At 37.7% G+C, this 267,187-nt stretch overlaps 4 protein-coding genes across 8 annotated transcripts; 1 reads left to right on the forward strand and 3 right to left on the reverse strand.

Annotated features, from left to right (window-relative positions):
- The first annotated feature begins 9,595 nt into the window (after positions 1-9,595).
- LOC149948568 (von Willebrand factor D and EGF domain-containing protein-like) lies at positions 9,596-205,845 on the forward strand. 3 transcript variants are annotated; one of them, XM_090173617.1, is made up of 31 exons: positions 9,596-9,747; positions 150,908-151,330; positions 190,447-190,565; positions 190,636-190,764; positions 190,846-190,935; positions 194,277-194,412; positions 195,802-196,013; positions 198,170-198,243; positions 198,312-198,375; positions 198,432-198,641; positions 198,736-198,950; positions 199,024-199,418; positions 199,555-199,890; positions 199,949-200,194; positions 200,259-200,398; positions 200,471-200,617; positions 200,675-200,779; positions 200,849-201,326; positions 201,393-201,503; positions 201,702-201,839; positions 201,894-202,022; positions 202,084-202,206; positions 202,714-202,809; positions 202,875-202,970; positions 203,030-203,125; positions 203,192-203,383; positions 203,456-203,551; positions 203,628-203,723; positions 204,055-204,150; positions 204,227-204,354; positions 205,161-205,845. In XM_090173617.1, the coding sequence occupies exons 1-31, from the start codon at positions 9,642-9,644 to the stop codon at positions 205,185-205,187; spliced, it is 5,049 nt and encodes a 1,682-aa protein (XP_090029743.1). In that variant the 5' UTR covers positions 9,596-9,641; the 3' UTR covers positions 205,188-205,845. The 3 variants fall into 3 exon arrangements, with proteins under 3 accessions (XP_090029743.1, XP_090029745.1, XP_090029746.1); XM_090173619.1 differs by having other exon boundaries at positions 199,024-199,397; XM_090173620.1 differs by having other exon boundaries at positions 199,024-199,340.
- Positions 205,846-209,138: 3,293 nt separating this feature from the next.
- Positions 209,139-214,449, reverse strand: LOC149948569 (uncharacterized). Of its 2 annotated transcripts, none has more exons than XM_090172199.1 (8): positions 214,327-214,449; positions 210,677-211,437; positions 210,487-210,613; positions 210,309-210,427; positions 210,095-210,250; positions 209,714-210,017; positions 209,508-209,654; positions 209,139-209,432 (listed from the first exon to the last, which is right to left on the reverse strand). In XM_090172199.1, exons 1-8 carry the CDS (start codon positions 214,370-214,372, stop codon positions 209,320-209,322), a joined length of 1,773 nt encoding a protein of 590 aa, XP_090028325.1. In that variant the 5' UTR covers positions 214,373-214,449; the 3' UTR covers positions 209,139-209,319. The 2 variants fall into 2 exon arrangements, with proteins under 2 accessions (XP_090028325.1, XP_090028326.1); XM_090172200.1 differs by having other exon boundaries at positions 209,287-209,432; positions 209,504-209,654.
- Positions 214,450-252,087: 37,638 nt separating this feature from the next.
- Positions 252,088-253,770, reverse strand: LOC149948570 (uncharacterized). 2 transcript variants are annotated; one of them, XM_090172314.1, is made up of 5 exons: positions 253,703-253,770; positions 253,503-253,621; positions 253,231-253,402; positions 252,882-253,165; positions 252,088-252,846 (listed from the first exon to the last, which is right to left on the reverse strand). In XM_090172314.1, exons 4-5 carry the CDS (start codon positions 253,047-253,049, stop codon positions 252,433-252,435), a joined length of 582 nt encoding a protein of 193 aa, XP_090028440.1. In that variant the 5' UTR covers positions 253,050-253,165; positions 253,231-253,402; positions 253,503-253,621; positions 253,703-253,770; the 3' UTR covers positions 252,088-252,432. The 2 variants fall into 2 exon arrangements, 1 of the variants encoding a protein (XP_090028440.1); XR_016480406.1 differs by having other exon boundaries at positions 252,088-252,881; positions 252,943-253,402.
- A 1,773-nt stretch (positions 253,771-255,543) lies between these two features.
- LOC149948571 (uncharacterized) lies at positions 255,544-259,267 on the reverse strand. Its single transcript, XM_090173624.1, has 5 exons — positions 259,217-259,267; positions 257,073-257,222; positions 256,836-257,007; positions 256,486-256,770; positions 255,544-256,419 (listed from the first exon to the last, which is right to left on the reverse strand). The coding sequence occupies exons 2-5, from the start codon at positions 257,210-257,212 to the stop codon at positions 256,075-256,077; spliced, it is 942 nt and encodes a 313-aa protein (XP_090029750.1). The 5' UTR covers positions 257,213-257,222; positions 259,217-259,267; the 3' UTR covers positions 255,544-256,074.
- Positions 259,268-267,187: the final 7,920 nt, after the last annotated feature.

Consider the following 267,187-nt stretch of genomic DNA (forward strand, 5'->3'; position numbering starts at 1 on the left):
TTTGTACCTACCCTAACTCGAAGATATGTAACAGAATGGCTACGCTGAAGATGTAATACAAGTGACAAGATTTCAAGCCAGTGGAGAATTCCCCGGAGACTGGGGTCGGCGTATTCGCGGATCAAAATTTCAAAATCTGAAAGTAGTTTTTTCTCTTTATTATTATTCAAAGGAAAAAAACGCGCGTTGATAAAATTTGAATAATAAAACCTGTCTACAATAGTTGAAATCAAATTTCGTCTTTTTGGTCCTAGCAGTTTATCATAGAGAGAGTTAGCAAACAACGAAGAAGCAGCTGTTGTGTTGATTTTGAGGGAGTCGGCAGGACGAATTATATTGTTTTCTCTCAAAAAAAACCCGTGAAGAAAAGATACATCCCCAGGTTTAGCTAGGAATCCACGATGCACACCATCGGAATGGATAAGATTCCCGAAGATGCTATTCTACATCCCAGATAGATTCGAGCCCATCCTAACCTGACAACAACGCCAACCCTGCTGTATATAACCCGTATACTAGACTAGTATTGTCAGGTTAGCATCGGGGTCTCCGTCTCGCTCTTGGTCCTCCGTTCTCTCCGGGGAAACCTTCCTCCTAACAAGCTTATCCTCGAAGGTGTACCGCTGGTACCTTCGACCGCATTCTGGTCTCCTCCCCCGCGTTTCTTCAATTTGTTTTTATAGGTAAGATGAGGGGGGGGGGGGGTGGAAACATCAAATGTAATTTGTTTTTCTTTTCTCACTCTTTGGCGCCAATTTTCGCCTTTGTCACGTTGGGAGCCCAAGATATTTATTTTTATTTACCCTTTAATACCAGACATAGCTATCAATTGGTGTTCTACTGGTAATTGCAGTTTTTTTTAAGCCAATCTTCAAAGAAAGATACTATAGCTAGTTGGGTAAACTATAATTAAACCAGTGTTGTTTTAACTTAGGTTTTTGGTTTAATCATGTTTCCTTCATTTACGAGGGGGTAGTCACTCGTTAAATCTTTGTACACCTGGTTACTGGTTTGGTGATTTCCATTAATTTTGCAGTTATTTCTACTGATTTTTATAGTAAATATCGGTGATTTCCACTGATTTATCATAATATATCGGTGATTTCCACAAATTTATCATAATATATCAGTGATTAACACTAATTTTACAGAGATTTCCACTGATTTATCATAATATATCGGTGATTTCCACTTATTTTACAGAGATTTCCACTGATTTAATAATAATCAGCTAGGCTAATACCCAAGGCACCACCCTAGGCCTAAGTCATCATGCGACTTTTGAAGCCCTTAATTCAGGTGGCCGGGTTACAATGCGTATGAGGGTGGTGGCAAGCCCCGCATGCCACGCGATCGAGCCAACAGCTCCCTACACTAACTATTATCGTAACGTCAACAAGTTTTTATGGAAGGGGAAACCGAAGACCTCGGGGGAAAACCCCTTAAACCAGTGGGGAGAGAACTTGCAAACTCAACGCAGGAGGAGTTGTTCTGAGTTTGCACCCAGTGCTACAAGCTGGGATCGAACCCGGCTCCTCTTGCGAAAGTGCTAACCACTCCGCCACCCCTCATAACATATCGGTGATTTCCACTAAATTTAGAGATATCCACTGATTTATCACAATATATCGGTGATGTCCACTAATTTTACAGTGATTTCCACTGATTTATCACAATATATCGGTGATTTCCACTAATTTTACAGTGATTTCCACTATTTTTACAGTGATTTCCACTGATTTCTCATAATATATCGGTGTTTTCCACTGATGTCTCATAATATATCGGTGATTTACACTAATTTATCATAATATATCAGTGAGTTCCACTTATTTATCACAATATATCGGTGATTTCCCCTAATTTTACAGAGATTTCCACTGATTTCTCATAATATATCGGTGATTTCCACTAAATTTAGAGATATCCACTGATTTATCACAATATATCGGTGATTTCCACTAAATTTAGAGATATTCACTGATTTATCACAATATATCGGTGATTTCCACTAATTTTACAGTTATTTCCACTGATTTATCACAATATATCGGTAATTTCCACTAATTTTACAGTGATTTCCTCTGATTTCTCATAATATATTAGTAATTTCAAGTGATTTTCTTGAGCGATTTCCAGTGATTACCTACGATTTGTACACCTTAATACTAAAGTTAATTTACCAGAAGTATATCACTATACGAACAGATATGTATGACAAGTATTAATCTCCCTATAGCGCTAATGTCATACGCTTGGAATAGGCATCTTCGCGGGTTCTGGTAGAAAAACTAGGGCGGGGAGAAATATTTTTATTGCTAAAAATACTTCGCATCACTTGGCGGCCTAATACAGCGGGAATATTTTAGGACCGTGATGCGGTTTGTCGAAAAAATATTCACCGAATGAAAATGCATTGAACCTACAAAGGTAAATGTTTAATTTTCATAGTCTAAATGGGTACATCTAGAGTATATTATACAGGGTGTTTCAAAAGGTTGTGCAAACATTTTAAAGGGGAACGGCCAAGCTTTTCCAAATATGGCCTTATTTCCGTATCAAAAGATTAACAAGACGATCAATATACTAACACGTACCTTTTTTTTGTCTTGAAAAAATAGCTTTTGGCCCAAAAAGTTGAACCAAAAATAACGCCAGGTGTTTGGGTTTGAACTTTCTCCGCCATCTTAGGGACTGCCCCTAGCCCCGTATGAGCGATTTGCGAACTATCCTAACTTTTAAAATTGCGCAATTTAGGCTTAAGTCTCTTATAACTGGAACGCGCCGCGCGTGCAAAACAAATTTTTTGCGTCTTCAGCAGCGCCCGTCTTTACGTTGTTTTTCTGTCTCACCGACTTCTCACCAGGTGTCGCGGCGGACCCGCGCTTTTCGATTTCCCGAAATTTCTTTATTTTATTAAAAATTAACCACTCAATATTTTTTTGACGCGGTTTTCGCCATCAATTTTAGTTTTTAATGGGCTATAGGGCTATCTAACTGGTTAAAGCTTGACCGTTTAGGTTTAAAGAGTTTTCCTACGATGAGTTAAAAGAGCGCCAGAGAGCTTCGAAGTGTGGCCTACTAGCTCCTGGAAGTAGGCTGCAACAAGCGCAAATCCAAGCAGCAGGGAAACGCGAACATTAAGGTTTGGGTTCGTGTGATAGGTGAAAAAGGACCTTGTGAACAAATCGAGGTAACCAGCGTGCAAAAGTAAACTGAAACAGTATTTAAAGTCGTGATGGACCGCGATTTCTCGTCACTTTCAAACTGCGACAATGGAGTTGACTTCGGAAGAACTGGCGGATATTCATTTCGTGTATGGACTAGCGGATGGCAATGCTTTGGCCGCTCAACGTCTCTACCAGGAAAGGTACCCGAACCGGCACATCCCCGTCTCACGGACTTTTACCAATGTCCATCGTCGATTACGTGAGACAGGCACATTCTGGGTACGTTACTTAATTTTTTACTTGAAATTCTCCGCGACTGGTTCGTTACAAACGCATTGTTCGTTTTATAGAACAGGATCGAAGTAGGTCGACCACGGGCTGACCGCAGTGTTCAGTAGGTTTTGCGCTTGTCGCAGCCGCCTACTTACCGGGGCTAGTAGGCCACACTTTGAAGCTCTCTAGCGCTCTTTTAACTCATCGTAGGAAAATGGGGGGAAAGACATACTTCTCAACTCACAACCTACAACTCCTTCAAATTTTTGCATAACCATTTGAAACACCCTGTATATCATAAACTTAAAGTATGATGTATTCAAGATTATTTGAAACATTTGTAAATGTTCTGATATTCAATTTAATTATTAACGGATAATTAAGTGGGTTTCTAAACCGTAATCAAAGAAAGTAGCTGGTCGTTAATTTTTCAGAAACTGTAATTAGCCAAATAGATGTGTAGGAACCAAAAGTAAAATTTCCCGTCTATGGCCAGCACCATAAGTAACATAATATCTATAAGTATGACAATTGGCCAATTCGCTACGACTGCGCAACATGTTCTTGAGATTGTGCAATGAAATCTATGGTCGAATTCTTTAGTGGGAGAGCTGTAGAAGCATGGACCAAGAATCTGTTCAGAATTTAAATTAAATTTTTTAAGTTTAGAAATGAAATGGATTATAATAAATTTGATTAAAAAACCTCAGCCATACGCGGCTTACTGGTTATTTTTACTTAACACAATGGTTAATTACTATTACTTAAACCTTTAAAGAACCAATTTCAAAAATAAAAGGCTTACAACTTACTAAGCCTAATCATTTAACCGACAACAACGGCGCCTTTTTGTCAAAATTGAACGTGAACGCTCCAGCTTCTCAGCGAAACTACGCCGGAATTCGACTGTAGCGACGCCAAGTTGGTCCACATTGAACTAAATTTAACCGTGATTTTCCTATTCCCAGTATTAACTAAACAGTGAGTCCCTTTAGATTCTTGGTCCATGTATACAACTCAGTTTAGTTGCGAGTCCAATTCGCAACTGGGCGAGAGTGCTTGCGTCGAACTGAGTTCGGTTACAAAAGTAGCATTAAAACAATAGAACGTGTCATACTTTTGGTGATGATGAAGTATGGGGTGGCGGAGTGGTTAGCACTTTCGCCTCGCAGCGAGAGGAGCCGGGTTCGATCCCAGCTTTTGGCAGTGGGTGAAAACTCGGAACAACTCCTTCCGCGTTGAGTTTGCAAGTTCTTTCCCCACTGATTAAAGGGGTTTTCCCCCGAGTTCTTTGGTTTCCCCTTCCATAAAAACTTGTTGAGTTTAACGGTAATAGTGAGTGTAGGGAGCTGTTGGCTCGCGTGGCATGCGGGTCTTGCCACCACCCTCCTACGCATTGTAACCCGGCCACCTGAATAAAAGGCTTCAAAAGTCACTTGATGACTTGGGCCTAAGGTGGTGCCTTGGGTATTAGCCTAGCTGATTATTAAAAATTACTTCAAATAGCATTAAAACAATAGAACGTGTCATACTTATGGTGATTACGTTACTTATGTCCACGCGAAGAATTGGTAATATATGAAAGCAAAGATAATTTAAACTTCGCACCCTAGATTCGAAATCACTCTCTCGCGCGTTGCCGATGGCGTTTACCCACTTCCCGCCGGAACTCAGAAAAAATTCGCTCCAATGGTGGCGCACTACTGCCATCTAGGGATAGAAACTAATTTTTTTTTGGAAGTTGCGGTGCGTAATTTGACGCGTTTTGCGTTCAACTCGAAGTTTTAAAACATGATGGACCACAATTATAGCACTAAAAAAGTTTCAAATCGAAAGGAAAAACCTAGACTTACTAAAGGTGAGTAATATAATCTTACAAGCGATTCAAGCATAATTTGACTAAACTTAATAGTTCATTCAATTTCATTTACCATTTTAATAGGGTTCGTGTTTAACATCGTCATTCTTAAGGAATATTTGCCCGAAATTTTAGCAAATTCTTCAAGATTGGCATCATTACCGAAAGATATTCAAGCACCAGAATTACCATTTGTTAAAGTAAGTTTTTATTGGAAATATATGATTTACAATTAAGCGTGTTTCTATAAATACTCTTGTTTTAAATAAAACAAATCTAGGCCTAAATATGGCGCCTTACCGCAACCGATGGAGCCGATTTTTCTGAGGTCACGTGCCGGAAGAGTGTAAACGCTTCGTAACAAAACCGTCAATGGGAAAGCTCTCAGTATTCGAATCTAGGGTACGAGTTTAAATTATCTTTGATGAAAGCTTTCAAATAAGCTAACTATAAGAAAAGCAACGTTTAAGAGTATGAGATATTTCGCCCAAACGCAGTACGCGATATTTTCAGTGAGGAGCTGGATGAGCTCGTTGTAAACAACCAGGACGAGACGGGACATTCTAATCCTCTTTATTAATATCGTAGATGGTCTGGCCATTTAATTATTCTAAAAGCTGGCAACGCGCTGAAAGGTTTTTGCCAGCGACGCCGAAACACGAACCTCGGCGTGGCGGGGCATCCAACGCGAAAAGCCGTTTCGGGCCTTGGCTCCGGGCCTCGGTTTGAACGCGATTGAAGTAGACGTTTTTCTAATCAATTCCTCTCTTGGCCCACTCTCACCGGGTGCTTCGGCTCTTTTTGGGAATGCAGCGCGTGTCAGGGAATTGGGATCTCGAGTCGGGTGTCCCTGACCATCAGCCCGAATTAGGCTGATTTCTCGAACCCGCCAAAAACACCAATTCCCCTTTTCTCCCGGGCCTAGACACGCGTCCTTTCGCAACTTTTCTCGGCCGTACTCCTGACGGTACAGACTTCACCGGCTTCTCGCGGGATGTCTTAAGTACTCGTTAAGGTTAGAGGGACGATTGGTTTTTATTTCGGCGAACCAACTGAGGATTTCTCCGTGAACTGGTTTTATCCTTCCGAGAAGGACTTATATTAGGTAAAAACAGGGGTAAAAATAAACTTTGGCACTGGTATCCGGTTGCCCGTTCTTGTAATTTCGCATTTGCTTTCGGAGAAGTAATTTGAATAAGCAAACGATGGTGAATATTTTTGACACGCCATTTTTTTATTATTAATTCACCCAAAAATTGCATTTTTAGGTTAATTTAAGGCTAATCTAAATGCTAAACTAATTTGTTTTTAAATTATTTTTTTCTTCCAAAATGGATTTTAACTCATCAATGCAATCGTAATTTAATTAAATATATCAATTATTCTAATTCAGATTTATTTTAAGTCCTTTTCTGTAGTCGTAACCATAAATATTTAAATGTGAGTGGTGGCTTAAGAATGGGCGGTAGCTTTCTACGCGTTTTTAGCCAATCAGGATTGAGGCGTCACGTGAAAGTGACGAACGCGTAGGTTGAAAAACATTTTTGCGTTCCATGAAAAGTTCCCGGAATTTGCGCTTAAACCGGTCAATAAAATTGGCTTGTAATTCTCAAAAAAATACCCGTACAAGTACGAGATAATCGAGATTTGTTAATTAGCAGCCACAAGGGTCTGTAATATTAATAATTTAACTTATTTTGGTTCAATCGAAAAGATGGCTTTTAAAATTTAACGGGATAAAATTTCGCCCTAAGCCTTGGTAATAAAAATTATCTAGTCGACGCGTTTCCATCGTTACAACAATAAGGCACCGCCCATGTTTGACACGGTGGTCAGACTACCTAATGCTGTTAAATATTTATGGTTATAATTAATACATTCATGGCTAGAGGTTACCCTTTTACAATATTAGTTATAATTGAAGTAGAATTTACATCTGTAACTCGTTTTATTGTTAATAGTTAACAACTTGGGGGATGAAAATTCAGATACTTTATAATAATAAGTAATAATAATAATAATAATCAGCTAGTCTAATACCCAAGGCACCCCCTTGAAGTAGAATGTTACTTCGATTGCACGTTATTGTAATAGAAAATATAGAAAAGGAATAGCAACTTACTCTTATGTGTTACTAACTTCCGGTAACGTTATTATTTAAACTCCACACATTGAGCGGTATTTCCATAGTAATATATAGAAAAGGAATAGCAACTCTTATCGGTTACTAACTTCCGGTAATGTTATTATTTAATCTCCACAGATTGAGCAGTATTGCAATAGAAAATATAGAAAACGAATAACAACTCTTATCGGTTACTAACTTCCGGTAATGTTATTATTTAAACTCCACACATTGAGCGGTATTTCCATAGTAATATATAGAAAAGGAATAGCAACTCTTATCGGTTACTAATTTCCGGTAATGTTATTATTTAATCTCCACACATTGAGCAGTATTGCAATAGAAAATATAGAAAAGGAATAGCAACTCTTATCCGTTACTAACTTCCGGTAACGTTATTATTTAAACCTCGTTCATTGAGCGGTATTTCCATAGTAATATATAGAAAAGGAATAGCAACTTTTATCGGTTACTAACTTCCGGTAAAGTTATTATTAAAGCCCCGTTGAAATATATATCAACCGGAAGTACTCCGCGAAAATCCCTAGCTTTAGAATTTCGAATTTTAAAGCCTTGTTAAAACTAGAGTTTCTATTCCTTTCCTACATTTCTGTGATACTGCTTCATCTCTACACTGTCCGACTTCGTTCGTTCAAATATCAGTGTGAGAAAAGTTTATGTCAGAAATATTTGTTCCAACTTTCGCCAGTTCCTTCTTACTCGTAAACTAGGGTCACGTTTTGCCAGATGAACTTTTATTGGCTAAAAATCGAAATTGGAGGGTTACACCAATATTTTTTTCATCATTTCTACCGCTTGTTAAATTGTTATCCAAGAACGCCACGGTCACCTTGTAGATTTCGAACATCCTGGAAACATTTTTTTTGGTAAGATGACATCGTTTTGGCGTTTTCCAAAACTAAAATTAAAGTTTAATATTCGGTATTAGATCCAGAACCACAAGGGTTAGGCACTTTGATAATAAGGTGGGCAAATCGAACGCAACCACGTAATCGATTAAGGAAATCACTATAAATTACGAATATATTATGATAAATCAGTTGAAATCACTGCGAAATTAGTGGAAACCACCGATATATTATGAGAAAATAGTGGAAACCACCGATATATTATGAGAAATTAGTGAAAATCATCGATATATTATGAGAAATTAGTGAAAATCATCGATATGTTATGAGAAAATAGTGGAAACCACCGATATATTATGAGAAATTAGTGAAAATCATCGATATGTTATGAGAAAATAGTGGAAACCACGACTAAATTATTGGAAACCACCGATATATTATGAGAAATCAGTGGAAATCACTGCGAAATTAGTGGACACAAACGATATATTATGAGAAATTAGGGGAAATCACTGCGAAATTATTCGAAACCACCGATATAATATGATAAATTAGTGGAAACCACCGATATGTTATAAGAAATTTGTGGAAACCACTGATATATTATGATAAATCATTGAAAACAACCGATATATTATGAGAAATCAATGGTAATAACTGCGGAATTAGTGGAAACCACCGATATATTATGATAAATCATTGAAAACAACCGATATATTATGAGAAATCAATGGTAATAACTGCGGAATTAGTGGAAACCACTGATTTATTATGATAAATCATTGAAAACAACCGATATATTATGAGAAATCAATGGTAATAACTGCGGAATTAGTGGAAACCACCGATATATTATGATAAATCTGTGGAAATAACAGAAAGTTTTTGGAAATCAGTAATGAGGCGAACAAAGATTGAACGAGCGAGAGCCCTCGCCAGAACCCAATCGAAAGTTGTTATCCGATTATCCAAAGACGTTGGGAGCTTTACGGACTCGATGGCACGAAATATCTGGACAGGTGATAATTTATCAAGATATATCCGTCCGTGAAAGTGGTCCGGTCGCGTTTAGGACATTCCCCAAAACGTAATCCGCTGACAAGGTGGATCGCTTCGGACAAATTTACGACGCCGACTAGTTCCCGGGTGCTCCGCCGGATGTCGCCGCGATCGATAACGAATGTTCGTCGCGTGTCGCGTCAAAGGAAGACGGGCGCGCTGGGTGGCGCTGCTGTCTGTCGGAACGGCGCGGTTTGGGAGGCGAGCGGAGAGACGCGCCACTTCAGTCGGTCCTCAGCGGCCGGCGGACAAGTGAGCGCGCCTTGAGACTCTTCGAATCCGGCGAGATGTCGACGCGCTCACCCAGCAGTCCACACTGGACGGTGTCCTTCCTCGTCTGCCTGATCGCCGCTTGCCCGCTTCTTCTGGTCAAGGCCGACGAACCGGAAACCGGTAGGACTTTTTATCTTCTCGCCTTGTCAATGTTGTGTCTGTTACCGTTGTCTTTTTGGTGGCGGTGTCATTATGGTTTAAATGCGGGGGTTCAATTCGCATCACGTGAAATTATATATTTTACTAATATCAAGAGTATATAATATCTATTACGACATAAGTATTGATTTCCATATTCTGATAATGCTATTGCGCTTGGAACATCTATCTTCGCGTGTCCCCCTATGATTTTTATAAAATATAATAAAATATGTATATCCGGAAGAATTATCGACTTTTTTTTATCAATATACGCAAGAAAAACGTTCTTCAATTTAATTAATAAAATGTGATTTATATATTTATAAATACCATATTCTGATAATGCTATTTTTTAAATATTTTTTTTATAAATATGATTTACATTTTAAGCCGTGATGCTTAAAGTCTATCTGCACTGTCTCCTATTTTCTCGGTGCATCTCCTTATAGCACTTTCTATAGAAATTAATTCCGTTTTTAAAAGTGAGCGTGACTTAATTTATAGCATCACTGAGGTCACAGATGCTAGTTAATTTGGCGGGCTCGAATCTAAATAAGATTTAATTCGTGTCGCTAATGTACTCATTTAGACTACAGCAGCGCCAACCGTTAAATAATTATTCCCTGGTAGAAATGTTTCTTTCATACAGATGGGGTAAAGATAGTTTCATCTACTGGTATTTAAAACCATGATACGGTAATCAGAGCCCTCTATTTCTTAATGTTTAGTATGTTTTCATCGTACAACGCGACATAACTTGTCCTGGAAATTTGGCTTTTTAATTTCTAGGGTGTAGCCAACGTTGCCATACGTAATCATGATCTAGCCAATTTGGCGGTTTGAGTAAAATATATTTTGTTTGGCTTCTTCTACGTCATACAGTTTATCTGCTAAAATTCACATTTTCTATTTGGAATAACTTATAAAATAATTAATATTTTAATATGAAATTTTGCCAGTGTTGACAACTATATATAATCTAAAAAATATTAAATTTTAATTTTTGAGTGCAGATAAATGGCCTAGATATTTACTTCCCTAGTAAAATAGATATTATTAGCTTCTGGTTATACGCATTGTTTTAAAAGTTTAACGGAGGGCGATTTGAAAGCTGACATTGGAAATAGGCGTTTCGCAAATAGACTTCGGTGCGCGTTCAATTTAGGGCAGGGGCAAAACGTTGGGTATTAGGAAAACGCATTAGTTTGTAGTAACTGCAAAATTATGTTTGCAAATATTGAATTGGTAAATATTTACGTTTAGCGAGCTAATTTTGCACGAAATGTATTAAGTGAAAAAGAGAAAGTTTTTCGTTTTCGTTTATGAATTATTTAACTGGTGTTTCATCATAATTTATACTATAAGTTTGATTAGAAATGTAATTTTTTAAACGTACTGTAGAAACTAGTACCGAAATTGACTTCAAATATTTTTATGGTATATTTCGTTAAATACTTGGAAACACTTTAATTGTAAGATCCCTTAAAACAATTTAAAGCATTCCCAAATTACTTAATTTTAAAAACGCCGTTTTTTCACCTTGAAAATTTCAATATTTTAAGCGAGTGTAAAATCTATTTTTAACGAGTTTTATTACGGTGCAAAATTTGTAATATTTTAATTGAGTGTAAAATCTATTTTTAACGAGTTTTATTACAGGGCAAAATTGGTAATATTTTAATTGAGTGTAAAATTAAAATCTATTTTTAACGAGTTTTATTACAGGGCAAAATTGGTAATATTTTAATTGAGTGTAAAATCTATTTTTAACGAGTTTTATTACGGTGCAAATTTTTTAATAATTTAATTGAGTGTAAAATCTATTTTTAACGAGTTTTATTACAGGATAAAATTATTAATATTTTAAATTGAGTGTAAAATCTATTTTTAACGAGTTTTATTACGGTGCAAAATTTTTAATAATTTAATTGAGTGTAAAATCTATTTATTCAACGGGATTTAAAGCAAGACCACTGCACGAAAAACAAAACAAATGCATATTAAATTGACGATTGTAAAAAAAAAGTGTTCGGTACTGAAAGAGATACGCGGAAGATTGTTTTAGTGGCTGACATTTCGCCCTCTTTGAAGCGAGCACTATAACGAACCGTGTGATTTAATTACTCAAGAATGCGTAACCTTGTCTAAAACTATTTAGGCACACTGCTTTCCTCTTGACTCGCACCCTAACACCGCAGCACCCTTCAAGTTCTATATTCTCCGGACAATCTCTCTTAAGAGCCGAGTTATTTTTTGGGTGGGCGAGGGAACTTGAACCCCTCTTTGGCATCCTCAATCCCGCTCTGGCTAATTAGTCCGTCTTAATGACCTAATTAAAGGGAAATGCTTCTAATTTCGTTTTACGAGTAAGGTTATTTTTAATAAATCCCAATCTCGGGCCTAATAATAGGAATTGTCTCCCGCTCAATTAAGGATATAAATGGTGAGGTCAGAAGACCCCGCAGCGAGTCGGACGGGGTTCCCGTCGTCATATTGACTTAGGCCCCCGCCTCCGGGCATTTTATCAGAACCTATTTGCTCGTATGGACATTGCGTTCTAGACTGTATATGTTTTGGGGTCAAATCACCTGCAAATAGGTTTGGTCAAATAGATGCTGTATTTGGGGGGGGGGGGAATTGCTGTAGGCTTGTTACTTGGCTAAACTTTAATTAAATATCAGAATTAATTTCGTATGTTTTGCTGAGGGTGGAATTTGGATTTAAATTAATTTTTGAGACATTTTTGAACTTTTAGTGTTTTTTTTTGCGTTAGATTAGTAATTATAACTAGAAAAGGACCCCAAAATGCGAGGGGTCGGACATTTACCAAAATCCCGTACACTTTGTCTAAAATAGCAAAATCTTTTAACTCTCTCTATGGTAAATTAACATTGAAATCCCAAAATCACTTCAAAAAGTAATGATAAAATCGCCAAAATCTCTACGAAATCCCGTACAAAATAATGGCAAGTGTCCGACCCCTCGCCAAAATGTCTTAGATTACAATTTATAACGGTTAGGCCTTTATATTAGCAGTTGATCTTCATCCTGATCAAAATTTTATTAAAAGTCGCTAAATGACTCGAGACTAAGGTGGTGCCTTGGGCACAAGCCTAGCTAACTGGGCCTTCCTCCATAGAAGACCGCTAATTATAGCTTGTGACTGTTCAAAGAAGATTGCCCTTAGGCCTTGGTCAATAGTCTTTCTTCTATCGCAATCATTGGGGTCTCTAGTATCACCCAGTTCCAACAGTCTTAACATGTTACTATATTTTTGTATAAAGGATGCCTCTCTTAGTAGACTCTGAAACCCCAAATATTATTCCCATCTAGATGGTAAGTGATGACAGCAAATTGCTTTTTGATGGTTTGTCTAATAAACCGATTAAATCACAGGTGCAAACCTTCACTTTCTCAGGGGACTGTATTCAATTCTCTAATTTCTATAGCCCCCCCCCCTCCACACGTAGCGTCGAAAATATAGAGCCATCTACATTCAATAAATAGAACTAAAATCTTCGAAATGGTCTGCGTGACTCATTTCCCGAGTTGAACATATCTTGTGTTGCCAACAGGACATCAAGTTTTACACTAAAAATTGGGCTGGTCGTTACCAACATTTCATTAAAAATTTGCTATGGCCTCAACTCAAGTTAGCCTACCCTGATAATAATTATGGTGGCAATACAACAGAAATACTCTGAAAACGCTCGAAAAATGCACTTGCCAAAAATTATGTAGGATATGCTTTGCTGCATTTTATATTATACGAAGACTTATTTGATATTGCGCTGAGATCATATTAGGCCTAGTGCAAAACGATTTTAATTTAAATAAAAGTGCTAATTTTGGGGGAAAGGAATTTCAAACGAAAAGTTTCATTCTGTAGTACTAAAATAGCGGATAGTAAGGTTGCTTACCAAATTGACGCGCCACTGACTGACTAATTGTTCATCTGAATTCTTACCAATCTTGCAAGAAAACCCAAACATTTCTTACCAAATTGAAGCTCCCCTCACTAAGTAATTGCGAGTAATTGTTCATCTGAATTCTTACCAATCTGGCAAAAAAAACAAAGATTTCTTACCAAATTGACGCGGCCATTCCAATACTGTTGGTGTTTGTTGGGTTAATGGGGACGCGAGAAGAAAATTTCACAGCTAGTGGCGCGACCGAGCTAGAGGTTCTCTAAGCAGACGGCGCGTTTTTATTTTATCGGTAGTCTTGGCAACGCGTATATATTATATTAGTAGTCTTTACTACGCCTATTTTAAAAACAAAAATAAGCGTCGTCTACTTAAGAGGACCTCTAGCCCGGTCACGCCACTAGCGGCGAAAGTTTTATTCGTATACCCCCATTGATCCGAAAATCGTTTTTCAACATATTTTACACTTTTTTTGGAAGATTATTGATAAGATAACAAATACTTTAATTTATTTACATGTGCAACCTTTTTTTACACATAGATATATAAATAAATATATATATAAAACAAATGCATTCATAATTACATAATTTTAATTAAAAACATAATATAACTGAAAAGCTGATTGTACCTTTTAAGTTTTAGGGTAGTTTAAGTGCCACATCGGATATTGAATTTGACTTGTTTCAATAGGATAGGTCGCATTTGCTTCCACGCAGTGGCGGACTGGCCATAGAGTGAACCTGGCCGATGGCAGGTGGGCCCCACGGACCGTTCATGAAGTGGGCCCCTCAAACATGATAGCGTTATAGTTGATAAAGCTGGGCCCCTTTGTCTTCTGGCAGCCCAAAATATTAGACCCAGTCCGCCACTGCTACCACGCGCTAAATTCGGACCGAATTTTTCACACGCCAGTGTAGCCCTTTAATGTGGACCCAATAATCTTATTTACTTTGTTTCAATTTTGCAATAAAATTATTAATATTTCTTGATTTGCATTAAGGATTGAATTGTGCGATAGAATGTGGTATTTTTTAAATATTTTTTTGTATAAACATTATAGAACATGGATTATAAAGTGTGCTTGAAAGAATTCAAATAACATCTAGTTATAGGGGTTCTGTTTATTAAATATGACTCAAATCAAATTGGTAACTTTTATTCGAGTAGTGTATTTAGTAAAATCATAAGCTTATAACACATACTCCTACAAATTTCGCAAAATATTTATCTTCTATTTACATTAGTAAACCTTCAATATTATCTGTATTGTTTGGTATATTTAATTATTTATAATTATTAAATTGCTTTGCCACAACAGTGGTTTTATTACGTCTATACACCGGATGATTAAAAAATAGTTAATCTTGGACAGGGTGATTGACAAAGTGGTTTCATGACGTCTATGTACCGGGTGATTGAAAAATAGTTCATCTTGGACAGGGTGATTAAGAGGTGGTTTCATGACGTCTATATACCGGATGATTGAAAAATAGTTAGTCTTGGACAGGGTGATTCAAAAAGTGGTTTCATGACGTCTATGTACTGGGTGATTGAAAAATAGTTAATCTTGGACAGGGTGATTGACAAAGTGGTTTCATGACGTCTTTGTACTGGGTGATTGAAAAATAGTTAATCTTGGACAGGGTGATTCAAAAAGTGGTTTCATGACGTCTATGTACTGGGTGATTTAAAAATAATTAATCTTGGACAGGGTGATTTACAAAGTGGTTTCATGACGTCTATGTACTGGGTGATTGAAAAATAGTTAATCTTGGACAGGGTGATTGACACAGTGGTTTCATGACGTCTATGTACTGGGTGATTGAAAAATAGTTAATCTTGGACAGGGTGATTGACAAAGTGATTTCATGACGTCTATGTACTGGGTGATTGAAAAATAGTTAATCTTGGACAGGGTGATTGACAAAGTGTTTTCATGACGTCTATGTATTGGGTGATTGAAAAATAGTTAATCTTGGACAGGGTGATTGAAAAATAGTTAATCTTGGACAGGGTGATTGAAAAAGCGCTCTCATTACCTTAATGAAACCGCGTGATTGACGTTCTTCCCTAAGATTGAGACATCTAGTGGTGGGTTTTGGAAGTTTCGAGCGGATAAACATTTATCAGCGACTGTAATGGTGTCCCCATAGATTAATAAATTAAAATTATTAATTTAAAAAGGTTGATAAAATTATTATTATTATTATTTTCAAATGATTACGTCACAAATCTTTCTCTAATATAACATACAAGAAAAGCATTGTCTTATTTACTTTAATTACCTCAAGTTAAATCATTACAGTCTCCGAAAAATTCGTCTTGAATTTTCCAAAACCCGCCACTAGAGGTCTCATTCTCAGGGAAGATCGTCAACTGTAAATTATTCAATATTTAAAATGGGGGTAGGGGGATTGTGTACCCAAACGTCTGCGACATCTTGTTTGTTTGTCAATTAGAATATTGGATTTATATTACGAATGCTTTAAGCCTTGACCTTTCATTAGAGCATCGGATATTTAAGATTCAAATTTATTATTAAAAATTCATCTAAGGATTTTAGCAATAAAAAAGAGTTGAGTTTAAATAAAATTGAAATAAAATAAGAAATGAACATAAATTTAATTCTAGCCTAAAATAACACTACATATAAAAACTCGGTTTCGAATTCTATTTGAAAAAAAATATGGTGCCTCTATGTAGCCGTGAAAATTCGATTTTATTTTGCAAGCTTAATCCCTCGACGTTTCGCTTCTCAAATTCTAATCATTATAAAATATTTCCAAACAGAAAAATAAGAAGAAAAAAAAGCTCAAGCAAGCCATGGCTATTTTCCGGGCTTCTTATCAATTTAAAACTACTTTCTTTTTTTAGTTCCTCTCTCCCCCAAAAGTCTCTTTCTGGTTCCCTTGGCAGGCCGGCTTCGTCATATCCGCCGTCTTTTGAATCTGAATTTCAAATATCGGCCAATCTTTCATAACAAGGGACAGCGTGTGCCTTGCCGAAATCCAGGTAGAATTTGCTTGTTAAAATGAAGGATAAATATCAGAAATATATAGCCTTTCTTGTATATTAGGATTCTAGATAAACAGCCCCGAAAAAAATTACTTTTTTTCACAAGGCTGTTGTAGAATTTCTCAGAAATAACTGTTTTTTTTCTATAGCTAGTTTTTTGGACGTTTGGCAATATTTATAGTTTTTTGGTCGGTTGAAATCGTAGAAATGAGAAACTGATTTCCGGAAGTATTTTTCTATTGTGTCCCGGGCAAAAAACATGGTTTTATTCAAACTATTGTGATTTTATGTTCGGAATGTTGAAGGATTTTTTTATATTCTTATTGGTTCAACGGGAGTTACGAAATTTAAATTGGTCATATGGTTAATCGGTAATAAATTGGAGGCGTAATAAGATTAAATAATTGTTGTATTTTAGTTAATTTGACGGAGAATAATTATTGCAATGTTGCTAATGAATAGCTTTTTCTATTCTTATTGGTTCAACTGGTGTTAACAAATTTAAATTGGTCATATGGTTAATCGGTAGTAAATTGGAGGCGTAATAAGATAAAATAATTGTTGTATTTTAGTTAATTTGACCTAGGAGCAACAAACACAACACCCCCACACAAGGAGAACGCAACCCGTCAAAAGTCGTGGATTTTCTTGCGTACGTTTTTCATTGGCTAGACGCTTTAGCGCCTGCTGCCGTCGGAAGGGGAAAATTTGGAAATTGTCTTCCCCCCGCCAGTAAAACGTTCAGCGTAAAGGCTCGTGATGCTCGTCCAATGAAATTCGTACACAACCCTTCGTTAGCGTGTTTAAAGGCTAGCTGCGTTCTCCTTGTGTTTGTTGCTCCTAGATTTGACGGAGAATAATTATTGCAATGTTGCTAATGAATAGCTTTTTCTATTCTTATTGGTTCAACTGGTGTTAACAAATTTAAATTGGTCATATGGTTAATCGGTAATAAATTGGAGGCGTAATAAGATTAAATAATTGTTGTATTTTAGTTAATTTGACGGAAAATAATTATTGCAATGGTGCTAATGAATAGCTTTTTCTATTCTTATTGGTTCAACTGGAGTTTTTAAATTTCAATTACGTCTATCGATAATAAGTTTTAATAATTGTTTTTTTAATTAATTTTACAAAAAATAATTATTTTATTGGTTCAACTGGGTTTGTAAATTTAGTCTAGACACACGTTAATTGGAGTCAATAAGATAATGGTAGTATTTTAGGTAATTTTACGAATACTAATTATTGCAATTGTAACGAAAACACAAAAAAGAAACAAAAAAAGGGCTAAAGATTTAATTTTACATAAAATTTATTCTTAAAAACGTAAAAATAACTAAAATTCGACGTAAAATTTGTGTTGAGCCTTTTAATACTGTACCATAAATAATCCGTTAATTTTTTTGGTTTTGTCATAAGTAACATAACGACAATAAGTATGTCAATTAGCAAACATTATCACCGAACTGATTTTCAGAGTTATTGCTCGATCCTGGTTTAGTTCTCAGCACAGAGCCCCCTAGTGTTTAAATATGCGTAAGGCGAAATATTCTTTTATACCAAGGATGATAATGTACTACTAGTGGGGCACCCGGGCGGGCCCCCCGAAGATATTTCTGGGTGTGCCACTGTATACTACTCAGTTCGGGTGCCAGTCCACGTTGGAGCTGGTCAAGAATGTGTGTCGAAAAAACGTTCGCTCAAGAAATTAGCAGTAAAATAACAGGAAGTGTCATACGTATTGTTATTACGTTAGTTATGGGCTTATTAAAGGGAATATAACCCGCAAACCAATATTTTTGAAAAACCCCTCCAATTTTACAAATTTCCCTGTACGGGGTAGGTACATTTGTTCGAATATCATTCGTCCGAACCGCCGAAATAAAAAATCTTTCAATTGTTTGAATTGGACAACTTGTTTGTTTCATTCGTCCGAATCGGTAGCGTCGCTTGTCCGAATTCTGTCGCTAAATTAGTATTTCTTATTTCTGTTTTTTTTTGGTCCAGATTTTTTTTAGTGCAAGAATAAAAAATAGAAAATTACATTGTAAATATCGTTGTTTGTTCAAGTTGTTTTTTTCTTAATTTCTGCTATATTTAAATATTGTATATTTTACTTCATATTAGGTTAGGTTAGGTTACTATTTTCTTATATTAACAATATTTAAAAAAAAAACAACCAATTCCTAATGTTCGAAAAAACGGACAAACGATTATTCGAACAAATGAAATTCGCCAGTAAAGTTAACATAAATTGAACGACTAAATCACCAACAAAAGATGTGATAAATGTTTCGGGCAAATGAAATACGTTTTGGGACATACGATCCTGTTTTCCGGCATTCGGACAAATGATCATTCGGACGTTTGTACCACCGTTCGGACGAATGAAATTCGAACAAATGTACCCAAATCTCCTGTACAGTGGCGCCAAACATTTCTAAAGCCAAAGGCAAGAGGTTATATCCCCTTTAATAAACCTTTTAACTGTTTTCCTATAATATATCAAAATTCAGGTAAATCTGCCTCAAAAGCAGCAACAAAACCCTTAAAATACCGCCTTAAAAATGGGCAAAACAGGCGAAACCACCTGTGCTTTGGGAATCGGCGGTGATTTACTTCTAATATAGAGCGTACAACAGAAATCGATAAAAACCATCGAAATCGGAAACGACTCTTTTAAATAAATTTAACCCCAACTATTATCCAATTCCCCTCTCTACGTGTCCAAAGTGCACCCCCCAAAAACCTCCCTCGCTTTATAACGCTACCAAAAGATACCGAAATTTCATTCGAGGCGCGGTATATGGTCCTCGAATCTATTTCGAACCTTCATCTTCAGTTGAACAACCCTTAGGCATTCTTTTGTAGCAAATTTTCCGCTTTGAATTTAGAAGTTCGCTCGCGTATCCGAACGATCCCCGAACGCGAAACTCATCTCCACGCGAGTCTATTTTGAACGTTACAAAATAGCGAGAATCCTCTAAGAAGCGACTAAGTAAATAGGTTAGCTTTCAATAATACGTAGCAATAAATTTTCGAAATTGCCTTCTTTATATTAGATCTTGGAGAAATTCTTGGCCGCTATATTTCTCTTTAAAGCAAGAATATAATACTTTTCCTTTCTCTCCCTTCGTATTAAGAAAAAGATAAATTTAGGATTTTTTTTTGATCTGACTGGCCGCTGCTAGCTCCATCTCACGTCTTCCCAAAGAATTTGTAATATTATTTTTTTTATCTTCTTTGAAATAGGCCTTGGCTTTATATTCGCAGTTTCGCTTCGTCGTCCCATTCATTGCTTTCGCTGGATGCGAGTGAGTTTACTAAACGCGGAGAGGCGGCTTCGCTTACTTTCACAGCAGCCGGCTAGTATTTATTTTATTTTTTCCACTCATTTTTATTTCTATATACATTTTTTTTAACGGATACTCTAATTTTTCATGGCAAGCTTTCTTTAAGCTTTTGCTTCTTCTTTGAGGGGTAGCGTCTCTACATTTTCTGGCAATTTTGAGATGCGGTAATTTGTTTCATCGAAAGTGGAATGGAACTTTCAAATTCTATGTACGCTTGTTATAGTTAATGCTTTCTTTGGTTTGTGTATGGGGTATTTCTTAAAATTTTATACTTTAAGTTCATTTTTCATAATAGTTGATTTATTAACTTTAACAATATTGAGAAAGTTCAGTCAGTACAATTACTACTCGGTAAATAATTTAATGTTAAGTTATTTCCTTAATTAAAGGTGAATAAGTGATGCATTTAGTTAATTAAAGGTGAATAAGTGATGCATTTCCTTAGTTAAAGGTGAATAAGTGATCTATTTCTTTAGTTAAAGGTGAATAAGTGATTTATTTCCTTAATTAACGGTGAATAAGTGATTTAATTCCTTAATTAACGGTGAATAAGTGATTTAATTCCTTAATTAACGGTGAATAAGTGATATATTTCCATAATTAAAGGTGAATAAGGGATTTATTTCTTTAGTTAAAGGTGAATAAGTGATTTATTTCCTTAATTAACGGTGAATAAGTGATTTATTTCCTTAGTTAAAGGTGAATAAGTGATTTATTTCCTTAATTAACTGTGAATAAGATATTTATTTCCTTATTTGTGGTTGATTAAACGGTTTATTTCCTCAATTGTGGGCTATTAAATGGTTTACTGTTTTAAATGCGGGCGATTAAATGGTTTACTGTCTTAAATGCGGGCGATTAAATGGTATACCCTCTTAAACGCGGGTGATTAAATGGTTTACTGTCTTAAATGCGGGTGATTAAATGGTTTACTGTCTTAAACGCGGGCGATTAAATGGTTTACTGTCTTAAACGCGGGCGATTAAATGGTTTACTGTCTTAAATGCGGGCGATTAAATGGTTTACTGTCTTAAATGCGGGCGATTAAATGGTTTACTGTCTTAAATGCGGGCGATTAAATGGTTTACTGTCTTAAATGCGGGCGATTAAATGGTTTACTGTCTTAAATGCGGGCGATTAAATGGTTTACCGTCTTAAACGCGGGCAATTAAATGGTTTACCCTCTTAAACGCGGGCGATTAAATGGTTTACTGTCTTAAACGCGGGCGATTAAATGGTTTACCCTCTTAAACGCGGGTGATTAAATGGTTTACCCTCTTAAACGCGGGCGATTAAATGGTTTACTGTCTTAAACGCGGGCGATTAAATGGTTTACTGTCTTAAACGCGGGCGATTAAATGGTTTACCGTCTTAAATGCGGGCGATTAAATGGTTTACCGTCTTAAACGCGGGCGATTAAATGGTTTACCGTCTTAAACGCGGGCGATTAAATGGTTTACCCTCTTAAACGCGGGCGATTAAATGGTTTACTGTCTTAAACGTGGGCGATTAAATGGTTTACTGTCTTAAATGCGGGCGATTAAATGGTTTACCCTCTTAAACGCGGGCGATTAAATGGTTTACCCTCTTAAACGCGGGCGATTAAATGGTTTACTGTCTTAAATGCGGGCGATTAAATGGTTTACCCTCTTAAACGCGGGCGATTAAATGGTTTACCCTCTTAAACGCGGGCGATTAAATGGTTTACGGTCTTAAACGCGGGCGATTAATTGGTTTACTGTCTTAAATGCAGGCGATTAAATGGTTTACCCTCTTAAACGCGGGCGATTAAATGGTTTACTGTCTTAAACGCGGGCGATTAAATGGTTTACTGTCTTAAATGCGGGCGATTAAATGGTTTACCCTCTTAAACGCGGGCGATTAAATGGTTTACTCTCTTAAACGCGGGCGATTAAATGGTTTACTGTCTTAAACGCGGGTGATTAAATGGTTTACTGTCTTAAACGCGGGCGATTAAATGGTTTACTGTCTTAAACGCGGGCGATTAAATGGTTTACTGTCTTAAATGCGGGCGATTAAATGGTTTACTGTCTTAAATGCGGGCGATTAAATGGTTTACTGTCTTAAATGCGGGCGATTAAATGGTTTACTGTCTTAAATGCGGGCGATTAAATGGTTTACTGTCTTAAATGCGGGCGATTAAATGGTTTACTATCTTAAATGCGGGCGATTAAATGGTTTACCCTCTTAAACGCGGGCGATTAAATGGTTTACTCTCGTAATTGTGCGCGACGCAATAATTTCCATAATTGTGGGCGATTAAGAGGACACGAACATAATTGAAACGTAGTTTCGAATCAGCCAGTCAACGCGGCTATCAGCCAATATTCCCCGAATCTGGGAAATTCTGGGAACGGGTATGACCCCATCAAAAATATCCTGCCACTTAATAAAGTGGACGTAACCACACAAGACGAGGGAAGAGTGGGAGTTGGCGAACTCGAAACCCCCCCCCCCCCCCTTTGCCTGGGGCCCGGTCCAGCGTGGCCCCTTAACTACGAACGTTTAATATTTGGCTTGAATAGAGAATTAATCAAGCGTGGGAGCAGCCCTCCCCGTTTTCGTTCCTTTTAAAATTTTAAAAGCCGGGTTTCGAAACGCGGTACAGCTGTTTAACTTTCCAAAGATTCTCATAGGAAGGCCATAATTTCCAGAGAGAAGGCGAATCAAACGACGTGAAAGTTTGGGAGCAAAACCTTGTATTATAACGCGTCCCATTTGCCCATCCGTCTAACAAACTGCCGCTAACACCCCCCCCCCCCCCGAGGGGCTTAGGCGTACCCCCATTCTTTAAAATTGTTTAAATTCTCAACAAAGAGTTTTAATATCGGAAATGAGGGGGGCTAGAAGAATCTTCTTTCCCAAAAGAGACGGGTTGTCATTCATTCTCTCACTAGGACCGCTCAATTATCCGCTCGTTAAGGTGTCTTTGTAACGCGTTACCATCCTTTCAAAAGGTTGGCCAGTTGGAGACTCGCGATTCGAACCGTAAGGAGTCCCGTCATTTTCCCAACTGATGCTCGGTTTCGGTTGAGAAAATTAGCCAGATTTTGATGGATAACCGCGGGGGTAAAAAAGCGACAGTGCTGTACGTTGGTACTTAAGTGATCTTAGACCGGTTGCGTTGACTCGCTCAATATCGCTTCGCTGGGTGCAGCCCCCGTTTGGGTTTACGTTTTTTATGACCTTTTCGAGGTCGAAGGTTACTTCGCGCGTAACTTCCTGGTTTGGTTTGTACGAAATGTTATAGTTTATTGACGTTTAAATCGAATAGTTTGCGAGTCTGTGGCGTTAGTTTTTAAGAAAATTGTGTCTTATTCGACCTTTGAACTTAAGCCAGTTCGTAGCTTGTGGTAGGGCTTTATAGTTAATAAGGCTATTCGTAAAATGTATCTTCGTTTTTCTAAACTCTTAAATTTCGTGATAATATTCGAGGAACAAATATAATAATAACAATAATAATAATCAGCTAGGCTAATACCCAAGGCACCAACTTAGGTCCAAGTCATCGAGCGACTTCTAATACCTTTAAACAGATGTCCGGGTTACAACGCGTAGGACGGTGGTGGCCAGCCCTTCGTGCCACGCGAGCCAACAGCTCGCTACACTAACTATTACCGTTAACCTCAGCAAGTTTTTATGGGCCGGGGAAACCCTTTAACCAGTGTTGGAGAGAACTTGCAAACTCAACGCGTTATGAGAAAGCGCGGTAAAGGTCAAAGTAAACCAAGTTCTTGGAATCCGAAAACGGATTTACCCGCGATGAACTTTTGGGAGATGCGTGTGGGATTTTAAATTTAAATTTTACTACCACTATAGTCCCGCGTAATTTATCGCGTTAGCTTTTACCGCCAGCGCAGTGCAAGGACTGTAACGTAGAAATACGCGCTTCTAAGGTATTTCCTTCTCTTAAGAATGTGGGAGACATCCCTCAGGCTCATTTCGCTTACAACGCGCGCGCGACTTTGCAAATATCCACACCGCATTTACGTCAGATTACTTACTTGTTTCTTAGAAAGGGCTGGTTCCTCGGGCGCGTGCCGCAAACACGTCTTCAGTCTGCGCATCCACCCGAGATTCGCCCCGAAGACGAAATGAACTATTTCAATATCGCTGCCAAACCGTAGACAAAACTTGGCCAACTCGGTACTCGGGTTTGTAGCTTCATGGAGTTATAAAGACGCGATGAATTCCGTTTCTGGGATTGTCGCGTGGGGGTAAATCTGCTCCTGACCTCGGTCATTCGTATGGTCGGAGGCTGATCGAAGTCATCGGCTTTGTGTAAGCTAGAACAGTAGCGGCGCTAAGGTTTTTTCACAGGTGGGCTAATTATTTTGTGGCCCCTAAGAATTTTGTGGCCCTTACAACCATGGAGTGTAGCTTCACTCCATATTACAAATTTAGTAACCCCTTATACATTTTTCAGGAAGCGAAAAGAGCAAGGTCGTTTTCTTGTTGCGGCTCTCGTCGGGTTTACTGGACCCCTATATGACCTTGTATCCGACCTGGAGGGGACACGTACTGCCCGGGGTATTTCCATAAATTTCCTTTCTTTTCTTTCTATTGTCCATTCAACTTTCTCTCAATTTCCGCTCCCGTCCTCCCGAATATATCTGTTTATGGTCTACTATCTTATTGAGTAAACAAATGGATTTTGAAAGGCAATAAAACAAATTTCTAGAGATAAAGAAAATTCATAAATTAAAATATGTGGCCTCTTAATTATAAATTTGTGGCCCCTTTAATATAAATATGTGGCCCCTCTCAGAAATGCAGGGGGGAGCCCACTTCAGCCCACCCTTAGCGCCGCTACTGAGCTAGAAGCAACAAACACAACACCCCACACAAGGAGAACGCAACCCGTCAAAAGTCGTGGATTTTCTTGCGTACGTTTTTCATTGGCTAGACGCTTTAGCGCCTGCTGCCGTCGGAAGGGGAAAATTCGGAAATTGTCTTCCCTCCGCCCGTAAAACGTTTAACGTAAAGGCTCGTGACGCTCGTCCAATGAAATTCGTACACAACCCTTCGTTAGCGTGTTTAAAGGCTAGCTGCGTTCTCCTTGTGTTTGTTGCTCCTAGGTGTAAGAGAATGTACTTAAAACCGAAGACATTTTTAATATTAAAATCAACTCGAAAAGATTATACATTTTATAGGGTAAGAAGGGTAAGGCTATGACGTCATTTTACTCATGGGCGGATTAACCCTTTCCGCGCCTTTAGGCACAGACAAATTTGGCGCCCCTTGGCATTGGGCAGTTAAGGAGGGGCGTATCGGTTTATAATAAATAAATAAATATATTTTAGTTTCCCCAAACCTTTTCGGCGTTATTTTGAGTAGGGGCAAGCCAAGTACATGGACCGTGGGGCTTTATCAGAGTTTTGGCGCCCCTAGAAAAATGGCGCCCTAGGCACGTGCCTACTTTCCCAAATGGCTAATACGCCCCTGATTTTACTCCGAATCTGTGGTGGCGAATAGTTTGAGTCTGAGTAAAAACGTTCTTCCATGGCTGCCTGTGGCCTTTTTAGCGGATAAATTCTGGCTAGCAGACGATAAAATCCGATTTCCTCCTTTACACCTCCTTTTCAGAAGGAGTAAAAAGAGTAGCCCTAATTCCCAAGCGAATAGCTTATGGGGTGGAGTAATTCCCATCCCCGGAGCAGGCGAATAAAACGTTTTAGGGTAAAAAAGAGTACACTTTTAGTCCGAGGACAGGCGAAAAGAAACCACCTATTACCAAAACAAATTGATGATAAATTTACCAATTTCGACAAAATTTCAATAGGCGATACTATAAAGTAAATTTGGTATTAACCAAATTGTTACAATGGGGAAATAAAATTACGTGACTACCTTTTCACAGCCAACTTCGATTCGGTGACTCGTATTCATAGTTGGCCGTGCGAGGTTAAAGAAAAACTTATTCCTTCCAGATACTGCAGACATCTAATTAAATAAAAATACATTACAAAAATGTTTATAAATAATAAAAATAAATAGATAATTTAGACGAATCGATCAAAATTTAAACCACCATTAGCAAAATAAAATGAATAATAGTTCGTATTTCTTAGGATAGATGGCGCCGCAGTTCTCCACAAAGTCTCGTGACTACCATCTTTTCAGCCCCCTTGGACTTAATAGTTTCGCCTATTTCCAAAATTTTTAAATCCGACGATTCTGCGAAATTGGATAAAAGATGGCATACCCAATCGCTCGCCACCGGTCTAGAACAATTAAGGAAGATTTAAAACCTCGCAACTCCCGGAAGAAAGGATTATAAATTTCATATTAGTCGAATATTTAATTCCAGTTTCTGGATTTGTATTCGTTCATCGACAAGGAGTGCCCCCAAGACCCAAATGTCTCTATTTGGAGCGGGAACTTTTAAATAAAGACTCCCCCCACCCCTGTCGGTAGTAAGTGTCCATTTCCGTTGTTAGGGCGGGGACCGGACGAAGCTGGTATAATTGGAATTTCGGCCGGACCTTGGCTGCCCAGCAGTCGCCAAAAACGCGAAAATGAACGGAATTTTCATTCCCGTACGTAAAATTTTCGGAGCCCGGGCCCGGCCTAATCGTCGTTGTTTTCGGAATTACTTTGATGACTTTTGGCTCGCAATCATTAGTGGACGGAAACCTCGCTCCCGCCAAATTCCGCATTAAGCCTTGGTGAAAATTTAATAAAAATCTCTCTCGTTCTCTGGCTAGCTGGCGAAGTTCTCTCTCGGCCGACCTTACATGTCTTAACTTCATAAATTGGACATTTTCCATCCAATCCGTAGTCTCCGTTAGATAATTTATTGTAATGCCCGATGCTACACCGTCCATTCCAAAACCTTTTCCCAGAGTTATTAGTCGAGTCCCGTTCGCATTGCTCAAGGATCTGATCGGTTTTCGCTTTTAATTCTGTTTTATCCACTGGCGTTTCGAAATGAAGGTGGGGTGGTGGAGTGATTAGCACTTTTTCCTCGCAGCGAGAGGAGCCAGGTTCGTTCCCAGCTTTCCGAGTTGAGTTTGCAAGTTCTCTACCCGCTGGTTAAAGGGGTTTTCCACCCTGCTCTTTGATTTCTCCATTCCATAAATACTTGCTGAAGTTAACGGTAATAGTTAGTGTATGGGAGCAGTCTGCTCGAAATTTAACCCGGCCACCTGAATTAATGGTCTAAGGGTATTAGCTTAGCTGATTATTATTATTATCAGAAGTAAATGAACCGAAGTTATCGAAATAGCGCTCAGAATCGGAGGTCGTTTTTCTTATGAAAATGATGAGAAAATCGAGTCAAATAAATTCAAATTTCCATCCCCGTCTTTTGAACCGATAAATTGCACTTGGGAATTGTGGGTATAGCTATTTCTATATATAAAAAATGGTTTCATAAAAACAAAACCTTTTTTTTTCGGCCTGAGAACGCGAAAAATTTCAAATTCGAGGTCAAAATGTAACTTCATAAGGAAAACGCCTCCAACATGGGGAGTATAGCAGTCTCATAACTGCGGTTCATTTACTTTTGTTATTATTAAATAGTTTTTTTTTTTATGGAAAGGGACGAAATGTCCAGTGCGAATACGACTCTGCTGGAGTTATTATAACTGTCCGAGCAATTCGGACTTGGCAGAGGGGGGGGGGGGTGGGGGGCTGGCATTTTCAATTTGATAATGGATCGAAACGATCGAATCGAAGCTAATTTTCGAGGTTTAATAAATCTTTAGTCAGCTATATTGATTGGAGTCTAAATCGAGCATTTCTGTAATTTCGCGATATGCTTTTGGACGGGGGGAAATGCGGTGATGCTGTTCGTTGGGTTATTTATGGCGTTATTATCGCTATCAGGTTATTTACCGCGGCATCGCGTCTTGCACTTACCATGCACTTACGAGAACGTTTTCGGGTTAGGGGTCAGTTCATAGTTGTTCAATTGGAATCTTGTCCTCAAACTTCAACTCGGTAAATGTTCATTTTTATTGATTTAAATTTAATAAATAGCAGGGTTATGCAAAATACTTTCTCCATAATTCAAATTGAAAAATGTAAAATGCATTTTCAAAATTGGTTTTTCTAAATGTAAAATTGTTTTTGCAGCTCAAAATAAAAATACAAAATGCATCTGGAAAATGTTTTTCAAGATGCAAAATGTTTTTACAAATTAATTAATAATTAATTAATTATTAATGATGAAAAATACTAATTATTATTAATTAGTAATTAATAATAATAACTTAGAGATTTCAAAACCATCCTCGCAGCCACCGTGGAACTGTACGAATGTTCGTCTGCTTCGTATAACTGAGTATCGCCATCTATGATTACTTGGGAGTGAATAGCAGACGAACTTTCTCTACAAGAGCCGCGATGATGGTAGCAGAGTAAAAACATTTTGAAAATGTTTTTTCACACATCAAACTCACAAAATGCAAAATAGTTTGGTAGAAACTCAAAATGTAAAATATTTGCATTTTCAAAATGCATTTTGAACAACCATGATAAGTAGATTTGAATTCCATATTTATGGTGAATAAACTAATTTTTAGTAAGAATTGACGTCATTCTTCGGCGATAGACTAGCTTCATTTTTTAAATTGCACCGCGTGTCAGCGCTCCCAGCGAGAGAATGGATACACGTTTCCACTCAAAAACAAAGCATGCTCGTAAAAACTAAAGATATTAGACCTAACGTTGTTCGCTTATATATTAAGACATTTGTGTGGAATTAATTCCATTATCGGACACCGTGGCGCTACAAGCTGCTCTTCTTTAAAGGAATCTAGATTCGGGTCCAATATAGCCGCGTTCACACTAGACACTTTGGAAACGTTGTAAAACGGTTTTGAAAGATGGAAAATTTAGTTCTTTAAATAAAAGATCATTCATAGCCGATTATAGAGTTTGTGCTGCTGCGACTGGATATACAACTGGTTTGTCTTTGGTTTCTCTTTATACTGCCAAAGCTGATAATTTTCTATTCGTAGATCTGGCAACATTTTTCAACAGGGGGGCAAGACAGTCAGAGAGGGGTTTATTTAAGCGCCTATTGTAAAATTTTGGTGTCGAATGTATTTATTGTATGCCTATTAATACAGTTGACACCGAAAATGTTTAATTCGATCTTTCGAAACCGTTTTAAAACGTCTCCAAAGTGTCTAGTGTGAACGCGGCTTTTATTATTAGTCCGAGCATCGAATTAAGAATGCAGAGGTTTTGGTAATTAATAGGGTCAGGAATGGAAGCTAGTCTAGTCTAATGGGAGAGACGCAGTGGCGGATTAACCAAGAAGTCGAGTAGGCTTAAGCTTAGTGGCCCAATGTCGAGCGAGGTAAATGGGCCCTTATAAAGCTTAAGCCTTGGGCCCCGCGTGTTAGTGAATCCGTCACTGGAGAAGAAATTATCACGATGAAAAACCAAAAATTTTTTAATTCACATTGCTCAACACATCAAGCGGAAATTTAAATAAAATTAGAACCACCTCTCCCACCCTTTAGTTTGGGTATAACTTTAGGAAGAATATTAATGTAAAATAATACATTTTAATAATAATATTATCATATCCCTCCAACCCTTTAGCTCAATGAGGAAGAATATTAATGTAAAATAATATATTATATTATAATAATAATATTATCATATAATAATCATCTAGGCTTATACCGAAGGCACCACCACCTTAGGAAACCCAGCGACTTATAATACCTTTAAACAGGTGGCCGGGTTAAAAAGCGTAGGAGGGTGGTGGCAAGCCCTTCATGCCACGTGAGCTAACTATAAGTAACACTACAACTACACTAACTATTACCGTTAATATCATTAGGAATAGAGGCTTGATATGAATTTAATATTATAATATCATTAGGAATAGAGGCTTGATATGAATTTAATATTATAATATCATTAGGAATAGAGGCTTGATATGAATTTAATATCATTAGGAATAGAGGCTTGATATGAATTTAATATCATTAGGAATAGAGGCTTGATATGAATTTAATATCATTAGAAATAGAGGCTTGATATGAATTTAGTGGCACAATTAAAATCTATTTATTTCCATTCACTTTTTAATATAAATATAATATAAATAAATAATAATAATATTATTATGATATAAAATTCTACTTAATTGGCAGTAGAGGCTTGATATGTACGAATTTTTGAATCGAAAATTTAAACCTATTTATTACCATTTTTCTCAAAAACGCGAAACAAAACTGAAAAATAACGAATATTAAATACTGGAAACTCAATTCAAAGAAAAAGCGTAGGTTCTACACTTTTATTCTTATGTTTCTTATTGATTCCCCCCCCTCCGTCCCCTTTAATTTAACTCGATAATGGGACGGAAGGAAATACCCCCCACGTCAAAAAAAAAATACTTTGTTAAAAAAGTGTTTCATGGAGCGTTTGGAACCTGAGCTGCCATTGACAAAAATCTGGCCATTTACCAATTTTTGCATCGATGGTGTCAGAATAAAGAATGTAAAAATGGCCGCACGGGGGAGGTATGGAGGTGGTATTAGAGCTTGGAGAGAGAGAGAGGAAAAATCCTCTTTAATGACGTCATTAAAAGACCGCCATATTGGATTATTTATAGGCAATGATCCTGATCACGAAGCGCGGGTTTGTTCTCCCCCTGGTGGTGGCTTAATGGACTATTTATGCTTGGCCAAATCTTCCTAAATAGTCTATTAGTGGAGGGATCAATGATGAAACATGACATTAGAGAAACTTCATTTCTTGGCCTTCTCCGAAAATAAACGGCCAAATGAACCGCGCCTCTCGAGAGCCCCCCGCGGGTCACCAACCAACGCCACCTTTAATCACCAACGCTGGCTTAGATGCTCCTGCCAGGGAACGATACGCCTACCTTCACGCGGCTTTTATGACCGCAATTTTTAGGGATGTTTTTAAGGTTGAATTACGATGAGTGAGGTGATTTTTTCTTAATAAGGTCTATGGGACTCTCTTAATTTAATTCCCCTTAATAATACCATAAGTAACATAATAACAATGAGTATGACACTTCCTATTGCTTTAATGCTAATTTTCTAACCGAATCCGTTTTCGGCACTGATACTCTCTTCAAGCTGTTACTTGGACTCGCGACTTACCGTTTTGGATGACTATGTTTTGATAAAAAATTTAAGCCTAATATCGGAGAGCACGTTCTGGAGTCGCGAGGGGCTTTGGCTTTGTTTCGAAGCCCGCGTGCGAATCACGCGTGATAAAAAAACAAGAGCTCGTGGCGCCGAGAAAAACTTTTTTAATTTTTATCATCTATCTATCGGAAACCAGATATTTCGGCTTAGCGGAAGTCTCCCGTATTTTAGACACTAGAGGGCTCTGTGCTGAGAAAACATCTTGATTACGGAATAACTATGAAAATCAGTTTGGTTGTAAATATCGTTAATTGTCATACTTATTGTTATTATGTTACTTATGATAATACTAATATATACTAAGTATATATCTATCTATCCTGCTAAGGTTATTCGCTTGAAACATTTGCGGGTTCCAGTTCATTTTTCCAATGGTACTTATATCTATATAATTTATCTATATAATTTATAGATTCTAGAAATATTACGTCGGATTTCAAATAAAATTAAAAAATTACATTAAATATTGTAATTTTTTAATTTTTATTCGCGATGCGGTGCAATTTCGCGTCATTATGATTTCTAAAAATATTACGTCGGAAATCAAATAAAATTAAAATTAAATAAATTATTTAATGTAATTTGCAATTTCACGATCATTAAGTTTCTAAAAATATTACGTCGGAAATCAAATAAAATTAAAATTAAATTAAAAAATAAATAAATAGGCCTAAATTATTTAATGTAATTTGCAATTTAGCGTCATTACGTTTCTAAAAATATTACGTTGGAAATCAAATAAAATTAAAATTAATTAAATTATTTTATGTAATTTGCAATTTCACGTCATTAAGTTTCTAAAAATATTACGTCGGAAATCAAATTAAATTAAATTAAATTAAATTGAAAAATTAATAAATAAATAAATTATTTAATGTAATTTGCAATTTCGCGTCGATATGTTTCGAAAAATATTACGACGGAAATCAAATAAAATTGAAATTAAATAACTAAATAATTAAATTATTTAATGTAATTTTCATATATTTATCTTTGATGCGGTGCAATTTCGCACCCGTAGAGGTACACGTTTCACTTTTTTATGGCCTAGTTAAGATACCCATCTCGTAATGGAAACTATAAACCAGCAAAATATCGCTAAAAGCGTAATTTTGCTAAAGAGCGCCATCTATGCACATGGCACGGTAGCAAAGCCTTTTTTAGAGACAATTTTTGGAAACAAAATATGGATGTCCGAAAAACGTTGAAAACTGCTCGAGAAAACATTAATTCTCCTTCAGGGCGCGCTATTTGATCAAACCCAGAACATTTCATACATCATTTAAATAGCGCTTTTAATAATATTAATTCTTTCCACGGGTTCCCTCGGTATATTTATTATTTACTTTATTTACCAAATGGATAACGCGTTGAGAATTCCAAGTTAAACGCTGATATTTCGCGCGATGTGTGGGCGTAAAAATAACTCAAAGCCTTGTTTAGACGGGGGCCTATTATACAGGGTGCTAACTAAAAACCAATACAGGGCCAATAACGCAAAATGTGTTTTAGCTAGGAATTTGAAACATTGAGGACCTATAGAACTTGACAATGGAAATTTCTATGACCTTGAACCATGTCTTCAAATTCATTCAAAAATTATCTCAAGGACCATTAGAGATACAAAGTTGGTTTCAATTAGAATCGTGTTCCCCGTCACATTGTAGGATTAAATAGCTTTGAGCCCACCTAATTTGACCAATAACAAGTCGAGGGGTTTTAAACAAAAACCGCTAGGTCATGATGATAATAATTTAATAGAGACCAGGTTGAAGGACTAATAACTTGAAAAGTGCTCCTGCTAGAGTATCAAAATTTGCTCGACAAACTCATTTTTAGAATTTTCAAACTCGCATGACCTTTAACACATGGTTCAAGGTCCTACAAAGGTTCATCTCGAAAACCATGGCAATGAATTTCAGGAAATGGTTTCAATTTCAAAGGATTTTGTTAGCATCGGGTTAAAGTCAATTAGACTAAAAAATTTCAATTCTCAAACTTTTAAAATTGGAACCATTTCTCTAAATCCATTGGTTTTCGATATAAACTTTAAATGACCTTGAACCATGAGTTAAAAGGTCATCCGAGTTTGAAAATTCTAAAGATCTCCCACCAGATGAGTATGTCTGGCAAATTTTGATACTCTAGCATGATAACTTTTCGAGTTATTAGCCCTTCAACCTGGTTTCTGATACATTATTTTCATCATTGGCCAAATTAGGTGGGCCCAAAGCTATTTAGTTGGAAACCAACTTTGTATCTCTAATGGTTCTCGAGATAATTTTTAAATTTTCATTACACATAGAACGTGCTGGGGTCGCTTGACAACAGAAATTTCTATGACCTTGAACCTTGACTTCAAGGTCATAGAAATTTCCGTTGTGTCCTGAAAATTTAAAAATTCCTAGCTTAAACACATTTTGAGTTATTGGCCCTGTATCGTTTTCAGTTAACACCCTGTATTAGAAATAACCGCTCATTTTGGGTCGGCCCATGCATAATTTAAACTTATTTGCATTCGCTTCGCGGAGGGAGGGGGGGGGGGTGCAATTTTTTGAAGGGGGTACCCGGAATTGGGGTCGGAGGCCACGTATTTTTACTTTTAGAGTGCATCGGTAGTAGTAGCCGGGGTCGGCCCTAGGTGGCGGGAGAAGCGTTTTCAAAGAGGCCTAACACTATAATAATTACGGCTATCCATCACGGCAGACATCTCTTAAATTAAGTCCAGCCGGATTTTTTCACGCGCCCATCGCGAGTCCGTGGGCACCCATAATCTTAATTGAATCCTCTCCCTCTGATCCCGAGAAAGAATATAGGATTAAGAGCAGGCCGCTTCTTAAGAGGCTACTTAAAGCTGTTTATCCTGAATTATCGATCGGACATTACTCCGATAATTGCTTAATTATACACTATTTGTTGTTAATTTGATTTCTAGCACTCTTTCCCGCGTTTGATTCTGAATTATCGCTTTATTTTTATTCCAATTTCTCCTTCCCGGAAAATTGTCCGCCTATAGGTTAGCCCAACCCCCGCGCCTAAAGTACTCTCCGAATCTCAATTTTAAATTCGATGCAAATTGCCTTAATTTGGTCGGCGTTGGATTTTAAAATATTAATCATGTTTAGCCATTGGCTTCGCTGGCGATAGCGCCTCTACAATTTGCAAGCAATTATTGGCCGCTCCATTGAAACGGCGGATCTGTGTGTGTTTGAGATTAGATCACCCCCGAATTCTCGCGTTTCTCGGATAATTTCTTGAATTGATCGGTGGAATTATGTTTCGCGATTGCTCAAATTAGATTTATTTAAAAATTTAACACGGCTTTTGTTGTGTAATAGTTTTAATGTTAATTTTATAATTATAATTTGATTAAATTTTGGCCGATTCTTTAATTATAATTTTAACGTTTTTTAATTTTAATTTTTACGTTTTTAATTTTAATTTTAACGTTTATTAATTATAATCTTGTTTTTTTAATTAAAATTTTAAGGTTTTTTAAATATAATTTAAAGGTTTTTTAAATATAATTTAAAGGTTTTTTTAAATATAATTTTAAGGTTTTTTAAATATAATTTTAAGGTTTTTTAAATATAATTTTAAGGTTTTTTAAATATAATTTTAAGATTTTTTAAATATAATTTTAAGGTTTTTTTTAAATATAATTTTAAGGTTTTTTAATATAATTTTAAGGTTATTTTTAATATAATTTTAAGGTTATTTTAAATATAATTTTAAGGTTTTTTTAATATAATTTTAAGGTTTTTTAAATATAATTTTAAGGTTTTTTTAAATATAATTTTAAGGTTTTTTTAAATATAATTTTAAGGTTTTTTTAAATATAATTTTGAGGTTTTTTTAATATAATTTTAAGTTTTTTTAAATATAATTTTAAGGTTTTTTAATGTTAATATTGTGGAATAAAAATAAGTAAGCCATTTCTGGTTTTAGGTATATTGAAAATTTACCTTTTTAGGTATTAATAATGAATAAATATGGAATAATAATGAAGGGGGTTAGTTGGACTTTTTCGACGTACGATGAGCTGTCCGCGTTTTAATATGTTGAAGCTGGAAATCATATTTGAAATTCCTTTCCAATTTTACGTTTTTTTTTCATTTGAAGAAATAATCTCGAAATTAAAAGTAAAAATAAATTTTAATTAAATTTCCATAACTAGGATTCTCCCTCCTTTCTTACCAACTGAACTCGATATCGCAGTGAGCAAATAGTTCTATTTAAACATTTCATCAAATTATATCAAATTAGTGAAAATTGGCAATTCGAATTGGGAATACAATTTGAAAAGATCGCGTTCCACGCGGACGAATGAAAATTCTCCGTAAATTAAATTAACCGTCATTGGTGATATTACCCCGTTATTAATTTCCCCTTCTCCGCGACCCCCGTCAGGTTTTATCTCGAGAAAAAGGGGTATTAAGACAAACTTCTATATTTTTTTAAAATCTTTATTGGATTCATTCCGTTAGTTAAACAATGGACGCTTCTAATAACTCTGAACTTCGTGAATTTAAAGAAAATAGGGAGCCCCGTAATGTATTCTATTACTTAGGTATGAAAGCCGATCAAGTGAATCGAGGAGCGCCATCTACGTGCCTTCGTCGAAACGAAGAAAAAAAGGGGGCGGCAAAAAATCCTTTTAAGCTCCATCTTCTAAATTGGTTTTCGCATTGGGCCCCGAGAATTTCCGCGCATCTGAAGAAGGGCGGGAGCAATTTATGTAAGGGTGAAGAATATTTCCCTAGTTACGACGCAAAAACGCGCTCTTTAAAGTTCCGCAAAAATGGACGGAAAGTTTGTTCCCCATTCGCTCACTTTTTACGCGTTTCGCCACCATCTTGTCGTTGGAACGAGTTATAATACGGCGATAGTTACCGATTATTGTCTCTAATATTGGAATTAAAAAAACGAGGAAGTTTTTTGTACTTAGATTACCCTGAAGATGGCGCTAAGCGACACTTAAGGGTTTTCCCGCTTCTGTTGGATAAAGGGGGCACGGCGCATCCTCCGTTCCGCGTCCCAATTGACACGTGACACCGAGCTTGCGTCGCGCGCCGTTATTATATAGATGCTACCATAAACTCCCCCGTCAAAGTCAAATAAAGAGTTGGTACTACCGTGACTGGACTTAAAACCGGTTTTTCAGTACACTTTAAGTAAGCTGTTGTCATAGTTCTGGCAGCAATGTTCGGCAGAGAAGCAAGGTAGTCGGGGATTATTTTATGGAAAGAATAGAAATATTTCTATGGAAATGTGGAAATTTAAAAATTTTCCCTGATTAGTGGTGGCACAATTTATAACCTATTACATTTTGATATTGTGAATAGAATTTACGAGTATTTTAATTAGACTTCCGACTTTAAAATGTCTAGAAAACGAGTCATTTTGGCCACTATTTGCGATAGAGGAACCAAGCGCCGAACTGGAATTTGGTAGTCGCTTGTCTTGTTCGCGTAATGTAAGAGGGCGACGGAGACATTGCTCAGTGAGAGCCGGACATATTGCGAGAAAGTAGTGAGAGGGGGCGCCACCCGCGTTCCAAATACAAACTGCCTTCATTCGTCGGCTCATAGGCGAGCTCCATTCGCGAAACGGTCACCCTCATTTTTTCGCGCTCTCTCTGGGGCTCTTACTGGCGGGGAAATACTATTTGGCACTAAAGGGGGCCCGAAATCTCAATCGATTCATCCGTCGCTGAACAAGTAGCGACGCCTCAGAAACCCAAGAAGGTTGTCTTCCCTGCATTTGTTTTTTTAAAGGTTTGAGTTTCAGTCGCGGATATTGAAGTTTCCGCTCTTCTGTCTTGTTGTTTTATTTCGCGCGTGTTTTCGTTTGGTTTCGTTCCTTTATTTCGATAGATGGTTTTGGTGCAGCGTTCTCCCTTTCGATTGTTTCACTGATGTATTGCTTTTGAGCGGTTTCTCGTTTCTTTTTATTCGAATCTTTATTCCTCGACGGGTTTTTTGTTGGGTTTGTTTTGAACACAAATGTTTGGGTTTGGCGGGTTTCTCTAATTTTTCTCAATGAGAACGTTTCGTTTCTTTACTGAAATTTGGGGTTTGTCTCGGACACTTTTTATTAATGAGACTTGGGTTTTCTCTATTTTTAAATTTCGTCAATTAGATTTATGAGATTTTAAGATTCTCTTTTTTAAATTTCAATAATTCTATTTTTTTTTAATTTAGTCAGCGACATTTTTTGGTTCTCTTTTTCTAAATTTTATCGGTGATCTTGGGGTTCTCTTTTCTGAATTTTATCAGTGAGATCTTGGGGTTCTCTTTTCTGAATTTTATCGGTGAGATCTTGGGGTTCTCTTTTCTGAATTTTATCGGTGATCTTGGGGTTCTCTTTTCTGAATTTTATCGGTGAGATCTTGGGGTTCCCTTTTTCCAAATTTTGTCGGTGATCTCGGGGTTCCCTTTTTCCAAATTTTGTCGGTGATCTCGGGGTTCTCTTTTCTAAATTTTATCGGTGAGATCTTGGGGTTCCCTTTTTCTAAATTTTATCGGTGAGATCTTGGGGTTCCCTTTTTCTAAATTTTATCGGTGAGATCTTGGGGTTCCCTTTTTCTAAATTTTATCGGTGAGATCTTGGGGTTCCCTTTTTCTAAATTTTATCGGTGAGATCTTGGGGTTCCCTTTTTCTAAATTTTATCGGTGATCTCGGGGTTCTCTTTTCTAAATTTTATCGGTGAGATCTTGGGGTTCCCTTTTTCTAAATTTTATCGGTGATCTCGGGGTTCTCTTTTCTAAATTTTATCGGTGAGATCTTGGGGTTCCCTTTTTCCAAATTTTGTCGGTGATCTCGGGGTTCTCTTTTCTAAATTTTATCGGTGAGATCTTGGGGTTCCCTTTTTCCAAATTTTGTCGGTGATCTCGGGGTTCCCTTTTTCCAAATTTTGTCGGTGATCTCGGGGTTCTCTTTTCTAAATTTTATCGGTGAGATCTTGGGGTTCCCTTTTTCTAAATTTTATCGGTGATCTCGGGGTTCTCTTTTCTAAATTTTATCGGTGAGATCTTGGGGTTCCCTTTTTCAAAATTTTATCGGTGAGATCTTGGGGTTCCCTTTTTCTAAATTTTATCGGTGATCTCGGGGTTCTCTTTTCTAAATTTTATCGGTGATCTCGGGGTTCTCTTTTCTAAATTTTATCGGTGAGATCTTGGGGTTCCCTTTTTCCAAATTTTGTCGGTGATCTCGGGGTTCTCTTTTCTAAATTTTATCGGTGAGATCTTGGGGTTCCCTTTTTCTAAATTTTATCGGTGAGATCTTGGGGTTCCCTTTTTCTAAATTTTATCGGTGATCTCGGGGTTCTCTTTTCTAAATTTTATCGGTGAGATCTCGGGGTTCTCTTTTCTAAATTTTATCGGTGATCTCGGGGTTCTCTTTTCTAAATTTTATCGGTGAGATCTTGGGGTTCCCTTTTTCTAAATTTTATCGGTGAGATCTTGGGGTTCCCTTTTTCTAAATTTTATCGGTGATCTCGGGGTTCTCTTTTCTAAATTTTATCGGTGAGATCTTGGGGTTCCCTTTTTCAAAATATTATCGGTGAGATCTTGGGGTTCCCTTTTTCTAAATTTTATCGGTGATCTCGGGGTTCTCTTTTCTAAATTTTGTCGGTGAGATCTTGGGGTTCCCTTTTTCCAAATTTTGTCGGTGATCTCGGGGTTCTCTTTTCTAAATTTTATCGGTGAGATCTTGGGGTTCCCTTTTTCTAAATTTTATCGGTGAGATCTTGGGGTTCCCTTTTTCTAAATTTTATCGGTGATCTCGGGGTTCTCTTTTCTAAATTTTATCGGTGAGATCTTGGGGTTCCCTTTTTCAAAATTTTATCGGTGAGATCTTGGGGTTCCCCTTTTCTAAATTTTATCGGTGATCTTGGGGTTCCCTTTTTCTAAATTTTATCGGTGATCTCGGGGTTCTCTTTTCTAAATTTTATCGGTGAGATCTTGGGGTTCCCTTTTTCAAAATTTTATCGGTGAGATCTTGGGGTTCCCTTTTTCTAAATTTTATCGGTGATCTCGGGGTTCTCTTTTCTGAATTTTATCGGTGAGATTTTGGGGTTCCCTTTTTCTAAATTTTATCGGTGAGATCTTGGGGTTCCCCTTTTCTAAATTTTATCGGTGATCTTGGGGTTCTCTTTTCTGAATTTTATCGGTGAGATTTTGGGGTTCCCTTTTTCCAAATTTTATCGGTGAGATCTTGGGGTTCCCTTTTTCTAAATTTTATCGGTGATCTTGGGGTTCTCTTTTCTGAATTTTATCGGTGAGATTTTGGGGTTCCCTTTTTCTAAATTTTATCGGTGAGATCTTGGGGTTCCCCTTTTCTAAATTTTATCAGTGATCTTGGGGTTCTCTTTTCTGAATTTTATCGGTGAGATCTTGGGGTTCCCTTTTTCCAAATTTTGTCGGTGATCTCTGGGTTCTCTTTTCTAAATTTTATCGGTGAGATCTTGGGGTTCCCTTTTTCTAAATTTTATCGGTGAGATCTTGGGGTTCCCTTTTTCTAAATTTTATCGGTGATCTCGGGGTTCTCTTTTCTAAATTTTATCGGTGAGATCTTGGGGTTCCCTTTTTCAAAATTTTATCGGTGAGATCTTGGGGTTCCCTTTTTCTAAATTTTATCGGTGATCTCGGGGTTCTCTTTTCTGAATTTTATCGGTGAGATTTTGGGGTTCCCTTTTTCTAAATTTTATCGGTGAGATCTTGGGGTTCCCCTTTTCTAAATTTTATCGGTGATCTTGGGGTTCTCTTTTCTGAATTTTATCGGTGAGATTTTGGGGTTCCCTTTTTCCAAATTTTATCGGTGAGATCTTGGGGTTCCCTTTTTCTAAATTTTATCGGTGATCTTGGGGTTCTCTTTTCTGAATTTTATCGGTGAGATTTTGGGGTTCCCTTTTTCTAAATTTTATCGGTGAGATCTTGGGGTTCCCCTTTTCTAAATTTTATCGGTGATCTTGGGGTTCTCTTTTCTGAATTTTATCGGTGAGATCTTGGGGTTCCCTTTTTCCAAATTTTGTCGGTGATCTCGGGGTTCTCTTTTCTAAATTTTATCGGTGAGATCTTGGGGTTCCCTTTTTCTAAATTTTATCGGTGAGATCTTGGGGTTCCCTTTTTCTAAATTTTATCGGTGATCTCGGGGTTTCTTTTCTAAATTTTATCGGTGAGATCTTGGGGTTCCCTTTTTCAAAATTTTATCGGTGAGATCTTGGGGTTCCCTTTTTCTAAATTTTATCGGTGATCTCGGGGTTCTCTTTTCTGAATTTTATCGGTGAGATTTTGGGGTTCCCTTTTTCTAAATTTTATCGGTGAGATCTTGGGGTTCCCCTTTTCTAAATTTTATCGGTGATCTTGGGGTTCTCTTTTCTGAATTTTATCGGTGAGATTTTGGGGTTCCCTTTTTCCAAATTTTATCGGTGAGATCTTGGGGTTCCCTTTTTCTAAATTTTATCGGTGATCTTGGGGTTCTCTTTTCTGAATTTTATCGGTGAGATTTTGGGGTTCCCTTTTTCTAAATTTTATCGGTGAGATCTTGGGGTTCCCCTTTTCTAAATTTTATCGCTGATCTTGGGGTTCTCTTTTCTGAATTTTATCGGTGAGATTTTGGGGTTCCCTTTTTCTAATTTTTATCGGTGAGATCTTGGGGTTCCCCTTTTCTAAATTTATCGGTGATCTTGGGGTTCTCTTTTCTGAATTTTATCGGTGAGATTTTGGGGTTCCCTTTTTCTAAATTTTATCGGTGAGATCTTGGGGTTCCCCTTTTCTAAATTTTATCGGTGATCTTGGGGTTCTCTTTTCTGAATTTTATCGGTGAGATCTTGGGGTTCCCTTTTTCCAAATTTTGTCGGTGATCTCTGGGTTCTCTTTTCTAAATTTTATCGGTGAGATCTTGGGGTTCCCTTTTTCTAAATTTTATCGGTGAGATCTTGGGGTTCCCTTTTTCTAAATTTTATCGGTGATCTCGGGGTTCTCTTTTCTAAATTTTATCGGTGAGATCTTGGGGTTCCCTTTTTCAAAATTTTATCGGTGAGATCTTGGGGTTCCCTTTTTCTAAATTTTATCGGTGATCTCGGGGTTCTCTTTTCTGAATTTTATCGGTGAGATTTTGGGGTTCCCTTTTTCTAAATTTTATCGGTGAGATCTTGGGGTTCCCCTTTTCTAAATTTTATCGGTGATCTTGGGGTTCTCTTTTCTGAATTTTATCGGTGAGATTTTGGGGTTCCCTTTTTCCAAATTTTATCGGTGAGATCTTGGGGTTCCCTTTTTCTAAATTTTATCGGTGATCTTGGGGTTCTCTTTTCTGAATTTTATCGGTGAGATTTTGGGGTTCCCTTTTTCTAAATTTTATCGGTGAGATCTTGGGGTTCCCCTTTTCTAAATTTTATCGGTGATCTTGGGGTTCTCTTTTCTGAATTTTATCGGTGAGATCTTGGGGTTCCCTTTTTCCAAATTTTGTCGGTGATCTCGGGGTTCTCTTTTCTAAATTTTATCGGTGAGATCTTGGGGTTCCCTTTTTCTAAATTTTATCGGTGAGATCTTGGGGTTCCCTTTTTCTAAATTTTATCGGTGATCTCGGGGTTCTCTTTTCTAAATTTTATCGGTGAGATCTTGGGGTTCCCTTTTTCAAAATTTTATCGGTGAGATCTTGGGGTTCCCTTTTTCTAAATTTTATCGGTGATCTCGGGGTTCTCTTTTCTGAATTTTATCGGTGAGATTTTGGGGTTCCCTTTTTCTAAATTTTATCGGTGAGATCTTGGGGTTCCCCTTTTCTAAATTTTATCGGTGATCTTGGGGTTCTCTTTTCTGAATTTTATCGGTGAGATTTTGGGGTTCCCTTTTTCCAAATTTTATCGGTGAGATCTTGGGGTTCCCTTTTTCTAAATTTTATCGGTGATCTTGGGGTTCTCTTTTCTGAATTTTATCGGTGAGATTTTGGGGTTCCCTTTTTCTAAATTTTATCGGTGAGATCTTGGGGTTCCCCTTTTCTAAATTTTATCGGTGATCTTGGGGTTCTCTTTTCTGAATTTTATCGGTGAGATTTTGGGGTTCCCTTTTTCTAATTTTTATCGGTGAGATCTTGGGGTTCCCCTTTTCTAAATTTATCGGTGATCTTGGGGTTCTCTTTTCTGAATTTTATCGGTGAGATCTTGGGGCATACTAATCCAAATTTCAGTCTTGGGCTTCTCTCTTAAATTTGATCAATGAAATCTTATTATTATCTTTTCTTTAAACTTGATCAATGAGATCTTAGGATTACATTTCCTAAATCTGATCCACGAGAGCTTAGGATTTCATTTCCTAAATCTGATCCATGAGATTTTAGGATTACATTTCCTAAATCTGATCCATGAGATTTTAGGATTACATTTCCTAAATTTGATCCATGATATATTAGGAGTAAATTTCCCAAATTTGATCCATGAGATATTAGGAGTACATTTCCCAAATTTGATCCATGAGATATTAGGAGTACATTTCCCAAATTTGATCCATGAGATATTAGGAGTACATTTCCCAAATTTGATCCATGAGATATTAGGAGTACATTTCCCAAATTTGATCCATGAGATCTGTATTTGAAATTCGATTAGTGATAGCCACGCAGTTCAGTTTTTTATTTTCAACTCTAATCAATTTCGAGTTTATCCGACTTCCTCCGCAATATATTTATCGCGTGCGCTTTCACGATGGTTATATTTAAGGTTTCTCCGCTTGGACGTAAAAAACCACTAGCTTATAATCATCGGCGGGGGGTACTAGAGCACCTTCAACTCCCGAATACGAATTTGATAGGAACATTTTTTTTCCCCTTTCATAACTTTTTTTCTTCTTTGGAAGGGACGCGATTTTCTTCGGAGCAGACTTTTGCGGAAACCCAGAGAGTTGAGTTTTTGGTTGGCGGAGGGAATTCCCCGTTGAAATTGCCCGAGAACCTTAGGACGGAAATATTTCCGGAATTGTTCTCACCCCTCCCCCCCCCCACTTCCTTTTATTTTATACGTCACATTCCACGCCCCCCCCCCCCATCCAACGCTCGTCGTTGAAATAAAAAAATAAAGTTCCCAAAAATTCTTTTCCATAATAATCGTAATATGCAAATTATCGTAAGGACATTATCGACGATACAAAACTCGGTGGCTTCGTCATTTCCTCGCTGTAAATCCGTCCTGCTGGTCCTCTTCCGCGAATTACGTATGCCAGATATGAGGTTACTCGGCGAGCCACCATCAAAACCGATCCTTCCAAATCTAAGGTTCATTATGAAGCCGCGTAATGGTGTGTCTGAAAGGGAACCTGACCTGACAGTTCCCGAGAAAGGCGGCTGACGGGGAAAAGACGCCGACATTGACTTCGGCCGTGGCCCCTCTTTCCGACGCGCTGTCGGATTACGATAATTCTAGGTTAAAGGTAGCCTTTCATGTCCGCCCTTTCGATTTACAACCCCCCCCCCTCCAGCGCCATAGCGGGCGTAATCCGATTCCTAAGCTAACATGATGTGAAAATGCCTTTACCGTGTTGGAGCGGGCGAGCGAGGGCGCCCTCGGGCCCGGGCTCTAGTTCAAACGGGCCCTCGCAACGCGTCTCTCTCTGTCTCTCTGGTTTTATGATTAGTAGAAACCTCAAACCTCAAAATGAAGCGACGGCCTCCGTTTCGAGTGTTCGAATCGATGCCAATCGGATCCGACTATAGCGCCATCTCCATTCCGCACCGATTTAGTTCCCTTTCCGAAACAGGCGCGGCGCTTAATGCGGCTCCATTTCCTTATTAGAGAGACAGAGTTTAAGCCACGCCGGGTTGGAACTTACGCGAGGAATTAACTTGAACTCTGTAAAGGTTTGCAACAGAACTTGGGACGCTTTGACCGCATTCTCAAGGTAACTCGACGCCAGCGAGACATTCGCTTCAACCTAGCTACGTTAATCGTTTCAAATATTAACCTATAGTTCAACCTACTATATTAGCCAGTTGGCTGTACCAGAAGTATATAAAATGTATTACGGGAGAAGCGTCCCTATATCTAATATATGCACTTTTTGATCTAGAGTAATTGATGCACTTTTTGATCTAGAGTAATTGATGCACTTTTTGCTCTAGAGTAGTTGATGCACTTTTTACTCTAGAGTAGTTGATGCGCTTTTTGCTCTAGAGTAGTTGATGCACTTTTTGATCTAGAGTAGTTGATGCGCTTTTTGATCTAGAGTAGTTGATGCGCTTTTTGATCTAGAGTAGTTGATGCGCTTTTTGATCTAGAGTAATTGATGCGCTTTTTGATCTAGAGTAATTGATGCGCTTTTTGATCTAGAGTAATTGATGCGCTTTTTGATCTAGAGTAATTGATGCGCTTTTTGATCTAGAGTAATTGATGCGCTTTTTGATCTAGAGTAATTGATGCGCTTTGTGATCTAGAGTAATTGAGGCGCTTTGTGATCTAGAGTAATTGAGGCGCTTTGTGATCTAGAGTAATTGAGGCGCTTTGTGATCTAGAGTAATTGAGGCGCTTTGTGATCTAGAGTAATTGAGGCGCTTTGTGATCTAGAGTAATTGATGCGCTTTGTGATCTAGAGTAATTGAGACGCTTTGTGATCTAGAGTAATTGAGACGCTTTGTGATCTAGAGTAATTGAGGCGCTTTTTTACTCTAGAGTAATTGAGGCGCTTTTTTACTCTAGAGTAATTGAGGCGCTTTTTACTCTAGAGTAATTGAGGCGCTTTTTACTCTAGAGTAATCGAGGCGCTTTTTTACTCTAGAGTAATAGATATAATATACTTCTGACGGAATGAAGTCTGAAAGTGTTTCGTAAATTTCGACATAATTCACAATTTACACGTACCCGCTAGTCGTAAATTGGCGCGTCTTAACTTCTTTTTATTCACGAGCCGCCGTTCCCAATTAATTACGTAACGTCATTACCTTCCACGTACCGATATTTTCGGTTTGAATTAACCGAAGATACCGCACACGACATAAGTATATATATATACCTTTAATTAACGTACTTTCTTTAATAAGAGTCGAAAGTGGGTTTAAAAAAAAGCGGATAGCTATCATTTATCAACGACGTTTCATCCTCCCCTCCTTGGCGTTCGTTGGTGACCCCCGGGGGAAGTTGGATCATCGAAGTCACGTACTGGGCTCCGGGTGAAGGAGAAGGCTCGCTCGGGAACTCTTGTTAATACGAGTACCAAACAGCGGAGAGGGTACTCCAGCCCGTCCTAATTACCGTCCCAGTCAGTGGCCGGGAAAGCATATTTCCAGGCCGCTTTTAAAAGCTGGCCCTTAGTGGCGCTGAGGGTGTTGCTATTAGCGGACCTTTTCCTTTAGAAGGCCCTGGCTCTGTGGTCCTGCTTAATAATTTATTCAGATGGCTGGCAGCCCGCGTGGTCCGATCCAATTAAAGCAGCGGCAGAGTCGCCGAGTCAGTTGGTTGGCACGAACGCGCTTCTCCAAAAGCGAACACTCATTTACCCGGAAGTTCGTTTGTTGCAATTCTCACGGAGCCTTTAATTTCGGTTTGTGTGTTGTAAGCGGCGAAGGGGGTGTCTTGATTGGGACGACTAACTACCTTCCGAACGCACCCTTAGCGCCGAGAGATGTAACTTCGTGGTAAAGTTTAACTTATACGTCGCTTTCTTTAAACAAGGAAACTTTTGGGTAACTTTCATTTTTCGATGATTCATCGTCTGTCTTTTATCAACGGTGATAATAGACAAGGTGTAGCCGTAATATTAAACTCCGTTGCCATAGTTACCGGAAGATATACTTTCCCCCTTACCAAAAGGAGAAAGATTACACGAGGAATGCCATGCAGGAATCACGTAAATTTGAAAATGTTGTATGATGATTTTTTTGCATTGCTGCCAATTCCGCGAGGGGTCCGTCACTTTAAGGAATCAAAGAATCATCCTCGGATCTGTAATCATAACCGAATCATGGAATCTTGCTTGGAAACAAATTCGAATCGTGGAATCTTGCGGGGAATCAAATTCGAATCATGGAATTTTACGGGGTATCAAATTCGAATCTTGGAATCTTACGGGGGTATCAAATCGAATCATGGAATCTTACGGGGTATCAAATTCGAATCATGGAATTTTACGGGGTATCTAATTCGAATCATGGAATCTCGCGGGGTATCAAATTCGAATCGTGGAATCTCACGGGGGTATCAAATCGAATCATGGAATCTTGCGGGGAATCAAATTCGAATCATGGAATTTTACGGGGTATCTAATTCGAATCATGGAATCTCACGGGGTATCAAATTCGAATCGTGGAATTTTACGGGGTATCTAATTCGAATCACGGAGTCATCTCAAGAATCTGGAATCGTACCAGAATTTTGGAATCACCTCGGGAATCAAACTCTAGTGATGGAATCTTTTTCGGTGAAGCATGGAGGATATTAATCAGAATCGCGCCACTCGATCGCACCACTGAATCTTTGCTTCTTCGTCCATTTTTTCTTTAGTTTGTTACGTAGTTTACAAATCCATAACGAGGTCGGTGTGGTGATAGGGCGTCAGCCTTCCAAGGCCGGGGGGGATGGGGGGGGGAGGGGGCTATCTCTTCCGAGAGAGGTGGAGTATGACCCCACGTTTTATTTTAGGTAGTAGTATCATTTTAAAGGTATGCGCAACATAATTTGCAGAAAAATGGTAAACGATAAGTGTAGTGGGAATACGTAGTGAAGCCTGATGCTGGTGGAGGGATACCAAACATCATTATCAGACTGATAATTTCAAATTCTGCAACGTAGGTTGCGGACCCCTTGAAATGCAAAATATAACATTTCCGGTTCCCTTTAAATATAGACAAAGAAATAACCTTAATCAGAATCAACTAAGAGTATGAGGGATCAATTAGTAAATACGTAAAATTGTGGTTATTTGGAATCGTAGCAGAATCTTGAAATCAAGCAAAATCAATGGTTTTTTGAAGGAATCCACGGAATCTAAGGTGAAATCAGAAAAATCAATTTGGATTACGAAAGAATCAGAATGGAATCACAGAATCAAGGCGTAAATCACCGAATCAAATGGAATAAAGTATTTTTTTAAATCAATTTGAATCAACTCTAAGATTCCTTGATTCCGAATCTTGTACGCATTTTTCTCAATCCCCCTCACGCTCTAAAGAGTATAAGCTATGAACAAATCGGCTGTTTAAGTATAAATGAATACATTCTGGGTCGATAATATAAGTTCAAAATCGCCTAGATCTTGAACTTAAGATTTCTTCGGACCTAGCTGTTGTTTAAATTTGTTGGTTTTGATCGATTTGTTGGCGGCTGTTTGTCGTTACGTTAAATGGTCCAATTCGGACGCGATGTTTTGGAAATTCGGCGCGTGTTGATTTTCCGCCATACCCAAAGGAAGATTCAAATTATGTAAATATTTTGGAAGGGAAATAAGGGAAAATGTCGGAATTTCGCGGTGACTCTTCCCAAGAGATGGCAGCCCAAGGCGCAAAGGATTAATTCGAAAGCCGTTTCGATAGCGGAGTTTACCTCGACCATTTTTATCATAATTTCCTTTACCGAATTTGAAACTTAATTTAAAACGAAATGTTTAACGAAAGGTTTTTATTTCGTAATTGTTGATGTTAACTTGAAATTACACTTATTTATAAATTATATTTTATGTATGTTATAGTGTTAAAATTCACCGTATGAAGTAGTTTGTGTTGCACTATTTTCTTTTTTGAAAAAATAGGCGGAAGCGTACTAAGGTACACGTTTCAAGCTAATAATATTAGCTGAAATAGTATCAATACTTCTCTAGTAAGAAGTTTCATATACTTCTGCTATTAATTATTTATATTATGGTATAGGGTATCCGGCGCTAGTTAGGTTACAAACTTATCGTAGTATATTCGATTTACCAAATTAGGAAATTTAGGAAAATAATTAAAAAAAAACTACGCTAGAGCCGTTTCGACGCCAAAAATATCGTCGATTTTATTATACAACAGTGGTTTCTATGTTTTTAATATAGTTATAACATGTACAAGATAGTCCGCAAATATAATTAGTTTTACGATAAGTAACAACAAGCTCCAACTTGGACCCGCATTCGAACTGAAGTACTATATTTAGACAGTAGTAGCAATAACTTTGAAAATTAATTAGGAAATAATACTTGCTGATGGTCATACTTATTGGCATTATGTTACTTATGGTGATACGTGGATTTTTCATTGTTGTTACCCTTACTTATAATAAGTCGTTTTTGGGGGGTTTTAACTAAACGCGAAAACACCTCAGGTATACGCGAGAAGCAATTTCATTCATTATTTAGGTACAGGCCTTCTCTGCCTTTTCCTTTCCAGCGAATTTCGTGTTTGCGAGGGATTAGTGGCCTCACGCGTCCCTTTTTCGTGGCCTCAGCGCCCGGAACAAGTTGTTCCGGGCCATTTTTAGTCGGAGGGTGTGTTAGTCGGAAACCCGAAGCGATGAAATCCGTCGGAGAAACTTCATCAGGGCGGGAGGAAAGGGTGCTTTCGAACAGAGGACGAGATAGGAATTTAAAACCTTTCGCGTCTCAACCACGCGCCGTCTTCTCAAATATTTAAAACGCTCTCCCCGCAATCTTTTTTACTCGCTTCGGGAATAAATTTGAGCGTTTTTATGCCATCCGAAAAATATCTCGGCTTTACTTTCGTTTTCGCGGTTTTTTCTGCAGGTTCATTGTTTTTCTGGCGTTGGGATTTTTAGGGCGTACTGTTTAAAGCGAGAATTACAAATTCATTCTAAATTTTTCCTCATTTTTCATGCAAATTTTGAGGTGGATGTTTTTTGAAGGTTTAATATTGCGATAGCTACTTAAAACGTTTGCTCACCGAGTATAGTCTTTGATATTGCGTCTATAACGTAATAGGCGTCTCAATAAAAGCAGATCAGCGAGTCCCCAAGGAGTAATAGCACTGAGAGCGTAGAATGGAAAGCTAGGTTTTATTTAGTCCTTGTCTCTTGGTTTTGAAGCGGTGCCGAAAATAAGACCACATTTTAGGCGGTAAAAGTTATATAAAAGTTTAAAAAAGATAAAATTTTACCTTTATAACATATAAAATTTATCATTTACTTCGACCAGGACGAACCCGTGTGCAAAGGCTTGTCTCTTTTGCGAAAGCATGGTGAAAGTGAAACGCAAAAACTATTTTACAAGTCGGATTGAAGTTGGCTTGGTACGGTTTTGGGTAATGAAATATCATTGTCATGATGTTTCTCGTAGAAAAGGGCGTGGCTTCTTTGTCTATTACAAAGCGCAAATACGCGTAAACTAGAATACGTCACGAATATACGAGAGGCAATGCATTTGAAATACGTCTTCCATTCGACGTAGTTTAAGCCCCGCGTGTTTCTCCAGACGCATTCGAGGCACGGACGTTGGAAATCGAGCCGTAGACATGCCAAAGGTATACATATAACGTCCTGACAGTATGTATCTAACGTTAATAAGGGATCAATATAGACCCTTCTATAAATTCCCAAGCGAGTTGAGTATGAAGGGATGAGGGTTTGCGCAGATTTTTCTTCAACCAGAAAGCTCTGAAAGAAATCTCATTCATCTGGCAAACCTGCAAGCTTAGTTGATTTATTAAATGTATAGATATATGTGCGAAACCTTACCCATTTATCGGTAATATTTTTAAGCAAACCATTGTATTTAGTGAACTAACGACATGTGATTGATTACGTTGATCTTCCATTTATAATATTGTTATGTTTCGAAATACGCTTTCTTCACTTAGGTTACCTTGGATATGTACAAAAAGTATAAGCAACGCATGCCGCGAAAATAATTTAATTTAAGCCCAAGCATTGACCTTATTTATTATAAACAGATCTGTTAAGAATCTTACAGAAGTAGTTGTCGATGGTCCTCGCGTACGGTTAAGCCGGTGTAACTATGGTGTTAATAGAAGAGTCGGGGTAACTAGGAATTAATAGAAGAGTCGGTGTAACTAGGAATTAATAGAAAAGTCGGTGTAACTAGGAATTAATGGAAGAGTCGGTGTAACTAGGAATTAATGGAAGAGTCGGTGTAACTAGGAATTAATGGAAGAGTCGGTGTAACTAGGAATTAATGGAAGAGTCGGTGTATTGTCCGAAAGCGACTAAAATTCCAATTCCGCAGCGGGCCTTTAAGGTGCAAATGTCTTGTCCTTTTTTGAGGCCGGGATTCATTCAACGTTGACCTCCCGCGAGATACGAGATACGGTTTGAAACAAATGCCTTTGCGAATACGCAATCAACTATCCTAAAGCACTTTGGTGTCAATGGGGGTAGGTTTTAAATGGATGAATAACAATTAAGAGCGGATGAAGGTTACGGAGGGCGACAGCGGCAACCGCGCTTTCAAACTAGTAATGTATGGCGCTAATAAGGAGCGTCCACTCGCTGGCCGGAATGGATAGCGCGTCGAGGGACGGATGAATTAAAGGCAGCGTATCCGTATTGATCGGGGCCCCCATAGCCGAGCCGCGGGCCCCGATCATCCTCTTGTCGGCCCTAGAGCCGGCAGTTGTAAAAACCAGAGTCAATCCCAATTTTGGAACAAAGTCATTTAGAAGCGGCGAACATTTGCGGGATAGCGCGATGTTAAGGGGCGCGCCCGTGGCTTGTAGCCAGCGCCCCCTGTAGGAGGGACTCGGCAATCGGACCACCGCCAGAAATCCCGACGAGCCCTAACATCTATTACGATTCCTAACTAGCGACTACCGCTAGTAAATGACCGAATTAAGAGCCGATCAGAACCTTTCGATGTTACTCCGTACTGCGTCCAATTCCATTGTGTTTTAAACCCCCCCTTCCACCCCCTCACCTCCGCCGTTGCAACGGTCCCATTGTGACCCTCAAACGCTTCTACCACTTCTTCTTTCTTCCGATTCTTGTTCTCGAAGTTGGCCTTATCAGTAAAAGAATAGTTGCCTTGTCGTCGAGTTAGTTCCTCTCGCTTTATATAGATGGCGTTACGGTAGCGAGAAAATTTTTGGGGTAACTCCATATATTTTGAAAATTCGACGTCCGCGGGGAGACCGTACCAACCTTTTTTGTTAGGGGGGACCAGTCGCTCTCCCCCGCTTTATATAAATTACATTCTTGATAGTCCTTCGATTAAACCCCGGAGAGGAGAAAACGAACTTCTTTGGACCATTGTATCAGTTTTTTTGTTCCTTTTTTCGGCGACTGCGATCCCCTTTCCTACGTAGAGCGACTGGATTACCACCGAAGAGGGTTACGAGCCACGCAGACCGTACCCGTCCCTCGAGCCTAGGGTGACGGTAGCGGGTGATTGTCGCGTTTGGGAAGGAGTGGTTGCTGGGAAAAGGATAGGTCATCTCTTCCCGGTTTCATCATCAATCACGGCTTTGGTCCCGGGGACGTTGAGCGATCCCACCTCCGACGATTGCCGATAGAGGGCGCCAGAGGAGAAGAGGGATTCTCTCTCTTCTTGTTCTTCATCGCGCGCGGGATCACGTGTGAGAAGAGAGCCACTTTAGGGTGCCGCCACCGATTCGTAACCTACAATGGCCGCCCTTTGGGCTTTGATAAACTGCGGGACATCACCTTTAGTTAAAGAGATTGTCCTCCCTCTTCTAAAGTTCCCGCTCTCTACTAAGCTTAGTATCGAAAAATCTTTTACCTCGAGTTTTGTAGGCCATTCTCTTCCCCCACACTCTTCGCGGTCGAGAGGTTAAAAGGTTGAAAGGTTAACCCGGTTTCCCGATCGGACCCTAGGTGCTCCTAATTCGCGATTGTAAACGAGCTAATCGCTGGATAGTCTTAGTCAAACCATTCCACACAAAGAAGTCTTTGGAAAGATCGAAACGACCAAGTGTGGAAAATCCACTGAAATAACCCTTCCATTTTTCCATTAGAAGCGCCCAGTCGATATATCCCTACGAAATTAGTTCTGACAAAAATTTTGCTTGAGACTGTTTCCAGCGGGCGCTTCGGTACGCCTAAACATCTAGACGCGTGAGCTGTAGCATTGTTCAATCGTAAGCGAATTATTTCATAATGATTTCGGACGATCTATTACTCATTGTGGTGCCGCGGAGAAATGGAAGTTTCGCCCTCTCGCCGACCAGAATGATCGCTATAGAGGCGAACGGGTGTAGGGGTGCGGGGCGCGGAGTGATCGATGATAATGAGTGTCAATCCGCCCATTGTAGGGGTAGCGGGGGGACATTGGGCGGATGCGACTATCCGCGCGCGGCTAAGAAGTTCCACCGCGAAACTTATTTGCCAACTTCAATATTTTTTTCTTCCTTGGCGGGTCCCAAGTTGGCTTCCTTCTCAGCCGGTAATGACACGGATACCTTGATCGAACTCGGCGAGTTGTCCGCTATTAGTTGCTGAGGGTACTTCCTCCGAGTAGAAAAACAAACTTGGCCCTTATTTGATGGAACGACTCTCGCCAGACAGACGCGAATACCGCGTGACTACAAAAATTGCGATTCAGAAAGTGGGACAGGGGTTTTTTTTTAACTCCCGCTTATTTTTCCGACCGTATATTTGTTGAACAAATTGGATTCTCTCTCTGTCTCTACCTCAAAGTTTGTTTTTCCGGCGTGTTTTTATAATGGAAACTATAGTATCGGCTTTGTGATTAATACGTCGGCACTCTCCGCGGGTGGGTAATGCAACTTGGACCATTCGCGGATCGGTCTCGCGGAAGTAATAGGCCGTCAAACGATATTAATCGCCGCTTCTCGAACGAATTGTAGTTGGCCCTTCGCGAAACAAATCGCCAATACACGAACGAATTCGCCGGTTGTCTCGCGGGTATGGCCTATTTCTGTTACCGCGGCTATATCGGTCATGACGTTAGACGCCAATGGTGGCCACGTGTTTATACGTCAACCGGGGGTACGTTCAGCAGAGCTCATCGGACTCACCGATTACTAATCGGTGACATCGGTTTCCTACTGTACGCTTTGTCGCGTTTCCGGTTTTGACGTCACGATAGTCATCGGTTACTCACCGAAGTCATCGGCTGGAAGAGTCGGTTTTTCCGATGACTGACGTCATTACTGACGTAAAACTACTATAAAAGCTACGCCATTTTAAAAAACACCGATGACTGAATAAAAGCGTTCAGCAACTTACGACGTCATTATGACGAAAAAGCTCATCGGTGGAAAATATCAAATCCATCGTGTTTTTTTCCGTTGACTGCTGCTGAACGCAGCCCGGGATCGTGTGACGCTCCGTAATCTGTGTCGTAGAATAATGTCACGCAATGGCGACTGTTTAAAGAGAAGCAACGTTTTTGGCTGTGAATTACGTCATCTTGTTTATTTAACGGGGCGTATGAAAATCGCGAATTTATGGTTAAGCCTAGTTCTTCTTGCTGTTTTGATTTAGGTTAGGTCAGAACTAAATGAACCGAAGTTATCGAAATAGCGCTCAGAGTCGGAGGTTTTCCTTATGAAAATGATGAGAAAATTGAGTCAAATAAAAGCTAATTTCCATCCCCGTCGTTTGACGCGATAAATTACACTTAGTAATTGTGGTTATAGCTAATTCTATGTATAAAAAATGGTTTCATAAAAACAAAAAGTTTTATTTTTCGGCTTAGGAGCGCGCAAAATTTCAAATTCGAGGTCAAAATGTAAATTCATAAGGAAAACGCCTCCAACATGGGGAGTACAGCAGTCTGATAACTGCGGTTCATTTACTTTTGGTTAGGTTAAGGCAAAGATAGACTTATATTCGGAGTTGGTGCAGAAAGTGGGAAAACACTACGCGAAAACTGGTTTTGGAGTAATTTTTAGGAAATAGCGAGCCACTTCAAAATACAGTTTGTCTGTTATTGGTAGTTTGGGGTAAAAGGTGTACTGTTTCCGTCCCAAGGCGAGCCAATAGTTTTGGCCTACTATTGACTACGCGCGAGGCAGTTATTTCGTATCAGGGTACGAGGTCTACATTATCTTTGGTTATTCGGTTGAAAATTACTTCGCGTTACTAGAGGATTTTTGACCAATGAAAATTGCAGGGCTCCCAGCGATTTTTTTAAAAATATTATAGGAATTATAGGAAATTTCATGGAAAATATAGGAATTTATAAGAACATTTTTAGCCAACAAATATGAATTTATAGGAACATTTTTAGCCAAAAAATATGAATTTATTGGAACATTTTTAGCCAAAAAATATGAATTTATTGGAACATTTTTAGCCAAAAAATAGGAATTTATAGGAACAATTTTGAAAAAATAGGAAATTATAGGAATAATTTTGAAAAAATAGGAATTTATAGGAACAATTTTGAAAAAATAGGAAATTATAGGAACAAATTTGTAAAAATAGGAAATTATAATAACAATTTTGAAAAAAATAGGAAATTATAGGAACAATTTTGTAAAAATAGGAAATTATAGGAACAATTTTGAAAAAATAGGAAATTATAGGAACAATTTTGAAAAAATAGGAAATTATAGGAACAATTTTGAAAAAATAGGAAATTATAGGAACAATTTTGAAAAAATAGGAAATTATAGGAACAATTTTGAAAAAATAGGAAATTATAGGAACAATTTTGAAAAAATAGGAAATTATAGGAACAATTTTGAAAAAATAGGAAATTATAGGAACAATTTTGAAAAAATAGGAAATTATAGGAACAATTTTGTAAAAATAGGAAATTATAGGAACAATTTTGTAAAAATAGGAAATTATAGGAACAATTTTGAAAAAATAGGAAATTATAGGAACAATTTTGAAAAAATAGGAAATTATAGGAACAATTTTGTAAAAATAGGAAATTATAGGAACAATTTTGTAAAAATAGGAAATTATAGGAACAATTTTGTAAAAATAGGAAATTATAGGAACACTTTTGAAAAAATAGGAAATTATAGGAACAATTTTGAAAAAATAGGAAATTATAGGAACAATTTTGAAAAAATAGGAAATTATAGGAACAATTTTGAAAAAATAGGAAATTATAGGAACAATTTTGAAAATATAGGAAATTATAGGAACAATTTTGAAAAAATAGGAAATTATAGGAGCATATTGAAATTATAGGAATTTATAGGAACTCTGGGAGCCCAACCGTTGAGGGTTTCGGGAACACCGGACCTAAGCCGGAGCTAAGCTCTATTTAGAAGGCAAATTTTTCCCAAACGTTAAGGCTGTTTTCTAATACATTATTTTTAAAATTATAGGAATTTCTAGATATAGCTATAGAAAAACTAGAAAATTTCGAAAAAATAGGAATTTATAGGATTAATTTCGAGAAAATAGGAAATTATAAGAGCATATTGAATTTATAGGAATTCATAGGAATTATAGGAGCCCTGAAATTGAGAGCCATTGCTACGTTTAGTAGCACGTGTTTTAAGGCGGGGTCACGTTACGACGTACGCCTAACGACGCTATACGAGCAAGCACCGAATCGCATTGTTAGTTTTATTTCTAAAAACGGGCCAGTATAATGCCTGGAAGATTAGGCTTCAGATGCTTGAAAAGGTTTTCTCGGCGTGTCCCCATTGAAGGGGAACATTTTGAGGTGAAAGTATCCTTTATGTATCCGCGGAGGGGGGGGGGGCAATTTATGGCCGGAGAGAGAACGGCCCCAATTTTTGAGCGCGATATAGATCGGTCGCGCTGATCCCCGGGATCTTGGTTCGCTTTATTTGGCGCTGGATCGGCCCCTGGACGCGTCATTTACCACACCGAGACATCCACTAAAATACGCGCCTTATGGGGTTCGCGACGAATGGCTATCTCCTGGATTTAAATACAATCGTACGTTGCCGATAACGCTTAAATTCTTCGCGGTTCATTGGAAAAATGGCTTTATTGCTCTTTTCAATGGCCAATCTATTGTTGGCTTTTCGAAGCGATTGACTTGTCCGAAATGACTTTGGACAAAGACAATAATCCCTAGCTTGCTAAGAAATATACCAGAGTTCCCAGCAACTATAAACTTGGATTTCTAATTACATTAATGCATGGCCTATTTTAGTGAGCAGTTCTGAAGAATTTGGGTAGTTCCAAAATTGGGTTTTAGTATAAAAGTAATTTTGGGTAGTGGTGAAATTTGCTTTAAAGGTCGACTACATATTTATTCGGTTTACTCTGTTTCTCACTGGTAGTTGGCTGCTTGCGTAGCATATGTATCTTGCAGAGAGTCAGCTTCCAGTGAAAGACAGAGTAAACCGAATAAATATGTAGTCGGCCTTTAACAACTAAATTTTGGCAAAAGTGGTAATAATATCCTAATTTTGTTTAATTTTTCGGTAGTTCTATAAAATCCTTAAAATAGGCACTGCACTATTGCCGTTGCTAAATTTACCAGACGAAACTTGCTAATAATATAACAAACACAAGGAAAACGCAGCTAGCTTTTAAACACGCTAACGAAGGGTTGTGTACGAATTTCATTGGACGAGCGTCACGAGCCTTTACACTGAACGTTTTACGGGCGGGGGGAAGACAATTTCCGAATTTTCCCCTTCCGACGGCAGCAAGCGCTAAAGCGTCTAACCAATGAAAAATGTACGCAAAAAATGCACGACATTTGACGGGTTTGCGTTCTCCTTGTGTGGGGTGCTGTGTTTGTTGCTCCTAGCTAATAATGTACTAGAGATTCCAACTACGATTCTTGTCGTAGCGAACGAAATTTTGTAATAATAATAATAACATTAAATTAATAGGTTTCTTCTCATCCTCAAGCAAATTAGGCCACGAAACTCTGATGCGAAAATTCAGATTTATATTGTTTGCGGACGGTAAAATGTTTTGTTTAACAAATTATACCTCAAACATCAATTCCATCACTTTTAAGTACTCGCTTTTATTCCTCGCTGTACGCGGTGGCAGCGGTTGTTACGAAGCCTCAGATTTACGCGTAATTCTCTCTATAATATTTTTGAGAAATGGTGCTAGCTCCCAGCTGGCCAAAACGGACGCGGTCTAGTTTCTGCCGACTGGAAATGCGCCTGTGATGGCCACTTTCGTTAAAGAATCGCTCAGCTCACTCGTTGCTCGTTTGATATACGTTCACACTCGTGAAATACTTTGATCTGAAACTGGCACTTCTCTATTTCCGCTCTTTTCACTCGTTTTTGAAACGTGAAATTGATGTTTTTTTTTTTTTAGATTTTTAATTGGTGCTTCGCTCTTTTTGCTCATTTTTGAGGCGCGAAATTGACGTTTTGCTTTTTCTTGAGAGGTGAAATTGGAGCTCCGCTCTTTTCGCTCGTTTTTGAGACGCGAAATTGACGTTTTGCTTTTTCTTGAGAGGTGAAATTGGTGCTCCGCTCTTTTCGCTCGTTTTTGAGACGCGAAATTGACGTTTTGCTTTTTCTTGAGAGGTGAAATTGGAGCTCAGCTCTTTTCGCTCGTTTTTGAGACGCGAAATTGACGTTTTGCTTTTTCTTGAGAGGTGAAATTGGAGCTCCGCTCTTTTCGCTCGTTTTTAATTGAGAAGTGAAATGGTGCTCCGTTCTTTTAGCTCTTTACTGAAAAGCGAAATTGGTGCTCCGCTCTTCTAAAAAGATATTTTAGCTCTCAATTTCGCTCAAATTGCCTAAAAACCCAGCTTAGAAGTGAGAGGAGCGCGCCCACCGCTGGCTCGTGCGCTCACCGAGAACGGGGCTTTCCGCTCTCGATTTGTAGAATCTAGCGTTCCTTCCATCGCAAGTATAGCGAAGGAGGCGGGATGAGAAGAGATGGACGAGATAAAAAAGTGGCCGAGACGGGACGATAACAACGAGAAAGAGAGAAAGCCCGCAATTTTTTGCCCTTCCTCTTCTGCAGATTGAAGTTGATCCTTTTGACCGGTAGATGATGATAGATTATCGGTAGGAGGCCGGATGACGCCGAACATGCCACATTATGAAAAGCGACAGTCGACGTATACGCCAGCCCACACGCCCGCGTTTTCACAATGCTCGGGCCAAGGCTTAACCGGTACCCTCGACACCGGTTAAGAACGAGCGTACTTCACCCCCTTACTTACCTAAAATTTAAGAATACGTTAAACCTCGTAACGGCTGTGTACGAAAGAAGCGAAGGCTTAAAAAAACTTACGCGTTTATAGTACCCTTTCTTTAAGCCTTTGCGGGGGGAAATAACGCGTCCTCTCGTAAACGCGTTTATCGGGAACGCGGAGGGAAAACATTTGACGGCACCCTTAGGGTTAGATATCTTTCCTTCTAGGAGTGACGTCACCGCTGATTTGTCTACGGTAGCGTGGTTAATCAAATACGGTGACGTCAGATTGAAGTTGATATTACCTTGTCTAGTCCTCTTACGTCTTATATTGGACACGAAACGGCTTCTAAGGCGACGTGTAAACTCCGAAGAGGAATCAAATTATGCCTAGATTCAGTCGATGGCGTTGTTTTTTCAAAAAGTGTAATGGCTGGCTGTCTCGCGTAGAGTTCGTTTAGTCGCTATTCGCGGTAAAAGGTAGTCTCTATCATACTTATCTACGCTGTACGCGCTGCATTATGAAAGGTTGGCTCCACTTCGAAAGTTTATGGACTCGTTTTGGGTATTAATGTTTCGCTCTCGGGTTTTGTTTACGAAGGGATTTGTTTTCCGAAGATGAATGACGTGACCGTTTTTTGGTTAATGGCCTTTCTATGTAAATTATTGGCGATTATATCCGAAGATGGTCGTTTCTTTACCACCCCCCGCACTCCCCCCCCATACTCACTCTGCCATTCGTTAAAAGTTTATTAGATTTAAAATGGCATTTAAAATGGACTGTTCGACATAATGGTACGAAACTTGGCGTGCATACAAAACTAACTTAACTTTGTGTTCTAATCAAAATCGAATTAAGATTATAGAATTTTAATTGGTTATTATTTAAAGTTAAAGGTTTACTTAATCGTTTAAAAAATTCTGGGTGAATTTCAGCTGGCTCCTCCCCTTTCGTCACGTGACTCAGACATACCTTTCTGCTACTCAAAACACGTAATTATTTTATTCCATCCTCAAAATTCAAACGATATTGTGGTTCTTTAAGAGTGGAACAACGGAATTTTGCGAACTATACTCAATATTTTTACAAGTGAATGAATGACCTTTGGCTATTGGTGACGTATTATCTACGTCATGCTGCCAAGTCCGTATTGGCCGAAATCATTTCAAAAAAATGCATCATCGACATTTTTCCAACGGAACTTGGATTTCCTAACTGACAAAAGTACGATCATCGGCCCCATATGTTACATAATTACTCATAAGTATGCCTCTGTATAACATTTCCATGGAAAAAAATCAATGAGACCTTGTTTCACACAATTAGTGGAATCAAAAATTAAAAATTCTTATATTCTTCGGGCTATTGAAAAGGTTACTATGGAAACCAAAACTCGTTATTGCGATGCACGAGCTAAACTACGCCCCCTGGAGGAATTCTCCGCGTTTTCAAAAGAAGTTTCTTTAAATTCCGTTTAGAAATATTTGGTCACTAACCCTTTAAAGGTATTTTATAGTAAAGTTTGCGATCACCGTCAAACATGCATTGTTCGCTATTTCATTCGAAATTTCAACTCTATTTCTTCAGCGAATAATCATCAATGAAAAAACAAGTAGACTATTTATTAATATTGTTTAACTAACATTAAAGATTTAAACTACCGATAACTTTAATTAAATTTTTAAAATTTGTTTTCGTCCTTAAATTTCAATATGATAATCTTTGGTTCCAGCTGCCTTGTTTTGTACTAAAGTGAAAAAAGTCTACTTTGTTGGAATTTTACAAAATTGCTATTATAAAAACAATTTTCAAAGTGTTTTCGAAAATAAGGGATAAAATATACTATAAAAATAAGACTCTCATTTAAAGGCAGTATGAAGTTAAATATTTATAGTGGGGCTATAGTTGCAGCGTGTGTTTTTTATACTCCCTTTAAGCTAATTAAACCAACAAAATAAACTTTTTTTTATCAGCAATTTAGCTAGTTATAGTCTTCTCAAAAGATAATTATCAACAGCTTGCTTCGATAAAGTACGTCATTATTTATTAAAATACTAATATGAGACAGGCTTAACCCGCGCTTGGGTGAACGTGTAGTGGAAACGGTCTGCGAGCGATAAAGCTAGGTTAATATACCTACGCGTTACCCGTTCCGTAGCGCGGGCTTAACCCGTCTATTATAACGATTTCGCTACATTAACTTCCAAATTAATTCTTTTGGTTTTAAACATCCATTTGGGACGGAGAGAGGCATGTCTAAAAAGAATTTATTACGAGCCAAATTAATGGTTTCGTATAACTCACCGCGAGTTATAGTTCATCGTTTGGATTTCGCCCGAAACTTTTTCCCTTTTTTTATTTTTCATCATTTCAATTTGCTAGCTTATCTATCGCGGCAATAACTAGCTTCACACCGCCCCCCTAGAAACACAGTGTCCAATTTTAAAATTTACCGCCGGAGATGTCCTCCGCCCTGCAAATTAACCTTGACCGGCCCGTTGATTGCCAAATAAGACGCGACAAACGGACGAGACCACCACGTAGGTTTGTCGGAATTTTACATTTAGTTAATTGTCACTCGACACCGGCGTATTAGGTCCGACTTACCGACTTTACCTACCTCTATATCTTTAGGGCTTAATAGTACGTGACCTATTTCGTTCAGGTTGAATTTTTGTCACTAAGTATTCGGGGTGGTAATTATCAGAGGCACGCCTGGGACTTTTAATAGGAATTCTCATCTCTGTACTTTTTTTATTTTTATTTTTTTGCGCAGCTTAGCTTTTTCTCTCGTCCGTCAGAGAGAGTACTAGTCGCAATTAGAGAATTTAATAAGAAAACGACAGTCATTAAAAAAATCATTAGGCTCTCCTCGCTCTTGTACCCTTCGCGTTTCCACTGACTGTTATAGTTTGGGCTCAGGCCACCAGAGCGCGCACTCTCCGGGTAATTAATTTTTTATTTCGGAGTTCGTGCTCATCACGATTTCGTTCCCTTTTTTGTGCCCGGACCATTTTTTAGCCCGGATTTTTCCTAAAGTGAATTGACACTTAAACCTCTCCCGGCACTCTCTCGATGTGGGTGATATTTTCCGAGATCGTGTCAAAAATGAATATTTTGGCTCAGGTTCGAAATTGGTCGAGGAATTCACTTTAGTTTATTATACCTTCTGCAGAAGGGGTAGGTTTATCAGGATTAAGTTCTTTTTTAAACCATGATTGTTAATTACCTTTGCAGACGTGGTATATAAACCGGGTTTGCTAGTACCCTTTGGCAGACGAGGCGTAATAAACCCGGGTTTGCTAGTACCCTTTGGCAGACGAGGCGTAATAAACACGGGATTGCCAGTACCCTTGGGCAGACGAGGCGTAAAAAACCCGGGATTGCCAGTACCCTTGGGCAGACGAGGCGTAATAAACCCGGGATTGCCAGTACCCTTGCGCAGACGAGTCGTAATAAACCCGGGTTTGCCAGTACCCTTGGGCAGACGAGGCGTAATAAACCCGGGATTGCCAGTACCCTTGGGCAGACGAGGCGTAATAAACCCGGGTTTGCCAGTACCCTTGGGCAGACGAGGCGTAATAAACCCGGGTTTGCCAGTACCCTTGGGCAGACGAGGCGTAATAAACCCGGGATTGCCAGTACCCTTGGGCAAACGAGGCGTATTAAGCCCGGGATTGCCAGTACCCTTGGGCAGACGAGGCGTAATAAACCCGGGATTGCCAGTACCCTTGGGCAGACGAGGCGTAATAAACCCGGGATTGCCAGTACCCTTGGGCAGACGAGGCGTATTAAGCCCGGGATTGCCAGTACCCTTGGGCAGACGAGGCGTAATAAACCCGGGATTGCCAGTACCCTTGGGCAAACGAGGCGTAATAAACCCGGGATTGGCAGTACCCTTGGGCAGACGAGGCGTATTAAGCCCGGGATTGCCAGTACCCTTGCGCAGACGAGTCGTAATAAACCCGGGTTTGCCAGTACCCTTGGGCAGACGAGGCGTAATAAACCCGGGATTGCCAGTACCCTTGGGCAGACGAGGCGTAATAAACCCGGGATTGCCAGTACCCTTGGGCAAACGAGGCGTATTAAGCCCGGGATTGCCAGTACCCTTGGGCAAACGAGGCGTATTAAGCCCGGGATTGCCAGTACCCTTGGGCAGACGAGGCGTAATAAACCCGGGATTGCCAGTACCCTTGGGCAGACGAGGCGTAATAAACCCGGGATGGCCAGTACCCTTGGGCAGACGAGGCGTATTAAGCCCGGGATTGCCAGTACCCTTGGGCAGACGAGGCGTAATAAACCCGGGATTGCCAGTACCCTTGGGCAAACGAGGCGTAATAAACCCGGGATTGCCAGTACCCTTGGGCAAACGAGGCGTATTAAGCCCGGGATTGCCAGTACCCTTGGGCAAACGAGGCGTATTAAGCCCGGGATTGCCAGTACCCTTGGGCAAACGAGGCGTATTAAGCCCGGGATTGCCAGTACCCTTGGGCAGACGAGGCGTAATAAACCCGGGATTGCCAGTACCCTTGGGCAGACGAGGCGTAATAAACCCGGGATTGCCAGTACCCTTGGGCAAACGAGGCGTAATAAACCCGGGATTGGCAGTACCCTTGGGCAGACGAGGCGTATTAAGCCCGGGATTGCCAGTACCCTTTGGCAGACGAGGCGTAATAAACCCGGGATTGCCAGTACCCTTGGGCAAACGAGGCGTAATAAACCCGGGATTGCCAGTACCCTCGGGCAAACGAGGCGTATTAAGCCCGGGATTGCCAGTACCCTTGGGCAAACTAGGCGTATTAAGCCCGGGATTGCCAGTACCCTTGGGCAAACGAGTCGTATTAAGCCCGGGATTGCCAGTACCCTTGGGCAGACGAGGCGTTATAAACCCGGGATTGCCAGTACCCTTGGTCAGACGAGGCGTAATAAACCCGGGATTGCCAGTACCCTTGGGCAGACGAGGCGTAATGAACCCGGGATTGCCAGTACCCTTGGGCAGACGAGGCGTAATAAACCCGGGATTGCCAGTACCCTTGGGCAAACGAGGCGTATTAAGCCCGGGATTGCCAGTACCCTTGGGCAAACGAGGCGTATTAAGCCCGGGATTGCCAGTACCCTTTGGCAGACGAGGCGTAATAAACCCGGGATTGCCAGTACCCTTGGGCAAACGAGGCGTATTAAGCCTGGGATTGCCAGTACCCTTTGGCAGACGAGGCGTAATAAACCCGGGATTGCCAGTACCCTTTGGCAGACGAGGCGTAATAAACCCGGGATTGCCAGTACCCTTGGGCAGACGAGGCGTAATAAACCCGGGATTGCCAGTACCCTTGGGCAGACGAGGCGTAATAAACCCGGGATTGCCAGTACCCTTGGGCAAACGAGGCGTATTAAGCCCGGGATTGCCAGTACCCTTGGGCAAACGAGGCGTATTAAGCCCGGGATTGCCAGTACCCTTTGGCAGACGAGGCGTAATAAACCCGGGATTGCCAGTACCCTTGGGCAAACGAGGCGTATTAAGCCCGGGATTGCCAGTACCCTTTGGCAGACGAGGCGTAATAAACCCGGGATTGCCAGTACCCTTTGGCAGACGAGGCGTAATAAACCCGGGATTGCCAGTACCCTTTGGCAGACGAAGCGTAATAAACCCGGGTTAACCAGTACGCTTTGCACACGAAGCACATTAAACCGGGTTAAAGATGGCTTAGTTACACAAACTTCGTTTTTAAACCAGGATTGCTTTTATTCTTTGTGGGGTTCTAGGTTCTTAAACTAGCCTCTCCCCTCTATGAATAGTTGGACCCCAACTAGCCCCCCTAAATTGAAAATCATGATTTATTTCGTTTGAAAGAGTATATTAGATTATTATAAATATTAATGGAATAATGGTAATAAAATAATTCTTACAGCAAAAAAACTTTACCCACTCTCGGCTGATGACGCGTTCTCCGCTGGCTATTTTCGCGAATACAAGTAGAATTTCTTTAATAATCCTATCGCGGCAAATAAGAAATTCATCTTTAACGAAGCTTGAATAATAGAACAGTAAGCGAATTACGTCGACATTTAATGAGACGGATATCGCGGCTTGATTAAATTGTACGCCAAGAATTCCGCGAAAGCGATAAATTAATCCGAAGGAAGAAGCGCGTACGGTTGGAATGGACGATATTGGACGCGCGCTAAACTAAACAGGCGCATCCGACAAATACTCATCTTTTAATCCTCTTGCCTGGGCGTGCGTCATTATGTTCTGAAAAGCACCTCTTTGACAATTTATCCGTTGCCCCTCTCTCTATTAATTAACGACAACACCGTGGAAAAACGGACCCCCAAAAAATACCTCCTTTTCGTTTATAATTTAGAAACGCCAGTTATATCGTTATGGGACTGACATTCCGGCCGGACAATCGAGGCTTATATTTTAATTAAATTCTCATTAATAAGCGGTTAATTTTTCGGCTGGTTGCTCCCGCCAGAAAGACGCCCAACGACGAGAAAAGCGAGGGTCAACTCTTAATTTCCCGCACTCGGGCCAAACCTAAATTGCAAGTTGGTAGTGGAAGCCCCTTATCAGGAGACAACCACTCTCTCGTTTTATATAGTCAAATTTACGTCCTTTCCGCTATATTTTCGAAACAAAAGCCCTTGTGTATACACCGATTTGGTGAAGTTTACGTCCATATCACGTAAAGGAAACGCGCCGACCTGAGGTAAACTTTGGTTTTTGACAGGTCCCGAGTATACCTACAACAAGATGGCACAGCCACAATAGTAGCCTCTTCCTCCTAGCACTCTTTATTTTACCCCTTTTTGATTAAAAACCGCGGCTCAGCACTGGCGTAGGCAAGGGCGTATTTAAGGGGGGGGGGGGTTGATAACCGGGGAGGGGGGTGCCTAATAAAAATCAGTGAAACTTCCGTTAGCACCCGCCCCCCTAGAAATTTTCCCTCAAAACCCCCCCTGAAATAAAATCCTGCATACGCCCTTGGGCGTAGATACATAGAGAGTACTAATACCAATCAAATGATGCCTGAATATAATTTATATCGAGTGCCGTTGAAGAGAATTCGTTGACTCCCGGGGACCTATACGGAGCTATAGCTTCCACTGTATTATTTACCACCACAGCATACATTAGGAGCGAAAATATCAGCCTCTTTCCTCTATAGTAGAGGAAGAGACTAAAAATCGGAGAGCTGTTTCGTATATTCTTTCGGTGCAGCCGAAGCCTTTTCTGATGGTTTGGTTTTAAACCTTCACACGTTTGCGCGTACAAGTGATATTTTCCGTCAGTGATTCCCTCAGCGGAAATTGGAAATATTCTTCCGTGCCTTTCCCACCTTTTTTCAATGTTTTCTTTTTGGATTATGTTGTTTAAGCGTGTAACAATATTCATTTCCTTCTTTAATAACATATTTGCTTTAAAGAAACATTTTTCAAATCGAGTTTTTTTAACTGGGTCTTTTTTGATGTCGTTTGGATTTTTTGGGTGGTCTATTCAGGACCGTCACCAGCCCAAAACCTTTGGTAGGGCCCATGGTAGGGCACAAATTTTTAATTATAGTGTTAGATTTTAATTATTTATTTCGTAATCGTAAAAATAACTAAGCCAATTTTATATTAGTCAGTAATTTGTAGGTCACAAACCCGCCCAAACAATTTTTGGTAGGGCAAATTACCTTTAAACGTTTTTCATAGTATTTCGTAGGGTGGGCCTGCCACACCCCACCATAGTGACGGCCCTGGGTGTATTGGGTGTAATTTATTTCTTAACTCGTTTTAAAATATTAATATTATATTAATTTTATAATTATTGATAATTTTAGTATGGTTTAAATTTTTTCTTGAAATATCACCCATTAGATAATTTCCTAGGCTATCTAATATTTTGTTATAAAATATTGGTGAAATAAAAAAAAACTATTACCAAACAAATGAATGGGTTTAAAATTCTTGAAATCTAAGGATCTCATAATATTAATAATAATAGTCCGCTAGATCTAAGTCATCGAGTGACATTTAAAGCCATTAATTAATTAATGCGTAGGAGGGTGGTGGCAAGCCCTTCGTGCCACGCGAACCAATTACCGTTAACCTCAACAAGTTTTTATTCCAAATTATTAACCACAATATTTGCCACACCTGTTAAAATTCGAAATGCTAAAAAAGAATACAACGAGGAAATGTAAAAAACATAATATCAAAAATTTTAATTGAAAACTAATTATTTTCAACAGTTGAAACTTATCAACCAGTATCGTTCGAATCTTCGTCATATTTTGAGTAAGACCACGATGAGGGGACGGACCCCTACCAAAGAAAATGCCGCATCCAATCAAGAGAAAATTTATCCAGGCACCAAGATGGCCGTACCCACCACAACAAACAGGATTAATTTAATGAAAAAAAGTTCCGAAAATGGTGGAATAAAACCCTTCTAAGCCCCGAAAATCTTCTCTTCTCCATCTTCATTATACCAACAAAGTTTGCGCACGAGAACTCGTAATTACGTAGGAACCTAGGCCTACAAACTATCGGAGCGGAATATACCTACGAAATCTGACCCATTTCGCAATTCCTTAACCTCAAAATCTAGCGGAGCTTAATGTAGACCTAGTCGTCTAAGATTGGAGTCTCGAATTTCGTTCGAACCGTTATGGTAATATTCTTCTTTGAAGAGTCCGTCGATCTTAAAAAGGTTTCCTAGTTTTTTATTTCGCTTTCTTACGGGTTTTTTTTCTAGCATTGTTTATCCTTTTATCTCTTACATTATGGGTCTTGTAATCTTCTTAGAAAGTGTTTTTCGTGAGTTTTGGGACTACATTTAATCCATTTTGGAGTACCCTATTGTTTGCGTCTATCTCGTAGACCTTTATAAAATATACGCTCTTCGCTGTGGGAGAAAAATTTACATCTATTAGAATTTTTGTTTCGTAGCTGGAAAATATTTTGTATAAATATAATGATTATTTTATATCAAAATATAAATATATTCGAATTTTTAGTATAATTTTCGGTATACATAAAAAAAACTCCTCTTAAAATTACACGCATTTGTAACTTTAACGTTATACAAATTATATTGCTTTAGAAAACCTAATTTTAAAGTTTTGAAAGTTTCAACCAGGTCTCGAGTAAGTTGTAATAATGCCTTTTCAAAATCCACGACCTCCACTATAATTTTCGAGAACCCTTGTAACCGCTGTCTCCATTAAACAAACTCTTTAAAATTAAGTTCATAACCTATGTTTTCGTTAGGATTAACAAAAATTCAGGTTTAGTTAAATCTTTTATTTTTAATTGCGGAATGGTTATATATATATATATATATATATATATATATATATATATATATATATATATATATATATATATATATATATATATATATATATATATATAGTCTATAGATTGCGGAGATTTATTTAATTTTAACCACGCCACCTATATATCCTCCCAAATGATTATACGAAGGCGGTACAATTTATTAGCAGACTCGAGCTTATAGGTTTCGCTTTACAACACGAATAAATTTCTAATCTCTAGTTCTGGCGGTGCCGCTTTGAAAGGCGAGTTATCTGGAGTTTTAGAAAGGGGGATTTTAATAAATAGGCAGCCGAATAAGGTAGGAAAAGCCAAGGGGGGGGGGGGGGACTTAGTTTGCTTTAAATTTATTCTCCATATCAATTGCCTACCCCCCTTTAGTTTTATAATTAGCTAACGCTGGCTAATATCAGGACGCCTTTTCCTTCGCAACGATGGTTTCAGCGCGCGCCATTTTCGCCAAGAGAGGCGTTGCGCCATCTAACTACAGGATTGTCTTTTGGCGCTAATTATTCGCCTGGAGTATTTCTCGTTTTCTAGTCTGATGATTGCGCGCGAGCTCGACTCCGGAGGGGCGCCCCCTGTCGCCGATAGAAGGAAGCTGGTTACAGCGAACGAGGCTGCGTCCGATACGCGTATGATAATTTCGGGGCCGCATTCTCCTTTTCTATGTTTACGATAATGAATTGATTGTTCGCTATTCTGGGAAGCGCTATTTCTTCTTTTGTAAGAGCGCCGGGCTCGCCAAGATAACTGGGCGCTATAAATGTTATACTAGGAAAGAGAGCGCGTTTGTACGGTCATCTTTAGCTCGAATTTTAAGCCACTCTTGGCTCGTTTTAATGATGATTATCTCGTCAACGTGTATCATCGTATTAATGGTTTGCGTCGGGGGATTTCGTAATTGTATACTTTATAACCGGCTTTAGAGTTTGTTTTATCGGCAATTGAAATTTAGGGAGCAATTGTTATTTGATTACGCTGGGCATTCATTTGATCTTATTACAATATTTTGGTACTTTGCGCGAAAACTATGATAACTTTCTGAGGCGTTGTATCGCGTATTAACCATTTATGGTTCGGGATTTATTAAGCTGGCGTCGCCTCTAAGTTCAATTCTTAGTTTGCTTAAAGGGAAACTGCAAGGCTCATTTGCGTTTTGAAAGATCCTAATTAAAATTAAAAAAAGCGCTGCCAAACTTAAATACAACAAAATAGTAATTTCCATCGAGTCTAGATGGCGCTGTGCAACCCCGCTTTGGGGTAGCCAATTTACGTATACTTAGTACGGAAGCGCGCTCTACTCGTACGAGTTACTTCACGCGCCCGCCTCGTCGCCATGGTTACGGACGCTCGGAAGTTAAGAAAGTCAAAACTTTAAACTTAATTACAAAACAACCGCTTAATACTTTTAAAGTAATCTTCAGATTGAAATTATTAATAATAATAATAATAATTAATAAATTAATAAATAATTCAAGTTTTTCGTCTACTACTGGTCATGCTGCTGGTCAAAGCTTGGCGCTTCCCGTTTAAGAACGCCGCTAGATGTCGAAAGGTCAAGATAGGTTTTTGGCCAGTGAAACAGGCTTTGCCGTAATAATTGTTAGTAATATTCTATATTATATCATAAGTGACGTAATATCTATAAGTATAAAAAATAGCTTAGATTATAAATGAACTGATTTTCAGAGTGATTTCGCAATTTAGGTTTAGTTTAGCACAGAGCCCCCTAGTGTCTAAAATATGCCCAAATAGAAATAAACTAAAGCCAAGGATGATAATATACTACTCAGTGCAGTTGTCCCATAAATTCTTTGTTAAAGGGAATATAACCTGTAAATCAATCTTTATGGAAGACCCCTTCAATGCTTCAAATTTCCCTGTACAGTGGCGCCAAACATTTCTAAAGCCAAAGGCAAGAGCGGCCAGAGTTGCAAACGTTGGTGTTCCACACCAAATACCTGAGGTTATATTCCCTTTAATCGGAATACAAATTTTGGTATCACAAATAAATTCTACAAAGGTGAATTTTATCAAAGGAATGCCGCGATAATTTCTCAATTTATTTAAGGCTCTAGATTATAAATTCAAATCCGTCTGATATTTACCAGATACTTTTAAAACTATAAACTGGCGTAAAGAATTTGACCTTTTTTGAGGAGCAAATTGATTTCGTCTCTTCGATGCCGTTCGATATTTCGAATTGCGATACCGAAATAAAACTGAAAATAACGGTACCTCTACGAAAGATAGGGTTGAAATATTCTTAGGTAAATTCAGGGGTGTTGTTAAAATGTCTTGCAAAAAGGGAAGGCGTAAAAGGGGAGACTTTTCTTTCGTCTGAACGGGGAATGTTTGCTTCTTTTCTTTACGACTTTATGCGCGTTGCGAAAAACTTATTTGTTATTGTATTTTTATAACCTTTTCGAAAAGTTTGGAGCTAGGCCTCGGCGAAACGGGGGTTAGGAAACATTTTTGACGACTAGCGACTTTTGCCGGATTAACTGCGACAATATTCACGAGTTTGAAAAATATTCGTTCCATTTCGTTTGGAAGCTGTAAAAATATTTTACGATTTTTGGGACTTGGCGGGCCGTGTTTGGACGGAACTAGCTTAAAGAGAAGATTTAGCCTCTGCCCGTTTCGACTCTTAAAAAGTACAATTCAGAGGACGTAAAAAGTTACGAACAAAAAAATTAAATTTGTAATTTGTAGACTTGATATTTACTTTGGAAATAGCTCTTCGTTCCGTATGAATTTAAATAAAATTTTCTTCTGGTTATTTTATTTTTGGTGAACAAATTTTATATTGTTGGTGTACTGCTACGGTGTTATTCCAAAACGTTGAAATTTTTGTAATATATCAATGATATTTGACGTATACGTTAATAATTGTTTCTTTTTCAAAAACTTAAAATATTCAAATTGACCCTTCTGAATATTTTTGTACCAAATATACGACTTCGTATAAAAACTTTTTTTTCTAATTTTAATAAATTCCTTTGTAGTTTTGCCTAAGATCAGAGTGTAGTATCCTTTCGCATCAACAAAATGGATGAGTTCTTATAAAAAATTGGTTTTCTAACTTAAAATATTCAAATTGGCCCTTATGAATATTTTTGAATATTCAAATTGGACCTATTGAATATTTTTGTACAAAATATACGACTTCGTATAAAAGTTTTTTTGAATTTTAATAAATTCCTTTAGTTTTGCCTAAATTTAATAATTAACCGCTATTAATTGGCTATGATCAAAGTGTAGTATTTTTTGCCATGTACAAAATAGAAGACTTCGTATAAATGTTTTTAAAAATTTAATAATACGCTTCGTCGTGGTTTGCTTAAGGGGGAAGACTACTTTCACGCTATTTTAAGCTGAACTCTTTTAATTTGGTGTTTTAACTTATAAAATTAATATTTAAGTGTAGAACAGCCTCTTGTTTAGTGCCTAAAATAATTTTTCCAATTTTAAATTTAAAAGTAATTAAGTTATTACGTTTTAATTCGAACCCCCGGAGCTAAACAAGTTGGGCAAGTGCCCAAACTACCCTTTTGTTAAGACCTTATATTTCGTTAACTATTAATATTAGAATTAGGATTAAACTAAATCCAAGCAGTAAGAAATTTTAAGTCTATTCGAGAAATACTTAAAATAAAACCGTCGTCGTTTTGTTCGGTTCGACGGTTTAGCCAACGCAAACATCCAGAAACTTAACAATCAGGAATCACTTATTTTTAAAAATACACTTTATCAGACAATCGCCAAAAAAAATCTATAAAATGAAAAAAATAACGACTCGAACTGCTAACGGTACCCTTTCATCATTACGGGCCAATACAAAAGGACGTGGAAACGGTTCATCATTATTATATATAGTTTTCAACGGAGAGAATCTTTACGATAGTCAAGATACACAGTAATGTGGACGCTCTTAAGGATGAGGGGGGCGGCAAATCTGCAAAAGGGGGGAAGGAAAATACACTATCGAGACAGAGAGAGATAGTGATTACCAGTACATCTCACGCGTACGTGCCCGGGGTTTTTCTATGGTGATTTTCGGTAACAATCATTTCAACAAGCTGCGCTATAGGAAAGACAGAGGGGAAAAAAATGATTGCTATTTTTTTGTGTTTAGTCAAGGCGGGCCGGGGGCCCCTGGCGCCCCGACGGGGCCCCTAATAGTCGCGGCCCTAAGTGGGGAGGCATTTCCCCGCCAAGAAATATACGCCATTTTGCGAACGTTTTTAGTCAGTCCTTAACGAGTCTTCTGTCAAAGGCAGGGAGGGGTGAATTTATGGTATCCGAAAAGGGTGGTCCCGTGATTAGGGGAGGCCTTCCTCCCCTCAATCTCTTTCGTTATTTTATATAACTGTCTTACAAATCTTCTTCTAACTGCTTTTTGAAATGTGCAGGCTTTTGGGAAATTTACAATTCGATATTTTATATAATAACTGACGTTGAATTCCGTCTCTCGCACTCCTTCAGACCCGCTTTCATTCGAAGCTGAGATTATCGTTTGATCGGTGCCCCTGGCGGTGAACTTACGATACTCCGCCCCTTCTTTTAACAAATAATAAACCGCCTTTTCAAATATTTCCAAACGAAAAGTCTATAATTTAAAATGCCGACGTCTTAACTGTAAAAGTATAAACGTATTATGTTGTGGCCTCCAATTATAAACGAATTATCTCAACGGTATTTTATTTTTTGTGTCGTTACTATTTGATTTTGGTTTTCAAAACTACCCCCAGACAATGTAAAGGTATTTTATTTCTTATGTCGTTACTATTTGATTTCTGTTTTCAAAACTACTGTCAGACAAGGAAAAGGTATTTTATTTCTTATGTCGTTACTATTTGATTTTGGTTACTACCGCCAGACAATGAAAAGGTATTTTATTTCTTATGTCGTTACTATTTTATTTCTGTTTTCAAAACTACTGTCAGACAATGAAAAGGTATTTTATTTCTGGTGTCGTTACTATTTGATTTGGGTTTTCAAAACTACAATGGAAAGGTATTTTATTTCTTATGTCGTTACTATTTGATTTTGGTTACTACCGCCAGACAATGAAAAGGTATTTTATTTCTTATGTCGTTACTATTTTATTTCTGTTTTCAAAACTACAATGGAAAGGCATTTTATTTCTTATGTCGTTACTATTTGATTTTTGTTTTCAAAAATAATTAAGTCAATCATTAAGTGGAATATATGTTTAAAATCTCACGAAATGTATTTATATATTCGAGATCTCATCTAATATCCGAGGATTACAGATTTAAATTTGAAATTTGGGTTGCGTTACGACCCAGTTCAAAGAAATCGATTAAAATTAACAATGCCTACGACAATAAAACACTTTCGTAATTTGTGTAGTTCTGATTCTGTGTCACATCAAATAGGATTTCGTCGTTTCGATACTATTTTGGTACTGTTCACTTAAAAATAACTTTTCAATTAGATACATTTTTATTTTAATAACTTCAATTATTTTATTTGAAAAATACCCAACAAGCGTTGTAATTTTAAATATATTTGATCTTCATAAATTCGACCTACTTTTGACCTAAAAGTCCGTAAACCCCAAAATTTAGCACCCTTGATAATGACAACGCATTCCGTCCTCTATCGTAACAATAACCATTTTAATAGCTATAGATAGCGTGTTTATATTATCTAAATACCAATAAAATTAACAGTCTCTCCTTTTAAGCGAGCCCCCCAAAGCAAAGAGGGACATCCCGACTGTGTAAAATGGAAAATTTATCAAATTGAAAAGCAAATTTCCTCCCAAAGCTAGTCCCCCCTTTCAACCCGTCATTGTTTTGAAAATCGCCGTTATTAATAGGCGGCACATTTTTCGGGCATGTACGCTATCATTAATGAACCCGGGGCCCTTAGGGGGGGGGGGGGCGAAATCCCCAATGAAAAACGTTTTAAAACGATCGTCTGCTATAGCTTCTGCTTGTGACTGCTTGTATAATATTCTGCCTGCGAGGGACCAGATAGAGACTTTTATAATACAGTGGGGGGTTTGCAAAAGGGGGTGTCAGGTGCGGAGGGAACTATAATATAATTCCTTGGAAACGGGAGGGGGATATATGATTTATCTTGATAGTAGTAGCGCGTAACTCCACCAGGGGGAGCTAAGAAGAGGGTTTTCCAGGGACGCGATGGGGAGAAGCCCCTTAATTGTAGTCGGGCGCCATAAAACTTCAACCCGGAGATTCCGAATAACTGCATTCCGCGCACGATAGATTTCCCGACTCTGCATATTCTATATTATCCGTCTCCCCCTCGCCCCCGCCCACCCTTTCCCGTCTGTACACGCGGAAATTTGCATTTGCTATTTCGTTCCTTCCCCCTAAGAAAAGAAGTAAGTCTTCTAGTTTTAGACTTTTAGCTTTTGCTATTTTCGAGTGTATTTTCCTTTTTTCGCATTATTAAGGCGATGTCACTGAATTAAATCACTTTCTAACGGTTAATACCTTTTGAGATCAAAAGTTATAGCCTTATCGAGATTGGCTGGCTGGTTCGTCTTCATTATTTCGAGGTATTTTTACCACACTCTTACGGGGTCTAGATTAAGTGGTCGCTTGGCAACTGGTCGCCCGATAAGTCGTCGTCGGTCATTTAGTCGCTTATCAGTAGGTTATTTCGTCACATTTTAAAAATGTTAATAAGTATATTATATATTTTTTAAACGGCCTAAACTACAATTTATTTTTTAAACGGTTTATATAAATGGAAATACGAATTTTTTTACCGCATTAAAAGTCGCGCGATGATTTAGGCCTAGCTGATTATTATTATTATTATTATTATTTCGATTTTTTTTTACTTTAATTTATTTCGGCCACCACCCTCCTACGCATTTTAACCCGGTTTCTGGTAATTGGCTTTACAAGTCACTAGTTGACTTAGGCCTATGGTGGTGCCTTGGGTATTAGCTTAGCTAATTATTATTATTATTTTAACTCTCTGATCGCTTACGTCCTCGCAATTCTAATTTCAATATTTCGTATAGCTTCTAGTAAAGTGTAGTTGTTTTGCTACATGAAAATATCAAAAGTGCACATTTTAAAATTTGCGCTTATGAAGAATACTATTTTTTTTTCAGAAATATACGTATTTTTTAAATTGATTTGACAATTTAATATTTCAATTAAAATAAAAGTGATACCACGATTAACAAACGAAAGGTGTGCACACTCAATGAAAACATTTTGTCACTCTTTTGAAATTTACCTTAATTTATCTGACTGTTGGCAATGGAATCCGCTTTTAATTGCAGTCAATTGCCGCTGCTACAATTTCTTGGAAATTAACCAGAAAAGGTACTTAAACTTATTTCGCGCTTGTATCTCAAAAGTATAATTTGCCTTAACGCGTCTTGTTTTATTTTACGCTTTAAATTTTAAATAGATTTTGATGCGTCTTATAAATAATATGATTTTCGTGTTAAGACTTTGCATCCTAACTTAAATACTCCCTTTAAAAATTTATAAATACACTGTTAATTTATTTAATGCTAGTTTAAAAGCGTACTATAAGATTCGTGAAAAACAGTCGAAAGAAAAGGTTAAAAGCAAAAAAATAAACTGTGCAAAAACAAAACAAAAATTTGTATATTAATTGTTAATATAAAACTCTAAATCCTGTAATGAATTCATCGCGATAATTCTATACGACGTTATCCGCAATTTAGAAACCATCCAACGATATTAAACGTACCTTGATTAAGATAGGCTTTACTCGAAAATGGAAGGTTGATAACTTTCCTAAAACGATAAGTTTGAATAATGAACGTTTGGACAATCGCGTGCGGCCGAAATTTTTAATCGTTGGTATTTCTCCGGTGTTTAAATCTAGACACACGCGGGACTTTTGGACAGGTTAGGAATCGCCCACAACGCGGAAACCTTTCGGCTAATCCAAACAGCTTTCAAAACGAGGACTAAAAATGTGGATTAATAGGCGAAACTATAAAGTCCAGGGGGGCTGAAAAGATGGTAGTCACGTGACTTTGGGGAGAACTGCAGTGCCATCTATCTTAAGAAATACGAACTATTATTCATTTTATTTTGCTAATTTTTTTAAATTTTGATCGATTGATCTAAATTACTTAATTATAATTATTATTTAAACCATTTTGTAATAGAAAGGTGTAAGTTAATTAGTTGTCTGCAGTATTTACTGTATTTGGAAGTCCTGAATATTTTTTCTTTACCGTCGCACGGCCAACTATGAACACGAGTTACCGAATCGAAGTTGGCTGTGAAATGGTAGTTACGTGATTTTGTTTTCCCATTTTAACAAGTTGGTTAAGACCAAATTTACTTTATAGTTTCGCCTATTGATATTAGCGGCTCCTAGGCGGCGCTACATCCTCAGGCGCTTACACGCGTGTAACCGTATATTTGTTGAGGAACTGAACGCGAATGGCTACGATGATAGTGCCCCAGTTTGGAACTCCGAAACTTGGAATCGAGGTTTTTAGTTCTTTGAAGTGCTTCGGGTGTATCTCGCTAGTTGGGGAATAAAATTTTACGAGTCAGGCTAATTTCGCTTATTAGTGATGGCGTCATAAGCGGCTAATAGCCCGAGTCGTTAAAACCAATCTCGGCCGGAGTTTTAACTGGCGAACGCGATTTGTTTGGAATAGCTTGACCGCCACCGATGAAAATAATTTTGAAGACCCCAAAGTTGCGGTTTTACGAGTGAAGTTACGCCTGTTCCGGGGTCGGTTGAGTGTTATCCTTCCCGTAGAAGGACCTCCCTATAACGACGCGACGGTTAAGTGCGTCCGTAATTACGTAACGTCCGGCCTGAGATTCTGCATAAATGTTTATTTCCCTTTTATTGGTGTTTTATGGTTGAAACATTTTATTTATTAGACTTACAAACACTTCTAGAATAATGATATTAATCTAGATTTTTTTAAGCTATATCAGGGTTGCCACACGTCAGGGAAATCAGGGAAAAGTCAGGGAAAGGTCAGCGAATTTAGAAATGGGCTTAAAAAGTCAGGGAATTTAGAAATGGGCCTAAAAAGTCAGGGAAAGGTCAGGGAATTTAGAAATGGGCCTAAAAAGTCAGGGAAAGGTCAGGGAATTTAGAAATGGGCCTAAAAAGTCAGGGAAAGGTCAGGGAATTTAGAAATGGGCCTAAAAAGTCAGGGAAAGGTCAGGGAATTTAGAAATGGGCCTAAAAAGTCAGGGAAAGGTCAGGGAATTTAGAAATGGGCCTAAAACGTCAGGGAAAGGTCAGGGAATTTAGAAATGGGCCTAAAACGTCAGGGAAAGGTCAGGGAATTTAGAAATGGGCCTAAAACGTCAGGGAAAGGTCAGGGAATTTAGAAATGGGCCTAAAACGTCAGGGAAAGGTCAGGGAATTTAGAAATGGGCCTAAAACGTCAGGGAAAGGTCAGGGAATTTAGAAATGGGCCTAAAACGTCAGGGAAAGGTCAGGGAATTTAGAAATGGGCCTAAAACGTCAGGGAAAGGTCAGGGAATTTTAAGAATTTGTCAAAAGTCAGGGAATTAAATTTCATCTTGACACTTTTTGAAGGAAATTTTAGTCTAGTTATCTGACAAATTCTATGATTATTATTTAGTTCCTTTAAAGGTTGGCTAATTTTTTTAACGTTGCAATAATACTTTTGTACTGAAATGTAGATTGATTTCCATTTATAAACTTCTGATAAAAGCAAAATATAAAATTAAAACTTGTCTAATTTCGGTTTTATAAATTCAGGGAAAATCTCTGAAAATGGTCAGGGAAAACAGGGAATAGTCAGGGCATTTGAATCTGAAAATATTGTGGCAACACTGCATATCTATAGTTTTCGGAGTAGTAAAATAACAAAATCATACTGGTAGTCTAGATGGATAGGTATAGGTGAATAATAGACCGAAGCGCCTGTACAAGTGTTCCGCACGCAATACACCGGTGTTCAGGGAGAAGTTAGTTTACAGTTCGTATATTATTATTCTACCAAAATTCTGTAAAAGCGTTTTGCCCAAGGCGTTCTTCCTCACGAAATATATTTTTTACAAACAGATTTTAACCATTTCGTGTATACCAATTTTTGAGTCGTATTTTATTGTCGACTTAGATTAGAATTTATTAATAGCGTATCAAAATTATTAATTATTTATTAAAATTCAAATTTTATATCGTATTAATTGTCGTCATAATTTAGTTTATCATATTTATTTTAATGTCAATAATTATATACCAAAGTGAATGTGTTAATCCCACAGTGTGGTGCTACGGGCTCTAACGTCATAGTGCCATATAATTAATATGCTTTATTTAACAGCATACACAAATAATTATTAATTATTGATATATAATTTTTATATTATATTCAACGCCGATATATCTTCTAATATCAATAAATATAGAGCAAACGAAATTTCAAATTAGTCTTAACCACCACTACGTGGCGTTACAGGATCTGACGTCATAGTGCCATATAATTAATATGCTTTATTTAACAGCATACACAATTAATTATTAATAAGTGAAATATAATTTTTATATTATATTTAACGCCGATATATCTACTAATATCAATAAATAAAGAGAAAGAACTATTTCAAATTATTCTTAACCTCCACGACGTGGCGCTACGGGATCTGACGTCATAGTGCCATATAATTAATATGCTTTAATTAACAGCATATACAAATAATTAATTATTGAAACATAATTTTTATATTATATTTAGCGACGATATATCGTCTAATATCAATAAATATAGAGAAAGAACTATTTCAAATTATTCTTAACCTCCACGGCGTGGCGCTACGGGCTCTGACGTCATAGTAGCCTACTCGTGCCGTATAAACTGATCCAACTTTTGTAATTAACAGCATATACAATTAATTAACTATTAATAATTAGAATATAAATTTTAAATCGTAGAATTATATTTTATAATAATTCTTCTAATATCAATAAATGTAGACCATAAGGAATTAATCGTAAGAAATACGGCGTGGCGCTACGGGCTCTGACGTCATAGTAGGCTATAACGTACAGGCATTAGAGGGGGCTTTGGACCGCAGAAATTTGTAGCGTTTATTTCACTTTATCGCGTACAGGCGAGTGATTTCCCATCCGGGAATACAAGACACTTGGCGGGGGGCAGTAGTGTTCCTTTTTGGGGGGGATAGCGGAGCGCCTTCATCGCGAGGAAATAAGCTTTAATTAGTTCGAGCATTAATTGGGACCCTTAACAGAAGCTAATTACTGACAAGAAAGAGGAAAAGATACGAGGAGACCGAAGAGGAAAAAACGCCGCCTTTCGGCGAAATCTGGAACCTAGCGACGAGTAACGAGTGCCCTCCTGGGCCGACTAAAGTCGCTCCAAAAAAAAACCGAGGTAATAAAAAAAATGTTCCGGCAGCCTTGTTTTATCTTTAAATTGCCATAGGGTTCCCATTGGAATGGCCAAATCTCCCGTTACCCACCCACGACACCGACCGTTTTTCTTATTATTTTAATTTCAAAAATGTCCGCTTGTAACGACTAGCAGTTCTTAACATTCTTTTATCGCGACAGTCGAGCCTTAGCCGACCTTTAAGGTTACGGTTACTTTAGGGTAAAGTTTTCGTTTCCTCGGCGCTTCAGTCGAAACCCTGACTCGGTTAGCGCCGACTTTACATCTTTGTTACCTTGGGCGAATTACGCGTTAAGTCTTGGCGTGAGTTTTAATGGCGAGGGGGGAAATATCAACGGGTTTTTTTAAAACTCTTTCCTCTTTTCCGAAAGCGGAAATTTTTTGGGTGGAAAAAATTTCTTTTTCGGACTCTAATATCGGAACTAGTCACTTTTTAAAGGATTGTTAATGATAGTTTTTTCTATTTTCCACCCGGAAAAAGTTTTTTTTTTCAAGCCAAGGTACAATTTTAAAATCGATTTAATGATTTTGTTGGTTAAGAAAGCATTTTTTAACTCTCCAACGTTTTTTTCCCCTAAATTCAAAAATCATTTAATATTTTTTCTTTGGCACTTTTATGTTTTTACCTCTCCGAAGGGACATAGTGAGGGGTTTTACAATCTGTCGGTCTGTCTGTCTGTCGGTGGGTGTGTGTGTGTGTGTGTCTGTGGGTCTGTCTGGCTGGGCATTTTCGGAGCAAAGAGTAATCATCGCGTACGCAGTTTCTTGGAATTAGGGAAAAGATTTTGTCCTAAAGAACCCTCTTTTTGTCATTGGGTGTAGTATAACTTTTTTCAATTTACTTTAGTATTGGTCGGGACTCAAACCCGAGCTCTCCTACATGCCGGGCGAGCGTTCTACCACAGAACTGAAAATTAGAAACTGTTCCGAGGAGAGGTATATTTTGGCTTGTTTTTTTTTTAAATTCTATTACAGGTCTTATTCGTACTAAAATTTTAATGTAATGTTTGTAGTACAAAAATAAAGATAAATTTAGGAGAATTCGTCTTAAGCTGTTCTTCTAATCCAACTTAAATTGTTTAAAATTTTATAAAGACATTAAAATCTTTAGTACAAGAAATAATTTATTTATTTCAACTTAAGGATAATGACTATTTTGAAACAATTTTTAGCGTTTCAACCAATCTCCACTCTCTAACAGTAACTCCTTCTCTTTAAAAAATCAAATTAGTCCCTCATCCCATTGTTTGTCTAAAACTGACGTTCTTCAAAGCGATTTAGGCGCAAACCTGTGACGAATTTCCTTCCCCCACTCTTGAAAGGCGGTAAATAAGACCATGATACATTAACAGCAAACAAGATAGTCTATGGAACGCCATGGAAGAAAAATATTTAAATAGTCTGTGTGAACTTCTGGGTCGTAACGTTTTTTTACATTTCTTTTGGACAAAATCGAACCAACAATAGCAAATGCTTCACCATAAGTTTATAATATTTTCCAGAAGTGCATGGCTTTGGGAAATATTTTACCGAGAGCTATTCATAGTGACGTCATCGCGGGAAGAAAATCATCCCCCAGCGAGACGCGAAACAGCGACCAAAACCGCTATAAGGTACTACTAAATAGTTTGCGTATAAAGCATTGGTAGTGATCTACTTATGAAGAAATATTATAGACTTCTGGTTATAAGGTTGACAGGGTCCCTATTGCTATAGACTCTATGGAAGGAAATATCTAACCACCCGAGACGATAAAATAGACAACTCTGATATAGAGAATTCTCTTAGGCCTTGACCTACAATAGAACGAAAAGAAACGTCTCTTTTGCGTGTTGTATCTGACCTCCCAGGGTATGATTTCGGGTTTTTTTGGTCGGTTTTACGCGCTACCTAGCGGGATTTTATTGGTTGGCCGGAGAGTGAAAGGAAAACGCTAATCGGAAGGACGAAAAAAAAACCAGCGTAAAAATTCTGTCGTATAGAAACTCGGCCAGCTTTCGGCTGAGAACAAAAAAAAGACGCTCGAAAGTAGAATATCGGCATCTGGATCAACCTCGCGCTAAAGAAAGGATAAAAAGAACTCTTCTTCGGATGGGAAAGAGGCAAAGATTTAACCCCCGCGGCCGAAAAACAAAGGCTAAATATAAAACAACGCCAGGAGGAGACTCTACCATTAGAACTCCTCCAGTCTCCAGTCGTTTATTGGATTAGATTAGGATCAGTGATAATTAGACGGATTATATCTCTCTTGGTGATTTAGGAATTATTTTTTCCTCGAACAGTTTGTTATCTACGGAACAATGGATAAAATAATGAGGGTACCGAGAACTCGTTCATGCGAACTGAGGACGTTTGAGTCTAGTTTTAACGAGATTAAATATTTTTCTCATTGGAAATGAATTTTCTGGTGGGTTCCATAATAAGTCTAAGCTTATTCGACTGAGGTGACTCTTATCTTCTAAGTTTTAGTTTTGGTTTTATTGATTTTATTTTAATTGCTTAAGATATTGGTTGCGCCGCGTTTTGCTATTTAAGTCTTAGAAATATATTTACCCCAAATTTAAACATGTAGAAGAAGTTGTCTATATACCATTAACTAAGAAATATATCTATATATACCATTAATTAAGAAATATATCTATATATACCATTAATTAAGAAATATATCTATATATACCATTAATTAAGAAATATATCTATATATACCATTAATTAAGAAATATATCTATATATACCATTAATTAAGAAATATATCTATATATACCATTAATTAAGAAATATATCTATATATACCATTAATTAAGAAATATATCTATATATACCATTAATTAAGAAATATATCTATATATACCATTAATTATTTAAGAAATGATTCTCTATATACCATTAATTCATTAAGAAATAATTCTCTATATACCATTAATTCATTAAGAAAAATTATCTATCTACCATTAATTCATTAAGAAAAATTATCTATCTACCATTAATTAATTAAGAAAAATTATCTATCTATCATTAATTCATTAAAAAAATTATCCATCTACCATTAATTCATTATAGAAAAATATACCAACCATTAATTTTTTACGTAAAAAAACCGAGCTTTATTTTTATTGAAAACGAAAATAGAATAAGATTTTCTCATTGTAACTGAAACTGATACTTTATAGAATAAAACGATATGTTTTAGGCCTATATATATATACTGAATTTACTACTGTTCCTTTGCTGGCGTTAAAAAGTAGAAAGTGAAAGAAACAAGTTGGCAAGCCAAAATATACCTCTCCTCGGAAGAGTTTTTAATTTTCAGTAGAGCGTAACTGTATCCGTGGTTCTGCGGTAGAACGCTTACCTATCGTGCAAGAGGGCTCGGGTTCGAATCCCGGCCGATTAAAAAATTATACTACACCCCATTACAAAAAGAGGGCGCTTTTGGAAAAACCTTTTCCCTGATTCTGAGAAACTGGGTACGCCCCGAAAATGCGAACGCGTTCGCAGGCCTGACAGATAGACAGACAGACACGGTGGTTGTATAACCCCTCCTAGGGTACAAAGTCCCCTCGGAGAGGTAAAAATTATCTTAAGCCAGAGTAATACAATTAAAGTAGGCTTGGCGGCCGAAACAAACGCTGAAAAGGAGAAGTAACAAAAGGGAATAAAGAAAAATAAGTCTGCGCGCGCTATCACGCGATGCACCCGGAAGTGAATGGATGGAAAAAAGGCCCTAGTCTCATTACCCTCCCTAGATCCCTTTCTCGAAATGAAAGGAACTACTTTTTTTGGCCCTCGAAAAGCCCCCCCCCTCAGTTACAACCCCCTTTCCATTTTATTCAGCGGAGGGATACCTCATCAAGTCCTCTATAAATCATTCGCAGGTGTTTCACGGACCGTTTGTTAAAGAACGCCCCCCCCCCCGAAACGAAATTTTTCACCCCCTTTTTCATCCTCCCTCCCCCCTTCCTGTCAATTTTTAAAGAACTCTTTGACTGCCCTCTTTCGGCGCGGAGGAACATTGATATTTTTCATTGAACTCGATACAAACGAAAGTAGTCGAACCGAGCGAGGCCTGATTACCATTTGATAGTGCGCCTTATAGAATGAGATTTTTCCGGGCCACGAGGCCTTAACGGATACCGCGTCGATAGTCGTTATTAAGGCGTAGTCGGCGTTGTTAATGTTAAATCGACGATTCCAGGTAAGATGGGTTTTTATTCGAAATGAAATTTCTAGCCGTTTCGGTATTAGGAATTTTTGCGCGCTTTTTTCTTTAATCCAATGGGTGGCGCTAATGTATTTGAAAGGTACTTAATTAACTTAGTCGCGAGATGGCGTTGCTAGTGGGCCAGAGGATTACGCTCGGTTGGGAAAAATCTTTGTTTCAGTTTACTTCGAGCGGAATATTTTTGAAGGGGCTATTGGCAAACAAAAAAATAAACAAATTAACCCCCTTCAATTTTCTCTCTCTCATTTTTGGGACAATGTCTGATTTGGCCCGCTGTTCTGTTATTCAATTAATCAGTCGCTCTTTTCGTTTCGTGGTTAGTCGCCTATAAACGCTCGTTTACTCACGCCTATTGAATTTTTGTACAGCTAAAATATAACGCCTAATTTTATTCGTCATAATGTTTATTATTTTTCGTAATAATTGATCGTGATCGCGAAATAGACCGAAACACATTGGACAATGGGGTAGATTAATTGAAAAAGGTAACGACATTAGAGGGAAATTTTTTAAATGCGCGACGGCTTACTAGATGGCGCTAGTAGTTATAGTATAAATTTTGTCTCTAAAACCGCGAATAATATATTTTTTTAGTGTTTCTTTTTATGATACTTTTTTTCTGAGTTGTATTTTTATTGGTGATTATTTTGAGATTAAAATAATTAAAAACCACTGTTGTACAATTAAAAGGTTTTATTACAAAAAACACAGCTACGGAAAACCTTTTAATTGTACAACAGTGGTTTTTAATTATTTTAATCTCTTAATTATGTACAAGAACTGTCCTTTTATTAGTTTAGTTTAGGTGTTTATTTGGTAAAAAAATTAGTATTTATTCCCTTCCCACAAAGCGTTGTATTGTGGCGCATCTCGAAAGGTCCCATATTCGTCAAAATCGAGTTACACTCTAGATAAAAAATCTACGCGAAAATACAAAAATGTGGGCGAAAATCAGTTCCAAAATCTCGAAATCAGTCGCAAAAAACAGATATCAACACGAAAATTGCGCTCCGAAATCTCAAAATCGACAAATGTCGGACACGTCGCGCCATCTAGTAAGAATAAAAGCGTGAAAATCGAACCTCTAATGGCTTCCTCTTAAAGCAATTGATTTTCCACTAAACAATTTACAAATTGGTCTATTAAATACAAAAGTGATAAGGAGGTTATATTTGTAGCAATTTCTATAAAGGTTACGTACTAAGAGAAAAAATGGGTCCACCCGACCACCTCAATCCTTTTTCGTACGACCCGATGATACATAAACATGAGACTGTATAACATTTCCTTCTAACCATACGTTAGCTTTAATAGGGTGATATCCATTCCCAACACTTTCCATTAGAAGCAGCCCCATAATTCAAGTGACGAAGGGAAATTTACCCCTCTATACTTTACTTCAATGTATTCGACGCAATAACGCGAGAGAGTGTTTCTCAAATTTGTAAGCCTCGGTGATTGAAAATACGCCATCGTCCACGAGACGCCGATTGAAATTAATGCGCCGTTGACCCTTGACCGCGGTAATTCGCCATTTCACACCGCGGCGTCTTTAAGAACAGCCGACTTTTATTTTTCCTCCCCCACCCCTTTAGCATCGCGTGATGAATAGTCGGTCGGGGGGTTTTGGTCGGCGTGCTTTCCGGATTCACTTCACGCCGACCCCCGTAATTGGGCACGGAATTTTTTTATCTCAATTTTCGAGAGAAGGGGTGTTTTTTTTTGGTTCATTTCTAGTGAAACGTCTGCTTTTTTTGGCGTACCCTTGATGGATGCGCCAATTGTTTGAGTTTGTGGTTCCAAGGAAGAATGTGGACGTCAAAAAAAAATCCTTACTCGACTTAAGAGAGAGGGGTACCCAGTAGTTGTTAGTCATTGAAAGAATGAAAAATATTTTTTTTATTTAAGGAGAAGTTGCAGGGGGGATTGGCAGCGGGGGAGGTCCAAATTAAACTTTATCGAGAGACTTAATTCTTGGACTTGGTTTGGGAGGGGGTTATGTTTTTATCCCGCCTTAATACAGATTCGTTTGAAGTCGATGGTATTGGTTTTGGGTCTTGCGTGGTTGTAACGATGTGGCTATGTTGAGTACATCGTTTGTTGATTTTTAGACCTGATCAAAGGTAATAATAATAATAATAATCAGCTAGGCTAATACCCTTGGCACCACCTTCGGCCCAAGTCATCAAGCTACTTTTAAAGCCATGAATTCAGGTGGCCGGGTTACAATGCGTAGGAGGGTGGTGGCAAGCCCTTCATGCCACGCGAGCCAACAGCTCCATATACACTAACTATTAACGTTAACCTCAACAAGTTTTTACGGAAAGGGGAAACTTGGGGGAAAACCCCCTAAACCAGTGGGGAGAAAACTTGAATACTCAACGTGGAAGGAGATGTTCTGAGTTTTCATCCATTGCCACAAGCTGGGATCGAACCCGGCTCCTCTCACTACGAGACGAAAGTGCTAACCACTCCGCCAAATCGGATAATACACGTCAGTACGGGATTTACCGAAGGTGGGGCCCTAGGTAGATTTTGGGGTGGGGGCCTATGTAAGGAAAGCATACAAACGCAAAACTCGCGTGTCCCGAAGCCGAGCTGATGTCACGAGAATAATGATTGCTGGTATTTTGCCGTTGGTGGGGGCCCATAGGCCAGTGCCTAGTAGCAGAACCGTCCCTTGGTTAGGGCGAGAGGGGCAGGGGCCCAGGGCGCCAAAATGTTAGGGGCGCAAAATTTATGATTTTCATTTAAATTAGATATTGAAAATGTAAAAATTGCTACTTAAGGTTCTGGGGCGCCATTTTGGTTTTTGGCCCAGGGTGCCATTTGGACCAGGTACGGCTCTGCCTAGTAGGCCTAGTCCTTAATCCGGCACTGTTACACGTAGATCTAATCCAAAATTCATAGAAGCTATTTCTAATACACGCGTAGACTTAACATTAACATCTCTGGTCATAGTTCCGAAATAAAAAGTTGATCTTCATTCTGCGCAGAAATATTGTCATTGAAATTAATCGCCAAAAAATTCTCCAAAGTATTTTTTTATTTAAAGTACTATAAATTAAAAATAAATTTGTGTAACTCGAGTCTGTATACCTATATGATAGGCTATATCCAACAAATAGCAAAAATATTAAGTTAATTTTGATTATTTTTAATGGTATTTTTAACATTGCGCAATTTAAAGTGTCCAAGTAGAAATTTTTGATTACTGCTGGGTAGTAACGGCGCCAGGATATTATTTTGATAAGGTGGGTCAAGTATGTAGGGTCCCGTATTTAATTTTTTAAGGGCACCTTAGAAGGCATTTAGGCGAGGAGTCGAACACTTGCAAATTTGCGTACCGAATTTCGAATCTCAAAGTTATTTTAGAAATCAAAATGATTATGAGATTTCGGACCCCGTATTTTGTTTTTCTGGTTGAGATTTTTGCAACAGATTTTGGGGATTTTCAAATTTATTTCGAAATTTCTATAATAACTTTTCTTTGTACGAATATCGAAACTCTTGATATGATATTTCATCCTTATAATTTCAATATCGATGCTCCCTGTAACAAATCCAGTAGACTTTCAAAATAGCGACGCGAAATTAGTTGTCCTGGAAAGTGTGTATGTTTTTAACCATTTATTTCGTAAATAAAGTTTAATTTTTTTTTAAATGTTCTGTTAATTTTATACGTAAGTAGCCAAAATTTACTATTCGTCGGTATAACGAATTAGTAAATAAACCCTTGTAGCTTACAATTGTTAGTTATCCCCGAGGGGCAGGTCACTTCCTTGATTAACGACGCACCCCTCAAAAGATTAAAACCGATTTAATCGTGATTATTTTGATTAAATTCAATTTAATCACGATTAAGTTGATTAAATCACGTTTAATCATGATTAGAATGTTTATATCTGATTAAATCTGTTTAAAATGATTAAATCCTGATTAAAAAAATTATATCGTGATTAGTATGATTAAATCACACTTATTTTTGATTTTAATGATAAATTCTCGATTCAACCGATTATATTGATTAAATCGTGATTAAAATGATTAAATATAATTCAAATGATTAAATATAATTAAAAAGATTAGATCATGATTAGAATGATTAAATATCGGTTAAATGATTAAATCCTGATTAAAAAGGTTATATCATGATTAGAATGATTACCCTGATTTAATCATTTTACTATGATTAAGACGCACCCAAAATAGAAGTGACCTGCCCCTCAGTTATCCCTCAAACGTTTACGCTTATTTTAAATTATCTCCCCTTTCGTAGGATTTTAGGGCCCCTCGCTGCTGATGTGAAATCCACCCGTGTCTTGTCAATCTTGTTTCTCTTTCGAGGTTGTCCCCCTTTTTTTTTTTTTTGATGGAACTCACCTTCTGTTATTTCTTCTTTTATCTTCATCCATTATTCTACTTCAAGGTTTCCTTATATATGTATTCTCCGGGTGAACGCAACCCCCCACTACGATAATAATAAAAGAAAACCGAAGGACGATATATCAATAATCAATCAATTCGCGACTTGGGGTGAATATTTAATTTCTACACTCGCTGCTGCCCCCCCTCAGAGGGATGAAGGGAGGAGGGGACATTATTTTTTAGGGAGAGGAGAAAAATACGTGCCCGGGACCTTTTTAAACACGAGGCGGGCAGGGCCAAGTTGAAGATGATGTATGCCGATCGAGAAAACTTCGATTCTACTTTAACGTATACCTTCACCGCGACGTGGTTTTGTATAAAATGTTTTATAAATTTTGGGGATCGCTTTGACCGGGGTATCATGGTGTTTTTTTGAGGGACATTTTTATTTATTTATGCTAATTGACACGTTTGAGAAATCTTTTAAGTTCTACCGCGAACGATTTCCAAATACGAAAGTTTGCTATTGAATATCCGTTTTGCGAAGGTTTCTGTCCAGTAATTAAACGAGATTTCTTGGAAATTAAACATGGTTCCTTTTTGTTAATGATTCCTTTAGGTTTATGATTTCGTTTGGTTTCTAAATGATACCTTTAGGTTTATGATTTCGTTTGGTTTCTAAATGATTCCTTTAGGTTTATGATTTCGTTTGGTTTCTAAATGATTCCTTTAGGTTTATGATTTCGTTTGGTTTCTAAATGATTCCTTTAGGTTTATGATTTCGTTTGGTTTCTAAATGATTCCTTTAGGTTTATGATTTCGTTTGGTTTCTAAATGATTCCTTTAGGTTTATGATTTCGTTTAGTTTCTAAATGATTCCTTTTAGTTTCTAAATGATTCCTTTTAGTTTCTAAATGATTCCTTTTAGTTTCTAAATGATTCCTTTTAGTTTCTAAATGATTCCTTTTAGTTTCTAAATGATTCCTTTTAGTTTCTAAATGATTCCTTTTAGTTTCTAAATGATTCCTTTTAGTTTCTAAATGATTCCTTTTAGTTTCTAAATGATTCCTTTTAGTTTCTAAATGATTCCTTTTAGTTTCTAAATGATTCCTTTTAGTTTCTAAATGATTCCTTTTAGTTTCTAAATGATTCCTTTTAGTTTCTAAATGATTCCTTTTAGTTTCTAAATGATTCCTTTTAGTTTCTAAATGATTCCTTTTAGTTTCTAAATGATTCCTTTTAGTTTCTAAATGATTCCTTTTAGTTTCTAAATGATTCCTTTTAGTTTCTAAATGATTCCTTTTGGTTTTCAAATGATTCCTTTCGGTTTCTAAATGATTCCTTTCGGTTTCTAAATGATTCCTTTTGGTTTCTAAATGATTCTTTTTGGTTTTCAAATGATTCCTTTCGGTTTCTAAATGATTCCTTTCGGTTTCTAAATGATTCCTTTTGGTTTCTAAATGATTCCTTTTGGTTTCCAAAGGATTCCTTTTGGTTTATAAATTATTATATATTGCTTGGTAATTAAAATTATCCCAGTAAGTAAAACCTTTAACTTAAACACGAGAGTGACTACCCCTCGAAATAAAAACATTTTCTAACAAAAATATAGGTTTCAAAAAGCCTTAGAACCACAAGTCTCCCCTTTGGAAAAATATTTGGAATTGAGAGGGAGGATGGTTACCCTTTTAATTAATATCAACTATCAAAGTCATCCGTGCCGTCAACGTGGACCACCCTCCTAATGAGTGTGTGTTTCTAAATTTCTAAAACGAGCCATTATAAGGTCCAGGAGGGGGAGGGGGGGAGAAAAGCAAACAGAGGTACCCTGTAGCCATTCATTCTTGGCCAAAAACGGTCCTTTTGAACCTCTAAGGCCGCGTTTAACCAATGAAATATAGAGCCCGTCCCTGGTAAAACACGTTAAAAGGTTAAGTTTTATCCATTCCCCCCCATTCGCGTTTATAATTTGATAAAGCATCCAGAGCCGTAATAAATTACCGCAAATGCGCACCGCTTAAAAGCTCGCTCCCTTTAAATTAATCTAGCCAAATATATAAGCTTGTTTATGCCACACTAATGGCCGCGATTAAAGTAACGGACCGCAACCCAAAGGCCCCCCGCACCACTCAGCTAATATCGCCGGACCACCTCCGTAGCGCCATCTAGGGGCTTCCCTCACTACTACCAGATGAAGATGACTCGCCATTTTAGCCAAAGGGGCTTAGGCCTTGAATTAAGTGAGAGACGAACTTAATTTATGGCCGAATAATGGCATTTCCAGCCTCCCTATCGTGGTTCCCCGTATATCCTTATAAATAAAAGGTCCCCCCTGGCTGAGGGGAACTGTACTCGTAGTACTCAGTGTACTTTTAAACAAATAAGCCTTGGCCGTAGAGTGTGCTTAGAGGGTCGTTCATTAGATGGCAACTCAATCGCGACTAGACTGGACTGAACTGAACTGAACTGGAGTGCAGCTGCGAATCTTAAGCCTAATTGGATATTTGGTGGTCAACTTCGCCTAGTCCGTTGCGGGGGAGGGTAGGTGAATTAGAAGCGCTGAAAGTCTTTGGACTACGTGATTCTGTTGTACTAGAGATAATAGATAATTTTAGGCGCGCGCTGGAAAACGTGTATGGTAAACAGTCTACGCGCGATGAAGTTACCTCCAAAACTCCCACGCGTTCCACCTACGCGTTTTCCAGGGCGGACTCAACCCGTTTAGCGTATAGGTTCGAGTATTTGGAATCTGTGTTAGACGAGAAATTGATTATATGGTCCCCGATATTAGGTGTTTCTCCTTTGGTTGGTTTTGCGTCGTGGCCTAGTTGGCCGGCAAAGGCTTAAGAGAGTCCCTTTTGTATCGGGTTACCGCTGATGGGATAACTCGGATTCATTAGAATGTTTTGGCAATTTTGCGGGAACGGCTTATTGGACGTCGGTTCGAAAGCGTTTCTCTCTCTCGGCTCTGGTTACGGCAATTGTTCCTAATTAATTCGTTCGCCCGTGAATACGTGTATATAGCCATTCGTGGTTTGGTCGTTAATAGGGTTATTTTTTACTTCTTCTTGGGCACGCTATAATTTCAGTTCGACCTTGACATTTTTCCAAGAAGTGGTCTTCACACGAGCTAACATATTGCGTCCACCTTTTCCGATGAACGTTGCATCTTGGATTAATTAGCAAAAACCTGGAAACCTATACTAATGGCTCTCTAGCGCTGAGAAAGTGCAAAGCTATATCTGCGCAAGCGCGAAAAACGGGACATAAGGATATTTGTTTTAGTAGTCAGCCTGACTATTGAGCCTCCTATCTTAATATATTTAGTAGTAACTGAAAAGTGGGGGTATAAAAACAAGGTCAGCCAACATTTTGTTTTATCCTCAGAATTTAAATAGGAGTTTATTATCATTTGAGTTACATGACTTTGGTTGATCACAATTGTTTCACTATTAGAGTCTGACTAGTTTCAAATATTTTCATTGATAACATCACCGAATGGCGCATTAATTTGAGATAGAGATTCTGAACTTCTTGTGATTTTATTAAATAAAAAAAGGGAAAAAGGGAAATCCGAACAAAAATTATCTAAATCTAGGGAAATTCGAAGATAAAATTTTTTTATTCAAAGCTAACATAAAAAATGGCACAGCTTCAATAAATTGAATTTTTATGAAATAGTCAATTAATACAATCATATTTTGTCGGATTCGCTTAACTGGCACCCCTGCAAATTATTTTATGGCAATTTGGAAAGTCGTCTGCTAAATAACTGGCTCACAGGAACGATTTTTATACTGCTAAAATTGTTCCTAGTTGTTTATCGAGATGAAAATAACAAATGCCCTGATGAAATTATAACGTTTTTTTTACAACGTCCCAAGTAATTGTTTTACGCAAATCATTGTTTTTAGTGTTTTGGAAAACTAGAGAAATTTTAGTGTAAAAAGGGAAATTTCAAGGGTCGGAAAGGGAAATTTCAATGGTCGGAAAGGGAAATTCCATTTTTGCGACCTGGCATCACTGATTCACTCGTGTTGGTCAACTATGTTGAGCGAAAATGTCTTATTTAGGCCTTTAGATCTTCAAAATATATTACATATACCAATTCGTGGCTTTCATACCTCAACTACTCAAGCAGCCTCTGGGAGAATACGAAGGAAGATCCGTATGAATGTCGTCCGCGAAACCATCGAGCCGACCGAGGCCCATTTCTTTTTAAACTCCTTTCATCTTTAATAACGACTCTTTTATTCGGAGACTTCTCTATATATTCTCTATTCTTGCCATCCAACCTAATTTCTGGCCCGCGGTTCATCTCGTGCGGGAGTTAGAGCGACGATTTGCATTTCGTTCTCGTAAAGACACCCTCCGATGAACCCTTCCAATTCCTCCCCCGAACGTGAACCGCCTAAATACGGACGCCAAATTCGGAAACGAATCTTTCGGGGCAAAAGCCTAACGTCCCTCGTCCTTCCCGATTAAGTTTGTAAGCGTCTCCGTCCCACCCTATTTTACGCTTTTAGAGACCACCCCGCCATCTACCGTAGATCAAGTGATCTCGGCGTTTAAATATTGGGATCTATCCCCCTATTTAATAGTAGGATTTGGCTGGGGTTTTTGCCGCTAACGCCGTAGACGATCTTAAGCCTCGGTTTGGAAACCCCCCTTTTAGTAAGTATATAGAATAATATAGAACTTCATCTTTTTAGCAGTCTATACATCGCGAGGTTTTTTACGTGAACGTCTAAGATCCAAGTCTTATTGGATTATCGGGCCATGACAACTTTTGGGGGTACCACGCCAAAGTGAGGGGGGGGAGGTAAAGGACTGGATAGAAAAAAAAACTTTCTTTAACGCCATATGTGCCCGCTAGAGGCGTTCCGTGCGTTTTTACGACTATTTGAGCTACAGTTAGAGCTATTCCTGGTATAATGGAAAACGAAGGGCTTTTTCCTCCGCTTTTACGCGATTCCGTTTCGTACCAATCAATTCTTCGGCGGACTTATTGAACTTGCTGATATGTCCGTACGCTTAAGTTTGGTCTTGATCTAAATTGTTTAATAATTTGGTTTCTACCCTTAGTATTACTAATTATGGGATAAATTTAAGAATTTTTACTGAAACTATGGTGGACCAACGGGTTTGGCAATCTGCCACCGGATATAACTGTCGCTAGTTACGTTAAAAACCAAGTCGTAGCGCAAATTATCAGAGTATTTTTCCGATTTTTAGACGTGTATATTTTAAAATAACACTATCAATGCTACGTTGAAACGAAATAACAATTTACTTATCTATTTAACATATGTAAAGCAGGCGTTATTTACTACCAGTCAGTGGCGTAGCTAGGGGGGAGGGTGGTCCGCCCCGGGTGTCACCCGTTGGGCGTGATTTTGGGTGACTCCCGACCGTGAAAAAAAACTTACACAAACTAGGGACTAGTAAGTAGCACCAGTAGTGGCGCTAAGGTTTTTTCACAGGTGGGCTAATTATTTTGTGGCCCCTAAGAATTTTGTGGCCCTTAGCGGGAACCTTGGATGGACCATATTTCGCAAAAGTGGTGAAATCGAATAAACCCAAAATTTTCCAGGAAGCGAGAAGAGCAAGGTCGTTTTATTGTTGCGGCTCTCGTCGCGTTTTCTGGACACCCTACTGGCCTTGTATCTGACCTGGAGGGGACACGTGCATGCCTGGGATATTTCCCTAAATTCCCATAAGCCCCTTTCTTTTCAACTTTTTCTCAATTTCCGCTACCTTCCTCCCGAATCTATATGTTTATGGTCTACTACCTTTTTGAGTAAACAAATTGATTTTGAAAGATTTTTTCCAGAAAAACGTTTCTTCGCAATAAAACAAATTTCTAGAGATAATGAAAATTCATAAATTAAAATATGTGGCCTCTTAATTATGAATATGTGACCCTTTTAATATAAATATGTGGCCCCTCTCAGAAATGCAGGGGGGCTAAAGCCCACTTCAGCCCACCCTTAGCGCCGCTACTGAGTAGCACATTATGATATCCACCCCGGGTGTAACCCATGCTATGATATCCGCCCCGGGTGTCACCCATGCTAGCTACGCCACTGCTACCAGTGGCGGACTGGGTCTAATAATATTGGTTGCCAGAAGACAAAGGGCCCCAGTCTTAACAACTATAACGCAATCATGTTTAAGGGGACCCACTTCATGAACGGTCCATGGGGCCCACTTGCCATCGGCCAGGTTCACTCTATGGCCAGTCCGCAACTGTTTACTACCCAAAATGTTACTTCCGTTAGTCAATATAATCTATGGTCAAGGGTGGCTACGTTTATCTCAAAATACGCGACGCCTTGTTATCTATATATATTTTTTTCTGGTCCGCGTCGGCGGAGGGAGAGAGAGAAAGTACGGGAAAAAATCGGACTATATTTTCGTGCGGATATTTCCTAGATATGCAGTCTGCTCTCGAGCGATTAGGCCGGCTGTGATATTTCGTTAAAGCTAAGCGCTTTTCCGCTGCTGCTAAGCTTTTTTTAGCTCATTCGCAGCGGCTAGTTCTCTCTCTCTCTTCCACTACGGCTCGTTCATACTTGTCAGCAGTCTCTAGCTGATAAGGGCGAATGTTTCAGAGGGGGGGACACCACTCACCCAAGATGTCCTCCCTCTTTCCTGCCTCCCCGGCGTGGCTCTGAGCGCTCCCAAAAGTGAATCTCCTCTGGTTTAGATGTAAAACGTTATTCGTATCTTCCCCCCCCCCCCGCGGATACTAGTACGTAAAATAGCAGACAGGGGGCGCTCTCTTCTCTTTTAGTCAAACAAACACTATCTTCTTACTCGCGACGAAAACCTTAATAGGTTTTTTTCATCCAGATTTGTTTTTTTTCATCTTCGTTTTTTTCGCGTGTATTTATTTACTGCCCGCCTTTTTCCCTAATCTTTGTTTTATATCAGATATTGTGTTTTTTTTTGTCTAACTCTCTCTTAACGTATGCACGGGAAGTTGACTTCTTTATTTCGTTGCGTACTGAAAGACTGATATGTTTATGGATTAACTGCAATTTAAAGTGGGGAAAAAAGTACTTTTCTTCCCGGCTTATGGAGGATTATAATTTTGTCCGTCTTTGAGGTGCCGCTAAATTCTACAAAAGTTTCGGAATTATCTTTTATTTTTTACGAATATATCAACACTTTATCATAGATATATAATTTAGCTGTTACGAGAGGAGTATCCGCCTACTGTTAATGTTATCCTTTTGAAACCAGTACCTTAGTAAGTTCGATCTAGGAGCAACAAACACAGCACCCCACGCAAGGAGAACGCAACCCGTCAAAAGTCGTGCATTTTCTCGCGTACATTTCTCATTGGTTAGACCCTTTAGCGCCTGCTGCCGTCGGAAGTGGAAAATTCGGAAATTGTCTTCCCCCCTTTCCGTAAAACGTGCAGCGTAAAGGCTCGTCCAATGAAATTTGTACACAACACGGACTTAGCGTGTTTAAAGGCTAGCTGCGTTCTCCTTGTGTTTGTTGCTCCTAGGTTCCATCAATTTTTATAAACAGGTTTCGGAAGCAAAAATAAAATAGGTTATCATCATATTAAGAATGTATTTATTTATACCACAAGTAATATAATAACAATAAGAATGACCAGAGCCACCGAGAGCAGGCCCGGGCCCCGGTAAAATTTAAATTCCGGGCCCCCAAGAGAGCCGTTACCACATAAGATAAACCCGGTATAAATACACCTCGTGTGTTCAAACGTGGGCCCCCTAGGCTGCACGGGCCCCGGTAATTTGTACCGGCTTCCCCCTCTCTTATCGGGCCTGAGTATGATACTTCCTACTGTTTTAATGCTAATTTCCTACACTGACATTTTCGTCAAGCTCCGACTTATGCATATTTAGCCACTAGGGGGCTCTGTGCTGAGAACTAAACCTAGATTGCGCTATAACTCTAAAAATTAACGTCTTATTACGCGTACCTGTGACGCTTTTGCCCCCCCCCCCCCCCTCGTGTCAATGTGAACTTCGACCATGATGCCCTCGGTGGTGGAGCGGTTAGCGCTTTCGCCTCGCAGCAGGAGGAGCCGGGTTCGTGAAAACTCGGAACTATTCCTTCTGCGTTGAGTATCCAAGTTAAAGGGGCTTTCCCCCGAGTTCTTCGGTTTCCACTTTCCCATTAAAATTTGTCGAGGTTATCGGTAATAGTTAGTGTAGGGAGCTGTTGGCTCGCGTGGCACGAAGGTCTTGCCACCACCCTCCCACGCATTGTAACCCGGCCACCTGTTTAAAGGCATAGTCGCTAGATGACTTGGGCCTAAGGTGGTGCCATGGGTAATAATATTAACCTAGCTAATTATTATTATTAATAGTTATCTCTATCTATAAATAAGTAAATAATAAATTCTTGACCATATATAATATACTAAACTATTACATAATCAAAACGTGGTTTTTAATTGCGAAAATTACACTCCGCAGGAATATTTAGTTATTTTACATCGTTAGGCGGAGTAATACACGCGTAAAAATTTAAACAGTGACGCGGTGTTTGCGAAAAATCGCTCTATAATTGAAAACTGCCTTCGTTTTAATGAGATATAATTTTCTGCCCTTAGAAATCGCCACAGCCCTTCGGGACTTGTAGCACGCACCTTGACAATGCAAACCTCACCAGACCGTTAAGATCGTTCGAAACTTAAATCTGTTAAATTTTAACGCGTCAAACTTTCACACAAATTAAAATAGCAGACCTGACAGAAAGCCGTGGGGGGATTGGCTTTTATCAAAAATGAAAGCCTACCTGACGTAATCCCGCGGTCACATCTTTTAGACGCGACTTTTAAGCCCCTATCCGAACGGTGTTGGCAGTGAAATTAGCTCAGCCAACCGTGATGTGATTTATTTTGGGTATTAGCTGATAAATAACCTCGATGTCGTGGTCATCTCGCCCGATTATCTCGCCCCCACCATGGAAAAAGAAGACTTCTTAATTCTTTACCTTCCTTTCATTCGCTTCTTCGTAATTGACCCGGAAGATAAAGGCGTAACAACGGATAAAGAAATTTAACCAGATTCTCAGTTAACCCAGAAAAATAGAGAAAAAAGGTCCGTCTTAACGCGTTGTTCTTAACCTGACATTGTAGCTGAACCGCGACGGAATGGGTAAAGACTACGCTAAATAACGTCTTTTTTTATAGTTCCACCTTAGGCACTCGGAAACGGTCTTGACAATAAACAGACGCGTTGAAAAATCGTCCGCTATTTCATCCACCCTTCGCGTCCTCCGAGTTGTCTTTCTACGCCATAAAATAAAGTTCTTATTTTTTTGGTAACGGTTGAGAAAGTAGTGTTAAGGATACCTCAAAGTTGAGACGTATTGTAGGTGCGAAGGCTCGCTTTTTTTTTGACGTACATTCCACGCGATAACATTGGTGACCTTTAAAAAATAAATTTATGAGGCGCCGATAGGCAGCGCCAGCTACTTATTATTTCCGCGACTCGGCGCGCTGCTGCTTATCCGCTCGCAGATGTTTCGCGTCTTATTCCAAGACGCTATTTTGCCGATAATGGCAGATACATTGTTTGAAGAAAAAGGAACGGCCGAAACAGAAATGAAAGTGGTATTATACTACGGACTGATTTTGCGGTTTTTTTAGACAAATACTCGCTATCCTAGAGATTCTACCCTTTCTTGGAAATCTTTGGTTTGTTGACCTAGATGCGATAGATTGTTTTCGGTAAAGCGAAAATGGTCTATTGTTTATCCAAGAAATGGAATAAATAAATAAATACGCTTAATTAATAAAAAGTTGTTTCGGTTTCCGTAATTCCATGAAAGGCTTATTCCCATTCCTGTACCGGCCAAAAAAACGCGTCACTCACTATGCGCATGTGCAAACGTATCACCAGTGTTGCCAAATCGTGGGATTAATTCAATATTGTGGCATTTTTAATTTCTTGTTTAGAAATGGTATAAAGGGATTTTATTTTAAAGAAATTCAAAGATTTTCTTGGGATTTTAAAATTAAGCTTTTCGAACTTCAAACCACAACCTCGAAAATAGTTTCCAATAAACAAAAAATCATTTTCTTAAAGTAAAATCTATATAAAAAAATGTTTCTTTGTCTCAAAACTTGCTGCCTATTACCGGAGGAGTTTTCAAGAATTGGGTGGTTTTCAGCCGTAAACTGTGGGATTTTCGAATCTCGAATATTGGCAACACTGCGTATCACGTGGAGCTATACAGTTAGTTAGCGGCTTCTGGTGGCATTAATATGTTACACTACGCTTTTGCGTCTTTTTAAAATATAAATAGTAATATCGTTTAAAGGGGAACGGTCAAGTTTTAACCAGTTAGATAGCCCTGTAGCCCGTTAAAAACTTAAATTTATGGCGAAAACCGCATCAAAAAATATTGAGTGGTTAATTTTTAATAAAATAAAGAAATTTCGGGAAATCGAAAAGCGCGCGTCCACCGCGACACCTGGTGAGAAGTCGGTGAGACGGAAAAACAACGTAAAAGCGCGCGCTGCTGAAGACGCAAAAAATTTGTTTTGCACGCGCGGCGCGTTTCAGTTATAAGAGACCTAAGCCTAAATTGCGCGATTTTAAAAGTTAGGATAGTTCGCAAATCGCTCATACGGGGTTAGGGGCGCTGGTGGCAGCCCCTAAGATGGCGGCGAAAATTGAAACCCAAACACCTGGCGTTATTTTTCGTTTCAACATTTGGGCCAAAAGCTATTTTTTCAAGACAAAAAAAGGTACGTGTTAGTATATTGAACGTCTTGTTAATCTTTTGATACGGAAATAAGGCCATATTTGGAAAAGCTTGGCCGTTCCCCTTTAAAGTTGTTAGGTAGTGTAGCTTAGGCGAGGGGCAGTTCACTCCTCCGTAGAGTGCAGAAGTAATCAAGGTTAAAAATTTAATTGGATTGAATTTAATACAGCCAAAGCTACAGACATTAAATTTAATCGGATTAAATTCAATACAGCCAAAGCTACAGGCATCAAATTTAATCAGATTTAATCAACCAAGAGTGCAGATTTAATCATGGGAGTGAACTGCCCCTCGAGCTTAGGTCATTTTTAAAAGATTAGCCAATCCTTGTGATACCTTGCGCAGTGGTTATTATGCTTATGCGTATTATTCCCGATAGGGGATTAGAATAAGCGTTTAGGCACTTGCTAGGCAAATTCAGTGGTAGCCAAACGTTCCTGTAATAATTAGTTAAAGCTTGGAAAACCTAAGATCAATTTCTACTGTGCTGCCAGTGCGCCTGGACAAACGGGTGGGGTTTAAACTGCGTCGGATGTACGCTGTTGCTAAGGGGACACCGCGGCCGCAAAAAATTTCTAATGGACGACGTTCACTCGGGAAACAACCTTACCTGAAAATAGATTAAATAAACCCAAATTCGTGTTAAAGGCCGACTACATAAATCTTCGGTTTACTCTGTCTTTCACTGGAAGTAGGCTTACTGCAATACACGTGTGCCATGCAGTCAGCCTACTTCCAGTGAAAGACAGAGTAAACCGAAGATTTATGTAGTCGGCCTTTAACAAAATTGGTCTTGTTTTGTGTAAATTAACGTATTTAGATGCCTAGGTTTAATACGAATCGGCGCACAGTGGGACGAAACGGGGAAAAAGTGGGCATTTGAGGAAAATTTTAAATCGATGAAAATTTTTGTCTTTGGTATTTTATGATGACTTTATATCGATAGCATACTGTAATACCTGAGATTTCGGTTTGCAAGTCATATTTATTCTGTGGAGGCCATAGAACCTGTTAAAGTGACTAAACTCGTTAAAAAAACTTGTATATGTTTTGTCATCCTAACTAATTCTTTTATGCAAAAACCATAAATTAAAACCAATTACTTCTAGGTTATCTATGTATATTTTTAGTCTCTGGTATTTGACGCATTGATCTAATATTTTTCCAATTTAAAAAAAAAATTTGCTCTGTCTATGGACATCTAAAATCTTAGTTGCTCTTAAAAAGTGTAAAGATACGAATAATTCTTAGATTTTAAAAAAATTATTAAATAATATTATACAAGTAGTCATATTTCTCGATTCTAGTAGTATTCTAGTTTATAAATATCAATAACCCTTATCCATCCGGGTCCCTCTGTAGCACAAATAAAATTGAAAAAGATAAAACACTAAATCACAATGTCTCCCATAAACATTATGAAAAACGTCCAAATACGATTTTCCTTTATCGCGTATCCTACTTCACCCAACTATAGAAGAATTTGAACTCGATAGAGACTACAAGCGACATTTCTAGCATTTCTTCGTAGAAAATTTACAAATGGAATTTTGAGTGGAAAGCTTCCACTTTGTATTTATTTTTGGGAAATATTTCAATAAAAATAAACAGATAATTGATTAATTTGAAACCAAACACTAGCAAGAACAAGGATCAAGAGCGAATATCTGAAAAAGTAATTGCGCTACAACATCAAAAAGTACTTGAGGTACTAATTTTTTTGAAATTCAATGACTGTCAACTCGTGTTTCAGGGTGATTATAGCTTTTTGCTTTTGATTTAAAATTGAGCGCCATTTTATTAGTCAATTTGCATTTTTGATCTTTATTTTATCGACTTTCTGTTGTGCAAATCCGATTGAATCAAAGCTATGTAGACCTAGAATAGGACGTGGAACACTTTTCTAATTGAAACCATCTTCGTAACTCTTACGGTTTTCGAGATAATTTTTGGATGACCTTGAAGACATGGTTCAAGGTCATCGAAATTTTCATTAGTAGGTATGCCCCTACTCACTGTATGCGACCTGAAAATTTCAATTTTCTACCTAAAACAGGTTTGGAGATATTCGCGGCGCCTACTTTTTTCTCGTTTCGTCCCACTGTGCGGCGATGGGTGTGTGTACCACGGTGCGTGCGACTGAAAACCAGGACCGCCGAGAACGGGCCCGGACCCCGAAAAAATATTAATTTTAGGGCCCAATATAGCCGTAACTATCGGAGATAATTATACATCTCAATGGTTCCAAATCGGGCCCCCGAAACTGCACGGGCCCGGGGAATTTGTCGAGCCTGCTGAAAACCACCCCATCTTCAATTGGAATCGTCTAGCGTTGTAAGTCGGAAAATTTTCCGCGGAAAATGACCGAGGCCTTTTTTCCGGAACATTTTCCATATTTTCCCGAAAAAAATAAAAAAAAGATTTCATTCCATGATTAGTCTAATATATTGTTTGCGAATTTAAATAAAGCGGCATTTTCGCCTCATTTTTTCGAATCTAAAAGTAAAACTAAACCTCTAGACTAGCTTGAAACTGATTAACAATGTACCACTATTAATGTTTTGTAGTATGTTTACTGATATTAGACATTTTATGTCGATAAAAAGTTAAAAACATTAAAAACCCTTAAAAAGTAATTTATGTTCCAATTTTTTATATTTCTTCTTTCGGAGGTTTCAGATATACAAATGCCCACTTTTCTGGGCCCCTAGTGTCCGAATTCGTATTGTAATTGAGAGGGTTTTATATTTCCTATCGATTGAATCATTGAGTTGGGAATATTAATCTAAAGGTCCAATCAAAACGTCGGATTTCAGTATTACGCGAAACAAGTTTTTAACAAATAAGAATGTGCCGTCTGCTCCCAAATGACGAGAAAACTTTATCATTCTACCCGTGGCGCCGTCTATCTCTCAATGGTTCGTTCAAATAAGACGTGTTTTCCGGCAAAAAGATTGTTTTTTCAAAAATAATGGATGGCGCCACGGGTCATATGATAACGTTTTCTCGTCATTTTAGAGGACAAGGCACATTCGTAATTTTCAAAAGCTTGTTTCGCGGGGAGCAGATTTGATTGGATCTCTAGATTAATATTCCCAACTCAATGGATTGAATAGTTCTTTTTATAAAGCAACGCTGCAACGTGGCCTTCTTGTTGAAATGTTGCTCTTACGTCACAGTCTCTTACTTTTACAAGTCTAAGAGCGCACGCTTCAGTCGCGAGGAATATAGGTGCGAATAATAAACTAATAAAGTTGTGTCGTGTAACGTAAGAGCCACATTTTAACAAGTTGGGCAAGACCACTTTTTATTTTATAAAAGCAACTATTGTACATTTCAATTTCTTAACCAAAGGAGCAAATCGCCGATGTACCGGACCGACGAATCTTAGCCAAAGTTTAAGAGTATAGATCAAATATGAACAGAGCCGATTACTCCAGTACTTTAAGATTATCCGTTGTATTGTAATGGCAAAGTTTAAATGGACAGATGAAATCGAAGAGTATTTAAAGAGACGTCACTAACCTTTACCATCACAAATAAATAAATGTTCCTTTCGTAGAGGTCGTCGTTAAATATGGCAACGCCACTGTTTTAGGCTGTAGGTAAAATATATGTAGCCAAGCCTGCCACCAAAATTAGGGTACCAGAAAATTGACCCTTTCTTAGGGCAATTTTGCGGAGCCTCTTAGGCGGAGTATGTCGCAAATTATGGCGACAACAACTACAACGCCTAACTACACGTCGGGTAAAACAATAGTTCCACTCGAAATATATTTAGAGTAAAAGTGAAAAATAAGCTAAACTTACCCAACACCTTTTCCGATTACGTCACAATAACATGTCTACCCCCTCTCCCTCTGAGACTTTTAATCCATTTACAGTGGTGAAACGATCACTTTTACCATAAGTATATAACTTTACCCATAAGTATGACCATTAATATTCTTCATATAAAAAAATGTTTTTCTCGATACTAGCTTGATTTTAACAAAAAAATAAGTATCAATAATCCAAAACTGTAGAGCGCTTTCGTTTTGAAAAAGCGTGACGTCACAGCTGTAGTGTTCACCGTGGCCGGCATGACAGTTACCGGTTATTCACAATAGACGAATAACATTGGTGACGTCATGAGATTCAAATTGAAAGCACTATATAGTCGATTGTATTAAATGTTTGTAATATATGGCGCTCAAGTCATAGTTTTTAAAATTTCAAACGGCTAATTCCTGTACAAATATAACCGTTTTGATACAAACTCTATAGAGGGTAAGTATTTCGTGTGATGACGCCACTGTGTATAGCTTTAATTTAAATATTTCCCTAAAAGTGACTTTTAACACAATATTATAGACACGTATACATCTTTCCAATAGCTCGTAAAATAGTCTACTACCATTAATTGTCATTTACGGAAACATATTTTCTATTTTTAAGGACACTATGTTTGGCAAATTTTAGAACAAAAATAAATTTAATTGAGGGGTATCGACTCGACAAGAACCAAATCTTAAAGGGAGTATGAGCTTCCCATTTCACATTGGCGCCACCAGGTGTTAGCAGACGACGATTTAGTTCCTTTAAGGGGGAAGACTACAGTGGCCATTGTCTACTTTCGCGCTATTTCAAGCTGAACTCTTTTAATTTTGTATTTTAACTTATAAAATTAATATATAAGTGTAGAACTGCCTCTTGTTCAGTGACTAAAATAATTTTGACAATTTTAAATTTAAAAGTAATTAAGTTAATACGTTTTAATTCGGACCCCAGAAGCTAAACAAGTTGGGCAAGCGCCCAAACTACCCTTTAGTTAGGACCTTATATTTCGTTAAATATTAATATTAGAATTATCAAAATGTTTTTAAGCGCTAGAGGAAGATTCAGCCAAATATGAAAAATATAATTCAAGTATGTAATTGTTAAAACAGAAACGTTCAGCTTGAACGAAAAAGAGGCTTTTACTGTATTCTTCCCCCTTAAAATTAAAAGAATTGGCTATTTACGGTGAATACATATAATACATAAAATATACTTTAGGAAATTTAGAAAGACAACAGCAAGAGAGCCACTACGTTTAAAATTTCCAGCCCAAAATATATGCCAAGCAATCGTCCAAGTTATCCAATTTAGCCGCGTAAACATTGTCTTTCCGGACATTTTCAAACTTGGGACATTCCACTAAGATATAACTTGTATCTTCGACTGATGAACCGCAGAGAGGTCAACCGGGATATTCCGCGGCAGTTGGAAGGATGGGAGCTTCCCCGCCACACCGGTGGTCAGGGTGAAGCCAACATTCCGTCTATTCGGGGCGCCGGGCTCAAATATCCGGAGAACATTTGATTTGAAGAGCGTTTTAGAGAGGAAATATCGAAGTTTCTCTCGAAATCTATTGAAACCAATTTCTCAAGATATTCATCCGGCGCGTTTACGCGGTCATTTTCCTCTCAGTATCTCTCCGCGATAGTATACGCCATCTACGCGGGTGCGTATCAAATATTCGTGGCATTCTCTAACGCGGTTTATTGTCAGTGAAACGCCGCTTTTCGCTATATTTGGTTTTCAAGTAGGCCAAATAGCGTTTCCCCTCCGTAGTAGTCTTGATAAAGTGACTATTTCGACAGGCTAATGCCCGTCTTATCGGCGGCAATTTGATGGAAAGGCCTTACCGATACATATTGGCCGAAGCTGATAGGAACTAAGGTATTCCCGAGATGACGTTACCGCCTAATATAAGCGACCCGATTGGATACCGTCAGCAGGAAGGCCTCATTTGGTCCCGATAGCCCCTTCCCGGCTTTGGCCTTAGTAGCGACTGAGGGGGCGACGGACCAGCTCCGGATAATATAACGTTGTTAGGCGTGTATGTATATTGCGCGGACACTAGGGCCGAGATAAATGACTGTTTACCGAAAGCCATCCTTCAGTTTGGAGACCAATAATTCGCCGGAATCGATTCCCGGACGCGATTTCGATTGCCCCAAACCCTATTTACGGCCATTCTCCAGAAAGCTAGAATGCATAATTTAGTACCCCTTTCGGATCCAAGCACCGAACGCGTTTCCAATAATAATATCGTGAAAATATACCGCGTAAAATAGGCAAATGGAAAAGTATTATTAAAAATAGGCAAATGGAAAAGTATTATAAAAAATAGGCAAATGGAAAGTATTATTAAAAATTGGCAAATGGAAAAGTATTATTAAAAATAGGCAAATGGAAAGTATTATTAAAAATAGGCAAGGGGAAATATAATTCACAATGGGGAAAATAGTATTCAAAATGGGAGTTTCAATAGTAGTAAATAAAGGGCGGGAAATAGTATTAAATAAAGGGCGGGAAATAGTATTAAAAATAGAAGTTTAAATAGACAATTGGAAATACAATTCACAATGGGGAGAATATCTTAAAATTAAGGGTTTCAATAGTAATAAAAGTAGGGGAATAGTATTAAATAAAAGGCTGGAAATAGTATTAAATAAAAGGCTGGAAATAGTATTAAAATAAACAGGTGAAGTTATTATTAAAAATAGGCCAGGGGAAATAGTATTAACAATGGGAGTTTTAATAATATTAACAATGGGAGTTTAAATAGTATTAACAATGGGAGTTTAAATAGTATTAACAATGGGAGTTTAAATAGTATTAACAATGGGAGTTTAGATAGTATTAACAATGGGAGTTTAAATAGTATTAACAATGGGAGTTTAGATAGTATTAACAATGGGAGTTTAAATAGTATTAACAATGGGAGTTTAGATAGTATTAACAATGGAGTTTAAATAGTATTAACAATGGGAGTTTAGATAGTATTAACAATGGGGGTTTAGATAGTATTAACAATAAGGGTTTAAATAGTATTAACAATGGGAGTTTAAATAGTATTAACAATGGGAGTTTAAATAGTATTAACAATGGGAGTTTAAATAGTATTAACAATGGGAGTTTAAATAGTATTAACAATGGGAGTTTAGATAGTATTAACAATGGGGGTTTAGATAGTATTAACAATAAGGGTTTAAATAGTATTAACAATGGGAGTTTAAATAGTATTAACAATGGGAGTTTAAATAGTATTAACAATGGGAGTTTAAATAGTATTAACAATGGGAGTTTAAATAGTATTAACAATGGGAGTTTAAATAGTATTAACAATGGGAGTTTAGATAGTATTAACAATGGAGTTTAAATAGTATTAACAATGGGAGTTTAGATAGTATTAACAATGGGGGTTTAGATAGTATTAACAATAAGGGTTTAAATAGTATTAACAATGGGAGTTTAAATAGTATTAACAATGGGGGTTTAGATAGTATTAACAATGGGGGTTTAAATAGTATTAACAATGGGTTTTAAATAGTATTAACAATGGGGGTTTAGATAGTATTAACAATGGGGGTTTAAATAGTATTAACAATGGGGGTTTAAATAGTATTAACAATGGGGGTTTAAATAGTATTAACAATGGGAGTTTATAGTATTAACAATGGGAGTTTAAATAATATTAACAATGGGAGTTTAGATAGTATTAACAATGGAGTTTAAATAGTATTAACAATGGGAGTTTAGATAGTATTAACAATGGGGGTTTAGATAGTATTAACAATAAGGGTTTAAATAGTATTAACAATGGGAGTTTAAATAGTATTAACAATGGGAGTTTAAATAATATTAACAATGGGAGTTTAGATAGTATTAACAACGGGGGTTTAAATAGTATTAACAATGGGGTTTAAATAGTATTAACAATGGGGGTTTAGATAGTATTAACAATGGGGGTTTAAATAGTATTAACAATGGGGGTTTAAATAGTATTAACAATGGTGGTTTAAATAGTATTAACAATGGGAGTTTAGATAGTATTAACAATGGAGTTTAAATAGTATTAACAATGGGAGTTTAAATAGTATTAACAATGGGGGTTTAGATAGTATTAACAATGGGAGTTTAAATAGTATTAACAATGGGGGTTTAGATAGTATTAACAATGGGGGTTTAAATAGTATTAACAATGGGGTTTAAATAGTATTAACAATGGGGGTTTAGATAGTATTAACAATGGGGGTTTAGATAGTATTAACAATGGGGGTTTAGATAGTATTAACAATGGGGGTTTAGATAGTATTAACAATGGGGGTTTAAATAGTATTAACAATGGGGGTTTAAATAGTATTAACAATGGGGTTTAAATAGTATTAACAATGGGGGTTTAGATATTATTAACAAAGGGGGTTTGGCAGGCGAAGTACTATTAAAAATAGACAGGAAAAATAGTATTAACAATGGGGGTTTAGATAGTATTAACAATGGGGGTTTAAATAGTATTAACAATGGGGTTTAGATAGTATTAACAATGGGGGTTTAGATAGTATTAACAATGGGGGTTTAAATAGTATTAACAATGGGGGTTTAAATAGTATTAACAATGGGGTTTAAATAGTATTAACAATGGGGTTTAAATAGTATTAACAATGGGGGTTTAGATATTATTAACAAAGGGGGTTTGGCAGGCGAAGTACTACTAAAAATAGACAGGAAAAATAGTATTAACAATGGGGGTTTAGATAGTATTAACAATGGGGGTTTAGATAGTATTAACAATGGGGGTTTAAATAGTATTAACAATGGGGTTTAGATAGTATTAACAATGGGGGTTTAGATAGTATTAACAATGGGGGTTTAAATAGTATTAACAATGGGGGTTTAAATAGTATTAACAATGGGGTTTAAATAGTATTAACAATGGGGTTTAGCTAGTATTAACAATGGGGGTTTAAATAGTATTAACAATGGTGGTTTAAATAGTATTAACAATGGAGGTTTAGATAGTATTAACAATGGGGTTTAGATAGTATTAACAAAGGCGGTTTGGCAGGCGAAGTACTACTAAAAATAGACAGGAAAAATAGTATTAACAATGGGGGAATAGTATAAAAAAAGGGTGGCAATGGAAGTTGCGTAAAATAAGCCTTGGTTTCTCCTTATAAAAGGCTGACGGTGGCGATTTCTCGGCCTTCGTGTTACCAGGCAGTTCCAATTTCCAAAGACATCACGCGAACGTTATCACTCTTCATCTACTTTATGCTTAATGTGATCGTTGGCGAGACAGACTATCAGTAAAAAATTTACATTTGAAGAATAGGACATTGTCATACGTATTTTTGGTACTTATGGTAATACAACTAAAAATGAAAATAAGGACATGATCGTTGTTTCCAATAGGTGTCAATGAATCCAGATTAAAACTCTTGTAGGGTAAGTCTTTTTTAGGTTGGTTTTAAATTTGTTAATTTTTAGCTTAAAGGCACTAGGTTTTCTTCTGCCTGTTTTCCTTTAAGTTTACGAGCTTGTTGAAAATGAGCCACATTTTGAGGCTAAACAAAGTTCGTAGAAATAGTTACGCATTGTTCCACTAATTGTACCTAAAAATATTTTTATTTTGTTGAAACGCAGTCATCCACGCGATTTTTCCAAATGCAGTTTCCAAAACTTTTACTTCTCATTATCTAGGCCTATTTTGATTTTTAAAAACGCCCACTGTTTTGATAATTAAAACAAAAGCAGCAACAACAACTGTAGGCACTTATCCGACGCTTTGATCTCGAAAGTCTAATTTGCCTAGAGTCAACTGTTTATCTTGGTTCGAGTGTACACGCTCCTATTGGAGTTGAGAACACAACGCTCCTATTATTATGATTTTGAAGTTAAGAACGCGACGAGTTGCTATTTACGAAACACGTTTATATCCCGAAAATTCCCAAGCTTGAAATAAAAGCTTTACAAACTCGGTCCTCCAACCCCCGCTTTTATAGAAAGCGAAGCCACTTCATCCCTTTACTCAAAAACAGCGCGACAAATTTGATCCGTAGCTATGGATTTCCTTTTAAAACATATCCCGCCATGATACACGCGCTAAAAAGGGGCGGCCGAGAGCGGAGATGATAACGTATGATGAGCCCTCCACTCTCGAGCGACTCCCGAAAATAAAGAGCGTAGCGTTGACATATTGGCTTGATATTTCATTTATAACTCTTTTCGTAAAAGCGGCTATAGCGAAATCCCTATTCCATTCGCATCCACCCGCCCTAAACCCCGGCTCAAGAACTTCTTTGAGTTATGACGAGGAGGAGGGAGCGGGGGCAAAACGGAACTGGAGGCTTCGGCTAACTTCCGCTTTTCTTGAAAGCCCCTAGCGTATTCCTCCCATCAAGTAGGGGAAAAACCCTCTGGAATGAACCGCTTCTTTCAAGCGATAAGTTCAGATTGCCAGCGCAAATTCCGCCCAAGGGAAGAGTAAGGCATCACCCTTTCCTTCGTTTTACCCTACGTTCCGAATATCTTACCTGGAATTTTTAAGACGCAGACTACTCGTAGTCCATCGCCTTTGGTTCCGCTATCCCCTTATCCCCGTCACAATCGTACAGATCCATTTGGATGAAAACGCCGCGTTCCAAACCATTTGAGAAATCCACACTTTCTCCGTTCAGTTCCAGATTTTTTATTTTTTTTTGGGTTCGCACAAAATGGCGCCAATCTGAAAGAATGGGTAAAAAATATGACAAAAAAGCGAACAGGGGGAGGGGGAGGGGAAGTGGGGGGTAATCCGACTTTTTCTTTTTTCTTTGGAAGGGTGGGCGTACTCGCCAGTATACCTCGTGGAATAAACATATTCAAATTTTGCCGGACACGTTTGAAATGGGTTTTTTTTCTGGTCGTAAAAGTGCTCCCTAAAAATACCTTCTATATTTGACTATATATTTTTGGTTGTGATTTCCAGCGTAAGTCGTTGGCGCTTCCTTTGGACAAAGTGCCCCTGTTTGGCCACATTCCCGTAAACTCCCAATGTCTCTTCGTCATTTCTGATAAAATTCGAATTTTATTTTTCTTCGTTTTTGGGTACTATGTACAGGGTGTTTCAAAAGATTATGCAAAAATTTGAAGGAGTTGTAGGGGTGAGTTGAGAAGTATGCCTGTTTTTTCCCATTTTCTAAATTCCTACGATAAGTTAAAAGAGCGCCAGAGAGAGAGTGTGGCCTACTAGCCCCTGGAAGTAGCCATTGGTAAAAGTCCGTGAGACGGGTATGCGCCGGTGCGGGTACTTTCCCGGTAGATACGTTAAACCGCCAAAGCATTGCCATCCACTAGTCCATACACGAAATGAATATCCGCCAGTTCTTCCGAAGTGAAATCCATTGTTGCAGTTTGAAAGTGACGAGAAATCGCGGCCCATCACGACTTTAAATACTGTTTAAGTTTACTTTTGCACGCTGGTTACCTCGATTTGTTTACAAAGTCCTTTTTCACCTATCACACGAACCCAAACCTTAATGTTCGCGTTTCCCTGCTGCTTGGTTTTGCCTTTGTTGCAGCCTACTTCCAGGGGCTATAGTAGGCCACACTTTGAAGCTCTCTGGCGCTCTTTTTACTCATCGTAGGAAAATGGGAAAAAACAGGTATACTTCTCAACTCACCCCCTACAACTCCTTCAAATTTTTGCATGACCTTTTGAAACACCCTGTATATATAGTGATTTTGTAGGCTAAATATTTTATCGAAACTCAATATGGTTTTATTTTTCGCTACCAAACAAATTTTATTTCACAAACTTTTTATTTTTATATATATTTTTTTTAAACTACCCGAAAAACACCAATAACAAACTAAACTTTATTGAAGAAAATACTCTCTATTTCGGCCGATAGGCTTACCAGGCTAATAGTTCTTTTTATAAACTAACGTGGCCTTCTTGTTGAAATGTTGCTCTTACGTCACAGTCTCTTACTTTTACAAGTCTACGAGCGCGCCCTACAGTCGTCAGAGGAATATAGGTTTTTCTAGCGCGCGTGCAAATCGCTCGTGCGAAGAATATACTAATAAAGCCGGGACTTCTGAAACTTAAATTTTTAAAAAGTTCGAAACGTTAAAACCATTATTTTGTTGGTATTTCCCTAAACAGTTTAGTTTTCCTCTCGAATGTTGTTGATCGTTTGTACATCATCTCCATCAACGAGGTTATATTTCGGAAAGTCTTCATTTAAGAAGGTTTTGAATTTAAATCGGTTGTAAATTTGCAAAGATTTTGAATTTCCAAAAGTTATAAAAACATTTTAAACCCATCCCTTCCTCAAAAACCCCCGAAAATCTTCAATATTTACCCTAAAAGCCGTATAAAAATCCTTTCGTGTCCCATTTAGAAAATAGCGGAAAAGTAAACTCGGCAAATACCTAGATGAAAACTTATCATCCAAGATTAAATACATTCAGCTTTTGTGACGGATAGACGGATTTAGGCTACGTTACAATCGTCTATACTTTCGGAAGCTAAGCTTATGCAAAGGAGACAGCTAGGCTATATTTTCTCGCGGCATAATCTTAGGAAAAAAGCTGGCGAGTCAGCTCTTAGTGATATACGATATGCTGAGAAATAGTTTCTCCCGAACATAAAGGATTGAAACGCTTCTTTTCGGCGCCGTTAGATGGCGATAGTGTCGAACGAGGGAAGTGTGACCTTAACGCTAATAACAGAAACCTCGGAAACCCGAATAGCCATTAGGCCACCACCATTAACCGAGTAATTAAAATTCACTTAGCCAGCTACGCGAAGCCTACCTCCCGGGAGAAGGTCATTTATCAAGACAAGCTCGAACGGGTCGCGCTTTCTTAAGGTGGCAAAAGCACACCTTCAGGCTATTTCGCGTACGTAGGCTACTTCAATAAAAAGTCCCCCCCCCCGTGCTGATAGGCGCGGAAGGACCGTATATACTGAAAGATGGTACGCGGATTCGGTTACCGTGGCAACGCCCGGATTCGGAGAAAAAAAAATCTTCACGAATTTGAACGATTTGTATTGTACAGAGAAAGTGCGGATTTAAGTTTCACCGGGTACTGTGGCGGGTGGTGGACGGAGGGGTGAAGTTTACGTTGGGATTGAGCGGGCTTTTCGAAGTCTGGGATATTGCTTGGTCGGAGTTTGAAGTCTAAGATAGATGAAGGACTTTATTTTCAGCTGGCGAAGAGAAATATTTTCAATTTTTTTTCTCTCTACGTTGAGGGTGTACTCTCTTCGTGTGTGTGATCGGTCTCCGAGAACTGTTTTTCGCTGCGCAAATGGTCGTGTTTGTACATTTATACCTGGCAAATTTGAATATCCACCGTCGGCTCCCGTGTTTTCTTCACCCCTCTACCGCTATTTCTGGGAACATGACGCTTATTTTGGAAATATAGTTTTGACGGGAATAAATCGTGTCTAGTTCCGCTTTAGTGTAGACGGCGGGCCGCTAAGGGGGACTTTTATTAATAGGTACGTATGTACTGGTTGAAAGAGGCCAAAAATGTAGTTTTTTCGCGTACCGTATTTGAAATAATATTGGTTTCCGAAATGCGTCAATGGAGGGGTTTGGACTGTTTTTTATATGATTTTTCTTTCGCGTGTCTGTAGTGGATTTAGTGTGACTCAAAGTCGATTTTTGGTATGGATATAGGAGTGCGAAACCACCCTATGACCCCTCCGTGACTAGCTTGTTAGTTTTTCATCTCAGCACATCTCTATTAAAGGGTTTCATCAGACTTTGAAAATTGTGGTTTTATTTTGTAACGTGATTTCCTGTAGCGATATAGGACAGGTCCAATTCCAGTTCTGTAGAGGGGGGAGCGTCTGAATTGAATAAAATAAATGTAAATATGGTGAAGCGAATATTGTAACTGAGATTTTTGCCTCACAGTATAATAATAAATATCATTATTTTACCAGTTTAATATTTTCTTCTATTTCTTCTTCAGAGACGTATTTTGAAAAATTATCGAGAGCCTGCTCGGGTACATGTTTCAAGCTAATAACATTAAAGGGTTCGTACACGCCCTAGAAAACCTGGAAAAGTCAGGGAATTTGAAAATGATTCCATAAGGTCAGGGAAAAGTCGGGGAATTTGAAAATGATTCCGAAAGGTCAGGGAAAAGTCGGGGAATTTGAAAATGTTTCCGAAAGGTCAGGGAAAAGTCAGGGAATTTGAAAATGATTCCGAAAGGTCAGGGAAAAGTCAGGGAATTTGAAAATGATTCCGAAAGGTCAGGGAAAAGTCAGGGAATTTGAAAATGATTCCGAAAGGTCAGGGAAAAGTCAGGGAATTTGAAAATGATTCCGAAAGGTCAGGGGACAGTTAGGGAATTTGTAAATGATTCCGAAAGGTCAGTGAAAAGTCAGGGAATTTGAAAATGATTCCGAAAGGTCAGGGAAAAGTCAGGGAATTTGAAAATGATTCCGAAAGGTCAGGGAAAAGTCAGGGAATTTGAAAATGATTCCGAAAGGTCAGGGAAAAGTCAGGGAATTTGAAAATGATTCCGAAAGGTCAGGGAAAAGTCAGGGAATTTGAAAATGATTCCGAAAGGTCAGGGAAAAGTCGGGGAATTTGAAAATGTTTCCGAAAGGCCAGGAATTAGAAAATTATTCCAAATAGTCACGGAAAAGTCAGGGAATTTGAAAATGATTACAAAAAGTCAGGGTAAAGTCGGGGAATTTGAAAATGCTTCCAAAAGGTCAGGGAAAAGTCGAGGAATTTGAAAATGCTTCCAAAAGCTCAGGGAAAAGTTAGATAATTTGAAAAGGATTTCAAAAGGTCAGGGAAAAGTCAGGGAATTTGAAAATGTTTCCAAATGGTCAGGGAATAGTTAGGGAATTTTAAAATGGTCCAAAAGAGTAAGGGAGTTTTAAAATGACCCCCAAAAAAATCAGGCAAATAAATTTTTGAAAGATGTATTAAAAATATATAATCAATATTTTTCAAGATTTTATATTTTTCATTTTATTCAACAAAAATGGTCAGGTAAAATTTGGCAATTTTGTCAGGGAAAACCTGGAAATGTCAGGCAATTTAATTCCGGAAATTTGGTACGAACCCTGCATTAGCAGGATAGGCAAATGGATACTTCTCTCCTCAGACATATATTATTTACTTTTGAGATTGTGTATCTAAAAATTCAAATGCTTATTGAAAGATTTTAAGATAGCAATGCATTTCTAAAAAATACTCCGAAAATGTCTATCGGCCAAAAATAAAATTAAAATTACCCCAATCATTTTTAATTCCACATTAATAATGAACCAATTAATACCCATCGTTAGCGAAACCGGAGATACACGGATGACTAGCGAATTTAAATCCATAACGATGTGCTTTATCAAATTTGCAGGACATTCCAAATTCATTTGGAATCGCGTCTCGTTTAGCCTCGTCTTCATTCATAAATCAAATGTAAAACAAAAAAAATTAAAACAATAACAGAATTATAACAAAATTCCCGATTTTTGTTCCAAGTATTCGTCGAGAACCTAGCCTCCTCGCAAAAAAGGGGAGTTTCAAACTAGCGACGTACGACTCAATTTTTAAGTCTCAATTCGCGTGGTTGTCTCTTCCGGAAAAAAAAAACATTTTTAGAACTACCAAAAATATTTCGGTGCTTATTACGTGACGTCGTTAATTAAAAAAGCTCCCTCTAGTGGTGGGAGGCGGACGGGGGTGGGGTGACAAAAAGACTAAATTACGTCATTAATTCTACTCCGCAAATAATTTTTCTTTCGTTTGGAATTTTGGATCCCGTTAAAACATTGCCTCGCGTCGCGATTACGGGACGCGTGTCCTCTCGCCTTTAGCGAAAGGTTTTCCTCGCCGTTCGAAGTTGTTGTCGGACGTCAGGGATGACCCCCGTAGCTTACAAAAATCCTGGGAGCCATTCCACACGCTAAGAAATTTTATCTTTTTGCGAGCGTTTGCCGTTCGAATGAATTTTTGCGCTGGCTTCCTCCGACTAAATGAATGGCTGGGATTATTTTAGGAAAGCTGGGGCTCATTTTCTGGTCTCGCAATTTCTCCGACCGCGGGCTTATAGGCGAGTCCTCCAGTTGTCCGTCCGACTGTTAATTGTTCCGGGTCTTATAATTACTCTTTTGAAAGAAGATATGGAAATGACGTCGACGGAGGATTCTCGATTAGTTTTAGTGTTCATTTTATTTTCAACTTTAAACTTTAAATTTTTGAATAGTGCTCGGAATTGTTTATTCATTATCCACAAATTTTCCGATTTATTTAATAAACGTTGGTAAAAAGAATATCATTTTAACTTATTTAATTATGTTTTTTACGCAACCAAGCATTTATTTGAATAAACGTGGTATTTATTGAAATAATTGTTTGTTTTATTTAAATAATAGGCTTATTCATTTTCGATTATTTAAACATTTTACAATTTTTATTCAACTATTGGTTATTTAAATAAATATTATTTAAATATCGCCGAGCTTATTTTATTCATGGATAAAAATTAATCGAATGCCGAACACTATTTTTGGAAACCCTTAGGTTTATAGATTTGGATGCGTAATTTTATTGGTTTTCTTTAATTATAACTCTCCTTTATTCTTGGAAGATAATGAAAGAAATAATAAATATAAAAATTGTTCAGAGTTTTTAAACTTACTTCTAAATAATAATAGCGGATACCGAGAATTTGGTCTGTCTTTTATGTAGATGACATTCAAATTATTTCATTTGTTAGGAAGCGTTTTTAATAAAAAAAATATTCAAGGAAATGCTATTTAAATAACTCAATTATAAAAAATATCTATTGTCCATGGATAAAATCTGAAGTTTTATTCAAGGAAATATTATTTATATAACTCAATTATAAAAATATTTATTTTTTATCCGTGGATAAAATAAGACACGGGGAAATTGGTTTATGAAATTGACATTTAATAAGATAAATATTTGGTTATAAGATAAATTGGCTTAATTTATTACAAAGATATTGGCGATAATGTCCACCAAATTATGATAAAAATAATTTTAGTACGAACATTTCTAGATATAAATTGGTTTAGTTTGTGGTTTATTTGTTTTTCATTCATCAAAAAAATGGATTAAAAACTGACTCACATTTTTAATTTTATTCTGGTAGTTCGAGAAACGGAGATATTTTGATAATTTTTATTTTAAATAAGGTTTAACCAAGAATGTATTTATTTATACCTAGGGAGAATGTCGAGACGGTTTTTAGCCTTTCTCTCAATCCACCCGTTGGTCCCCCCCAGTACGCTCCTCCGCTTAAAATAAAACGAATAGTCCCGGTATTACATTGGTTGCTTAAAATTTACGTCACCTAACGCGATGGAAATCAAACGCCAGTGACGTTTTGTCTTTCCCCGGCGATTGTCGCAACATAATCATTCTTCCTAATAATAAATAAATACATTCTTGGTTTAACTAATGTCCACTATTAAAAGGACAATTATCCGCGGATAAACTCCAATATATTTGGATAATGAATAAATAATGGCAACTTTAATGTTTAATTATGTATACGGGACGCGGTAAAAGGAAATTACAGTTACTTAATATTTCAAGGTTTTGTTGTCTCTTGGGCACATTTAGACTTCTGTGGTTGCGATTCCAAATCTGAGGATTGTTTAAATTTGCTTCTATTAGTCCATCGTTACCTTTCCCGCTTGAATAAGTTTCGTTTGATTTTATTTTATTATTTATAATTAATTTATGAATTCCCTTTTTATTTAATTGGTAATTTCCTGTTAATAATTCAAATTTAACAGTCCACAGATAATTTAATCTAGTACGAAAACGTCTAAATATATTTATGAATTATCGCCGCTGATTAGTTTTTAAATCCGTTTGAAGTTTAAAAATAAAAATGGCTCTTATTTGGGAGGGGAGGGTTAACTAAAAATTAGCCCAATTTGATCAAATCTAATATTCCCCCAATAGCTCGACGGTGCTCCTTATTCCGAAAAATTGAAACTAAGCTTTTCATTCTGTACTCGAAACTTCAAGCTCTCTCTCTTTCTCTGCGGAACTTTTTTCTTTATTCCATTCCCTCCGTTTTGGGGAACCTTTCTTTTATTTTCTCGTATTTGAAGCGAAGCCTAGAGAGTTCATTCCTCACCAAACAATACAGCTTTTACTCCCTGCCCCAACTTTCGGCCCAGCTGACAACCTTTCTCCTTTCGCGGCGCGTGGATTTGAAAGGTCTTGTTTTCGGTTAAAAATCTAAATTGCGGGTCACGTTTTGCGGAGAAACCGACTCTCCCTCTCTCCTCTGTTCCGTTGGGGTCCCTCAGGGCGAATTTATTTTTAATATAGCCTTTTGCAACCATTCAATAAGACGCACTTACTCGTTCCTTCCCGCAATGATAAAAAATAAAAATTGGTGGGTGGAAGGGGGGGGGGGGACTTAAAAAAATCGTACCCTTACCGCGGAATCCGCCAGCCCTACCCTGACTCTAGAGACAATGGGAAAGGTGAAAAACCAATTTTGGAAGATGCTTTAAGCGTTAAAAATGTACCGGATTTTTTTTTCAGACTTTCTCGGCTCATTTTGTGAAAAGAAATTAAAAAAACCACGTCCTGGTTTCTTGTTTATTGCGTTTAGTTTTCATATATTTTATATCCAATATATCCTTCTTAATCCTTTGGTTTATACGATTTTTGTCCGTAGATCAAAATTAGGTCAAACGCCTGTAGAAGTATTCCACACGCGGCGCACCAGTGTTCTAGGTGAAGTTAACTTCCATGCGGTTGAGTGAACACGTTTCACGCCCGGGTTTTTGGGTTATGTTTTGGTGAAATTAGCTAAATTAAAAGCTGTATACGATCAAAACGCGCTTGTGAAGTTAAATTACCAGTTTCAGTAAGTTACGAAGCTAACTTCATAAGTTATGTAAAATGACATCAAAGTAACGAATTTATAAAAACTAAAATTTTACATAGAAAACGTAGAGCTCTAGTTTTGACTCTGTTCTAAAGCTTGTGGTTTACAAGGCTTAGCATTACCGGAATTTCATAAACCTAAAATATTAAAAATTAAACGGATGAATTAAACTGTATTTCAGTTTTGCCCCCAATACGGCCACACTGTCTTACGCTTCAACTCCTAATTAAATTCCTTGGCAAATAATTTAAAACACGACAGATTAATAAACAAAATAAGTAGATCTATGTATACGTTGTTTACTCGACTCAGGTTTGGAAAAGGGAGTGTGAAATATATTGGAAATTAAACCCAACAAAATTGATTGGAAATCGATTCCGGTAGAGCACGGCACGCAAAGACTTATTTTACCTTAAACTTCGTTGCAGCAAGTATTCGTGGGCGACATCCTAATAGACCAATTTTCTTTTAAAGGGGAACGGCCAAGCTTTTCCAAATATGGCCTTTAAACCCCACCCGTTTGGCCTTGCGCACTGGCAGCATAGTAGAAATTGATCGTAGGTATTCCAAACTTTAACTAATTATTACAGGAACGTTTGGCTACCACTGAATTTGCCTAGCAAGCGCCTAAACGCTTATTCTAATTCCCTATCGGGAATAATACGCATAAGCATAATAACCACTGCGCAAGGTATCACAAGGATTGGCCACTCTTCTAAAAATGACCTAAGCTACACTACCTAACAACTTTAAAGGGGAACGGCCAAGCTTTTCCAAATATGGCCTTATTTCCGTATCAAAAGATTAACAAGACGTTCAATATACTAACACGTACCTTTTTTTGTCTTGAAAAAATAGCTTTTGGCCCAAAAAGTTGAAACGAAAAATAACGCCAGGTGTTTGGGTTTGAATTTTCGCCGCCATCTTGGGGGCTGCCGCCAGCGCCCCTAACCCCGTATGAGCGATTTGCGAACTATCCTAACTTTTAAAATCGCGCAATTTATAACTGGAACGCGCCGCGCGTGCAAAACAAATTTTTCGCGTCTTCAGCAGCGCGCGCTTTTACGTTGTTTTTCCTTCTCACCAGGTGTCGCGGCGGACGCGCGCTTTTCGATTTCCCGAAATTTCTTTATTTTATTAAAAATTAACCACTCAATATTTTTTGATGCGGTTTTCGCCATACATTTTAGTTTTTAACGGGGTATAAGGCTATCTAACTGGTTAAAGCTTGAGCGTTCCCCTATAAACTATTTCCTAACTCTAAAACAGCAAAAGCCCACAAACGTAACCAAGTCTTTGTTAGGTAATTCCTAACAAGATATAGTTACCCTCTTTGAAATCCTATTACGGCAGATATATCATTATTTTGCCGGTGGTTTGCAACTTCCAAAAACCACGTCGCGTTTGGAAGTCACGATCTCGCTACTAGTAACCCGCCCTTTGTACCGAACCCGGTAACTCGTAACTTCCTGGTCAGAAATAAAAGCTAGAACCGTCGCTTTGAAAAATGTGTCTCTCCTCCATTCTTTTGGCCACTTTTCTAGCAGCCTCAGCGCTCCAGAAAAAATAAAAATTAATTAGATCGACAATATTTCCGGGACATTTTTGGTTCATTGCCTTTCTTGTTTCGGTTGGATTGAAACCCTCGTTGGAGTATTGGTACCACCAGAGAGAGAGAGATGAAGGTGGTTTGAGTCGACAAAATAGTTCGTTAGAAGGAATCCTCTCTTTTAAATTGAATTTACTACTTACGAAATGTACTCTATAGCTATTAAGTGTCTACTCTGGAGAAAATAAAATACGTTCAAGTTCGTTTGACGCAGCCTTTTGCGAAGTTTTCAACTTTGTAAATTGAATCTAAACAAGTGTTGAGAGTCCCTTAGAAGAGTTTCGTCTTTAAATCTATTTATTTCAAGGTCAAATCAAGGGTATACGGTTGTAAATAAGGGGTCAAGTGAGCTAGGACAATTAGCTCAGGACCCGATACCCTACGACATATTCAAAAAGGTTGCAATTTTAGTTCATGCATCAACTGAAATACTTTTTTTATGAATAGATTTTGTAATATTCTTTTTGAAAAAAAAAAAGTGAAATTTAAAATTTTTGTAAATATGCGCAGGCCTTTAAAAATAAATTTATAAAACAATTTACCCATTCGTACGTTTGAAAGTGGTTCGAAAAAGTCAGGGAAAAGTCTGGGAATTTGAAAATGGCACCTAAAAATTAGGCAAATACATTTTTGGAAGATTTATTAAAAATACGAATTAAATATTTTGCAAGATTTTACCTAAAGATTTTCATTTATTGTACAAAAAAATGATCATGGATTTTTTTTAAATTGCTCAGGGATAACCCGAAAAAGTCAGGGAAATTAATTCCGAAAATTCTGTACGAACCCAGTTGAGATACCTTTATGATAGGTATATGCTATAATCTTAATAAGGAATCCATACCTCTACTTGGAATGCTTATCTCGGCAGATTTTCGTCTCGATGTGACTGACGGTTTTTTTGACGTCACTATGTAAACGTAACAAACAACAACGTGAGAGGGGAGAGCGCGCAGAGTAGATTTTTTCTCTCGTAGGCGGGGCCAAAGCCGTCAGAGTTATCTTACCATACGCGATACGCCAGGATAAGCATTCCAAGTAGAGAGATGGATTCCTGTATTAATATAATTCCCATTTATATTTTCATCTAAAACCTCGTTTATTCAATGTTAAAAGTCTACGAACATCCGAGTCCTTTTCCAATAACATAAAATGTTAAATATATATTTCTTAAAATATAAATATAGTTATTAAAAGGTTTTTATCTCAGGAACAGAAATACCCACAATATATTAAAATTTGAAAACTGGCGATACCGAGGAAAACCCGGTGAGTTTCCTAAATATGGTATAAAAATACAGTTCAAAAGCGAATACGCGCTTAACGAAATTCGGCTGTTTCTGACATTTCAAATTAAGAATTCGGTTCAGTTTCCCATATCAATATCGTGGAAATATATATATATATATATATATATATATATATTCTGTAAGAACCTCCAAAGTTATAGAAGGTTTTTTCGCGTATATTTTACATTGAGTTCTTCGGATCCTGATTCACTAGTTTTATTTCATCAACAATACAATCCGTCATCTTCGGCGGAGATATTTTTCCTAAAAGAGAAGGGGTGGGGAGCGTACTCAACGGTGCCCCCCCCCCCTCGCGTTCACGGTTAGCCATTCAATCAATTTACCAATAGAAATATATCTTCATGGTATTTGCTCGCAAGCAGTCCATTTCCCATATCCGCTTCGAGAACCGAAAAAAGGATATATCCTTCTCTACTACTCCTTCCGCTTTTGTCCAAGATACGAATCCGTCGTTGCATCTTTGTTGTCGAAGTTGCGCTCGCTCTCTCTCTCTCAAAAAAGGACTCAAAAGATTCGAATCTATGGTCTCTGCAGCATCTAACCCGACGGTTTAGTCCACCGTATATGGTTCGTATAGTTTACGCTCTCCGGTTAAAGCCGCGAATGTCTTTTGTTTCCCACCAGTGGAATCTTATTTTCCAGATTTTATCGGAATATTACTCAATCACGTGACACGGAGGGCCTCCGAGGGGAGGGGCGGTAAGTGGCGCCTTTCTTATTTCTGTTTGCTACTTACGCGTTGTTGTAGAGAGCTAAGAGTGGTGTTTGTCGTCTGCTCTTTCGTCCGCTACTTCGGATGTTTACTCGAGGAGGGGTTCGATTGCCTATTGGTCCTTCACGCCCCGCCCTGTTCCCCGTTTTATCAATTTTTCGGTACGATGCATTATATTAAATGATCCATTTTGGGCCCCCTCCGCCGGGCGCAATTTTGGGAACCGCAAAAATTTCGGGTTATTTATTTTCGCCATTGGTTCAATGAATGGACGATTGATTTTCGGTTTCTTCTTGGAATTGGGATCGTGTTTCGGTTCAGTTACGGTTTCTTTTTCTTAGATGGCTGTAAATCCATAACGATCCAATTATGGGTTGAATTATCTGGGCCATTTTATTACGAGTAAACCATATTAAGGATATGGCAAGAGTCTGACAAAAATATGTTTGAAAAAAAAACCAGCTAAATCTGAGGCCAAATATCGTTTTTATTCTGTACGTATTCTATAAATAATTTAAATTTCAACTTAATTTACGAAAATTTAATAATAATAAATATTTCATGGTGCAAAAGGTAATTTGGAGGGACAGGAGTTATTTTAAGGTACCTACTGGTTCTCATTTGCTTATTTGTTACCGTCTAAATACGTGAACTGATGAACTAGAACAATTTCGCGAGAAAGGTTATAAATTCAGTGTTGATAACGAATCGTTGTTTCTCAAATCCATTTCGTGGAGTGATATTTTCCGAGTGAACGTCTTCCATTTCTTCGCGACAGCGGCCAGCCAATGAATCGCAGAATCCTTAAACAATCAGAGTATAATTACAAGATGTGCCTAGGATGGTGCATTAAGTATTAACCTAAGTTATCTAGCGACTTTTAATACCATTTAAAGGGGAACGGTCAAGCATTAACCAGTTAGGTAGTCCTATAGCCCGTTAAAAACTAAAATTTATGGCGAAAACCACGTCAAAAAATATTGAGTGGTTAATTTTTAATAAAATAAAGAAATTTCGGGAAATCGAAAAGCTCGCGCTGCTGTAGATGCGAAAGATTTTAGTTTTTTTCTTTAATTTGCACGCGCGGCGCTTTCCAGTTATAAGAGACTTAAGCCTAAATTGCGTGATTTTAAAAGTTAGGATAGTTCGCAAATCGCTCATACGGGGTTAGGGGCGCTGGCGGCAGCCCCTAAGATGGCGGCGAAAATTCAAACCCAAACACCTGGCGTTATTTTTCGTTTCAACTTTTGGGCCAAAAGCTATTTTTTCAAGACAAAAAAAGGGACGTGTTAGTATATTGAACGTCTTGTTAATCTTTTGATACGGAAATAAGTCCATATTTGGAAAAGCTTGGCCGTTCCCCTTTAATTCAGGTGGCTGGTCTAAATTGGGTAGGAGGGTGGTGGCAAGCCCTTCATGCCAACAGTTCCCTACACTCACTATTACCGTCAACCTCAACCAGTTTTTACGGGAAGGGGAAACCGAAGAACTCGGGGTAAAACCCTTTAACAAATGGGGAAGGAGCGGTTCCGAGATTTCACCCAGTGCCACAAGGCGGGATCGAACCCGGCTTCTCTCGCTGCGAGGCGAAAATGCTAACCCCCGCGCCACCCCATCTAAAAATATAAAATTTCTTGGTACAATATGTAATTATTTAATTACACGGTTACATTTAATATTAATTAATCGAAAGCCCATCAGCCCACTCGAGGGTAGTTGGTGACCCGATAACATCGTAATGAGATTTTTGACGTCCTTAAAAATGTATATCGGTTCTCTCGTAATCTCAACGGAGCTCTTGAATAATTTGCATAACGAAAACTGCTAGGGGCTCTCTTTCTCAAATCAAAAATGAAATTCCTGAGAAAACCGCGTCGAGATGGCGCCATCGCCGCGCTCTGAAAGGATGGCTCATATTCTAATAGGGAGAGCTTCTCTAATGAAGTCTTTGGGCGGCTCTTCCCGGCGCGTTTGCATCACCGACATAGCTTCTTTCAATAGCGAAGGTGTTTTCGCCGAATTCTTCATCATTCACTTTCTCGTCGTCGCGAGGGGCATTCCTGAGAACTGATTGAATAAAAGCCGAGGCCCGGAGAGCGGTTCTTAACGCTAAGCGTATGTCCCCGTTGGTAGCGTCTTCGTCGTCATTTATTGGGGGGAGGCTGACGGTAGTGTCAAAGAGGGTGGCTAGATGGCGTCAAATCTGCATTGATAATACGGAGCGCCTGGGCAACGTTCCTGGAGTTTGATTCCTATCTACGGTATGCAACGGGGCCGCTTTATGAAGTTCCTCAGAGGGGGTTCTCTGTATAGGACGCGTCATCGCGACACTGTTATCTCTTTTCCACTTCGCTTCATGTTGATACAAAGATACTAACTTGGAAACCACTTTCGTACATTGTCGAGTGGAATGACGTGACTTTAGTGGGATTCAAAGATTGTAAATTAATTAATCGAGTACTTGGACTACGTTCAAATTTAGTACTTTCCTCCCATAATACGCGTGTCTTGTAGCCTCGGTGAAGTGGTTTTTGCGCAGCCTGTAAACTTGGGAAAACTTATATCCACACGTATTTGTAAGTTTTGCAAAACTACTTCGCAGTGGGGGCACACTATAATCAGTGGCGTTTATTAAGGTGGAGTCGATATCTAGCTATTTCAAAGGAGTGTAGGGCCCTTTGAAATGGAGGCCCTTATAATCTGTGGCGTTTATTGGGGTGGAGTCGATATCTAGATATTCCAAAGGAATGTAGAGGCACCCTGAAAGCCGGGCCCCTTATAATCAGTGGCGTTTATTAAGGTGGAGTCGATATCTAGCTATTTCAAAGGAGTGTAGGGCCCTTTGAAATGGAGGCCCTTATAATCTGTGGCGTTTATTGGGGTGGAGTCGATATCTAGATATTCCAAAGGAATGTAGGGGCACCCTGAAAGCCGGGCCCCTTATAATCAGTGGCGTTTATTGGGGTGGATAGGCCTGACAAGAGAGGGGAAGCCGGTACAAATTACCGGGGCCCGTACAAACTTTGGGGCCCCACGTTTGAGCCCTTCTACTATACTTTTCCTACCAAAAATTTGGTAATTAGAAAAATAAGGTAGCTCTTGGGGCCCGAACGTATTGTTTTGCAAGGGCCCGGGCCCGCTCTCGGTGGCCCTGGCCGGTTGGAGTCGATATCTAGATATACACAAGGAATTTGGGGCCCCTGAAGCCGGGGCCCTTATAGCTAGCGGTGTTTATAGGGGTGGAGTGGATTTCTAGCCCATAGATAGATAGGATGGAGTCGATATCTAGCTATTCCAAAGGCCCTTATAACTAATCAGTGGCGTTTATTGGGATGGAGTCGATAGGAATGTAGGGCCCCCTGAAGCCGGAGGGACCCGATTTACGAGACTGACACGAAACATATCCTTAATTTTTGGTATAAATTACGTAACGACAATCCGACACTGTGCCTTTGTTTATCACCAGCTAGTTAAATTAACGGCATGAAAAATGCACCGTCCTTGGCGTCAACGCTATCAAATAACCCAACAATATCGGTTTATGGATTGGAAGCCCGGGTAACTCGATACGTTGGCGTTGTTAAAAGCTTGTCGTCAGGCGCAACCTATCCTGGTAGCGGCCGAGAATATTCCCGATATTAATAAATTTCCGATAGGCGTGTGATAAAGTAGATTCGCAGTCCTGGTAGAGCGCGCTTCCAAGATGAGGTGTCACCTGTGATGTCAGGAGGACCAGGGACCGGGGGGAGGGGTGCGCTATAAGACACGGTTACTGCCTGGAAGTTCCATAAACAAGAAAAGGAAAAGCTGGCTTATAAATTTCCTCATCCTCTTTGACGAATGGTGGCACGGGGGGGGGGGGGGGGGGTTTATGGAAAAATGGGGGCGGAACCCCTCTTGCCGCGACGGATAATAAGTCAATATTCCCGTCCCGATCTCGAAGGGACCGAGGCTTAGCCCACGCGTCCCCGCGAAAGAGGATTTACGAGTCAAACGACTCTTGTTTTTGGCTCTCCTCACTTGTTTGTGGGGGAATTTTAAAGTTGTTCTTGGACGCTGCCTTTCCAAGTTTGTGGCCATTATTTTCCATATCCGCACGTCGCTTACACACACCCGACGGAGTTTGTTTGAAGTTTATCCAAAGACGATTTTTCCCTCCCGAAAGAGAGGAAGATCGGATGTTGCGCGAGTTGACTTTTGTCTTTCTACGACGAGGCTTTCGAGACGAGAATTCATTTCAATTCTTACTCTTAGAATAAACTATTATTATATATTATTATTATTATTATTATATATTATTATTATTATTATATATTATTATTATTATTATTATTATTATTATTATTATTATTATTATTATTATTATTATTATTATTATTATTATTATTATATATTGTTATTATATATTATATATTGTTATTATATATTATATATTGTTATTATATATTGTTATTATTTATTATATATTATTATTATATATTGTTATTATATATTATATATTATTATTATATATTGTTATTATATATTATATATTATTATTATATATTGTTATTATATATTATATATTATTATTATATATTGTTATTATATATTATATATTATTATTATATATTGTTATTATATATTATATATTATTATTATATATTGTTATTATATATTATTATTATATATTATTATTAAAATCGTCATAGTTTCGAGGAAATTAGGAGGACGATATGGTTCCATTTCGAATTTTTGTTTCTGGTTATATTTAACTATTTGATTAAAAGTTACTTCTTAATCAATTTTTTTAATCGAATACGATATTTAACTATTTGATTAAAATTTACTTCTTAATCAATTTTTTTAATCGAATACGATATTTAACTATTTGATTAAAAGTTACTTCTTAATAAATTTTTTAATCGAATACGATATTTAACTATTTGATTAAAAGTTACTTCTTAATCAATTTTTTTAATCGAATACGATATTTAACTATTTGATCAAAAATTTACTTCTTAATCAATTTTTTTAATCGAATACGATATTTAACTATTTGATTAAAAGTTACTTCTTAATCAATTTTTTTAATCGAATACGATATTTAACTATTTGATTAAAATTTACTTCTTAATCAATTTTTTTAATCGAATACGATATTTAACTATTTGATTAAAATTTACTTCTTAATCAATTTTTTTAATCGAATACGATATTTAACTATTTGATTAAAATTTACTTCTTAATCAATTTTTTTAATCGAATACGATATTTAACTATTTGATTAAAAGTTACTTCTTAATCAATTTTTTTAATCGAATACGATATTTAACTATTTGATTAAAATTTACTTCTTAATCAATTTTTTTAATCGAATACGATATTTAACTATTTGATTAAAAGTTACTTCTTAATCAATTTTTTTAATCGAATATGATATTTAACTATTTGATTAAAAGTTACTTCTTAATCAATTTTTTTAATCGAATACGATATTTAACTATTTGATTAAAATTTACTTCTTAATCAATTTTTTTAATCGAATACGATATTTAACTATTTGATTAAAAGTTACTTCTTAATCAATTTTTTTAATCGAATACGATATTTAACTATTTGATTAAAATTTACTTCTTAATCAATTTTTTTAATCGAATACGATATTTAACTATTTGATTAAAATTTACTTCTTAATCAATTTTTTTAATCGAATACGATATTTAACTATTTGATTAAAAGTTACTTCTTAATCAATTTTTTTAATCGAATACGATATTTAACTATTTGATTAAAATTTACTTCTTAATCAATTTTTTTAATCGAATACGATATTTAACTATTTGATTAAAAGTTACTTCTTAATCAATTTTTTTAATCGAATACGATATTTAACTATTTGATTAAAATTTACTTCTTAATCAATTTTTTAATCGAATACGATATTTAACTATTTGATTAAAAGTTACTTCTTAATCAATTTTTTTAATCGAATACGATATTTAACTATTTGATTAAAATTTACTTCTTAATCAATTTTTTTAATCGAATACGATATTTAACTATTTGATTAAAAGTTACTTCTTAATAAATTTTTTTAATCGAATACGATATTTAACTATTTGATTAAAGTTTACTTCTTAATCAATTTTTTTAATCGAATACGATATTTAACTATTTGATTAAAATTTACTTCTTAATCAATTTTTTAATCGAATACGATATTTAACTATTTGATTAAAGTTTACTTCTTAATCAATTTTTTTAATCGAATACGATATTTAACTATTTGATTAAAAGTTACTTCTTAATCAATTTTTTTAATCGAATACGATATTTAACTATTTGATTAAAAGTTACTTCTTAATCAATTTTTTTAATCGAATACGATATTTAACTATTTGATTAAAAGTTACTTCTTAATCAATTTTTTTAATCGAATACGATATTTAACTATTTGATTAAAATTTACTTCTTAATCAATTTTTTTAATCGAATACGATATTTAACTATTTGATTAAAAGTTACTTCTTAATAAATTTTTTTAATCGAATACGATATTTAACTATTTGATTAAAGTTTACTTCTTAATCAATTTTTTTAATCGAATACGATATTTAACTATTTGATTAAAATTTACTTCTTAATCAATTTTTTAATCGAATACGATATTTAACTATTTGATTAAAGTTTACTTCTTAATCAATTTTTTTAATCGAATACGATATTTAACTATTTGATTAAAAGTTACTTCTTAATCAATTTTTTTAATCGAATACGATATTTAACTATTTGATTAAAAGTTACTTCTTAATCAATTTTTTTAATCGAATACGATATTTAACTATTTGATTAAAATTTACTTCTTAATCAATTTTTTTAATCGAATACGATATTTAACTATTTGATTAAAAGTTACTTCTTAATAAATTTTTTTAATCGAATACGATATTTAACTATTTGATTAAAGTTTACTTCTTAATCAATTTTTTTAATCGAATACGATATTTAACTATTTGATTAAAATTTACTTCTTAATCAATTTTTTAATCGAATACGATATTTAACTATTTGATTAAAATTTACTTCTTAATCAATTTTTTTAATCGAATACGATATTTAACTATTTGATTAAAAGTTACTTCTTAATCAATTTTTTTAATCGAATACGATTTTAGATTTTGTTCACTATTTGATTAAATGTTACTTTTAAAACCGAATTGTAACCTTGGATTTTTCAGACCATAATCGAATATAATTTTTGATTTTAACTACTTGATTAGAGTTACTTTTTAAAACCGAATTTTAAGCTCTGCTTTTTCAGACTATAATCGAAGTACAAGGATGATACGATAGATGTGGTTTTTTTGGCAGCGCGTCTAACGTAGTGTAGATAACTTTTTATCATGGTAATGGATAGGTTAATCCAGCACCAGAAAACATGTAACATAACGAAATAAATATTAAAACGTTTAATGGCCATGGGAGGAATTTTAAAAGTAATTTAATAACAAGTTGGCAAGCCAAAATATACCTCTCCTCGGAAGAGTTCTTAATTTTCAGTGAAGCGTAACTGTATCCGTGGTTCTGCGGTAGAACGCTCACCTGTCATACAGGAGGGCTCGGGTTCGAATCTCAGCCTAAGAAATTATTATACTATACCCAATGGCAAAAAGAGGGCGTTTTTGGAAAAACCTTTTCCCTGATTCTAAGAAACTGCGTACGCAATGATTAACCTTTGCACGGAAAATGCGAACGCGTTCGCAGCCCAGACAGACACGGTGATTGTAATACCCCTCCAGGGTACAAAGTCCCCTCGGAGAGTTAAAATGGAAAGTCGTCTTTTTGAATAATTGTTCCTTTTCTACTTTAGGTCCACTAAAAAACTAAAAATGATAAATACCTAAAAAAGTTTTTTTTTATCCCAAATTTCTATGGGACATACTTCGTGCAGGGGGACATTTACTACTGTAAAATTGAATGACCTTGGACCATGTCTTAAAGGCGATTCAAAAACTATATCGAGAACCGTAGGGTTTACGGATTTGGTTCCAATTAGAAAGTTTTTGCGCTCGCCATATTATTAGTTCAAATAACTTTGATTTGACCAAATTTGACCAATTAATTGGAAAAGTATATACGACGACGGATACTTCATGGCGTGTTTAAAATAAATTAAGAATAATTGTTTTATAAAAACATATTTTCTTTTATTTACATTGCGAGCTTTCGGGTACGAGACCCCTTGTCAAGCGTCATCACTCAGACGATTATACTCTAGCCGTATAATCGTCTGAGTGATGACGCTTGACAAGGGGTCTCGTACCCGAAAGCTCGCAATGTAAATAAAAGAAAATATGTTTTTATAAAACAATTATTCTTAATTTATTTTAAACACGCCATGAAGTATCCGTCGTCGTATATACTTTTCCAATTAATCAGTATTCTAACCATGGCCAAATTAAACATCTACGAAATTTGACCAATCAAAATCCGATAAATTGAATGTTATCAATAAGATTTCCCGGATTATCCTTTCCGAACCATCGCGCGCCTATTTAAACAACGTATAACCGTTGAAGTTTTTCAAATCAATTTCATTTAGGATCTATTAGCAGAAGTATAATATATCTATAACGACAGAATTCATATCCCTAACACTGCTAATGTTATTGGTTTGAAACGCATACCCGAGCAGTGTCGGGGGAAAAATAGTAAAACACAGAGTGAGTTTCGAAAACTATTACATTGGGACAATGTTATTTTAAAAAAAGTAAATATTATTGCAATTTATAACATTTTACTCCACCCCAATAAATGCCACTGATTATAATAATAATAACGTGTTTATTTTCAAAAAAATCAGCGTTTTTACACACAATCCTTAGGGATTTGTGTGTATTACGATCACCTACTGTGTAGCCGCCGCCGCCGCCGCTGCCGTACACACGATTGCTCGCGAAACGTTAGTGGTGCAAAGGCGATTGATATCTCAATCGATAGGCACTACTATAGCCTCGACGGGATTTTCGTAATTTTGGGATCGGAGCCCGAGAAGTTGGGCAAATGCCCAATTTACTATTTTTTGTGGTTTCGCTTTGTGTGGTTGATATTTTATCTAAAATTAAGTCCGATAACGTTAAAAAAAATATTTTTGGTTAGGTTAGGATTCAGCGGATATACAACTTCAGTTATATCAGTAAATATTAAATTTAAGTATAGTTTCCTGGTTAATTTACGGGACCCCAATTTTCGCGGTTTGATATTTTCGCCTAAAAGTCTACATAACGTTCTTTAATTTAAGTCCGATTTTCATGAGAGTTATATTTTTGAGCGAATACATACAAAAAATCCTAGCCGTCAACTTTATACAGCAAAAAATAAAACAACTTGAGAAGGAGATAAAAAAAAGAAAAAAAAAAGAATTAAATTACATATTCATGTTCCAAAACTCTATACAAAGGTTTTAATTTTTGAAAAATATAAAGGATTTGGCACGATTTTTAAACAGCTCAAGATTTTCAGTTAGGAGTGGATACAGTTCGTTAAAGTTTTTAGTGGCTTTATAAAAAATTGAGTTTAACTTTATATTTGTTCTGGCCGACGGAATTTTCAAAATATAAGATTTTCTATGATAATAAGTGGGCTGCGAACTTAACTCAAAGACGTTATGTATACTATTTGTTAGAGATTTAAAAATGAAAACCAGGCTGCAATAGTCATATAATTTAAAAATATTTAATATATTAAAGGTTCTAAATATGGGTTCAGTATGTGCGTAGTATGGTTGGTTGTCAATTATTCTTACGGCCCTTTTTTGGAGAATTAGTAATCTATTAAGGTTGAAAGTAGTGGTGTTACCCCAGATGGAAATACAGTATAAACTTACTCGGGATTGAAATAGAGCGAAATAAAGTTGTAGTCGGATGGGTTTGTTTAGTATTTGGCGGAGTCTATTTAGGGTATAGGTACTATAAGGGCTCCAACTGTGAAGTAATTTTGCAAAACTTCCAAATACGTGTGGATATAAGTTTTCCCAAGTTTACAGGCTGCGCAAAAACCACTTCACCAACGCTACAAGACACGCGTGTTATGTAGAAACGTACTAAATTTCCACGTAGTCGAAGTACGAAAATGGTTTCCAAGTTAGTATCTTTGCATCAACATTAAGCAAAGTGTACACCTTCCATTGTAAATATTATTGTAATTTTTAACATTGTACACCTTCCAATTTGACGGGAATAATAATAATCAATAATCAGCTAGGCTAATGCCCAAGGCACCACCTTAGGCCTAAGTCGTCAACCGACTTTTGAAGCCTTTAATTCAGGTGGCCGGGTTACAATGCGTAGGAGGGTGGTGGCAAGCCCTGCATGCCACGCGATCGAGCCAACAGCTCCCTACACTAACTATTACCGTTAACCTCAACACGTTTTTATGGAAGGGGAAACCGAAGAACTCGGGGGAAAACTCCTTAAACCAGTGGGGAGGGAACTTGCAAACTCAACGCGGAAGGAGTTGTTCCGAGTTTTCACCCAGTGCCACAAGCTGGGATCGAACCCGGCTCCTCTTGCTACGAGGCGAAAGTGCTAACCACTCTGCCACCCCAATTCGTGACCAGTGGAATTTGCATCGAGACATGTGGCCCTTTAAACGCCAAAGACGCACACTTTTCTAGCAAAAGCTGTCCTGTAATATAAATTTCTGATGTTCGGAAACCCCCAAAATCGACCTAGTTAAAAGGTTATTTCACTTGTCAATTTTTCGTAAAAAGTGTGTTACGGGTAATGGCGGGGGAGGGCCAATAGCGAATTAAAATGGTAATTGACGGCGAGGGAACCAAAGCGGCTCGAAAGTAACAATTGATCGCTCTAGTTTGAACAAAACGGATCGAAGTTCGGGTACCGCGGAACTCGCGAAGAATCAAGCCCGTTTTAGAAAAACTGAATGGACGGCTGGTTTTTTTTCCTCCGCAGAACGCGAATGAGTTTTATTTTATAAAAAATGTCTTTCTTGGCGCTCTCAACGGATAGAAAGCCAATTCTCATTACTTTAATCAGGGTCGTCTTGAAGCTTAATAAACGTCTGGCAAGTTCCCTTCTTCGCGTCCCCCTGCAAACGCCGGTACTTGAACCGACGCGAAACGTAGTTGTTTGCTTAACCGAGGCTTAACGACTGAAAAGAGGGGGAAGTTATAGGGACTATCATTTGAGAGGGGGGAAAGGGGCGCCGCCATTTTGGCTTCTATTAATTTCGCTGTCAGACTGCGGCTCGCGTTTTGTCGCGAACAAAAGACGTGGAGTGTCACGGGCCACAATGTTATCGGTTTTGAGTCACGGCCTATAATAGGCCGCGAATATTAACAGCGGGGGTTCGGGGCGCCCCCGTCGACGTGGCCCGAGCTATAGCCGAGTTCTACCCGAAGTTTTCCCACTCTACTGGTACAAATTTAGCGCGCCACCAGAGCCCTCTGGTGTTAATTAATGGAGATCGTTGATAAGTCCTAATTTAGAAAGCAGACTCTCTCGGGAGCCTACTCCCCATCCTAGTCTCTCGCTCTCTCGTTTTGTCGTTCTAGCGAGCCTACAATTTTTGGGGCGCTTGATTCGTCGCCCCGATAAATAGAAGTTCGGCGTACACCCGCGGTTCGAAGTTCGCAGTCAGACCCCGAGGGAAAATTTCGCTAAGTCACGCCGTAAGCTTCAGTATGGGACTATGGGAGAACAGGCGTACTTTTAACGGTCCGCTATGACACGTTTCGCGTTTCAATATAATTTAGTCGCCAGATAAGTGATCTTGTACTTCTTAAGTGTTTTTACCACTCGCAGTTTTCGAAATGGCAGCTGTTGAGTATCGATGTACGGAGTTGTTATGGTCGCGATTATCTTACGCCTTTAATGACATTGTTGTTCGCCGTTTACTCGTTGTTAAGGGAGACGCGTTTTGAGACGCGAAATCTCGGATAGTCGAGACGATAATAAAACAAAACCATCGTAAATGGCACTCTTCGTTGAAACATGTTTCGCCCTTGTTTGCAGTTTACGCGTTTTCTGCATTTTGAAACGCCACTTTTCAAAATTTTTAGTTTTAGCTGCTAAATCAGAATAGAGCGTTCTATAAAATCGGTGTGGTGTGCTTTCCTCCTTTTGAGCTCGGAGGAGGTGAAGGTTTGGCCGGTTTTTAGTGTGAGAAAAAAATATTTATCTGGCAAACCCGTAAGAAATTGAGAGCAGTCGGTTTTTAGGAGTAGCGTAGAGCCTAGGCTTCACTAATTTCCGGCTTTCCGCGCCGTTTTTTACACACAATCCTAAGGATTTGTGTGTATTAGTCTCACGTACAGTGTAGCCGTTGCCGCCGATGCCGCCGATGGCGCCGTGTCACGCATACCTCTTCAACGGTTATAACTAGAAGAGTCAATGATATCTCGTTCAAAAGTACATATATTACCATTGATAGCCTTTCATAAAGTTTTCAAATCGGAGCCCAAGAAGTTGGGAATTTGCCCAATTTACTATTTTCGGTGATTTCCTTTATGTGGTAGATATTTTGTTTAATATTAAGTCCGATAACGTTAAAAAAATATTATTGGATAGGTTAGGATTCAGCGGACCTACAACTTCGGTCATATCAGTAAATATTAAATTTAAGTATAGTTTTCAGGGTAATTTACGGGACCCCAATTTTCGTGGTTTTATATTTCCGCCTAAAAATCTACATATTTAAGTCCGATTTTCATGAAAGTTATATTTTTGAATAGCTGTGGTTTACATATAACCTAGAATTGTAAAAACGTTCGTTAAATTTAATTCTAAGTAAGGTTTTTTGGGCAGCGTATACGGACCCCCGCAATTTCCAACATTGTAAATCCGCGTGTTTATAAAGGTCTACGCGCCCGTTTCCCTCTGGCGTTTTTCAAGGCCGTTCAGAGTGGGCCGCGCTTTCAACGTATGACCAGAAGTAACAATTAAGTATGACACTGATCTACCTAGTCTTCGGCGTATGACCAGAAGTAATAAGTGTGACACTCAACGTAACAAATAAGTGTGATCAGAAGTAACAAATAAGTGTGATCCGAAGTAACAAATAAGTGTGATAAGAAGTAACAAATAAGTATGAAACTAATCGAACTAGTCTTTGTCGTATAACCAGAAGAAATAAGTGTGACACTCAACGGCTGACTAGTAGTGTTATCAGAAGTAAAAAATAAGAGTTACACTGATCGAAGGAATCTTTGATGCTTTCAAAGTATGACTAGAAGTAACAAATAAGTGTAAATTTGTATATATGTGTGACCGTGGATATATTTTGGTTGTGATAACGGCGCTGCAGGTTGCTGTGAATAGCTCAAACAAACTTAACACATGAGGATGATTGTGTGTATTCTGACCGTCGTACGTCTTGTCTTATTTTAAATGATTTTTGTAATAAATGTATGATGGCAAATAAGCAAAATACTAGTCCCAAATCCACGGGTTTAAAAAGAAACTTAGATCATGAAAATATCCTTAACCCCAAACATACTTCAACACCTAGGGTGCCTCCTACTACAACTTCTAAAAGGTACGTCTCTAAAATAATCATATAAAGACAGGACATAAGCCGAATTCTCTTAAACCAAAGAATAACAAACGTTGTTAGTCCTGCTGATCTAGTCTGTATGAAAAGTTTGGCCGGTTTTGGGCCGATTTTATAGAACGCTCTATAGGTAATGGGCGTACAAAATTGTTAACATAGACCCATAACAAAAGAGGGGCCGCAGACGAGGCTTAAGTGAGACCTCTGGACGGAACATCCGGTTTGTGACGTTTTGAACCACGTGACCGCCATTGAAATATACAGGCGGAAGTAAGGAAACGGATGTTCCATCCAAATGCTGAGTTGCCAGGTAAAAATGTTAATTTTAGGCCCCCCCAACTTTCATTATGGGTCTATTACCATCCCGAAATCTGAAGTTAGAAAATACCCACCCTATTTGTGCATAAAAATATTCTCCTTAAAATAATTTTTTACATACAGGGTGTTTCAAAAGGTTATGCAAAAATTGGGAGTTGTAGGGGGTGAGATGAGAAGTATGCCTGTTTTTTCCCCATTTTCCTACGATGAGTTAAAAGAGCGCCAGAGAGCATCAAAGTGTGGCCTACTAGTCCCTGGAAGTAGGCTGCAACAAGCGCAAAACCAAGCAGCGGGGAAATGCGAACATTAAGGTTTGGGTTCGTGTGATAGCTAAAAAAGGACTTTGTAAACAAATCGAGGTAACCAGCGTAAAAAAGTAAACTTAAACAGTATTTAAAGTCTATGCTGCTTGGTTTGGCGCTTGTTGCAGCTTACTTCCAGGGGCTAGTAGGCCACACTTTGAAGCTCTCTGGCGCTCTTTTAACTCAACTCACCCCCTACAACTCCTTCAAATTTTTGCATAACATTTTGAAACACTCTGTATATCATAGACTTAAAGTATGATGTATTCAAGATCATTTGAAACACCCTGTATAGTTACTACGGTATATTTTTATACGGTATACGTTTGAGTGACTAAAATCTGTAAACATTTTTCCAACTTTGTTGATCCAGCATCTCTCTTGTAGATCACAAAAACCTTCTGTATAAATAAATATATTCTTGGAAAAACAAAAGGAAATTGTACAAAACGTTAGTAGATCAAATATCGGGTACAAATTGATCTAAAAACCCTATGCATTCTTCTTGGTAAATATTTTTTCGGGTTAACCGATCTTTCGATTGCGACTTCCACCACAAATCATACGTTTTCAGCCTGACGAACGGATGGACTTATCTCGTATTTTATCCTGACCTTTTATACCTTTAGGCGAATCGTATGTTTTGGATAATTTGTCGCTGTGGATGTAGACAGACGAGCATCGTTATCGCAAACCCGCCTAAAAATTTTCAAATTTTCAAATTTGCGTCGCCATTTAGCAAAAGTATCTGAATTTGAACGGGCTGATATCACCGTGGTGCGCGGACGTATATGGCGAGTATATACGCGTTGGAACGACTTATAAGAGAAAAGAATGTCCCTTAAAACAAAGTTCCTCCCGTCGAATTGTCCCCACCTCGCATTACTCAAATACTCAGACGAAAGATCGTGCCTACAAATTAATTTTATGGCCCCATCTCGTGGCGGACGTAGGCGCTCGAGCGATAGTTAAGCCTTAGCAGCCAGACTCCCAAAAGGCGGCTATTTCGTCGGGGTCAGACTGCCGCTTTTACGGGTCGCTGTGAGAATTGCCAATTCGGTGACTTTCCACGCCCTCGCCTTATAACTCTACCCTCGGTCGCTAAGCCTTTGCGGACTTCTAAATACATCACGCTAGGCGAAATTTCGGAAGACCACCACCTCCCCCCCCCCCCCCGAAATGATCCTAAAAATGCCATCCGCAGGTGGAAAAGTCCGAAAAAAGGAAGGTCCCTTATTACGGTAAAGGACCGGGGGGAGAGACCAGGGCCGGTCCTAACACCCCTCAACAAATTGCCGAAAGTTTTATGGATCAATTAACGGCGGGGCTAAGACGTCAGAAATTGGTTTTTTGGCTGGCGACCTCTTCTGAACACAAAAGGAGTCGTTCTTTCTATCGATAGGCGCTTTTTAATTAATCTAGGGCTCGTTCCCTCCCCCACTTCCCTCCCTCCGTCAAGACGTAGACCAAACGTGAAGGGCAAGAAAGACTTCTATGGATCCATTAACTCTTTTAAGCTCCTTCGCTCGGCGGCTTTTCTTAATACGATTCGATTTTATGTATACATCGGGTTCTGATCAAGTTATCTCGGGATAATTTTAACCGGCTGAAGGGAAATTTCACTAACTGATAAGATGAGGGGGAAGGAATTTTTCGTGGCTCTCTTTTTGGACGCGATAATTAACGGTAAAATTCAACGATGCCGAATTAAAACCGCTTCATTACGTTTCGATGATTAAAAGTTCGCGTTTATTTTGGACCCAATAAACCTTTTTTTTTTAGAATTTATTTTATCGTCGTTGTAGAAATTTCGCGGTTGAATTAAAATACGTTTTAAGGTACGCTATATACGCTTCCAACTTCCAAACGGATCAGGTTATTCGGCTCGTATTTTTCCGATGCCTAAAAATATCAGATCGGGTTTATTGCCAACTCGGCCTTTTGATCTTAAATCGTATTTGATTCATTATACCATAAGTATAATGTTGTTCCATAAGTTTGTCACTTTGCGGAATATTTTACTGAGAACTAGTAAAGTAGTTACGTCATCACTAGTAGAAAATATCCCCCTACGTTTAGTAGATTGTAATCGTGTGGAAGCGAATCAAAACTAGAGGTCGGGGACGGTTAATCACTATCCATGATTAATTGGATTTTTTTCGGGGAAAAAATGTAAAAAAAGAAATTTACCGGTTAATATTTCGGAAAATTATTAAAAAACATGTATTATTCGTAAAATTTGAGCTTTTTATCGTAAAAAACGTCGTTTTTCCGATTAATTTTACAGATTTATCAAATAATTAATCGGATAATACAGAAATATAAATTACTTGGTCAAAACGTTTTACGAATAATTTTGTGAGCTTTATCTATTGAATAAAAGTTAACCATCCCCGACCTCTAATCAAAACCAACAGGAATCCATACCTCTACTTGGAATGCTTATCTTGGCAGATTTTCGTCTCGATGTGGCTGACGGTTTTTTGGACGTCACTATGTTAACTTAACAAACAACAACGTGAGAGGGGAGCGCGCGCAGAGGGGATTTTTTTCTCTCGTAGGCGGGGCCAAAGCCGTCAGAGTGATCTTACCATACGGCAGGATAAGCATTCCAAGTAGAGGTATGGATTCCTGTTATTGAAGAGAGAGAGCACGTGCTGGAGTGGGTAAATATTTTGGAATTTGAAGTCCACGTGCGAATGCGCGTCCAAATAAAGTACTAATAAGCGGAATTTTTTTGGTTTTATTTTATCGAAACCCGTATTAGAATTAGTTTCGGGTTTAAACTATTTTGTTTGCATTTTGACCAATATCCACTGATCTGGGCATCAATGCGGATAATTTGATTGGTTGGAAGCACTATAGAACAGTCAAAGGAGGCCAAGCGTAAACATTTTGGCGGTTTAGTGTCAGAATCTGGTTTTAAAACCCGAAATGGCACTGTATATGGGGAAGTAGCATTGGTCCAAATTTCATTCGTCCGAATAGTGTCGCGTTTGTCCGAATACTCATTTGTCCGAAATTGTTCCATTTGTACGAATTTAATGACCTTGAGTGTCATTTGTCTGAACGAGTAGTAGCATTGGTTCGAATTTCCATCGCAAAAATAGTGTTTCGTATATGTATTATGTCCGATATACAATGAAACTGACACTGTTGAAAAGTATTTAATGTAATTTTCCAATATTTGAAATATAATTGCATCACGAAATGGTTTTTTTAACCACAAATTGGCTGGATTTAATGTTAATTCAGAGTTTGCTTTGATTCCGTTAGGTTAGGTTAAGTTAGGTTAAATAGGTTAGGTTAGGTGTCTGTTTTCATTGGAATTTAGGTTAGATTGAAGTTCCACAATTATTCATGTTAAGATAAAAAAAAACGCACGTTTGGGACTCTACGTGATTCTTTCGAATTTGACTAATGCCAATGTATAACGTTGGGACAAATGACATTTCGGACATTTGACAAACGGATAGAACGGTTAAATTGCCAACAAATTATACAAAATAATTTTCGGACAAATGAAATCGTAATTCGGCCATCTGAGCCATATTTTTACAGTTCGGACAAATGAGTGTTCGGACAAATGCTACCAAATCCTGTATATAGTTAATTATCACCTTGATATTTTATCAGATAAGCGGAATTATTTTGATTTGATAGGAATACTTTAAAAATTATCTCGAAACAATGCCTTTTTATAATGACTTCGACGCTCCACCAAAATGGCGTATAAAGAAAATAAGAACATTACAGAAAACTACATTCAAACTTTTCAAATCACGTGATGTCACTAATAGTACTATGTATTACTTCGCGTTCAAGCCATTCCTAGAGTCTTAGTGAATATATTAACGCGTTAAGGGGGAAGAATACAGTAAAAGCCTCTTTTTCGTTCAAGCTGAACGTTTCTGTTTTAACAATTACACAATTGAATTATATTTTTCTTATTAAGCTGAACCTTCCTCTAGTGCTTAAAATAATTTTGATAATTCTAATATTAATAGTTAACGAGATATAAGGTCCTAACTAAAGGGTAGTTTGGGCGCTTGTCCAACTTGTTTAGCTCCGAATTAAAACGTAATAACTTGATTACTTTTAAATTTAAAATTGTAAAAATTATTTTAGGCACTAAACAAGAGGCTGTTCTACACTTAAATATTAATTTTATAGGTGTAAATACAAAATTAAAAGAGTTCAGTTGGAAATAGACAATGGCCACTGTAGTCTTCCACCTTAAAGGAACTAAATCAAATAAGTCGTCTGCTAACACGCCAACCTGGTGGTGGCAATGTGAAATGGGAAGCTCATACTCCCTTTAAGATTTGGTTCTTGTCGAGTCGATACCCCTCAATTAAAACCCTCCAATCTCCTTCCGCGGAATCACTTTCGAACGAGGGCTAATGGTCGAAATCGCGAAACAAGGGTGGGGTGTGGAGCTTCGGCTTTCCCACTAATTTGGCCTCGAGAAGATTTATTTTATCTCCGGGAAGGTTTCGTTAAGCCTTGTCATTTCTCCGCCACTCCCCGAGAGTCGAGCCGCTGCGATGGCCCGCTATCTGGCGGGCGAACTTGAAATTCGAGGAAGTCGGGCCTCCGCCGAAAAACGCGTTCTGGCTTTAACAGCTGCGAAGAATGCGTTATTATCTTCCATCATAAAAGAATGGCTCCAACTCGGGCTTTGAAATTGCTGCGAGGACACGAGAAGGAGCCGCGAAAGCGATTCTTCTCACAGCCCGCTTTGGCGCTTGTTCTCGCTGTTCATACCCACCGTTCTTCAAAATAGGCGAAACTATAAAGTAAATTAGGTCTTAACCAACTTGTTAAAATGGGAAAACAAAATCACGTGTTTCATAGTTGGCCGTGCGATGGTAAAGAAAAAATTATTCCTTCCAAATACTTACACCTTTCTATTACAAAATGTTTTAAATAATAATAATAATAATAATTAGATAATTTAGATGAGCCGCCATTAGCAAAATAAAATGAATAATAGTTCGTATTTCTTAGGATAGTTGGCGCTGCAGTTCTCCACAAAGTCACGTGACTACCATCTTTTCAGCCCCCCCTGGACTTTATAGTTTCGCCTATTGATAATACCCTCGATAATTGACACTACAAAAAATCTGTAGTTTAGCGTTTGGCGAAACTGTTCCAATTGTTTCATTAGATTTGCATTGTTGTAATTTGTCACTTTGAAATTAACTGTCGGAGAAAAGTTGTTGTCCCTTTGGAATTAAGGGTGCACTAGGATTTAAAACAGAATTTTTACTTTTTCTTTGTAATTTAATTAACTAAATTTAATTTAACTTAATTTACGTAGTTTCTTTTTAACTTTGGATATTAAATAACACATTTTTACCTCTCCGAGGGGACTTTGTACCCTAGGAGGGGTTATACAACCACCGTGTCTGTCTGTCAGGCCTGCGAACGCGTTCGCATTTTCAGGGCAGTTTCTTGGCTCACTGCGTACGCAGTCGAATAACCGTTTTATTAGTTTAAAGGTTGGCAAAACCACCGTGTGACGGTAAGCGTTAACGGATAAATTTGTGACTGCGTTGAGTTTGGTTGATTGGTTTTTTTTTCGTTAACGCCTACCGTCGCGCCGGTTGTCATGGGTGTGTTTTTCCAACTCCTTCTTATTGACTTTGCTGAGTGTTATGGCAACCTCTCAACGTCCAATGGCAGGGTTTCCACCAATTGTTCACGGTATTCGTCTTAGTATCAATTTGCCATCGCATTGGGCGGGATTTGAACCCGAGACCGCCTGTTTGACAGGCGGACGTTCTACCACAGAACCACCGACACTCATTACGCTTCATCGAAAATTAGACCTTCAGCTTTATCGGAAGCGTATTTAATAGAGTACGAAATTTTGGTTTAATTGATATAGAACAAGATTCCGTGTAAGATTTAAATTCTAATTTAGCGATTTCTCTATTGATTAAAAACAAATGCGCCACCCAGGTTTCGAACCCGCACTTGAGCGCTCTACCACAGAACCAACGATAACTCCTTAGCTAAACTGCAAATAAGACACTCATCGTAAGCATAATAGTTAATAAATACAGTTATAGTGGTGTGTGACGACACTTGGATATATCCTCCGAGGAGAGGTAATATTACGGGCTTGACCGACTTGTTAATTTTGGTTTTTAAGAGCTTTTTTGTTAGTTTTGTTAGTTGCGTGTTTGTGTAGGAAAAGAACTGTTGCGATGGTTCACAGAATCGGTTGAAAATTTCGGTTCGAATTTCCGGTAGCTCCTGATCCCGCTTCCCAAAAACAAAGTGATTCTAATAGAGTTGTTAATTTTCAGGAAATATTTCCAAATAGAGCGTTCCACAAAATCGGTGTGGTGTGCTTTCCCCCTTTTGAGTTCGGAGGAGGTGAAGGTTTGGCCGGTTTTTCGTCTTAGAGAAAAATATTTATCTGGCAAACCCGTAAGAAATTGAGAGTAGTCGGTTTTTAGGAGTAGCGTAGTTGCTAGCCTAGGCTTCATTAATTTCCGGCTTTCCGCGCCGTTTTCTTATTTTAAATGATTTTTGTAATAAATGTATGATGGCAAATAAGCAAAATACTAGTCCCAAATCCACGGGTTTAAAAAGAAACTTAGAGCATGAAAATATCCTTAACCCCAAACATAATTCAACACCTAGGGTCCCTCCTACAACTCCTAAAAGGTACGTCTCTAAAATAATCCTATAAAGACAGAACATAAAACGAATTCTCTTAAACCAAAGAATAACAAAAGTTGTTACTCCTGCTGAACTAGCTCTATAGTCTGTATGAAAAGTTTGGCCGGTTTTGGGTTGATTTTATAGAACGCTCTATTGTGGAAAATTTTCCGCAAATCGGAAAAATTTAAAATTGAAACATACATATTCTAGATTAGTTTAGAGATTTAGTTTTACTCTTGGATTCGAACAATATTAGACTAATCGTGGAATGAAAATTTCCCGAGCTTCTGACAACTATAGATTCTAATAATAATCAGCTAGGCCACCCGGTTACTCTTGCTGAAGCCGGGAGTCAACATTTCAACAAGATGGCCAAGGTTATTTTATAAAAAGAAAATTTTCTGGAAATTTTTCCGCATTTAATATTTCTGGAAAATTAACAACACTAATAATTTGAGACTTGGGGCCAATTCGTCTTTCATCCAGATACTTCTCTACTCAGTCAGACTATATAATTTATGTTTTCTCGAAATAAGATAGTTGTTGGTGAGATATTGAAAGCAGTCGGTTCGGGGTCTCGAAGTAGACGCGCGATATTTCACTCGAATGACGAACTTGTCAAGTCTGACTTTCTCACGTTTCGTCGCAGGCGAGATTGACGTCATTAACCCCTGGAGGTTAATCTTTCTTTTAATGTTCTGCCCCTCCCCCTTTAGAATCTCCCTCGTCTACCCCCGAGCCTGCACAGTTAGCTTATTACGGGCCTGAGCCCGACCAGTCTCGCCTGCTGGTAATGGAAGTAAGGCCAAGCACTCACTGGTCTTCGTAACGTCTCCGTCCTAGGTTCCACAAGCCTTTGCTTCGTAACGGAGACAATGCCTTGTGGAAGGCAGGACGGATACGAAATGGAGAGCCAGTGGGCGCCTAGCCTAAGCCCCTCGCAGCCAGACCAATAATTCCGCTTCTGTTTGACTTTTGTCTCTGGGCTCTCTGCCTTTAATTGCTATCCTCGTAATCCCTCCCTGCTTGGGCCGGGGGAGCCATCTATCGGCGGAAAATTTCGCGTCCATATATTCGTTTCGCGTTTCGTCCGTAGGAATTCTAGATCAATAGGATTCTCTACATAAGTTTACATTCTCTCTCTGTAAAATTGCGCGCTACTAATGCGGCATCCATCAACGGATTATATCGCTCTTACTCGCGTTAGTAAATCAAAAGGCGTCCGTTTCGGTCGGGCCAAGGCTTAACATTTATAAAATCAAAATGGGTTTTTGGGGAATCGCGTCTATAACGCCGCGAAATTGTCGCTCTTAAAAGGTATTGATAGGAATTCGTACACGTTGTATTGGTACGCGAATGGAATGAAGAATTAAAAGACGATTTAGCGTATATCCGCACCTGATAGACCCAACGTTTGGCGTAATGGTCTAGATGACGCGTTATTTCTGGTTCATAAAAAAGGGAGAACAAGCCTGCCTACCCTCGTACGAACCACCCCGAGGGGTAAAAAAAGCATATTCAGCGTTGAAAGTAACGTTATTTTGATCATCTCTTTCCCCCCAATTCGTTTAACGCGTGGCCGGGGAACTTGTACGCCTTCTCGCGTCGCTTAACGTGATAGGGAACGGGCCTGGCCGACTATACAATTATTGTCATTTAGGTAGCCAGGCCTGGCGTGATTCACGAGTCACTACCGAGCATAAATCGGTCGTGATTCTTATAAACGCCACCAGAGGCGCCTTTTTTGAACACCTATACCGGCGCTAAGGCCGGGCACCGACCGAGAGCGCCATCTCTTATCGAAATCATCTCCGGTGGAATTGAGCGAGCGGGAGAAGTTGAATTATGGAAGGGAGAGTGTGTCCGCGCCCATAGAGAGATCTCCCCGCGGAGTCTCGCCACTCCCTCGAAGCGTCCGTCTCCGTCCGCTGAGGGGCGCTGTTTGATAACCCGACATTAAACGCGGCGAATGGTGCGTCATACGCGACGACCCTATTGAAAGCGTACGCTTTTGTCCCGACCCGTATAAAGTCTCGACTGCATCCGAGGAAGTCCGCGCAGATAGCGCCTCATCGCCCCAAATGGGCCCCGGGTTTGTATAAGAAGCGACTATCGCGCTGCTCGAAGAAGCGAGACAGAGCGCCACCCGACGGTTCTTATCGTCCCTAATGGAATTTCCCGCCGAGTATTTCTTCCTATTTCCTGATTCCCGGAGCAGTCGTGTTTAATTGCGTGTTGGTTTACGCACTGACACATTCCCCAACAGCGACTTCGCGTAAATCGTTTCTTTTTTCGGGGTTTGGCGCGCGGGACTCCAGAAATTCCGCGCTCCGGGATCATATTTTTGCAGCTTGCCCTTTTTTTCCGACAAACTCGTTTACTTTTCTTTCGGTTTCCCGCGCGTTGAGACTCGTTTGAGGAATTCCCAGCTCGCTATCAAGACGTCGGACTCGTTATTATAGCGAGACGTGGACGCTGGTCGCGTTCCGAGCATTGCCGCGATCCGTGCGCCGTTTACTCGTAACTCGCCTCCGACAAATAACAACGGGTACGAAGACTATTTTCTATGTAGATTGGAATGACTGGGTTAGTTTATTGCAGTTGTCTCTTAAGTTCGTCCTTATTTTGGGTCATTGACCAGGACATCGCCATGGTATTCCACTTTATCCTTTTTCGCGATGTCGATATTTGACAGTTTCAGATTAGTAACGGTTAGAAGGAGTGTACATTCTAGTATCTATGAATATTGAGCAAGTGGGGTGGCGTAGTGGTTAGGGCTTTCACCTCGCAGCGAGAGGAGCCGTGTTCGATCCCAGCTTGTGGCACTGGGTGAAAACTCGGAACCACTCCTTCCGCGTTGAGTTTGCAAGTTCTCTCCCCACTGGTTTAAGTGGTTTTCCCCCGAGCTCTTCGGTTTCCCCTTCCATAAGAACTTGTTGAGGTTAACGGTAATAGTGAGTGTAGGGAGCTGTTGGCTCGCGTGGGATGAAGGGCTTTCCACCACTCTCATACGCGTTGTAATCCGGCCACCTGAATTAATGGCTTTAAAAGTCGCTCGATGACTTAGGCCTAAGATGGTGGCCTGGGTATTAGCCTAGCTGATTATTATTATTATTAGTATTAGCCTATCACGTACTTTCTTATCATAGTTCGTGGCGTAAGCTTGTCTGCTTTTTAATCACAAAAGGTAAACATGGAAAGCAGACGAACTTTCAACACAAATTATGTGAGGATATGATTTGGAATATATGCATTCCCATATTCTTGGTACCTGAAGGCAGGCGCGGTTCTAGGGGGTGGCCCAATGGGCCCGTGCCCACCCAAAAATTTATGATTTATATAATCTTCCATTCTATTTCCTGCCCCACCACCTATTATTTCCTGAAGTATGGGCCCACGTAAGAATAATTTTCTAGAACCGCGCCTGCCTGAAGGTATACAGTGAAAAACTAATTAGAAATTGAACCAATGAAAAATGTTTCTCAACTTAAAGAAAATCAGAACTCGCTTAAGCTACACAGACTTCAACTTCTGACGTCATATGCATCATGGTCAAGTTGTCAACAAAAAATATGAAATGCAGATACGTTTGAAACTAAAGAATCAGGGTTGCCACGGTACTTGCAGGGTGGGTTGGCTGGTTTATATGATTTAAACCATGGTTTAAAGGGAATATAACCTGCAAAGCAATCTTTCAATTTTTCAAATTTCCCTGTACAGTGGCGCCAAACATTTTTAAAGCGAAAGGCAAGAGCGGTCAGAGCTGCAAGCGTTGGTGTTCCACACCAAATACCTGAGGTTATATTCCCTTTAAATCATAGTTTAAACCAAGTGTTTTTTTTAAACCAATTTTTTTTAATTAACTAAAAATTATTCCATTTTCTTACCAAAAAGATTACATTTCTAAAACATTTACAAGGTGACCATATTTGCTATATTTTCAATACCTTCCTATAAATTCTTAGTATATAACCCGAAAACATTCCGTCGCCGTGTACCATTCTTCATCCTATATTTCACTTTATTTTATCTACTGTTTTTCGATAATAATCCTTATTTTTCCCTATGGTTTTTCCTATATTTTGATTTAATTCCCTTGAAAATTTCCCATTTTTTCTATAAATTTTTCGAGGCATTTTCCTGGTCGCCCTGCATTTATACGAAATTAAATTGTGCATGGTATAATCTAGGCATATTTATTATTACTCATATTAATAGTTGATTGGTAATATCTATGCACGGTTAAACAAAAGCGAAAAATAGATTAAAAGTAAAATAAGGCAGTGTTTAAAGAATAAAACTGATTTAAATGAAATAAAAACTGGTTTAAAAAAAACGGTGTTTATTGTTTTTATTAAAAAAACGGGTTTTTCCAACCCTGGAATTTGAATATGGGTGTATAAATCAGGGAAAAGTCAGGGAATTTTTAAAATTAGTCAACAAAATCAGGGAAATATCAGGGAATTTAATTTCGCTTACAAATAGGAAACTTTTAATAAAATATAGGTTAAAAAATACAAAATCTTGGCACAAAATAAATCGGGGAAAGTCTCCGGAGATGATCAGGGAAAACCTGGAAAAGTCAAGGAATTTGATTGTTAAAAACTATGGTAACCATAAAGAAACGGAGTAAGCGATTGTCATTCTAAAGGCACTATCGGTAGTAATTTTCTCCGTCAAGTTCTCGAATATCACTCCTCGGCTTTATCGGAAAAATATCCCAACCAAGATTGCAACCGAGTATATGTCATTTTGAGTAGTAGCCAGAGCACTCTCTAGCTTTCATTTTTCGCCGGCAACGAAACAGACGGAGTGAGGAGAGATATCTCTGATACTCCGCGTGGCTGAGCCGAAACTGTTAGTGTGCGTCGACGAACTCGCGCCGAGCATTCCGATCTTCTCCGGTTACAAAACGGTTTTTTCTATCTTTCTCTGTTTGTTTAGCGCCCGAGGAACGGCGCAAAAAAAACGCGTCAGTTAGTAAATGGTCCTTACCAAACACGTCGTCGCGTTTGGCTTTACACTCACAGAAACGTAAGGAACTAATTGATTGAATCCGCATTGACAAACAGACCAAATAACTAAATACTTTGAAATAAGCCCGTGGATTGTTAATTTAAAATTTATGAGAACCAGGATATAAAATTTCGAATTTAATGTAAATATTACGTTTTTCTAGAATAAAATTTGGTTAAGAAAACCAAATATAAAATACCCAATTTAAAGTAAAGTTTTATTTTTATAGAATAAAATTTGTTTAAGAATACCAAATATAAAATACCCAATTTAAAGTAAAGTTTTTATTTTTATAGAATAAAATTTGTTTAAGAATACCAAATATAAAATACCTAATTTAAAGTAAATTTTAGTTTTTTCAAGAATGTATGCCGAAAATAAATTTTTTTTTGAACATTTGTAGTTGTATATTCTTATAAAATTTACTTTAGATTAATAATGCATTGAAATACCTAAGAACACGATAGTATGTCATTAGCATTTTTGATACTATCAGTGTAAGTTCGTCCGCTTAATAAATGAAAGCTACAAAATATGTGACGATGGGCTTGCCATCTGAGCTAGCCCATATTCTAGTTACCTTAATTCATTGTTGTTTAGATTGATAAAGCAGGGCCTATTTTAGTCAGCAGATCTACCGTATTTGGTTTGTTCTATAATTTAGTACTAGCCAAATATTTTCAGTCTGGAAGTCATTTTGGGTAGTGGTAAAATGGTGAAGTAATTACCAATGGTGTACTAATTTCGGTTACATTTGGTATAGCTCTAAATGGAAAAATCTTTTAATATACACCCTGTGATAAAGGAGACCAAAATCGGTGATTAACATATTCATTTTACACCCCGCATTTCTTAAATAAATTTGAATTTGGCCAACTTCATTCCTTTATTAGCACATTCATAGCTTGGCAAGGGGGGGGGGGGCATTGGGCAAAAAGGGGATGGCATGGGGGCATAATTTCGCGTATAAATTAAAAATCTAGTGGTAGACCTCATAACAGTTTCTGAAAGAGTAAGTTGCACACAGATTTTCGGAATAGAAAATGAACTACTTTATATTTTTCTCATTCACTTGATGAAATATCGTCGTTAAATTAAAATTAAATTTACATGCAGCGCCCCACTGAACGATAATTTTATAGCGCCTAGTTTGTGACGTCATGGACTATGGTTCTTTCTGAATTTTTCCCACTGCATCTGGTAGATTATATAGTCCCCACTATCCTACCAAGATGATTCTTGTAATATCTTTGCTAGATAATATGGCGATGCCAATTTAGCGCGCGGTCTAAAGGATAAGCGTGAGTGCGTGTTTTTAAAACCACATAAGCACCCACTTACAAAATTCAGTAGTAGAATCCCATAACTCTGTAGGAGATTTTTTGGATATGACCACGGAATCAGTAGAATCTACATTTTGTATCCAAGCCTAAGCTCTATGTCGGGGATAGTGGCCAATGAGAAATAACGGAATCCATACCTCTACTTGGAATGCTTACCCTGCCGTATCGCGTATGGTATGATCACTCTGACGGCTTTGGCCCCGCCTACGATACAAAAAATCCCCTCTGCGCACGGTCCAATCTCAGGTTGTTGTTTTGTTAAGTTAAAATAGAGGTCGGGGATGGTTAACTTTTATTCAAAAGATAAAGCTCTCAAAATTATTCGTAAAACGTTTTGATCAATTAATTTATATTTCTGTATTATCCGATTAATTTTTCTTATAAATTTGTAAAATTAATCGAAAAAACGACGTTTTTTTTCGATAAAAAGCTAAAATTTTACGAATAATACATATTTTTTAATCATTTTCCGAAATATTAACCGGTAAATTTCTTTGATTTTTTTCGGGAAAAAATGTAAACAATCTAAACATGGATAACGATTAACCTTCCCCGACCTCTAAACATAGTGACGTCAAGAAAACCGTCAGAAAATCTGCCGCGATAAGCATTCCAAGTAGAGGTATGGATTCCTGCGTGTAGTCAATGACGTCAATCACCACGCTAAAATTCAAATTGTTTTGACGTTCTACTAATTAACTCTAATTAACTACAAAACGGAAAGTAACGAAACTTGATATTTGGGTACTTTAAACGTAAGCGCTTCGTTTAATAACAAAATTAAGGCGGTAACGAATAATTTGCAACTACTTTTTAATTAAAGTGGGTTGATATTTACTATGTACGCGGTATCGAAGCTATCTGTTAATACGCGGGCTCAAAACGTGATTTAGCCCTCGGCCTAATAGTACTCTTTCGGAATAGCAAAAGGCCCTGTTTTGCGTATTAAGCCACCTTCGCGTACGTGCGTGGATTGCTTCCGAGTTGTGTCGCCAACGCCCAGCGGAGGCTCTCGCCTGTTTAGAGAGTCGGAGATCTCCGCTGGGATCGGCTCAACGTTGGCCAGCGGCTGAAAGCGGCTGTTGGTGGCTATTAGTTAGTCTAAAAGGACTGATACCAACAACGAGCGACTCCCGAGAGTTTTAAAGAGAGAGAGGACCCCGCTGTTTATTCTGGCCGACTGAGAGGGATGTTGCCCTGCCCCGTCCGCCTTCGGGGCCCCAGTCTACTTTACTCCACTCTAAATATACCCGTGTTTATTCATTGGGAGTTTCTCGGTCAGCGCTCTCTTAGATCGAAGCCTATTTATCAGTCGCCAGTATTTGCTTCTACGCGGACGGACGATTTTCCAACTTATGTAACTCAATACATTTAGCGGTCCGCGTCATCTGAGATTACTACAGAAAGTGGGGGGAATTAAGAGTGTCTCTGCTTTTAACTCTTAGGTCATTTCCGTTTTAGCTCACCACCCGTTTATTGTGAGTTTCTGCACGCGAAAATAAACATTTTCGACGCTAATGCATTTACGCAATGAATGGTCATTTTATTTCCATTTATTTATGATTTATTCGCGTATTCTGATATATGGGGGGCTTGGGGAAAACCTTGTAACATCCACTCAAAATAGACTGAACGAAAAATGACTGCACGTTGAAGAATTGTCTCAAATGAGGCTCTAGAACATGTTCATATCGCATATAGTGCTTTATGCTCCAGAGTACTGTAATAAAAAAATTTATATTTGTATTATAAGCAAATTTTGGTTAAAATAATTGATTTATTTTTGTTCTTTATTAAAATATTTTAAATTAGGGAGGTTACTAACAAGGAGACGACCCGAGGTGTTACACACCGATTTTGTTCAAACTCGGGGGATTGGTAGACCTTCATGTAACTTGAAAAATCCTAAAGGGAATTTATTCAATGGGCAACGGTTTTACCATGGCAACGAAAAATGTTTTTGACAACATCAAATGGAAATTTTCCCATTGAAAATAACATGGGATTTGGACCGTGAAAGATTTAAAAAAATAAAAAAAATACCAAAATTATAAATTGTTTTTTAAAAATTTACGAAAAAAATCAAAATTGATCACATTTTGATCAATTTGAACCAAATGGGTGAAAATGAACCGATATGGCTTAAATAGGAAAAATTTCAATTTTATGTTGTCAAAAACATTTTTCGTTGCCATGGCAAAACCGTTACCCATTGAATAAATTCCCTTTAGGATTTTTCAAGTTACATGAAGGTCTACTAATCCCCTGAGTTTGAATGAAATCGGTGTGTAACACCTCGGATCGTCTCCTTTGTAAAAGTGACTGTGAAGGTTTTATAAAAAATTGTAAAAAGTAGAAATTTTTGTACTTTTTCCAAATGAAATTTGTCTACATCTATTTTAACAAAAAATATTACGCGCAATTAGGTTCAAAAAAAATAAAGAATAGGAAATTTAGGACGTTTATTATAGACAATCACAAAATTGTAAATCTTTATTTTTTTCAGTCTTCCTTATGAATTCAATATTTCATAACGTGTACCTTTTTCTTCAAAAGTAAAATAATTTACGCCTAATAACATAAGTAACAGGGAATTAGGAAAAATTATCACCGAACTGATTTTCAGAGCTATTGCGCAATCTAGGCTTAGGTCTCAGCACAGAGCCACCTAGTGTCTAGATATGCCTAAGGCAAAATAATCGTTGGGATAAATAAAAAATCGTCGGGATAAACCAAAAAATCGTTGTGATAAATCAAAAAATCGTCGGGATAAATCAAAAAATCGTTGGGATAAAACAAAAAATAGTTGGGATAAATCAAAAAATCGTCGTCAATAAATCGTTGAGATAAATCAATAAATCGTTGGGATAAATCAATAAATCGTTGGGATAAATCAAAAAATCGTCGGGATAAATAAAACATCGTCGGGATAAATCAAAAAATCGTCGGGATAAATCAAAAAACCGTCGGGATAAATTTTTACTATGTTTCGTTAATTGTCCGCCAAACATTCGACTTTCGACCATTGTCTCAATCGTATTCTTCTTTATTTTCACAGATCCTTGTAATAGACACGAAATTTTGGACGACTACAGGCGATCCACGGACTATCAATCCACATCCTCCAAGAGCTTGATATGCGACCGGACCTTGGAAACGGGTTGGTATCGTTTCAGACTGAACGGTTCTTCGGCCGAGATCCCGACCACGTGCGCCGAGGTCAACCATTGCGGCACCCAAGCGCCCATATGGCTGGCGCTGGGCCCCAACGACCAGTTGCCGCCGGTGGGCCGAGAAGCGACGCTGATGACCTGCACGACGTGGTCGTTTCCGGGGCAACGGCACTCGGCGTGCTGCGTTTTCCGGAACCAGGTCAAAGTTCGCAACTGCGGCTCCTTCTACATCTACCACTTGAAGGCGACCCAAGGATGCCACATGGCCTACTGCGCCACGCCCAGTTTCACCTCGTACCAGCCTCAGGGTAAGGTCCTTTTCACCACTCGCGTGACCGGCAAGCACGCCTCTCGTGTCAAACTCAAACACTACTATTGGTACTGGTTCTACGACCATCTTAGCCAGTATTATTATTACCGATGGGCCATTTACAAGCAGGTTTATTGGTATCGAAAGCGATACAGATACGCTTACCAACACGCGTAAAACGAAATTTATGGTTTTTTTTTACGTTTTTATTATGAAAAATTATAAAGTATTAGTTTAATATTACCTGACTGGCTTGCTGCGATATTTAAGTTTTTTCTCCAAATAATACGGGTACAATCGCTTATTCATTGTGATATTTACGCATTTCCCAAAGAAACTGCGACATTGTTAAATATTTTAAAACCAGTTAAATATTTTAAAACCAGTTAAATATTTTAAAACCGGTTAAATATTTTAAAACCAGTTAAATATTTTAAAACCGGTTAAATATTTTAAAACCGGTTAAATATTTTAAAACCGGTTAAATATTTTAAAACCGGTTGAATATTTTAAAACCGGTTAAATATCTTAAAACCGGTTAAATATTTTTTAAACCGGTTAAATATTTTTTAAACCGGTTAAATATTTTAAAACCGGTTAAATATTTTAAAACCAGTTAAATATTTTAAAACCAGTTAAATATTTTAAAACCAGTTAAATATTTTAAACCAGTTAAATAAATTATTAGTCTAAATAAATTATTAGAGGTAGATAAAAAATTATTTTAAATATAAATATATTACATCTAATATCGACTATTCGGTAGAAAACGTGCCACTATGCCCTTGATTTGGGTGATATTCAGTTTTAAATAAAATTATCGATTATTTTTTTAATTAATTTTATATTGTTTTAATCTGATTGATTTTTTAAACACGTTTGTTATAATTAATAAATATTCGATTTGCGCGCTTAATGAATTTCATTCATTACCAAAATATTTGAAATAATTCGAACTACATAAAAGTTAGTACCGATGATTCCCGCCAATTAATGATAAAGATAATTAAGAATTAAATTTTCTGGATTAAAATTTATCTAGTTTATAGTCTACCTTTTTATCGAATAAAATTAGTCAAAAGTTTCTATTTTTATTCATTTATTTCTAAATGAGAAACTATTTTTATATTTTTTATTTCAATAAATTATAAAACCAATTGTATTGTTAATTAACCGAAAGTAAACAATAATTAATTGCTTAATTCCAATCTTGCTAAATTTTATATAAGCTATATTCATTTGTAGCTTAGAAGCGTTCTACCATACAAAGAATTTATTTATACTTAGGAAAAAATGTTGAGACGTCAGTTTTAAGGAACCAATATCATTTGATATTTTAGATGGAAATTACTTACTCTTCGTAACACGAATGCGATTTAGAGTACCGTAAAACCCATCTCAACATATAAGGGGGAAGACTACAGTGGCCATTGTCTACTTTCGCGCTATTTCAAGCTGAACTCTTTTAATTTTATATTTTAACTTATAAAATTAATATTTAAGTGTAGAACAGCCTCTTATTTAGTGCTTAAAATAATTTTGACAATTTAAAATTTTAAATTAATTAAGTTATTACGTTTTAATTCGGACCCCAGAAGCTAAACAAGTTGGGCAAGCGCCCAAACTACCCTTTAGTTAGGACCTTATATCTCGTTAACTATTAATATTAGAATTATCAAAATTAGTTTAAGCACTAGAGGAAGGTTCAGCCTAATAAGAAAAATATAATTCAATTATGTAATTGTTAAAACAGAAACGTTCAGCTTGAACGAAAAAGAGGCTTTTACTGTATTCTTCCCCCTTAAGTAAAATAAATTCAATTTTGACTATACATTGTGTGTTTGTCATTGACTGTAATCCAATTTTATATTAACAATTTGTCTTTGTGTTGTTATCCTAATAAATGTTTTACGTTCCTTAGTTTGTTTTGGTTTTAATTTTTAATTTCGATTTAACTTAATTTATTCCTTTATCTTTCCTCTAGTCTATTACTTTCTCTTTAAACCGTGTTAATTAATCTTTTAATGCATTTCTCTTCGTTTTTTATTTTTCCTCTCTTTGTGCAAAATTGAAAACAGCGAAGAAACGTTAATCGGATTAATTCGTGACTTTTAAAGACGAAAGTAGATCATAAAGAGATTTTAGAACACCGAATAGTAGAAAATTCCACATCATCAATCGGAGTAAAATTGTCTCCATTGATAACAAGCTTGCATATGTTACGCGTTTCATTTTAATAAATACTTATTATTAAAAGGGTTTTCCCCCGAGCTCTTCGGTTTCCTCTTCCATAAAAACATGTAGAGGTTAACGGTAATAGTTAGTGTAGGGAGCTGTTGGCTCGCGTGGCATGCAGGGCTTTCCACCACCCTCCTACGCATTGTAACCCAGCCACCTAAATTAAAGGCTTCAAAAGTCGCTTGACGACTTAGGCCTATGGTGGTGCCAGGGGCGTAGGAACCGGGAGGGGCAGGGGGGGCAATGCCCCTCCCTAGAATTTTGCTGGGAGGGGCAACTAATGTTATTGCCCCCTCCAACCTTTGGTCAGTTGAGATCTTCAAAAGACTCAAATTATCATTTTAAAAGCATATACAATTTATAGAACCTCAACTGTGTTTAAATTTCAGTCTTTTCCCGCCAATTTACATAGTAGTAACAAGTACACATGCATTCGGAGAAGCTACACTCCATTAAAAATTAAAAACCATTCTCCAGACCCCTTTTCGTTTATCTTTGCCCCCTCCAACTTCTAGAACGTTCCTACGCCCCTGGGTGGTGCCAAGGGTATTAGCCTAGCCTAGCCTAGCTGATCTCGTAAGAGAGATATATTATCAACCATAAATCTATAATATTGCTCCATAAGTTTGTCACTTCGGGGAATATTTTACTGAGAGCTAGTAACGGAGTGACGTCATCACGAGAAGAAAATCTCCCCCTAGCGAGGCGCTGTCAAAGGCTACGTGTGACGCTTTAGAAAGCGGACGCGAAACGGCGACGAATCCCGTAATGTAGTCTGTCTCGTGAATAGCTCTCAGTAAAACTTTTGCGTGTGAAGAATAGAAAGTGTCACACTTATGTAACCACAGGGCGCCCAGAGGTCCTATAATTCCTATAAAATCCTATATTTTCCAAAATGTCCTATAACATCCTATATTTTTAGCAAAATCCCCAAAAATCACTATAAAATCCTATATTTTCCAAAATGTCCTATAACATCCTATATTTTTAGCAAAATCCCCAAAAATTACTATAAAATCCTATAATTTGGATACTTTCAAATCACGCCACTCAGATAAATTGCTATATTTAGCTATAGGATGGTTAGTTACTAGTATAATTTGGTGATAAAATGGTTAAATAGTTGGTTTTTAAGTGAAAATCAAAGATTTATTTCACTAAATATACATTTTGGTCTTAAATGCATAAAGTTAGTAAATGAAATAGCATATATAGTCCTATTAAATCCTATAAGTACGAAAAAATAGTCCGATAAAGTCTTATATTTTTAGAAATATAATCCTATTTCTCCTATAAAAAAATTGAAGATTTGAGTGGGGGCCCCGTATCCAACACTAACACTCGGGAACAGTGGCGTAACTTTCGGTGAGCGCCATGGGACAACTTGACAGAAGGCTAGATTGCGGCCGCTACGCTACGTGTTGCCGCCATTTTCCCGAAATTTTCCCGCCAAGCGCGCGCTAAGCTTCTTACAAGGATGCTGGCGCGTTTATTCCTCCTACTTCGCCTCCGTTCCTATCCTCTATGGATTTACGAACCTTGCCGGAGTCTGGAATTTCATCCCTTACTTCTAACGTCGTTGGTTCTGTTCCACCGAAATTTTTATATTATTTATTGATTAAATTCCCAACGCTATAAAAACGAGATCCATCAGTCCTTCGACAGCGTTTTTAAAGTGTACTAAGTGTACATTGAGTTGAAACTCCATATGCGTACACTTAATTTTGCACGAATCTGAATTTTAATTTTATCTTTTTTTTCAGAGAACAAAAATATATTTAGAAAAGTTCTTAAGAAATGGCGCCTCTGAAAGTGGCGCCCCTTTGGGTCAAATTGACCCATTTGCCCCACGTAGTTACGCCACTGCTCGGGAAACATAAATTATCCGAGTTAATTCGGCGGAAATGTTTCCAGCAATATATTAATAGCTTGGGTAACACGAAAATTCCAGTTTGTTTAAAATCTCTCGATGGCTTTATTTACCGAGGCCCTAACTGAGCTAATGAAAGTAAACGTGAAACAAACGAAACAGTTTCGCTTTCAAATCGTGACTGGAGAAGCTTTGCTAGTGGAAGAGGTCTTCTTTCGCGTCAACAACATACTCGGTACGCGCGCGGGCGCCACCTCGCGTCGACTATTTGAAAATAATCTCTCCCGCCGTAGTCTCGGAACCAGATGTCGCTGCTAGCCTTCCAGGCGATTACGGAGCGGATAATGAGTAAAAAAGAACTGCTTAATTAGACTCAAATTCCAGATGTTTGATCCCCTTAATTGGAAAGACCCTTAGACCAGCAACCCCAACCCCAGTTCTCTCTGGCGCGTCTTCTATTTGAAGATCTGAGGGCGACCAAAGTTTGGAGGATGGGTTGATTCCGAGGTTCCTGTAAGCGCTCAAATTGGTTAGTTCCTCCATATTTTTGACGAGGGGGTGTTCGTTTTGTTGCGACTTACACGAGAAAGGTAAAAGGTTCCGGTTCTCTAAAGCCAGGTTCACACTTGCCCCTAAAATCGCTTGGTTTTAGACAGGGGCATTGGGGTGGCGGAGTGGTTCGCACTTTCGGCTCGCAGCAAGAGGAGCCTGGTTCGATCCTAGCTTGTAGCACTGGATGAAAACTCGGAACCACTCCTTCTGCGTAGAGTTTGCAAGTCCTCTCTCCACTGGTTCAAGGGTATTTTTCCCGAGTTCTTCGGCTTCCCCTTCCATAAGAACTTGTTGAGGTTAACGGTAATAGTGAGTGTAGGGAGCTGTTGGCTCGCGTGGCATGCAGGGCTTACCACCACCCTCCTAACGCATTCTAACCCAGCCACCTTAATTAATAGCGTCAAAAGTCGCTTGATGACTTAGGCCTAACGTTGTGCCTTGAGTATTAGCCTAGCTGCTTATTATTATTATTGTCAGCTAAGTGGGGGCCAACCAAGTACTTCGACCGTGGGGTTTATCATAGTTTTGGCGCTCTAGGCACGTGCCTACTCTGCCTAATGGTTAATACGCAATTGGTTTTTGATAACTAGTTTTCAAAACCAGCGTGATAAATCGCTTCGTGTTGGTTCGGGAAGCAACTCGTCCAAATCGGTTCGCTCAGAATCGCTTTCAAAACGACGACAAGGAGGGGAAATATTATTGCTCGTATTTTCCAAAATAATGGGAATAAATTTCTAAATAATGTCAAATAATATTACCGTATGTATAGTAAACGTAATTAATTAATTGTTTTGGGATAAATTTTAGTATTTTCAAAATTCTGGTCATAATTTGAAATGACGTTAAGCCTTGGCTATATGCGAACCGGGGCGATTTCGCGCGTGTGAACCAAGAATTATAGTCGGTGGTCAAAACTGGCATTCAAACCGACCTAAACTGGCTTTTAAGCACTAGTATGACCGTTGTTTGCGTCATTTTATACCATTTAGTTTAATTTTTAAAGATCGTGGATTTTTGACGCCTGTAGAAGTGTTCCACACGCAATGCAATGGCGTTCAGGGCGAAGTTAATTTACAAGGTTGCGACCTATTAAATCTCGAAATTCAGTTGAATCGCCTGATTCTAATAAAACAGTAGCGTAGCCAGCATTTTGGTTGAAGGGGGGGGGGGTTTGCAATAAAACAAAAACCCGGCACAACCTCTGTAATAAATCCCTTCCTCTATCGTTGTCACATCCTTTCGAAGCGCAGTGGTTTCGTGGACGTGCACATTTGAAAAGACCGAAAAACGGCAAAAAAAAGTGCGTCGATAAATTATTTTATTTATAACAAGCACAAGTTAAAAAATATATACACATATTAATTTAATCTAATCATAAGTGACGCTAATTTTCTTACGGAACCTTTTTCAACACTGACTTTCTCAACCTAGTTCCGACCTGAACTCTCAACCGAACCGATGAGTATATTAGCGTCCTTAGTAGTAGCAGAAGCCTATAATAAGAGAAGTCTCTAACTCGCCCAAAATCGTGAAACGTCTCGTTTTCGAACTAGAGGTATTCGGAGGGATACAGATTTGTTACGGCGATTTGTGGCCAGAAAATATAGTCCCCTCGTTTTATTCATACCGAGGGACTTCAGGTGCACAAATCAGCAGTGAAATCACTTGAAATCACGTAAATTTGGTAGCTTTAATAACTTTAATCAATTAAATATTGAAATCACTTGAAATCACGTAAATTTAGTAGCTTTAATAACTTTAATCAATTAAATATTGAAATCACTTGAAATAACGTAAATTTAGTAGCTTTAATAACTTTAATCAATTAAATATTGAAATCACTTGAAATCACGTAAATTTAGTAGCTTTAATAACAAATATTGAAATCACTTGAAATAACGTAAATTTAGTAGCTTTAATAACTTTAATCAATTAAATATTGAAATCACTTGAAATAACGTAAATTTAGTAGCTTTAATAACTTTAATCAATTAAATATTGAAATAACTTGAAATCTGAAATCAGATGTACAAAATTTCTAACATTGGAATGATTGTATAGCCCCTCGATTCATACGCGAGCGGTAGCGGAGAAAACATTTGAAAAATGCGGACGATTCTTTACATTTTAGCTCGTGGAATTCCCATAGGATTTTTCCGGGGATTTTAAATTTTGAGTGAACTTGGTAATTTCTACATTATAAAGGTAATAAATGTTAAAAATATTATTTGCTCTCATAAATATACGTACTAATGAAGGCGATATCTCCGTATAATTTCTCAATACGCTTTGAAAAACCTTAAGCCTTGCCCGTCTTTCGCGTTTAATGTTTTAAACCAAGGATAATCTATACCTACGTTTCAGGTTTGCCAACCGACGTTTTGGAGAGCAAACTACTTTTCGCTACAAAGACTAAATATGGCGCTGACTAGATTCGCTAGTCCTAGGCCGCGTTCATTTCTTCTTCGCTTCGTGTCGAAAACAAGACGTTTCAAAAGTTTTACGTTGGCGGTATAGGGAGTTAGATGCTTCTCTTATTATAGCCTTCTGGTAGTAGTAAATTACGCCTTGGACATGTTTAGACACTAGGGGGCCCTGTGCCGAAATAATAAATTTGGTGATAATTTTTGCTGTTTGTCATACTTAATTATATTATGTTACAAAGCCCTATTACTTATATAATACGTAAAACGTTAAAACATAAGTCTATCAAACAAAATAATTTATGCTAGCGCCTATAACGTTCCATAATATTTTAGTCTTAAAGGGGCTGGAAAGTGGGGTTTTGAAAAACGTCATCCGTGACGTCATTAACGAAATTTGGCGCGTAGAACTACTTTTTCTCAAGTTCGCGAAGACGTAAACAGGCACCGCTGTGTTGAGATTTTTGTATGACGAAATCCAGCGTGGTCTTGGTTAGTGTTATAGCTGAGCTCGTAGGAAGTTTTCAAATTTCATTAATCTTTATTGAGATTTAGTTTAGTGAACAACAAATGTTTAACGAAAAATTCATTTGAGTGATAAGGTCTTTTGGTAGTAGTGTGTTCGTAATTTTTTTAATTATTATTTACTAGTTTCATCGAATTTTGTAAAAAAACGCTAGATTAATCGAAGCCAATTTCTTAGGGCCTTGGTTTCACTGGAGCATTTTGATAAACCTTAGTACTACACCACAGTTTTTTGCCTTTTCCCACTTATCTAATTCACCAACAAGAGATATTTTCGTATCATCACGTATCCGTTTTTTATTTGAATTAAACTTGTTCATTAACATCATTATAATTAAATAAATATTAAAATACTAGAACCAAAACCACGTCCACGAAGGCCCGAATATCTTAGTTCGCGTATGAATACCTCTCACTAGTCTCTCTCGGGTCGCTCCTCACTATTTTCAAAACATCTCCGTCAGAGCCAAATTCCTCAAGCGGGGAAAAAAGGAAATAAAGCAGGGTCCGGATTTTTTTGGAGATACCACGTCACTAGACGATTTCAAAACCCCACTTTCCAGTCCCTTTAAAGGGAGTACTTATTTCTATTACGTTACTTATGACCTCATTTAATATGAATTTATCTGACGAATAGAAACAAAACAAAAACATCAAAGACAACAAAAGTTCCGTATTTACTAATCCTTCTATTAATTTATCAATGGCGAATAAAATTGTTAGTAAAAAAATGCATTGCTCGCGTGGCATGAAGGGCTGGCCACCACCCTCATACGCATTGTAACCCGGCCACCTGAATTAATGGCTTTAAAAGTCGCATGATGACTTAGGTCTAAGGTGGTGCTTTGGGTATTAGCCAAGCTGGTTATTATTATTATTACTACAAGTGTCATACTTAATCGTTACGATACTTTTGCGAATAAAAGGAATTAGGAATTTCCATCCGGAGGCATTTTGATTTAAGAATGTCTGACTGAATCAATTCCATCAAATATGGATGAACTTAAAAGGAAGCGGTATATAATTTAATAAATCCGCTGCTAGTTTTTTATTATCTTCCATTTCACAATTTTGGAAATATTGAAAAGAAGTTTCTATTTCTTTTATTAACGGCGAGATAGCGAGCCCAGAAAAACCAATCGCGACGTTCCCCAAAAGAACACGCGCCTTTGTGTTAAAGGGCAATGCTTGAAATTAAATTTGTTTTTGGGTTCGAGCTCTATAGATCCCTATTGTGGTACACGGGGCGCTATCGGCCGCGCTTCCAGGGGACAATGTCTTAAACCCCAGCGTCGTCGTATGAAAAGAGGTTTCGTTGTCATACGACGCTCGGCCTTACATCGCCTTGAGAAAAGTGAACAGCCTCTATTGGCTGTCTCTCGAAGGGACAATGTTCCCCTTTTATATTGTTGGCTCTTCCATCTAACCCTTCTTTGAGGATGATAAGCCTTGGTTCGCGCCAAGGCCCGGTGTGAAATCCACGTTAAAGTACAAAATACAATAGAAACAAAATACATTTCGGCTTTTATTTTATTTACGTTTTTTTCTCTACCTCTATAAGAAGCTTTTACAACACAAAATGGACGACGTAAAATTCGAATTGTATAAATTGATTCCATTTTCGGTGTCTTGCTGCTTCATTTTATTGCTTTTAGTCTGTTACTTTGATGTAAACTTTCAGGACCAAGATCATTTTTTAAGGCGTGATACCGCGATAAATTTAATATTGGGCTTCTACGATTTTTTTTTTGTACTCGAAATCAATGTTACCTGAGACGTCTATATTATGAACTAAATCAGAAAATCATCTGGCAGAAATATGAAACTCGTTGATCCACCATTTGTCTTAAGCCACTCACAAGGAGACATCCCGAAGTGTAACCCACCGATTTTGTTCAAACTCGGGGGATTGGTAGACCTTCGTGTATCATGAAAAATCCTAAAGGGAATTTATTCAATGGGCAACCGTTTTGCCATGGCAACGAAAAATATTTTTGACAACAAAAAATTTAAATTTTCCCATTGAAAATAACATGGGATTCAGACCGATTCCTAAATGCCAAAAATAGAAGAAATAGATAAAATTGACAAAAAAAACCATCAAAACTGATCAACGTTTGATCAATTTGAGGTCAAAATCCCATGTTATTTCAATGGGAAAATTTAATATTTTGTGTTGTTAAAAACATTTTTCGTTGCCATGGCAAAACGGTTGCCAATTGAATAAATTCCCTTTAGGATTTTTCATGATACATGAAGGGCTACCAATCCCCCGAGTTTGATTTATCCTTGTCAGTAGATGGCGGTAGCTGTCTTCCGTTTTTAAATAAGAACAACGACCCAGCAACAACGTTCTCACAACTTAGAACTTAGCACTCAAGCAAAAAGAAATTAACGTGATAATTTTCTTAGAACAATCAACCGTTTTCTGTACTGTTGTTAGTCTTTGGTTACGTATTATTTTAAAACAGGGTTACCATATTCTTTTCAACGTAGTAACGGATTTTATACTCGTGACGATGGTCCAGATAACGTTCGAAAATATTGTTATTAAAATAATATTTGTTATCGACCCTTTGGAATTTTAGTCCAAATTAGCGTTGGAAAATATGGTTTACTTAAAGGCGAACGGTCAAGCTTTAACCAGTTAGATAGCCCTAAAGCCCATTAAAAACTAAAATTTATGGTGAAAACTGTATAAAAAATAAAGAGTGGTTAATTTTTAATAAAATAAAGAAATTTCGTGAAATCGAAAAGCGCGCGTCCCCCGCGACACCTGGTGAGAAGTCGGTGAGACGGAAAAACAACGTAAAAGCGCGCGCTGCTGAAGACGCAAAAAATATGTTTTGCACGCGCGGCGCGTTCCAGCTATAAGAGACCTAAGCCTAAATTGCGCGATTTTAAAAGTTAGGATAGTTCGCAAACCGCTCATACGGGGTTAGGGGCGCTGGCGGCAGCCCCTAAGATGGCGGCGAAAATTCAAACCCAAACACCTGGCGTTATTTTTCGTTTCAACTTTTTGGGCCAAAAGCTATTTTCTCAAGACAAAAAAAGGTACGTGTTAGTATATTGAACGTCTTGTTAATCTTTTGATACGGAAATAAGGCCATATTTGGAAAAGCTTGGCCGTTCCCCTTTAACTCTAATAAGTGGATTCCAAATCCCTGCGTTTGATAGTGGTAGCTGGTAACAGTGATTTCCACTTTTGTACATTAGATTTTAAGGTTCTATCATAACTCAAAACATACAGGAGCTATTTTTGTTGTCCATAGATTAAAGGGGCTTCTTCCAGAGTTCTTTGGTTTACGAGTTATCTCTCCATAGATTAAAGGGGCTTCTTCCAGAGTTCTTTGGTTTACGAGTTTTCTCTCCATAGATTAAAGAGGCTTCTTCCAGGATTCTTTGGTTTACGAGTTATCTCTCCATAGATTAAAGGGGCTTCTTCCAGAGTTCTTTGGTTTACGAGTTATCTCTCCATAGATTAAAGGGGCTTCTTCCAGAGTTCTTTGGTTTACGAGTTATCTCTCCATAGATTAAAGGGGCTTCTTCCAGAGTTCTTTGGTTTACGAGTTATCTCTCCATAGATTAAAGGGGCTTCTTCCAGAGTTCTTTGGTTTACGAGTTATCTCTCCACAGATTAAAGGGGCTTCTTCCAGAGTTCTTTGGTTTACGAGTTCTCTCTCCACAGATTAAAGGGGCTTCTTCCAGAGTTCTTTGGTTTACGAGTTATCTCTCCATAGATTAAAGGGGCTTCTTCCAGAGTTCTTTGGTTTACGAGTTATCTCTCCATAGATTAAAGGGGCTTCTTCCAGAGTTCTTTGGTTTACGAGTTCTCTCTCCACAGATTAAAGGGGCTTCTTCCAGAGTTCTTTGGTTTACGAGTTATCTCTCCATAGATTAAAGGGGCTTCTTCCAGAGTTCTTTGGTTTACGAGTTATCTCTCCATAGATTAAAGGGGCTTCTTCCAGAGTTCTTTGGTTTACGAGTTATCTCTCCACAGATTAAAGGGGTTTGTTCCAGAGTTCTTTGGTTTACGAGTTATCTCTCCATAGATTAAAGGGGCTTCTTCCAGAGTTCTTTGGTTTACGAGTTATCTCTCCATAGATTAAAGGGGCTTCTTCCAGAGTTCTTTGGTTTACGAGTTATCTCTCCATAGATTAAAGGGGCTTCTTCCAGAGTTCTTTGGTTTACGAGTTCTCTCTCCACAGATTAAAGGGGCTTCTTCCAGAGTTCTTTGGTTTACGAGTTATCTCTCCATAGATTAAAGGGGCTTCTTCCAGAGTTCTTTGGTTTACGAGTTATCTCTCCATAGATTAAAGGGGCTTCTTCCAGAGTTCTTTGGTTTACGAGTTATCTCTCCATAGATTAAAGGGGCTTCTTCCAGAGTTCTTTGGTTTACGAGTTATCTCTCCACAGATTAAAGGGGTTTGTTCCAGAGTTCTTTGGTTTACGAGTTATCTCTCCATAGATTAAAGGGGCTTCTTCCAGAGTTCTTTGGTTTACGAGTTCTCTCTCCACAGATTAAAGGGGCTTCTTCCAGAGTTCTTTGGTTTTCGAGGTCTCTCTACACAGATTAAAGGTGTTTGTTCCAGAGTTCTTTGGTTTACGAGGTCTCTCTCCACAGATTAAAGGGGCTTCTTCCAGAGTTCTTTGGTTTACGAGTTATCTCTCCACAGATTAAAGGGGTTTGTTCCAGAGTTCTTTGGTTTACGAGTTATCTCTCCATAGATTAAAGGGGCTTCTTCCAGAGTTCTTTGGTTTACGAGTTATCTCTCCATAGATTAAAGGGGCTTCTTCCAGAGTTCTTTGGTTTACGAGTTATCTCTCCACAGATTAAAGGGGTTTGTTCCAGAGTTCTTTGGTTTACGAGTTATCTCTCCATAGATTAAAGGGGCTTCTTCCAGAGTTCTTTGGTTTACGAGTTATCTCTCCATAGATTAAAGGTGTTTGTTCCAGAGTTCTTTGGTTTACGAGTTATCTCTCCATAGATTAAAGGGGCTTCTTCCAGAGTTCTTTGGTTTACGAGTTATCTCTCCATAGATTAAAGGGGCTTCTTCCAGAGTTCTTTGGTTTACGAGTTATCTCTCCATAGATTAAAGGGGCTTCTTCCAGAGTTCTTTGGTTTACGAGTTATCTCTCCACAGATTAAAGGGGTTTGTTCCAGAGTTCTTTGGTTTACGAGTTATCTCTCCATAGATTAAAGGGGCTTCTTCCAGAGTTCTTTGGTTTACGAGTTATCTCTCCACAGATTAAAGGTGTTTGTTCCAGAGTTCTTTGGTTTACGAGGTCTCTCTCCACAGATTAAAGGGGCTTCTTCCAGAGTTCTTTGGTTTACGAGTTATCTCTCCACAGATTAAAGGGGTTTGTTCCAGAGTTCTTTGGTTTACGAGTTATCTCTCCATAGATTAAAGGGGCTTCTTCCAGAGTTCTTTGGTTTACGAGTTATCTCTCCACAGATTAAAGGTGTTTGTTCCAGAGTTCTTTGGTTTACGAGGTCTCTCTCCACAGATTAAAGGGGCTTCTTCCAGAGTTCTTTGGTTTACGAGTTATCTCTCCATAGATTAAAGGGGCTTCTTCCAGAGTTCTTTGGTTTACGAGTTCTCTCTCCACAGATTAAAGGGGCTTCTTCCAGAGTTCTTTGGTTTACGAGTTATCTCTCCATAGATTAAAGGGGCTTCTTCCAGAGTTCTTTGGTTTACGAGTTATCTCTCCATAGATTAAAGGGGCTTCTTCCAGAGTTCTTTGGTTTACGAGTTATCTCTCCATAGATTAAAGGGGCTTCTTCCAGAGTTCTTTGGTTTACGAGTTATCTCTCCACAGATTAAAGGGGTTTGTTCCAGAGTTCTTTGGTTTACGAGTTATCTCTCCATAGATTAAAGGGGCTTCTTCCAGAGTTCTTTGGTTTACGAGTTCTCTCTCCACAGATTAAAGGGGCTTCTTCCAGAGTTCTTTGGTTTTCGAGGTCTCTCTACACAGATTAAAGGTGTTTGTTCCAGAGTTCTTTGGTTTACGAGTTCTCTCTCCATAGATTAAAGGGGCTTCTTCCAGAGTTCTTTGGTTTACGAGTTCTCTCTCCATAGATTAAAGGGGCTTCTTCCAGAGTTCTTTGGTTTACGAGTTCTCTCTCCACAGATTAAAGGGGCTTCTTCCAGAGTTCTTTGGTTTTCGAGGTCTCTCTACACAGATTAAAGGTGTTTGTTCCAGAGTTCTTTGGTTTACGAGGTCTCTCTCCACAGATTAAAGGGGCTTCTTCCAGAGTTCTTTGGTTTACGAGTTATCTCTCCACAGATTAAAGGGGTTTGTTCCAGAGTTCTTTGGTTTACGAGTTATCTCTCCATAGATTAAAGGGGCTTCTTCCAGAGTTCTTTGGTTTACGAGTTATCTCTCCACAGATTAAAGGTGTTTGTTCCAGAGTTCTTTGGTTTACGAGGTCTCTCTCCACAGATTAAAGGGGCTTCTTCCAGAGTTCTTTGGTTTACGAGTTATCTCTCCACAGATTAAAGGGGTTTGTTCCAGAGTTCTTTGGTTTACGAGTTATCTCTCCATAGATTAAAGGGGCTTCTTCCAGAGTTCTTTGGTTTACGAGTTATCTCTCCACAGATTAAAGGTGTTTGTTCCAGAGTTCTTTGGTTTACGAGGTCTCTCTCCACAGATTAAAGGGGCTTCTTCCAGAGTTCTTTGGTTTACGAGTTCTCTCTCCACAGATTAAAGGGGCTTCTTCCAGAGTTCTTTGGTTTACGAGTTATCTCTCCATAGATTAAAGGGGCTTCTTCCAGAGTTCTTTGGTTTACGAGTTATCTCTCCATAGATTAAAGGGGCTTCTTCCAGAGTTCTTTGGTTTACGAGTTATCTCTCCATAGATTAAAGGGGCTTCTTCCAGAGTTCTTTGGTTTACGAGTTATCTCTCCACAGATTAAAGGGGTTTGTTCCAGAGTTCTTTGGTTTACGAGTTATCTCTCCATAGATTAAAGGGGCTTCTTCCAGAGTTCTTTGGTTTACGAGTTCTCTCTCCACAGATTAAAGGGGCTTCTTCCAGAGTTCTTTGGTTTTCGAGGTCTCTCTACACAGATTAAAGGTGTTTGTTCCAGAGTTCTTTGGTTTACGAGTTCTCTCTCCATAGATTAAAGGGGCTTCTTCCAGAGTTCTTTGGTTTACGAGTTCTCTCTCCATAGATTAAAGGGGCTTCTTCCAGAGTTCTTTGGTTTACGAGTTCTCTCTCCACAGATTAAAGGGGCTTCTTCCAGAGTTCTTTGGTTTTCGAGGTCTCTCTACACAGATTAAAGGTGTTTGTTCCAGAGTTCTTTGGTTTACGAGGTCTCTCTCCACAGATTAAAGGGGCTTCTTCCAGAGTTCTTTGGTTTACGAGTTATCTCTCCACAGATTAAAGGGGTTTGTTCCAGAGTTCTTTGGTTTACGAGTTATCTCTCCATAGATTAAAGGGGCTTCTTCCAGAGTTCTTTGGTTTACGAGTTATCTCTCCACAGATTAAAGGTGTTTGTTCCAGAGTTCTTTGGTTTACGAGGTCTCTCTCCACAGATTAAAGGGGCTTCTTCCAGAGTTCTTTGGTTTACGAGTTATCTCTCCACAGATTAAAGGGGTTTGTTCCAGAGTTCTTTGGTTTACGAGTTATCTCTCCATAGATTAAAGGGGCTTCTTCCAGAGTTCTTTGGTTTACGAGTTATCTCTCCACAGATTAAAGGTGTTTGTTCCAGAGTTCTTTGGTTTACGAGGTCTCTCTCCACAGATTAAAGGGGCTTCTTCCAGAGTTCTTTGGTTTACGAGTTATCTCTCCATAGATTAAAGGGGCTTCTTCCAGAGTTCTTTGGTTTACGAGTTCTCTCTCCACAGATTAAAGGGGCTTCTTCCAGAGTTCTTTGGTTTACGAGTTATCTCTCCATAGATTAAAGGGGCTTCTTCCAGAGTTCTTTGGTTTACGAGTTATCTCTCCATAGATTAAAGGGGCTTCTTCCAGAGTTCTTTGGTTTACGAGTTATCTCTCCATAGATTAAAGGGGCTTCTTCCAGAGTTCTTTGGTTTACGAGTTATCTCTCCACAGATTAAAGGGGTTTGTTCCAGAGTTCTTTGGTTTACGAGTTATCTCTCCATAGATTAAAGGGGCTTCTTCCAGAGTTCTTTGGTTTACGAGTTCTCTCTCCACAGATTAAAGGGGCTTCTTCCAGAGTTCTTTGGTTTTCGAGGTCTCTCTACACAGATTAAAGGTGTTTGTTCCAGAGTTCTTTGGTTTACGAGTTCTCTCTCCATAGATTAAAGGGGCTTCTTCCAGAGTTCTTTGGTTTACGAGTTCTCTCTCCATAGATTAAAGGGGCTTCTTCCAGAGTTCTTTGGTTTACGAGTTCTCTCTCCACAGATTAAAGGGGCTTCTTCCAGAGTTCTTTGGTTTTCGAGGTCTCTCTACACAGATTAAAGGTGTTTGTTCCAGAGTTCTTTGGTTTACGAGGTCTCTCTCCACAGATTAAAGGGTTTTGTTCCAAAGTTCTTTGGTTTTCCCCCTTTCCGTAAAACTGGTTGACAGCCATAGTTAGTGTAGGCAATGGGGCATGAAGGGCTGGCCACCACCCTCCTACTCATTACAGTCTAATTAAAGTCATTAGATGACTTGGGCCTAAGCTGGTGCTTTATTATTATTTTAGGGTTCTAGCATAACTCAAAATCCAGTTAGTTTTAGTGCATTTTGTGTACCATTTACCAGGTCTATTTAAAGGTAATAAATACGCAACAAAATTGTCTTTTGAGGCGTTTTCTCTACTGCACAAAGAAAATGAAATGAGGAATAGAAATTTCATTACAGGTTATATTAGGTTTAGTCACTTGCGGTAAGCTGGTTCTAGTGAAATTAGTGTTGTTAATTTTACAGAAACATTTTCCGGAAATCGGAAAAATACAAAAATTGAAACATATTTCTTTAGGGTTTTTATTCTAGACTAGTCTAGAGGTTTAGTTTTACTTTTGGATTCGACCAAATGAGGCGAAAATGCCGCGAAATTTAAATTTGCGAAAATTATTAGGATAATCATGGAACGAAAACTTATTTTTATTTTTTTCGGAACAACACGGAAATATTTCCAACTTACAACTATAATTGAAATATTATTAACCGGAAGTTTACCATGTGAGATTGTTTTGAGCTCGCCTGCAGTTACAGTTTCTATTACTCTTATATATTTTCTTTCTGTGGTAAAAGCGTGTTGTAAATAACTCCCCCCCCCCCCCGTAATTCACGGAAATCTCTCGCTAACCAACGCTTCAAATATTAAATTATATAATATAATATAATATTAATTTATAATAACATGATATAAAAATTCAGATCCTTACTTTTCGCCAGATGGCGTGATTGAAAGTAATTTAGTTAATCTTAAAGTGTTTTTCAGATATGGACTTTCTATAGATTCTTTACTTTTCTGGTAACTTTAAGTAGATCTAAGAGGGAATTTAGTCTGCTTGAGAAAATTCTTTCTTATATATACATTACCTTTTTTAATTTCTACCTTTAAGAGGGAGTAAAGTGAAAAACTAAAAGGTTTTTTTTTGTATCCCACGTCTATATGGGTATAATAAATCCATGCCAACATAATTCGGGTAAAAAAAGGATTCCAATAGTGTTCTCCGAAAGGCAGTTGGCAAAAAGCTTCTATCCGTGCCGAGGCTTGCGCGTCCAGGGATTCTCTTTTCGGATTAGCTTCCCTATAATCCCCTTAGCCCTCGATTTAATCCCGTCAAAGATCTTATAAGAAGATTTTATTATATAAAGACTTCAGCGCCTAGAGTAGTAAAAGAGAGGAGAAAAGTGGAAAATATCCCGCGTACGTATAAGGATATCGTTATGTAAAGCCCGTCATTTTTCACTTGGATTGTTTTTCGCCGACACACTTTATTTACACGTCAATTTATCAGTTTTAAACTTTGTTGAATCAGTTGTTTCAATTTTACAATCTAACGAGGAAAAACGTACGCCATATATATACGATGCATTTATTGCTTAGCTTTTTATCGTTCAACTTTTTTTTTCAACTGATACGTAAACTCAGACAAAAATACACTTTTATAACAACTGATACGCTTAAATATACATACTTAAATGTGTTTAAAAGTTAATGCAAACAGAGGGGCGGATTTAGGCATGGTCTTTATGGGCTGCAGCCCACAGCTCTTCGGTTTCCCCTTCCCATAAAAACTTGTTGAGGTTAACGGTAATAGTAAGTGTAGGGAGCTGTTGGCTCGCGTGCCATGAAAAGCTTGCCACCACCCTCCTACGCGTTGTAACTCGGTCACCTTAATTAAAGGCTTTAAAAGTCGCATGATAAATTAGGCCTAAGGTGGTGCCAAGGATATTAGCCTAGCTAATTATTTTTATTTATTATTATTAAATAAAAAATTCGAAAGTGGTAAAAAAATATTTTTTATTAACAAAAAGGCGAATGAGTCGACAGAACTAACGCAAAGTTGGGTAGGCCCCAAACAGTGTTAGTCCAGGGCCCCCAAAGTTAACGGTCAGCCCCTGTGTAAACCTTGGAGAGAAGAATTCAATTCTTTTAATACTGCTTATGTTACTCACTTGATACATGTGCCTTCTTAGGACCGGAATTATTTATCAAAATACGAAATACACTTTTATAATCACGTACTAAAAATTTGGTGCCAGAGTGGTTAGCACTTTCGCCTCGCCGCAAGAGGAGCCAGGTTCGGTCCCAGCTTGTGGCACTGGGTGAAAATTCGGAACTGCTCCTTCCACGTTGAGTTTGCAAGTTATTACCTCACTGGTTAAAGAGGTTTCCTACTTCCTTTAAAATTGGTTGAGGTTAACGGTAATAGTTAGTGGATGTAGGGAGCTGTTACCATTTAAAAGATTTTAAAAGAGAGACACTCATGGACGAAATATTAAAAATTTCCATGGGGTGTAGAAGGGCCAAAATAACGTAACTAATCATCATTTCGGGTCGGGTCGGGTTTGAAGTAAACCTACTATTTCAGATAGACTATTGTCCACCAATAAATATTAAGGGGGTCCCAAAACCTACCAATGGGCTTCAAAAAACTTAGAAAACCTTTCGTGGGTTAACTTTTAAATTGCTTAAAATTTTATTGATATTTATTATATTCAGCATGAAAATTGAAATTTGAGTATGAACTACCGTCTTTTTCTAGCTTTAGGAAATGCAAAGGAGCCCCAAAATAATTCTAAGCGTCGATAAAACCTAAAAATCACTTTAACTTATTTAATTATGTTTTTTACGCAACCAAGCATTTACTTGAATAAAAGTGGCATTTATTTAAATAATTGTTTGTTTTATTTAAATAATAGGCTTATTCACTTTCGATTATTTAAACATTTTACAATTTTTATTCAACTATTGGTTATTTAAATAAATATTATTGAAATATCACCGAGCTTATTTTATTCATGGATAAAAATTAATCGAATGCCGAGCTCTAAGTTCCACACTCCCTACTATGGTTATACTCCCTTTAATAAAACGAATGTAAAATTATTTTAAAATACGATGACGTCATCAAAACAGGTGTGGCTTTGTACTTTTTACCCATTTTGTAGCAAATTTATTTAATGGGTTTTACATAATCTATATATCTAACTGGCCAAATCTAACCAGGCCTCCGAAAGTTAGTAATAAATAAGTAGGCAAACGTGATAAATATATTGTACATGGAGTGTATTACTCGTGATGAGAAAACGCATTACTGCTCTTCGTAACGTCTCTGTCCTACCTTTCACAAGCCTTTGCTTCGTAACGGAGACAATGTCTTGTGGAAGGCAGGGCGGATACGAAACGGAGAGCCAGTGGGCGCCTAGCGTGCAGTGGTGGGATTTAAAAAGGCCTAGCTATTATTTAGGGCCCATTTAGGACCCATTTTAGTCCTTTCCGAGTGTTTATCGAAATAATTGTTCCGATGGTACTTTGCCCTCATGGAAGAATGGCAAATACGACCCTGCAACGAACGTTAGAGCCCCAGAGCGTATTTTCCCTCTGTTTCGCGTCCCTTAAAATTTAATGACCTACTTCCAAATTACCGCGCGGAAGGATATATAAAACGACCGAAAATAGGTCATTGGCTCACGCGAACCAAAGACTTACGACCTAAAGACTTCGAGTTCAGTTGTATATACATATATATATATATATATATATATATATATATATATATATATATATATATATATATATATATAGTAAATTCTAACTAAAAGCTTTTGATAAATATTACAACAATCATAGTTTAGATACAACTATCTTCTATATGAATACTTCTCGTAAGATTATATTCGACACTAGGCTACTTCTCGTAAGATTATATTCGACACTAGGCTACTTCTCGTAAGATTATATTCGACACTAGGCTACTTCTCGTAACATTATATACAACACTTGGCTACTTCTCGTAAGATTATATTAGACACTAGGCTACTTCTCGTAAGATTATATACAACACTTGGCTACTTCTCGTAAGATTATATACAACACTTGGCTACTTCTCGTAAGATTATATACAACACTTGGCTACTTCTCGTAAGATTATATACAACACTTGGCTACTTCTCGTAAGATTATATTAGACACTAGGCTACTTCTCGTAAGATTATATACAACACTTGGCTACTTCTCGTAAGATTATATACAACACTTGGCTACTTCTCGTAAGATTATATACAACACTTGGCTACTTCTCGTAAGATTATATTAGACACTAGGCTACTTCTCGTAAGATTATATACAACACTTGGCTACTTCTCGTAAGATTATATACAACACTTGGCTACTTCTCGTAAGATTATATACAACACTTGGCTACTTCTCGTAAGATTATATACAACACTTGGCTACTTCTCGTAAGATTATATTAGACACTAGGCTACTTCTCGTAAGATTATATACAACACTTGGCTACTTCTCGTAAGATTATATACAACACTTGGCTACTTCTCGTAAGATTATATACAACACTTGGCTACTTCTCGTAAGATTATATACAACACTTGGCTACTTCTCGTAAGATTATATTAGACACTAGGCTACTTCTCGTAAGATTATATACAACACTTGGCTACTTCTCGTAAGATTATATACAACACTTGGCTACTTCTCGTAAGATTATATACAACACTTGGCTACTTCTCGTAAGATTATATACAACACTTGGCTACTTCTCGTAAGATTATATTAGACACTAGGCTACTTCTCGTAAGATTATATACAACACTTGGCTACTTCTCGTAAGATTATATACAACACTTGGCTACTTCTCGTAAGATTATATACAACACTTGGCTACTTCTCGTAAGATTATATACAACACTTGGCTACTTCTCGTAAGATTATATTCGACACTAGGCTACTTCTCGTAAGATTATATTCGACACTAGGCTACTTCTCGTAAGATTATATACAACACTTGGCTACTTCTCGTAAGATTATATTATACACTAGGCTACTTCTCGTAAGATTATATACAGCACTTGGATACTTCTCGTAAGATTATATTCGACACTAGGCTACTTCTCGTAAGATTATATTCGACACTAGGCTACTTCTCGTAAGATTATATTCGACACTAGGCTACTTCTCGTAAGATTATATTCGACACTAGGCTACTTCTCGTAAGATTATATTCGACACTAGGCTACTTCTCGTAAGATTATATTCGACACTAGGCTACTTCTCGTAAGATTATATTCGACACTAGGCTACTTCTCGTAAGATTATATTAGACACTAGGCTACTTCTCGTAAGATTATATACAACACTTGGCTACTTCTCGTAAGATTATATTAGACACTAGGCTACTTCTCGTAAGATTATATACAACACTTGGCTACTTCTCGTAAGATTATATTCGACACTAGGCTACTTCTCGTAAGATTATATTATACACTTGGATACTTCACGTTAGACTATTATACACTTGGATACTTCACGTTAGACTATTATACACTTGGATACTTCACGTTAGACTATTATACACTTGGATACTTCACGTTAGACTTTTATACACTTGGATACTTCACGTTAGACTATTATGCACTTGGATACTTCACGTTAGACTATTATACACTTGGATACTTCACGTTAGACTATTATACACTTGGATACTTCACGTTAGACTATTATACACTTGGATACTTCACGTTAGACTATTATACACTTGGATACTTCACGTTAGACTATTATACACTTGGATACTTCACGTTAGACTATTATACACTTGGATACTTCACGTTAGACTTTTATACACTTGGATACTTCACGTTAGACTATTATGCACTTGGATACTTCACGTTAGACTATTATACACTTGGATACTTCACGTTAGACTATCATACACTTGGATACTTCACGTTAGACTATTATACACTTGGATACTTCACGTTAGACTATTATACACTTGGATACTTCACGTTAGACTATTATACACTTGGATACTTCACGTTAGACTATTATACACTTGGATACTTCACGTTAGACTATTATACACTTGGATACTTCACGTTAGACTATTATACACTTGGATACTTCACGTTAGACTATTATACACTTGGATACTTCACGTTAGACTTTTATACACTTGGATACTTCACGTTAGACTATTATGCACTTGGATACTTCACGTTAGACTATTATACACTTGGATACTTCACGTTAGACTATTATACACTTGGATACTTCACGTTAGACTATTATACACTTGGATACTTCACGTTAGACTATTATACACTTGGATACTTCACGTTAGACTATTATACACTTGGATACTTCACGTTAGACTATTATACACTTGGATACTTCACGTTAGACTATTATACACTTGGATACTTCACGTTAGACTTTTATACACTTGGATACTTCACGTTAGACTATTATGCACTTGGATACTTCACGTTAGACTATTATACACTTGGATACTTCACGTTAGACTATTATACACTTGGATACTTCACGTTAGACTATTATACACTTGGATACTTCACGTTAGACTATTATACACTTGGATACTTCACGTTAGACTATTATACACTTGGATACTTCACGTTAGACTATTATACACTTGGATACTTCACGTTAGACTTTTATACACTTGGATACTTCACGTTAGACTATTATGCACTTGGATACTTCACGTTAGACTATTATACACTTGGATACTTCACGTTAGACTATCATACACTTGGATACTTCACGTTAGACTATTATACACTTGGATACTTCACGTTAGACTATTATACACTTGGATACTTCACGTTAGACTATTATACACTTGGATACTTCACGTTAGACTATCATACACTTGGATACTTCACGTTAGACTATTATACACTTGGATACTTCACGTTAGACTATTATACACTTGGATACTTCACGTTAGACTATTATACACTTGGATACGTCTCGTAAAATCATATTTTTTTCTTAGATTCGTCTCTTTAGACTATTATTTACTTGACTACTACTCGTAAGACTATATTATATTCTTGGCTACATCTCGTAAAACTGTATTATATTCTTTGATACTTCTCGTAATGCTATATTATATTATGGGATACTTCTCTTAAAACTATATTATACACTTCTGGTAATAACTTTAAAGTAATCAAAATATCAGTTCCTAATATTCTGAACGAAACAACTTTCCCGCAAAGGCTTAAAAACTAAATAGAGGCGTACAAGCTAATAGACGCTGCAAATAAATATTAGTCGCAAATAACCCGTAACAACATATATTTCGCGAATAGTTTGCATATTCCGCATAAATTAGCGAAGGAGTAGGTGAAATTTAGGCCAAACTGGCGTAGAAATGTTCCGGCCGCTACGGAGTTTCCCAAATATTCCCCCAACCAAAGAGTATAAAAACTACGTAACCTAGAGATATAATGACGGTCGAAAGCAGTATAGGAAGTTGTAGCAACCGGGGGGAAGGCACTCAGTGAATTTGCACTTCAAATTTCAGTACCGCAGCGCCACTACGGCAGTATTTAGTACAATAAATAATAAAACCGGAGAAAAATGGCAGTTACGGTGTTGCGGAGGTGCTAAATTTGGCATTTTGGATATTTAATTGTCTAATATCTGTCAATTAAAAAAAGTGACAGTAATTGGTTACTGTTTCGTGATTTTTTTAGTTAGAATTTGTGGATTCGTTGTTTCGGTGTTTATTTTCAAAAAGTGAAGAATAAGGCGTTTGTTCTCTAACGTTGCCAAGTCCTAAAGGTAACCAATTCCTTAAGGAATTTTCAAGAATGTTGAACTAAATCAAAATGATTGCCACTTAAAACTGCTTGAGTGGCGCTGCGGTTCCGAAATTTGAAGTGCAAATTCACTGAGTGACTTCCCCCCCGGTTGCTACAACTTCCTTTACTGCTTTCGACCGTCATTATATCTCTAGGTTACGTAGTTTTTATACTCTTTGCCCCAACTGTGGATCATCTCTCTGAGACGTTTCATTTCTCTGCCCAAATTAATAGTTCCAAGTGCTCCCTTTAATTAGCCGCTGTAGGCGCCAACATTATTGATTGGTCACGCTCGTCCCGATAGGCCTTTCGATAAAGTAACATTGGCCTTCTTGTTTAGTTGTATCGTGACGTATAAGTGACGTTTGACACTATGATAGCCAATAGACGCTGATATCTAGGAGCCACAAACACAGCACCCCACACAAGGAGAACGCAACCCGTCAAAAGTCGTGGATTTTCTCGCGTACTTTTTTCATTGGTTAGACGCTTTAGCGCCTGCTGCCGTCGGAAAGGGGGAAATTCGGAAATTGTCTCCCCCCCCGGCCCGTAAAACGTTCAGCGTAAAGGTTCGTCCAATGAAATTTGTAGACAACACTGCGTTAGCGTGTTTAAAGGCTAGCTGCGTTCTCCATGTGTTTGTTGCTCCTACCCGGCATAAACTCGGTCTTATTCAGCTTGTTAAAAAGTTCCACGCGCGTCTTGATATTTTAGCGTAAATAAAAAAACGCGCGAGCCTTTTACACTAAAATATTAAAGAGCGCGTGGAACATTTTAACAAGTTGAACAAGACAGGAATTAAAATTCGATGAGTCACCCTTTTTTATAAAGATCTAACCTTTGAAACTGAACTGAACTCCTACGTATCTCGTGACGAAAGCGATACATTAAAACAAGTTCGGCCATCGTAATGACTTTATAGAAAGGCTTATTGCTACACGCGACGAATTTTATACACGCGATTTATTACTAATTACGTACGGACAGTTTGATAAACAAAATTCCCAACAAAGTATATCAAATATCTGGGTATTCCATTATCTAGGCTATAAAATTGAAACTTGTTCCAATGGGCGTGAATTTTCAGGTACAACGCGAAAGGATTTAGGCTACCAATAATTTGGCTTAGGGGCGGAGTGGTTTGAAAGAGGAGCCGGGTTCGATCCTAGTTTGGCGGCACTGGTTGAAAACTCGGAACCACTCCTTCTACGTAGAATTTGCAAGTTCTCTACGGGGTTAAAGAGGTTTCACACCAAGTTCTTCGGTTTCCCCTTTTCTTGTTGAGGTTAACGGTAATAGTAAGTGTAGGGAGCTGTTTGCTCGCGTGCCACGATGGACTTTCCACCACCATCCAACGCAATGTAACCCGGCCACCTTAATTAATGGCATTAAAAGTCGCTAGATGACTTGGACCTGAGGTGGTGCCTTTGGTATAGCGTACAAAGAGATTCCTATCCTAAAATATTAAAACTACATGATTATATTATTATTATTCAAACATTTTCCCTCTGGAATAGTTTTAATTTTCTTCCAAAGAGCATTTCTAAAACTCAACGGGAATCTGCAAAGGTAACTGTTTCCAGCGTGTAACGTTAGCAGGTTAGGGAAATTAATACTTCTCTTGTAAACTGTAAATACCATCTTAAAAAAAAACAAGCCGGATGTTGTATCCAATTCCGGTTCATTTCCTTCAAGCGGAGGGATACAATTTTAGGTACGAGTTAGCTGTCCTAGTGAATCTTTGTCCTTTTTAAAGCAAAATAAAATTGCCCAGGATAATAGGTATAAACTTCGAGCTTAGGAAATATAGCGCCATCTGCCTTTATAACCGTCAACTAAATATGTGAAGAAATAGCAGACGACTTAGAATTTCTAGGTTTTTCGGTTGCTTCATTTGTCGCGCAGAGATAATTTTGAACGAGCAGGCAGCTTTCATAAATTCAATTTAAACTCGGTCGCTAGGCGGCGATATGTATGACCAAAATTTAAACTGCGCACGAAGCCCTATAGTATAAGTTTTTTGTGGCGTACTTCTACTTTCAATTATTTTACTTCCGGCCTATTCAATTAAATATCGAACCAATCTTACAACCCAGTTTATAAACGCGTCGAAGGGATTATATCAAAGGAGTCTTCTTTTTTCTCCGTGATAAATAGCAGGAGGGGGGGATGCGGTATCAATTTCAGAGCGCCATCCTTTGGCCAGAAGAAAAAACCTCAAACTATAAATCAAGGAGTATAGTTACTTCCTAAACCCTTTTACGGTTACTTCATACTCTTTTAATAAAGAGAAGATAATAAAGAGAAATAAGAAGGAAATAAAAGACTCCGGCCTCTCTAGTCGTGTCTTCTCGAGGTTTCGCGTTACTTCTTCCAAATTGTTATAAGATCCTCTTCGGTTGAGCTTCAAATTCGTTTCTTATTTTGCCTCTTTCGATCGGCACCCTGGCTGGCCTCACCCTGGGCTCCCCAAACCCCCGAGATGAAGCAAAAATGGCGTATAAAAACAAGGAAAAATACTTTCAACAAAAAAGTCAAGAGAAACAAGAATATTCGTTTTTTCTCTCTTTCTAACGGTTCTTATTTTCGCGTCTTCCTAAATAGAAACGCTGGCTCCATCTATCGGCGAGTGCTTAAAGTAGAGCGCCGCCGGGATTCGCGGGAAATAGGGAAGAGTATTTTAAGCGATTTCCTTCTACGTTTTCGGAAATGTCGGTGGCCGGGAGGGATGATCCGAGGCTTAGGTCGGAGCCGAGATCAAAGTGAAGATAGGGTAAAATCTGCGGGGATAGGTACTTAAAAACGGGTGAAGTTGGTAGGGTGGACTCTGGGAAAGGTGTAGTTTCGGGATTACCAACTGTACGGCGAGTTACAACTGACCTAGTTGTAAGTAAATCGAATTGAGAAAAATGGGAATTTAATCCGGCGTTTTCCGAACTCTAGAGGGCGACACTTTTTACGGTCACGCGACGCGTTTCGACCAATCAAATCGCGAGGTAAATGTACCAGATGAAATCGTCTGGCGAACAATCTCCCGGTTCGAAATCAAATGCGCCATTGGCTATATATATTTCCCGTTGGTATATTCTTTCCTTTCGCCCAAATAATAGCGTGACCAAATTCAATCCGGCGTTATAGGCGTCTTTCTCTCTCCACTATCCATTCTGTCTTTCTTTACCCTTCACAGAGGGCGCTGGGAACCCGTGTATAAATTGGAAAGCGGCCCAAAAATAGAGATAGGGTTTCTCTTTTTATTTTTATACGCCGAGTGATATATTATTTGTCTTACATCTCGTGGGGACTATTTCTATTAAAGTAATTTTACACGTTAGAGAACCGCAACCAATATAGGTGTCGCTTCGGTCGTTTCGCCGGAACGTTTCGAGCCTCGCGAAGACGAGGGAAATGGCGGAGAGTTATAAATTTTAAAGCAATTTCACCAGAGCGTGTCAGCGTGATTGGTTGAGGGTTATAACTTTTTTTTAATACTCTATCGAGCTGAGGGTATTTTTCTATCAAAATGATAAATAGAAAATGAAATTGAGGTTTGTTATCGTGATAAATCGTTGTATTGCGGTATCACAATAATACTACATTGAAAGAATATTTAACTGGAATGCCCTAGGCCCAAGGTGATAGCCTGATAGGCGGAGCCTGTTAAGATTTTGATTGGCTGTTAAAAGGATAATGAAAAGCCCATGATATTTATCGCTTTGTTATCCAAAATAAAACAACGAAAATTATACAATTGATCAAATTCAAAATTACGTTTTGGCAGGCGACATTATGAGGTATAGCAGGTTCATTTATCTGCTTTTATATACCCTAACATGGCGACGTATTTTCAACATGGTTGCCACAAAATTTTCAGATTCAAATTCCCTGACTATTCCCTGTTTTCCCTGACCATTTTAAGAGATTTTCCCTGACTTAGTAAGGGCAAATTTTTTCTTTTATATTTTACTTTTATCAGAAGTTAATAAATTTGGATGGCCTTATATTTCAGTAAAAGGGTTATTGTAATGTTGAAAAAATTAGCCAAACATTCAAGGAAATAAATGATAATCGTGGAATTTGTCATACATCTAGAATTAAATTACCTTCGAAAAGTGCCCAGATAAAATTAAATTCCCTGACTTTTCCCTGAATCTTTACAAATTCTTAAAATTCCCTGACATTTCCCTGACTTTAAAGGCCCATTTTTAAATACACTCTTTTACGAAGTCGGCCATTTCATTACAGGCCTAATTTAAAATAGTCCAGGCAAGGGCGCCGGCACGTGCTCATCAGCTCGAGACGTCACGTGCACTTGACCGCGTGAAGCGGCCTTGCATGCGCTATTTTAAATCAGACCTGTAATAAAATGGTAGCTCTCACAAATAAGTATTTAAAAGAGTGTATAGCCAATCTTTTTCCCGCCTGTGTATTTTGTTAGCCTGGCCACGGCCAACTTCGATCACGCGTACCGCGCTTTAGCGGCCCCGTAATGTTAATTTTCGTGTATGAATATTCCCGATAGGGGCGCTACATCTACCAAAAACCTACTATTCGGTTTTCCACTTTCCTATTTAGAAAAAACAAGGTATAGTAAGTTAAGCTATCTTTTCGCAATATATTTAAGTATAATTCATAATTGAAAAAAATATTACCTTATAAATATTAAATGAAGAAAAAGAGACGCGTTTTTACGCGAAGGCGCCATATTAGAATACATAGTTTTGAAGGCTGTCGAGGTGTTTAGAGCGTTTTGACGCGTAAATAATGTCTCTCTTAAAATTTATAAATCTTTAATAATAACAAATCTTTATTCACGAGTTTATAACCGTTCTTAGGTAGTATTTTCTGTAAATCTAATTAGTTTTAAGAGTAAGAATCTTAAAACTAATATAATTGAAGGTAAAAGATGCTTAGGTACATCTTTGGTTTGTACCTTTATTATGGCAAAAATTTCAGTCAGATAAAATTACAAAACGGCCCTTACTAAATATACAATATTATTCTAGGTTTAAAAAGACGAAAGCTTAAAACTTGTTGAAACCTAAAATTATAATTTATTGCTCCTATAATATATTTTAACTTAATATTATTTAATAAAAAATGTAAAAATAATATATTTACCCTGAAGTTACAGTGAATCTTTTTTTCACTTTTTGTTTTATTTATTTATTTACAGGTGTTTCAAGTATTAAACAATAATACTGGCACCATCTAGAGGATGTTCTTGCTTTCTGTTTAACTCTTTTATAATTTATAAACATATTATTAGTTAAATATTAACCTCCATTCGTTTTAATTCAATGTTTTTTAAAATTTATTTAAAAATAATTGTTTTTTTGTGGATATTTCCTATCTGACTAACGTTAAATTTTGGTCGTAGCGAAACCCTGGTGGGAAAATATATACACGGTAAATTCAGGCGATTGACGGGGCCGCTAAAGCGCGGTACGCGTGATCGAAGTTGGCCGTGGCCTGTCAGCGCTGTTTCTTCACACCAAAAATGGCTGACGTTCGCCCCGCAAAATATTTTCCTAAACTGATGGGTAGCTTTTTCGTCCGTTATTCGGAATGTCGGGCCGTTTTACAAGATGATTTCAATATAATTTTGTTTTCTAAGAAACCACGCGTACTTTTATAGAAGCTACTTTTTAAACCCAGGAATACTTCTGTGCATGATTCCATACCAGAGGGACTGAGAAAAATCTTATAACCTCGGGCAATATTCCAACCTACAACCTTTGGTACGTTACCGTCCCAACGCCACTACCATTGGACTCGATCGGCTTTGCTTTATTGACGGGAGTCACGGGATACATTTAACCCGTTGTTGACGGTGCCGTAGCATCAGTCTATAATATTGTTCCATAAGTTTGTCACTTTGGGGATTATTTTACTGAGAGCTAGTAACGGAGTGACGTCATCACAAGAAGAAAATCTCCCCCTAGCGAGGCGCTGTCAAAGGCTACGTGTGACGCGTTAGCAAGCGGTCGCAAAACGGCGACGAAGCCCGTAATGCAGTCTGTCTCGTGAATAGCTCTCAGTAAAACCTTTGCATGTGAAGAATATGAAGTGTCACACTTATGTATTAATATTATACACTTATGACTGTAGTCATAACATTGGTACGCGTACTTATCATTTTAAATTATTATAAATAATTATAAAATGTGTATATTTACGGTTTATAAATCGTTAAACTATAGTTTTTTTCTGGCAAAAATAATAATTATGTAAATGTTTACTGCGAAACCAGGAATGGAACCATGGTCTCCAGTATAGCCAACAAACATGCTGCATACAAGCCACGCATAGCTGGTCGCAGTTACGAGTAAAATTTTATTTCTAAGAAATCATAAATAACAAGACTTTGATGGAATTTTATAAATGATTTGGTTATTTACTTTTCTTTCTGATTGAAAAACTCATTTATCCCCAGATGGCGACTCTATCTGCATTAGAAATATTATCATTGGTACATTTAAAAACAATGTAGCACAGACCATAATAGTTTCTTCATCTCCGGGCACAGTTTTTAACTTAACTAGCGCCTATCACCGCTAGCTTCTGTTAGCCCTGGTGGTACATTTATTAAATATAAAGTTCATACTTCCTTTTAAAGCAAGTGTCGGCTCTGGATGAAGTAGCTCTTTTTTCAACAGATGTCGCTGGCGTCGAAATCAAAACAAGATGCTGAAGCTACATTTTGACCCAAAAGGCGGGACATAAAAGTATGCTTCGCGTTGATTGGCTCGTTTGTAAGTTTGTCAATAACTTCAATAATAGTAATTGTTTAGCATATATTTTATATGGGATATATAATTTATGTTAAAGTTCACTAAGTAGAGTAAAAGTGGTCTAAATATAATACTCTATAATGGCTCTCTGACGACGTTACTGTTTCGCTATTTTGAATTTTAGCTTCCGTTCCCATTAATAGATGGCTCCACGCTCTCCACGAAAGTAATTTTTTTTTCGAAGATTCGGATAGATTCATGGCCATCTCTAATAACAGGGGCCTTTTCATAATACAGGTGGCAATGATAGAGCCGGCAGTTGCTTTAAGGAAAATAAACCTGGGCTATTTCATGAATAAAATACGCGAATAAGTAGATTACTCCATAATGGTCCGTCTTTATGTTTGCTCGAAGATCTATTGGTACGAGCTATGGTTGTAAGTTTTTAAATTTCTTCAAATTTGTTTATTGTTTAGCTTTTTTTATCTCTTTTCATTATGGACTAATATACTTATTAGCGTATTTTATCATCCTTTGCAATGCAGTCCATACAAATAATATAAAGCCCCAGGAATGGACGGATTGATATTATTGGCCGCGTGTTTTGGCTGCGATAGAAACTTCCGGCAAAGCAAATCAGAATAACCGGAAACGGTTAACGCAACCCGGCCTCTCTTTAAAAACGAGAAGCGCAAAAGTTCCACTAGACGGAGCTACACCAAAGAGTATAAAAACTACGTAACCTAGAGATATAATGACGGTCGAAAGCAGTAAAGGAAGTTGTAGCAACCGGGGGGGAAGTCACTCAGTGAATTTGCACTTCAAATTTCGGTACCGCAGCGCCACTACGGCAGTATTTAGTACAATAAATAATAAAACCGGAGAAAAATCGCAGTTACGGTGTTGCGGAGGTGCTAAATTTGGCATTTTGGATATTTAATTGTCTAATATCTATCAATTCAAAAAAGTGACAGTAATTGGTTACTGTTTCGTGATTTTTTTTGTTAGAATTTGTGGATTCGTTGTTTCGGTGTTTATTTTCAAAAAGTGAAGAATAAGGCGTTTGTTCTCTAACGTTGCCAAGTCCTAAAGGTAACCAATTCCGTAAGGAATTTTCAAGAATGTTGAACTAAATCAAAATGATTGCCACTTAAAACTGCCGTAGTGGCGCTGCGGTACCGAAATTTGAAGTGCAAATTCACTGAGTGACTTCCCCCCCGGTTGCTACAACTTCCTTTACTGCTTTCGACCGTCATTATATCTCTAGGTTACGTAGTTTTTATACTCTTTGGCTACACCTTCCATTCCTGGGGCTTTATATTCTTTGGTCCATAGGTGGTTCCTTTTAACTTATATCAGAAATAGTCATGTACACCAATAATGATGTTATTTGTTATTTTTCCCAAAGTTAACCAAACAAACACCCAAGCAAAAGTGACATAATTACCAAAAGTGTGTCAATCGGACCGTTTTTAACGTATGTCACGAGCTAAGTAAAAAGGGGGAGTGGATAGGGGAGGGTATACATTGGGGAGGGAAAGAAGTTATAAAGTTGAAATAATGCCACCTGGTGAGGGCTTCGAGAACTAAGGAAGCGCAAGGTAAGGCCATCGACAAACTACTACTAGCATAAGTGGCATAATTACCCTAAGTGTGTCCATAAGATAAATTTTTAAATGATACCTTGTTTAAGGGAAATGACGTAAATGACGTCACTTTCTCTAGTGACGAGATTTACGTCACTTTTTTAGTGACTTACGTCATGACTGTGTTCGCGAAGCGGCTCTGAGGCGGGAATTTATTATCCTAGGCTTAGGGCTTAAGATGATAAATTATGGACAAAACTAATTTCTCAAATACAGTCAGTGTTTATAATAGTTATTTTTATCTTCCGATTCAATAATTCATGATTATTTTCCAAATGTAAGCGTTATTTATAGCAGCGGTTCCCAATTTTATTTTGCTATGGAACCCTAAATTATCCACCTACTTCTGGCGGAACCCCAACTCATTTTTTTTTACTTATCTTAAACTCTTGACACAAACAAAGATGGCCGCGCTGCGAATTCTCGGAACCCCTGTGACCCTTTTACGGAACCCCAGGGTTCCGCGGAACACCTTTTGGGAACCGCTGATTTATAGTATTTGGAGCAGTGGCGGCTTAAGAAGGCTGGGTCCCCGGGGCGGCAGTGTTTTGTGACACCCCCGGGACCGTGCAGATGTTTTCACGGGTCCGTCTTCTTCAAGTTTAATCGATCTGATTTGCACCCTCCCCCCTCGAGGTTCTCCGATGGCACCCCCTGGCTACCCCTCGCCCCCCTTACGCCGCCACTGATTTGGAGGAAGATCCGTAAATCGAGCAGTTCGCGGAGAGTTGTCAGTCCGTCGGTACGTATTAGCTTACGTTGTCATTAGCGAAACACACTATCATTAAAAAATTTACATTGGGTGAATAGGAGGTGCCATACTTATGTTTATTATCCACTTATGCTGCTAGTAGTTTGTCGATGGTAAGGCTAGCAAGCGTTTTGATTTTTTGCCACGTGTACTCGATAGAAACGCTACCGCCATCTATTTACGTTTTAATACAAAACACGAAAGAACAAACCAGAAAATTGGTTGTCCATCCTAGCCTAGCCTTCTATGTGGTCTTATGTCGATAACGACATTCAGTAAATCTTTAGCATTGGAAAGTATAGGAACTTGCACACTTTTGGTAATTTGTAACTTTGGACCTAAGCAATATGAACTAGCGCCAAACGGTATCTTCCCATTGCGCCGAATCCCATTCGACCGAATTCCCATTAGACCGAATTCCGCCAATGTTTTTGATGAAATTAGCCCAAAGGCGGGTTTTGTATTTTTCTAATCGACGCTATCTAATTTACGCTAAATTTTTAAATAAATTGCTTAAAATTTGTATTTGTATCTAATAAAATTTAATAAAATAGCATAGCATAAAAACTGGGTGTCTAAATAATAACAATTTTTAGTTTTCGTCTGCTTTAAAAAATTTAGTGGAAATAGTTAGGCTTAGGAAAGTAAAGGAAATTGTGGTGGTAGTGGGCAAATGAGTTGACCACTTTAAAAATTGCCTGGTCAGGTTAGGTGAGGTTAGGTTAGGTTAGGTTAGGTTAGGTAAGGTAACACTGCATGCTGTTCTGACAGATGCTGAAACGGATAAAACCGAATAATAAACCAGGAGAAGTGCGGGTTTTTCGGTCGAATGGGACAATCCCATTAGACCGAATCCTAAATCCGCCAAAGTTCGGCTTTTTCGGTCGAATGGGATTCGGCGCCATGGAACAGATTCCCCCAAACGGTTTCAAGAAATCAAATGTCGAGGTTTACGGGTCCGAACGTTAAAAATTATATTTCTGCAAGCTCTCCCACATTTTTTTATCGATTGATGTATGATTAACCTTTCATAAACTATCGTTTTTGGATTTTGTGGGTCCGCGATTGCCCAAAATTGATAATTGAAACTTAGGTACTGGTGGGGTAACTAAGACCAATCGATCGACGTCTCAATTCAATTTCTATCAAGTTCCGTTCAGTATGAAATCGCCGTTTAGCCGGGTACTTAACTGATTTTGTTTAAATTAGGGGGATTAGTAGACCTTTATGTACCTTGAAATTTCCCAAAAAGGAAAAGTTTCGAAGGACTTCAGTTTTGCCATGGCAACCAAAAATGTTTTTGATAACTTAAAATCTACTTTTTCCTATGGAAATTGACATGGAGAAATCGCAGATTTTGGGTATATTCAGTTTAATTTAGTAAATGCGTGTAAATTTGGGGGAAAATTAGCAAATTGAGTAAATATAAGTAAATTTGGGTTATATTATTTAAAATGGGTAAGAATGGGTATATGAATGTACATTTCTGTTAATATTAGTAAATTGTGAAAATTGGGTAAATTTAAAAAAAATTGGTTATGGAAGGACAATTGGTAAATGCCATAAAATTAGATAAATTAGGGTAAATTCAAGTAAAGTCACTTTTTTTTTCCAAAGCCATTAAATTGGCTAAATTTGGGTAAATTTTATTTGAATTTACCAAAATTTTGTTTATTTAATGGCATTTACCTAAATTTAGCCACTTTACTTGTATTTACCCAATTGGCTGTTTCAATTTTACACGCATTTACCCAAATTAACTTGAATTAACCCAATATACAATTTTTTATCATTTTAATATTTAAAATTTTTTCAAGTTACACGAAGCTCTACTTAAACCCCGAACTGTTGATTTTATAAAATGTCTTTACGCTTGCCCAACTTGTTGAAATGTTTCCCTGGAATAGTTCAGCCAATGCCTAAGAATGAGTTCATAAACTCTTTAGTGGGAGAGAAAACGGATCCACAGCTGAAGCGGGGAGGCAACATTTCAACAAGATGGCCAAAGTTATTTTATCAAAAGAACTATTTAAACAAAATCGGTGAAAATCTCGTCGGGTCATCTCCTTGCTAGTCAGATCCATTGAGTTGGGAATATTAATCTAGAGGTCCAATCAAAACGTCAGATTTCAGTATTTCTCAAAACAAGTTTTTAAAAAATAAGAATACTGCCGTCTGCTCCCAAATGACAATAAAACTTTATCATTCTACCCGTGGCGCCGTCTATCTCGCAATGGCTCGTTCAAATAAGACGCGGTTTCCAGCAAAATGTTTTTTCTCCAAAATAATGGATGGCGCCACGGGTCAAATGATAACGTTTTCTCGTCATTTTAGAGGAGACGGCACATTCGTAATTTTCAAAAACTTGTTTCGCGGGGAGCAGATTTGATTGGATCTCCAGATTAATATTCCCAACTCAATGGTCAGATCTAGCGCCGCGGTGTATTCATCACCACCTTCACCGACACCGACACCACCAACGACAGCATCGTAAAAAACAGCTTCTTTACCTATGGGGGGGTGAGGCTAAAAATTGCTATTCGTACATTACGATACTTATTCCGGTTTCAACTATAAAATATATCCCGATGGCGTACGTCCCAAAACCCGAAAAGGCTAAATAATCAGCCTCAGCTCAAATTTGACTTGCTAAATAAGAGGCTTAAGATTAAGTCTAAAACCTTACGCGACGCAATCAAAACCTTACACGACACTAAAAATACATTCACGTACAAAGAAAATGGGAATTTAGAGATTCTAAGCCTACCGTATCGCCATCTATGTTTAGATTTTGCGATTAAAAAGTAGACGAACTTACGCTACAAAGTACGCGAGAATGATACCATATGGTACACCCATATGCTCGGTACCCGAATGCGTTCTTGAAACACCTAAATCCCGCCCACCAAGATTGTAGTCAGATGAATTGAAAATATGTCGTGATACCCGGAAGAAAAACCACGCCCTTCCGCCTTTTCTGGTGTAACCCTTCCCCCTTTATGACAGTTTAAGGGTTACGACACTACGGTATAATCGTAGGCTATCTCTCCGTGCGGGAGGAGTGTATCTTCGGGGTATCACGAGAGTGGGCCTGGTCTTTATGTATTTGGAAATTAAAGTCCACGATTTGAAGAGGCTCCAGCTTTGCCAAGTCGTTCAGCCGTTTCGAGATTTTTGCTTCATTTAAAATGCAAATTATTTTAATTAGGAGATATAGCTCCAATGTCCGTTGTACCTTCCATTCGCGCTTCCGGTTGGAGGGTCAATTGGAGCCTTTTCTCTCCGCGCCGAATCGGAAGGAGGAATTCCCGGTCCTTGCCAATTAACTGCCCTCGTTTAAGATGTTCCCCTTCTACTAATTCTCTCCCTTTTTTGCCACGGTTTTGTTCGCCTTCTTAGATGTCGGGGTCTCGCTTAATTTGCATATATTCCACGGCCGTTTTTCGCATTAAGAGTAATCCTTTTTCCGTACCAATGACTTCCCTCTTTTTTTTGTTCTTTGCGCTCCCCAAACACTCTCCTTATTACCCGTTATAGCTAAGTAGCGCGCGCTATTGTTTATTTTATGGTAATGTAACTTTACTCAAAGAAATTAAAGAAACAACGAAATGGATTTTTACTCGAAGTTTTATTTACTTTGCGATGTTTGGTTTGGTTTCTCCTTTAGTCTTCTTATTGGTTCTTTGTTTAGATTTTCGGGGGTGTGAAGTTCCAAAGTCAGGCTTCGATAATTTCGTTATTGAAGTAATTGTAAAAGTAAATAAAGAACATTTTATCTTTATATTAAAGGGGAACGGTCAAGCTTTAAACAGTTAGATAGCCCTATAGCCCATTAAAAACTAAAATTTGTGGCGAAAACCGCGTCAAAAAATATTGAGTGGTTAATTTTTAATAAAATAAAGAAATTTCGGGAAATCGAAAAGCGCGCGTCCGCCGCGACACCTGGTGAGAAGTCGGTGAGACGGAAAAACAATGTAAAAGCGCGCGCTGCTGTAGACGCAAAAAATATGTTTCGCACGCGCGGCGCGTTCCAGTTATAAGAGACCTAAGCCTAAATTGCGCGATTTTAAAAGTTAGGATAGTTCGCAAATCGCTCATACGGGGTTAGGGCGCTGGCGGCAGCCCCTAAGATGGCGGCGATAATTCAAACCAAACACCTGGCGTTATTTTTCGTTTCAATTTTTTTGCCAAAAGCTATTTTTTCAAGACAAAGAAAGGTACGTGTTAGTATATTGAACGTCTTGTTGATCTTTTGATACGGAAATAAGGTAATTTTTGGAAAAGCTTGGCCGTTCCCCTTTAATATTTAGAGGAAAATGGTTTTTATTTTCTCCAGAATTTTATATTATTAAATCTAGTCGAGATTCGATAATTTCGTAATTTTTGCGGACGTTGTACGAATAATTAGCTAGCTGTAGGGGACGATTTTATTTTGTTAAACAATAATCGCCTGCTTAACAAACGGAAATTCAGAAATTTATAAGCTTCTCGCGTTGGCCGCTACGTGGCTCTATGTACACTGAAAAGACAAATTGCAAAAGTAAATATATACCTTTTCACGTAAAATAAGAATTTGGAAGAAAATCATTTTAATATTCGCGATTCATACATGTAGTTAATTTTATAGCCAGACGTATATAATTTAATCTAAATATAGTATAATATAATTATATATTATAGACTTATGTCCATACTTATGAAACGGTATTATAGACTTATGCCCATACTTATGAACAGTATTTTTGACTTAATGGGCATACTTATGAAACGGTAGTATAGACTTATTGGTAATACTTATGAAACGGTAGTATAGACTTATTGGTAATACTTATGGTAAAGTATTTTAGACTTATTGGTAATACTTATGGTAAAGTATTTTAGACTTATTGGTCATTGTTACGAAACAGTATTTTAGAGTTAATGGTCATACTTATGGAACAGTAATTTAGAGTTAATGGTCATACTTATGGAACAGTAATTTAGATTTAATGGTCATACTTATGGAACAGTAATTTAGAGTTAATGGTCATACTTATGGAACCGTATTTTAGAGTTAATGGTCATACTTATGGAACAGTATTTTAGAGTTAATGGTCATACTTATGGAACAGTATTTTAGAGTTAATAGTCATACTTATGGAACAGTATTTTAGAGTTAATGGTCATACTTATGGAACAGTATTTTAGAGTTAATGGTCATACTTATGGAAGAGTATTTTGGAGTTAATGGTCATACTTAACTTATGGAACAGTATTTTAGAGTTAATGGTCATACTTATGGAACAGTATTTTATAGTTAATGGTCATACTTATGGAACAGTATTTTAGAGTTAATGGTCATACTTATGGAACAGTATTTTAGAGTTAATGGTCATACTTAACTTATGGAACAGTATTTTAGAGTTAATGGTCATACTTATGGAACAGTATTTTAGAGTTAATGGTCATACTTAACTTATGGAACAGTATTTTAGAGTTAATGGTCATACTTATGGAACAGTATTTTAGAGTTAATGGTCATACTTATGGAACAGTATTTTAGAGTTAATGGTCATACTTATGGAACAGTATTTTAGAGTTAATGGTCATACTTAACTTATGGAACAGTATTTTAGAGTTAATGGTCATACTTATGGAACAGTATTTTAGAGTTAATGGTCATACTTATGGAACAGTATTTTGGAGTTAATGGTCATACTTAACTTATGGAACAGTATTTTAGAGTTAATGGTCATACTTATGGAACAGTATTTTGGAGTTAATGGTCATACTTAACTTATGGAACAGTATTTTAGAGTTAATGGTCATACTTATGGAACAGTATTTTAGAGTTAATGGTCATACTTATGGAACAGTATTTTGGAGTTAATGGGCATACTTAACTTATGGAACAGATTTTAGAGTTAATGGTCATACTTAACTTATGGAGCAGTATTTTAGAGTTAATGGTCATACTTAACTTATGGAACAGTATTTTAAAGTTAATGGTCATACTTATGGAAGAGTATTTTAGAGTTAATGGTCATAATTATGGAACAGCATTTTAGAGTTAATGGCCATACTTATGGAACAGTAAATTTAACTAAATTATTAACTTATGAAGAATCTATATCTTTTCAGCCATTGAAGCCATCAGTCTTCCCAGCAAACCACACATTCAACCGCGGGTTTTCAACAACTCAGTCGAACTGGTCTGCTCCTTCGGAACTTTCGGCCACCAAGTAGCACCCCCAGAAAGGGTACGAATCCCCCTAAACCCAATCCGAAGCCAGTTTAAATTGACATTCTTTATTGATAACTTCATACCAGGTTTTTACGGTGATATGGTACAAATTACTTCAACCGGAAGACACCAGAGTGTTGTTAAGAACGGTCTACGACGTACGGGAACTACAGGACACCATTCAAATCGTGGAATTCCTCAAACTCGGGGACAGGGTAGGCGAGGATAAGATTATAAATTGAGAATTTCACGGGCCCAAACTCCCATTTTAACCCACGTACCTCTCCGAAATTCAGGTGGTCTGCGAGGTGCAAGTTTACGAAGAAACGGCCAACTCCGTTCGTAACTCTACCTTCGTCAGCGAAGCTTTTTTCTTGGGCATCAAGGTAAGTAAACAATCCGCCTTTCTTCGGTCTTCGCAAAGACTTTGTTTCCCGCCAAAACATGCCATTACCCCTCTGCCCCTCACCAGGGCTGCATTCAGTAACGCTCAAGCGGCTCTACCGACTCGCCGTTGAATAAACGTTGTTTCCGGTTTTTACACACAATCCCTAAGGGATTTGTGAGTACCAGTGGGGCTCACGTACAGTGTAGCCGATTCCGCCGATGCTGATGCCGCCGTATTTCACATAACTCTCCAAGAATCAGTGATGGGCACCGCCGCTCCTCTCATTGTGAGCGCTTGTGTTGTTATGAGCGTCATTGAGCGGTAAAATGTTTTTTAGAAGAGCGCGAAATGAAAATGAGAGGAGTGCTTATTTTACCGCTCTAAAAAGAGCGAAAGGAGCGGAGCGCTTATTTTACCGCTCTAAAAAAGAGCGAAAAGAGAGGAGCGCTTATTTTACCGCTTGAAAAAGAGTGAAAAGAAAGGAGCGCCGATTTTACCGCTCTTAAAAGAGCGAAAAAAGAGGAGCGCTTATTTTACCACTCTAAAAAGAGCGAAAAGAAAGGAGTGCCGATTTAACCACTCTAAAAAGGGCGAAAAGAGAGAAGTGCCGATTTTACTGCTCAAAATTACGTGCGTTTGAGCGGATATTAGGCTAGCGACTGCGAGCGGTGAATGAGCTGAGCAGCTCTATGACGAAAATGCCCAACATTGCCAAGAATTAGGCTTAGAAGGGCCAGGGATATCTCAATCGAAAAGAAATATCATGCCCTCGGTAGCCCGTTATGAATTTTGGAGATCGGGGGCCCACAAGTTGGTCATTTGCCCATTTTATTGCTATAGTCAGTTGCAGGCTAAAAAAGACAAAATATATAGTACAGTCGGCGCAAGGATACCTCAGACCATTTCCGGCCAGTCGACCGCGCGTAATTTAAATTTGACCACTTTACGGTCAATTTCAAATTTCGTGAGTTTCATCGTTTTTTCGCGCCATCTAGGAACCGAAATTGGAATCTATTTTTTAATTTCATGTTGTCATGAGTTTAATTACTGAATGCAGCTAAAGAAGGTTCGATAATTGAAGCTCCAAATATTTTAAATAGCCCAAGAGGTTACTATAAAAAGCACGATAAAGGTTTATTGTTAAAAAGTAAAGATAAAAACATAATTTTAAACGTCTATAGCTCATTAAGACAACGTTACCCCAAAGAAAGCGTGGTAACTATTTTAAAAGAAACTGCCGATTTAACTGGTAAGACGTAGAAATAAATTAACAAAATTAAATAATTATAAATACTATTTTCAATTTAAGAATGATAGGAATGCCTTATCTTTTAAATTTGCTCACCACCACAATTATGAAATTTACAAATAAAGATTCCAATTTCGGTCTCTAGATGGCGCTAAAAGACGACAAAAAGAGCAAAATTCGAATTTGACCGTAAAATGGCCAAATTCAAATTTCGCGCGGTGGAATGACCGGAAACGATCTGAGGTATCCTTGTGCCGATTGTACTATATATTTTGTCTTTCTTAGCCTGCAACTCACTATATATGGCGATATTCGATTTAAATCTACATACGTTTTTAAATTAAGACCGACTTGGTGGAAAATTATATTTTTAGTTAGGACTGATCATTTCTGAACTACGTTTTCGGTTGCATTTAGAAATTTTAAATTTAAGTGAGATTTCTGGCCAATTCGCGGGACCTCATAGCCCTCGTAGGCACTATTGTGATATTTGAATTTCGTACCAATTGTTCTAACTCCGAAAAACATATTTTGCGTTTCGCTACCTTATTTGCAAAACCAGGTAACTCGAAAAATTCGGTTTAACTAAAAATTAATTTAAATTTACGTGTTCGCGTTTCGCTACCTTATTTGCAAAACCAGGTAACTCGAAAAATTCGGTTTAACTAAAAATTAATTTAAATTTACGTGTTCGCGTTTCGCTACCTTATTTGCAAAACCAGGTATCTCGAAAAATTCGGTGTGTCTAAAAATTAATTTAAATTTACGGGTTCGCGTTTCGCTACCTTATTTCCGAAATTCATCTTGGGTTTATTAAGTGAAGGTACAAGATAATTTAAAATATACTTAATACAACGGGGAGGGGGGGATTATGTGTACTTAAATGTCCGTGACATCTTGTTTGAAGTTGGGGCTGCAATCCTCACCGCTTCGCGACTTCAAGGTCATTTCTACTGTCATCACTTCTATGATGATTCATTCAATTAATAATTTGCATTTTAAATTAACGAGTTCAAAGTTAGAGCTAAATTTCTAGTTAAACGATCATTTTGATCAGCCTTTATTTTCAAAATGTAACTATCAGTAGTTTAGATGGCGCCACATGTTCCACCAAGAATCATGGTCCACTTACTTATAGCTTTTATGAATAAAGTGGGGGAGTAGCGATTGGGTGACGATTTCGGGTTTCACCTGGTGGTCAACGAAATAATCTGCGTTAATCCTAACACAAGTTTTTCGCGTCAACTCAACCATAGCGGCGTTTTGCCCTTTTTGAAACGAGCTCTTACAAAGACCACATAAAAAGTAACTTGCACGTCCACGCTCTATGTAGTACTACTTATTATTGAAGCGTCTATTATACTTAGGAGCAACCAACACAGCACCCCACACCAGGAGAACGCTAGCGCCTGTTGCCGTCGGAAGGGGAAAATTCGGAAATTGTCTTCCCCCCTCCACCCCTTAAAACGTTCAGCGTAAAGGCTCGTCCAATGAAATTTGTACACAATACTGCGTAAGCGCGTTTAAAGGCTAGCGGTGTTCTCCTTGTGTTTGTTACTCCTAGATTATACGGTACTTATTTTGTACAAAATGGCTACATCGTGGTTTGTACAAAATGGCGGCGTCGTGGTTTGTACAAAATGGCTGCCTCGTGGTTTGTACAAAATGGCTGCCTCGTGGTTTGTACAAAATGGCTGCCTCGTGGTTTGTACAAAATGGCTGCGTCGAGGTTTGTACAGAATGGCTGCCTCGTGGTTTGTACAAAATGGCTGCCTCGTGGTTTGTACAGAATGGCTGCCTCGTGGTTTGTACAAAATGGCTGCGTCGAGGTTTGTACAGAATGGCTGCCTCGTGGTTTGTACAAAATGGCTGCGTCGTGGTTTGTACAAAATGGCTGCGTTGTGGTTTGTACAAAATGGCTGCCTCGTGGTTTGTACAGAATGGCTGCCTCGTGGTTTGTACAAAATGGCTGCGTCGTGGTTTGTACAGAAATGCTGCGTCGTGGTGTATACAAAACGGTGGCGACCACATTTTGGCGTGAAGCAAAGTCAATATATTATCGCGTTCACCCGAATTTTGCTCCTATAAAGGTGGAACCCAACGCTTTGAGCGTACAAGAGGATGGCAGCGTTCACCGGCTGAGGTTCTCCCTCTCCATCCCTTACCTGTGCCCTTCACTGTCGCCCAACTGCAAGGTGGTCATTCAACTGAAAACCAGAGTAATGTGTAGGTACTTATATTGTTAAATTTCTCTCGTGAATGCCGCTGATTTAAGAGCGGTTTTCTCTGAAGAGAATTATTTATTTGACGAGGCCGATAAAGAGAATTTTTTATATCGCCGGCAAGTTAGCGTGAAATTTTAATTGGGGATTATTTTATCGGAGTTAAACTTGGTTGAAGAGGGGGTGGGCACCAATTTGTTTAATTAATTAATCTACCCTTCCTTTCATTGACTGTCTATTTAAATTTCGATAACCGACTACCACGTTTTAAATGGATAGGTAATATATAAACAAGTCGTGGTGTGCATTAGCAGCAGTGTTCCCAGTTCCTGGAAATTAATTATGGTAGCAAAATTATAAAATAATCTATATTAGGAAACAAATATCGTACGTTTGAGAATTGTCGGTACATTTGAATTTTTTTCTGATTATTGGAACTACTTACTTCTTAAGTCTCAACAAAAATTAAAAATTGGTTTTCCGATAAATTCTAAAATTATCGAGCATTAGTGAATTCTAAAATTATCGAGCATTAGTGAATTCGAAGATTATCGAGCATTAACAAATGCGAAGATTATCGAGCATTAACAAATGCGAAGATTATCGAGCATTAACAAATTCGAAAATTATCGAGTATTAACAAATTCGAAGATTATTGAGCATTAACAAATTCGAAAATTATCGAGTATTAACAAATTAGATGATTATCGAGCATTAACAAATTCGAAGATTATCGAGTATTAACAAATTAGATGATTATCGAGCATTAACAAATTCGAAGATTATCGAGCATTAACAAATTCGAAGATTATCGAGCATTAACGAATTCGAAGATTATCGAGCATTAACGAATTCGAAGATTATCGAGCATTACCGAATTCGAAGATTATCGAGCATTAACGAATTCGAAGATTATCGAGCATTACCGAATTCGAAGATTATCGAGCATTAACGAATTCGAAGATTATTGAGCATTAACGAATTCTAAAATTATCGAGCAAATTTAAAAACTATTGTACATGAGTAAATTCGAAAATTATCGACGTCACTATCCGAATTATCGAAAATAGCGTACCATATAGGGCACCAGTTGGAATTATCTTAGGCTTAAATATTATCTCTAAATTATCAACCTGTACGATAATTATCATTAGTCTGGCTGATTAGCAGACGATGTTTTGATATAGAATATATCTCTTTAATACAGAATTCGAAAGCGTATTGTTAGAAGCGGCTAGATATCGATATTGTAGCATAGCGGAATATTACCGTCTCGTAAATAAATCACTCGTATTTATTAACCGCGTGGGTCGGTGTTTCTAAGTGTATCTTTTATTTCACCCTCGCTGTTCCGCGATCATAAATTTGTTTTTCTCGCGTCGGATACTCTTAGCGTCTCAGATGCGTCCCGCCGACATTTCTCTGTCAGCGTGCCAAGTGGCCATTTCGACGGGCGAGTGCGACGTCGACTGCGGTTCCGCCGAAGTTAAAGTCAAAGCTGTCCAGGACTTCATGAATGATGGCTCAACGCTCAACGTCATCGAGACGACCCTACAGGCCAAAGACGATCCCTTCTGGAGTGGATACGACACCCTCGATGTCGAGGTGAGACGAACCCCTCTGAGTAAGACACACACGTACTCGAGTTGAAAGGTGCCAGGAATGAATGGACCGCGGCTATTTTTAGTAACGCGACGACTGGTTTATTTGACGGTTTCGTTAAAACGATTGGAATTAGCTGGAAAGCTTTATTTGGCTTTGGACTTTAGGTTGACGTTTCATGCCATTCACCTTTATATTTAGCTCTAAATCTTCCGTGTTAATCTAAATACGTTTAAAGGGGAACGGCCAAGCTTTTAAAAATATGGTCTTATTTCCGTATCAAAAGATTAACAAGACGTTCAATATACTAACACGTACCTTTTTTTGTCTTGAAAAAATAGCTTTTGGCCCAAAAAGTTGAAACGAAAAATAAGGTGTTTGGGTTTGAATTTTCGCCGCCATCTTAGGGGCTGCCGCCAGCGCCCCTAACCCCGTATGAGCGATTTACGAACTATCCTAACTTTTAAAATCGCGCAATTTAGGCTTAGGTCTCATATAACTGGAACGCGCCGCGCGTGCAAAACAAATTTTTCGCTCCTTCAGCAGCGCGCGCTTTTACGTTGTTTTCCCGTCTCACCGACTTCTCACCAGGTGTCGCGGCGGACGCGCGCTTTTCGATTTCCCGAAATTTCTTTATTTTATTAAAAATTAACCACTCAATATTTTTTATGCGATTTTCGCCATAAATTTTAGTTTTTAATGGGCTATAGGGCTATCTAACTGGTTAAAGCTTGACCGCTCCCCTTTAAAATGGGTTCATTTTTAATCAACACTAATTCGGACTGACTTAGCGACAACGACATCTATTGAACCATCGAGGTATTCGCAACCAAAAGTTTCGAAAGGTGACGCGACCTTTGCGTCAAAAATAGTAAATGTCGGGGAAACGAAATGGCAGCTCCATTTTTTTTTTTTTTTGGAGAGTGACACGCAAAGTGATGTCGGCTAAAAGCTTGGCAGCTCCATTCGGAGACGCGTTAAATTTGATGACGGAATAAGGTGCTCTAAACTATTAATTTATCTTACGCTGTAAGTTTATTTTTTAAACAGGGTGGCTAACCAGGTTAAATTCCGTTCGGTTACACCTTTTTCTTAAAATCACAAAAGGCCTGGGTAATAAAATTAAAAATTTTGTTTGGTGTTCTTCTCAGTTCTAAACAAATGATTAGGAAACCATTCTGCATTATGAAAATACAGGTATTTATCTATATTCTGCTAAATTTTTCCATTTGTTACGTAATAATCAATTAAACTAGAACAAAGTTACAGTTGTAAGTTACGTTTTTCAGCACATATTGATTTTCCTACATCGGACACGTCCTCTTCATTTAAACGTCCATTTGTTAATAACGTAATCTCAACACTTGCTAAAATCGAAAAAATGTATAGCGTTTTCCATTTGATTGCTCCGAATCTGTTTCTGACGTCATAGATCTCACCCCAATCAACTTGATTAAAACCGCAAATGGAACATTCCATTAAAATATTCCCGCACTTTGTTGTTTTTCGTCTGCTAGTAATTTGAATATCGCGTCTTGGTCTGCCGTTTTGCCAAAAAATCTAAAAGGAACACGCAAAAATTAGCTTCGATCTCGATCTCGATCCGTTGATCTGTCGAAATTGGGAGATCGGTTTTGGGCGATCTCTGAGCACCCGAGAGCGGGAAATTGAACACTCGAATCATGATCGGAGCATATCCGAGCACGCAAATGGAACATAAAATGTTGATCAGAGCGATCTAGAGCGCTCGAGAGCCGTCAAATGGAAAACGCTATTAAGAAGTAAGTAAGCCTTTGGAATTTTTATTTCAAGACGCGAAAACCGTCTTCCGAAAATCAGCTGATAACCGCTTTGGCTACCTGGCTTCGGTTCGTTTTCCCCTTCAAACTTAGTTCATATAGATTCCGTTTGGTGGCGTTACTGAAAATTTTGGTTGCGAATTACACTAGCCGATAATTTCTTTATTTGTTAATATTCTTAGGATGTAAATGAATTCCTTTAAACATATTTTTATAATTGTTTTTCATAAGTATGTTAGTTTCGTATACCTATTACGTCACTCCACACATAGCCAAGTAATTATTTCGACTAACTGACACACTTATGGACAATAATTACAGACTTATTGTATTAAAAACCTAACATATTCCAATTTTTAGGTCACTACAACAAGTATCCCCAGTAGTCGATGTTACGCATTTACCGAACCTCATTTCATAACATTCGATAAAAAGTAATTTCTTCCTCTAGAACTCTTAACAGAAACTTACAATGCTAAATTTCACTGTTTGACGATTTCAGACGGTACGATTACTATGGCACTGGGACATTTGTCTTATACAAGAGCACCAATCGGAATTTCGAGGTACGTTTTAAACTTTCGCTTACCGACGCGTCATTGACTTTGAAAACTGGTCGCAGGTTCACTCGCGTATTTGGCAATGCAACAATTTCCCGTCTTTGGTGTCGTGTACTTGCGGGTTCGCGGCTCGAGAGGACAACGAGCTGGTCGTGGTCGACACGTGCCACGGCGAGGTACACGACGCGGTGCCCAAGGTCTCGGTCACAACAATGGACGGAGAACAACCCAGCGTTAAGCTGCAAGAGTCGAAAGACGGCAAAGTACTGACGGTAAGTCATATCGGTCCTCAGCATCTTCCCGTAGAAATCGAACTATATATTACTTAATTTAGTGTGTGACGTGTTCCCATTAATCCAACCACAGGTTCTGTTTCAATCAGGAACGATGGTCCGCGCTTACTTGGAGTCGTGGGGGATGTCCCTAACCTTGCAAGCGCCTAGCTCCGACTTTGGTCACACCAGAGGTCTTTGCGGTATATTCGACGGTTCCAAGTCCAATGATTTTCACGACGTCAACGGAGCTCCCATGCTCTTCGTTGACGAGTTTGGACAAATGGACGAATTCGTTAATGTTTGGAGGTAGACGTTAACTCGGCTCCGGCTTAAATTTAAATTATGAAGGGCCCTGCGTTAAAAAAATATTCTTTTAAAGGTTATTATCGGGGGACAGTCTCTTCGACCAAAATCCGCCTCGAGTTAAATCCATCAAGGAATCATTCTGTACTTGTTATCAGCCCATGCCTTTCGATATTATGAAGTCCATGTCACCGGCTGCCATCGACAGAACCAATTTCCTGTACCTCTTGTCATCGGCTAATGACGCGGATATGTCATGCGACCACACTAAGTCCAACTGTTTGGAGACGTGTCGACGCAATGACGACATCAACGTCCCGCAGTTGCTGGACTTCCATGACATCTCCGATCAGTTTGTGCAGGCGGATTTCCGTGGAAACCTTGTCTCTTCCGGTAGCGTCGGCCTCTCCTATTCGCTAAACGATCAACCCAAAAGAAACACCACTTCTAGTAGGCGAAAATCGTGTATTAGTAAGATTAGATTTAGTTCCTGGGCGTCAATGACGCATGGCCTTGTCCTTCTAGTCCTTTGTTCACGCTTACGCTAATAATACACACGCTCTCGTCTCATAATTCCTTTTTAAAATGATATTATTTTGTCATTTAGGTTCGAAAAAGAAACATTTAAGTTACAAGGGTGAATCTAACAAAGACCCGGCCGCTCTGAACAATAAACGTCTACCAGAGTCCAAGAGCGATCGTAGCGATATCGCTCTGATGGTGGCGCCATCTTTTGGACCTAGAGAAAACTACGTTTTTACTGGTGATATAAATTCTTTCGATTTCAATCCCGTCGTTCCTCGGTGGCCAACGGCCAAGGGGTTGACCGAGGAAAAAGCCCTGGAATGGTGTCGAGAAGTTGTCCTCAACACCACTGTGGCCAAAGAATGCTCGGAGTACTTAGCCGGGAACATAACCTTGGTCGTCGACGTTTGTATTCTCGGTAAGTTACAAACTAGTTTCTAGGGTCTTTAAATTTAACTCGCTTTCGTCACCTTCAGATATTACTTTGATGGACAACCTAACGTGGGCCTACTACTCGTTGCCTCTTCTGGAAGCTTTGTGCGAAGAAGCCACCTTGAACGACCGTCTTCGATGGCCTCGAGACGCGTTGGGCAATGACATCCCTCCCTACAAGATTGTTAGTGCCATTAACTGTCCCAGTGGTTGCAAGCGCGGCTCTTGTCAAGGAAACGTCTGCGTCTGCCAGTCAGGTTTCACCGGGGAAGACTGTTCGCAGAGTGAAGGTCAGATACGACAATCATTCCTTATCCCGAACATGCATTAAGTTTAATTTCGTTCTGTTATTAGAAAGCGACTTACCATTCGTGAGTGAAGCCGGTGAATCAGGTTTTTGCAACGTGGCCAAAACACCATGCAGCGAGACCAAAGTTTCTGGAGGAAATTTCGAAGAGATTAATTCGTTGTCGTGTATGATCACCGAAGCTCAGGTATGTGGAATGTGGAACGTCGATAAAGGTTGTTGGTCTTTATATTAGTATTTACATCGTGTTTTCTTTCAGCCAGGAGACGTGTCTTGGCGGTTGGCGGAATCAAGCATGATAACTCCGGCCAAGTACATTGACAAGAACCACGTTGTGTGTCAATTGCCCGTTCTCTCCCAGTTGTCCATGTACTTTCCAGGACCCCAAGTTTCGTACGAAATAAAAGTACGTCAATTCGCGTTCATCGTTTCGCAGTAATATGAAGCTGTTACCTCATTACAGATCAGCAATGACAATATCAAGTTTAGCGAAGCTACGTACTTAACAGTCTACGACTCATTCTGCCAGAAATGTACCGACAGTCAAAGACCACAATGCGAACCTCAGGTAAACTCTTGACCTAATGTTCAATGTGACAAGATTTTCTATGATTACCTAACGAACATTTTTTTAAAGTCTGGTGCTTGTATTATCTCGGGAAGTTGTTACTTGGCCGATCAAGCTAATCCAACCAACGAATGTGACATATGCGCTCCGGAAGTCTCCAGTCGAAAATGGACCCCAAACCCTAGAAATACTGCACCCGTTGTTCAAGTACCGCCGGAACCGTTAGAAGCCTACGAGAACGAGTTATTCGAATACGTCTTCAAGGCGTACGACCCAGAAGGAGGTCGGGTACGGTTTGTGGTAAAAAAATCGACTCCTGGTCTGAAGGTGTCCACAGAAGGAATATTAAGTTGGAAAGCTCAAGCCAATATCGTGGACGATCACGAGCATCTTTCGCTTCTTGTATTGGACGAGTGTAACATGACGACAGAGTTTAACGTACGGGTTCTGGTTCTACCGTGCGACTGTGAGAACGGTGGCAAATGCGTTCGACCCGGAATCAAGGACGGTGGTAGAGCCAAATGCGAATGTCTCGATGGCTTCTCAGGTTCGAAATTAGTAATTAACCGTTGAAAGTAATAATTGACACTTTTTTAATTTACCATGTCTTTAGGAATCAATTGCGAAGTATCCCTCAATCCTTGCAGCTCTTCGCCGTGCAAAAACGGTGTCTGCACTAACGTGGATGGTGACTTCCAGTGCGAATGCCATCCTGATTTTGAAGGTAGAGTGAAAATCATTGGAGTCATACACGTAGAGATCATAAACCCCCTTCAGAAGAAAATGGCGATTCCATGATAAGAAATGAATTAGAAATCGCGATGGTCCTCTAAAAACATTTTGAAAGTTGCCTTTTACTCTGTTAATCACAGAATTAACATAGTCCAGTGGTATTTCTAACATTTCTAACCTTGGAATCTAGGTGATATTTGTGACGAAAGGAAATCCAAATGTTCACCCAATCCCTGCTTTACCGGCGTCCTTTGCAACGAGACCGATTCCGACTTTGTTTGCGGCCCTTGCCCCATGGGCCTGACGGGAGACGGACACGTTTGCTCTGGTATGACCTTCCATTTTAATTCTTTGTTCAAAGCTTGAATTATAATTTCTGTAGAAATAAACGACTGTCAAAGCAACCCCTGTCACTCCGGGGTCAAATGTACGGACTTGTTAGCGCCCGAACGAGGCTTCATATGCGGACCGTGTCCCCAAGGACAAACGGGGAATGGAATAACTTGCAATGGTGAATATTACTCTCGAGATAGAGAAATGTCTCCATATTCATTTACGAAATGCGATTGTAGATTTGAAAACGTGTGATCCCGTCAACCCTTGCTATAAAGGAGTTACTTGCGTCGTGAGCGACGATGGACACAAATGCGGTCCTTGTCCGCCTGGCTATTCGGGAGATGGTATAGCTTGCGTGGGTAAGGAGCTGCTCTCTTATTCCCGAACTGTTTCTCGATGTACACTTATACCATAAGACTATCAAGGGTCCCCTAAGATCAAATTGGGCGTAAGGGCCCATGTATTCAGCACTAGACAGGCGCGGGAGAAATAAAAATTAGGATATACGCTACCTGGTGCAGAAAAAGAGCCAATCCTCCCAATCCCCCCACCCCTACCACATATACTACCTCTTGCCATCTACGGTAACATGCATTGGGGGATTTGTCCAAAGTTTCGGTTTTTCACCACCAGGTCGATTCATGTATCCAGTTTGGCCAGTCATTAGCCAAACTTTAAAATCCCATTCGTTTCAAACTTAGGGGGGCCCTTGATAGTCTAAGCCTCGGTTTCCACTAGCGCGTTTAACGTCGCGTCACTCAACTTGGGGACGTACAAACATTTTGACGCGCGTAAGGAAAAATGCATTATGACGCACGCTAGTGTTCCAAACCAAGCATTATGCTAATACTGATACTTTTATTTAGCTATTTGTAAACAAACATGTCGAAGGCACGAAATTTGCGCCGCCCCAGATACATGCCAATGCAGACCAGGATATACTGGCACTTTCTGTCACATACGTAAGATTCCATCTATAAAACATCGGGTAATATCTGGTGTAGTTATCTGCTTTTTATTTTTTTAGCTATATGCACCAAAGGTTGTCTAAACGGTGGCTTATGCATTCGCCCAGAAGTGTGCAGATGTCCGTTCGGTTTTAAGGGGCTTCGTTGCGAAACGCGTAGGCTTTTCTTTCTTTAAAACCCACTGCCGAATTCCATTTGATAAGTCCCGTTTCAGCCATCTGCGAACCCTCGTGCCGCAACAAAGGGCGATGTTTGGGAAGAAACACTTGCGCCTGTCCTTACGGTTACGTCGGGAAATTCTGCGAAATATGTAAGACAATCTTATTCGTCTCCCAGCTTATCGTTCTTGGGATTAAAACGAGGTGATTTCTAACAGCCACGTGTAGCCACGGCTGTTTGAACGGAGGTACTTGCGCGGCCCCAAACAAGTGCTCTTGTCCGGACGGCTGGACCGGACCCAGTTGCGGCCAGCCGACCTGCAAACAGGGCTGTCTCAATGGTGGTACTTGCCTCTATCCGGGCTTCTGCGCCTGTCCACCGGGCTACTTTGGATCGGACTGCAGTTCCGGTAAGGGCGTGATGATGACCCTATAAGATTACAATTGTTCCTTCGCTAACTCTTATCCATTTGGTGTGGTAGGCGTGTGTTTCCCACCTTGCAGAAACGGCGGAACTTGCATTCGTCTGAACGTTTGTTCTTGTCCGCAAGGCTGGATTGGTGACAGGTGCTCCACGCGTAAGTAATAAGTGGTTTATAATTTTGACATTTGGTGGATTTCGTAGCGCTTAAAGAAGAACTTTAAATTTCGTAGCCGTTTGCTATCCACCCTGCTTAAATGGTGGGAAATGTTGGAGACCCAACAAATGCTATTGTCCTTCAGGATGGAAGGGCAAACTGTGCCAGAAACGTAATTTCAAATCGCCATCTTCGTGTTTTACCATAAGTCTATAATATTTTCAGAAGAAGTATGACACTTGCTATATTTCACATACAAATTGTTAAGTTATTAAGTCGCAGTTGCGCGTCCACTCGCTCTCGCGTTTCACGTAGCCTTTTATTACTCTTCGCTAAGGGGTGATTTTCTTTGATAACGTCACTGTGAAATGACGTGAAATGTGCCAGCAAAATGTTTCCCAAAAAGACATATTTGTTGATCAATATTATAACCTTATGGTTTTACGAGTTAACGTAAGTAACTGATGAATGCATTACTTACTTTCGTACATTTATGAATTTAGCCATATGCACCAATCGTTGCAAGAACGGTGGCACCTGTTTACACCCAGATCTTTGTCAGTGTCCCCCTGAGTACAAAGGTTTACAGTGTCAAGTTCGTAAGTACCACTTTCGTATTGAACTTTCCCCTTCAGATACCAATTGAAATTTTAATTACCATCTTTTAATTTGAAGCTGTATGTACGCCCAAATGCTTGCACGGTGGACGATGCGTTCATCCCAACGCCTGTAAGTGTCCACCAGGGTACGATGGATCTCGTTGTCAAAATAAGTTAGACTTAAGACGGTACACGAGGCACGAGGTAAGTACCACGCGTTCAGACTTTTTTTGAAGTTTTCCAAAGCATGGACAAATAAACTACTGAGACCGAATTTAAATAGCGTATTTGTTTCTTTTAAAGCTAGTGGCGGCTCTATCATTGCCACCTGTATTATGAAAAGGCCCCTGTTATTAGAGATGGCCATGAATCTTATCAGATTCTTCAAAAAACGCGACTTTACTGGAGAGCGTGGTGCTTTCTATTTATGGCCAAGGAAGCTAAAATTTAAAATAGCCAAATGATAACGTCGTCAGAGAGCCATTCTATAGTATTATAGTTAGACAACTTATACTCTATTTAGTGGGCTTGACATAAATTATATATCCTATGTAAAAATATTGTTTATAATTGCTTTAATTTATGTTATTGACTAATTCAAAAACGATCCAATCAACGCGAGGGGTACCTATAAGTACCTCTTTTTTTATTTCAACGCTAGCGACATCTATTAAAAAAAGAGCTACTTTCCGTCGAGCCGCTACTTTCTTTAAAGCAGCGCCGCTTGTAGCGCCACGGTATCCGACATTGGAAAGTTTTCCACCCAAATATTAAACACGCGCGCAATATCAGCGAATACAGTTAGGCCTAATATCTTCAGCGCGTAATCTAACGTTTTACCGCACGTGCTTCGTTTTTGGGTGGAAAGGTTTCGCGATTCTCTCGGTAGGAGAGCTGGCAGGCGTAGCAATTTAGAAAATGTAGTTTTGGCTTACGATTCGGATCGAGTAGTTTATTTGTCCCAGTTCCAAGCTCGGACTTCTCATTCCTTCGTGGTTTTACGATTACAGCGACATCGGACGCAAGGCGGTGGATAAGTCAACAAACGTAAACTATTTTTGTACAGAATACGTTAGAGTGAATCGAACATCAGCCACCACCGATAAAGTCAAAGCAAAAAAAAATATACAGAACTTCAACCAAATGAAACGCGCTTTTTCCGTTCTCGTTACATTACGATATCATCGAACTATAGTTACCATCATCGCGTTTTGGATAAATATCAAACAAAATCGCCTTTCGGATACAAAAGCGACACTACGGAGAAACGCGCGAGATCGCGTACGAAAACTCGGCAGCCAAGGCTAAACGATAACTAAAATAAATCTTTAAACTAAAATTTATAAAAATAGGCTTAAATGAACGCGTAATTTAGAGTTATAAAAATGTAGAAAGAGTGCGCGATGGGAAATTATAGCGAATTCTCCGTCGTTTTCGCTTTGGTTTTAAAAATTATGAAACGGGGGAAAAAGAATATTTTAGAGTTCTCATGGCCGATGTTGGATTTTATCAAAACAAATTGGTGCGAGACATTCTGTGGGGACGCGCGCTCCGAGATATATTACTTGTCGTATTTTTCGTAGGGTTTTCGTATCATGTTCTCTATCTAATTATTCGCGAGAGTTGTCAGACATTTTGTAATCGGAGAATTTGATTGCATTTTATAATAAAAAGAAACACTCGGATGAAACCTAAAATTTGGACACCAATTCTGTTTCAAACTTTGAATATTAAATAATAATAATCAGCTAAGCAAAACCAAGTCATCTAGCGACTTTTTACGCTTTTATCTCAGGTGGCCGGGTAGGAGAATGGTGGCAAGCCCTTCATCTAACAGCACCCTACACTCACTATTACCATAAGTAACATAACACCCTTAAGTATGACACTCGTGCATTTTTTCTTACTACATCCTTTCTTCACCAAAGATAAATCAGTAAAACGACTAGCAACTTTGTAACCCGGAAGTTTAACTTTTCTATTGGTCATAGAAAAGGAGTCAAGAGTTCAATTTCATCCAATCATATAGTACTCCGAAAAATTTCGTCTGTCACGTAACCATAGTGGTACATACGAGCACGCGGCGAAAACGAAATTAATGTGGCTAAATACGCATTAAGCCTAAAAATGGCGATTTTCAAAATCGCGCCAAATTCTCGGAATATTACGTTATAGCAAAAATGACATAATAACCAAAAGTGTGACAATCCCTGTACTTTCGTATGCTAAAGGTTTAATGTATGCTCGACTCGAGATCGACCACATAAAAGACTATTTAATGTCGTCTTTCTGGATATTTTTTAGTCTATGGTATTAGATCGTAGGTAGATGGCGATAGCATCTCCACAGAACGACGAAAAATCAAAAAATACACTAACTTTGACCAGTGCTACTTAGTTCCTCCGTTCCTCACTACGAGGCGTTATTTGTTGGTTTTAACTTCCTTCCCTCCCCAAGGCATTCTTTCCCTTCTCCCCTCCCAACTTGTATTTCGCTCGTAACATTCATTCAGAAATAGGTCCGATTGACACACTTTTGGTAATTATGTCACTTTTGGTTATAGGAAGTTGGATTAGATAAGTTCATGGCGCAGCTACCGAGTGGCGCTATTTCGAATTTTTTTAGCGTCACTTTGAAGAAAGGATGTAGTAAATATTTTCCCCAATGTCATACTTAGGGGTATTACGTTACTTATGCTATTAACGTTAACCTCTCCAAGTGTTTAGAGGCCTACTCGTGAATTGTTACGTAACATAACTTGAACCGAAAAATGGGAATTTCATATAATCCTTGTGCAATTGAAAAGGTAACCATGGAAACAAAATCTGGTGATCGCGAGTCACGAGCTAAACTACAAAATAGACGCTTCAATAAAACATCTTCAAGGAAATGGCCAAGAAGTAATATTTCCGAGCCAGGACCTGCATGTTACCGTATATATAGAGCTTATTGAAATAATGGAAACTTTTAAACCTATACGGTATGCAGCAATTGTTTCCTTTTAGTTAGATAGCTTTTTTAGACATATTAAGGTTTAGCAAAAACACGACGTTCTGTTTACAGGTGAAAGTTTCCATTATTTCAACAAGCACAATAGAGTAATATCGGTGTGACTTATGACGACGTCACCCATTTTTTTTCCTTTATATATAAAACTGCCCTCAAAATGGCGGCCATAGCCCAAAGCTACAGAGCGATACTACTCTATATAAACAGGCTCGGGAATATTACTTGGCTCCCATTGAGTTGGGAATATTAATCTAGAGATCCAATCAAATCTGCTCCCCGCGAAATACGTTTTTGAAAATTACGAATGTGCCGTCTCCTCTAAAATGACGAGAAAACGTTATCATTTCACCCGTGGCGCCATCCATTATTTTGGAGAAAAAAACAATTTTGCCGGAAAACGCGTCTTATTTGAACGAACCATTGAGAGATAGACGGCGCCACGGGTAGAATGATAACGTTTTCTCGTCATTTGGGAGCAGACGGCAGTATTCTTATTTTTTAAAAACTTGTTTTGAGAAATACTGAAATCCGACGTTTTGATTGGACCTCTAGATTAATAGTCCCAACTCAATGGCTGCTCCTTTTCTAGCAACGTGCGTTTTAGCCATCGTAAATACCGGTTTAAATTGAACGGAGACACATATTTCAAGTAAAGCAGGGTACGCGAACATAAATGTTTGTCTTTAAACAATGCTCACAGCCATACATAAGGCGCGTTTTAGTATTGCTTAAACACTTTTTATTTTCGTCATGTACCCGGCCTTAAATTTTTTCCTCAAATATGTGTTAAAATTCTATTGTAACTGTAAATGTTTTCTTTAGCAGTCAAAGTGAAAGCACGCTTAACCGATTTTAAAGAAATTAATTTCTAGACACTGCCGACGTTGTCGTTCAAACCTCTAGAGCGTCCTGCTTAACATCTCTAATGACGAGTGTTTCGTCAGAGTTGGAAGTGATGTTATTTACGTCATAGCCAGTTAATAAGGTTTCACGAATGAAAATGCTTTTCTGGCATACTTAGTGATTATGTTACATATGATGTAACTTGGGATTTCAAAATTGTGAAGTTTTTCGAAGATTCACACGACGTCAGAAGTAGTTTTTAGAGTGACCATCATTACCGGGCAAAACTTTTTTGTCTGGTCAGATAACATTAATGATAAAACATTAAGTCACTCTATAGGCTACCTGTCAAGCAGAATCACCAGACAAAATATTTTCGGTTGGTTGGTTACCAGATTAGCCCGGAAAGGTAAGTTTTCACTTGGCCAGAAAATCGCGACAGCGAGCGTCGACACAAAATCTTTTTAGGTCTAATGCATTTTTTGCGTTTTTGCCCAAGTGAAAACCAGCATTTTATTATGAAGAGAAGGTTGCACGTCCAGGCAGTTTTTATTAACATGTTCTAGCTATATCAAAAGTCAAAATTTCAGCCAGAGATTCCAACAGTAGACCGGTTTCGCCCTTTTGGGGCTCATCAGTACTGTGTAGGAACTCTGGCTATCCTCGGAAATCTGCCGATATCAGTAAAACTAATAAACAATCAGGGTGCCCTATATGTGAGCAGTCCAGTGCAATTTATAGTGAAATTCTTCACCAATTATTGCATGGCGGTCGCTATTCAGCAGACATCTTTTACGCTCGGGGAGGATAGCCAGAGTTCCTACACAGTACTGATGAGCCCCAAAAGGGCGAAACCGGTCTACTGTTGGAATCTCTGGCTGAAATTTTGACTTTTGATATAACTATCTTAACGTTGGATTTCAACGGAAGCCCGAGCGTAAAAGATGTCTGCTGAATAGCGACCGCCATGCAATAATTGGTGAAGAATTTCACTATAAATTGCACTCTGATTGTTTATTATGTTCTAGCTAATTGCGAATCATTTTGACTGAACCGTATACCAGGTAGACTCTATGGTTCTTATTTTTAAGATTCACACTTTAACCAAAAAAATATATTTATTTTATCACAGTTGTTTAAGTAGAAAGGTTTCGTTGCGTAAAAAATACAAATATCGGTGTTTTAAAAAATAACATATCTCTGGTATGTACAAATACTATATAAAAATATATTTACATATATTAAGATTTTAAATAATTTAAACGTTTTTGTTGTTTTCTGACTACGAGGCTTTGGGTTTGTTTTTGCTTACGCGTATCAAACTTTACTGTCATGGTTGAACATGAGAAGGAAGGCAGCCAGCATACAAGAAGCGATGGTTAGAGTCAAACTGTTCCCTTCATTGTACGTTGATGCCAGATACTCTTGATCTGCGAATGGATGGATTAACGGTATTATATAGCTCTCAATGTTCGTGATAATTGTCGTAAAGACGAACTACTTACTAGTGCAAGATCCATTTCCTAAGTCCATAAGGCTCATAATCAAGGAATCTCCCAATTTCTTCGCCAACTGAATGTTTTCCGGCGTGACGAAAGAGACGTCATCGCACTGAGCGTGGTAGCACTCTTTCATCCTTCCTCGGAATGGACCTGGTTCATGTACGCAACTTTCAGAATCGAGTACATAATTATTCATTAATCAATTCTACCGGTATCAGTAATTAGGATTGATTTCAGCGTAGCCGGGTAACTGTTGGTGTTGTTATGGTACCAGAACATGGCGTGGTCGCTCCTGACGAAATTGATTCTTTTGGATAAGACGTTCATGGGTGGTATGATTCCTCCGAGATCGACTGGCATGTCGTGAAGTTTATACTCCGGTTTTTCCAACGACGTCCAGGACCGTTTTAAGCTATCGGTCAATTCGTTGTCGATGTCGTGACGGGACATCATGGACAAAAAGTTTCCGGTGTTTCCGTGAAGCGTGACATACTTATTTAGGGACGGTACCGCCTTTAAAGTATTGGTAAACAATGCTTCGTTACTGAGGTTCTTGTATCGTTAGAAATTAGAGCGGCGTTTGAAATTACTTCTTGTATGTCCGATGGTAGCTCTTGCGACTGATTGGTGTTGTTGTAGTTCAAAATCGTGTCCAATATGAAAGCGCCCTGAAAAGAACCTCTTCCCGATTGCAAAACCATCGGTATTAAGTACTCGTTGACAAAGTGAAAACTGCCCAAGCCACCCTAAAGTGATTTCACAACGATTAACCCGATAAATTGGCTGTAATTACGGTGGTCTTACTTGTTCCTCTTGGTCGAAGGCGACGAACATGATGCTGTTTTGGAATTTACATTGACGAGCCGCCAAATTCCGCATGACCTCGATCATGACTGTCATCCCGGAACCATTGTCGTTGACGCCTAACGATTGAAAGTGGTAAATTAAGTGATCGAACTCTACATTAACCACATTTCGCTACCAGGGCTGTTCTTAAAAGTATCGTAATGGGCTCCGACCAAGAGTATCCGATCGAATGGTGTGCCAGCGCTTGAGCCGGCGATGATGCCGACTACGTTAGTGCCTTGGATTTCAATGTCGCTACCATCCTGTAATTGAGGAAAGTTGATTTGGTTCGGAAAGTTTAGAATTAGTTTTCGCGCGCAACTTACCGTATCATTTTGGTCCCGTTCGGTGAAGTTGTGCAAGAAGGACTCGAAGCCCATGGACATGAAGTTGTCGTAGATGATGCCTCGAACGACGTTTTTAGCGGTGACGTTCGTTTCGTCGTTTCGGGGCTTGCTGAAGACGGTAGACAACATACGTTCGATGTTAGAGGCGCTGGTCTTGGGCATTTCGGTGAGTTGCACTTCGACCTTAATCACTTTCTTTTCGACCTCGACGTCGTTCATTTTGCGTTCCCGTTCCTTCAACTGCTCTGGGAAGTTACTGGGTTTGAAATTCATCGTGTCGAAGCTGGGACTGAAATGCGTTCGAGGTGGAGGTGGCCTTTTAGGTATGGCCTGTATTTCCGCCGGCGGCGCTGGTCGAACCGTAGCGGGACTGACTGTAGTTTCAACGCTGATGGGTCCGCGAGTAAAGAGTTCCCGGTCGGGTCTGATCGGCTCGGTCGTTTCTTCGAAAGCCGTGAATGTCCTGGAGTTGGACACTTCGTTGGAAGAGATTTCTTGTTTCCGGTATCCCGGTCGATGCGGTCGCGGGAAATGCACCGGTGCTGGTATGTGAGCAGCCGGGATGACGTAAGGAGTGTAGTAACGGGGAGGGTAGTAAGGTCTGGGACTCCAACCGAACGGGATCACCGCCATTCTAGGGCTGCGGTTGTTAGGAACTGTCCGACGAGGATTATCACTAACCGCCGGTGATTGCGCCTCCGAAGACACTTTGTGAAAACTCACTATAATGAGCTGCGTGCCTGAAAATAGTTACTGTTAATTTTGTTGCTTTAACCGATACGCATTTGACAAGGGAGAAGATTCTTCATACAGGGTTGCCACAGTTTTTTCACAATCAAATTCCCTGACTTTTCCAGGTTTTCCCTGACCATCTCCGGATATTTTCCCTGACTTATTTTGTGCCAAGATTTTGTATTTTTTAAGGTATATTTTAGAAAAAGTTTCCTATTTGCAACCGAAATTAAATTCCCTGACATTTCCCTGATTTTTAGACTAATTTTTAAAATTCCCTGATTTTTATACCCATATTCAAATTCCCTGACTTTACCAGGAATTCCAGGTTTTCCAGGCAACCCTGTCATAGGAGTAAAGACATTAGAGGTATATTTTAAATACCCATCGTCTTACTAGATGGCGTCAATAGAAGGTTTAATTTAAAAACCGATAAAAATATTAATTTTTGGGGTTGCTTCTTATGTTGAACTTTTGTTTATAGATTTTAATTTAAATTTGGTTTTAGTAATAACTTGTATTTATTTCCTTTCCACCAAAATAATAATTATAGTAAAAATAATAGCATTGAAAAATTTAAATAAAAGCATTGAAATCGAACCGCTGGTGGCTTCGCTCTAAATGTTTGTTTTTCTGTAGGCACTATGCGAATCGATCTATTCTCTAAGCTAAACTCTTTTCTCAGCTAAAATTTTCGTGTCATAAAATAGCAATAGGTTTTTCAATATTCTTTCTCGATAAATAATTACAATCGGCTAAAATCGCCAAATTCTTTTCAAAAATTTTCATTTCAATTTAAATTCTAATCATACGCGGTAAGCCGTGACGTTACTATATTTTATTGAGAACAGCAAATACAAGAAAGATTTAATTCTAACTTCGAAATTGAAATATTAGAAAAAATAAGTCATCGTTTGAATCTGATGATTTAATACAATAAAACTATAGTATCCGTTCGGTTATTATTTGAAAAAAAAAGTCTCGAAGCCTTTTTACCGTAATTCGAAGAAACAACTTTTCCGTTTTCTTAGCCATCAGCGAGGAAGGCACTGATTCATCGATGCGCCACAATAATTAAGCACAAAAAGAGCCGACAACTCCGTAGAATATTTAATTACGAGTTTTCCCCTTTTTAAGAAAAAGTAGAAAAACCACCCTCGAAAGAGTAAATACAATAATTGAAGTCAAAGGGCGAACGGTTGGTTGACCATCTATGCGAAACTTCCATATAGTGAAAGTGTTCATTTTATATTTTTTGAAGACAAAATTTTGGGAAATCTTTTCCTCTCAAACTATAAACAAGCCGGTTTTTTTCTTCACGGCGATTTTCTCGGGACTTAGTGCTTGAAAACAATTATATTTAGATATCGGTGTTTTTCATTTATTCATAGATTCGCGATAGTTTCCTTTTACTATAAATTCCCCGTTGAACGGAGCTGTATCGCGCTACTCCAAGACCAGTTTCGACGGACCCGTAGAACGCCGCCGGGTATAATGACCCAGAAAAAGTTCAAACGCATTTATTATTTTCTACTTGTCCTAGGCCGCTGTTTCTCGTTCTTACATTTTGAAAACAAACGTTACCTTTTTCTTCGGGTTTATTTTGGTCTCGCGCTTTTAACACCGAATAAATCTATATTTTAAGTTGTTTAACTTTGGTTTAATGGGATATTTCGCGTGTTATTAGACTTCACCTACAATCTCCGATCTGATTTGATTAAATAAATGGTATTTCATTGATATGTATTTAAAAAAAAACACGGCTTAAGCTAAAATAATAATTTATTTTATAATTTAAAAAAAATTTATTCCTTTTTCTATGTAAAACGCTTCTTTTGGCAATGCATTCAAATACCTAAATATTTAAATTAACGCTACCTTGAATTAACTTTAAAGTTCTTAACCAAGGTATTTTAATTTAGATCTACCCAAAAGATTTAGGAAAGACCAAATTTAGAACAAGCCAAAATGGTCTTAAGCTTCTGATATAACAAATAATTCAATTGGAGTGGTATTAATTTCAACTACCTAAATACGGCAAAACTTCAGAGAATTCTAAGATTCAGTTGCAAAAAATATCTGATCTGGATCTTAGAACAAGGCCATTGCAAAAAATAAGCAATCTGGATTTTAAAACGGGGCCTTTGCAAAAAATACATGATCTGGATTTTAGAACAGGGCCATTGCAAACAATAACTGATCTGGATTTTAGAACAGGGCCATTGCAAAAAATAAGCGATCTGGATTTTAAAACGGGGCCTTTGCAAAAAATACATGATCTGGATTTTAGAACAGGGCCTTTGCAAAAAATACATGATCTGGATTTTAGAACAGGGCCTTTGCAAAAAATACATGATCTGGATTTTAGAACAGGGCCTTTGCAAAAAATACATGATCTGGATTTTAGAACAGGGCCTTTGCAAAAAATACATGATCTGGATTTTAGAACAGGGCCTTTGCAAAAAATACATGATCTGGATTTTAGAACAGGGCCATTGCAAACAATAACTGATCTGGATTTTAGAACAGGGCCATTGCAAACAATAACTGATCTCGATTTTAGAACAGGGCCATTGCAAAAAATAACTGATCTGGATTTTGAACAGGGCCTTTGCAAAAACTAACTGATCTGGATTTTAGAACAGGGCCTTTGCAAAAAATTCATTGATCTGGATTTTAGAACAGGGCCATTGCAAACAATAACTGATCTGGATTTTAGAACAGGGCCTTTGCAAAAATAAGCAATGTGGATTTTAAAACGGGCCCTTTGCAAAGAATACTGAATAGGACCATCGCGACCAACCCACCTTTTTTTGCACCTAAAACACAACAAGTAACCGACAATATTAAACTATTAATTTCGCTTTTACTGTAATACGCTAAAGTTAACTACTTACCCAGTAAGCACGTGATGAAGCGAGAGACACCGCGGAAGGCGAACATGTTCGTGGTACCACTCTTACTTTTCAACTGTCTCCCGCGGCATCCACCTGGAAAATACCCGCTTTATCCTCCACCTCCCCCTCCTCCTTACCGTACAAATGAGCTAAAAAAACTTTCGCCGAGGGATGCGACGGATATCAAAAGACTTTTATTAAGTAACACTTTCCCTCTAACGGGAAATGTTCAATTACGATTTTAGAACATTTCAAGTATGGTAATTTTTAATTGTTACCCTTAGGCCTATTGTTAAAAGCGGACAAAGAATATATATTTTTATAAACAGATTAAGTAAAGACAGAAGTTTATTATGTAATCTTACGAAAGAAGTAACCATCTAAGCCATTAAGAATGAAAGCTCGAAATAAATGTTAACCGCTCTAAATTTACCACCTGCATTACTTCGTTTGAGGATGTTAAATATAAATAATTATTGGTTGCAATGAAAATTATCAATTGATTACACTTCGAAGTGGTAGCGATTTATTTATAAATCACATTTTCCCTCTATAATAAATAAAAAAATAAATTTATGATGTATTTCGACTAGTAATAGTGACTCATTACACTATTTCCAGAGATATTTTATTTAAATAAATATAAACAAAAGTTAAACTGAAAAAACAATCCGCAAACGGTGTTCGGGGTTTTTAGACAATTTAAAAATTCTGCGCCGGCGCCATCTAGTAAAACTTCCAGTATTTAAATTTGACCACTAATGGCGTTACTCATTTGTTTTTAAATACTAGCATAGTGATGGACAAACGCCGGCCCACGGCGTCATTTTACTTGACTGTCGGATAAAAATGTACAGATATTTTAATTTTCTATTTATTATATAGTATAGTGTTAATTTAACTCTAGTATTTATTTTTATATGTAATAAATAAATAAATAAATTTATTTCAGAAACATATTTTGATAATAATTTTGGCAGTATAGGGAAATACAATAATCGTTTATTAGAGACACGGCAAAAAATTACATTAAACACTTCGTTTGAAATGCTTTTAACTTGGTTTTAAAATGAAGAGCAAGAATGTAAGATGCCTCTACTTTCCTGGTTTTTTAACACTGTATTCATGACCTGAATCGGAATGCTTGCTGATGTACGTTAATCGCTTCAAGTCAAGAAGTATTTCGTCTACGCAGTGGCGCAGCCAGGGGGCACAGGGGTCACGAGCCACCCGAAAAATGGCAATAGATTTTTATTTCTTTCAAAGCAAAATATTGGTAACGGGGAAACAAACTTTTAGAGGTATTAGAAGCTCGATTTTAATGTTTTTATTTACTAGATGGCGTTAATTTACACTTTTCAATGGGAAGGAAATTAATATTTAGTGATTTATTGCACTATTTCTAGAGGTATTTTATTTAAAAAACTATAAAAAAAGTTAAACTAAAATAAAAATCGCCATAAAAAAAACCCAATGTGTTCGGGGTTTTTAGACAATTTAAAAATTCTGCGCCGGCGCCATCTAGTAAAACTTCCCTTATTTAAATATGACCTCTAATGCCGTTACCCATTTGTTTTTACATACTAGCATAGTGATGGACAAACGCTCGACCGTGGCGTCATTTTACTTGACTGACGTATGAAAATGTATAGATCTTTTAATTTTATATTTATTTGCTTTATTATAATGGTAATCCCGAGTTCTAATTTAACTCTAGTATTTATTTTTAAATAATTCGCCAGACTTTAATTTTGTAGCACGCTTAATTGTTTCGGATTGTGTATTTGGACCACTAAAACAAATTTCCGACCACTATTAATAGGCGCCTAAATAAAACATCTTCCCAGAAATTGCCAAGAAGTAATATTTCCGACAGCCAGGACTCATAAGTTACTATTTATATAGTGCTTGTTGAAATATTAGAAGCTGGAAACTTTTCTCGAAAATAACATCGGTTTTTTGCTAAGCCTTAACATGCCAAAAAAGTTACCTGGTTAAAAGGAAACACTTGTTTCATACCGTACTGCAAAACTAATACGTTTAGTTCTAAAGGAATGAGTTTTCATCTTTTTCCAAAAGATAATTTTATACAAAATGAATGAACTCTGCCTCCATGAGAAGCCTTAAAATTGCCCGGTAATATAAAAATATTCGTATAATTTTAATTATTTATACCATAAGAGGATGATAATAATAATATTATCTTCTTATACTTAATTTTAGTAACATTATATATTTTACCTTAAAATATATTATCGAAAATTAACATTAGTATGTTCCTTATACACGTGAGCCGACGCGTTTCTTATCTGACGCAAAATTCTCATGAGGGCAAGAACGCGTCTGCAATTGGCTTAAATATGACTTTTTGGCTAGCCATTCTAACCGTTTAACCAACCGACCGGAAAGAGTTCCTTCCCAGATGAATTTGGAGAGGGGAGTAGAAACCGAGTATCTTTTATTGAAGCGTCCATTAATTTCAACTTATTGGGACTTGGCAGCATATGACGAAGATAATACGCCACCCATGCTTTTTTCAATTGAAAAAAAAAGCATACCAGCATGGCGGCCATAGTCAAAGGTACGACGCGACGTGACGTCATGCTGCCAAGTCCCCATTGGCGGAAATGGAATAAATGCAACAAAAAAACTTCTTCTAATGTTCATTATTTTAAGCAACGTTAGAAAATCCAATTCAGGAAAATATCGCTATAAAAAGAAAATAGTTTAATTTTTATTTTTAGCTGTTGTTATCTAAAACTTTCTACGTACAAGATTTTGGTAAGATTTCGGATATATGCAATTTTCTTGATTACAATGAGTTTGATACATTTAAGTGGTCCAATTAATTGTATAGTGTGAACTGGGCTTAACTGTTTTAGACGATATTAAGAAATTGATTTTAGTTATTTTTCTGGTTTTACTTTTGTACCTCTGCACATTGTGTATGATGGACGTTAGCATTCCGGTTTTCGAAAAAATATACCGAAAAAAAATTGTTTTCAGTAATTATTCAGACCTTGGGTGGTATAAATGAGGTTTTGTTCACTACGGATGCGGCTAAATGAATCAAACGGGCTGTTTACAAATTACTTAACGCAAAATTTTGTCTTATTCGACACCCTCCCAATCATAACGGAGAATAAAAATTGGAAAGGCTCCCTAAATTACGAAACAAATACTCAAACCCCCTTGATTGTTCAAGCCCTATAAACCTTAAAATTATTACATTTATTTCCAACTTAAGCCTTCTTATGTAATGTTTTACCTTTAGAAATAAATTGCCACCACGACTTAAATTTATCGATAGTTCATCGTCGTTAAAACAAAACCACGTAACTTGAAATACGTGGTTTTGTAAAAATTGACATATTTAGATTCTACACCCCAAATTACGTATATAACATTAAAAACATTAATAGGTTGCAATTTAATTTCTTTTTGAAATCGAGAAAACATTTAAACATAACTTTGATATTCACAACGCATTTCGCGCAAAAGCACGTATCTCGCTTATTGTCAGCTCCTATCTCACTTCATGACGCGAAACCACGTATCTCTAAAAATTCCCCTTTATCAAAATACTTTTAAATTAAAATCCTAATTCAATATTGAAACGAAATTATTTAACTATAAACTCGCGTGTAAAAACTTAACACGCGATTTCACAAGTCCCTGCAAAATTAGCAATCCATTTTTCTCAAAATAGCCACCGAAAAGAGACGTGGTTTTGTTTTAACGGCGACGAGTTCCGGATCCGGTTTAAAACAATGACATGTTAGGTAACATTTGAGCAACCCCCCAGTAACATTCAGTAACGCTCTTTTAACCCCCTCCCTATTTACTGCGTTACTTACTTCGTGAATTTCCAAATTAAAGAAAGATAACGAAACGAGAGTGCTCTGTAAGCGCTCGCCGTGCATTCTCGTAGCTCTCAGAAAACGGAAAAAAGAATTCTGATAATTTCAGACGTGTAGTATATCAAGCACACCATATAATTGAATATAATTTATTTAAACAAATTGTTATCTTTTAAAAACGCTAAAAGATTAGATAACATCTACAACATTTCAACAAGATGGCCAAGGTTATTTTATCAACAGAACTATTGGACCTTTGGAACGTCGCTCGGCGGTTGATAACTCCCTACCTATGTAGGTTGGGTGGCTTGCGTCAGAGGTGCGACTGTCAAGGTCTAGCATATTTGTCAACGAGTGATGTGCTCTAAAGAAATAAGTCCAGTTTATTACTTTTAGGGAAATATAATTAGAGATCTTGCTCATAGTTTGATTTCACGACTTTTATGGGCTGTAAAGACCTTGGTCATAGTTTGATTTCACGACTTTTATGGGCTGTAAAGACCTTGGTCATAGTTTGATTTCACGACTTTTATGGGCTGTAAAGACCTTGGTCATAGTTTGATTTCACGACTTTTATGGGCTGTAAAGACCTTGGTCATAGTTTGATTTCACGACTTTTATGGGCTGTAAAGACCTTGGTCATAGTTTGATTTCACGACTTTTATGGGCTGTAAAGACCTTGCTCATAGTTTGATTTCACGACTTTTATGGGCTGTAAAGACCTTGGTCATAGTTTGATTTCACGACTTTTATGGGCTGTAAAGACCTTGCTCATAGTTTGATTTCACGACTTTTATGGGCTGTAAAGACCTTGGTCATAGTTTGATTTCACGACTTTTATGGGCTGTAAAGACCTTGCTCATAGTTTGATTTCACGACTTTTATGGGCTAGAGTAATATAGGACGTGACGTTTTTGTTTATACGACCTTGCTATTTTTAACCGAATGGTTTTTGGGTGGATACATATTTATCTGATAGAAATTTATTGATTTATATCATTTGTAGTGCCGGATCGTTGCCTACGTTCTTATTAAATAAAAAAAAATGCTTTTATCAAAGCAGTTGAAAGGTTGAATTAAGGGAGAGTAGTTGAGATCTAAGAAGGCGCAATTATTGAAAATATTTAGGTTTAAAGAGTTTTGTTTTTGGAATTTTCAAAAGCGAAATATATTTCTAAAATAATTTCCATCGATTTTCCTCACTTTTTATATATTTTAAAACCCTTCCCTTAAATTTGAGCCTTGAAACTGTAACAGTAAACCGAGAAAATTTTAAATTGTAAATGAGTACGCGTGTTTAGTTCTGATTTTTTTCTATTCTAATCGAAATATTTAAACCAATTTTTAAAATCACGCGCATTTAGCCATGGATAAATTAGTGGGGCTGTATGAACAAAATCTAGAAAGAAAAAGACAAAAATACGAGGTAGGCTACATTTCTTGATAGTTGATACGGCACCATATTTTTCAAACGAAAAGCTTATTTCTGGGATTCTGGCGTTGATTTTCAATCCGATAGACGTCTGCTACGTTGTTGTTACTAGCTCGTGCAGATTTATTTTACAAATTATGCCTAGTTAATTTGCTTTAGCCGGGAGTAGTGGCTCACTCCTGTAATCCCAGGCGTCCGGGAGGCAGAGTTTGTGGATGGCCGTGTGAGGATGACCACCAATCCCCTAACGGGTGGTCGGAATACTTCCGCCAAGGGTGTCCCCCCCCCCTGTCCCCACGTATCCCCCTTTGGCGTGGCCGTTACACATATCTCGCCCTGATTAATCAGTTATTGTGTGTGTGGTGGTGTCTAAGGCCTCGGGTCGACACCGATGTGTGTGTATCTCAAAAAAAAAAAAAGTTAATTTGCTTTTTTTATATGTGAAATTAAAAGTGTTGTATGAATATAAAATAAATTAAACGGTTAAAGGAGTTGGCAACGTTCTATGTAAGCTAATTATCTTGATGAGTTTAATTGATGTTATATAAGCTGTTACGATAATGGTCTTATAATATTTATAATAAATTACTCTGTTAAATATGAAGCTATTTATTTAGATCTTTGTCTTATATATTCTGACCCCATTGGTCCATGGATACACGTGATCATATACATGTAGATATATCACGTGACACGTTTTCTCTTTTACAAATTTATAAATGTTTCATATTAACTATATAAGATGTTTAACTTTAACAAATAATATTATCAGTGAATGATGTTGTGAACGCGTTAGTTTAACAGTTGTTTTTTTTAAATGTTCAAAGAAATTATTTCTTATCTTGAATATAACGATTAGGGAGTTTAGAGATTCGGCCTGAGCGAGTTATCTGTACCGGAACCCCACGAGCAGCAAGTTCAGCTGCTGAGACGTGAGAAGGTGTTCCTGGCTGAGGTCTGTAGTGGAAAATGGTGGCGGATGACGACTCAATCACGTCATCATCGGGTTGTGGAGAGAGAGTTGAGGTGGGATCAGGGAAATTTGGTTTGTCATGTGGGGAATTGTATAAATTAATGGTGTTCGAGACATCTGCACAGTGTTTATCGTTATCAATGACAGATATCGAAGGGGTGATGACCGGTTCCGTTAGAATAGTTTCGGTTTTGGGTGGTAGTGAATAATCAGTGACAGATGTAGAAAGGTTATTGACTGGTTCCTTCAAAATAGTTCCTCGGTTGGATTGTGGTGAATTGGGAAATAGTGATGTAGTGAGATGAGTTTTCTTGGGCGTTGAGCAGTTATAGGAGATGGTGAAAGTATGGCGAGAAGACACCGGTATAGGTGATTGAAGACCTGAATTTAAAGGCGGAATCTTGGAGGTTTGTTCTGGAAGGTTCTGCAACTGGAGTAGTGGTCGCAAGTGAAGACCAGTGCGTCGATAGTGGGTGCCATTATCCAATTCAATGATATACGAGTCAGGTTTGTCAGTCACTTCAACAACAGTTGCCGGAAGCCAGTGTCGGTGACCAGCTTGATAATGTATTTTGTCTCCTATAGCATAGGTATGTGTTTTGGGAGGCGGTACGGAAATCATGTTGGATCGTCGAGCATTGAGATTTTCGGTGATTAGCTGAGTAGGAAAATGAGGAATAAGCGCTTGAGCATTAGTAGAAGTGGGAGTACGCAGGAGTCGCCCCATTAACATTTCTGAAGGTGATGGGAGATTTTCTTGAGGAGTGGCTCGATACTCAAGGAGAATGTAATGAGGGTCCACCCCTGCCATCTTAGCTTTATCCAACAGATGTTTGATCGTTTGGATATGTCTCTCGGACATACCATTCGACTGAGGAAAGTGGGGACTTGAAGTCACGTGATCCACTCCCCATTGTGTCAGAAAATCGGCGAATTCTTTGGATCCAAATGGGGGACCATTATCAGTGATCACACGTTGCGGGGTGCCATGACGTGAAAAATGCGGTTTTATGGCACGTATCACGGAAGCAGCATTGGTGCTGTGTAATTCGTCAATCTCAATGTATTTAGAATAATAGTCTACGCAAAGAAGAAGGTTTTTTCGATCATGGTGAAATAGGTCCATTCCTATAATTTCCCAGGGACGTTGAGGCACGGTGTGTGGGGAAGTAATGACATGTGAATTTGCACGGTCTTTGGCACGGCAAATTCTGCAACATTGTATTAGCGCAGACAATTCATTAGTTAGGCCGGGCCAAAATACATGAATACGTGCTTTGCGGAGACAAGAGTTTAGACACTGATGAGCACCATGGAGAAGTGAGAGGACTACTGCACGATGATTTTTTGGGATTATCAGCCTGTCTCCTTTGTATAAAAGGCCATTATCAGTATGAATGTCAGGTTTGTGGGACCAGTAAGGCTTCAAAGAGGAAGACAATGAGCTTGAATAACGAGGCCATCCATACGTTATGTATGCCATCAGTTGACGCATGTCGGGATCATTTTGAATGTCATTTTTTATGGCAGTTTCACGAGAGGAAGACAGAGTGGTTAACGAGTGTAGGGCCGCTTGAGGTCCCTCAAGGAACGCTGTATCAATGTCAGTTGTTGGAAGTGGTGAACGTGAAAGTGCATCAGCTATATACAGTCTAGATCCAGGCACGTACACTAACTGAGGGTTGTAGCGGAGGTACCGCAGGACCAAGCGTTGTAAACGGGGTGAGAGTGCGGGAAACGGTCGTTTAACTATGGTAAGCAAAGGCTTGTGGTCAGTTTGTAGAATTGGAGTAGTGCCGGTGATATAATAACTGAATCGCTCCAAAGCAAACACCAGGGCCGAAAGTTCTTTTTCTATTTGCGAATAAGATTGTTGAGCTTGATTCAATGTAGTAGATACATAGTGTACTGGGTGATCGTCTTGCAGCAGGACTGCGCCCACACCAGTTTGACTGGAATCGGCTGATATGATTGTGGCCTTCTGTGGATGATAAAAGGATAAGACTGGAGCTTCGGTGATCGTATCCTTGAGTAGCTGAAAGTGTTTATCGGCATTTGAGTCCCATTGAAAAACAAAATCGGCCTTTAACATCTGTCGCAATGGAGCAGTCTTAGCGGAGTGATTCTGAATAAATTTACTCAGGAAATTAATGACCCCCAAAAAACTTTGAAGTTCCTTCTTTGTAGTGGGAGGTTGTATAGCTTGTATGGCTGCTATTCTGTCAGGATGAATGCGAATGCCAACCTTAGAAATGATGTGGCCAAGATAAATCACTTCAGGCTGAGCAAGTTGAAGTTTCCTGTTGCTAAACTTTATTCCAGAGTCACGTGCTTTGGTTAGAACAGCTCGTAGAATTGCATTGTGTTCCACTGTATTACGTGCTGCTATCAAATGGTCATCAATAGATATAAAATGCCGTGGAATTCCCTCAAAAATGGTGTTCATGTAGCGTTGGAAGATCTCGGAGGCTGACTTGATACCATAGGAAGAGAGAGATAACAAAATCGTCCATATATGGTAGCAAAAGTACACAATAGTGAGCTTTCTTTAGTTAAACGAATCTGCCAAAATGCAGCAGACACATCCAACACAGTGAAAAGCACACTGTCGTTCAATTCACTGAATATTTCTTGTGACACTGGTAGCTTGAAGTTCTCTCCAATTAAAACGGCATTGAGATTTCATGGATCGAGACAGATTCGAATAGTTCCGTCTGGTTTTGGAACAATGACCATGGCATGCACCCATTCAGTGGGCTCGGTAACTGGACGGATTATGTTTAGGTCGATCATCCGTTTGAGCTCAAGTTTCAGCGGGTCACGATAGGCATAAGGGACACTGCGTGGCGAAACAATAACTGGTTGTGCATTTGGGCGTATTTTAAGAGCATACTGGCCTGGAAGACTCCCAATGGGACCAAAGACATCTTCAAATTCTTGAATAAGACGCTGAGGTGAGTCTTGCGTGTTTTCAAACTTCTTCATGTCCAATGAACAAATTTTATTTGGTGTGGTAGTGGTCGGGGTAGTGTCCAAGCGTTGTATTAGTCCAAGGGACAGTGTGCATCGTAGTTATGTACATTGTGCAGAAATGAGCTCCTTTTAGCGATTTGCAATGAAGTGCAGCCGTACCCAACATGGGAACCTGTTCTCCATTATATGCCATGATGCGATTAGTGGGTGGCGAAAGTGGTGGAGGGTCTGGCAGTTGACGATAATAGGATTCAGGAAGCACATTGACCTGAGAGCCAGTATCAATCTTGAAAGGCACCGTAAGATTCTGTATGGTGATAGGAGTGATCCAGTCATCAGGATGTCAGATCGTAGTGGCATTAACCGTTAGGTAAGCAATGTGTAAGGGATCCATTGCCTCATGAAGCATGTGAGAATTAAGATCGACAGGTGACAAGTAAGACAAGTCCGGATTTTGTACAGTGGGTAAAAGATAAAGGGTGTCCGTTGCAGCAGAAGAATAGGTCATATCTGCGAGATGATAAACATCTTGATCGTCGTATAAATAATCGTCTGGTGTCGAGTGGGCGTCATAATAGTCAGTGGCTAGTGTGGTCTCATGCAATGGTAAGGAACGGCAAGCCTTGGCGAAATGACTGCGGCCCCACAGTTATCACAGATCTTGTTGTGTGCGGGACAGGTACGATACGGATGAGATTCCATGCAGCGGTGCAAATAGCAGAAGGAGAACCCCGTCGGCCACGTTGAGGAAAAGTATGACGAGTAGTTGAGGCTGGGGTGAATGGTTTAGGTGGGAAATTAGATGTAGCTGGAGAATAATTCTGCGAAAATCCAGTAGAGGGACGACGTTGCCACGGAGTATGTCGAGGACGAGCACGCCAGTTGGAAGCATGCGAGGATGCTCCTCTATAATGTTGATAGCGAATAGCATCCACTGAGAGAGGTGGAGCAATCTGTGGTATGGCTGAATTTGTCGGTATGGCTGAATTAGTGAGCATGGCAGAGGCATGAACATCGGAAGTTTTTCCCGAACGACACATAGCTATGGCCTGGGGAAGGGTGACGTTAGCTTTAGGAATCAGTTTTTTTGCGAATATCATTATTTTTAATGCCAACAGTTATCATGGTGCGAAGCAAAGAGTCACATGTCGCTCCAAAATCACAGTGACTGGCCTTTGTCTTAAGGTCATTAACAAAAGTGTCAAAGGGCTGACCTGGTAATTGGCGCGCAGTGATGAATTTATAGCGAGAGAGAGCGATGTTCTTGTATGGAGCAAAGTAGGCATTGAAACCATCCGTTACCGTTACTTCCTTAAGAGTACGAGTGGCCTGTCCAACCAAAGCGGGGAGGTCCAAGTGCTTATATATGCGTCTGCCCTCTGGGCCTATGAGTTGTAAAAGTACATTAATTTTAGTGTTCTCCGACTTAGCTGCTAATTCAGTGGCCTCCGAAAAGATATTGAACTCATCCAGCCATGTTTCCCAGGCATCCGCAGAAGCATCACCCAGGTAAAGTTGTCCAGGAGCAGGAAACGAGGTAGTAGTGGTTGCCATTGTCGTCGTGTAGGCAACGTGTGACGAGCCAAGGCCCGAAAGTTCCAAATGGAATACTAACAAAGTGCTGGAAACGAATGATCCAAAGGGGAAAAACTTATTTTAAATAGAGCATGGGAACGGTGAGCAGACTTGAGCTACTTCTGACACCATGTTACGATAATGGTCTTATAATATTTATAATAAATTACTCTGCTAAATATGAAGCTCTTTATTTAGATTTTTGTCTTATATATTCTGACCCCATTGGTCCATGGATACACGTGATCATATACATGTAGATATTTCACTTGACATAAGTCATATACTAAATTCTATCTATCTAACTTTTCGTTTTAAGTAGAATCATGAATTAATTAACCTTATTAATCCATGGTAGAATTACACATAACAATACGGAGCTTTATACAGTTTTGGCATGCCTAATGAAAATCTGAAGCTCCACACAAGTCGAGTAAGCGCTGGGAGTAAAAAAGAGACTTAAGAGTTACATTTAAACACCATGTTTCTTTCTAGAAAGGCCTATTAGAATTTATTGTTATTGGAAGAAAAACCATGACTTATTTTTTCTAAGCCACAGGGCAAGACACACGGCTCTCTTTGCACTTGCAGGCTCTCTCTATAGGAAGAGAATGTCATCTGTTGATTGTGAAAATGGAAGCTATAGTTACATCCAAATTTTCTCTGTTAACTTGAACACAGTCTTGATTAAAATTATTGCAAGTCTCTTTTATTTAATATTTGTGACTTTTTCTAGTTCAGTTTCTGTTATATATGTATTTATACAGTGATTTCAGTGTCACCCATGCTTTTTGAGTGAAACTATTCTATATGTGTTAGAAGTTAAATGCGGTCATTTTACAGGTAATCCTTTACAATTAAAAAATTTCTCAGTTTACTGTTACAGTTTCAAAGCTCAAATTTAAGGGAAGGGTTTTAAAATATATAAAAGGTGAGGAAAATCGATGGAAATTATTTTAGAAATATATTTCGCTTTTGAAAATTCTAAAAACAAAACTCTTTAAACCTTAAACATTTTCAATATCTGCGCCTTCATAGATCTCAACTACTCCCCCTTAATTCAACCTTTCAACTGCTTTGATAAAAGCATTTTTTATTTAATAGCTGTCCCTTTGTTAAAGGGCATATTTTGCCTAACATTTATGTTTGTAAAAGAAAGCCATAAGTTGGAAAATAAAAAGTGTTATTTTTAAAAATATTTTAAATAGAACAGATCAATACTTTGCTGTAGGATATTTTACTATATTATTGGATGTAATTAACGGTATTTTAAATAGTTTTAAATATGTTAGGCCTATACTAAACAATGTATAATTATTTTATGTCAAATTGACTTCTAATTGTCCATTTGGGTTTAGATGACAAGCTATAGATGTATAACTGGCTATAGTGAGCAAGTTAAATATGCTAATTTTTTAAGACAACTAGTTAACTTTTGAAAAAAGTTATTTGAATCTGTTGATTCGTTGAGTACCAGTGAAAGACACAAATCTCAGAGAAAACTGCTCTTGATTTCCCAGTGGTAGATTTTATTAAATCTAATGCGAAATTTTACATCCCCATAAAAAGTGACCCAGCATTAGATCATCTGGAATCGCCAATTGTAGAATTTCACAGATTGAATCCTCGGAATGTAGTTGGTTATTTTTGCATTAGGTCATTAATATTGAAATTGAAAGACAAAGCTACTTGGATAGGTTTTTTTATTAAATAGACAATATTTTGACATTTACATTTTGTATTTATAGCATTTTGGTATTTGATTATGATTATGTAATATGAAAACTGAACAAGGGAAAACATGGTTACAGATCAGTTTCGTAATGTAATATTGATTAAAAATAGAGAAAGAATACCCTCACAAGGACGCTTATCTAATAATTACCAGAAGTGAAGAGAAGCACATTGTGAAAAACTAAATGAAAAGAGACTCAAAACGGTTTTAAAATTCACAATTTATTTATTTAAAAATCCCACGTTTCGGAGGAACTATTCCTCCTTCTTCAGGGATTTTTACACGTCTCTTGAAAAAAGCTTGTAAAAATAATTTATCCAAGATACAAGCGGGCCAGCGAAATATTTCTTATTAAAGGGAATATAACCTCTGGTATTTCTGTCGCCCTCCGAGGGTTCCAATATTGTCCGCTGCCTCCCATAGCTTTTCACACTTGCGGCACTGATAATCGCTGATTGTGAAGGGAATAAAGGAAATTGATGGGGTCTTCCATAAAGAACTCGTTGGAGGTTCTATTCCCTTTAAGAAATATTTCGCTGGCCCGAAATTCTTAAAAACACATCTCTACCCAGCAAATACAAAATCACCCTTTGGACATCCGATTGACGTCACACTCGGATCTTTCCTTCGTCCGTAGGACCCCCCAAAATCCGCGGTTAATTATTAATTAATTAATGCATTTCAATAAATTATCGCTTTATAAATTTGAGCTTTAAGTGAACCCTTGACTGAGAGTGAAAAATAATAATATGTAATGGGCTAAAGTGAACTTTGAAAACAGTGATCATTCCGCTATACTTTTCAAAGAGACCACCCCAAAACTTACTTTTGGAGTTACAATTTGACTAAATAAACTACTGCTTTATAAATTAATGCTTTAAGTGAACCCTTGAATGAGAGTGAACAATAATACAACCTAAAAGCAAAATAATAAAAAGTTATTGGCCAAAATGTACTTTGAAAACAGCGAATCATCCGTTCCTTTCAAAGAGACCACCCCCAAACTTACTTTTGGAGTTACAATTTCACTAAATAAACTACTGCTTTATAAATTAGGGCTTTAAGTGAACCCTTGAATGAAAGTGAAAAATTATACACCCTAGAAGCAAAATAATAATAAGTTGTTGGCAAAATAAACTTTGAAAACAGTGATCGTTCCGCTACTTTTCAAAGAGACCACCTCAAAACTTACTTTTGGAGTTACAATTTCACTAAATAAACTACTGCTTTATAAATAAGGGCTTTAAGTGAACCCTTGAATGAGAGTGAACAATAATACAACCTAAAAGCAAAATAATATAAAGTTATTGGCCAAAATGTACTTTGAAAACAGCGAATCATCCGTTCCTTTCAAAGAGACCACCCCCAAACTTACTTTTGGAATTACAATTTCACTAAATAAACTACTGCTTTATAAATTAGGGCTTTAAGTGAACCCTTGAATGAGAGTGAAAAATTATACACCCTAGAAGCAAAATAATAAAAAGTTATTGGCCATAATGAGCTTGGAAAAAAGCGAATCATCCATTTCTTTCAAAGAGGCCACTCCAAAACTTTCTTTTGGAGTTACAGTGACGTATTTTGGATTGGTCGTAGCTGGGCTATATGAACCATGCAGGGACGTCCTAAGGACGATTTGTTTTTGCTGGGTACTGATCAAGTGATTATCTTTCCCATAGACCATGAGAGATCATATGTCATACTAATTTTTATCAATGCCCCTCCCTAGAATTTTGCTGGGAGGGGCAACTAATGTTATTGCCCCCTCCAACTTTTTGGTTAGTTGAAATCTTCAAAAGGCTCCAATTCTCATTTTAAAAGCGTATAAAGCTTGTAGAACCTCAACTGTGTTTAAATTTCAGTCTTTTCCCGCCAATTTACATAGTAGTAAAAAGTACACATGCATTCGTAAGCTACACTCCATTAAAAATTCAAAACCATTCTCCAGACCCCTTTTGGTTTCTGTTTGCCCCCTCCAACTTCTAGAACGTTCCTACGCCCCTGAGGACTATAGTTGCTGATTTTTCTTAATCTTATATTTACAAGACAAGGAAGTATCCTACGGGGACTTCTAATGGTTTTGATAGCCACCGCCATAACTACAAGGGCTGATGTTGCAATTTCGTCAGTGTCTTGAGTATCGTGGTCCAATCCCAAGTTTACGTATCCGGAAAATTCCTTTCCTGTCCATTCAGTATGTATCTCGTTTGACATTTCATCCATAGATATTAAAATTTGATGAACTTATGGTTCAATCTCATTTTTAATGTAGTTAAAACTTTCAGCTGTGAAGCCAGGTTGGCCATCTATTTGGTGGTAAACAAAGGTGTTTTCTCAAGAAATCCTATGCTTTCGGAGAATAAAAATGAACTATCATGGCAAAGCTTGGGAGTAACCCCGGACGGTATAATACCGTCCGTGGAGTAACTGAGGGTATTGCTGCTTTTTTCATTTTTCAATCTGGTTTGGCTCAAAAATTTAAATAGTTCAATTGAAGTTGGACCAAATATTTCGTCTAAATAAAATAAAAGCTTTCGTGAAGAGCGTTTTCTTAGAGATGAAAGCCTTAAATTATGGCGCTTCTGCAAGTTCTGCGCTTGCTCAGTAACATCAAGTTCTTTTCGCAGCAATCTAACTTTGTTTCTGTCAGTTTCCAGAGCCTTTTGAAGTGCAACCCAGTGCATTGATGTTTGGGACGATTTCTAAAGAATACATTTTAAATTAATATCATCAACTTATACGTAACCAAACTTGTGGATACACTAGATTTCTAATGAATAAATTGAAATTAATATCATCAACTTACACATATCCAAAATTGTGGACACACTAGATATGTATAAATTCGTGGCTTATTCTTATTCCTGACCTCAACAGTTGAGTGTTCTTTATAAACCGGTAAATTCATTGTATCTTCAAGCACCTCTGTAGTATCAGCTAGGCTAAAATAAAATAATAATAAGCTAGGTCATCTCGTCCATTTCAGTAGATTCAAATTCCATCCACACGGACTACAAATTTTGAATAACATTAATCACGGAATATTAATTATTAGGGCACCTATTTACTTCCGCGTATTCCTTATCTGAGGATGACACTTCTCACTCGAGAGTGTCGAGACCATAGAACGTTTCATGTTGGACATCCGCCGACGTTGTTGGGAGTTTTAATGTTCCCGTGCAATCATCATGTATGTACCGATATCACGAATATTATTAAACCCGATTTTGTTAAATCTCAAGGGAAAATCCGATTTGGAACTTCACAAGTTTTAACCTTTTCAGATTTATTGTAATTTACATAATTACTATAATTTAAAGGGAATATAAACTCAAGTCGTTTTTTATGTTTTTTTATGCTTTTTTATGTAAGAAATTTTGGCGGGAAGTCACTAAACAGTGCCAAAAATATCTAAAGTCATAGGAGGGAGCGGGAAATAGTACACAACCCTTCGTTAGCGTGTTTAAAGGCTAGCTGCGTTCTCCTTGTGTTTGTTGCTCCTACACTCTTAAAATGGTTGGGTTGTTTTTAACCCACGTTGGGTTGTTTTGGAAACCCATTTTTGGGTCCGTATGCAACCAACTAAAAATTGGGTTGTTTAAATTATAACCCAATTTGTGTCATTTATTACAATCCAATATTGGGTTCAGTCTCAACTAAAATATAGTTATTGGGTTGTTTAAATTATAACCCAATTTGTGTCATTTATTACAATCCAATATTGGGTTCAGTTTCAACTGAAATATAGTTATTGGGTTGTTTAAATTATAACCCAATTTGTGTCATTTATTGCAATCCAATATTGGGCTTTAATCAAATATGGGTCGAATTTAAAACCAAATTTTAGTTAAAATGTAACCATAACTTAGGTTAAAATTCAACCATAATTTTAGTTAACGTTCTATTTTAGCCCATATTGGGTTGGAGAAACTAACTAATTTTGGATCAATAAGCCAGACATCTTAACATTTTATTAGTTAAAAGCTCAAACCCATTTTGTGTAGATTTTCAAAAGCTAGTTAAACCCACCCATTTATAGGTTAATTATCTACTGAATTTGCAGGTTATAGATTTAACCTTTCCTATAAACATTAGAAATACATTAAGTGATTACAATTTGCACAAGCCACAATTAACTTAAACCTTATAAATGTCATGTTCTTAAATATTTTGAAATTAGAGAAACAACAAATGAAATAAGGTAAGAGCATTTTAATACCGTTTGGGTAGTCATTACAAATGAACGTTAAACATTTCTATGAAAAATTTGGCGCATGGCCCTAACTGAATTGCTCACAGTGGTATTTGGTTTGTTACCAATTATTTCAAAAAAGCTATCTTGAATTACTTCCCAAATCCAACGACACTTGATGGGGTAACACAAATCCAATATGTAGAAAAGCTTAAAACATGTGTCTACTGCTTTTAATAGAGAGCTCCGTGGAAAGTTATAGCCATCTACTACAATGTAGCACATAGATGGACTTAATCTATTGCCAATTGTAAGTATGTGAGGGCTGCTATTTTTACATGTTTTGATGTAAGTGGAAACATCAGTGTTTTTCTAAGGGGAAAAAAAATAAAATATTTTCCCTGTAATTCTAATATTAAAAAAATATTAAATATACATACAGGATAATTGTAAAGTGGCCTTTACCTCTTCTATTGAGGGTTTAGTAATTTTCTTCCCAATTTTACAATTTAAAACCGGTATAATATATGGCAAAGCCAGCAAGCAAGCATTTTCGAAAAACTCTTAAATATTCCAAAATAATCAGTTATTAAAATTGGTAGTAAAGTTGTATATTACATTTACCATTTTTAGCTGAGTCGTCATCTGGATCAGTAAATTGCAACATTTTAAATTTATCCTCAGTCAAACTCACTTTAGCATAATCAAATATGATTTCAGCAAATTTACTCCAATTTGACAACATATTTTCGGCATTGTTTGGAAATTTTAGTAAAAAATCTTGTTCAATCTGAAAATTTATTTATTTTAATTTTGTAGTCAATTTCGAACTCTACGATATTCTATTACCATTCCTGGAGTATCGTATAGGCGAGGAAACATAGCAAATATATCAGAAACAGCTGCTGCTCCATTTTCAGCAATCCATTTTTGACGGGCAGAAGCGGTGTTTTTCATGTATTCACGAACCTTTTCGTAGGGTCCATCATTAGTTTTTAACCAGTCGGTCATGGATTCAATTTCTTCCTCACCTAACTCCATATCTAAATCAGCAAAATATTATTGTAGGTAAAATATTTGAAAAAATTTCAGATATTATACGTACTTATCACTTCACATTGACCTGACAGGGAAACAATACTTGTTTCTTTATTTTGGTCTTTTGATTTTCCTTTCTGATTTAAACGCTTTTTAACATTTTTAATCCTTTCTTCCAAAAATCCAGTGGCTGGTCGTCCACCACCATTGGAAAACCAAATTAGCTGCAATTTAGTTGAATTGTAAGAGTTAATTTTAAAAAAGAAACATTATATATTTACATGACCCCTGTTGTCTTTGTCATTGAATTGCTGCGGAAATGTGTTTACAATTGCTTTCGCCATATCATGCTTATTCTTCGCAGTGGGACTAAAAATATTAGTTCTGTTGTATAAAACACAAACAATTTTTTTACTTAAAATTACCGATCATCAATTTCCAAAAGTTTGGCTGCCATTATTCTAGTGAATAGCCATCTGCTGGTTAGACCAATTGGATTTTTCCCCATGATTGCCTTTAGTAATTCTTTGCCTTTTGGGTGTTTTAGCAAGATGCTTCTAATATCCTGTAATTTAATCAAATTAAATTACCTAAATTATCAAAAAAACAATAATTTCCTAACATACAAACTGCGAAGTTGAGGAACCAGTTAGAGAAACGTCAATACTCTGTGTTTCATTTGATTCGGAGGCTGAGCAACTGGCATTGGCAGAAATTGTAGATAAACTATCAGAAACGCCTTGTCCAGTTCCTATAAAATAAATAAATAAATATATATATATGCGTAACTAAGCCACCACCTAATATAATAGAAAATTAATACCAGTCGTTAAGTATGATAAACTTTAACTATTTTTTTAAATTAGCTAAAAGTAACTATATCGTGGTACGACATAAATTATATTTTCAGGTAGAAATGAACTACAAAAATGAAGTGGATAGTAGTCAACAACATCATCCAGACTAAGCAATTTTAACTCTTGTACTTCTTTTGGTGAAATTCCGTAAGCGTGGTAATGCCTCGAATAGTGTTCTGTGTTACATAGAGACACAACAAAGCGAAATGTTTGGTTTCCCATTAAAATTATGAACTCTATTTTTCCAAAAACCGGATGATTATCCTCGGATATTTCCACGCACAATGCATATCTTGGTTTATATTGAGTGCCATTAAACCTAATCCAAGTTGCAAGAGACACGTTATCATATATAGAAAGACCTAACAACTTGGCAACATTTTTAGCCCACTTGAGATTAGAAACCAGATCCTTTTGTGAAACACCAATTTCAGTTTCTCTTTCATCAAGAACTTTGTAACTTTTTGAATTAAACGCACACATCATTTGATGACGTACAGCCAAAGACTTGGTAATATTTTTGAAATTGCATATGATATGAGCGTACTTCTTAAAAAAATTGTGTTTGGCTTCAAATCGAATCACGCCGACTCTTGCCAGAGGACCTATTTGCCTAATGCAATCAGTGTAATGCAACATTAAATGATGCTTTGGTTTTAAGTGGCGATCTTGAAACAAATCTAAGAAAAGTTGATGGTGATCAGTTATTAGTTGATCCAAATAGCACAAATGATTCTCAAAAATTACTGGACTAAAAATAATGTTCATACAATCTAAGAGTGTCAAAATGAGTTCGAAATATATGTTGTTCTCATTAACAAGATCTCCAATAAGAATGGGCAGATACCTTAATAAGCACCAGGATTGCGAAGCGGTTTGGCCTGTTGCACCATCTGGATTTTTTAGCATTCCTTTGGTCAAAGGAGACGGAAGTTCTTTTGGTCTGGGCCATAAAAGAATCCAGCTATGCGCAAGTTTAATTCGCTAAGAGTTATAACTTTTTCATCCACTAATTTCCCCAAGACTAACTTCAATTCCAGTGGTCCCACACCCTCCAAAATATCATGCATTATATCTACTACTGAGTTTGAAGTTACATGGAAGTACTGTAAACCATTTAGGGGGCATGGTTTTTTGATACCTGTTTCAGAGGCATTGTTAAGAATGAGATCAGCTTCATAATTCATCTTAGTTCGTAAAAGTTTCCTGTCTAGCTTGGTTTGGAAAAACATAGTATTTTTATGAACCTTGCAAAACCTACACATATGATTTGCTGTGAAACCTTCCACTAATCCCAACATGCCATTCATTCCTAAATTATCACCACACACCTGAGCTAAATACGGATAAACAGTTCCGGAGTATATTGATGGTATGTTGATTTAAATTCCATTATTTTCAAGTTCCTTAAATTCTTCAGAAATGATTTCCATAACGTGAGCTAAACCTATATCATGATGGTTTATATACGAGGATTTGCAAAGCGCAAGTAAATGGCAATTTTGAAGCGATGAATTGTATTTTGGTGGTAAACTTTTAATTGTGTAGTAGAACCCATTAACTTTGTGGATACCAGTTTTTGACCCTATAGGATTTGAAACTTCAAACTCATCAGAATACAAAAATATTGGTATTGATACAAGGTTTTCAGTAAACGTTACGTGTTTACCTAATTTTCCATCTTTGAAATCGTGTAGGCCTTCAACTGGTTCATTAATGTAGTTTTTCATAATTTCAAACACCCCATTGCTTTCAAAAAGATTTTTCAGCGTCCTCTCCACAGACACCATTTGAAAGAAGCAATCTTTTCGTGAAATTTCTAGTTCTACATTGTTGTTCTGTTTTTGTATATCAATCCTACCAATTTTAAGTTCTACTGGTTGTATAAAATCCCCAGAATCTTTTAAATATTTCAATTGTTGATTTTCAGTATAAAAGTTTTCAAATGGATTGGATGCCTTTATAAATTCTACGTCCAGATTTTTCAAAATTATCTCCTTTTCCGGGGCAGCAACATCTTTTAAACATTCTTTAGATTTAACCCTTAAGTATTGAACTATGTCAGAAACAAGACTAGATACACTCCTTATAACATTATTCACTGTAGAAGTGTTAATAGAGGGAGATGATTTAAGTTCGCAAATAAAATTCATAGCCCCATCTTTTATGTTATCAAAGGGAAGTACTAGATCATCATCAATTTCATTATCATACTCTGTTTCAATAGCATTTGGAATTTGGTTTACATCATTCACAGAAATATTATTAGTAGTGGGTTTATGAATAAGAGCTGGAAATTCTATCATATGCGGTAATGTTTTTGTTTCTTGAGCTTCTAGTACATCCTTATGTTGTTTTTCAAGATGTTTTTTTAAAGTTTGGAAATAATTGTACGATTGATTACAGTCAAGTTCCGCACAATAAAAAGGGCCAGATCCTGGATTTTGGAATAAATGGAAATTCCTAAAGTGATAAATTAGGCCTTTGGCTGCCCCAGAAATTTCTTTGCTACATTTGAAACAAGTGAACCCTATCTAAAATCAAATTCAGATTTTAAACAACTTAGATATGATAAAACTAAAAACAAACCAAACTCACACTGTCAAATCATTAGGGAGGCTTCCTTCTATGACTTGAGAGACACCTTTCAATAAATTTGAGTGCAAAGCCAAAAACTTTACTCTTGGCCCAATGGCAGGGCAAATCTCTTTCAGTAGGTCAGGTGTCAGAAGCATAAAACTTTCTTTGTCTACTGCATTATAGGTGAAGTTTTCAATTAAATTCTCCAAACCCCAGTCAGTTAAAGTTGTTCTCACAAAGTCATCCATTAACTTGACATTTGTTTGAAAAGACTGAAAGAAAAATTGAATTTTATATAAAATATGCATTTTCATTACACTATATTAAGAGGGTAAACTACCACTAATCAGAAAAATGTAAAAACTAAGCAGGTATTTGTAGTTAAAAATGTGCAACTACACAGTCTCCATATATGATAGTTTATTTTACCATAAATTATCATTAGTTTAACGACTTATGATTATATTTCAAGAAAAATGTTTAGAATTGTGGCTCCGAGATATTAAATACATTTTTTCACCCTGAGCCCAAATTCTCAACATTTTTCTTGAAATATAATCTTAAGTCGTTAAACTATTGATAATTTATGGTAAAATAAACTTTCATATATGGAGACTATCAAATTGGCCCAGAAATATTTAACCTAACTTTCATTTTTATCTTGAAGCGTGAAAAAATATACTTGATGTTTGAGAATAAATATATTTTTTCACCCTGAGCCCAAATTCTGAACATTTTTCTTGAAATATATTCCTAAAATAAGCTTTCATATTAAAATTAAAATTTTAGATAAGGCCATGTTGGTTTGGAAAAATCAATGAACATTGTTATTTTCACAGCTCAGGCAGAGCCCGTGCCACTAAGCCATTTATTTTAAATTGATTAAATAGTCATTTCTAACATATTTGTCCTTGCCGTTAAATAATTTGGAAGTAGTTTACATCTGCCCCAATACTAGTTTTGGGTGACTTAGGGTACGCGACGATTGGATTTATAGTTGTAGACTAAACTAAGACTTGTTTCAATAGAAAACAGGGTGTTTAAATACGGAGCAGCTACAAAAGAGCGAGAAATGGCTTGTTTCAATAGAAAACAGAGTAATTAAATACGGAATAACTACAAAAGAAACAAATTTTTTATTACAATGAAAAACAGGGAATGTGCATTCGGAGAAGCTACAAAGGGCCAATGATGGCTGTTTTCAATGGAAAACAAGGTAATTAATTACGAAACCGCTACAAAGAACCAGAAATTGCTAACCTAACCTAACTTAAACCTAACCTAAACCTAACCTAACCTAACAAGCATTGAAACAAGCCATTTCTCGCTCTTTAGTAGCTGCTACGTATATAATCAATATGAACATCAATATTCTAGTCTACAACTTTTAATACATTCGTCGCGTACCCTACGTAACCCAAAACTAGTATTGGGGCAGATGTAAACTACAGTCAATAATTTAAGTTATTTCTCAGATTTACATTCAAAATAGAAATAGGCCTAAATATTTCGATATTAACGTACAATTTTAAACAATAGAGTAGTATCAGTGCAACGTCACCCATGATTTTTCCTATAAGAGAATAAAACGCGCCTAAAATGGCGGCCATGGCTAAAGATACGAGGTGATACTACTCTATAACGAGTTTTAAAATACCTTGTAGAATTTGCTAAGAAACAATCCAAGGTACTTAAAAAGAGCAAAATGTGATGCCTGAAATATTTAATTTAAAAAATTTAAAGACAGTTCTTACCTTTTCTATATTGTTTCCTGGGTTATAGTTCTTCAAAGATGACAAATGCCAATTTTAAATTCCAACTTTAAATAAAGTACAAACGGCCGAAAAAAACCCAACCGTTAAAATGGCTGCTTCGAACTTTTGAGACAGCGCTGTCGTCTTATACGTAGAAGATCACGTGACTCAGATCTTTTTAAGAAACCCCGGATTGGGTTGAATGTTTTAAATAACCCAAATATACTTAAAATTGACTAAAATTGTGTTTTAAATTTTAACTAAAAGTTAGGTCAAATATCTTGACCCAAAATTTTTACCCATTTTAAAATATCTAATCGGCAAAACCCAAAGTTTAGTTATATTTGACTAATGATGGGTTAAATATATTTTAACTATATTTTTTTAACTAAACCATTTTAAGAGTGTAGGTGACAGTTTGGTCGAGGGTTTCGTAGAGCCAGAAAGTAATGAGAATAGCTCTCCAATTAGGCCTATATGATAAGAATACTTTAAAGTCCTTTATATCTTACCAGAAACTGCAAACAGCGCCAATATTTTTCCATTTATTGGTCATCTGCATGTATGCGTATCTCTTATTACGTAATTATAAAAGTATTTGTTGTAACCGTTTAAAAATCCTAGTCAAATTCAACATATCATTCATAGAGGGCGTGTTATATACCTATAGAGAGTTTGAGAACTTCTAACTTGTAAGTGACAGACGTTGTAAATGGGCCTGTAATACTTTCAAAAAATTATATTTTGTTTATTCTTTAAATAAGTTAATATTGTTTATTACCCACAACCCACAACATAACAATCGGAGATGGGATCCTTTTCAACCGTTCAAGTCAAAACTTCTAAACATCTAAGTATTTTTCTCGTCAACAATAGAAGCCTGATGCCCAGCGAAGATTATTTTGCTCAGGGTCACACCTTTGTTCCTCACACACGGACTTCAGCGGATTCCTCGATAAGTGAGCCACAATCATAGCTGCGCCCGATTTGGACTCGGGCTCATCTCAAAATACTGGCTCAGTACAAAATAAATGACTGCAGGTAAAGGGGATTTTATGTACCTAAGCATTTAGGCTTTTTAACACTCATCCTCCTAGAAAATGGACCGCTTACCATAATTCTATTCCAAGTTTAGAAGCCGCAAAAATGATTTTTTTATTTAAACATTTAGTATTATTTGCTTACTCCCGAATACCTCATCCAAAATTGGCAATTGAAAACGGTATCAATGGTTTATTTAAATCAGTTACGCGATTTTTAGAAAAGGCAGGATACGCGACAATGAAATTGCAAGCTTTAAGTCATTAACTTGTGTCCTACGGCATTTCAACCATTACTATAGTATCACCCAATCGCTTTTTGTTTCCCCTTCGTGTGCCCTGGTTTATCTCGAAAATACCAATACATAATCCGATCGTATCAAAACTGGCCCGTCTAACCCTTTTCCTCCAAATTAAGAGACTAACTAAATTGACTTCATGCTTCATAACGTACACATTATGAGGTTAAATTTTTGAAACTACTGTTGTAGTCTGATTATAAAAATAAATGTACTTACCACTAAATCAACTATTTTTGAGATTCGGACTCAGTCTTGCCTCAAAACCATTAAGGGTCTCGTCTCAGCTCGTAAATTGGACAATATATTTCTTGGTCTCGGCTCGTGCTTAAAATGGTCTACATTTTATCGAATGGTCTCAGCCGAGGCCCGTGGCACAAGCAACTCTGTTTCTTTCAAGCACTAGACCTGGACATTTGTTACGCCCCAGTTCATCCTTGAATAATGCTAGGTACTTTTCAAGTAATTGTTGCAGTGTATTCCTATCAGATTCCAACCAGGTAAGTACGTCTTTCAGTTTATCATTAAATTGGAGGAAGAAATGGTGGTTCGTTCCTCTTAACCCCAAAAAAGTCGTGGTAACGAGAGACCATTTTACAGCTAATCTGCATCGAAAATTTCCCCGGTGGAAGTTGGCTTACACGGACGCAGAGCAATGTTAGTAGGCTGCAACTTGAATTTGAAATGACACTTGAAAACCTTGGACGACATTACCGAGACAGTGGCCCCCGTATGAAGCTCGATATCGAGTTCAATTTTGCCGGTTCGAGTCCGCATCAGGATCGCTGACTCGGTGGTGTGAGTTCTCAAGTGGAATATCGGAACATTAGTGACATCCTCCGACCCCTTTGAGACTTAGGCTACCTGGAAGAACTGCAGAGTGACACACGTTAACATAATATCCGGGTTTTGAACAATTACGGCACTCCGTGTTCATGGCAAAGCAATTATCTGATAGATGATTTCGGCGACCAGAACGAAAACAAGGTTCCCTAGTCCTATTTGGATTACTGCTTTTGGCTTTAGTTGTTGCGGAAGAACAAGATTTCCGCCAGTCTTGAACATTGCTGGAGAAAAGGGGTAGATAGGTAAAGACTACAAAAAACCATTTCGAATTTTTAGATTTTTATTCGACGATTGGATTACACATTTATATTTATATTTTCGCTTAAACTTTTTGGTATATTTCCATTATTAGATAATTATTTTTTTATTCTAGATATAGCACAAAAACTAGTTTCTTGTTTGAAATATTTTAATAGCTCTTTATATAAAATACGAGAGGTCACGTGATTCGGGTATCTCAATAAGCTATGGTGGGAAGCACCTAAAGCTATCGAACCACGCAGTAAAGCGATCCGCTTCTTTAAAGGGGAAAAAGCCGCCATGTTAGTGTATGCAGATGTAGCTATGGCTATAAAAGAGAGGAAAACTGCCTGTAAAACTCATAGGCTTTTCAAAAAAATTGGAGAGCCTCCTGATATTATTTTACAGAAATGGCGTGCATATCTCTAAAAGAAAAGAGAGGCTAAAGAACTTATTTCAAAGAAAGTTAAGAAAGTTAATAAGAAGATAGAGAGGGACATTTTAGAGCCGTGTAAAACCCAGGGTCGAAAATTTTGGAGATACATGACTGGTTTACGTAAATCTTCAGAACAGACTAAACATAATCATTTCAAAGGTTTTTATTCTAAACATGGGAAACTCTTGGCATCGAGATCGGCTATGATAGATCGACTAAATGAATATATCGTAGACTTAGAGTCTGAATTATTAAGGTGCCCTACCTCTGAGGGGGCTTCGGACCATGTACCTCCAAAATCATGGAACCGTATCTCCCCTGAACGACTGGAGGATCCTTTTATTCAGTGTGAACTTGACATGGCGATGAAAAAACTACATAGAGGCAAAGCTGCGGGGACAGATGATGTATAACCAGAAGTCATTTTAGCATTGGGACATAATGCAAAAAAATGTTTGGTAAAGGTGTTAAATAATGTTATGAGCCAAGAAGATATACCGTGTACGTGGAAAGAGTCAAAGGTAACTATGGCTTTCAAGAGCAAGGGTAAAAAGGAGGAAGACTTAGACGCTTATCGCTCTATAGCTGTTACTACGATTTTATACAAATTATACTCGAATTAATGGAAGGAAAGAATTAGTGGCTACTTTGAGCTCAATGACTTGCTACACGAGTCTCAATATGGGTTTCGCAGAAACCGTCGAATGTCGGGTAATCTCTTTATCCTGTCCCAACTCATAGAACTCTACCAAGCAAACAAGACATTACTTTATACGGCTTTTCTTGACCTACATAAAGCATATGATAGTGTTCGGCAGCCAAAGTTGTGGGAGACGTTGGAAGGATTTGGGCTAACGCGAAGTGTTATAACTCAGTTACAAAAACTGTACGCTGATAGCTCGTGCGTCTATAAGGCGCAGGGAATAGAGAGTACCCCATTGAAGTCCAGGGTTGGTCTACGACAAGGACGGTTGCCCTTTCTCTGCGGTTTTGTTTATAGCCTATATCAATGGACTTGCTGAGAGCTTGACGGATTCTGCGGTGGGAGCTGAGGTAAATAAGGCCAGAGCAACAAGGAATGAACCAACTATGAAGATGCGTATACCTTGTTTGTTATTCGCGGATGATATTCTGCTCTTGGCAAATTCCCCAAGTTTTTTAAAAATTCTGCTGGAACCTGTGCTCTTCATTTGCCTTTTCTAAGGGGTTATTGTTCAGTTCAGCGTAGTCGAATGTCATGATCTTTGGTGAGCATTCGGGATCTACTGTGCCAAAATTAACACTACAAGGTGTTGGTCTGGATTTAGTGAAATATTACACCTACTTAGGAGTTACGTTTTGCGACAAGACAAATTACCCGTATGCAATGGGCATTGAAAAATATGGCCAGTCAATCGTACAATAAATACACAGTTTCTCGTACTGTTGCTGTACCTACCATTACCTTTGCGAACGATGTTTTGACTGTTTCTCCGTCCGCTTTAAAAGCGTTTGACTATGCCCAAAGGGAGGTTGGGCGATCGGCACTGTCTGCGGGCCAGCTTGCAGCTAACGCAGCTATCAGAGGTGAAATGGGCTGGAGCATTACGGAAGATAGAGAAGGTAAAATACCTTGGTCGGCTCATGATGATACCCCCGACTATGTTACCTGGTGTGGAATTCCGCTCACTGAGACAAGAGGGTGTTGAAACCCGTTTATTCAAGAGGATTGCGCAATTAGATCGTAGCTATGGCAAGGGCACTACACGGGGAAGTGCTTCTACAGAAAGCCAGTGGTGTAGTATAGTCAGTCGCGAAGTTCGGAAGGCAGCTGAGCTACGTTGGCAAAACCCAAAGCTGAAACGTTTTACGATGGTTCCTGGAGCAGTGGACTGCTGTTTGATGCGCGGTCAGGGTCATTGTTAACAGGAGAGCGACCAAAGAGATTGGCTGGCATCTCCCCCGAGTGCAAACTTTGTGCACATGAATTGGAAGACCTGGCTCATATACTATTCAACTGCCCTATAAATGAAGTGGATGAAGATGTCAGAAGGTGGAGTTGGATGGGGTAAACCATATTTTGGCCACGTGGAAGCGAAATAAAGAAAAGTGGAGACGAATAAATTTAATCAATTATAAACATGTCTTTGGGTGTGTTTTTCTCCCTAACCTCTCGTGCCTTTAATAGTTAAATTATAGTTTTGTTTTTCTTTTGGATTTTTACTAATTATTTAGCCTAATGTCGTGTTAATTATTTTTGTTAATGTAAGCAAACTACAGAATGTGCTTATGTTATTTTTTGTTGTTTTTCTTTTTCTTTAACTGTGCTCCTTTAAGTGATGCCACCCCGATACAAAGGGGTTGTACTGTTGTTCAGGTTGAAATTAAATCTTGAATCTTGAATCTTATTAGGAAGTGCGCGCTCCAAAAAATAACACTTTTTATACATGTATGCGTATATATTATTTTATCACCCGACGAGAAGCTCCAGCGATTCCTCAGACAATTACTCCTATCTTTAAGAAAAATTCTTAATCTTCCGGAAACTCTGTTTATAAACGTAATGTAGATGTGTACCTTTTTATATTTTAACTTATTTGGGTTCAATCGGAAAGCTGTTTAATATAATTGACGGATTTTGAAATGACGTTCTAGCGCGCGACACTACAGTTACATGTCTTGGGCACACAGCCTTCTTTGCGTGCTTTTTTGACCATAACATATAGAGGTATTATCACGCGCAAAATTAATTTTAAAAGCCGTCAATTCGTGGATCTTAAAATTCATTTTGCGCGTGAAAATTCGCCGCCATGTTAGTGTATAGTGGAATAGAAAATTAGCCCTCTGGCGTGTAGCCAATTTGGAAACTAACCCAAGTTAAAATCGTTTAACTTATATTTGAATTTTAATTTTTTCTAAGACCCCGATCTCTTTGTTCTCTATTTATTTTTGCATTCCTGTAATCATATTGTATTTTTGTTTTCTCCATTTTTATTTTATTTTGTATACTGTGTTGCGCTCCTTCTAGGAGCCGCCCTGTTTCAAAAGGGTGTACCTCTGTACGGCAAAATAAACCTATAAACCTATATAAAGCAGGTAAATATGCCTGCTATACCTCACAACGTAAAGGTGCAAAATCGTAATTTTGAAATCGGTCAATTTACGATGAAAATATTACGCTAAGCCTAGGTCATAAGACGGTGAACGTGTAATAGTTCGAGTGACTAGGACTCGAATAGCTATGCCGCGTGTCCCCTTGCAAATATACGGCAGTTCGTAACTTCGTAAGCCTTGGAAACTTAAGCTAATCGAACGTAATGCATTAGGTTGGAAGATCTGCCGAAAACGACATCTATCGTACCATCCATGTACTAAATTAGATACGAGGCACATTAGAATAGGCCTTTAAAGAGACGCCGCCGCCTTCCCAGTGTCGAATACGCGCTATTTCCGAACGTAGCCTTGGAAATCTAAACTAATGGGATCTAATACGGAATATCCAACTCACTGCCGACAACGGCATCTATCGAGCCATCGAAGCGATATTTGCTTCAGCTATACGTACGGGCAAAAGAGATTTGATTAGAACGCTATAGTGAGTTGCAGGCTAAGAAAGACAAAATATATAGTACAATCGGCGCAAGGAAGCCTCAGATCGTTTCCGGTTATTCCACCGCGCGAAATTTGAATTTGGCCATTTTACGGTCAAATTCGAATTTAGCTCTTTTTGTCGTCTTTTAGCGCCATCTAGAGACCGAAATTGGAATCTTTATTTTTTAATTTCATAATTGTGGTGGTGAGCAAATTTAAAAGATAAGGCATTCCTATCATTCTTAAATTTAAAAAAGTATGTATAATTATTTAATTTTGTAAATTTATTTCTACGTCTTACCAGTTAAATCGGCAGTTTCTTTTAAAATAGTTACCACGCTTTCTTGGGGGTAACGTTGTCTTAATGAGCTATAGACGTTTAAAATTATATTTTTCTCTTTAATAAACCTTTATCACGCTTTTTATAGTAACCTCTTGGGCTATTTAAAATATTTGGAGCTTCAAATATCGAACCTTCTTTAGCTGCATTCAGTAATTAAACTCATGACAACATGAAATTAAAAAATAGATTCCAATTTCGGTTCCTAGATGGCGCGAAAAAACGATGAAACTCACGAAATTTGAAATTGACGTAAAGTGGTCAAATTTAAATTACGCGCGGTTGACTGGCCGGAAATGGTCTGAGGTATCCTTGCGCCGACTGTACTATATATTTTGTCTTTCTTAGCCTGCAACTGACTATAGTTCCTATTGAGAAATTACGACACTTTCGCCATCACCTTCAGGGTATTGGAACTAAAAATTATACATTTTCATCAATAATCAAGCAACATCAGATACCAACTTGGCTTCTCCGAACAAAAAGCATCGACAAAGATTATTGCCGATATTCTTGTACGTTACATTTAGGACCAAAATCCTATATGATTTAAAAAATAAGCTTTAATATTGACCTATCAGTAAAAATTGTAGACGATATTTTGTACATTATATTTGTCCCAAGAAAACAATCTACTTCCGTTTACCATAGCTTCTATTATAGCTTCCATTGCATATCTAAGATATTCATGAAATATTATGACATTTGCTAGATATCCGTTACACATCCTAAATGTCCATAAAAATTAACGACCTCAGCTGGAACTCATATGTTAATTTATTCACTTAATGTCCCGAAATTATAGTATCTGTGGGACTTCTACAAGAGATTAGCATACGGATGTGCCTACCCGAGTACTGCCGTAAAAATAGGTCAATAACGTGCTTAAGCGTTTTAATTGTGGGGTGGCGGTAAGGGTGGTTCATATTTAGTGATGAATATATTATAAATTAAGTAACATAATTGCCAGAAGAAATATTTTTATTTTCCCTTAAATACCCTCAGGCAAATCATAAATGCAGTTTAATTATAGCCCGGCGTACTATGGTTATTAAGCCTTGTTGCCGCGAAAACTGCACGGCCTGGGAGAGCTTATTTTCAACTATGCGTGGCGGACTGAAACATAGAGGTCGGGGATGGTTAACTTTTATTCAATAGATAAAGCTCTCAAAATTATTCGTAAAACATTTTGATCATGTAATTTATATTTCTGTATTATCCGATTAATTTTTTGATAAATTTGTAAAATTAATCGGAAAAACGACGTTTTTTTTCGATAAAAAGCTAAAATTTTACGAATAATACATGTTTTTTAATCATTTTCCGAAATATTAACCGGTAAATATCTTTGTTTACATTTATTTCCGAAAAAAATCAATTTAATCATGGATAATGATTAACCGTCCCCGACCTCTACTGAAACACCACGATAGTGACCTAAATTCCTTGTAAACTAACTGCAAGTGTTAAATAAATCTCCACTTCACTAAAATTAAAATACTTATTTATTTATATATTTACAATTGTACTCATTTGGAGTAATCGTTTAGAAAACAATTATATCTGCTTTGCAGAACGCGCTACTTTGCAGCCGAACTCGTTAAAATCTAAATTCATTCTGATTTGCGTTTTAGAAAATGTATTACAATCACATTTTAATAATTATAATTTTTTACACAATGCTAAAGTTTAAACGTAGTCACGTGATAAAATTTTAAGATATAAATTCATAATTTTTTAGAGTTTAGATTTATTATATTAGTTTGATTTTTTTTATATTTTAACCTTTTAACTTGTAGCGATTTAGAATGAATAACGGGTGAGCCTCATGGAATTTAATACTAAAACCAGTTAGGATATGACTTATCTGGACATGAAGAAGTAATCCCACGCTACAACCTAAGATAAATCCGGGCTCACGTCTGGCTTTCACTATTGGGGCCAACGTTAAAATTAAAACTTTGTCTAGGGGTATGATTTGGGTTAAATATTCTAAAAGGAGTTTAAAAGTTGTCAACTAAAACATTTAATATTAACACACTTAAGGAAATATAACATTACCTAAAACTAGAACTACGGTGCACCTAGATAATTAACTAATCTAATGAAAATACTTAAAATTTAAACAATAAACAAACCCCTGAAGCGGGTTGTACTAAGCAAATATAAAACTTACTGCGCACACTCGTTAAACGAGGTTTTGCAGGTTTGAGTTACGTTGGTAATACTAATTACGTGAAGATAACTTATAGTTTATAATCCTGGTAGTTACGACACTCGAGAAGTCGGGATGATGTAGTAGCAGCTCCAGTTGAGAGCCGTTATAGCTTTGTAGTTGCCGAATCTGTTCGGAGCTCACACACAGGGACGAAATACGGCCAAGCTAAGCTTGCCGCAGGCGATTCGTTCACGAAGATCCATTCTTTCGACGGTATGATCTTTGAGTTTGCGTCGGGTTGAGCTGGATGTGTCTGGTGTCACTCGGGTGTTGTCTGTAGATCTCTTCACCTCTTCTTTCAGCCGATTCGCTTTTGTTATTGTAGCAAAGCCAATTTGAGACCTCTCAGGAGCTGGTTACCGTTCATTAAGAGTATTCGGAACTCGAATATTTTTTAATTTTCAATGGTAATCTCGGAGTCGAAAAGCAATACCGACTCTTTTAAAATAATCTCATTCACTCTCTAGCCTATCAAAACGAACTTTTTTCAAATCTTTTTAAAACACGAGATCATTCAAAACCTGGCTTAACAAGTTAAACCTCTACATCATGCACGCTTTTAAAAAAAATCAAATCACTTCAAATCCTCTGCGCGTGTTAAAGAAATGCAAAGCCAAACACTAAAGAAAATAGTATATATAATAACTAACGAATTTTGATGGCACGAGTCAGATAGAAAATATTCCGAAACTTAATAACGTTGGCAACTTTTATTTAAAATGATTTGAAATTTTGATAGGGAGCTAAAAGGAGTACGGGAAACGTGAACGCCAGAATGTATGGAAATTAACCACGGTCGAGCGGGGTATCGGAACTCCCTGGCCAGACAAGTCCGAAATACCAAAACCACAACCTCTGAGCGCCCAGAATGAAAGTTTAGCGACCATGGAATTCTGGGTAGCTGGATTATTTAAAAATAAAATAAAATAATTCATCAAATTTAGAAAATTCCAGAATTCCACGTTACAACTTGTAATTTTATAGCATATGTTTTTTAGTATTTTCTCATTTTATATTTACCCTGATTTTATTTGTATACATTTAAAAGGAAATTGTTTTATTAAGATTAAAGAGCGACACATTTTAAATATAATTTTTAGTAACCTCGAAAAAGTTTTTAAAAGCCTCGGCTTGATCAAGATCTCGAAAGACTTGCGAGTTGTAATGAAATTGAAATAGTTTTTGCGAAAGCATCAGACAATGTGAAAAGATAATGTTTAAATGATATCGTCCGATCATTATTAAATTATTTCAAGCAAATGATTATATCATACTTTTATGGGCAAATATAGTATTTTTAGGTAGGAGAGCTATGCCGAAACAAGATAAAGAATATTTATTTTCTTATCGTCTGTGACGAAATAGTTAAGTCCACTCAACTATATTTTAGTGTTTCTTAAAATAACATATGGGACTAGGCCAACTTGCTTTTCTCCAGTGTAGATTGAATGGCGCCAGCCTGGTGAAATCCGTTTGGGCCTGTTATAATAGTTTATAAAGTTATATTCTTAAATTATACTTGTCTTAATTAGCTATACAAGATTATATTTAATACTGTTACTTTGATAGTATCACATGAATATTTTAATACATGGTTTATTTTAATTCATGGCAGATTGATGTGAAGAGTGGTAACAAAATATTTTGCTATTAAATGATTAATGTTCAATTAACGGTAAATTCCATTTTATATTGTATAGTATATTGTATACTATAGTTAATTTGAATTTATGTTAAAGACTTATTGTATTAAGTTATTTTTTGTGGTATACATATAAAAATAATTATAATATATATTTTGTTGCATAAAACATAAGTGTTAAATTTAATTTCATATGTTGTGAAAAAGTTATTGTACCATTAAATGAAATTTCCAGTTCTTTCTAAAAATGTTTTCTTCCTCAAATGGAATTCACAAGTCAGTATGGTCATTTAGATGAAAACTACAATAGTTATTGCTAGAATAACCATTGTGTTACGTTTACACCAAAATGTCACCGGAAATGCATGGATTGATACCGAATTCCTTACGTATTTTTCAGAAAATGTAAAAGCCTTCTGCAGGGTTATTCCATTTTCAGGTTCGATTACGACGCTATACCAGGGCCGTCTTTAGCTTTCAGGCGCCCCTGGGCTAATAATATCGCGTGTCCTTTTTCATATGGCCCGGACATTATTGAATACTTTACAATTAAATTATTAAAAAAATATAAAGGGCCAGATGGCGCCCTAGGGCTTAGCCCTACCTAGCCCAATAAGCCTTTTCGCATAAAGGGGTAAAAAGCGGGGGGCAAGACAGTCGCGCCTGCGCAAATAGTGAGCTGGGGCGGACTTCGTACTCTCAGTTAAGGGTCAGTCATAGTAAACAACTGATTTTCAAAGCGTATGTCCTTCTCGATTTGTTTCTAAAGAACATTTTTAAATTTAATCGATTGGAACCATTTCTAAGGTAAGTTTTTAAATATTTTTCATTTTAAACTATTGAATAGTTATAAATTTTATAATTACAGGCCTATACAATGCCTACGTGTTGTGTTGCTGGATTCAAGAATCCATAAAAACTTGCTGAGGTTAACGGTAATAGTTAGTGTAGGGAGCTGTTGGCTCGCGTGGCATGAAGGGCTTGCCACCACCCTCCTACGCATTGTAACCCGGCCACCTGTTACTTGATCACGCACAAGCAACATTGCTTATGTGGTCGAAGGTGGTGCCTTGGGTATTAGCTCTATTTAAAAAAAAAAAATAGGTCATCAAACGGTGCCAAAAATAGTGATGGTATAAAATTTCATAGAATTCCAGTAAAAAGGCGCAAGCTATGGCAAAGAATAATAAACAGAAAAAATTGGAAGGCTTCAAAAGAAGATAAAGTGTGTAGTATACATTCTTTAAGTGGTTACCCAGGCTGGGAGAAAGATGACGTTGATTGGGTTCCAACGTTACACATGAAACCCATTGTACATGTATCAAAAGATTTGCCAAAGAACTCTGAAGTTTTCAATAAGAGGTTGAAAAACCCATTTTTGCAATAGCTCGAGAAGACAGATGTAACGATAGAAATGCGAAGAAAGTATACTGCATACACAATGTTATTATTACTAGAAATTAACCTTGTATGGTTTTTCAGAGAAAAACTGATGTGGAATTACGTGAATAAAATTGGTTTTCAGATTCTCTTAAAAGTTCTTTAACATTTCATGATTATGATGTTGGTAACGTAAGCAGACCAACTGAAGTAAATTCAACGAAGAAGGCATATAAAAGTAATATTTTTGAGGTTGTTCGTTAAGCTACTATTTTATTCTAATTTACATAACAATTTTAAGTTGTCAGTACTCAAACAATTACTAACCCTCTGCTGTAAGAAAACATGTTACTGAAGTCTGAAAGAAAAATTAAAGCTATTTGAGGATATTATTGAGCAAAAGACTTGGTCTGTAGAAAAAATCCAACATGATGACAATGTAACCAGATTTTACACTGGGCTACCAACATTTCCGGTTTTTATGTGGTTATTCAAGTAAGAATGGAAAATAATTATTTTTTTTTATTAGTTATCTTAAGGACAAGCAAGCCGTATGACCTACCATCGAGCTTCAAATAGCCAAAGTGAAAGAAAAAATGTGAGATTTAGAAAGCTCACATTGATCAACGAGTTATTTGCAGTTTTAATGCGATTGAAACTAGGTTTGTTAGTTCAGGATGTTGCAGATCGGTTTGATATTACCATTTCCATGTATTCCGAAATATTCCCAACCTGGATATGTTTACTGGATAAAGAACTTTCAGTTTTGTGTCCTTTCCCAAATAAGGAACTTGTGCAAATATATATGCCTGGAAAGTTCAAGAAGTACCCGGATACGAGAATGTTATTGGACTGCACAGAAGTAGTATATAAATGAGAGAACGCTCTATGGGGCATCGGGCATCATGCCCCATAGAAATAACATGGGGTATTATTTTGACGGTAACTCACCGAGCATGATGCCCCATAGAATTAACACGGGGTATTATTTTGACGGCTTCATTTTTTAAACAGACAATTACATTATAGTCCAGACGCTTTTGAGAAGCAAAACATTTTGACTTCACGTAATACAAAGTGTCTGTAATCTAAATAAAAAATACACCTTTAGATCTGCAACACTACTTAATTATGAAATATAGTTGAACTTACTTCAGCAACGAGAAGTTTAGATTTTTAGAATGAATATCACCAGCTAGTTTGTGGGTGATAGCACGTTCCATACCGCGATAATCTTTTCTTTGTCCACCATCGTTAATTTCATCATGTACAAAATATTTAAATATATGTGAAAAGTTAACTTCGGGAATTATGGATAGATTAGACAACCAGGCAGAAGGTGGTATTTCATTAGGGTCAGGCAAAAAATTTGGCACTTTATAGAAAGGCAATGTGTTGTTATTTTTCTTATTTATGTCAAATTCATGATGCAAAGATGTTGACGCGCTAAAAGTTGGTTTTCTTTCTACGTAAACCTCGTTACTAGTTTTGCAAGTTAAAGGTACGTTAGTATCTATATTTTCTAAACAACGGTTGCTAGTTTTGACAGGAGATCGGGGAAGTCCCAGAAGTGTTTTCAATATTGTAGGTTTCAATCGAGCGTTCCACAAAATCGGAGGAGGTGAAGGTTTGCCCGCTTTTTCGCGTGAGAGAAATATATTTATCTGGCAAACCTGTAAGAAATTGAGAGCAGTCGATTTTTAGGAGTAGCGTAGTTGCTAGCCTAGGCTTCATTAATTTCCGGCTTTCCACGCCGTTTTTCTTATTTTAAATGATTTTTGTAATAAATGTATGATGGCAAATAAGCAAAATATAGTCCCAAATCCACGGATTTAAGAAGAAACTTAGATCATGAAAATATTCTGAACCCCAAACATACTTCAACACCTAGGGTCCCTCCTACAACTCCTAAAAGGTAAGCCTCTAAATATTCATATAAAGACAGGACATAAGCCAAATTCTCTTAAACCAAAGAATAACAAAAGTTGTTAGTCCTGCTGAGCTATATAGTCTGTATGAAAAGTTAGGCCGGTTTTGGGCCGATTTTATAGAACGCTCTATTGCATTTATATATTGTAGTTTTTTCCAGTTAGATTAAAACACTATACCTTTATCTTTGCAAATAATTCAATTCTTTAATGGTTAAAGATGGTTTTAATTGCCAAACCATAGTGACCTTTACTACGACTTCCCCTACATAAACCATGTGTTTAGAGCAGATGACAAAAAACTTTACGCCCCAATGGTGCCTATATTAAAAAAATATAAAGAGCCAGATGGCGCCATAGCTAGGCCTTAGCCCTACCTATCCCAATGGTAGAGATGGACCCTCGGATAGACCTGTACGCCACAGTACGTCAGACTTTCTTCCCCGATATTTTTAGCAGCTCCCTCTATTGCAGATAAATAGAATCCCGTTAAAGACTAAAAAATAAGTGAATTCAATTTATTTACTTTTATAACTTAGAAAATAAATAAATATTTTCAGTAAATATTTATTTAAAATTAAGGCTATATTTACTCAGTGTAAATAACCTAAAAGGCGCCCATAATCCAAACTGCGAAAGTTGAATAACATTGCCTTCAATGTAAAACTAATACAGTTATCGCGGTACGCAGATCTAGAGCAAGGAGGATAGGAAGGGAAGCGAAGTAGCAGGGATGAACGCACCAGCATCCTTGTAAGAAGTTAAGCGCGAACTCGGCGGGAAAATTTCGGAAAAATGGCGGCAAGATGATTGTCAACTATTTTAAGGAGTTCCTGAAGAACTTGACTCATTAATCGAAAAATACGTTGAAATGCCATTCCGGGGACACAGTAATGATGAGCCCCAAAAGGGCGAAAGAGGTCTACTGTGGGAATCTTTGGCTGAAATTTGGACTTTTGATCTATCTTAACGTTGGATTTCAAGTTAAGCCCGCGCGTAAAGGATGTCTATTGTGTAGCGACCGCCATGCAATAATTGTGAAGAATTTAAACAATAAATTGCAATGGACTGCTCACACCTGGGGTACCCTGGATGTATATTTGATTTTATGTAACATTGAATAACCAAAGAATTGTGAGAAATTCAACGCGTATTTTATATATTATACGAGAAATAAATATTTATATTGAAATTAAAATTATTCGCGCACCTGAATACTGTCGCTGCTGACCGAAATAACGCCAAAGACACTTTCTGTCGCAGTCATAGCGTCGGCCTTTAGTTTACTTTTCTTCTGGTAATCGCTCACCCAGCTGGTGACCTTGGCTTTGTACCACCGCGTGAAGAGGTCTCTGAATACCCCAACGCGCATCATTTTGATGTTGCGCTGTATGGCGCGGTCGCATAATTGTCCGTACCAGGTTAACGGCAAACGCGTCTCCAGACCGACAAGTCGATAAGTCCAATTCAAGAGGCAATCGTAGTCGATGAACATCGAAAAGTCTTTCAGAGCCGTCAAAGAGTTCTTCAACAAAAGTGTATACTCTTCCTTCGGGTTCAGTAACGTTGGCTTGGCTATTTCCACAATGTCCAAGCAAAGACTTTTTATTTCCTGACGTCTAAAGCCAACATTGTAAGATAATCTACCTGAAAGGTTCCGTGGCAAAGGTTAAATTCGTCCATCATTCCCAGTTGTCTTCCCACCAACCTCCAGACGAAAGCGACCGCTTCTAGTTCGTCATCGGTGGCGTATATGCCCAGTTGTTCCGGGTAGATGAAGACGGCACCAGCGTTGGCGAACATGGTAATGACCATCTCGAATTGAGACAACCAAACTCCACCATCGTTCCTGTTCGGCCCTTTTTCTCGCAGTGTTTTTCGATGCGATGGTGGCTACCGCGTACTTGAAGCATAGACTGGTAGGCCGGGTCCTGTTTCAATGAGAGACGAACCAATTAGCAAATTACCACTAGCGAAAAATTGTGGAAAGTCGTACGGCGGGGTTAAAAAGATCTCCGTCGATCCATTAAAAAATCTGTGTGAATGTGTTGGCTACTCTTTTTTTAGCGGTTTCCACAGTCTTCAAGTTACCAGTCAACACAAGCGGTTCCATCAAGTATTCGTACTGGCTCAGGATGATGTGGCCGAGGGTACTTGAAAAAAAATAGCTGCGAGAAACACCACTATTTTATTATTTAAAAAATAATAATATATGTTGTAGGAAGTGGTGGACAGACCCAACGTTATATTTACGGATGACCTTCTGACCTTTGGCGTAGAGTTCAGCGTCGTATCAATCTGGCTTTTGGTCCATGCGGTAGCCGTTCTTTCCGGGAACTTTAATCCCTTCCGTCATCAATTACTTGAGACGACTCATATTCCACACCCTAGATGAACAAAAGTCACTAACCCGTCTTCAATCGTGATAATGAAATGATAGTAATTAAAATGTAAAAAATATCTTTTACTTAATCGTTTATCCTTGTGAATATAGAAATTATCTATAATAAATTTGTAATTTCCTAACGTAAACAAATTACACCAGAAACGCAAAAAAATAGACAGATTGAAATACTATTTCATGACACTCCAGAAAAATTCGTCACGTTCGTACCACTCAACTATCTTGACGTACACATAATAATTCTTAATTATCTATTAATGTACACTAAAACAATTAAAACTTGCTTTGAACGATTAAGATATTTGCGAAAAGACCAAAAAATAAATAAATAAATATATATATAGTTTACCTTGAAATTACTTTCAATGGTTTTTAAATTTGTAGAGCAGAAAACATTTGCAATCACTCAGATGAAGACTAATAAATATAGAAAATTGATCACAGTGAAACAAGGCTATTGGGAAAAATAGCTAGTTTCTTTATGAAGACCACGCAGCTTTTATATACTCGGCTTAATTTGTTCGCCGTAAACACTGGATAGGTGAATCCTTTGTCAGGAAACTTGTAGGGCACTGTGGGGAATGTAATATATGTTATCAAACATTATCAATAGAGAACAGTCTACCCGCATATAGATGGCTATTGTTTAACCATTTTCTAATCCATTTTCCTGAATTAGTTAGTAGAGGCACGAGACCAACCGAGTGATTATGAAGTGCTTAACCTGTCTAATACACATTTGGCATTGCAAAACGAACAATATAAAATAAGGTCTTTAATAAGTACTTCTCTTTAGCCTAACAGGATAGTAGTTCACTCTAGTTTAGGCTAAGATAAAATACTGCTTAAAGGTTTGAAGCCTTGAAGATTTTAGCTACGCCTTATTACAGTGATTGAAGTCTCCAATAATTTATTTTAATTAAGAATAAAAAATTATATGAATTTAAAAGACTCGTGTTAAAAGTGTAAGCTGATGTATGGTACGCTATCCGGGTCAAAATTAAGAAAATAAAAACGTTTCGGTGAAAATAAAATATGTTTTTGTGAAAATGAAAAATGTTTTTGTGAAAATAAAAAAAATGGTTTTGTGAAAATGAACCAAATATTTTAGCTATTAAAATAAAACTAAAAATTGAGTAGTAAATAATATTTATGGTGGAGGAAAAAGTTCTGTATTTTTTCGCAGTTATATTTTCGCGTAGTTAATTTTTCACAAAGTGTTTTGTTTGCTCTACAAAAACGTTTTCCCCACAAATATTTTATTTTCATATTAACTTCAAAAACATACTTGAACTTTCACAAAAGCGGTCGGCCCCACTGCTCACCTTTTTGGTCGGGAAACCAGGCCGGGGTGCTGCCCGTTCAATAAAATTGTACCAAAAATAATTGGAATAAAATAACTGACAAGAGTCAACTATAGTCGGAAAATCCGACCTGAACCTTAACTGACTTGCAGACGCTTAACCCACTACTTCCCAACTCCTCTGCGCTATATGGGTTGTCCAGAATTTTGTGACGACTGACTTACAAAAGGACACGCTTTTAAACCATTTGCCCTAAAATTACTATACTACATCGGTTCTTCAAAATGACGAAAAATATTGCGAACATTCTGCTCCTTTACATTTGCAATTCCAAAAAGTTCCGTCTGCCCATCGAAACCCCCTGGTGGCGTCCTGATCAAACAATGAATTCATAGCTTTTGTTGACTTAATATAATGCGGAAGATAAGATTAGCTTTAGAAAACCAAAATATTTTATAAAACAACACCGAAATAATTTACGTCACAATCAGTAAAAATAAAAGTTATAGCGTCGCCATTTAGTGCCTGGGGAATAAGAAAGAAATTAAAATTTAAACTTAATAAAATGATACCACGCGCGATTAATGAATTAAAACTGACATAACAATTAAGGATTTATTGATAGAAACTTAATTTCTACAAGACATCACTTAAACGGAAGTATACGACGCGTTGACAAAATCGACCGTTTCGAGCCGGCGGGAATACAAATTTTCAAATCACAAAGGGACAAAGATGGGCTGAAAATCCCATCTATGTCATGGAATGTTAGAGAATATTGCAACCTGTTCTTAGGACATTGGTCCCCCTTCACACGTACAATTGGGAGAGCGCTGAATCTGGCTCCAGATATTCTAGCGTCCCTACTGGATAAAGGGAACCCCAAAGTGGGGCAGGTGCGGGAAGGGGGTGAAGAGGGCCACTGAACACTGGCGCGGATTAATAAAATACATCTTTTAAGGTAAACTATAGCCAAAAGTAAATGACTACTACAAACACTTCAATGATAGGAAAATACAAATGTACTAAATACAAACAATACACAAAAAATAAGATATTAGAACGAAGTCTAACCATGAAATACAACACTTAGAAAATAATCGAACCATACATTCAAAATATTTACAATATTTTACACGCCCTTTAGTTTACTTTTCTTCAGGTAATTGCTCACGCAACCGAAAACCTGGGCATTGTACCAGGCCGTGAAGAGGTATCTGAATACCCCAAAGCGCAACATTTTAGTGTTCAACTGTATGGCTCGTTCGCAAAATCGTCCGTACCAGGATAACGGCAAACGGTGCTTCAGCCCAACTAGTTGGTAAGCCCAGTTAAAGAGGCAGGCGTAATCGATGAAGAACGAAAAGGAATTCAGAGCCCCCAAAAGGTTTTCCATTACAATTGTGTACTTTTCTTTCGGGTTCAATAACGTTGGCTTGGCTATTTCCACAATGTCCAAGCAAAGACTTTTTACTTCCTGCCAAACACCCCCGAAAGAACATCAGACCGCGGTTCTAGAACGAAACTTGTAAAAAAAATCTACCTGTAAGGTTCCGTGGCAAAGGTTAAATTCGTCCATCATGCCAAGTTGTCTTCCCACCACCCTCCAGACGAAAGCGACCGCTTCTAGTTCGTCTTCGGTGGCGTAGATGCCCAGTTGTTCCGGGTAGATGAAGACGGTACCGACGTTAGCGAACATCGTAATGACCATGTCGAATTGAGACAACCAAACTCCGCCGTTCTTTCTTTTCGACCCTTTTTCTCGCATTGTTTTGGCGATGCGATAGTGGATACCTCGTACTTTAAGCATAGACTGGTAGGCTGGGTCCTATTTCAATGAGAGACGAATCAAATAGTAAATTACCGCGATCACAAAATTGTGGAAAGTCATACGTTAGGGTTGAACAGATCTCCGTCGATCCATCCAAAAATGCGCGTGAATGTGCTGGCTGCTCGTTTTTTAGCGGCTTCCAAGGTCTTCAAGCTACCAGTCACCACCAGCGGTTCCATCACCTGTTCATACTGGCTCAGAATGATTGAGCCCAGAATACTTGAAATCATATAGCTGCCGGAAACTCGACTTTGTTTCAAATACTTTAATTTAAACTGCGAAGAAATTGATGGACGAACCCCACGTTATATTTACTGATGACTTTCCGACCTTTGGCGTAGAGTTCGGCGTCGTACCAATCTGGTTTTTCGTCCATGCGGTAGCCGTTCTTTCCGGGAACTTTAATCCCTTCCGTCATCAGGTACTTGAGACGACTCATTTTCAACACCCTAGACGAACAAAAGTCACGAACCCGTCTTCAATCGAGATAATGAAATGATACTAAGAAGGTCTAATTAAAATTTAAAAAAATATCTTTTACTTAATCATTTAACTTACAAGGAGACTACCCTAGGTGGTTATCAATAATTTTGTTGAAACTCGGGGGTTAGGTAAACCTTATGATAGTATGAAAATTGCCAAAGGGAAGAGTTGCAATGGGCTTTAGTTTTCCCATGGCAACCGCAAATGTTTTTGATCTCTCAAAACAAAAATCTCCATTTAAAAAAGCATGGGATTTTCTCGGTTTCACAGGGTACTTAAAAAATTTGAAAAAAATTATTTTTCAAAACTTACCCAAAAAAAAATATGAATTTGACCTACTTTGGGTAAATTTGATCAAGGATTTTGGGAAAAAATTTATCAATTTTGGTTAAATTTTAATAAAATTTGGGTAACTGAGAAAATCTCATGCTTTTTTAAATGGAGAGGTCAAAAACATTTTCGGTTGCCATATGAAAACTAAAGCCCATTGCAACTTTTCCCTATGGCAATTTTCATACTACCTTAAGGTCTACCTAACCCCCGAGTTTCAACGAAATCGGTGATAACCACCTTGGGTAGTCTTCTTGTTAGTGAATATAGGAATTATTGAATTATAAATCTCTTAAACAATCTCTTCTAAATTGCACGACCCGGTCATTTTTCTCAAAAACTACAGAAAACGGAAATTTTCAGGATTTACTTTTTACGTAGGGAAGGCATTATTTTTCAAAAACCATTATCAGTTTTAAAACGTTTATATTTATACCGATAGGTGCTAGTTGAAAAGTTTCAATGAGAAACTTGTAGAGCATATTCGAAAACCCAATGGTAACGTTGGTTCGGTCTAATATGTTAGCTCTCTCGCTAACGGGATCATCTTGTTTGATAATAAAACAGTCTAACTCATAAAGAATATAAACAGTTTAATTAACCGAAATTTAAAAAATGATTTACACACTCGCGCGGCACAAACACTAGTCGGCTTCATCCGAAAGTTCTAGATATTCCGCCCGCTGATTACTTAATAATTATTAATAATAATAAACGCTGCTTTAGAATCGAGGTCTTACACGTTAAAAAGGGTGTTATATTGTAATCGCTGTCTTAAAAGAGGGTTTACCAAAAGTTATTTGAAATAATTATTTCATTATTTCAAAGCTTAGAAAAACAATATTGTTTTCCTCAATTTAATTTCTTCAAACAATCATTCTCACGAATAGACCCAAATGCTTACAATTTTCTGACAAAATAGCTATAGCCTCCTACAATCAACTTGTTGTTTGTCAAGACTTCATATTTTAGTGCAAAATTGGCCTTTTCCGACCGAACCAACGTTACTATATATTAGGTTTTGAACTAGCAAATATCGCTAGAAAAATAAATTTTTGGAAACCGTGGAAATTTTTTGGATTTTTCTGAAATTTACAAAATGACCCCTTCCCTACGTAAAAAGTAAATCCCGAAAATTTCAGTTTTCTAAAGTAAATCGTTTTTGAGAAAAATGCCCGGAACACGCAATTTGGAACACCCTATATTGTTCAAATTATTATAGAGTAGGATTTTGAAGAAATTACTTTAAAATTTATCTTAATTACATTTTTAATTTCCTTACGTAATTAAATTACTTGAGAAACACAAAATTAAACAGATTGAGATACCATTTAGTGATACAAAGTCCTACCACTCAACTTTCATGCCGTACACATTATAATTCTTATTTTTCTGTTAATGTATACTACAACAACAATCAAAACTTCCTTGTAAGATTAAGATTTTCACGAAAAGATAAAAAAAATTATATAGTATACCTTGAAATTACTGTAAATGGTATTTAAATTTGCGGATCAGGAAAATTTGGAATAATTTAAATGAAGACTAATATATATATATATAATAAATCGCAGTTAAAGAAGGCTATTGGAAAAAATAAAAAACTAGTTTCATTATTAAGTCCACGCACCTTTTATGTTCCGGGTTTAATTGAATAAAATTAGCTTTCAAGCTTTTGTTCCCCGTAAACACTGGATAGGTGAATCCTTTGTTAGGAAACTTGTAGGGAACTGTGGGGAATGTAATATATGTTATCAAACATTATCAATCGACGGCAGTCTACCCGCCTATAGATGGCTATTGTTTAACCATTGTCTAATCCATTTTCATGAATTAGTTAGTAGAGGCACGAGACCAACCGAGTGATTATGAAGTGCTTAACCTGTCTAATACACATTTGGCACTGCAAAACGAACAGTATAAAATAAGGTCTTTAATAAGTACTTCTCTTTAGCCTAACTTAGCCTAACCAGATAGTAGTTCACTTTAATTTAGACTAAGATAAAGTACTGCTTAAAGGATTGAAGGTTTTAGCTAGGCCTTATTACAGTGATTAAAGTCTCCAATAATTTATTCTGATTAAGAATAAAAAATGATTTGAATTTAAAAGATCCGTGTTAAAAGTGTAAGCTAAGCTTATGTATGGTACGATATCCGGGTCAAAATTAAGAAAATAAAAATGTTATGGTGAAAATAAATATGTTTTTGTGAAAATAAAAAATGTTTTTGTGAAATAAAAAAAATTGTGAAAATAAAATATTTCGGTTAAAATAAAAAATGGTTTTGTTAAAATAAAATGTTTTGTTGAAAAGAGATGTTTTGTTGAAAAGAAATGTTTTTGGTGAAAATTAAAATGTTTTTGAGAAAATATAAAATGGATTTGTGAAAATGAACCAAATATTTTAGCCACTAAAATTAAAACAAAATTGAGTAGTAAATAATATTTTTGGTGGAGGAAAAAGTGGATGGGTTGCCGTCTAAACCAAATCAGACAAATTAGTAATATATTTCTGTGATTTATCCCGCACAACATAGCGTTAAATTAATTGAAATTAGGTCGTGCCAACAGAAATCAGTTGCTTGACAACACTTTAGATTGTTGACGCCTTGGTTGTTCAGTATTTACACGATGTATGTATATATGTATGTGTAATAGAGTGAGCCGATGTTAACAATTAAAAAAGTTTAATTTTTGGAGAGACCTCTCTTTCCCACGTAACACAAAGCGGTCGGCCCGACTGCTCACCTTTTTGGTCGGGAAACCGATTCGAAACCAGGCCGGGGTGCTGTCCGTTCAATAAAATTGTACCAAAAATAATTGGAATAAAATAACTGACAAGAGTTAACGGTAGTCGGAAAATCCGACCTGACCCTTAACCGACTTGCATACACTTAACCCACTACTTCCCAACTCCTCTGCGCTACATGGGTTGTCCAGAATTTTTAAACGACTGACTTACAAAAGGACACGCTCTTAAACGATTTGCCCTAAAATTATTATACTACATCGGTTCTTCAAAATGCCGAAAAATATTGCCAACATTCTGCCCCTTTACATTTGCAATTACAAAAAGTTCCGTCTGTCTTGAATACTTTGATATTTGATTTCGCGTGGTCGCATTTGTTTTGCTCGCGCTTTTTAATTTTCAATTTCATAAGTCTTAAACTTGTTTTCCACTGGCGCGCGCAACGACGCGATTCTCAGCTTTGAAACGTTCAAACGTTTTTACGCGCGTAAAGAAAATAACATTATGACGCACGCTAGTGGAAAACAAGCTTAACGCGTAGTTACGCGCCTTAGTGGAAACCAAGGCTTAAGCTTGTTTTCCACTAGCGTGCGTCATAATGTTATTTTCTTTACGCGCGTAAAAACGTTTGAACGTTTCAAAGCTGAGAAACGCGTCGTTGCGCGCGCCAGTGGAAAACAAGCATTACTCAACTTTGCGACGCATAAATGTTTTGACGCGTGTAAACAAAAATACATTATGGCGCGCGCTAGTGGAAACCAAACATTATCCGTTAGTCTTAGCTCAAATTTGGTTATTTTTCAAAATTATAATTATTTTATTAATTAGTTACAAAATTTAGCTGAGTGGTCTGGTTTTTGGAAATGCAGCCTCGCAACTATGTTGCAGGCTTACTGGCGCCAAGTTCCAGTTCCAGGTTTAGTTCTCCCATGCGAATAATATGGATGTTCACCATTTTGACTGTATTTTATGTCTCTTTACTCTTCGAGGACGAGACAAGGGTTCCCCGCTATGGCCTGACAGATTTGGATGCTACTTTTTGGTACATCTCCGGTTCGCTATGAAAGGTCATTTGACCTCCAGCGCTGTTCGCTACCGTCTACGATTCTATTCAACGTTGATTGTGTCATTATGCCTTTGATTGCCGTGCGTTTTATTGACCTTTATTGTGGCGGTGATGTTGAAAGCAGCCCTGGACCTGCTTCAAACGTTAAGTGGAGGGGTGGTAGCATAGGTCGTGACGGTGGATGAAAGTTCGCTCGAGACCGGCGACGTAAGGGCGAAGAGCGAATCGTCCGAATCGGTGGGATTATACGCAGCGGTATACTAGGTTGGATTTTTCGGAACTTAGGTATTTTGATGGTAAACAGCCCCGCCAGAATTCGGTTGGTAGTGATGAACGCGACCGTGAGTGGTATGTTGAGGAGTCGAACGGCAAAGTTTTGAAAAATGGTTAGGCTTGCCACATTGGAAACACGTTTTACCAGAAGCTGGGCAGCTCTTTGTTCCATTCTTGTGCGGATACGGATTACCGCACAAACTACAGCAATTGGAACATACCCTGGCGTTGCATACATAATTGCTGGAAATACTTTAGGTCTTCGTGTAAAGACTGATTTACCTTTAGGCTTAATAACAAGAGACTTAAATTTCCGTTTCGTGGAATTTTATTTTTGACTTATTCTCGTACCTTTTGCTGTCGTGTGCTCTATGTCCTTGGGATTATCTAAACTTGACTCGTTTTCAAACTTGGTTTTCGCTGAGCTAGATTTCAAATTTCCTTCAGGCTGGGAATTGATCGACTTTAGATTTTGGATTACGTTAGCTCTCTTGCTAACGGGATGATCTTGTTTTATAATAAAACCAGTGGTGTAGTCGGGCCAGAGGGGCAATTCTGTAAAAAATCGAATGGGAATTCGATCTCGAGATCGACTTCGACAATTTGCATTGATTTATGCTTATTCGAAGTCTTTACCGAATACCATTCGTCGAGATCTCGAAGTTCGAAATGTAGTTTTCGAATATTTACAGAATACGCCACCAGGGCTGGCCAGGGCGTCGTCCCTGCGCTTTTTTCAAAGGCAGGGCGCCGCCCCGCCTTGGTTTTTCCATTTTTCCAGGGCGCGCCCTGCCTCTTTTTTTTTCAACTTGCCAGGGCGCGCCTCTCTTTTATTTCGTAAATCATTTTTCCCGAAAAAAGTATGTGAATTTATTATAAATTTTGCCCGCAGGAAAATACCATAACAATTTCACCTAGGTACGGCCAGCTTCGATCACGCTAAAAAACCAAGTTGGATGTACATTTGTAGCAGCCGGTACAGCCAACTTCGATTACGCGCGAAAGCGAAGTTGGCCGTACCCAGGTAGCACCCCGGTTCTTTTTTAGGACTACACCACTGAATAAAACAGTCTAACTCATTGTAGTGTTCTTTGTTAGTATATCATTGTGGACACAGCTGCAGCTAATACAACAACTTTTATTTCCAGACCACTCTCTAAACTAAAACTAAAACAAAATAGTACTAGTACACAAAAGGGGGGCCAGGTCCATCTAGTGGCATCAAATAAAACATATTACATCTCCCCTTTTTTCAAAATTCTTTTTTTTAAATATTCAAATTGAAATATTATAATGTTAGTTTTAAAATTAACAAATTATATCATGAACATTTAAGACACCAATAATGTCTTTGGGCTGAAGGCATTTGTCTTTAGTATCAAAGTCATGGAACCGATCCGGTAGTTTACCTCTAGTGATTCTTACTGGTAGCGGTCGTCTTAACATGGGTTCTGGGCGATCTCGGTTAACTATCGGTCGAGCTTCTTGGTGAGCGTCAGCACCATGGTGGTCTGGTACGTCTTGGTGATTGATATTTGTTGAGTATTCATCGTCGTACTCGTTCTCCTGTTTCCATTTTTGCATTGCCTCTCGGGATAGTTTCTTGAAAAACGAACAATTTCGTTCTATAGTATAACCGTTTCTACTCGCTTTAACCAAAGCACCTTTAATCTCAGCCACTCGGTAGGGCTGTGGGTCATAATAGGACGTGAGCTTGTTTCGCTTAGCTTGACGGACAAATTACCCAGTCACCAACTTGCAAACTGTTCGGATTCGAATGCCTCTTCTTGTTCGCGAACTCCTTCATTTTCTCCTTCTGGTCACGCTCCCTTTTCCGAACAACCAGCCCGTCATTCGGCCACACTACTCCCGAAGAGTATTTCACCCGGAGATTTACCAGTTCTTTGCTCCACGATTGATCTTGCAAATTGGCGATTTGAACCAATTTGTTCAATGTCCGAATAAATCTCTCGACTTCACCGTTTGCTTGGGGCCACAGTTTCGTAACTTTACGGTGATAACATCCTAAGATTAGTAAATTCATTTGAATTGAACGCTGGTCCATTGTCGTTTTTTAAACGCTCTCGAAATCCATACAAAGCAAACGTTGTTTCCAGCTTATCGATGACAACGGAGCAGCAGGGTCCAGCCCGTACAAAAATACGTCTATAGAAAACCCACGTTTTACCTCTATAGTTTAACCTTGAATTTTTAATGGTTTTTCTTTAGATATTTGGGTCAATTTTCTATAACAAAGGAACTTTTTTGAAGTGTTTGTTATAGAATTAACTGATTCTATTTCTTAGAAAACACTATCTTTTCACTGGTAAATATAGTGGGTTTTTAATGGTGTTTCTTTAGATACTTGGGTCAATTTTCTATAACAAAAAGTGTTTTCATAGTTTTTCTATAGAATTAACTGATTGTTTTCGTAGAAAACACCGATTTTTAACTTGCTTATTTAGTGGAATTTATATATAATTAACTGATTGCTTTCTTAGAAAACACCAATTTTTATCTGGCAATTTAGTGGAGTTTCTATAGAATAAACTGATTGTTTCTTAAAAAACACAAATTCTTCACTGGCATATTTAGTGGAAATCTATATAATTAACTGATTGTTTTCTTAGAAAACACCAATTTTTAACTGGCAAATTTAGTGGAGTTTCTTTTGAATGAACCGATTGTTTTCTTAGAAATAATCAATTCTTCACTGGCATATTTAGTGGAAATCTATATAATTAACTGATTGTTTTCTTAGAAAACACCAATTCTTCACTGGCATATTTTGTGGAAATCTATATAATTAACTGATTGTTTTCTTAGAAAACACCAATTCTTCACTGGCAAATATAGTGGAGTTTCTATTGAATAAACTGATTGTTTTCTTAGAAATGATCAATTCTTCACTGGCATATTTTGTGGAAATCTATATAATTAACTGATTGTTTTCTTAGAAAACACCAATTTATCACTGGCAAATTTGGTGGAGTTTCTTTAGAATGAACTGATTGTTTTCGTAGAAAACACCAATTATTCACTGGCAAATTTGGTGGAGTTTCTTTAGAATGAACTGATTGTTTTCTTAGAAAACACAAATTCTTCACTGGCATATTTAGTGGAAATCTATATAATTAACTGATTGTTTTCTTAGAAAACACCAATTCTTCACTGGCAAATTTAGTGTAGTTTCTTTTGAATGAACCGATTGCTTTCATAGAAAACGCCAATTTTTCACTGACAAATCTAGTTGAATTTCTATAAAAATTCGGCTTTACTTTAGAAAAGCCCAGATTTTACTAAACATATTTTAGATATTTATCCGAAATGTATTTAGGTACTTTTTAAAACAATAGTAAACAAGGTAGAAGGATAGCCCCCCTTAACCCGAGCGTGCCCTACTTCCACCCTACAGCTAAATTTAACACTTTCATTTAAGGCCTAAAATAGCAATAAACTTAAGTAAAATTGAAATTAAATGATAAATACTGTAGTATACAAATGCATCTTATTTTAATAAACCAGCAAATTGACAATTTACAATCCTTTCTTTTGTTTGTTAGCTATTTATTTTAGCTTATTAGCTAAAGATTCAGTCAAACAACGTCTGGAAGAATTCGGATACTTTTTTAAAGTAAAAACTATAACAAAAACGTTTAATATATAAGACATGCAAGGATGAGAGACAAATGGTTCAAACATTTATAATTACCAATAATGGCCTTTATTTTGTTTTCATTCAACGCGGGTTTGGGGCTCTGGTCTTTGAGTGCATTGCTAGATCGACCTGTTATCGAAGCTCCAATTAGTTCTTCGTATTCGAACAATTTTAGCATTAATGTTCTGGCAAGTTTTGTCGCCGATGTGCAGACTTTAAGTATAAATGAAAGTTCAGATTTCTCCATATAAACCCCATTGTAGAGTTCAATTTTCTGAAACAAAAATGTAGCACTTATTTTATGTATCATCTGTTAAAAGGAAAACAAAATACTTACTTTATCAATTTCAATGTCTTCTATACTGTTGTTTGGACCACTAGACGATGATAGCACACTAACAGAGTTGCCATCACAGATACAAGTACTTCGAGAAGAGTTAACAAATGCTCTTAATTCTTTCCACAAGTCTTTCTGCTGAGCAAGTTTTGCTGCTTTCACCTTTTTGAATATAAAAGATATCGAAATACCTTAATTTAAATGACAATTAAGTAAGTTATACTTTTCGTAATGCAACTGGCCCTGAGGAAGTTGCAACTGGTACATCTTTACCAATGCTCTTATAGTAGTTAACCACAAATTCGGACCTCTTGGACTCAATTTCATTGGGTTTTCCTGAAATATTACAAAATAACAAATATTTAGATCAGAAATATGTTATTTTGTTAATAGTTAATAATTCCCCGGGTCATTTTCAGATATGTCCCCTGACCATTAATAAAATTCTAAAATTTATAATTATATTTATCTTCATAAAAATTGCAAGATTAAGTTAAATTCCCTGACTTTTTAAAAATTCATATTCCCTGACTCGTAGCCACCCAGATAATAATTAAGAAATATGTCTGGTTAAAAAATGAAAGGGCAACGAAAATATTTGTGCACCTTTTACTACTGGTCAGTAGGTAGATACTAGAGTACTAGGTATGCTTCTACTGGCGTGTGGTTGTTTGTGGGAAACTAAACTTTAAACTAAAATTTGGTATTTGATAGAATAATATGATACATTTTTTGCCCAAATGTCTAAACGTCGCGCTGTTTGATCATTTTCGAAATTCGAGCCGAGAGATGTTCCCAAAAACCGACGTATTTGTTATTCGCCAAATACCTAAAAAACACTATTCGCACAGCCCTACCTCAGATTTTCACCTTCTGCATTTACCCTGGATAAGCGGTGCCTACAAAGTGCCATCTTCATATTCCACAGCAGAGCGAGAGAGAAAAAGAGGGCGTTGCGCGCAATAAACGAAACTAGTAGCGCCTCTACTGGTGTTTGTGTATACCATTATTTTAAGTCTCGGAGAGAGACACAAAACGTTACGTTGTTTCCGCCGTAAAACACCGCTTTGCCTCTCAGACACTGTTACTTGTATAATATATTGAAAATTAAAGCGCCCCCTAAATTGTTACGCTTATAGGCGCGCGCCTGCTTCGCCTCAGAGGAAAATACGCCCCTGAGTATCACTTTTAAGATAAAGCTCATTTTAGGCAATTTGAACCTACTAAGCGCAGCCTATGAAACTATCATAATGATAAGAGTTTAGAAAACTTACCATAAGCTACTATTTCAGCAAGCCAGGTCTTTCCATCTTCCCATAGTACATTCAGAGTCTTGTTTAAATAATCATCAGGATTTTCCAAAAACTTTTGCTTTAAAGTTTTATTTTCTTTAAATGCGAAATCGACATCAATAGTGTCCCAAATTTCATTATCTGGCCATTTTACTACAATACTGGTGGATTTTTTTGATTTGGCCATGGCTATTCAAAAGGGTACACAAATTTAAATAAAAATCACTA

The sequence above is a fragment of the Leiobunum rupestre genome, chromosome 4 (assembly GCF_980474605.1).
Source record: "Leiobunum rupestre chromosome 4, qqLeiRupe1.1.hap1, whole genome shotgun sequence".
Taxonomy (NCBI): domain Eukaryota; kingdom Metazoa; phylum Arthropoda; class Arachnida; order Opiliones; family Sclerosomatidae; genus Leiobunum; species Leiobunum rupestre.

Excerpts from the sequence above, each read along its gene's own strand:
- LOC149948568 (XM_090173617.1), top strand. The coding sequence starts at position 9,642 with ATGTCGACGCGCTCACCCAGCAGTCCACACTGGACGGTGTCCTTCCTC. Across the intron at positions 194,413-195,801 it reads ACTGAAAACCAGAGTAATGT|CGTCTCAGATGCGTCCCGCC; the intron begins GTAGGTACTTAT and ends GGATACTCTTAG. Across the intron at positions 202,971-203,029 it reads GGGGCTTCGTTGCGAAACGC|CCATCTGCGAACCCTCGTGC; the intron begins GTAGGCTTTTCT and ends GTCCCGTTTCAG.
- LOC149948571 (XM_090173624.1), bottom strand. The coding sequence starts at position 257,212 with ATGAGTCGTCTCAAGTACCTGATGACGGAAGGGATTAAAGTTCCCGGA. Across the intron at positions 257,008-257,072 it reads ATCAGTAAATATAACGTGGG|CTATATGATTTCAAGTATTC; the intron begins GTTCGTCCATCA and ends AGTTTCCGGCAG. Across the intron at positions 256,420-256,485 it reads TTTGCCACGGAACCTTACAG|GAAGTAAAAAGTCTTTGCTT; the intron begins GTAGATTTTTTT and ends GGTGTTTGGCAG.
- LOC149948569 (XM_090172199.1), bottom strand. The coding sequence starts at position 214,372 with ATGTTCGCCTTCCGCGGTGTCTCTCGCTTCATCACGTGCTTACTGG. Across the intron at positions 211,438-214,326 it reads CTTCATCACGTGCTTACTGG|GCACGCAGCTCATTATAGTG; the intron begins GTAAGTAGTTAA and ends AACTATTTTCAG. Across the intron at positions 209,433-209,507 it reads AGGAAATGGATCTTGCACTA|ATCAAGAGTATCTGGCATCA; the intron begins GTAAGTAGTTCG and ends ATCCATTCGCAG.
- LOC149948570 (XM_090172314.1), bottom strand. The coding sequence starts at position 253,049 with ATGGTCATTACCATGTTCGCCAACGCTGGTGCCGTCTTCATCTACCCG. Across the intron at positions 252,847-252,881 it reads TTTGCCACGGAACCTTTCAG|GAAATAAAAAGTCTTTGCTT; the intron begins GTAGATTATCTT and ends TTTAGACGTCAG.